The sequence below is a fragment of the Dermacentor variabilis genome, chromosome 5 (genome assembly GCF_050947875.1).
Source record: "Dermacentor variabilis isolate Ectoservices chromosome 5, ASM5094787v1, whole genome shotgun sequence".
NCBI lineage: Eukaryota > Metazoa > Arthropoda > Arachnida > Ixodida > Ixodidae > Dermacentor > Dermacentor variabilis.
In genome coordinates, this window is record NC_134572.1 from 40,718,146 (window position 1) to 40,943,257 (window position 225,112).

Consider the following 225,112-nt stretch of genomic DNA (forward strand, 5'->3'; position numbering starts at 1 on the left):
GCGAAAAGTACACCCTTCGGGGTGTATATCTGCCACACAAAAATAATCGTCATCTGCCTTGCTTACGTTTCCTTTCTTGAAAACGCCGCGCCCGCTACTTTCCTGTCGGGAATGCTATGTCATGCTGATAACGCGCATGCCGTTCGTTACTGTATGTTACTGGGAAGTACCGGGCTCGCGGCGTTAAAGAAAGGAAATGCGGACAAGACAGATGACGATTATTGTTATGGCAAAAGGGTGTAATTTTGCTTAAGAGTGTATGAATGCTACAACGGCGAACACGTTCGCTAGTTCAAATGTCCGCGCCGAGTCAACCATCTCGGAGGCTATGTGAGACGCTACTACAACAAGCTTTTTGCAACGAAATATGTCTTTTTTTATCACTCAAGGTTAACGTTTGTGGAATATATTTGGTTCTAAAAGTTCTGTTCCTTATTATTTATCTGGCTCATTAAGATATTATGCGCTAACCGCGCGCAGTTATATCAAACTTAAGTGTCTGCATGGATATTGCAAGCTCGAAACATAGTAACCCTATGGCTTGAAATGCGATCAATTGTGTTCTAAAAGATCTTTGGCAATAAATGTGTAGTTGTTTCAGATATATGTTCCCAGCTGCTGTTAAGGAACATGTTTATTTTTTTTTTGCTCTATATATGTTAGCCGCGAGAACCTGAGGCAAGGTCGGAGCTGACATCTCGGTCTTCTAAATATATCCGTTATACACCGGCAAATATTATCATGAACAAAAAGTAAAAAAAAAGAAAACAAGAACAATGCTGTACACAGTCACTCATTATCATGAGTTGAGGCCACATACAACATTCACATTTGGCCAGCATCCGTTCCAGGAAGCCATTTATACTATTTTAGTGCATGATAGATGGTGATCAATGATCAACGTCTAAAAAAGTTGATGGTGATAGCGCGTTTAGCGCCCTCTCTTGATGTTCGGACGTAGCTGAACTGACGTCATGAAAATTTGATGGCCGTATGTGGCTAGGTTTAGCGCTTAGCAGTGTTGTAGGTGTTGGGTGAGCTACTGCCGGAGTTTGTTGAAATATACGTGTGAATCTTCATGGTTTCCACAAGAAAAACACGGAAGAAAAGTGCAGTGCTCGTGAAAAGGTGTTGTCTGTGCTGTGCAAAAAGCCTGGAAAGGTTCACGAGAGGAGCGGTGAGTTAACTTCTTTTTTGATGCCGCTAAGTGCGGGCGCTTTCTCAACGTAAGCCTATAGTGTCGCTTTGACGTTGTTGTTCGAAATGTTTGCTTTGGCTATAAGGTATCTCATACAGCGTTTCCTTTGGTCGAAGCATTGCTCTATCTCTCGTGATGCTTTTTTGCTCCCATATGCAGCACACCACGGTGCTGAGGGGCATGTCAAAGCGAAAGAGTTGCGCGTGTAGCAGTCATTCTCTAGCTAGGTGTCGGCTCGGATCGCGTAAATTGAAGAAGAAAACGAGAGAACCTATCGTCGCCTCTGCATTTCCCAAATTCAGACGGGCGTGGAATTTTCAGTTACTCTTCTATAAATAAAACGCACACCGCGTAGGCTTCCTTTTGCCATGTTAAGGTTGCCTTTGCTCCGAAGGAGTGCCCTCTGCGACAGGATACCTGCTGTCGGCGTTTTGCTTTCTCTTTTAAGAAATTTGTTCTTGTGTCTCAAAAAGTTAGGAGGCGAGAAATCGCTTGATTAAAAGACGCACGTTAGAAGTTTTAGTCTGTTTCTTGCCATCGCGACGCCTCTGCTCGCCGGCTACTCGGTTGTCACTCCCATGCCGCCTGTGGCGCGTTCATGCTCATTCGTTCATTCCTTCGGCGCGTTCATGCTCAGCTGGGCTTCAACTGTATGGATCGCCAAGACAATGTAACCAAGCTCAGTGCTTTTGGAGTGAATCAGTAGCACTCAAGCTTGCTCGGACATATTTGCATTGGACGAGACTAACGTGTCTGCACTTCGGATGCTAGCAACGCGCTACCCAGCATCATCTCGTTGCGTTCGCGTACAGATCCCACGCTAAGGAGAAAGGAGCAGCAAGAAATTCGCTAGCCATAAGAAAACAAATCTGCTGCGTAGAAAGCGTTCCCCGCTAACTGCCGTATCTGATATGCCGTGAATCCTTCACGGTGTGTCTTGGCATACACGCGGCCAGCCACGACGGCCCTACCATCGTGGTTCGTGTATGTGCGCGCTTGGTTTTCTCGTGAAGGTGCATCCCCGCAAAGGGGTGTAGCCCTTGAGTGCACCGACAACAGGTTGTGTGAACGTGCGAGCTGTTTCAGGAGGCGCGTTTTTGGTCAGGGCGGGCGCGGCGACCAACACCGCTTACCCACACGCCCGTTCACGCATATAGTAGTGGGGCATGGCCATGAGATCTCAGTGTACGCGAAATTCCCAAGTAAGGCAGGGCCCGCCTGACGTCACGTAAGCGCGCGGAATTGCGGAGGCGACGACGACGAACGACTGCTGTGTGCCGCCTCTGCTGTTTTGGCTGCGGCGGTGGCTGACGTTCTCCGGCCGGTTTGGCGGCAGCGGCTCTCGCGCGCGAGGGCAAGCGACGTGACGAGGAGTCCACCGAGCAGGCAGGCAGCCTCTGAGCGTTTCGCAGCGGACTTCCAATTGTGCATGCACTCGGACTTCCGCGTCTTGCTTCTCCCGGCGATGTCTTGAGGGGAGGAGAAGCTTAACGTTGACACGCTTCATATGGCCGCGCCGCTGGGGATACCTCACTTGGTTGGCGTTTCGCAAGGCACCGCGTATACGATATGGGTCACGGACGTGGCTGTCACGCCCGGCACTTGTGTATACTTTGCCGAGGCACTCGGGAGGGCATGTAGGGCCCCCACCTGTGGTGAAACGATGGTCTGGGCGTGCACAAACTGGCTCCCTCGACTTTTGCCGGCTTACGATCAATTGTCTCGAAGTGGACCCCTCCCACCTGGAAGGCAGTTGTCATTGTTGTACAATGCATTATGCTGGCACCGCAGATTTTTTATGACAGGAGGCTGTGGTGAAGAACGCTGCGTATTATCGCATACGCATTGCTTAGGATGAGTGGCCCGAACCGGGCATATCACACCGTACCACTTACAAGTGTGATAAGCAGAGTGATGAAAGCAGCATGTTAAAGAACTCCAGATGGTCCATGTTATTCCGGAGTCCCCCACTACAGTGCGCCTCAATAAATGTGATTTTGGCGTGTAAAACCCCATAATTGAAATTTGTTTTAGTTTTGGAAGAAAACACTAGTGCAGGTCCTTTACATTTAAAAGAAGACAGCAGGTTTATTTATTCAGTTTACCCAACATTCTTGGAGGAGCATTGGGTAGGGAGGGGTTACAGAAAAATGACAAATATTTAACGCAGAAAAGGGAACTACATAGTAAGAAACAAATAAGTTTGTACATTGGAAAAAAAGTAACATTGGTAAACATTGGAAAAAATACATACAAAGTCGAGGGAATACTATGGAAAAGAAAGTCGAAAAACGATACAAAGGCGAATACAATACAAGGTCGTACAACATAGTCAAGCGAACGTGAAGTTCCAAATGTTCACAAAATTTGGTAGGATCTTTTGAGACAATATTATTTGGAAGGCTGTTTCATAGTGCGATGGCGCGCAGTAATGCAGAGTTACTGAATGACTGTGTGCAGTCAAAAAGGCGCCTGAAACTGAGATGATTAGGAAGTCGAGTAGTTGTGCGAGAAGGGATTTCAAGTGACAAATGGCTGGACGATGAGTTATAGTAGTACTTATGAAAGAGCCATAGAAGAGCAACAGAGTGGCGGGAATCCAAGTCCGCTAGGGGAACATTGCATTTAATTTGGGTAATGCTAGATTGACGACTGTAGTTAGAAGTTATAAAGCGGGCAGCACGATTTTGGATGGATTCCAATTTATCTATTAGGTATTGTTGATGAGGAGACCAGATCGATGAAGCATATTCAAGTTGAGGGCGTACTAAAGTTTGGTAGGCCTGTTGATGGATAGTAGATGGCGAAAGGTGCAGATGATGATGTAAAAACCCTAAAGTTCTGTTAGCTTTAGCTCATATCTTCCTGATGTGAAAGCTCCAGGCAAGATTAGTACAAAAATAAACGCCAAGATATCTGTAAGTAGAGTAACGAGGAACTTCCGATGAGAAGATTTTGAAAGGAAACTTAGGATAGGATTTCATACGAGCGAAGGAAAGAATGCAGCACTTAGATGCGTTAAGTGTCATTTGCCAGTGTTCACACCACTGATTAACTAGGTGAAGGTAATTTTGTAAAGTTAGATGGTCATCATTACAGTTAATCATTCTGTAAATTACGCAATCATCCGTGAAAAGTCGTATGCAGGAGGAAATGTTGCTCGGCAAATCATTGATAAAAATTAGGAACACCTTACGTTACAACAGATGTGGAGGAGCTAAAGTTATTCACAGATATGAACTGTTGCCGATGAGATAAGAAATTGCGAAGCCAAGATAATGTTAATGATTCAATCCTAAGAGCAGTTAATTTAGCTATTAGACGACACTGAGCAACTCTGTCAAAGGTTTTTGCATAGTCGAGAAAGATGCAATCAATAATTTTGCTATTATTCATGCCATATTGTAAATCTGACGTAAATTCCAATAGTTGGGTGTCACAAGGCAATGCTTTACGGAAACCATGTTGATTTTAAAGAAAAAGTTGTTAGATTCAAGATGGTTGGATAAATGGGAGGCAGTGATGTGCTCGAGAAGCTTGCAACAAATGCATGTTAGTGAAATGGGGCGGTAGTTACCAGGTGAGTTTCTGTTTTCATCTTTGAATATAGGAATAACTTTGGCTATCTTCCAGTCTGCAGGAAGAAGACCTGCTGATAAAGACTGCTGAAAAATGTAGTACAAAACCTGCCTGTATATAGCTGACGTGTTCTTTAGAATTTTGGAATTAATGTTGTCAATGCCACATGATGTAGACACCTTTAGATCGCGTATTAGTTTTGAGATGCCTTCAACACTAAATATTTATAGGGGACATGAAGCGATAATGAAGGTCGGAGACACAGGGAACGGAGGAACAGTATTCATTGGTGAACACAGAGCTAAAAAACGAATTGAAAGTTGAAGTACACTCAGACGCAGTGACAGGAATGAAGACAGATGCAGACAGGACTTTATTCCATGCTTTTCTTACGTAAATGTTCAAATTTGAAAGCCTATGTTTGTTTGTGAAGCATATGCTGCACATGACAGAAAGGAATGCTAGATTATTCACTCTGAAGAGTGCGTCACAGTGGAAGAAAGCCAGGGACAGCCTGATTAGCTCGTTGAGTGAGGCTGCAAATTCTTGTCGTCTCTTGTTACCTGTGTCGTTGACAGCTGTGACAGCCGCACAATGAGGTGTCAGGAGTGTAAAGTAAACTTGACTATTTATGTGCAGGGTCACGCACATTGGAATGAGGATGTATAGGCTGCAGGCAATACATAAATGCAAAAAAGAAACTACCCCCCCCTCCCCCCCGAAGGCCCTAAGTTAAAGCTGAGCTCTACAGGGTTCAGTTTTTGAGTTTAATACGTCCTACTGCAATCCTACTGAAGGGAGGTACAGTTTCTTTTTGAATACTACATTGACTTACTTGTTATCTTTCTTTTGCAATGCCAGTAGTTGGGCCCAAACGCTGTCTGTCACTGCATTTCAGGTAATTATCATCCGAAGCAGCTTGGCAGGTTTTTGCAGATATTGAGTGGAGAGTAAGCATGAAAGTTGATGAATTGAAAAATTTACTGCCCGCTTTTATTGAATTGAGTAGTAAAACATTTGGTAAGCATTAAAATTGAAGTGAACAATTTTTTCTGTTGATGACAATGTATGTACAACTGATGATACATAGGCAGGGCTGAAGGCTTGACAGGCGAGACATTGCTCTAAAGTGTGGCATACAGCTGTCGTAGGCTGAAATTGGAGGCATTTTCCTGTTGTCACTGTTTCATGCTACATTGAAGCAGCTGCTGCACTACAGCTTGCAGCAAGGAGCAATGCACTGTGCTTGTTGCAAGCTAACATGCTTGAAATGCTGCTAGACTAAACGACTATATGTTGAACAGAGCAGGGTGTTGAAGCATTTGCCATGTCTTAAGTGTGTGTGTTTGTGTCTGAGAGTGTGAGTGTGTCTAATTGGAGGTTTCTGGGATAGGCTTTTGTCCTGCAGTGTACATAAATTAGGCTGGTGATGGTTGTACAAGTTATGTGAGAAGCACTGGCTACTGTGCTGTTTGTGAATATTGCATTGATAAATTGTGTTGGTTCTCATCGAGGCAGCATGTGTTTGTGCAGCTGCTGTTGGACTTCACCCAAGCAATAAACACATGTCCATGTGGCTTAACTTTAAAAACACAGGCTGCAAGGAGCAAGCGTGGAATTCTTTGAAAGGAAGACAGATTAAGCTAGCACCAGTCGAGGTATTCTGAACAGAAATTACCAGCACAATCCATAGGAGAAGCACAAAGGCACTTAACATGTGTTCAGGTTAACTATGTTGGTGATGACCATACATCATAACTTTCACATATGTTATTCTGCTGCCATAACAAGAAGTTGTTTGTGCCATCATAGCTTGGTATTTTGTGAGTACAATTTGCTTTTACCAGTGTCATTTACTAGTTTTGACTGAATGACTGCAAAGAACACAGACTGAATGATTGTATTTCTCTCTTTGCCTCTTACTAATGTGTGGTGTGTTGTCAGCCCCCTAAACTGTTGACATTGACAGCAGTTCCATGGTTGTGGCTAACCAATTGGAAAGCTGGCCATAATGTTGCAACATTTCGTGTAAGTTGTTGTGTGTAGCACCTCTTCTTTATAAATGGCCTTTGTTGACTGTCATGACTATCTTGAAGCCATTCACTGAAACACTGTTCAACTTTTCAGTGAGTTTCCTTGATGTCCTTATTGTTCGGGAAACATTCTTTCAAGAGAGAGATTTATTATGAGACAGAAGCTGAGAGGTCAGCCTGAACTGCCATGTTCTAGCCTGCTACTCAGCTTTGAGGAAGGGGTAAAAGGGAACAGAAGAAAGCGAATAAGGTGATAGTGATGTAAAAAAATATTTAAAGTTAACAGGGAGTTCTCTCAAGGTGATCTTTGGAATGCTGCACATTGAAAACGTGGTCACTAACAGTGCACACTGTTGCGACTGTTGTCATTAGTTGCCATTAGGAAACAACCAACTTCTATAAACATAGTGCAAATCTTTCACCAATATTTTAATTAAGGGCCAGCAAGATCATGTTTCTGTGGTTGATTTCTAGTTATCTCCTAATTGCACCAACGGCTGTCCTACGATCTGATGACATCATGTCACAAGCTTTCATTCGAATTTCTTCAGAACAGCTGTGTGACATTCATGCATTTCTTGGGTCATCCCCAATGTCTTCTATTTTAGCACTGTATTAGATAAAGCCATCTAAGTCGCAACTGTGGGGTAAGGTGCTGTTCCTGCTGGAAGTTTTGATAACCATATAGGTTGTAGCAGTTGCTATTTAGCTTGCTGTAGCATTTGATGTTTTCTCACTGCTCCATGTGAAAACTCGTAGGAGGGTTAAGATGGCTACTTTCAATTGTCTACTCAGTAAGATAGGTCTCCATATCAGAGGATCAGTGCTGTGTTGTGCAATGCAGAAAAGTCAAGTATGGAATTGCTGCACATCCTATGAAAGCCAGCAAGGTCCTTTGAGGCTAAGAAGTCTGAGAACTGCACTGAGACCTTGTTAAAAAAAAATGCAGGGTTGGGGGACGACACAGGGCTGGTGACAGCCCCCAGGCCTGAGAAGATGGCACTGGTTGTGGGACTGGAGCAGTTTGTGCCCCAGCTGGGCTGCCAGGACACCAAGAAGCGGCTACAGCTGGGTGCCACCCTGCTTTCCTACCTGGAGGACCCGCTCAACCTTGTCGACTGCACTGAAATGGGCGCTGTGGTTGATGGGCTTGTTGCCTGGCTCAACAGCAGTAACTCGAAGGTAGGGGCATTTCCCTTGTGAAGTGTGGAAAGAGGCCAGGCACTGTTGAAACTTACAGCACTGGCATAGCATAAGCAGTGTTATGACTTTTGCCAACCAGCAAATGAGGACATGCTGTTGCTGACACTCCCTTAGAAGTAAGGTGAATTGAACTAGTTGGTACAGATTCATTTCCCTAACTGAGTGCACAGAAACTGCACTCTGCAGGCCACGCATAGAACACACATACGCAACACACACGTACCTGTGAACTGGCACACAGCCACCTATATGCACAAAATGTGGGAAAAAAAAACTGACAGCCCAGAACATCTTAATTGAAAGTCCAAGACTGCAGCACTTTAAAGACCTTTGAAGCATAATATACCAATTTACCCTGCAATATTTTTATCCCATGACCCCATGTTTAGTGTTACGAGTTCTTAGTTACCTCGCCGGCGTCCAGTTTGTAGACACATTACTACAAGCTAAGCTACCAGGCTCCATCACATACATGAGGAGCCTGAGGTGTTCGATTGCCTTGAGGCCTTGCAGCTTCTCTCATGGTAGAAGTACTTTACTGACGGCTTAAAGGCAATAAGTTATCACTCATAATCACTGAAATCTACTTATTTATAACCTGTAGGCCTATAACATATAACAATAAGTTATTGCTCGTAATCACTGAAATCCCTATATAACTGACACACAGTGGAAACGTCTTATCCAACAGTAATGCCAATGTTTTAGCTAGACCTTTTACATCTTTGTTTCTGCTAGATTCTTATGCCTGTATATCCTTGCCATTCTTGTGTGACTCATATATATTTAAATCATTTAATGTATCAATAGTTATGGCACTCTTTGACGAAAGATGCCCTTGCACCATTAAAACCCATTATTCAATCAATATGTAACTCAGTGTAAAGTTGACAACTGCAAAGAGGATTTTAGGAGAGGGTAGGAAAAAGTCATGTACAAAAATAACCCTTGGTACCTTGCATCCTCCGCCTGTCACATCGTCATCCGCCGGAGTTGCTTAGTGGCTGTGGTGTTGGGCTGCTAAGCACGAGGTCGCGATATGAAATCCCGGCCACGGCGATCGCATTACGATGGGGGGTGAGATGCGAAAACACCCGTGTACTTAGATTTAGTTGCATGTTAAAAGAAATGCAGGTGGTCCAAATTATTCTGGAGCCCCTCACTACGGTGTGCCTCATAATCAGATCGTGGTTTTGGCATGTCAAACCCCATATTTAATTTTTTTGTCACATTGGCTGAAAAAGGTTGTTGCAAAATATGGAACAGAAGTGGATTTTCTTGTTGAAGAATAAGCTAAGTAGTTTATGGGTTGCTATTCAGAAATGAACGCAAGGACAGCCTGGCCATCGTGCATGTTTGGTCAGGCATGAGGTCAATTCATGTTGTGCACATGTGCTGTTAGCTACAGCACCCCTCTCCCGTGTGGACGTGTATACTTAGGTCAGACAGGCAGATGTCTCAGCATGCGCTTATAGGGGCATAACATGTCTGTAGATCCCATGCAGTTTGGGAGTCCATGTCAATGCGGAGCATTTTCCTGCACGATGCATGGAAATAAGTCATTATTTTATAGGCAGTAAGTAATGTGGGATCTGAATAAAATATGGGAGAATGTCAAGGGTTGATGTATTTGAGCTGCGCATAATTGATAACACCTTAAGTATTACACACTTGTTGCATTGAGACATCCTTTATTGACATGTTACTCTGTTTGTGCTATGGGTTTGGCAAGTTTATTTTGAGCTACAGTTGTCAATGGTGCCGTGCTAGGCGGCACATTGAGAAGGATGAGTAGTGGCCTATGAAGATTGAAGCAGTAGTTGTAGCCGTGGGTCTTCAAATCGTTAAGTACCCTTGGGAACACATAATAATGATATGCCATGTGTGGGCTGTTAGCATATAGTGTCCAAGTTTCAGTGCCTCTCATGTGCTTGGTTCATTCAAAATGTTGACCTTCTCGAAACAGACAGCATGCATACTTTCTCTGCTTACTCATAAATATTTCGGTCACTCCTCTTGGCTTTTCACAGTGATGCGACATTGTTTTGTATCAGCACAACAATGTTAATAAACAATTGCATCTCTTCCGCTGTCAGAGCTCACTTAATGTCATTAAGAAAATTCTCGCATGCCACTATTTTGACGTCAACTTCCCTAAAGTGCCACTAGAAGACCAACTTCTATATATCACAATTTCGACATCGGCTATAGAACACACGCCTATAGGAAGAAAAATGAAGTGCTGCTCACAAGAGCATGTGGCATGCATTATGTGCATCTTCGTCGTGCAATATACCATGAATGAAGACGCATTGCCCTGAGCTCCATTCCCGTGCATTGTCCTTCACTTTCCATCACACTTATTTATTCCATTAGGAAGTCTATGTGCTTTAGAGGTACATGTGAGACAGCATTGTATGTACAGGTTTTATGCCATGATTTATTGTTTTATTAAGGAGAACATAGATGCGTTCACTCGCACCACATTGTAGTTCATATTCAACCATACTACCTGGCCCACCCCACAAAAAACATTGCTGACTGAACCCAATAATACTTCACATTAAAACGATCTGAAAAGTCTCACAGGGTCGCATTTCGTGACCTATTGCTGGTATTGTGTGTGTGGACCATTGCTGTAATGCAGCCAGAGTTTTGCATTGATGCAGAGTTGTCATGTCCCTCAAAATTTTGGAAGCTTATTTTATAAAGCACAGTGCTGACACAATATGTAGGCTGTTGTGAATTCGGTGGTCCGTGCGGCCACCAAGGGTCCATGGATGGTGCCATGCCAAGTGCCGGAAGAATGTTTCCGAGCGACATTTAAGAGAACAGAAAAGGTTTATATTCAAGGGCACATGGTTGAGTTTTATACACACGGCTTCAACTTTTGGAGCACACTACATGCTTGATTCTTTGCATGTCCAAGCCTCCCATCACAGAAGTTCAGATCCGCCTTTTACGCTATTTATTTCCCTCTTTCCCTTGTCGAGGGAATTCACTGGCCAATCACAAATGCCGAACCCCCACTTGTCTCCAACGTGGCACACCTGTATCTAGCGTGTGCCATACAAGGCTAACACGTGGCAAACCGTAAAGCTGCCGATGACATCCTTCGCCGGGAGCCTCTGACAGTGACCCTGTCACCGATCAGTGGCCTCTTTGTGACGGTCAGGAGGGGGCGACATTGTTGTCTTGAAGCGAGCTGTCATTTCCGGGCACTCGAAAAGCCGAAGTTCTGGAACATGACTGCCTGTCTGTCAGAATCAGCTCACGCTGATTGAGCTCCTTGAGTGAAAGGTGAGGCCTTATCAGTACCTGTGACAGCCACATGCCTGCTGGTGAAGCATCCTTTGTTCTGAAGGATCGCCAGGCACAACAAGGGTTAGCTTCTGTAGTAACATTGTATAGTGAAACTTTTTTCGGAATGCGGGTGATCATTGTCCTCTATAAGGTGCTGTGAAGTGGTTTGTGCTTACATAACGGGCGTTTCCTGAATAAATGATCGGTTGTTAGGTTATTCGTGTGCCTTCTATTGGTGGTGGCCACATGTGTGCTGCTGAAAGAGGCAAGCTGTGTATAGCTAAGAATTTTTAAATAAGTGTTATTCCTATTTTTTCTTCTCTTATACTATACACCAGGAATACTCTAGGAATTTGTGAAGTTGTTTTTATTGCTGAAACCGTGAAACGTCGAATTAGCAAAATTCGTGATGTAATAGAAGTTTTTCACTGCAAGTACAACTGCGTTATATTGACGCTCGACTTATTAAATTTGTTGCTGCAATTAAGGTTCCTCATTTAGGCTTCTTGGCTATTCAGCCATCCAAAATTTGTATCTTGTTCATTGGTACTGAAAGTCTACACTAGACTTGGAAGACGAATTGACTTTGGAAATTTTATTCTCAAACCAACTACGTGGACATTCAAACCACATTTGTGCCATTGTCAACGCCATGCTGCCACGGGTGCAATGGTGCATGTGGTGCTCGTGCAGCCTAGCTCGCAGAGTCTGCTCTGTCTGCAGGGCCAAGTCCATACATGACCTGTGCACTCTGGTAGGTCAAGTGATGTGCTGCAGCTGCCATGTCGAAGGGCAAGCATGCAAGGGTGAGCCAAGAAGGCTAGTGGCTTCATGCAAGCTGTCTTCTCATGCACCCAGTTTTGGAGGACACATGTTCTGCCGAGTTTTGGAGGCATGGCACAGTTGAAATGGCAAAGGAACCAGCAGCACGGAAAGTTTGCTTTGGGACAAGCATGTGCGCTCCCTGTTGCCGGTACTCGTCATCACCCCAATGTTATGACCACAAGTGCCTGTGGTCATCGAGGGAACTCTGTTTATGTGTGTCTCTGGGTGCATGACACCATGCTACTTTAGTTCATAAACAAATGTTTTCTGCAATTTATACTGCCCTTTTACAGCTATGAGCTTTACTTTGTCTTATAATCTAATTACTGTGCTATCACTGTCAATGCTTCATCTTTCGGGCAAAACTGTTGCTTTTGTTTGTAGGCTCTACTCATACACAGCACAAATTATACCTCCTGTCAGATTTATGTGACAGAAAGCAAAGCTGGCATAGAAATGTCTGCATCTGCTGGTAGTACAGCCAAGCAGATCTCAGTGCTGCTGGTGTTGTTTTATTTGTGGCTTGCTCAATGCTCCGTTTGTGTGCTTGTGTGGTTAGGTGGCACAGAATGGCCTGGAGATATTGTCGATCCTGGCAGAAAGGCTCAAGGATGACTTCCGCCCCTATATCTCCACAGGTGGGCATAACTTTGCTCATATAGTTCAGAGCTCTGCCTGCATTAGTTTTGTAGAATCAAGGATCTTCATGGATAGCTTTCCTTTGTTCTGAGAGTGTGCCACTGTAACATCCTCCTTTTTACGATTGGGGTAGCACAGTGTATTGCGGAATCAGGAAAATATTGATGATGGGGTTGAGCTCTCTTTTTTATGTTGTACAGATTGCTAGCACTAAAGGATGATTTAAACAAAGATGACGGACAGAAGGATTGATAAGCTCAAAAGACCTGTCTCATAAGTATTTCTGCCTGCTGTTCGCATTTGCAGCATTGGATTATGTGTTATCTCTAACTATGCATTCACCTATTTCTGAGACTTCAAAAAATCTGTCTTTGCTACATTTGTTCAAACGTAACACTGGTTCATTGTAGTGCTACTGTTGTTTCCAGCGTTACTATGGCTACTGTGTTGCAACCTCGCACAGTCTGCACCATTTGTTGTGGTTGAGAACTTCGCCGTTTCCTTGCATCATTCATAATGGGGTCACTTAATGTATGCACTTAAGGTAAAATATGCTTTGTGCTGGCTAAGCATGTCAAAACTATTTCTCTTTGCAGTCATTTCAGCGGCCATAGACAGAATGGGTGACAGCAAAGATTCTGTAAGTATTTTGCATATTTACTCCTATTCGTGATGTGTAGGTTTGTTTTTGTTTGGGCTGGAGCTGCTATATCGATGTAGATTTAGTTAAGCTAGACACAACTGTAGTGTGTGTTCCACATGGTAGTTGCAAACTGAGGAACTTTCATGATTTTACTCCATTGTGACCAGCCATGCCACTGGGAATAATAGCATTTCTGACAAACATCGGTGTTGAAGTCTGGCAAAATGTTTTGACAGCATATTCTTTATTGAGAAATGTCTTCAGAAATATTTTTCACACAGTGTTTTGTTTTTCATTATTTTACTCCCCCTTTAATTACACCTGTTTCAAAAATTCCAAAAGGTGCTGCCACTAGCTAAAACAATTGAGTTCAAATGATTTGAACCTATTCGGCAGGCCTGCAGCACTTGCAGGTCAACAGGGGCCCTCTGCAACCACCCTTGCGCTGCTAAGGTCATGGAATCAACTCCCAGCTGTGGTGGCCACAATTTGATTGGGGCAAAATGCAAAAATGCCTGTGTCTTGTGCATTGGGGGCACATTAAAGATCCTCTGGTGGTCAAAATTAATCTGAAGTCCCCCACTGCAGCATGCGTCATAATCAAATCATGGTTTTCGCACATAAAATCCCAGAATTCAGTTCAGTTCAATTCAAAGATTGTTTTCTGCCCCTCTGCTCCTTCCTTACATTTACACCAGCTCACCAGCATAGTGAATGACATGATATTGTATCATAAAAATACCAAAAAGAAGAAAATTAGTTGAGACAGACAGAGCAGAAAGAAAGGCGGAGCTACCATGTAGTGCCGTCTTTGTTTCTGCTATGTCTTGATGGTATTTTTGCTTTACAATATCATGCCATTCAGCACGTACCAAGTCACCCAAGATAAAATTATTCAACGGCATAGGCTGCAGCGTCCTTGTTTCAAGAAATAGGTTTTGCATCATGAAGCTCGTTACTTGTGAAAAGTTTCCATGCGCATGATTGCAGCCTAGCACTACAGGAAGAAACACAAACAGAAAAAAAAAGTAATCTTGTGGTTGAGATAAAAAAATTGTTGTCCAGGTATTGAAATGAGGAGAACTGCTTGGGATTTGTCTTTGCAGTATGCTGTTTAATGAGTTTTAATGTCCAAAAGGCAGCATTTGGTATAATACAGACACTGTAGTGGAAAGCTTTCATCATCTGTGGTCCTTTGAACTGCACCTTGTGGGAAATCAGTTTGCACGAGGCTTACCTTACAAGCCATGGTCAAGGAAGGGCGCAATGCTCCTCCGCTCCGCAGCGCACAAAGGCGCTATGGCAAGGTTTGTCGACTCTCCGACACGGTGCAGAGACGGCTCCACTATCAGATTGCCAACAAACACTGGTTCCAGGATACACCACAGTGTGACAGTCATGGCTTTTACTGGCAAAGGCTCACCACAAGACCGATAGAGTGTATGCACCTGCTGCGCTAGGGCTAACTGGGTAGCAGTCCACCAATCGTGAGAACGAAAAGTCACAGGAGCAAAGTTCCTATGTAACTGATTTGAACTACCTAAGCACCACACACACGAGATGGGTGATGAGTCGCGGGAGTGCACCTCAATCCACACAGCCTAAATGTAAGCATATGAGCAATTTTGTATCCTGCGTGAAGAAAAGCAGGGTCATGAGTTGAAGCTGCTGGGATGTCGATGTAGCTATAGAGTGCCATAGTTGGCAAACCACTGCATTGGTGGGTTTATGTATTGTGCTGAATTCATGTGGGCGGTTATTTTTTCTTCCATAATCCCTTGCTTCCTCTGTTTCTATAAAATTTATGCATTATAAAGATCTATACCATTGTTGTTTATACCTTATTTCAGGTGCGGGAGCAGGCGAAGTTCTTCACCATGAAACTGATGGCAGTGTCATCTCCTCAGGTCGGTCATTTTATCTTTTGGCGGCATGTGTCTGTGCAGGATTTTTGCATCACACTGTGCAGGAGCTGTAAGAACTCGTATGCCTCATTGCATCACACATGTTGATGTCTCCACAAGACGACAGAAAACAGCACCTGGTGCCAGTCAAAGCTTGTTAATGGCCAACTGCTACTCGCTTTGGCTAAATTGGTGCACCTGGCAGTTAGTAGGTAGGACATAAATCCTAGACCAAGGCCTCCAAGATTTTCAGCATACTGCAGGTGCTAAATGTGCACCTGGCAGTTAGTAGGTAGGACATAAATCCTAGACCAAGGCCTCCAAGATTTTCAGCATACTGCAGGTGCAGTCTAATCTCATGAGGTTACGCCAAAGAGTTGTGCTGGTTCTCAGCATTCTGTATTAAGCGTCATTTCTGGTCAACAATAATGGTGCTGTTTTTTTCCAGTTCTGGTAGTAAAAACGGATATTTTTGTCAGCTTCTTGCGTTGCATCCGCTCATACTTCAGATGTAAATTTTGTATGTGGTCCTAAATTTCTTTGTACTTGGTCTTTAAGAAAGGGCTTATGGGTCTTTCACTATTTAGAGTATGCACCTATCTTTTAGGTATGTCAGAATGTTTGTTTCAACTCAGTACAAAAAGAGAGTATGAGGGACACATGTCATCACTTGTTCTTTCAAAACATAAAACGCACCAAAACTGATTGCTCGTCAGTCCTGACACACGGGGGTGCTGCAACATCTGTGCATTATAAATACTGGTTCAGCCAACAATGACCATATCACATTTAAAACCTGAAGCTCCTTTTTAAGTTTTGTGTAATAACGTTATTGTGTTGTTATAATTAGTATACTAGCAGTATTAGCAGCGTGTAATGCACTCTTTCTAGAATTCTTATGAGGTGCTCACTGTAAGTGTGATGCATGCAATAACTTCTGCTGTAAAGTCTCATTTGTGTCCTACTGTTGCCATGTGAAAGACACATGTGGAAGCAGTTTGCAGGCTTTAAGTGTTCTTGAAGAATCTCTAGTCATTCTGAGTGCTTGATCATAGCCTGTTTTGACATTACAGTAGTTTACATATATGTGTTTGAGGACCTGCAAAGGGTTGTCTAGGCTTAATATACAGAAAACAGTAATAAGCAGAAAATATACAGTAAAACTCAGTAGCCTGGATGAGGCAGCTTTATGAAGCAGCTAAGGAGTCAAAGAAGGAGATAATAAGAAGGAAATTTGCAGACAAGTCTTCGATATATTTGATTCACAGTCAGTCAACAGTTCACGAAAAGCTCTCTCAAACTGAAAATTTTTTATCTTGCTTCTGTGACCTCAGTAAAACAGTGACAGGTCATTAGGGTCAAAATAGAATTAGCAATTTGTTCAGTTGCTGTCGATGTATATGGATGGATAAATTTCATGCGCATCAACCTTTCAGACTTAGTGGTAGCTGGCGCCATCAAGATAATTTTTCTTACCTTCTACATCTATTCTCAGCACTCAAGATCTGAGGCCCACGCCAACAAACATAAATCTTGAAGTATTTCGTTACTGTAAAAAAGTAATTTTAAAATAATTTTGGTCTTCTTTTGCCATCTAGTGGCTGTTTCATAAGTAGGGGTACTTCTATACTTTCCTTCTGTTCACGTAACTGTATGACCAAAGAGCTCCAAGCTCTTTGGTCATACTTGGCCCTTCCGCCACAAAACACTATATTCATCATCATCATCATCATCATCATCATCATCATCATCACGAAACTTTCCGAAAGTTTCATATAAGGACAGAAAGTGGCACCAGAGGCACTGGTGCAAGAAGGGGATCAATCAGTCGCGCGAGATGCCATGGCTGCACAATCATGCAAATCTGTCATGAAGAAAGGCACCTCTTCCACATTTATAGTCTTTAACCTAAAGATGCTATGTGAAATTTAGCTTAAATAATTTAATGTGCGATGCATTTCTGCTTAACTTATACATGGCACTGTTGTGCCATGACATTGCGGTTGACAATTTTCCCAAGTGTACCTTTTGCAGGTGAACCTGAATAGAAACAAGGGTTTGTAGTTGTTTTGAAATTGTTTGTGTTTAAATTTTTTAACACAGCACCGAAACAGGGAAGTAATGTGCATGTTCACATGCCGACAATGCCAGTCGACCCTTGTGCAAAAGTGGGTGCACGCACACCTGTGGCATCTGTCGGGTGTCTGCTCTGATACCCTTCTACTTGCACCAGAGCTGCAGTGTATCCAATGCGGGCGCTATATGGGACACTCCCATAGCATTACGCGACAGTTTCGTGACCAGAAGAAAGGTATTCAAGGACCTTGGTACAACCATGGCCTAGTTGCATAGTTTCATACAAAAGTTACTAAAGGGAACCCTGGCATTAGTGTCCATGGGAGCTGCAAATATGGCGGTTGAGCCAGCATTGAATGATTCCTAGTACCTGGATTTGCCTAAGTTTCATCCTTCTGGCTTCAATTGGATTTGTGACTTTACATTTTCAATAAAATGTTTCATTGTAATAAATGCAACAATTATCTGCATTGCCTGATATGTGTACAAAAATAAAATTGCTTAAATGTTTAGGCACTTAGAGGAAGATAATGCATGGTAATTAAAGCCACAATGATGTTTAAAGCCACAGGCATGAAGATCATTACTAGCCTCATTCTCATGGTAGCCGAACAATCGCAGTGCCTGCCAGTGTTTCCTCTAGTAATTTTACTAAGAAGCTAATAAATACTAATATAATGAAAATACCTTGACACACTGTACAGCTTGGTCAAAGGACGCAACAAGAATTAATGAGGAAATGTTATTGTAAAGGAATAGCTATATAAATTGACATTTCCTCCTAGAAGCATATACTAACTCTGCAGTATCCTAACCAAATGGTTGGAAGGACATAACAGAATTTGCTCGGCTCGCTGAGGTTTGGGCATTATACTACCATCTTCTTGTTCTCATCTTGGTGTAGCTGTCACTTTTTGTGCTAAAAAAATCTGTGAATGTCATTTGCCAACTGTGTACAGGCATCATTGCCTATTTTAATTCACAGTGTCTTACATTGAGCTTTGCCCTTAGAGAAATGCCAAAGAAAAGAATAATTTGAGCTGTATTAATAAATTGCTCTTCTACAGCACCAAAAAAGCTGATCTTACTGTGAAAAGAGGCCCAATAAGCTAGAAAAGACATGAAAATGAAAGATGCGTGGTGACGCTGCCTTGTTCTCGTACCATCTCGCCGTGAACTCGTGGATTTTGACAGCGCCTGCTTGGGCTTAGTTAATTTTTTACCCATAAAGATTGACTATATAGTGCGCTAAGAGAGCTGAAGGCTGAACTTAGCAACCATTTATAACCTTTACTGAGCCAAAACATCCCAAATACTGGAGCTGGGAATTCACTGCAAAGTTCAATAATATGCAACATCGTCTTTCATTTTCTCTTCTAAAATCAACCTATTACAGCAAAATTAATGAAGTAGTTTTGAATGAACACTCTATAAGTCTAAACGGATGTAGTGTTTTTCAATATTATTCCTTTAATTTTTTTCACTATACTTGACATTGAGTGATGAATTGTTTCTCGTTGTTGCAGTACATTCTTGAAAAGATGATGCCAGCATTCAGCCATAAAAATTTTCGAATACGAGAAGAAGTATTATTGTGCCTCCAGGATGCCCTCAATGCGTGAGTAGACTGTATATTAGTGAATTGTTTACCACAGGCAAGAGCCCCTTGGCATGTAATTATTATAAGCACAAAGGGCTTGTAATTTTATGACAGTAGGTATTTGGCAGGCCAGTAGACATGGAACTTGAAATCTGCAGAAGTCGTGCTGTGATAATCATCACAGGCAGTCGGGCAGCATTATCGTCAGTCACTGGCCTTATGTCCTAGGGGAACCCTGTCATCTCCAGCTGTACTAAGTGTAAAGGTGAACTTAATGTCATATTACAAGTGTGTGCAGCAGCTTCAATGATGACATGCAGCTTAAAGCCCCAACCACACTGGAGGAAAAACGCACATGATGTGTCGCTGCCGCGGGTAAAATGCTGCTACAGCAGTGCGGCCACGCTGACTGGTGGTGCGCCACGGTGGCAGTCACATTACAGCAAGAAAATCTGTTTTACTCTGCACATAGGTATGAGATGTGTGCATTTTCCTTTGTCCACTGACAGATTGGTGCTAAGTTCTTTGGCTTTGGTTTTTAACGCACGTCATGCCAGACGATGATGCTGTTGCCACATTGATCATGATCATTTTGGTGTGCTTCCTTCTGTTGTTGTGTCGTCATGTTCAGGAGACAAAGAGAAGGAGGTACTGGGTGTCGCCTCCTCGTCCTTGTATTCAGGGTCCCTGTTGTACCGAATCGGATAGCGTGCATTGTCTCCAAAAACTTTTCAATTGGGAAGTCTTCATTTAGGCTCATCATTTTAAAGACTATCGCACACCATGACAGCAAAAGTGCATATGAGACCAACACAAGCCAACCAAAACAACCACAAATGAGAGCTGACGTGGGCAGATAGTGCGAAACGAGTCGTCTGGCTGATACCTGACGCAAGTGAAAAATTGAGTGGTCAGGTGGGTCTGCATGGCACCAGTTTCCTGCGTGCACGTCACTGAGGTGGCTGCTGTCATTGTTCTCCTCTGTCGACGGCATACGGCAAGCCACGGAAAATCAGATCCCTCCTCTCACATGACAAGGCTGTTGTACTGCAGCTTTCGTGATGCACGTTTTCTCTCTAGTGTGGTTGGAATGTTGCTGGAGCCTTTAGTTGCCCCGAGTCAGACATGATACTCCTTAGTGCTTTCCGCGCTTTTGTTCACAGCTAGGTTGGTCTGGTGTTAGTGGCTTATTACCCCTTTGCATGAGTTCCACTTCTCTTTTGACTGCCAACAAAGGTGCCCAATGGTGGCATTATGCAACCATCATGTAGTTCATAGTCACCTATTGTGCTTGTAAAGAAAGAATAATTGTATATTATTAACCACCATGGTGGCTCGGTGGCAGTGACATTATGCTGCTGGGCACAAAATTACGGGTTCGATTTATGGTCGCGATAGCAGCATTTTGTTGCAAAGATGCTCACGTACCGTGCTCTCAATGTGTGTTGAGGATCCCCGGGGATCAAAATTAATCTGGAACCCTCCTCTGTGGAATCCTTTATAATCTGACTGTGAAGTTTCAGGACATTGAACCCCACTTTGATTCCCCTTGATTATATTGGTTTGAATATTGCGAGTCCTTTTCATGTTAGGGTTAGGAACCAGAATGTTCATTCTCTGCAGTGGTGCTGTGTGAACAGAAGACTTCCTTATTTTGTGCCCAGTGAAATGTGATGTGAAATAAAATGAAAATTGACAGTAGACCATTTGAACAAAGCTTCCTTCCCTCCAGTTTGAGCATATGAATCTCCTTCTGCAGGTATCATTCTCCATTTGAGCCAAGCATGTAATTTACACCTTGCATTTGCGGATGTAGTTTTTGTACCCAAAAGAAATGCTGATTAAAGTAGGTCGCACAGAAATACTGTACAGCCTTTATTGTATGTTAGAACTTTGTAATCAATTGTTTGGATGTAGTGGGTTCTTTCTTCACTGGGCTTTTGGAGATACAGTAGAACCCAATTATAATGATACCAGTTTTAACAATATGTCAGTTATAACATTGAAAAGCTGATTGTCAACTTTCTTATGTTTTCTATGGGGAAATAACCCGCTTACTACAATGCCCCCTGCCACATTATCGGTTATGATAATGACGTCTGGCTGCTGGGTGTCCATGCCGAAAGGTAATGGAATGTGAAATCCTCGAAAAGAAAAAAGAAAAAGTGAACTGTGAGCCGCTGCACGATCGCCTGCCACCCCAACTGTTGCCGCTTGCTTCTCTATGAGAGATGCACGCCAGCTTCGCATATGTCTCTCTCGTTTTTTCCACCCCTTCGAACATGAATGCGCAGCACCTATTGGCCTCAAGCTCCACCACTGGAAAAGCTGGTGCCACCGTCGGTGCGACGTGCTATTAGGGATCACGTGGACATAGCGGCCGCGTTGGCTGCTTCGTGAGCGCCGAAGCGAGCTGAAAACGAGAGTTTAAATTCCCTCGTACGCTGCGGTCCTCATTTAGTGGCGAGATTTTCCCGCTTCGAGTGTCTCCTTTACAACGCTTGAAAGCACTTCAATAGGTAGTGGCTGCCTTTGAAGGCGCGCAACATGGTAGGCTACTGCGCGGTGCCGCAGTGCCGGACCTACGCAATGGAGCCCGGTGTCAGCCTTATTCACACGTAGCTGCAGGACAAGAAGCTGCGTGAAGCTTGGCTCGCGAAACATAAAACCGGCAAACAGTCATCGGCTGCAACTCGGGTATGCAGCAAGCACAGACGCGAGGAAGATTTCTGCTACGGCGCCGGGCCTGCGATGTTCGGAAAACGCGCACCGAGACGCTCGCCCGAGTCCGCTGCCCAACTAATGTCATGACGGTTTGGTCTATGAACTTGTCGATGCTATAGATACTGGCAAGTTCACTGGAGTGGAAATGTCGTGGTAAGAAGCACATTAAAAAAAGCATCGCATATGGTCAGGTTTGTGTTATGGATTAATGCACTGGATTACCAAAAAAGAAGCAGCGGGAAATCGCACGCTGAGAACACCGATAAACATACTGTGCGGCGCAACTCGAGAAGTAATATTGAAACGTCCAAGAATTTAGAAGAAAAAAAAAACATTGCATCGTCGCGATGGCACATCACAGTCTCCGTAGGCGTCGAAGCCTCTACAATGAAATTATTTTTGAATAGCTCTGATAGCACCCACACAACAATGGTTGCTTGTATACTGTCAAATGCTCATATTCTGCGGCCTAAAGCTCATGGCACGGCGCGAAAACGCGCACGCGGTGAAAGCGAAACAGTACGCGGACAAGCATGCAGACGCGCAATTGGTCGCAGCGAATCTGTGCGATCGCTGCATTGAGGCTTCATTCTATTACGCTCCATTTAGTTATAAAAACACTATAAGAACATATTTCACGTAGTTTGCTCTCAGCGTTTACCTACCTTTCACGCAAGAAGCCGGTTCGGGAGACTCCATCGCGGCGACCGGGCGCAGTGGCGTTCACTGTACGTATTCGGTAAAGAGACATAGCGTCTGTAAACGATGCTGTGCTTTCAGTTTGCCCAAGATTATTATTTAGACAGTAAAAAACTTCTCTCGTTTCGAAAGTACTTACAGAAATATCCGGGAGAGCTCGCGCGTGGTGTTTTGAGTGAGCGCTGACAGCAAAACCTATGAGGAGCATGCCACGTGATCCCTCATACTAAGCCAGCGAGGCACTTCCGATAGATGGCGACTCCGTAACTCCTCGCCGCCAATAGCTGTGTACCGTACCGCCCTCCGAAACATGAATGGACCGTGCCACTGCACTGACAATGCTGCCGGTGCTGCTCCCAGATTGCTCGTTCCAGATTCCTGGCCATGTGGTTTCTCAGCATTGTTTGACTCGCCGCCGAAACGGAAGGTGGCTGATCTTCCTGCTCATCATCGGTAATGCACGACATTGCCAGTGAAAAGAAATCGCACAGCTATAGATTTGGAAACGAAGTGCTTCTAACTGATGAGGCCATTGTCGCAAACATGCTTGCGTCAGATAGCAACAGTGACAGCCACGACGGCAGCGCTGACGCGGTAGGGCACGCTGCCTCAGCATTGTTCCCGTGTGAGGCCCTGTAGACAATACAGTCCCTCAGGGGCTTGTTTTCGTGAAGGACTTTCCACTACACTATGTGGATCACCTGAATGTCGGCAAGCTTTGTGTAAAGCAAGCAAGGCTGACGGATATGGGGTTTTCTCGTGCAAGCCAGTGGGAAGCACGTGGCGAGGTGCTTGTGGCGATCTCATCCCAGCCTTTGCTCTGGATTTCTCAAGTTGAGATGCTACCGCGGCAACATTCCTGCATTCTTTAAAAGGCGGCTTTTGGGGCCACCAAAGCGATGCCTTGGTGGAGCTTGTATGTCACTTGCTGCATCAGAACGGCAAGTTGGGCCAGTTGGTTGGGATTCATACTAAGGTTTGTTACAGCGCAACCTAAGACGAGGACAACAGAAGGTACAAAACGATGACATGGCGCTGACTCTCAACTGCGTTACCTATGTCAATTTTGATTATGCGTCAGTTTGCCACAGTTGCCTCGACGCATCTCTGTATCTTGTGCATGTCATGGTTATCAAATGGCACCTATATATATCTTAGACATATCTTCAATAGAATATCAATTGAGAGTCAGCGCTGTGTATTCGTTTTGTACCTTCTGTTGTCCTTGTCTTAGGTTGCGCTGTAACAAACCTTAGTATGTATGTCACTTGCTGTCTGTGACCTCTCTTTGGATTTGTTATAGCAGTGCCATTCTTGAACGCTGTCAGCTGTGGCTTGTTAACAACATGCGATCGGAGTGCGCAGGAAGGAGAGTTAAACAGTTAAACGAGTTCACACAAGCAGAAGCAGCATGGAGGGAGATGGTGGGGAGAACTGGCCTCCCCGCTGTTATAGATTTTTTGGAACAGCTATGCCATCACCCATTTTTTTTTCATGCAACTCGATTATAACAATGGAATTTTCGTGGCACTTGAATATTGTTATAAGTGGGTTCTACTGTTTAGTTTTGATGTGGTGTTCTAGTTGTTACTTGTAAAGTATTTATGTCTTTTATTTCCTCTGTTTTTATGTAGGTATGGCCCCCAGAACCTGTCTTTGATGAAGTTTATGCCGCTAATTGCTAAGCTGCTTGGAGACCCCAACTCACAGGTACATTATATAGTTAGTGCATTGTCTTTGAAACCACTACTAGAAACTACTATCTAAGCTAGGCTTTCAGTATAGTGTTCAAAAGAAAGTGGTACACAGAATAAATAAAGGTGCAGATTGTTTGATTGTACATGTATGTTGGGAATAGCACCAAGCAGGCAATGAAAATTGTACGGTACCAACCTTCTCAGTTGCTACTAATGATGTCTTCCATTTTTATTCTGACATCAAAATCAAAGCACCTTGTTATTTGTCATAGAAAATCCCATGGGGGTTCACAGTGTTATTACAAATGGAACACGTTAGACAATGATGGTCAAATGTGGGCAGTAATAACACAGCCAAAAACAAAAGTGCAGTGCCTTGCAATAGAGGTTCTCGTCTCCTGAAACTCCTGTGAAGGCTACATAGAAGTTACGTAGAGGCAGTTAACAATGCTATCTGAGCAGGAGAAAAACTACACCATAGAGAGATTTCTTTTCACATTTGGCCCTTGTGTGCGACATTGTACTGGTGTGATTTGTTCAATGGCACTGAGTTTTAGGCCTGAAGCATATCTAGAGATTATGCCAAGATTCTGCATTGCACCTAGAAGTAGCAATTATGCACAAGGGGTGTTCGCCTTTGTTTCATGCTGTTTATTTTTAATTCTGGCCTTTATGTATTGTCATTGCCGTAAGTTTGTGGGGCACGGGTCCCATGAGAAAGCTGTATTCTATACTGGCTACGGTATTGTGCTGCTGAGCACAAGGTCATGGGTTTGATTCCCACCCGCAGTGGCTGTATCCTGTGGTTTGGGTGCATGTTGAAGAACTCATTGTGCAGCTTTGTGATGTTGAGCATGACTACCAAATTTTTTTTCTGCGGGTGCTGTGCTTACATATTTTTTTTTAGTAGCCAAGACTAATGGTGGCTCCAAATCTGAATTTTGGGCTGCATGCCCAGGCTGCTTAAATATTCAGGATTGTTGTAGGTACTGAACCCTGTTGACATCTGATGCCAGTAGCACATGCCAGTAAACGTAAATAATGGTATAGCAGGGGGAAGAGCCCAGACTAGAATTTTGAGATAATTTTATTTGGATGGCGCTTTAGTGCAGCTATTGCGAATAGCCTGATTCACTTGCAGCTCAAGTTATTGACATTAAACGGTCCTCTTGCGCAGTGCACCTTTTGTTGCCTTTACTTATGCTGGCCAAGTTGTTGACAGTGTGTTGTCCTTCATTGTGGAGACTGAATTTACTGAACCAAATTGTGCATGAATGGAGGTTTTTAAACTACTATTGTTCAAGTGAGATTTGCAGAAATCTGAGTGGCATTAACAATTTTCAGAGGAGAAAAAAAAATGTTAACCTTACTGTAGCAGAACATGCAAAAAGTCACATTTTGGTGGCCTCAAAGAAAAGTTGGTCTTTGTTTTGGAATAGAACCCATGTTTACCGATTTTATTGTTAGCAGTAGCTTTAGTGCCTTGCTTAACCAGGAGACTAGCAAATGGCATTATAGGGCCAATTTAATTTATAACTTGAAGCATCTGATGCTTGGAAAAAGTGAACTGTTCAAATAGTTTCTGCAGAAATGCTTTCTCCCCTGAAGAAGGCAGGGCAGAGCAAGAGTTGGGACACCCAAGGGAGAACTGATAGAGCTTAATAATAGCAGAAAAGGCCACTTTCGAGCAGGCTGTTTTGGTAACGTTGCACCGATAAGGACAGCATTTCTAACAGAAAGTGTTATATTAATTAGAAAATCCTCACTGCAAACTGGTCCAATTTTTTAATATAAACTTGCTACAATTTTGGCATTTCTGTGCTTTTGGCAAGAGTCCTCAGTGCTCAGTCTGTGCTGAAGAAAATAATGTGTGCTTCTTTGTGATTTGTGATAGAGAAAAAACATTGGGCAAAATTCCTTTTTCACAATCCTGCTCCAGGTGCGCGATGCGGCGTTTCAAACGTTTGTAGTCATCTACATACACGTTGGCGAGAGGGTGCGGTTAGACCTGGGTAAGAAGTACGGCATTCCACCTGCCAAGTGAGTACCAGTCATCTTTACTACAGAAGGATCTTGAGCTGGGCGAGTTAAATATCTTCATGGTACTACAGTAAAACTTAAAAATAACGAAGTTGGAGGGGAGCCGCACTTACTGCACTATATCGCGTATCCACCCTCGTGGTTGACATTTGCAGCCAGGAAAGGCAAAAGTGTGCTGTTGCAAAAGCCCGTGGCACACCATCAAAGGGCCGCTAAAGGTTGTTTTCTGCTGAGTCTTTGTCAGCGAGTCTACCTTCTCTAATGCAGTTGTTAATGCTAATCAATCTCGGCAGTCGTGCACAATTGAGTTGTGCCATAAAAGATCCTAGTGCTTCGCGAGTGTGACGAGGTGAGCTGCAAGCATTGTTTTGTGCAACGCTTGTCACCGTGCAACAAGAAAGGTTTCCTTTACATTGATGTGCAGTGGCAGGTGTTGCATTGAATCAGAGCCTAATACTCTGTCGGCACATTCAAGAAATGCTGATAAGCTTAGTGATCACTGACAATGTGAGCGGTGGTTGTTATTTGTAACAATTAATTTCATTTTCTACTCTTACGGTGTTGCCTAGTGCCTGATCCCGCCGGTAATGGCAATGCGGCTTTGTCAGAGCCAGTGATAAAGGATGAAAGAAATCTAAAATAAATTGATTATTATAAAATGTGTTACCCTGGCTGCAGATGTGTAGCAGCTTATTGTGGCTGCAATTAGCGTACATTGTGTATATTGCATGTTTCTTCGTACAGCAGGCCTTGCGCTTCTTCAGCCAAGGCGCAGTGTGCATCAGTGTGCAGGAGAGAGTGGGAGCTGGGGGGTATTGGCTGAGCATGGTTGGATGCGGCAGCGATAGAGTGCGCATGTTACTGCCAACTCAGCAGTGCGGTGCATGGCCTGCTTAGTGGATTGCTAGGTAGCGGGTAACTCGCAAGAGTTTTGAACTGCCAATTCAGGTGATTACAAGGAGCATCGCGCACTGCTGTATTTCCAACTAATCAGCACAAGGTGATCAGGAAATCATTCTTGACTAAAAAATGTTTTTTTTTATATCCATGTAAAGGTAACTTCGGCTTTGTTAAAACAGAACTTTAACTGTATGGATTCCTATAGGAACTTTAAGGAGAACTACAATTACTTCGTTATATATTAGTCCTTTATTAAGGTTTTGTTATGAGGTTTAGCTGTACAGTGTGACAAGGCAAGAATAAGCTGGAAGGACAAGTGTGCTGTGTCATTATTTGTGTTGTGCATGATAAGGGTGTGGTACCATGCGATGTCAGATATCGTACATAACAGGGCTTCAAGATGGCTGTTTAACTGCTTAAATCTTTGGGAACTTGATGGAACTTGTTGGATGCAGCTGTCAGTATGACAGGTCGTATGACAGATCACACATGAAATTGTTCCGCATGTATTCTGCTTGTGCCTTGTTTGTGTCCTTGTATTTGCCACTACTATGAGCATGTTGACTAGTTTGGCCTTTTATTTCACAATGGTGGTTGTTGTAATAGAAGTGTGGCAGGAGTGTTGCGATTTTAATGTGGAAGCACATGGGACTTTCTTGTGGCCTGTTTTAAGTTGCAACTGCCAGTTTGCGTAAATGGTGAGCATGAATGATTAAATTCTTTAATCAAATTGGGCGTGAATATTTGAAAAAACTTTATAGAATTGTTGGTCTGACTTGTCTATTGGGAAATGCAAGGATAAAATGTTTATTTTATCAGCACTAGCAAACACATTTAATTTTGTATCGTAGTCCATGTGGTGGCAATGGTACCAATACACTGCAATCTGTTGGTGCAGAATACTTTTTGGGGCGAAAACCATTGACACTTCAGTTGTGTGCATTGTGCACATATGGTTTCAAAGTTTCAAAATTTATTGTTTCAAAGTGGTTATGTGTTTTGATAGATCTGAAATACAAAAAGAGATCTCATAGTCAAAGACTGTACCGGGACCTGCGGTTATCATATATGCCAAGTTCAGCAACATTGCTAGACTTAATTTGTGCTTAGGCTGTTGTGATGTGTCAGAGGCATGAAAGATATTGTCGGGCAACATTTTTCAGACCTTACAACAATTGGCAGGAAACGGGGCACTGAAAAAAGACCGAAACCAAGGTCTTTTGCGAACTAACACAGCTGTGAGAATAACATGGAGAGTACTATAATTGCTTGCATAGTGAGGTCACCTGCATTATGAATGTAGCCCCCCTTTTCCAATAAAGAAGTACGTTTTTTCTTCTTTTTCTCACGTAATTATCGCACCCTAAACAGGCTGCCATGAAGTAGGAGACACACGGTACGATTAGGCGTCTGATTTGGTGTTCGGCGGATACGATTGTGCGCTACGCCGTGTCGGATGCTGAATCGTACCGTGCCTCCTATTTTATTGTGATAGCAATTATTTATGGATGCTCCAGCCGTATTTTGGCTGTCGTCGTCGAAGTGAATGTTTGCAAGTTTACACAATAGAACTACTATCCTTACTTCGTGTAGCTATCTACACATTTGCTATCACAATCGATTATTCAAATTTCGGGTGAAACCAACTTCTTTAGAGGTGGCCGCAGAAAAAAAAAAAAAAAAGCTGAGTATTTTGTCTTGCATAATGAACGCATCCCCCAACTTTACGCATATTTTTCAGGAAAGAAAAGTGCGTTCATTATGCAAGTAACTATGGTACTTAAACACTAAAAATGAAAATAAATAGCAAAAGCTGTTTTTAAAACAAGCACACTACCATAGACATAAATAAGATTTGTTGTCTTAAGAAGCAGATATCTGATGTTGTGATTGACACTTATGTCTAGCGGTCTTAAAGGGCCCTGAAACACTTTTTGAGCATGGTAAGAAAAAGTTGCCGATCTATGCAATAGGCTCCTGCGAACATGTGAGACAAATATTACTGCACCACATGTAGCATGGAATTAAGTCTCCTGTCATGCAGCATCATTGAAAGCAGCTTGACCCATCAATACTATTGGCTGTTCTTATGAAAAGGCCCCTTCAAGAGAAAGCTTTAGCTCACCCATTGTTTGTGGTGTAACTCGGCAGGCCGCACCTTCTGTGTTTTCATGAAGTGGCTGTGCTAGAACATTATGAGCTGGTCTTGATACCTGCTTTGTGCTTGTGAGTAATCATTTTTGCTTGTTACTTATGACAACTGCATTACCTCTATCCGATTCTGATTGACTTGTTACTGGATTCTATTTATTTCTGCTGATTTGCAGATTCTCACTTTGACTGCCCATGACTGAAAAATCATTTGATGTTTATTATCCAATTGAACACCAAATGTCTTTATTTCTTACAAGCCAAAAAATAAGAATCGAAGGGGAAGAAGGTTGAACAAAACTGATTTGTATTCTCCAGTATATGCAATGCCATTCACAAGTAAAAATAAATGCAAATGCACTCGGCTCTGTAGCATTGTTTGGCTGCTCTAATGAAGGATTTAACCCGTTAATGTATTTGAGAGAGGAACGTAACATGAATTAGTGACATCAAACATCGCATTAGTAGGGCTAACACGGTGAGCTCCTGGAAAGGAATAAGAAAGACCCGCAATTTACACACACAGGCTACTCCGGCTTGGAAATAGTAGTAGAATAGTAAAAGTGGAAATAGATCCGAGCATTTGTCAGCAGAATGCCTGCTGCGAACAGGCAAGACGAGACAGTACAAGGTTAAAAGGGACACAGTGCTGTGCTTCCTCGCATCTCGCATGAAACACCTGGGCAATAAATGCATGCTCTGACCATCCTTGGCCACATTGGTGTGAATGCTTGAAGAGAAACATATTATGGCACACTTGTTTAGCTGATTACACCATCTCGAAGCTGGTACACGGAACAGTCCCTCTATCCGCCGTTTCCATGGCGCAAGAGCGCATGCGCCCTTCCCTAGCGTATTAGTTGCATAATGGTTTGGAAGGGTTGCGTGCGTCACAGTGCGCTGGAAAGTCCCCCGAAAAAGAAAAAGAATGCACTCAAACTCACGTTGCTGCAAACACTCATGCCATGTACCGCATTGAAACTCCACTGGTAGCTCGATGTCGTTGCTGCACTGAAAACGTGCCTAGCGTAAGATCGCAACTCCACTTTTACACAGAAAGTGGCCAGGTCCGAGTGGTTTGAACTGCACCATGAACCATATAGTTGCCGCCTTTCATTGATGGCTAGCAAATATAACGAAAAACTCGTGCGTTACACTTGAGCGACACTTAAAAACATCACGTTGCTGATGAAGTCTTTTTGTAGCGTCTGCCCTCGCTTGCTGGTGGTGGCAGCGCATGCCTGACTTTATCATTGTGCCGACCATCGTTTGACCGAACCCTGCGCGATCGGCCATTGAAATGACATCGCAATAGCGACAGCGCCTTTGCTTGTATATATAATTAATCATCCTAACAGTGAGTCAAAAGAAGTTAAAATGCACAAGCCGTGCACATGAAGTTTGATGTTGATCCTGTTCAGTTAAGCCTGCGTCGTTGAGTTCGTGCTCCCGCTACCGGTGGACCTGAACTGAAATGTAAGCAATTAGGAAAAAGGAAACTGATTTCATAGTTCAGTTCTGTCCTTAGCGATTAGAAATCAACTGCAATTCACTTCAAATGGCGCGGACACAATAAGCGGCAAGCGGCGACGCAGGGCTGTGCCAACATCTGTATGTCACCATGCCTGGCTGCCGGTCGCATTAGCTACGTAAATGGGTGGGTCTGTATGTGTTGTTATGCTGACACATTTCTCAATTCAGAGATGTACTGTTTAGCTCTGCGTCAAACAGGAAACAAGAGATGGTACATTCGGTATACAGCAGTCTAAACAACCGTCTCGCTCAGTTATACCAACTGTGTCCATGATGGTATTCGCTTTTTTTTGCAAAAGAACAAAACGACCTAAACATGAGCACTTCATTTATGCGAGCACAGTTTTCTCTAACAGTGTTTTATAGCATGCGCAAACTGTAAGTGTGATGGAGTTAAAGAAAAGCGAGAATATAGGTCACAGTTATTAAGCTGTTTGGCTGCTCATCTTGACTCGTTCAGGGTGGAACAACGTGACACATATGCGCAGAAAAGTATGTTTTCCTATGTTTTGACATTATTTCATATCGGCGATGCACCTTTTCCACAATATTTGACGCTAACGACGATCTGTGTCTGTAGATGTCGATGTAAACAAGCGCACCGCTTTGATAAATCCAAAGCGGAAGGCTGCACTCGAACACTTCTTAAAAATGTGAAATGTCAAAATAATGTTTAGAAAGAATACAAAAAGTGAGCTCGAATGTGCAGAAATCAGCGACAACAGACTCCACAGCATCTGAGTCAGCAAAGGGAACTCAGCGTGCCTTTATAGGCCGCACTGTTTGCATGACAGCGCACTCAGGCCTGCTCACGCAGTAGTCATAGAGTGCTTCATGGCTTCCAGGAATGACATTCTGCCCCAGAGAAGCCATTAATAATGACTCACGATCCACGAAACGCAAAACTGGCGCTCACTTATGTAGGTGCAGGTACACTAATCAATCGTCGAAAGCCCCGGCACCCTTCCAAAACGTTTCCAGCGGCGTGTGGCAGAGGGCAGCACAGGAAAATGAAAAGGGTGGATTGTCACGAGCTTCAGTGTGGGTGGTGACACACGTGCATGCGCTTGATTTGGATCCACTACTGAGGTGGCATGGTGGCCTGGCTGTGTGACATGGTACACTGGCTGACCGATATCTCAGCTCATTAGGTGCTGCTGTTGCAGCAAAAGGTACAGAGGAAAAAAGAAAGTTTCTCGCTTGGCGAGCATCCTCGGCCGTAGCGTACATCCAAGGGCTGTATGCAATACTTTATTGATTGTTTGGATGCTTGTTTTGAGCGTGTTCTTTATTGAAACGTGTGCTGTTCTGTGTGTTGTGTGGGGGATTTCAATGAATGTGTGCACTGTTTGCTTCAATTTGCTGAGCGCTTGTTGCCTCCGCCTTAAAGAGGGTATGAGCCATTGCATCTTTGCTTGCTTACGGGAGTATGAGCCATTGCTGAGGCACAGAGATCAAGCCAACGCAGCATATCCGGATACTGGGCCTGCTGTTGCGCTGCGACAGCAAGGCGCACGCAGCCGTCAACAAAATCAAGACGACATCTGAGCAGGTCCTGAGCATGATCCGGAGAGTCACCAACCGGAACAGAGGGATCAAAGAAGAAGATGCACTGTGCCTGGCGCAGGCATTTGTCATGTTACGCGTAACGTACTCTGCCCCATACCTCCAGCTTAGGAAGGTGAACCGCGAGACGCTGAACACGACGATAAGGAAAGCAGTCAAGCTCGCCATGGGCATCCCAGTCTACTCGTCAACGCAGAAGCTGCTGGACATAGGTGCCCACAACACGGTGGAAGGAAGAGCTGGTGGAAGCGCACCTATCCCACCAGAGAGTCGGGCTGAGCCGGACGGAGCACGGCCGGGCCGTCCTATGCAAGATAGGATTGCAAATTGAACAGCAACCGACAACGGAGCCGCTCCCCACAACGTGGAGAGACATTATTAAGACCAAGCCCCTCCGCCGGAACATGCAGCCAGGGAGGAACAACGAGAGACACTCTGCGGGGGCCAAGGCACTGGCTCGACAGCTGGAAGAGGACCCCGAGGTTCTCTATGCGGACGCCTCACTTCCCAAGCACTGCACCAGAGCAACGGCGGTTGTCACCACCATCGATAAACTGGTCACAGGCATGTCGATACGGACAACGAATACAGCCGAAGCAGAAGTGGCCGTGGTCCTCGCACTCGCACAACCGGGAGTGAGGACCGTGGTCACAGACTCCAAGACCGCCTACGCAAGCTACCGCAAGGGGAACATCTCTGCCGCGGCACTAGCGATCTTCACCAAACGCAATTCACCGGGACGGGCTGTTGAGCTCGTGTGGGTCCCGGCTCACTCGCAAGTGGAAGGCAACGCACTCGCCGACCACTATGCCCGAGAACTGTCAATCCGGGCCGAGGATGAGCCAGAGCTACCGCACCCCGTGACAAGTTACAAAGACATCACCCAAATGTACAGAAGCGGCAGATGTAGGCTTCCCCGTCCGTACCCGCAACTCAGCCAAAGGCAGCAAAAGATCGTGTGACGCACGCAAGCGGGGTCGCTAGCGCATCCCGTGCTCTTGCACAACATGTTCCCAACAGAGCATGACACTTCATGCCCATTTTGCAGGCGATCAGAAGGCACTCTAGCACACATCCTTGCAGAGTTCACTAAGCTCAAGAACCCCCCACCATCCCTACTCCCCCCCCCCCTCCTCAGCGACCCCCCCCCCCGCCCCCCCCGAGTGATGGCAGACCTTGTTGTCCAGCCCCGACCTACCGACCCAGCTCGCGCTGGCGGCTAGGGGCCAGGAACTGCTGGACGCATATGGGACCTGAGAAGGAGGTTCCACCCCGTCTAGTGCCAGCACGCACCAACCTTTACTAAGGGCTCAATAAAAGTTTATTCTCTCTCTCTCTCTCTGAGGATGATATTTTGGTACCTCTCAACTAGAGAATGCATTTTTTAGGTGTGAGCCATTACAACGAGTCACTGGGGAGTGGCAAGAGTGTCAGAATAATGGTGCACAGAAGAGAACAGGAAAAACGATGCTGAAATAGGGACGGAAACAGTGAAGAAAAGAGCAGTGTTTGTCTTTTTCTCTTTCTTCGCTGTGTCCATGTTCATTTTGGTGATGTTTATTTGTGATTGAATAGCAGCGTGCCTAATGAGGCATAGACAAACAATAAAACAGACACACAAGTGCTGAAGTACAACTTGTAGTTCAGTGCCTGTGTATCTGTGTTTTAATGTATGTGTATGTCTCATTAAGTATGCTACTGTTCATTCAAGAATATCCAACCAACTAGCTTGCAGATTCCTCCTGAGCAAGTTTATTTGTGACCCAGCAGCTCTACCAGCCTGGCCAACTTGCCATATTAGAGAGTTTTAGGTTAGGGGATGCAAGCGGCTTGAGTACACAAGTACTAGGGTCGACGGTAGTGCGCATGCGCAGTACTGTCGCCCCTAGTTCTTGTGTATGCGAGCCGCTTGCGTCCCCTTATCTAAAGCTCTCTATTTATCAGAAGACTGTACAGAGTACTTTTATCTTTAGGTGGCCATTCAAGTTTGTTGACTTCATGCTTGCATATCCATTTGTGGCCTGAGGTCTACCTCATGGTGTGGCGCAGAAGATAATTTCAGAGGTAGTTGAAGAAAGACTCACTTGAGGCACTTTCTATAAAGCATGAGCTTGGAAAAAAATACCTTTGAACTGATAGGGTGTGCTGATAGACTTCTGAAACTCGCATCTTTTGTTCTCACCTCAAGTTAGCTTGTTGGCGCAGATATCTCTGTCATTGGGAATGAATTTCAATATATTCACTAATCCATTGGCACGTCACAACAGGGCCTAGCATGTTGCTTTATTACTACCACTTTGTCTTAGTTACATGGTTACTGAAACAGTAACAGGTGTTAAGTGCTGAAAATGACGGGGGACAGAAAGGAAGTACACATACCATCAAGACTGATCGACCCTTGTCAGATACTACAATAGTGACTTGTTTCCATTATGTTTTGTATGCATTCAACACCTCCCAGCAGCCTACGTAAGTTGCCTAGTCATTGTTGTTTGCTGGTTGCTCTGTGTCTGCATGCCATAGCAGAAACGCTTTGTGCATGGTGGCAATCATCATGAAGTGGTGCCTCTTCTCTTTTTCCTTTTGTACCAGGCTGCAAGCATTGTTCAACAAATTCGATGAAGTGAAGAGCTCTGGACAGCTTTTACCAACTGCAACACTTGACCTTGGTAAGTGGTGAAAATTCTAATTTTATTGGTGTTCTGTGTGGACTGTGGACCTCCTTTGATGTATAGGCCACATTTGCCGAAGCTTGCACTTTAGATGGCTGATCCTGTGCCGGTGACTAACATTCAACTTGGCTCACCTAGCACACATCAAGATGGTGACGAATTCCTCACTGTTTGATTTTCCCTAGTACTTGGTTCCTGCCAGCTTTTATCACATTGGCATTTCCTGGCTTGCCAATCATCGGGGTCTACCACAATTGCTTCATGGCCTACATTTGTTATTCCTGTTGGGAAGGACTATGCTGGTGTGCCCAGCTGTCATCCCGTGCAGTGGTAGATGACGGGATGATCTGTCTCTTCTCATCCTTCACTGCAGATTCTATGAATGCTGGAGAACGTCAGCTCCACAATTCCTCAGCAACTTGTTTAAACAAGCAATTCTATCTGTGACTGTCAATTAGCAGACTCTTTCTTCACATATGTTCCATATTTTCTCTAGGTTCTTTTTTAGATATTTAGTACACGCTGTAATTATCTATTGGTGAATGAAAACTACACTAAACTGCGGTTAACTCGAAGTTATAAAAACCAGAAATAATTTCGAGATAAGCGGAATTTTTAGATAAGTAATATAGTGAAAATAAAAACCCACTGGGTGCACATAGACCGCATAGAGCCTTTGCAAAATAGCGCTAGTAATATTTTCGGTCACTTTCGCCTGCATCGGCAGCAGAGGCTGGTGTCTACAGGCAGTGACATTAGTGGCACTATGCCAAGACAGCATGCTTGCCACAGAGTCAAGACTATTGATCCTAATGCTATTTTGAAGTCAGTCATCCCCGCATAACTGTTTTCAGACATCTGAAAAGCTGACGCTGCTATTTTCTGCATCATAATGAATTCTGCACAATACAACTTTGAATCCTGAAAGTACGTAAGAGCGTAATTGTCACGCCTTTAGCAGATGCCCACGAGTGATGCAGTATTTACACACCACTGTCGCGCTCGCATGATACGTCCTTATCAGGCCGCGATCTCGCTTAAACACTGTGAGCTCGCATGCTGATATTTGGGCGCAGAGCGTGGGCTGATAGCACCTGCTCAGAAATGCTGATTATCTTGGCCAAGGTCCCAATTAATACGCTGTGATCACATCATGTGTCACTGACAGCATCCTAAATGAGAGGGGACAAACAAACAAAACAAAAAAATTAGACGCCCAGCACGCTGCTGCCGCATGAGGCCACAACAAAGTAGTAGCGAGCAGCCAAGTGAGTACGTGTGAGCGGCTATAGAGAGATAGAGAGGACTAAACTTTTTTTTAAACATTAGAAAAATGTTGATGCGTCTTTGAGGTGGGGCATAGTGGTGTCCTTAGGCCAGTACTACTCCATTGGCAGAGGCGACCGCGTGGGCTCTGGCGATCAGCCAGCTTTGGTCTTTCAAGGTACCGCCAGTCAGCCACGCCTCCTAGAACACTCTGTTATTGTTGGGAATGTGTGTGATGTCCGGTGGTTGTAGGTATTCCCATAGTCAGTGGTAGAGGGTTGGGATAGCACCACCATATGGGCAAGTACTAGGGTGGGGAAGAAAATATGTGCAGTGTGTAGGTTAGGGTAGGAGCATGCTTAAAGTTGCCAGATAGAATGTGAAAGTGGGGAGCATGGCCCGGCGCGGTGTCCGACTTGGCTAGCAAGCTGACACCGGGCAAAAAGTGAGTGCAAGCAATGCTGCCGACGCCGCCTTGTTACCTTTTATTGCGATATCAGTTACATTGGCACTTGAGGTGAATTTCCACCCTCGGTGTCGCCGTGATGTTCCGTATCAAGTCCAAGTGCAGTAACATCGCAGCCGCGCGCTGTATGCTGTAGGTGCAAGCGAAAGCTTGTGATGGTGAGCCTAGATGGGTAGTGGCTTCATGCAGCGGTGTCTTCTCGCGCGCGCAAGGGAGAATGGTGGGAATGGTGCACGCCATCTTCTGTGCGCAGTGGTGTGAGGGGGAGTTGTGCGTGTGCTGGGAGTGCAAGGAGGGCGTGATGGTACAGGTTAGTGCGTATCTGTTCTACTCCAGCTGCGGCTCTAAGCACGGCCGCACACGTCTCAGAGGCAATCTGCACTGGGTTCGAAGGCTAGCTGACCAGAGATAGCTGATGGCATCGTACGCTATGTGTTCTCGCGTGCCTGCTTCACATTGAAGCGAGGAGAATTTGCTCGTCGTTGCTGCCGCTCTTCGCGCCAGCGTTCTGACAGCGAGTGTCCATAGTCACCGAGTGAGATGTATTCGTGTTTGCCTGTGCACACGTGATGGGCTTGTTAATTTAGTTAATAAGCGAATGTTTACACCAATTTATGCAGCTGATAAACAACTAAGTGTACTTTGTATATCTGTCTAATTATTTGCTATCGCAATCAATGCTTCACCTGTCGGGCGAAACTGTAACTCTTTTTTTCTGGTATTTACGAAGTTGACATCATCTCGAGATGTCCGGAGCTCAGTGCCAAGGCTTTTTGAGGTAAGAGGTGAGAAACACATGGCTTGGAACCACAGCCTGAATTTGTATATATTAGTACAAGCAGAAAGGGGGTTAACCGAGGGGCCCGATTTTAATTAATCATATCATGAGAAGCCAACAAACAAGAACACCAAGAAAAACATAAGCGAAATTATTTGTACTTAGTAATTGAATTAAAGAAATGATAAATTAATGGCAGTGAAAGCGGATGAAAAAAAAAACAACTTGCTGCAGGTGGGGAACGATCCCACGTCTTCGCATTACGCGTGCGATGCTCTAACCAATTCAGCTACTGAGGCACTGTTTCCCCATCCACTTTCTTGGAGAGTTATGTGTTACTACTAGAACTAACCTTGGGAGTGTTAGCCAGCGCCGCCACTCACAAACCTTGGCGGCAGATGTGGAACATCCTCTTTCCTGCAGGTGTCGCAAAGTGGATGAGGAAACTGCGCCTTGGTAGCTCATTTAGTTAGAGCATTGCATGCGTAATGCGAAGACGTGGGATCGTTCCCGACCTGTGGCAGGTTGTTTCTTCATCCACTTTCATTGCCATTAGTTCATCATTTATTTAATTCAATTAGCAAGTACAAGTAATTTCCCCTTATGTGTTCCTTGGTGTCTGTGTTGGCTTCTCCATGACATGATAATATATTCATCTTAACCGATATGTCGAGATACCAGAGTTCGAGTTAACAATTGTTTTCTGTATTTGTTTTTTGGCAGTGGTGTAGCCAGACACTTTTTCTGGAAGGGTGAGAGGGGAGGGATGGGCATGCCACATACTAGAACACAAATCAGGGGGGAGGGGGAGGCAGAGAGGGCACACGCCCATTGTGCCACCCCTTGTTGGGCCACTGTTTTTAGGGCCAGGTTTTAGGAAGAATGCCAGTTTTGGAGCTTTAGTTATTCAGACGTAATTGCTGCATTGGTTGTTGTACGAGTACTAGTCTTTGAGACCAAATTCATATATGAGTTGAATAGTGCTACAAGCGAATTGAATCAAACGTTCACTATTTTTCTAATAGTTTACGAATAATGCACAGCCATCATACAATTAATATCAAATAATTTTCGTATCCTGGTATTCACAGCATTAGTCGTTACACTTCACATTATAAAGCGTGATTTAAAGCATTATCAAGCTCAAAGGAAGCATTAGGAACAACCAAGCAGTTTGTTCACGAACTATTCGGAGCACATGCAGTCAGTTAGAAAGGCAGCTTTACAAGTCAATTGACACCTGTGTATACCTTTGCAACTAAACTAGGAATGTGTTGTGTTACGGCAATAGCAGAGGAAAGAAGTAAGAAAAATGAAAAATTTTCTCTACTTCGAATAGTCATGGCAGATGATGCCACTATTGTGTCAATGACACATATTCAAATTTAATCCAATGAGAGATTACGGGTGCTGCACGCATAGACAGTACGACCACTGCTGAATGTCATGTCTAAACAAAATTTTATTACGTGTGATCGTTGTTTAGCTGGAAAAGTCTCGCTTCCCGAGTAATGCCGCGTGCTCTATTAGGTTATGTCCACTGTGGATGGGAGGAAAGTCATCGCATTTCTTGCCTCACTTTCATGTTTGATGCCGCACAATGGGACAATGTGAAGCATTCTAAAATTATTTGAAAAAATTGTAGAATATTCGCACACACCTAGCTTATACCTACATAGAGGTACTTGTTCTTGCGCGATGGACGGTCACCTGATAGTCATTGAAAAAAAAAGATAAAAATAAAATAAAAATAAAGACACTGCTGATCTTCTGCGCTAGAAGTCCCGTCATCTGAACACTTCACTTCACTTCTTTATTTCCTTAAAGGCCCTCATGTGAGGGTATTACATAAGGGGTGGGACATATATAGGTTAACAACAGTATACAGAAAAAAATTTTGAACGAGTTATACAAACAAAAAATGATTATTGTGATGCAAGCGCACACGTAATTTGGTTAAGGAACATAGATGGGCATGTGATGGCAGCAAGTTCTTGGGGAAGGCCGTTCCAGTCGCAAGCAGTCCGGGGAAGAATGACGAAGCAAAAGTTCTTGTGTGTGCTCGTGGTCGAGATACCTGCTGCTGATGTCCGATGCGAAGAGAGAAACGTGGTGGGGGAGGGCAGAAGTAGGGTTCCTGTGATAGCTCGGAATAAAAGAATTTATGAAATAAGCCCAAACTAGAAATGTGGTGACGGAAGTGCAAGAGTTAGGTAGGTTGGACTGCGATTTCAGAGATGATATGCTGATCTCAAAAGAGTACGAGGAATGAATGAATCTAGTTGCCCTGTTTTGAACTAATTCAAGTGAATTAGCAAGGTATACTTGTTTCGGGCACCAGATGGGCGATGCGTATTCTAATTTTGATCGAATTAGTAATTTGTATGCGAGTAGCTTAACATGCAGGGGGGCAGAGTGGAGATGACGTTTTAAGAAGCCAAGCGTTTTGTTAGCAGATGAAGTAATATTCGCGATATAGCTATTCCACGTAAGATCATGACTAAGATGAACACGCGCTGAAGAAGGCACAGTGTGTACGAGTTCATATCGCTCGCGATTCTGCATATCGCAAGTGACTGTATTTGCTTCTGAATTCGTTGTACAAGGAATTTGGTGCCAACGGGCACTGATCAACCTCATTTTCGTCGCCGCCCGTGTGTGGAACCTGTGGGCATGAAAATGTCGACATGAAAATAGGTCGCCTCAATCTCGTGGCATCTTCCGCTGGCATCAGTCTATATAACCACTGGTGGCTATACGAAATGGCTCATTCTGGGCACTGGCCCCACACCGCGCGCGCGAAGCCCCCGCGGTGCAGCGTTGACTCAAGTCGAACACGCTGCATCTTTCCGTCGCGTGTCGCGCGCTCGTTATTTCAGACCGTCGCCAGTTGTACACGGCCTTGCACAGCGTGTGTGCTTGTAGGAACGAACGACCCTCTGCGGGAACGCACCGGTGTACAGCGCACTGGCGTCGTGCCCACTTTTGTCTGCCTTTCTTTTGGTAACGCTTACCTGCGGCGATGATTCGTGAACGGGCTTCGTCCTTAGTTTCTTCTTCTCTTTTCTGCCGTCCCCCGTCACTACTTTCCTCTGGAAGTGGTCGCCGGGGGATAAGCTGGCGCGGAAGGCGCATTAGTGAATAGTCGTTTTGTGCGCGCCAGACGCGCTGGTGACACACTCGCTTGCTTGCAAGTCGGCGTCGCCAACACTTCCGGGCGCCCGCCCGTCCGCGGCACCAGGCGCTTTTCCGATTTGCGGGTTCAGCCCGCTGCAGCTTCCATACGGCTACTTAAGAGGAAGCTTTAGCTCGGGCCCAACTCCGACGCGGCCCATTCAAATACATGTAAAACGCAAAAACTCTTTTCTGAGATAACCCCTGGACCGATTTTAATGAAATTTGTTGTATTTGAAAGAGGAAGTTAAATTCTAGTGACTGTTGGAAGCGGAATTTCGATTTAGGGCCTGAATTTTGTTGAAAAGATTTTCAAAAATTCTAAAGTTTGAAAAACTAGAATCACGAAGTTTGCAAGTTTGATAAATCTGCATCAAAAACAGATATTACGGTTCTGTAAACGGCATCCGTTAGATCATTGAAAGCGGACAAATTCGACATGTCAACTTACATCTTACGTGAATTCGTTACGTTGTATACAAGGGTTCTGCAAAAGCTGTGTTTCCATATTATTAATTTTTTTTTATATTCATTTGTGACATACCAATTTTGTCCGCTTTAGATGTACTATTAGATGCAATTCACTGAATTGTGATACCATTTTTCATTGCTGAGTTAGAGTTCTAAACTTGATAGTTTCGTTTTTTGAAAATTTGCGATTTTTGCCAACTTTTAGTAAAAAGTTGAGGATCTATAAACCAAAATTTGAAACGAACATTCACTAGATTTTAAGTTTTTCTTTTAAATGCAATGAATTTTGTCAAATTCGGTGCAGTTGTTGCCGAGAAAAACGAGTTCACCTTTTACATGTATTTAGATAGGAGCGCCCGAGCTAAAGCTTCCTCTTAACTGCGAGGAGGAGGAGGAGCCTTGGTCGGCCAGAAATCGCGCACAAGCGAAAGGCGGACGTCGGTGCCAGGTTTTGAAGTTCCCCGCTCGCGGTGACGTTGCGGATGTTCCGGTTGATGTGTGTCACGACGTTGGATGCAGTGCATGCACAGACGCCCGTGCCAACTGTGCCTGTGCTCGGTTGCGCACCGAACACGACAGTCCTGCGCAGGATAGAACTCTCCATAAATGAATGATAGGATATATATTGGAGGAAAGTAGTGCAGACAGACAAATCGTGTAGTCTGCTAGCCGCACTTGCTTGCCCGTTTTTATGTGGGGATTGGGGGAAGGACGGTATACCACACGCGCACACACACACACGCACGCGCGCGCGCGCGCGCACGCACACACACACACACACACACACACACACACACACACACACACACACGCACACGCACACACACACACACGCACACACACACACACACACACACACACACACACACACGTTGCTATGTGCCTGTGGCTGCGCATGCTGGCTATCGCGCAGCGTGTGCGTAGGAGGCGTAGGACAACTTGCGAGCCGATACAGGGCGCGGCAATTTGCTTTCGCTTTCGTTGCAGCCCGGCTTCATTAACGGGCCAAGAAACGCGCCCATTAGCTGCCGCCTCGCTGAACGCGGACGTCGCTATAGATATTCGCCTCCGCTTTCCGATTTGTCATCTATTATCCTCCTCCCCCCCCCTCCCCCCCGGAGCTACGTGTTCAGTGTAACGCAGACGGTGTATGCGACCGTCGTGTATCTCCGGGTGCGTACACGATAATTAGTGACTGCCGGTCGTCGTGGCGGTGGAGGCCCTAATCGCTCGCTTTGCTTCTCGCGATTAACGCTGCCGCCGCCCCCTTTCCAAGCTCTAAGGCATTGCAGGTTTCACTTCCTCGTGCTCGTGCGTTGCCTCCAACGGCGCTCTGTGCGTGGCTGTCAGCCTGCCGTATACGTGCTTGGCCAGTCCCGGTTCGTGAACAGCCCCATCCGTGCTATGTTTTAGGAGTGTCCGTGCCCCTCGCGGCTTTATAGCTGCCGTTATCGGCGGGCCGCGGAGGGAACCAAAAACGGGCCGTGCAGGCACTGTAGCGGGATATCCCATTACGACTTCGGCAGCTTGTAGTGCCTGGTCTGTCGGTGTCATAAAAGGGACTTCATACGTAGGTGCCTCGGGCATGTAGGCGAGGATCACAAGTTCAGCGAAAAAGGAAAAGTAGAAGGGCTCCGCGCGATAACCGACTGCTTTGTCCCAGTGGCTCGCCCATTGTGAGCCACTAATCCATCGTGCACGCGAGGGCTATATTAATGGTCAGTGGAAGAGCCCTTCTGGTTATCACTCCTGACTGAGTGACGTGACTTAATTTTCACCCCGCGGAGCTGCACGGTGATATGAAGGGGAATAATAACTCAAGTGCGGACTTGTCAAGCTGTTACTCTCTAATGATGGCGCCATGGCATCGCGTCGAGCGTGAACGAAAATCCCGTCTTATTTTATACGGCGTGGCTAACGGCGGTAGCGTGTTGTGTCAGCATTGCCATACTCGCGTATTCCAGTCGCGTCTGCTGCTCGGTCGATGCACGTATAGAATGCATATACCGGGGCGTCGTCGCGTCGGTGAGCTTGCGTGCTCATGCGTGCGGTGCACGCGGGAAAACCCCCCTTGCGCGCGTTTTACTCGAGGCACTGCCGAGGGCAGTACACCTACCGGCGTTGTATTCTAGGAGAAAACGCCGCATACACGGCCTTCTGCTAAGAGCTGGTTCCATTTGACTGCTGCGCAAACATATTTTTCACGTGAAGTTCACCGCGTAAGGCAAAGCAACTGGGTTTGTTTTTGCCAGTGTACAGTGTCTAGTCCTTAAGGTATATTGTTAATTTATACAATGTTTCGCACGCCACACAAGGCAATGCACTGGCGGACGAGGACCGTGTGTGTATCGCAAAGTTGTTCTTGCGATGGATGTGCGCCAGCCTGCTGCTGTCGCTGTTCATGAGCACAGCGCTAGAGGAATTGCCGAAGTATATAGTCTGCGGATTCATTTTCTTCTTTTTTTCTTCGTGTGCCCTGTTGTATCAGGTTCAAGTTGTGATTTCTTGCATTATACATATGGGCATCGGGGCGCTGCTTATTATACAGTGCTATTCTATTTCTGTACACATCGTTGCAGTTCGAACATACAAGGCCATATTTTGTAAATCCTGCAGCTTAACGATATAACCGCTATATTCGCTCTAGTGTGTAGCATCGTCTTTTTAAGGTGTCGTTCTTGTCCCTTTCACCTTGACTGCACTCTTTTCTTGCCCATGCGTCACGAACGTTCCCGCAGTCTTTCGCCGAGTAGCAGGAATATATATTTTTTTAATTTGTTTTCGTTCCCATTGTGCTCTCTCGTGCTACAGTTGTACGGAACCATCTTAAAAACAGCGCTACGAGAAAGAAATACACGCATTCCTAAAACCACGACTTTATTACGCAGCCTTTGCTGGATTTTGAGTTAAACTGATGTCACCTTCAGGAGTTACCCAACTGGCACACCTCCTTCCGGACTGCGTCGGCGCTTCGCGTACGAGGGAAGAAAAAAAAAAAAAATAGCCCGAATTTCATTCTTGGAGTGCGTAAGAAGTGAAGCGGATTCGTGCCTTCAGTTGTGGCTTCTTTCTCCAGGAATAGCGCGTTTCCGCGGAGCTCCCCGGTTGTCGGTGGAGAGGCTATATAGCGCGAACGTGCCTTCAAGGTGTTTGTCGAGGCGGTCGGTGCCAAGAGTTGTTTGACGCGAGCGGAAAATGCGGACGAGGAGGCTGCAGGGTTGCGCCGGCGATAACGCCTTCACGGCCCTGCAGTTTCGCTAGCTCGGCTGGCGTCGCACGCTGCTTGGCTGCGACTCGAGCTGACAGCGGCCAAATTCGCAGCGTGGTCAACGTCCACCGCCAGGTTTTCGCATTTCTCGCGCCCAGCCGACCTCGCACAGACCATTCTTACAGCGTCCTGTATCTAACCGCGTAGGCCCCGTCGAAGCGGTTCCGTCGCAGTAAGGCGTTTCTTGCAGCACGCTCGATGGTTATGTGCAATAGCTAGATAATGGATGCTGGCGAAGAGATAGCGATGGCGAAGCGCTTCACGCCAATCCGATTGCGACCTGCGAGACCGGGCGGCTTGCTATCCGATCTCGGAGCCCGCGATCCTATCCTCATGATTCCAGCGTATACATCTCCATCAATGCGGTTTATACTCCGTTTAACAAATGTGGTGCAACGCTGTGGAAGCTGCGCAAGAAGTTCGGTGACGAAAATGTATCGCTCCGCGCGTTCCATCCATGCTTCGCCGCGCGCCTCGCGCGAGTGTGCACGTGAGGCTGCCGCGATGGTCTGCCAATAACCTTCCCTCCCCCCCCCCCCCCGCAAAAAAAAAAAAAACGCAGTGAAAAAGAAATTGATCTAAAAGAACCGATTATATAGCTGTATACCACAGTTGTTTGTTTCTGAGGTTTAACACTTTATTCATTCAATACTAAGCATATATAAAGAACAGTTTCGCACAATTGCGATCAAGAGCATTGAACTATTTCTAAGGGCGGACGTAGCCACTGCAAGAAGTCTCTTAGCCTTAGCCATACTTGTGCGTTGTTCGAATTAGTCAGTACGACGTTCTTGAAGTCGCGTGTAGGCTATCTTTAGAAATTATAAACCACTCTGATTGCCCATGGGCACATATGAGAATCCACAACGGACAAGGAACACGCGTCCCACGAAGCCCTTGTGCACATCGGACGTCCAACCGTTTTGGAATTCTCATGGTCTTTGAGCGCATTTTCATTCCCAGCGCCATCTTCTCGGAGCACGGCGTAAGCCGAAATATAACGGTACAGAATACGTCAGAAAATATAACTGTGACCTAGGACTGGGCGTCGACTTTCCGCAGTCGCCATTGTGCTTGTGATTGTACACTGGCGGCGGCCGCGCGGGCCCTATCTTGAAAGCGATCTGCGATAACAGTGCGCGAGTGCTGATATAGCTTCGTGTGCGCTGTGTTTTCGCCGCTTATCGCATTGAAGCGAGAGACAGCACGAAGGTCAGTTCACTCGCTGCTGCTGCCGCCTTCCTCACTCCAGCGTTTTGACAGCGAGTTTGTGTGGTCATCGAGTGAGATGTGTTCATGTTTGCTTCTGCGCGCGTGGTACCATGCTTCTCAATGTAGTGAGTAAGCGAATGTTGACAAGTTTATACGTCCGATAAAACAACTATTCTTACTTCGTATAGCTGTCCACTAATGTGCTATCGCAATCGATGCTTCGCCTTTCGGGTGAAACTGCGACTTTTCTTAAATATAAGCAAGGAATTAGGGGTGTGCGAGTATTTGAAGCTTTCGAATAACGAAGCGAATATTGCCCTATTCGAAAATATGTATATTTTAAAAATAATTTTCTGACATTTCAGATCGCCTACTAACGTGAAGGAATCGCATCCAGGCGATCACAGTAGACATAAAAGACAATATGTTACGTAGTGGAGCATGCTGCCTCGCTCAGAGAGCCAGAATTTTTCGGATAAGCTGCTTCAGTCGCACTCACCAATGAGTCCAGGGTATGCGAATAACCTGCTCATTTGTTGCTAATGCCCCTTTTGTGATTTTAATACTCGTAGCTCTTTATTACGGGCTATGTAACCTAAGTTACCTAGCGTTGGGAATATGATAGGATATGAAGGCCATTCCATATTGATTCCATATTTGAAAACTACTAGATGTATGATTTGATCCGCTTCTGGCACTTGTCAATTCGTGTTCGATTCTAATCCTTCTTCGGAGTTCCCTGATTGCTTCCTGTACTATACAGCAGCAGCACATGAACCCGTACCTTTGTTTTCAATTGGTTTATTTTATGCTAACCTCACTTTAAAACGAGGATCTTTGATATGTAGCTTTTCTTTAAATTCTCCTGTTCATCGTGTATGCCACGTCAAGTCGACCCATAAATTTTAGGCGCCTCCGCGCTCTGGTGTATCAAATCTGTTTGGTATCTGCATCGCAGCACAATGAGACTCACTTTCTCGCGAAGTTCCCCACGTGCCGCAGGCGTGAGGTGATGTCATTTGTTCGTGCGTACGCTTCCGGCCAAACGTGCGCTCACAAAAACTGCAGGGTGGTCTTTTGTGCACTGTTTGCAGCCAGATTCACATCTTGCGGCCTCGCGGTGCTGCTCGGAGGAACGAGTTTTTCTTGGCATGGTTATTGACACCGATGTGTGCGCGTGCCCTTGAACTCTTCCCGTAAGCTGCGTCTTCTTCGAGCTAAGCGACGGCGTGCATACCAGAAACGCGCGAGCCTTTCTCTCCCCCGAATGCATTGTCCGTGGTGTACGTTCCGCTCTGGCGTGGAGGAAATGTAGCGGCGTAATATTCCGTAGCGCACCCGCTGTGTGCCGTTGTGTAACAGTGGAAGGAATTTCCTTGTCTGACCACTGCGGCGCCGATCGGCCAATGGTTTCGCCGCCGACTTCGGCTGTCGAGGCCGCAACAGCAGCAGCAGTAGTAGCAGCATTTCGAAGGGAGCGTCGCGCTCCCCGCATATGTGGAAATTTCTCGCGGCGTAAAAGATCCGGCGCAAACGAATTCTGCTCGAATGTAACCTCGTGGCCGGACGCTTGTATCCGGCGGCTCGGCTCCTTATCTCCCAGGGCGCCGATGTCTCGAGATGCGAACCGGAACGCTGCAGCAGACGATACAGTGTAATGTATATCGAATAATGAGCATTGTGCTTTGGTGAAGCGCATGTGTGCGTACAAACGCCCCGTGACGCTGATACCGCGCGGAGAGCTCGTGCTGTTAGAGAGTCCCAGCCTGCCCGTAAACCTGTGCAGTTTGCGGAATGGTGAAGCACGAGAGAGACAGATGGGCACATTAGTAACGCTGGTTGCCCCACCTTGTGACTGTAACGTCGACTAGAACACACAGAGCGGTGTACGAGGCGTACGCAGGCCATATCCTTGCGTAGTGGAATATAGTTCCGGGCGGAGCTGTCTGATTAAGGGCAGGATCTTGTTCTTCATGGTACAAGATACGTTACAGCGATACGTGATATGGTAAGACCTTTGCGCATGCACGTCGTATACTGCGGATTCAGCAGCCGCTGAGAAGACAGCGCGGTGCGCATGGACACATTTGAACGGTCATTCGGTCTTCTAAGAAATCCTACAGCTTCCACAGTGCTGCAAGCGACTTGTGAGACGGAGTATATAGGACGTCACGCACAGGACTAAATTGCAGTGTCTGGTTTTTACCTATCTGTTGGCACGAAGATATTGACAGCAGTAATCGATATCGTATAGCGCTTTTCTCCTTTTCCTCTTCAGAATAGTTACGCAAAGACATTTCTAACGCCTTGTGGTTGAAGAAATGTACGAAGAGAGGTGGAACGAGAGGTGGAAGAAGGAAATAATTACGACTGAAGTTCTTCCACACCATCAATAATTTTATGACTGGCATAGACCGCGATAGGTACATTCTACGACCTCATTATGTATCCAACCGTTTGTATCATGCGCACAAGGTACTTGAATACAAGAGCCGAACTGAACTGCTGAGAAATTCATTTTCCCCCAAAACGATCCGTGACTGGAATCACTACCGTGAGCCATTGTGCATATTACTGATAACGCCAGCTTCGCTGCGGCGCTTAGTATGTGTACACTTGCTTGTTTTGCATTCAGGGCTAATACTGCCCTCTTACCGTGTGAAGTGATTTTAAAGAGAACGGAAGAGATAAGTGCAGTGCCGTAACTGTCTCTCTCGGGAGGACACCTCAACAGCACTGCACGGGGAAAGGGGTGTGGGGAGAGAAAGGAAAGAAGGCGGAAAAAAAGAAAAGACAGAAAAGCGAATGCGAGGCTCAGAGCCGCGCTCTTAGTTCCGTCGCACTGTAAAAGTCAAGTAGTGCCGCAAGCGCACTCTTGACGATAGACGAGTGGGTTACAGGAAAAAGCAGCGCGTTGGTCGTGTCGCAAGGCAGTCCCAAACGCCGATATGATGAACACAAGTCCATGCGCTCCACACTGGAAGCAGGACAGTGAAGTAGGCGCTGCCCGAGCGTGTCCGCATAGGCGCAGTTGCTGCAAATGGGGCTGCCTTTTCCCTGCAGCCTGTGTAGTCTGGCGGCCGTCGTGTAGCATCCGACACGCAGACGAAGTATATAGAGCACTAAGGCGAAGGAGGAACGAGCGATCCTCGCGGGAGAGTCCGGCGCGGGGGAAGAGTGGAGGGGGCGTACCTGCCGGAACGCGCGGTATTTGCTGAAAATGCTGAAACATTTCTTGTATCCTGCTTCCATGTTCGTTATGATATGTATGTACCCTTCCTCCCCTTTCCCTCTCTGTAATGCCACTTAGGCGCTGTGGGTAATATGAATTAAAAAATAAATACGTGTCGCGGAGATGACGCCTGAATTCCGCACCCTGTGGTATGGTGTACTGTGCACACAGGTTGTACGACATTAATTATTTTAGCGACTTGCGTTTACCGATACCGGCTGCCGCAAGCTGCGCATTCGCTGTTGTGAATATGCAGGAGGTAACGGAATCACGCCACTGCTATGCTAAAATGCTCTATTTAGCGGCACCTGATGTCACACTGTGGGCCAATCAACGGCGCCTTGCCCGTGCTCCGCCGCACCCGGCATATTCTCCAGCCTTAACTGTTCTCTGTACCGAACGTGAGCCATTTTCAGTTGCTATTGTTTTAGGCGCTCGCCGAGATCGTTGACATAACGCCCCTGGGTTTGGTAACAGAGTGGCGCTACGACTCACTCTCTAGCTGCTGTGTGCGGTGTCGGTACACGTTCCTTTTTCTTTTGTCATGTTTCTTGCAAGTGTATCGCTGCTCTTTTGCCCTTTTTGTTCGGCTGCAAGCCTTGTGTACCTTTCTTCGCGCAGTGAAGTGGTCGCGCTATAGCAGCTTGTCTTTTGGGAAACCTGCTGTGAGCAGCCATGCGACAAACTGGCGTGCCAAGGGTCAAGGCGTGTTATATGTAGGTCATTGTTTCCGTGTCATCGAGAAGCGCCGGCTCCATGTCGGAGTTGACCTATTCATTTCCCTTTCTTTTCCTTTTCTCGTCCTTACTTCGACGCGCAAGACAAATGCGGGCCCTGTTTTAGCGGGTTTTATTATGTAGGCAGAACAATACCGCAGGCGTCGTGCAGAGATTGTGGGTTCATACGTATTAGACTACGGATTACCGGATTAGTGTAAACGTAGACGTGAGCGGTGGCGTTGGTGGCGCCACTTTGTGGCGCACAGTCTTACGAGGGAAAGCAACAGTTATTGCGAGGTCTGGATTGCTGTGCTGTGTTGTGCTGCTATGCTATGCTTGCGTATGCTGCTTAGCTGCTGGTGTAAAGCGTCGACAGCAACGTAATCGTTAACGTGCGTTTATTTTTCTTCTTTTGACGAGAACGCACATCTAACAAAAACGTTCCGAACGCGTAGCTTTTAGACAGCGTTACAAGGTGGCCCGACGAGCGTTCCTACTGCCGTCCGCGTCAGCTGTAACCCGGTATTCAGTGAAGACTAATGCATACGTATATGGACAAGCTAAAGCTTTCTGTTAATAATTTGAAGATTATCGCAGATTTAGCCCAGTGTTGTTTCCGCATTTCAGTTAAATAAAACCGCCAGCTTTTTCTGTGGGCGGAATGGCCGGTTTTTTTTTTTTATATGGTTACAAGAAACCGAGCCCCTCGGTTTGCTAAATACTTCTCGCTCATATAGTGCTTATGTTTCACATGCAGCGAGAGAGAAGAGGAAGGAAGAAGGCAGGCACGCAGGCAGGCAGAGACGTTTAAGGGTGTCTACCAACCGAGAAAACCGGGAATTCTCGGGAATTTTGAGCAGTCTGGAAATACTCAGGGGAAACTCAGGGAACTTGTGCTTCTATCAGTGAAAATTAGCCGTAACTTTATTGAAAGGGAACGAAAGCCGCGCTAATGCTGGCTCGAATAACAGATGAATCGTAACAAATGGTCTTTTACGCCGTGTCGCCGGCTGGAGGAGTTGTCAGTGTGCAGTTAACGACCGACTTTCCCGACGGCCGATAATTCGCACGGCTTCGCCGCACCACCGCGTACCCCATAGAGTCAAGTGTATAAGAACGTCTGAAATTTCGTATGCAATAATCCTTGCGCGTCCCCGATTTTCCGGAGTTTTTGACGGTGCTGCAGGTCCGAAGCGGTATTAATCAAAGCCACCACCGGCGCCATTTTGATTACCTCGCCGCCTCGAACCGGCGCTCGCGCGCAGATCCGCTCGCAGCCGTAGCCACCACCGCGGCAACGCTCGGCACGACGCGTTGCATAATGCCGGGTTTTGAAAGTCAGCTTCGCCTCAATAAAGCAATGTTACGCTGTGAAGCATAGTTGAAAGTATTGCGGTGAAGCATAACAAGTGTGGGAAGGGACAATTGTCACAGGCCACAGTATGTATTCCTTAATTACTTTCGCTTGCACCAACCATTTCCTGTTACAGTAAGAGCACCGATATGCCTAATAAGTGTACTGGCAGGCATTGAGAGCTTTTTCGGATGTGCCTGTGGCGATCCGATTTAGGGCAGTAAAAGACAGGCATTCATTTTTTCTGCCTCGGACGTTTTCGCGGCCCCTAGGGAGTTCGAAAAAACAGACGTTGACTGTACAATTGGCCAAGAGGATGCTTCAAATGGTCCGTTGGACAAACGCGTGGCGGAGGGAGGAAAAAAACCCAAAAGACCTACGAATTGAGGAGTGAACGGGAAACGAAGTGTGCCGCCGCTTCTTCGAAGGTGCTTGAGCTCAAAACAGCAGTCTTGGCTAACGCCAATATGATTTCCCTCATCCAAACCAAAATAAGCTCTTTAAAGCAGTGAAAAACTACAATAATGCCTTGTGCGTGGGCTGAGAGTATGTCAGGGCAGTTGAGGTTGAATTACCAGCTGTTGCGAGAGAATCTCACTTGTGACAAAGTTCGGGCCTCATAGCAATGAGCTTGTTATCAATTGATAGAAACAGTTCATATTTGGAAATATTTGCTTCTGTGTGCATCTCATATTCGTATTTGAGAATGTTCGACTCCACTTGCAATAGGTTTTATCTTTATTTCGAAGATATTTTATTCGCTGTGCATTTCGCTAACCTCTCCCTTCTGTTTTCTTTTGGAATAAGATAAACACTAATTCTTACCATTAAAACTTGATTAAGTCGTTTCTTTTTTATTGTTTAACATGCTTACTAGATAGTGACAGCATCGGACGACATGGCGTCAGCCCGTCTTGACATAAAACAATGTTGTGTGTCACTCAGGGAATTTTAATTTTGCAAGGGCACTCAGGGAAAACCTGGGAAACTCAAGGAATTTAGAAATGTCAGCTTGGTAGACAGCCTGCGTGTACAATAATGGTATCCGGTTCGATATAGTACGTTGGGAGAGCGGGAAATAGTGGCTGCGAATGTGCGATTCCTGTAGTACCAGAGAAGATAACGATGCAGTCTTGTTATCGCCTTTAACAACATAACGATGTCGCCTTTTTAGCGCTGTCGAATTGAATTTGCTCTGACTTTCCAGTCATAAAGCCGTACTATATTGATAAGATCTCGCAGGGTTAATTGGTTTTTACAGCAGGCGGAAGGAGACGACGAAGTCGGGCATTAAAATGTCGCAAAACAAAGAAGATATATATTAATTTATTTACACGTTGTTCATTTCTGAAGTATCCGATGTAGCAGCGGACCTTACGGCCTTAAATAGGGCCCCCTGCGTAGCAGGTACCAATCAGCGCGCAAGCTCCAAGGGGAAGGCGGGTCTTCAAGAAGTTGACACTGTTCTTCGGCGGGCCCCAGTGCAAATTGCCGGCTCCTCCGTGGTGTTCGATCCATCCTCACGGTTGGCGCAGTTCCGCACAGAAACGGCGCAGCACAGTGAGAGACCTGACACTGGTTATAGACTATAGTGCCGCCGTAAATATTTTTGGAATAAATATTTTGGAATTTTTTGCCGGACCTATACCACATGACACAGACAGTTACGGACGACTGTATAACGCTTAATTGCAGATGACTTCACAACCCGTGTTACGCCCGTCCATATGTAGGACCCAACAATCGGCATGCCATAAACTCCCGTCACTCGCGAATAAGCTCGCGTGAACTTTGCGGAACGCCGAGCGATGCCTGGATAGCCATGCAGCTAACTGAGAAATGTTTCGCATGACATCGATCCCATAGTGCGTGGGATCTGCACATTTTATTTTATTTTTTCTCTACAAGCATTATTGTGCTTTCGGCGATCCCATGGTTTGATGTTTTTTCCTCACTCGCATGCGTGTTCTAGTCCTTCAGTCTTTTCCTATCTTTCCAATATCCCTCCGCTCGCGCACACACGCTATATATATATAATATATATATGCAATGTGGCGACAATTTACTTCCGCGTGCTGTGTTCTAACCACCGATTGGCGCTCTTGGTCCTTCGCTATATACTTGGCTAATTGCGCAAAGAGCGACCGCGCGCCGCCGCATGCGTGGCTAGGCCGCGGTCGTCGCTGTTCGATTTGACCGACTACAGAACTGCCTGCCGCCGTCTCTGCCGTCTGTCGTGCGACAAGGTCGAAAATCGGATCGATTCCTTTTCTCGCGTGCTTCAGCTACCAGACGGCCGCGTTTGCCTCTTTTAACTCTATTCTTTCTCTTTTCTTCTTTTTCTTCTTTACGACGCAGCGTGCATAAGTATGAGCGCAACTGGAGGGCGTTGGCACGGTTTCCTTTGTCCTTGCGCCGCGCAATGGTGTGCGATAGAGCCGGGGGGGGGGGGGGGGGGGGGAGTCGCTGCGCGCAACAAAGGGCGTCAGGTTTTGGAGGCAAACCGAATGCCAGAGAGCGGGGCCTTCCCTCTGCGGTTTTGTTTATTTCCTTCTTCTACGCCTCGCATTTGCGTCATCCCCCACCCTTCGGCATATCCCCCCCGCGTCCCCTCGCCCCACTCGATCTGCTTCTTGCAGTGGCTGGATGCCACCTCCCCCCGATGTTTCACATTGATCGGATATATCTGTGCTACTTTCTTGTGTATTGGTCTTTTATTGGCGGGTAATGCCGTCGCCGAAAGCTGCACCCCGTCGCAGCCTTTTTTGTCGTCGGCAAACAGCTGTTTGGTTGCTTCAAGCGCACGGAGCCCCTAGCTTACGAGCAGTGTTAGCTCCAATCACCACTGTTAGTTTCTCTATACTGCGAGTACTTCGCACTTCGGTTTCATGTATAAAATTTCGTGGTGATAAGTTTCATGTATAAGATTGCGTGGTTTGTGGTGAATAAATAAACAGTTCGAAGCTGGCACCCGTATATATCGTTTGTGTCTCGCTTCGTCCTCGTCTTCTTAGCGCTGTAACCTTTGTTTTTAAGAGCATACCGTGCGCACGCTTTCGTTCAAGCAATGCAGGGCACAACAAACTGCTTCGGATAACCGCTTTTTGATGCGAAAGCGTCAGATGGCCCATAGAGCGAAAAAGCCAGCGTCTGTCGCCTGGAGCAGCGAAGCTCCACCTAAATTCCCATTGGCGCCACTTCACGAGCGCGCTTCGACGGAGCACAGCGGGCGAAAAGGGAACAGCTGCTGCCGCGATAGCGCGCCAGGTTTTGCGTGAGGAGAGAGGACATCGCTTATATAAGTTATACTCTAAGTTTGCACCCTTTGAGGCGTATCTTGCCTTACAACAACGAACGTCGTCTGTCTTGTCCGCATTTTCTTTCTTTAACACTGCGAGCCTGGTACTTCCCAGTAACCAACGACGTGCGTGTTGTGTTATCAGCATGACATAGCATTGCCGACAGGAAAGTATAGCGGGCTCGGCGTTTTCAAGAAACCAAACGCAAGCAAGGCAGATAACGATTATCGTTGTGTGGCAGATATACTCCCCAAAGGGTATAAACTTTTCTTAGAGTGTAGTGCTGCCTCCGTGACGTCACGAGGTGGCGGCTGAACGTCTTCTAATATTTACGCAAAGGACATTGAAATGATATAGACGACACTACCGTTTTCGTTTTCGGTGGGCGACCTTTCGGGAGGGTAGATATTGTACATGTATTTATACGCATGTGGTATTTATGCATGCGCCTCCGCGTCTTATTAAAAAAAGCAGCTTAACTGTTCCGCCAGGAATCGCATTGCATGGCCGTTGTCTTATTCCTTCGGCGTGCTGACAGCTTTCTGAGCAAAAAAGAAATGGCTTCTACAATATCGTCGGTGTGTCCGTTCGACGGCGAATACGCGTTGTTTTCGCACGCCTCCTCGACACTATCAAGGAATTCCATTGCAGCCCTCTTACAGTTCGCACCAGGCGGAACACACAAATCGCACCTCAACTTTGTCGGTGTCTTCGTGAACTGGAACGTTGTCGTTAGGTCAGCTTTTACAAGTCAGTATTTTATCGCTTCGTCTTCGGCTCTGTGGAAAAGCAGAGGGCGCCCATCGCCCCACTGCAGTGCCAAAAAGTTCATTTTTGCGTCTGAAGTGGAAAGCTAAGTCTCCAGTGCACAGCATTGTGTCTGCCTCTCTGTTCACGGCGAGAGGACTCCGCAGATTCTGGAAGGGCTGCCTGGATTGCTGCCGCTTCTAGCCGTTTTCGGTTGGACTCCGGGCTTTCTCTCCTTGTGCGCCGTTTTGAAGAATGATCTGGCAAATCCGGAAGTTCCGACGGAACAATACCGGGACGAATGCGCGGACTGGGCGTGAGTCGTGTTTCTTTGTCAACGTATGAAACCTATTGAATTATGTATTCTGGTTCGAAGTGCAGAACCCCCCGTTTAACCGCAACCTTTTTTGCAAGACGGCCAATAATATTTCAAGTACGCGCAGCATAGATTTTCAATATCATACGCTATTTGGAGCTGAAACGTTGCGTACTTTTAATGCAAAATTATATGACCCATGAGGCAGAAGATCAAGCGATGGGGCCGAAAATGGTCGACGGCGCAAAAAGTAGAAACGCGTAAAAAAGAAATGCTCGAATTTACGTCAAATATCTCAGTGATGTTCCTGTAAACAAAGTAAATTAATGGCTTTGAAAAGAAAATTTGGTACATTTGGGTCAGGGTGGGAATGCAACTCGGGTCTACGGGGTGCGACATGAACATGCTTCCCGGACGCCACGGCGACTTCACGGTTCTGGTTACTAAATGTGTGCCGAGTGCTTGCGTCATTGCACACGTGACGGCGCAGCCAATCGGGAGGAGGTGGCGCCACGTCATGAGCATATAAAATATAAACGCCGCTGAGTGGTCCTTCGAGTTATGAACTCGCGGGCAAACGAGCTCGTCGAGACGCCCGGCGCGTTTTGATTTGCCCTTACCAAGGCGCAGTTATGAACGCAGGCGAGAGCTTGCGTGGGTAAGGAACGCGCGGAAAGAAACAGTTCACCAAAGGGACTATAATGCTTTCGCATTTCCACACGTAAGCAGTCTCAAGTGTGTCTGCCGTATTTTAATCGCGCTGGGAAGCATTAATTCTGCAGCATAACTCGCCTTGGAATACTGTGAAGGAGTGAAGTTGTCCTTTGGAACGGCGCGCACACATTTTTTGCGCGTCCTTTCGTCTTGAGGAAATCTGAAGACGCGCACCTTGCACTTCGAATCGTAATTGCCATGGCACTGAGGGACGCAACACTTGTTTGGCATTACGAATTCAATGCCCCGCCATCGCTACAGCACTCACGATTCCTTCGCAATTTCTCAAAAAAGTGGCTCACCAAGGGGACCTTTATACGCGCCACGTGTGGCGCCAAGAAGCCGACGTGCCCGGTGTGCTGTCGCACTATTCGTCCATCATCGTAAAATACAGTGCGCTTTGACTACAACGTTTTCCCACTAGATGCTTATATTCCGTTCAGATATTAATCGTATGATTAATGTAACTTTGTTCGGACACTTGCTTTTTTTTCTTTATTCAGAGAAAGGCAACGAATTTCTAAGTGACGACCAGCGACATGTCTCAAGTTGTATGCACCCGCGCTTGAGTGACCTTGGTGGCCTCTGTTGCTTCCTCGGTCTCCCGTCGCTCATGACGTTAGTGGCATGTGGCGTTGGCACCGTAGGCTGCTGCCGCTTGCTGACTCGGGCTGCATGCACCACTACTGTACGTTACTCGCAACACAAAACTCTGAGGACCGCTCAGCGGCGTTCATTTGAAAATAATGATTTCGCATTCACAACCCATAGGAAGTGCATAAGTGTCAGCGGAATTTTTTTTCTTGTTTTGCTTGTGGCAATTTTTCGCAACTGTAAAAAAATTGTTGGTCGGACTTTTAGGGGAAGGCACCTATTATTCTCTAGGAATGCGTTCCCCGATTTGCTTTGTGTTCCCTAGATGACTTCTCCGCGTGAAGTGTACAGCCGCCCTCAGAGTATTTCGGAGCACGGAAAATGAGAATAAGTTAAATTATCTCGCGACTTCATCAGAGTGTGAAGTGTATTTCAAGGATGCCATAGTTGTACGGATAAGTATCAACTCTACCTTTCTTTTGAAGGACCTGCGGCTATAGGCTGCAGCGAAATTTAGATTGTACTCGGATCCCGTATTCCGAAGACTTTTGAGGCAAGGGTCCGTTCATTTTTCTGTGTTTTTACTGATGTTTTCAACTTGCTGGAACATACAATACTCCAGATCCTTCCTATTCTCCTCTCGTTCAAATAAAGCTAAACGTGCCCCCGGCGTAGCGTCTTACGCGCATTTGCGTTTGCAGCGCGTCTCCTCGTTTTCACTGGTTTATCTCAAAACCGCACCGACGCGATGCTCTCGCCGATACACGGACGCGTGTTCATGCGGAAGATGCGGTCCCGAGCGGCGCGCAGCATCCATTCGCTCTGCTCCGGCTGCTCATTGGCCACCGGCGTCCGCCGCCGCCGCCGCTGCCCTCCCTCCTCTTCCATCGGGAAAGCGCGGCTCGAGGGGGCGCTAGCGCTGCCGCCGGCTCGCGTCGTTCCCTCAACGACGCGCGAGCGAACGAGCGTGCTCGTCGGCTACGCGGGCTGTGCGCCGTCGCCGCAGCGAGCTCGCGTGTTCGAAGCGAGGAGTGGAACGCACGCGGCCGTGCTCGCAGTGGCCCGCTTTCCCCTACGTGCCCGCTGCTTGGTCTTGCGGCTATGCGGCAGCGGCGCGGCGTCATTCTGCTGCGCCGCCGGCCTCGGAGGAAGAGACCGTCGTAGCGGCGGCCCGCCGCCACCTGCTCGGCTTCTGTGAGATTTCTGCGCCGCGTCCCTTCGTCGTCTGCTAGAGAGGTAGACGAGGGCGTTCTTGTCTTGCGTCGCCGTTGGCGCGTTCGGCTCCTGCATCTTCGAGGGTCTCCGCCGGCGTGCATGTTGTGCGCGTGTGGTGTGCACTTCTTGTTGTTGCCGTTGTCGTCGGAGGGCGGCGATGCCGTCGACGGTGCCGTGCGACACCGGTGGAGAAGTGGACGCCGCGGCGGGTGTGGCATCGAGCCCAGCCGGCCATCGATATCCGCCGCCGGCACCCAACGGTCATGCCGCGGACTCGCCGCCGCAGCCTTCTGCGTCGACGCCGAACGGTACTTCAACCGCTGCGGCCGGCGGTGCGGTGTCCAGCGGTGCCGCGTTTCTGCCGTCGCCCCCTGCTGCGGTCAACGGCACCGCCGGCGTCAGCGGCAGTGCCGTGCTGTGGGACGCGGATTCTATGTGGATTCTCATGTACGACAACATGCTGCGCGAGGGCACTCGGTCGTCGCCCACCAAGCGCTCGTGTGGATGCAAAGGTAGGCGTGGGTTGCGAGAGTGCGCCACCAGCGCACTTTAGATTGACCGGCTTTTTTCTTTTTTTTTTTTGCCATCCTGAGCGCCCATTGCAGCGTGTGTCGGGCCTGACGAACGGTCTCGCTGTCAAAATTAGTTCAATCGTGAGAGAAATCCAGTGCTTGCCGTGTAGCGAGCTGGTTTAGAAAGCGAACCTGCCTTGTGTAGTGACCGCAGTGTCGAAAATTCACCCGACGTACTACTATTAGGAAATGTTTTAATGTGTGAACATTAGGAGTGTCGAAGTGTATGTGAAGTCTGGGCAACCATTCACGTATACATATAGTGCAACTGATGGTGGCCTGTTCCGGACCACCGTCACTTGCACTTCGCTCATCGAAGAGGCAGGACGTATGTCGATTGAACTCCTGAACAACTTCGCAATGTGGTGAACGCGGTTTAAATTATGGACACGGGATCTCAAAGAGGTGCGACGTGATAACGCATTTCTGTCGCATCTACGGTCAAATCGCCGCTGTATTTGTTTTTTATTTTTCTATCTCGCGATAGATGTCATGATGGGAGAGGTAAAAGAAAGAAAACAAATGACGGAGAGGGACGACCTAACTGAACTGCTTCAGAACGGGCTTTCATCTCGCTACGCCGGGTATTATTCAGAGCTGCGAGCTGGTGGCTCGATAGCAGTTCGTAGCTGCGTGCAGTAGTAGTGGCGCTTTTTCTTTTTGTCTGTTCGACGGAGCCACGGCCTGCGTGTGAGAAGCCGGTCGGACGCGCCGCCGTTCCGCGCGTTGCCTGAATCAGTGATGCGATAACTCTCTCCCCCGGCTCCCCTCTCCTCTCCTGCTTCCTCCGGCTGCTGCGCCACCGCCCACACCCTCTTTCACCATTTCTCTTCCCTCCGACAAGCGTGCTTCCATTATTCATCAAATGATGGACACTTGGCTGCTCGTCTGTGTGATGGGCTTCGGCAACGTATACGTCATGGCCCCTTCGATTGTGTTAGCCGCCTTGTCTGACTTCTTGCGTTTTGTTTATCTCCCCTCCAGGCCTGCGTTATCTGATTTCCCCATTCCTTAATTGACCTTAAGCTGAAGGCTGGGTGTTCGCACAGGCACTGTCTTAAGAGTTTAGCGCATTTCTGCCACTAGTTGACGCTTCTTGTCCAAGAGGAAAGTAGTCTGGCTATGAAAACAATAGTGTGCGGTTCTTCCCGGTGGGCCGCGGTTAATTGTGCCTACTTGGCCATTCTTGCGTCCGCATTTGCTTTAACGATGTGTGATGCTGTCTTAATGAGCTTCTGCTGACGTCAAAGTTACGCAATTTACCCGAATGACCGTCTCTCTAGTAATCCTCGAAGAGATGAAAACTGCACATCATGTGTCGCTCAATCTGCCTGTTACTCCACGTAGACTACGCGCCTTGTCTCTACGCTATACCGCTGTCTTTTCCCGGCTACATCTGGCGTCTTTTGTTTGTTTACCTTGCATTAGTGGCGTCGACTAAGTTCGCAGAAAAGCAATCTTCTCCAGTTTGTCAAGGTATTGTGCGTGTACCTACCCATACTCACGTCGACGCTCCTGCTTCGATCGGATTATTTGGCTTTCTTTGGTGGCGCGCTAATCGCAACTGTGTTTTGTAGGGTTGCCTATTTTCCCTTCTATTCGGTGCAGTTGTCGTAACCGCTTTCAGCGGCTATTCACGGCCATAAAATCGCCAGCCAGCCAGTTGCTGTTTTCATGTGCCGTGGCTGTAACGGAACCGTGCGATATATCAGTGCACCTGTAATGTCGTGTTTGTCATAAATTGCCTATGCCTTTATTTTGATGGCCTGCTAATTGTTTTTGAGGCCAGCCTATAGTACTTCTAATGCTGATTGCCTGTACATTAACCCATCTGTCGCCCCTCTGTCCTGCCCTTTTAGATTTTGTAAACTGTTCAACGAACTCTAGCGTTTCCCTCTTTACCTGTTATTGATCAATACAGAAAAGCGGTACACCGCATCGTGCAACGTATAAGAACTGTTTAGTTGCGACTGCAAGAAAGTATCAATCAAGTGACAAGTGACCGAGGTTGACGTGCACGTGTATATAGCCCGCAGAGCGCTTGCGTAATTGCAAATCCTTCGCGCTGAATTTGTTTCAGTGCACTTTGAGCATTAGCTTTACAGCGGGTTAACCAGATTAGCGGTGAGGTTATATAGCATGCTTGCAACAGCCTGAATTCGCACTCGGTGTCGCGTATGCCATATTCTGCATTCGCTTGGTCATTTCACGGCCAAGAGTCTCGCGTCTCGAAGCTGGCAGTGTTATCGACATGCTGTTCTTTTTTTATTATTATTTCTAAGACAAGAAAATTCGTCCGCCGGCGAGGTTCGAATCAGCCTATCACCGATAGGCGCATCCGAGTTACTGAACTTGCATTACAATGCCATTGTAGCTACAGTACGGGCACTTAGCGGATGGCGCGACACAACCTCGCACAATGAAATCGGGTTTTAAAGGCAGTATTTATATTTGAGAAAATGCGGCGTATATGGCGCTATAAGATGTAGGACATACGCAACAGGTGGCATGTGTGTGGGTGTCAGCTGTTATGCAAGGGTGCCACCCAGTTGAGCGATCTCCGATGTAACGAGTATTCTCTTCGTGCCGGGCGGGACTGCAGTGAAGTCTCCCTTGTGCCCGTGAGTGGCGAGGTGCGCGACGTCATTGATTAGCTGCGTGCCGTATCACGACTGAGCGTGCACCGTATATATATATATATATCAGCCGTCAATTCTTTGAGGCGCTTCTTCGCGATTGTTGCGTGTCGTGGGCCAGCCCTTCGCAGCTTCCGCGCACTCACTGATTCTCGTCTGCTGCCGCCATTCGAACATTGCTGGGCGAGGGAGTGCGCACTGTTCCCGCGCCGGCGCGCATCTGTCACGAGCCGAAGGCAGACGGGCAGTTGAAGCGATCGTGTGGACGGTTCCTTTTTCGATTTGAAGAACGGCGAGATGTGAGCGCGTGGTGGCGTACGGATGTTAAGCGTGGTTTAGTGAATGGGAATGGATGGGAGGCGGGGGCGTTTCTCCGAGCCGCAAAGCCTGCACTTGCCCTTCCTGAAGCGCGGGAGACACGGGGGCTGCCACCTCCGCGTCGGGAGTCGGTCGTCATGGCAACGCTGCCAGTGCCTCCCCCTCCTTTGTCGTCTGTCTCCCTCTGTCGCTCCGGATCACACTGTCGGAGCAGTTCGAGCAGTGTCGTGAATTCTGTTGGGATTGTCCGAAGGCGTTGCAGTGCTGCCGTTGTGGACGAGATAGGGATGCTTTTTTTTTTTTCAAGCGCGGTGGCAGGTGACGAGTTACAAAAATAGTTGAAAGGCTACTTAACGCCTAGTTAGTCGACGAAAGACAGTGTGTTAATTCGTGAGCGATTTGAACGAGAATGGGGTGTAGTAAACGTATTTAAAATTTTCTGTCATCAGAAATCATCATAATCGTAACCAGTCACCACCACCACCACCATCAGTACCGTCATAATTGTCATCAGTCATTACGTACTCATTGGCACATACCCAAGTTGGCGTCTAGAGGCGTATTGAAGAGTGGCACATACCCAACGTCCCATGCACACCCATGCAGTGGAACAGACCTAGTAACCCTAGGGGCACGTACCCAGTTGCCCCAGTGGCATTTGTATTTAGACTGCGCTATCTCCTGGATCGGCCTGCAAAAGAAGCTAGAAACAGACGTCAGAAACAACGTACTCGACGCAGAAAAGTGACTGTCTGCAGCCGCCTACGATGACTAACGATGGCGGGGGAAGCCCGAGGCGACATTGTTCGACCAGCTTGTCGCATGTACACTTGCTCTTGAGACTCGCACGTATAGGTTAATTAATGAAAACTAGTTTGCGGCAGTCGACTTTAATAGTGGATAAATTTTCTCCTAATGTTCAGTTATCACTAATCACTGTGACGTAGTTCTTAAATTTACTAAAGTAAAGCAACTGGAAGCGTGAAGAAAGCTATTTCCGCTTGTCGTTGGACGTATCAGCTCTTCTGTGTCCTCAGTGAGGTGGCGTCGCACTAAGTTTACTAGCAGGGTGCTTCCTCCTCGCCCCTACTACAACTTCCTCTGCGTGCGTGCAGGAATCATTTTAATGTGTTCATGTGTGCAGATGAGGCGAATTTTCTACCTAGTTATTAGTTGCGCGCACGAAGTGTAAGATGCGGACTCTCAAAATCACGCAAGGAGTTGACATTTGGAGCCTTTCGCAAATCTCGTACCTGCAGCCTACAGTGCTCGTGCCTATTTGCGTCCCGATTTTTCGTGCGTGCGCATTTTCCTGTAGTCGCCATTGGCTTCGAGTAGCAGCGCGTTTCGGGCATGCTGTCCCGTAAGGCGGCTCTCTCTCGCTGCAGTTTGGACGCGCATACTATCTCAGAAAACAGAATTTATCGAGTTTGTATTTAGATGCGTCCTTGTCGCTTTCGAAGCGCCTCAGGAGAAGGCGCGTGTGGCGGTTTCGCAGCGTATCTGAAGCGGCAGGCTCTACACAAGCACAGTTTGATCTCATCACTTCGTTGCAAGTTAGTCGCGAGAACGAGTCGTGAGCGCATAACGCCTCACTGGGTACGATCGGTTGAAGGCGCCGGTGCATGGCTCGGGCAGGGGGTGCTGCATTCCGGTCGGGGAATCCTCGAGCCCGAGACGGCGCCGTTCAGTTCTTTGAACGTCTAGATGGCGTGCTGCTTTTTTTTTTTGTTCATTCTCTGTTCATTCTCCGTATGTCTTTTTTTTCCGTCTGCTCGCTCGCACTTTGTCGTCCTGCGGCAAGCAAAGAAACGCGAGCAGCCCAGCTCGTTGTGGTCGAACCTTGGCCGGGGCTCGCCTAACGAGGCCGTTACGAAACCGAATTACTGCACCCTTGCAGGCACGCAGCCACCGCGCCCGCCACCCTTCGGTCCATCCGAAAGCGCCGTCTTTTCCTCGTCTCTGTCTCGGGCAACAACAGGTGCTGCTACGCACGATTTCTGGGGGTCCGCTGAACTGCTCCACCATTCTCTGCTGAAGACGGCCAATCCTTCGCCCCCCCCCCCCCTTCTCCCTTTATATGTTTTGCTTTATTTTTCGTCATGATGTCCGATCGTATTTTTCTGTTGTTTCTGTGGATATCTTTACAGCGCTGGGGCGCGGTGAAGGTGTATGAATAGCCTATTCTGCGTATCGAATGCGATTCGTGACTTTATGTGGACCGCGGCGCGCGCGCTCCTCAGCAGCCGCGTGATTCTGTGCGCACGTAGTTGGTGTGCTAATGCGGAGAATGAAGTCAAGGCCTGAATGCACTCGTAGTTACTCGTAGTAGGCGATACTTTCATTTTCTGTAATAAGTAAAGCCGTAGGGTGTCGTTTACTTTTGTATTTTTTGCGTGTCGTTTACCGCGACCTGTAATGCAATATTTGTTTAGCGTGCGTGATACAGCGCGATTATGTGTATACGGTGTCTTCAACATTTCGGGAGCGTCGTCTGTTTGACGTGTCAGCCATGCGGTAGTCACCTGCTGGAGTTTGTCGCCCCGCATGTAATTTTCCACGGTGGAACACTAAGAAGGTGTTCCATTTAACAGTGAAACATGTCTACCCTATGATGTGGTAGGTTCCGTAAGCAGGCTTTCTCGGACATCAAACTTGTCCTAACCGAGGCAACCGCGCTCGCGCGAGTAGCACTGTTAAAGATGAGACACATCTTCATTTGCCCTGTGCGGGGAACGGAAGGGCGGCAGGAATGATGTCACCAGCCCGCATGTTGACACCTTAATTACGATTCTAGCACGAGGTCCACCATCTTGATTAGCTCGTAAGATGTGTTTGCCTTTGCAGATTTTGCGTGTGCGGCCCCACCTTTCCTGCCGAAACTAAACAGCATGTCGCTGTTCATGTTGTAAGGGCCTTTACGCCGCACTCGTATCGTCTCACGCGTAGGATGGTGTCTGTGTTCATCCGACACTAGTATCCGTGTATTTCGCACCATAGGCTACTGCGGGATTGTGGGATCCATGTATGTACACGTCACGGGCGCCTACACAGCGCGTACTATGGTGTTGGGCTGCTGAGCACGAGGTCGCGGGATCGAATCCCGGCCACGGCGGCCGCATTTCGATGGGGGCGAAATGCGAAAACACCCGTGTACTTAGATTTAGGTGCACGTTAAAGAACCCCAGGTGGTCAAAATTTCCGGAGTCCTCCACTACGGCATGCCTCATAATCAGAAAGTGGTTTTGGCACGTAAAACCCCAAATATTATTATTATTACACAGCGCGTACGAGAACCTCTGAGCGACCGCTGGGCGTCGCCCAAGTAGTCCCACTGCGCGTGGCGCCGTTCGGAGGTTGGCATTTCGTTTCGCACAGCTGCGTGCGCGCTCTCGAGTCGTCATCGTTCATCTTTCAGAAGAGAAACAATAATCATCACGCAGCAGCAGTTAGCAGCAATTCACCGCAAGTGACGGCCTGAAGCCTGGATCGTTGACGTCATGTTTTGCTCACACGCTGGGATGCTACCATCTTGGGCCTTAGGTGACCTTCCCGCACTGCCCCCCCCCCTCCCACTCAAACGCACACACGTTTCCCTCTTCGTTTTTTTCGCGTAGCGTGTGTACCGATCTGGCAGTCTTCCTTTTTTGCTTTTTTTTTTGTCAAGTATTGTATGTGCGCTTCTGACTCTAACCTTTTGTCTATTCCGCTTCACGATGTCTTCTTCCGTCAGCATTGTTTCCTGCCTACCGAAGTTATCGAGGCCGCTCATCAGATTTATCCGTTTGACTTTCGCTTTCACCTGGAAGCAGCAGGGATTCATAGCCATCCTTCACTTCTAGTAAAAACTAAACTCGCTTTGTCCTTGATCGGTGATTATCTCCGCATATTCCACTCAGCAGCTGTGACTGAGGCGCAGTCATATGCGTGCGTGTGCTTACTGTCTAGCCGTACATTGTTATCAAGTGCTCGAGATGCGCAAGTGGGGCGTGCAGGGATGCTCGAAGTACCGTCTCCACTCGAATCAAGTGCGCCTTCTTCAGAACGCGTTCCCGCGTTGAGCGTCGGCGGCGGCGTAACCGAGCGAACGAGCACAGCTAAAGGTGAAAGCGAACGTGGAGAGCAGCGGGGGATGAAAGACGCGAGTAGGAAAGCAGATAATAGCGTAGTGCGGTGACGATAACTACGATATGGCGTCAGAGTAGCACGCGTCGCCTAGGAGATCTATCGGCGGCGGCTGCTGTGAATTAAGCCCACGCGTCACCCACGCGCTGGCTCTCGAGATTTCCAGATTACCGAGACAGTGGCGCCGCACTTCGCTCCATTTGCAACGTGCCACACGAGACAAATTGTCCGCGCCAGCCAGTGTATCGCGAAATATCGCGTGTGTATAGAGCTGCGCTCGAATTTCGTATTCGGGAGTATCGTAATCGTCGGTTAATTCCTCCCCCCAATGTCCATGATGCTGAGCGTGCAAAGGCGCTTAGAAAAAAAAAAAAGTAAAGTTCTATGAATGTTTACTTGTTCGCAGGGAAACACCAGAATAAATGCAAATTTAGGCATCTTATGGTACCATTGAAATTTCGCTATCATTACACCTGGCTAACTGACATTAGACACGAAAGCGTTCGTGTCACCGCTCGAGCTGCTGCTCCTGCCGCCTTGACCAATTCACAACAAATTGCTCTTCTGCTCCATCTTTTTTTCAGCATTTATTTTTAATGCAAACTGTGAGACAGGGTTATTTGGTAATCCATGAACTGCCGACAAAGGACGGAAGGGAACGACGGAGACAAACGCCGACTTCCAACTGAACGTTATTATCGGAAACATGCGTATGTAATCCTAGCACATGTGATCGCAACCTAAACTACTGATGCATGATGCCAAAACTAAGGCCTCTCAATTCGAAAAGCAACAACCTAAATTAAGACGGTGCACCACCCGTACTGCGCATTCTGGGTAAGAAAGTTGTTTTTTTGGACAAGGTAACTGACACGCAATGCCTTTAGCAATAGCCGATGCAGTCACTTGGCCGGCAGAGACGGTCTCTGTGGGAGAAATACGAACCGTCGCTGGCAGCTCGCTTTGTTACTGTGGTCGTTCTGGACTACATATACTGTCTACCTAAACCATTTCATTGTGAGTGGTCACTTCCATATGGAAGACGCAGTGGTAAATTTTTATAACAGCCTGATGTTTGAGCTTGACTAAATCGGGTGACTGTTGTCAACATTTGACGCTCATACGCTTGAAAAGAAGGCACGTTCTCTACTCCAGTGGCGTCATACCTTCATTCTCTCGAGTGGGCGGTGCAGCGGTAGCACCGCTAGTTTTCTAAAACCCCTTGCGCCACCCTCGGCTCCTCCCTTTGGTAGTATTGCACGCAATTACCGGCGCCTTGTGTGGGCTTCTCCGCATCAGAGCCACGTGCGTTTAAAGTTCGTGCTTCAGCTATCATTTGCTTTAGTACCTTGTATTCGTGACGCGTCGCGATTCGACATCGTTCAAGAAAGACGAAGTTTGTTGTCGTGCGAGTATGCGACGGCTTGTGTCTTTATTTTTCTGAATTTTTGCTTGAAGAAATGAAAAGTGCAACGACTTTCCCGGGCGACCGGTAAAATGCGCTTCCAAAAGGACCGGTCGCGCGAAGGCAGCGACGCGGTGAGGGATAGAAGCGACGCGAAGACTCTGCCGACGATCCAGTGTCGAGGCGGTGGACAATGAGAGAAGGAAGGCTATGACACGGCTCTGAATGCTTCGTCCGTGACTCCAGAGTTTCCTCAGCTGTGCGCGTATTCACCCTTGCTCACATTTCTTTTTCCTTTTAGGGCGTCCGTTTGCTCTGTTCCTGCCGGGTTTTCCTGCTTTGGAGAAAGCCGTCTGCTGTCGGTTTCGTGGCATTGTTGGCTATTTTCTTCTAGTACTGCGAGCGCCATGAAGGAAGCCCGAGTGTGCGTGTGCGTAATCAGCGGTCCGTGGGTCTGGTTACGTCTCTCTCTCTCTCTCTCTCTCTATCTCTCTCTCTCTCTCTCTGTTTTCAACGCGTTGTGTGTGCTTTCGTCGTCTATCTTCGCCAACCCCCTCTGTCCTTCGAGCTGGCCACATTCCGTCTCATTTGCGTGTTGTGCTACGAAAGCTGAGATCGGCGCTGGTGCCTCAGGACTGCTTGGCATAGCACCACGTTCCTCGAGGCAGGAAACTGCGCATGCGCCTCGGCGCGTCGCCAAATCTGCTTGCTCTAACCCGTATTGGAACGGTACAAACTAAATGTTTAGGTATTTTGCCCAAACACACACACACTCCGCGGAAGTTCTGCATGGAAGCTCCGCTCATAGTTGCATCAGTATAGTGAACAGTTCTGCCTTCTGTATGATTGTGCTGAACTGTCCTTTTGCTCGCCTATATCTCCTTTTCTAGACTACCGATGCGTCAGTGATGAATACAAGCAGGTTCATCACGAAGCGCAGCTCTTGCGCATGGTCGCACGGGCCCGGGACTTCGCTCTTTTTTGTAAGCGTTGCCAACCGCGTTTCTTACGTGCGTACAGATGATGCACACATCTCCGCGGTCAGTGAATGTCTACATTCAAATTTTTCATTCTTTCCTCCGCCGTGTTGACTGGCCGATGACATTGATCAGGGCGACGCGGCAGCGCTCGTTGTGTAAAAGTTGTATATTACATAAGGCAATCGTTGTCGTACTTTGGTCCCGTCTCAGTCGGCAGCGAGCAGCTTTTAGACGCGCTATAGCTGTAGCTAGCACGTGGGGAGTTCGAAGAGTTACATGGCCGTGTAAAACAAGCGGCAGAATAGACAGAACGAAAAAAACAAACAGATACGCAGTAGTGCTTTTTATTCGCTTTTTTTATTTATCTATAGCTTTTTTATTCGAGCGACACTTCTAATTTATCGGGCAGCAGCGCCGTCTCGGCCGCCTGGGTCGTCGCTCAGTATCAGCCTGCATGACGCCGTATACGCCGCAATACGCGAGCTGCGCGCGCCGCCTTTGTTATACTCTTCGTTGCATTGTCAACGTGTCGCACACAGGCGATCATCTCGCTGCGAGCACTCCGCCTGGTGCGCAGACCGTTAGATTGCGTTGCGTCGTTTCCCTCTCCCGTCGGCGTTACCCCGCCAAGGACGCAGTCGGTTTTGTTTGCGGAAGCAGCGCGCGCGCATGCACAATGCCAGTGGTTAGAGAGCGAGCCGAGCTCGATTGTGTGTCGTTTTTTGCGGTCTGCCAAGGCTCCCGATGGTTTCCTGCGGTGACCGCGCTGCGTTATCGCACGCAGCATGTTACGCTGTTATGAGAATGGAACGAGGAAGCGGACTGGGCCTTTCCCGTTGTGTGGGGGAGTAGGTGGTTGGTACAGGCCTTGGCTGAGGCAGCCATCTGGCACGCAAGAGCCTCCTTCAGCCTGGGAACATTTGTTTTCCTTTCTTGGTGGTTGTTTACGGGAACCATCGCCGTTTGATTCGTTGCGTCCATATTTTATCATGTCTTTCTTTTTTTTTTTTTTTCACTCGCAAAGCGTGCGCTACGTACAGTGTTGCGGTGCTGTGTGTTAACCAAATCGCCGGAGCTTGACGGTCACACGAAAGTAGCACGCGCTTTTAATAAGGATGGTTGTTGCGTATCGTTGCGTCTGCGAGGGGCGCTCGCTCGCTTGAGAGAGAATGGTAAGCAATAATTATTTCCCTGCTTGCCTGAATGTGAAGGGCTGCATGCATCAGACATGGTGCATGGTTCTGCAGATCGACGCACAACTCGGCTACACAGCTCATTTCCGTGCGCGGCTTGAAATCTGTGCAGATTCCTCGCTTCGCGGCGAGTATATTCAGCTTCCCAGGCTAAGAACGCGCTATAGTATAGCTACATAGGTTTGTCGTTTCGCTGCCCAGCCATGCGCGAAAGTTTGAATTCGTCGAAATCGACATTGTCTCGATACTGACCTTATGGCATGTACTTTTTCGTGAAGTTGATTTTAATCGGAAGCGAATGCAGTGCTTGCATTCGGAATGTGCTGGGACGGTGCCTTTTACAGTTTCCAAATGCGTTGTAATACGTGTATCGAACGAGCGTGGCAAGTGGTAAAAGGGGGGTGCCTCTCAAAACGCAGTCGCTGTAGAATCGCGTACCACTTCCAGCGTTTTCTCATTTCATTTTTGCCGCTTTGCTACCGTCACAAGGCTGTCGTTCCCCTCAATGTTGACGACAAACGAAATGTGTAGACATCAGCCGTTTATTCTGCATGATGCGCATACAGCCAGAATACTCTGAAGCAAAATGCCGTAGCTGTGCCATGCACGAGTGCAATCCAACGAGGGAGACACTTGTTTTGTAATCGCACGAGAGTGTAGGAATAGAACCGACGCTTCCAGTTGACATGCGGTTCAGATTACGTCATGAATTTGGACACAGAAGGTACTGAGCCACCGTGGTTACGGGTTCAAAAATCCCGTATGCAGTCTGCCAGCGTCTCGCTTTGGCGTGATGGGCCTAAAGTGCCGCTGGCGTTTGCTCAAAACTGCACCTCCGAAAGGGCGTGTTCAGCGCCATTCCATCTTAGGATCCCGCTAGCGGCTCCCTCCCTGTCGCCTTCGTATACACGGTGGTCCCTGCAGCTTCCAGGTTTGTGGACCTCATTTGCAAGCCCACATCGTTCTGCTTGAAGCAAGAGGCCGGCTACAGTGCCTGTATGCGTGTTGGAGGTACGCTATATTGCACGCCGATCGATACACGCGTCGCGGAGCGCACATCAAAGATGCGCGTGGAGCAAATGAGAGGCGGGTAGTTCACCGGACCGTATCGCTAACTGGTCGTATTACTTATCCCCCCTCTTATCCCATAGCTTTGCAGAGCAGTAGTCCTGCAGGCCGATCCTAACAACGCCCCCGGAGCATGTACCTCGTGCTGTGTAAAAATTCGAAGATTGGGATTGCTGATGAGCGATATAGAGGAAAGGGTCGACGGGGCACGACAGCGAAGCTTGGCGAATGTTAAAGTGCCAATAAGATGGTCCGGTTATAGTAACAGCAGTAGTTAAATACATAACAGCAGAAATTAGACGGTAGAGACGGCCCCTCGCCGCCGTTGCAGTTGTCAACCATTGCGAAACGATACAAGGGGACACTCACCTCTCCACAATACGTTTTTCTTTAATATATATATATATATATATATATATATATATATATATATTCGTACCCCCTTTTAAAGGTTTTTTCCTTGTCGGCACCGTCATAGAACTGGCTGCATTGCTCATAGTTTTATCGCGAGACGCAACATTCGCCTTGCGCTGTCATCTATAGGTTCGGTGAAGTTCTCGCGGCTTTAGTGTTCAGACGTGGCTGCTCCGAGTGGCATGGGCCGCATACCTTCCCAGTGGCACATCAAATAAAGCCAGAGGGAGGCGCAGCTCGCAGTCGAGCTGCAGTTTTCTCCGTCTTCTGCCGTGTGCGCTCATTTAATTTTCCCGTTGGTTTTACGTCTGCTCGTGCTCCCGGTCTCGCTCCACTTTTCCGCCATGTCGCTTCTCGACTGTTCTCGTCTCGGCCAGGAACTATCACTCGCTCTTACACGTCGATCCCTCGAGGCGACCGCTGCAGCGTCTCCGTCGCATTTTAGCCGCACCACGGCTATACTGCTGCTGCTTCTGCCACGCGGCGCGGCGTTATCCGCTGCTTATCGGCTCGTTCCTCTTCTTCGCGCCGCTCACCGCGAAGGTCGACGGGTCTCTGTGCCGCATGCTCTCAGCTGGGGCGTGCGGCCCCGGAGCTGCCGTCGCTCACTCTCTCGGCGTGCCACGTTGCTGCTGCGCCAGCGTCGAAACGGCCAGCGTCGTTGGCTGTCGTCGAAGGCGCCACTTGGGAGGTCTCGGTGGGGAAGGAGGACCCGCAGGAAGCGAAAACAAGTCACCTTGCCCCCAACAGTCGCTCCGTTTACAACTCGTTCGGTTTACCTTTCCGCCGTCTCGTTTTCTTGCACCGTCGCCTTGCGTCCGCGCGATTGGCTGCCAGAAATCTGCTTGGTGTATGTAGAGAGACGCGCTTTGCGGAGATGCCGCTAAATCGCCTCAGATGTGGAATGATAACTCTATCCGAAGCAAAAGCCTTTGCTTTTTTTTTTTTTGTAGTACTACTATTGCTTTGTTGGTCATTTCTATATACTCAAGACATTTAAGGATTATTTGGCATGGGCCGCTATTTAACATTTTACCCGTGAATATAACTTCAGCGCCGGATTAAAAGTTTCGCGCGATTGACAGAAAGCTGCTGCACGGTTAGTTGCGTGGCAGAAGAGCTAGACTTGTGCAAATTTCGCCTTTGCTACTTGGTGCACTTTTATGCGGCAGGATACTGTTACTCCCGCACAGCTGTTAGTAAATTGATACAGGGGGTATCGATGCCTGCCCCTCCCCTTCCGGAGTTTCAGAGGTATCTCACTCTCTTGAGAAACGACCGCACACGTTGTCGTCGATCGAAGCTGCTTTCCGTCAGTATATTAATTTAACCACCACATTAAGCAACGTCAACAAACCGACGTATAACCACCATTTTAACTGGTTTGTTTCCATTTCATGCTGAGCTATGCCTTTGCGCGTGTCGGTTTAGCCCATGCATTGCACAGTTCTTCGCGGTTAACAGCAACCGCCTACGAACTATCAGTTTCTTTTATAGTTATTCAATGAACGGTGGCCGGCCGCTCGCACGTCCCCATCTGAGGGCTCACATTCGCGCGTTAATTTCACTGCGGCGCAGCGCTTCAGTGAATCGCTCGGGGCGAAAGTGTGCGTTTTTGTTGTAAGTTGTGGAGGCAAGGCGCAGCTTGGAATTCAGCGCGCCGCGGTGAGGGCGGAAGACGCGAAGAAACTTGCGCACGCGGGCCCAGCTCTGCGCACGAAGTGCAGCGATCATGTAATCTAAACGTGAAAGTGCAGCAGCCGGCTGCGAATGTCACTCATGTGGTTGGCGTGTCCACGTGCCCTCCCCCTCCCCCCTCTCGCCGTTCTGCAGCGGCTTGTTTCTTCTTCTTTTCATGTGGCTGCTAAGTGCGTAAATTCGATCGCGGCTCTAGAGCTCCTCCAGATTTCGGCGCAGCAATTACGACTGCCCTCGCGCTCGAGCGTGTGGCCCGCTCCTTTTGTTCCCCGGCCGCGTGCTCAGCGGCGTTGTTGCGTTTCGCCTGCGACACGTGGTTTTGCCGGCGCGACGGCGGCGGGGCGGCGGACATTTTGGCCCGATCGTCGTCACCGCAACACTCATCGCCAGGTGTTTCCAGGCGCGTCTGCGGCGATGCGACCGCCTAGGGATTTCGTTCCAGTCATTGTGCCCGAAACAGGCGATGCCAAAGCAGGGATCTCATTCCAGTTATTGGGCCCGAAACAGGCGATGCCAAAGCAGGGATCTCGTTCCAGTCATTGTGCCCGAAACAGGCGATGCCAAAGCAGGGACCATCTTCTCGTTACAGTCATTGTGTCCGACCGGCAGCGCCACGACAGTGTGCTGCGCAGCGCCACGACAGTGTGCTGCGCAGCGCCACGACAGTGTGCTGCGCAGCGCCACGACCAGGTGCTACGAGATCGTGCGCAGCGCCACGACATGGTGCTACGGCATCGCTACGACAGTGTGCGTCACCATTAGCCCATTGTACATTCACGTGCTCGTCTTTTGAGGGGTTCCTTCTTGCCCTCAACTGCGAGAGTATAAAAACAGCTGCCCCCGGACGCCAGAAGAGGGCTCCGATTTCTTCCGTTGAGTGAAGTGCTCTCCCGTCTCTCTACTTCGGTCAAACCTGACCGCCAACTCCTTGCGATGTTAAAATAAACAAGTTGTTTCGTTGTTACCAGTCGACTCATGCTTTGCCGGGACCTTCGGATGCTTGCAGTTGTACCCCAGGCCGCCAGGCCAACGCTACCCTTGGGGCTTGCGACCCAGGTACAACCACGGGCGTCAGCGCCGAGTTCCCAACAGATCGTACCAGCGGTCAGATCCAAACATCTGGTTGGCAGCGGTGAGATCGCCTACGACTTCAAACAACGGTCTGCCAGCGGCGAGATCGCGACAACGGAGGCCAGCAGCAAAGGGATGCAGTTGACTGTATGCTGAGCAGCTCAACGACGATCCGGGAGCAGTGCAACGAGCCCTGTGTGTCGACTGGTTGCCTGCAGCGGAACGACTGCGCGGAATTCCTGCCTGCGAGGTTTGGTGAGTGCGGGACTTTCTTCTTCTGAGCTTTGCCAGGCTTTTGTTAGTGTTAGAAACAGAGCTGGTAATTGTGGTTGTCGTTGCTGCCGGGTTAGTTGCGGCAAGACAATAGTAAGCAGTAGAGAAAGCAGCATTCAGAGCAGCCATGGATTTGAAGTCGTTGCGCAAACCGAAATTGTTGGAGCTTGCAAGAGAGTTGGGTCTGGATGTCTCGGACAAACTCAGAAAACCAGAACTGATAAAGGCTATTCTTGAGTTAGAGGCTGAGGATGACGAGCTGTCGGAATGCCTTGAGACCATGGAGGAGAGGGAGACTGCAAAAAGACAGGAGCGCGAACTTAAAGAGCAAAAAGAAAAAGAAGAGCGCGAACTTAAAGAACAGAAAGAAAAACAAGAGCGTGACCGTCAACACGCTTTGGAAATGAAGCGTCTTGAGGTAGAGATGGAACGCGCTCGTAATGGAAGTCAGGCACACGGTGCAGGAGAACGCGTATTGTTCAAAATGACTGACCTGATGCGGCCGTTTAAGCTTGGAGAGGACATTGGTTTGTTCCTGGTTAACTTTGAGCGAACGTGCGAGAAGCAGGGGTTCTCTCGGGAAACGTGGCCACAGCGCTTGCTCACTTTGTTACCCGGCGAGGCGGCCGACGTAGTCGCTCGCTTGGATAGAGAGGAGGCAGAGGATTTCGACACAGTGAAATCGAGTCTTCTAAAAAAGTACCGGCTGTCTGCGGAGGCGTTCCGTCGGAAGTTTCGGGAAAATGAGAAAGGCAGAAGTGAGTCATATACAGAGTTTGCGTATAGGCTTATGTCGAACATGCAGGAGTGGCTCAAAGAAGAGAAAGCGTTTGGTGACCACGATAAAGTTCTGCAGTGTTTCGGGCTAGAACAGTTTTATAGTCGGTTACCGGAGAACGTGCGATACTGGGTCTTGGATAGGCCAGACGTGAGTACGGTGGCTAGAGCCGCTGAGCTAGCCGAGGAGTTTGTGACGCGTCGAGCTCGCGGAGCTAAGGACGGTCAAAAGGGTGAATTTGGCTCCAAGTCTGAGAGGCCAAGGTTCACGCCCATGAGATTTAAGGGGGACACGCGTAGTGAGGATGCGAGTGAAAGCAATCCGACCAAACGTAAAGAGACGGCAGCCGAAGCCGAACGCAGAAAGCGGTTCGAGATGAGGCGAGCGGGCGTTTGTTATACGTGCCAGAAGCCGGGTCACTTTTCGGCGCAGTGTCCGGAAACAACACCAAAAGTTGTGTTTTTTTCAATAGGCAGCACGGACGAGAACATGAAGCTTCTCGAGCCTTACATGCGAGACCTCCTCGTGAACGGGAAAGAGTGCCGAGTGCTTCGCGATTCCGCAGCTACGATGGATGTAGTTCACCCGTCTTATGTAGAACCCCATATGTTCACGGGCGAGTGCGCATGGATCAAGCAAGCCGTGGAAGCTCATAGCGTGTGTCTGCCGGTAGCAAAAGTGCTTATTGAAGGACCTTTCGGAGCGCTTGAGACGGAGGCGGCAGTGTCATCTATGCTGCCAACCCAGTACCCGTACCTATTTTCAAACAGGTCCGATCACCTCCTGCGCGAGAAGGGGCTTTTGTTTGGTGAAGCTAGTGTTCAGGCCTTAACCAGATCGAAGGTTCGGGAGCTCGCTGCAAAGGCGGTAGTTGCGGGGCCAACGTTATCAAACAACGAAAAAGGGTCAGAGGCGCAGCAAGCTGATATTCAGAGCACGCCCGAACTGAATAAACTAGAGTCTGTAACGTTAAAGGCGCCAGATACTGGAGAGGAAAATCCCGACGCGGGAAAGTTAGAAGAGCTATCTACTGATTTGCTCATCGCGCCTACGTCAGACGGACTTGATAGGTTGCTAAAAGTCAGCCGGACGGCTTTGATAGCCGAGCAAAAAAAGGATGGCAGCCTGGAAAACGTGCGCTGCAATGTCAAAGAAGGTATCGCCAGGAAAACTGCGCGTTTTGTGGAAAGAGGTGGAGTCCTGTACCGGAAGTATCTAGACCGAAGAGGAGTGGAGTTCGATCAGCTGGTCGTGCCTCAATGCTATCGTCAGGATCTGTTGCGCTTGTCACACGGGGGTTCGTGGTCCGGACACCTAGGAGTTAAGAAAACTAAGGACCGTCTCTTGCAAGAGTACTATTGGCCAGGGTGTTTTCGGGACGCAGACCATTTCGTGAGGACATGTGACACTTGTCAGCGGGTGGGCAAACCAGGGGACAAATCGAGGGCGCCGTTGAAATTGGTACCTATCATTACGGAGCCTTTTAGACGGCTCGTTATTGATACAGTGGGACCTCTGCCGGTAACAGCCACGGGGTACAGACACATTTTGACTGTGATCTGCCCAGCGACAAAGTTCCCTGAAGCAGTGCCGCTTAAAGAACTCAGCTCAGTTGAGATAGTTAATGCACTACTGTCCATATTTGCGCGAGTTGGTTTTCCTGCAGAAATTCAATCAGATCAGGGCACAGTGTTTACTAGCGCTTTGACGACAACTTTTCTCGAAAGGTGTGGGGTAAAGCTGCTACACAGCTCAGTGTACCACCCACAGTCGAATTCCGTTGAGAAGCTCCACTCCGTCATGAAGCGCGTGTTGAGAGCCTTGTGTTTTGAACATCAAACTGACTGGGAGCTGTGTCTGCCTGGGGTGATGTTTGCTTTAAGGACCGCGCCGCATGCGGCTACGGGGTTTTCGCCAGCTGAACTGGTGTACGGTCGCTCGCTTCGATCTCCGCTTCGCATGCTTCGAGAATCATGGGAAGGTAGGGGCGACGACCCAGTCGTGGTGGAGTACGTGCTTAAGCTCCTCGAACGCTTAAGAAGGGCACAGGAGTTGTCAGGTGAAGCAATGACAAAGGCCCAGCAGAGGGCCAAGGTTTATTATGATCGGACAGCCAGGGCCCGTCGTTTTGAGGTTGGCGATGAGGTCATGATATTGCGCACATCGCTAAACAACAAACTAGACGTGCAGTGGGAGGGCCCAGCGCGAATTGTTCAGAAACTGTCGGACGTTAACTACGTGGTAAGTCTGCCAGGAAAGCGGAAAGCACAGCAAGTTTACCACTGTAATCTGCTCAAACCTTATAGACAAAGGGAAGCAGTGGTGTGCATGATGGTAAACGTTCCTGAAGAGCTTCCGGTCGAGCTTCCGGGACTAGGCTCAGTGACGAACAGGGAAGACACCGGTCAAGTCATTAGTGACCTTATCAGTAAAGCACCGCTGTCGCCTGAGCAGAAAACCGAACTACACCAGCTATTACAAGAGTTTCAAGGTCTGTTCTCTGAGAGGCCTGGTAGGACTTCTGTACTTACTCATGATATAGAACTTACCTCCACAGAGCCAGTACGATCCAAGGCGTATCGGGTGTCACCCCGCCAGAGCGATATTATGGAGGCTGAGGTAAAGAAAATGCTACAGCTCGGTGTTATTGAGGCAGGTGAGAGTGATTATACCTCCCCTTTGATTTTAGTTGAGGTACCGGGCAAGGAACCTCGTCCTTGCGTCGACTACCGCAGGCTTAATTCCATCACTAAGGATCAAATTTATCCGATCCCTAACATCGAGGAGCGCCTTGAGAAAGTTAGTAGCGCTCAGTTTATTTCCACCCTAGATCTTGTCAGGGGTTATTGGCAGGTTCCACTTACAGAAGAGGCTAGTAGGTATGCGGCGTTCATTTCACCAATGGGAACATTCCGTCCTAAAGTGTTGAGTTTTGGTTTGAAGAACGCGCCATACTGTTTTTCAAGTCTCATGGATAAAGTGTTGCGGGGACAGCAAGAATTCGCTTTACCGTATCTAGACGACGTAGCGATATTCTCCGCATCCTGGTCTGAGCATATGGCACACTTGCGGGCAGTGCTAACCCGCCTGCGCGAAGCGGGCTTGACAGTAAAGGCTCCTAAGTGCCAGTTAGCACAGGCCGAGGTTGTCTACCTCGGTCACGTGATTGGTCAGGGTCGTCGCCGCCCCTCTGAAATAAAAGTGGCCGCTGTGCGAGACTTTCCGCAACCGCGCACAAAGACCGATATTCGGTCGTTCTTGGGTGTCGCCGGCTACTATCAGAGGTACATCCCTAGGTACTCTGATATCGCGGCTCCCCTGACGGATGCTCTAAGAAAGACAGAGCCTCAAACAGTCGTCTGGGACGAGACAAAGGAAAGAGCTTTTAGCGCCCTAAAGAGTGCCCTAACAAGCCAGCCTGTGCTACGATCGCCAGACTATACAAAGGGGTTCATTGTTCAGTGCGATGCTAGTGAGCGAGGCATGGGCGTTGTACTGTGCCAACGGGAAAATGGAGAAGTAGAACACCCCGTCCTGTATGCTAGTCGTAAGCTGACCAGTCGTGAGCAGGCGTATAGCGCCACCGAGAAAGAGTGTGCATGTCTCGTGTGGGCCGTTCAGAAATTGTCATGCTATCTAGCCGGCTCGAGGTTTATCATTGAGACAGATCACTGCCCTCTCCAATGGCTGCAGACCATCTCTCCCAAAAATGGCCGCCTCCTGCGCTGGAGCCTCGCTTTACAACAATATTCCTTTGAGGTGCGTTACAAAAAGGGGAGTCTCAACGGTAACGCCGATGGCTTAAGTCGAAGCCCCTAACGTAGGAATCAGCCTCAAAATTGTTTGTTACTGATGTTTTTCTTCCTGAGGCAGGTTTTTTTTAACATATTGCTTTTGTTTAGTGTTTCAAAGTGATGATATGCTTTCTAGTGCAATTTTTCAATTTGTGGACGCGTTCTGAGTGATGCTAGACTACTGTAAGGAACTAGGCAGTGGTATAAAAAGGGGAAAGAGCCTGGCAGGGCTTAGTGAGGGTTGTGCCGTGCTTGCTGACTGAGCGGTTGAGTTTTCAGCGTAGTTCTAACGCTTGCCGGGAACGAGAACAAAAATGTGAACTCTCCCGAAGTCACTTTGCAGTGTCCCGTGCGAACCTGAACGAGAGAACGAGGCCTTCTCTGTGCGCTGCGCTCAAGAAACGTCAAGGGACGCCCGACTTCGGTTATGAGCATCATCGAGCGACATCCCTCCGGACAGCGGATGCAGTCCCCTGTCCATCGGGATCTCCTTTCCCCGGCGGGGCGGTCTGTTGCGTTTCGCCTGCGACACGTGGTTTTGCCGGCGCGACGGCGGCGGGGCGGCGGACATTTTGGCCCGATCGTCGTCACCGCAACACTCATCGCCAGGTGTTTCCAGGCGCGTCTGCGGCGATGCGACCGCCTAGGGATTTCGTTCCAGTCATTGTGCCCGAAACAGGCGATGCCAAAGCAGGGATCTCATTCCAGTTATTGGGCCCGAAACAGGCGATGCCAAAGCAGGGATCTCGTTCCAGTCATTGTGCCCGAAACAGGCGATGCCAAAGCAGGGACCATCTTCTCGTTACAGTCATTGTGTCCGACCGGCAGCGCCACGACAGTGTGCTGCGCAGCGCCACGACCAGGTGCTACGAGATCGTGCGCAGCGCCACGACATGGTGCTACGGCATCGCTACGACAGTGTGCGTCACCATTAGCCCATTGTACATTCACGTGCTCGTCTTTTGAGGGGTTCCTTCTTGCCCTCAACTGCGAGAGTATAAAAACAGCTGCCCCCGGACGCCAGAAGAGGGCTCCGATTTCTTCCGTTGAGTGAAGTGCTCTCCCGTCTCTCTACTTCGGTCAAACCTGACCGCCAACTCCTTGCGATGTTAAAATAAACAAGTTGTTTCGTTGTTACCAGTCGACTCATGCTTTGCCGGGACCTTCGGATGCTTGCAGTTGTACCCCAGGCCGCCAGGCCAACGCTACCCTTGGGGCTTGCGACCCAGGTACAACCACGGGCGTCAGCGCCGAGTTCCCAACAGATCGTACCAGCGGTCAGATCCAAACAGCGTCCAATCAAACCCATCTCTCCTTGGCTTATTTTTTTTTTTTGTTCTCTCGTCGTCTAGGACTATGTTCCTCCAGCTCACTCGGCTGATTTCTGGTCCGCTTCGCTGCCACTCTGCCTTTCTGTCGCGTGTAAAACTGGCGCGCGCCACGCACGTCTCTAGACTATATAACTCCGCACTCGCTGCGTCACCGGCTAGGAATGTGGCGCTTTCGCACTCCACTTACCCGTTATATTTCTAGTGCGTTTCATTTTTTTTCTTCTTCTCGCCTTCTCTCTTCTGCACGCGCGTTCGCAATGCTCCCTCTGTGAGCGCGCTGCACTTAGACGGCAGATTTGCCGCAAGTGGAGCGTGCAGCAACCGCTCCAGTGCACGGCAATCGAAGCTCGCGCGCTCCAGCTGCTCGTCTACGCTTCGGTTCGACGAAGGGATGCCCGCCGCCTCTTGTGCACGGAGTCCGCACGTTGTCCGCGAATATACGGTGCCGGTAATCGGCGTTTCGGCGGCCATTGTAGACGGCAGCGACTGTGAGCTATTCGGGTCCCTTGCCTCTCTTTTCTCGCCCGCGTAGCCTCGTTTCGCGTCAACTACGCTGCACACGAGGAGAATATATAGTTGAGCGGGAGGGCACGAGGCCTCCCATGGTGGCAAGCCATCCGTTTCGTACATGGCAGGCGACGCCACTAAGGCTCTTAGAGAGATTCAATATTCTCTCGTTGCTCGCATTTGCGTAAGAATAGTTCATCACGCGTGGGAAACATAGGGTATACAATTGTCATGTAATTCGATGAAACAATAAGCCGCGCTCTTTTATGGCAAAATATATATACACGCACCGAAAGAGCGGAGTGGCCCATCAGTGGACGCAGTGCATCGTTCGCGCCCGTGACAGAAACGCGATAGCACGTCGCATGCTGGAAGCACAAGTGCAAAAATAATAAATTAATGTAACGTTCTCTCCGCAAGCTGTACTATATGACGCGATTATTCCGCAGGAAGGCTCCTGTTGTGTGGCCGAAACGTCTTCAACGATTGGTCGGCGCTTGATATTTCCGCCATGAATTTTCCCAACCAGACAGCTTTCCGTCCAACCCTGGATTTCATTTCAAATCAAAAAGGAAAATGGTAGGCGACCCTAATCTTTGACTTAGGTGTCTCTTAGTGGCACTCGCACTTCGGCGTTCGTGTTCTTTAGGTTACGCGAGCGAACGTCTTTCCCCTTACGTGATATTCAGGTGACGAGCGAGGGAGGGTGAGGAGGTAGCGCAGCGCAGGTTACCTGTAGAGTTACTGTATGTGCTACCGCAGGTAGCAGCATATACAGTAACTCTAGGTACCTGGCGGGGCGTAGCCCCCTAGCGAGCGGCGCACGAAGCGCACCTTACGTGCCCTCTGCGGTGCTGACGTCACAGCATGCAACGAGCGCGCGCGCGCGCTACTGTTGCGAGCGAGCAGGTGCGCGTCGAGAGAAACGAGAGAGGAGGGAGTGATGTCACATCCGCTCTGATAAGCAGATGTTCAATCTATGCCAGGCAACTGTTTCCCATTAATTAGCCGGTTAAATATCATGCCACCTTGTGTGTGACGTCATTACTTCCGCTTTCTACTTCTGGGTTTCCGGGTTTCCATGAATTTCGCTAAATGTGTTCATGTGGCGGGTCCCTAAAGTCTACGGTTCATTGCTTTGGCGTGTGGCAATCAGTTATTTCTAATTATTGCAGCCACTCCAGTAACTCAACTTGTAACGAATGCTCCAATTATCATATCTATAATGAAACCCATAAATATTGTACTGTATTTTTCTTTCTGATGTATTTTGCATTTCGTCCCCGGTCGTCTCGGGAGGTGTACCGGAAGTGCTGCGCAAGAAACAAGAGTGTCGCTCGATGCTCGTGCCGCTAAAGCTGCATTGCGATACGCCTGCAGGATTTCTTTGACCGCACTAGCGTTGCTTCTGAATCATTGCCTGCTAAGTACACATGAAACAGGGAAAGAACGTCGTGCATATGTTTGATGTTAGGGGAACTTTAGATTTATGCGTACGCAAAGCGCCCCGCTCGGGGCTAGAATTCTTTTGTACTCTTTTGGAGTTCACTTGTGGGGACCTTCTTGTGTCCGTTAACTTTCCGTACTCAATGTCTAAAACTCTTAGTTCCTGTATCGAGATCGCTCACGCTTTACACGTTACTCTACGGAATTGCGCACTTACATATACGTATATATATATAGCTGAGAGCGTCGACGTGCCAAGTGTAATTTCAAACAGTACGTATCTCCTAGACTATCGGCTGTTGTGTATTGAGAGGCTCGAGGAAGCGGTTACGTACGCGAACGAGCTGATTAGTCGAACCGTTGGCAAAGTGCAACGCCGTCTACGTTGTAGCTCATAGTCGTACCATTTGTTTATCTTTTTTTCCTTTCAGGGTATAGCGGCGTTGTGAGTGGCATATGCAAATTATAGCCGAAAGTCTTTAGGTGGCGCGTCTGCGCGAACGTTTTCGCGAGCTTCAGCTTGTAAGCTTAAATGCTAATTAGCGCGGATTCAGTGTACGGATTCGCGGCACTTGTTTAGTGGGTGGGATGTTTTTTTCGTTGCATTACGTAAGCGAGGAAACGTTCTGCGGCCGCCTATTTTCCCGTCCATTTGTCACGTGCGTTCTGTTCCTTGTAGCAGCCAGGGACGAGCTGTTGGCCGCTCCGCCCAACGTAACCTAACTGGCGACACTTATCTGTTGAGAGACCTGTTGTTGCAATTCCCTTGGCAGCGTTCCTCGCGCGTTCCTCTCGTGGGTCAGAATTAGGAATGCACAGACATCCTTGTTGTGGACGGCGGCTGAAGGAAGCGGTCTTGCAGGTCTTAGGCGAGCGGGCACGGCCTACTGTATACATGTGGTGGGACTGTGTAGAAAGAAGGTGCGTTCAGCTGTGTCCCGTCTGAAGGCAGTGGTTTTACCTGTTTTTCTCGGCTCGATGCTTAACGGCTTTTGGAACAGTTTTAGTGGTCTTTTGGGGGCATATGGGTATAGAAGTCCCACCGATACGCAGACTGGCACCTTAAGTGCGCGTTTGCTTCACTCGTCGTTCAAGTGCCTTACAGGGCGCGCGAGCGCCCCATATGCTGCCCCCCCCTCCTCCTCCCTTCCGGTCACTGTTGCTGAATCCGTGGTTATGCCGTTCAGATCTGCTAATCAGATACCTGTTGCAGTGGCTCATCGGTTCGTTTACCCACGTCGCGAACTTACTACCGGCCTCGTTTCATTGCACGGACGCCCGTGCGTTGGGATTTCGGCGCGTGCTAACAAGCCTTTAAGTGGCGCAAATTAATGCCGAGCCGCGCGCTTCGGCATCTATCTCAGTCCCGAGTTAACGTAGTGGTATTTACTGTCGGAGGACTTTCAGCGGTTCCTATCAGCGTCGTTTCTTTCGAGTTGGCGACAGTGAAGACCCGAACTGCATGCAGCAGCTATAGCCGGCTTGGTGTCGGCACCGTCATCACCGGGGATGCCACTTGCGGATGCCCGGCGGGCACGCACCATCCGTATCTCCTGCCAACCGTTATTTGTGTGTGCGTTCGGAAGCGCATGTTCGCGAGAGCAGCGCATTAGCATCCCTTCGCGCGCTGTAACCCGAACGACCAGCTACGTCTTCCGCGCGGGGAACCGTTATCTCGCTCTTTCGGATATCAATACCAAACGCGAGGAGGCAACGGGCAGGGCAGGGGTTACCGCTACATACTCCCCTTTCTGCCCGAGGTTGCGTTTGCGGTTGCATCTGTTTTGCGGCTTCATCCGCGTCTACTGCCCCGCCACAAAACTGTATACAGCGTTGGTGAGCCTATAGAGTTGACGGTGATGCAAATTGAGTTCAGCTCATCACGCGAACGAACGATTTTGTTCAGCTAGTACTGCGGCCTTGCGGCAACCAGTGATGCTATAATATACGGATCAACAAAGAACACGCACGTCGTGGTAAAAATGAGTCATTCTGCGGGTTACACGGCCTCCATACACTTGTAATGTGTAGAAACCCAGTCTTGTATACAGGAGCTCACAAAAATGCATTTTCATGGAGTTCAGGCTTTGTGTAAGGCATATATGGAGTTGCTTGTCTCCGCTATGACTGACCGTGGTCCGTACTATTTCTGTGTACACTGCAGTAGCATAAGTAAATGTCTACGGACTACACAAGTGTATGTGCGAAAAAAATTGTATCAGTAAAAAATTTGGCCTTCTGTCTACCGGCACCAGCATCTAAGCTGGTCCCGACGCTGTACCGTTTTCGCTGGAGGCGTCCTTGTTCGACCCCTGAGGCTTCCAAGGAAGTCCGTGTGCAAGGGCGATGGAGCGGGGGTCATCGCGCTAGAACACTCTTCTTCAGCGGGACGTAAGTTGGCCCGCTGTCATTCTCTTTCCTAGCTAGCAGCGAGCCGGTGACCCGCCGGCATCGAGGAGGATTGTTTCCGCCTTCCTCCTCCCGGCGGAGTCAAAGAAGCCTGCACGCGTGATGCGAGCCGTGTTTTTTGGCGACGCTGGACGGTGGCGTCGCCAAGGGGGGTCATGGGGGAGGGCAATGCACTGCCACTGCTGCTGCTTCGGCAGCCGGAAAATGATGGGGCCGAGGAGCGCTCGGGACAGCAGGCCATAAAGCGGAATGGCGGAAATGACTCGTCGTCGCCGTTCGTCGTCGTCTCTAGCTGGGACCCGAAGAACAATGGGCCCGTGAACTGTGCGGTATACACCGATGGTGTGCTACTCTATACGTGCGGGAATGCGCCGACCGGAATCGATCACCTCTGCGCGCGGATTCGTTCCCTTATGGGCTGCGGATCGAGTTCGGAAGCTCGATGGGGTTGGCGTGGCGGCGGTGACAATTTCTTGCCTGTCTGATCTCGTCAGTGTTTCCCTTCAATACCGATCGTGTTCTATATGTGCCGTATTTCGTTTCGATGCTTTATCTTGTTTCACTTATCGGTTTTTTTTTCGTCAGTACGTGGCTCGCACGAAACCCGCCCCCCCCCCCCCCCCCCCCCCCCCCCCCCCTCCACCTCTTCCCTCATTATCGGAGACTCAGCGGGACGGATGAGAAAACAGTAGAACTGAATACTCTCTACAAATACGAAATATGAATCCAAGAATCCCAGTACTCGTCAGTAGGTCGAGCTTTCCACGTGTTGCGCGAGCGTGTAGCACGCTGATCGCGTCAGTACCATTTCAAGCTCTTGAACGAAAATCCCGAATGGAGCTAACGCCGTGGCTTAAGGAGTTGGTCTCGATACCTATAGAGAGAGCAGCCGATGTGAAGTGGATTGCAATAGTTTCGGCATGGTGGTCACTGTCGACAGTGGCGTATGGTAACAAGCCCACGGAATGCTTTGTTGAGGGTGCAGTCATATGATACGCGATTCCGGCTTCTTCGGCTCTCCAATGGACCGCTGTACGCATTTCGCGTGTCCGCTTATAATTTTTGCACCGACACGCAATCTCAGAATCATGTGCAGCTGAGTCACGTAAGCGGGCCACGCCGCTGGGAACCAGGCCATAAGAGCTGGGCAGCTTGCAGCACAAACCAGTGCATTGCGTAGTTAGCTGTCGCTGCCTGGTGCGAGCGCTGTTCAAGCCTGTCTTGAACTGTATGCAGATAGACTGTCTGCTTTGTTTGCTTATTTTGATATATCGTCACGTCGCATTATGCGTCCTTGTAGTGATACAAAATGTCTGGGACTTGTTTACTGCTTGGAAATCGCGCTGTGACGCTTGCTGACCGCGTGGTTTCGCGTCTTGGCGTCAGCACTTGCGAACGAGCCCAGATTCTGAATCGTCTGCACCATTTCTGTACGCGTGGGGGGAGTTTCTAGGAGAGTAACCTTTGCGTGCAAGAACGGGGTATTTGCTCCAGAAAGAGAGAGAGCTTTACTTTAGGGGACGTAAGCCGCTTGCGTCCCCTAAACTAAAACTCTCTTGATATCTACACAGGAACAGCACGAGACGCTTATAAGCGAAACAGACACGTATGGAAAGTACGTAGCAGTATATATAGTGCAGTCGCAGCTCCATCGCTGACTGGATACATCTTGCATTTGCGAACGAACGGACAGTTCAGGTCCGTGTGTAAACTGCCAATCGAGCTAGCGTGTCAGTGTTTTTGTTATTTGCAACCGAGATCGCGGTCTGCTTTCCTCTTTGTATTCAGAAATAGACCCCCGCCCAGTGGTGGGTCAAGGTCCTTTCGTACGCCAGGAGCCCTATTCCCGAAAAGAGTTGGGTGGAGGGGCGGTTGCACTACGCGGCGTCGCGTTGGCGCCCGTTTACTGCTACACTGCGGTAATCTCTCCTCTGCGCGCGCGGCGACTTGCTCTCCGTGTATACGTATCTCCAGTCGGCGTGCCGACGCCTTTTCGTCGTCGTCGTCATGGTGCCGCAGTTGCAGGACGGCGTCGTATAGCGGCCAGCGCCCCGTCCGTCGTGCTTGTGCGTGCAGGGACGAGGTCCTTGCTCCGCTTTTTTTTATCGCGCTCGTCTCGCCCCCCTTTTCGTTCGTAGGAGGGGGGGGGGGCGAGGTCAGCGACGCTGGGCTGTCTGTGCGCTGCTCTACACTGCGTCGCGCGCTTTTGACCCTCGCGAGGATCAATACTGCGGGTCGCGCGGTCATTTATTTTTTATGCAAGCGCACGCGTAGGGGTGCGAGCGCGCGCCCTGCATTGCTGCGTGCGTGACCGAGCTTAATTCTGCGCTTCCCGTGTGTTACACGGGCCCGCTCCTTGGGGACTCCTAGAACGGACCCGCGCCCTTGATTCATCCCAAAGTGCCGGTCCTGTATAAATACATGTATGGCCAGTTGCTCCGCCCCCTCTATGTGTACATGAAAAGTGCATCACGCCCGCGTTTCCGTTTAGCACTTGCAGATGTTGCACTAAATATCATCCAATACGATGTACAGTGTAAAATGCCGTTTCTTGAAGCGCCGTTCGCAGAGCGTCAGTAAGTGGCGTCGTGGCGCCATTGCGGGTTTTCCTCGTGCGTATAGTGGGGAGGGCGATTTGTAGGCTTCGCTCTCACTGTCGCTTTACTAATCGTCGCGATTGCTTTCGACTGGTGTCTTTTGGTAATTTATATGAAATGGCGAAATATTTAGGCAAGACAACAGGCTGTACGCTGCTCTAAGGAAACTCACGTTAAGCCCTAGTCCCATGCATGTGCCCATGGTTTTATCCTACAGGCAACTGCAATTGCCTAGGGTATATGTATTTGTCCATTCCTCTCACCTGTTGCTAAATTCTGTTCTTTTTGCAATATTATATTCGGTTATCCATTGGCGTAACTACATGCTTATTAGCGTAACGGACTGGGATAGCTGGTGCTGCATCATTTTTGTGTGAAGCTTAAACGCTTAACGGAGGCACAGAAACAATACGGCACCAGGAAGAGCGCCAACTTATATCTACTGTGCTTTGACATCTATAAATACATAACCCAGAAGGAACAACCCCCCCCCCCCCCGCTTCCAATAACTCGAACGAAAATGAGTACATGAAAACACAGCACGACAATAAAAATCCAGGCTTAGCTTGGTTAAGCCAAGAATGCGTTGCATATTGCGCAGTCAGGTGGTGGCTGCGGCCGCGCGCGACCGCGCCAGTTGGGGCCGAGCTTTTCCTCCGTGACGTCACGCGCCGGCGCAGCGCCCCTAGCGGGAGGAGCGGGAGTCAGGTGGTGGCTGCGGCCGCGCGCGACCGCGCGAGTTGGGGCGCAGCTTTTCCTCCACGACGTCACGCGCCGGCGCAGCGCCCCTAGCGGGAGGAGCGGGAGTCAGGTGGTGGCTGCGGCCGCGCGCGACCGCGCGAGTTGGGGCCCAGCTTTTCCTCCGGCTGTTGTGACGTCACGTCACGTGGTTGCGCTAAAGGTCAATGGTGGCTGCCCGGCCGTGCCCAAGGGCTGAACTGAGTGATTGCAATATGCAACGCATAAAAAATCTTTGCGCGCGCATGCCCGTGTGACCCAAAAATAATTTTGTCTGGCAGTGGAATGGATGCCTTTGTTGCTGTCTAGTGTTAGGCAAGTTCTACTGTGGGCCCGCGTATCTCGAAACAAAAAGCAATTCTTGGGGACGTCTTTGGGTCGACCAATCTTATCGCGCTCTCGTATGAATTTGCAAATATTGTTTTCCGATATTGTGTGCGTCTTTAGATTTGTCATTTACGAAGTCATTGCGCTTCTACTCCCAGCTTGCTGGCGCAAGCGTGAGTGAGAAAGGACCTTCAGTATGAGACATCAGAACTCGAGCTTCCATTTCATGGCAGTATGCATGCGCAGGTAGCTTTGCAAAGGCACACCAGCATGGATAGAACGATGGATGGATGTTATGAGCGTCCCCTTTGGAACGGGGTGGTGGCTTGCGCCACCAAGCTCTTATTGCCTAATGTCCTACCTATATTAAAAGGAAAAAGAAAAACACGATGACTTCTCTTAACCAAAGTTTCTGACCTCCTATTGCGAACTTTGCTTTTGTACGTCTCCGTTTTTTTGTCGTTTCCCTACTTTTTTTTTCCACCAATCTCCCAATCGCCTCTTACTAATCTCTCTTGCGGACATGTTTACTTTTCCACTGCTCTCGCTGAACCCAAGGGCTTCAAGGAGGCCAGAGATGCCTAAATCGACCGCTGGGCAGACGTCTTCACATTCTAATGAAACATGCTTCATCGTTTCCCTAGCTTTAGCGCAGCAAGCACAGGCCTCTTCTTCCGTCTTATCTTACTTTATAGGTGCGTGTTCGAAGGCATCCCGATATCGCTTCGAAAAGGAATGAGCTTCCCTTTGAGTTATCATAAATTGTTTCTTTCCTGATTTCGTTTTTTACTCTTAAGTAGATATTCATGGCAGGTTTCTTTTCCATTGCCGCCACCCATGAGATTATTTCAGCCTCTGACTTTCCGCTTGACCTTCTTTGTTGCGGTGTTGCCCACCCTACAGGCCGCATACTTGCTGGTGAGCTTCCTAGTTCTTTTCCTCCACTGTGAATGTTTTTCCTGTACAGATACCGCAACACTCTCCCAGCCCATTTACTTTCTTCCATATTCCTCAGTCGTTTTTCATACTCTATTTTACTGTGAGCTTCCCTCACTTCAAAACTAGTCCAGCCCATATCAACCTGCACAGCTTCATTTGTAGTCTTCCCGTGAGCGCTCAATGCGAGGCGACCCACGGACCTTTGGTTCCTATCGAGTCCTGATTTTACACCTGTTTTAAAGCAAACAACCGCATTCCCAAAAGTAAGTCCTGGAACCATTACACCTTTCCACATACCCCGGAGAACCTAGTACCTATTGTATTCCCATAGCGCTCTGTGCTTCATTATGGCTGCATATCTCTTCCCCTTCACTGTTTTTTCCTGTGTTTCCATATATCTATTGCCTTCGTTTATCCATATACCAAGGTATTTATATTATGTTACCCGAGATATTTCCTGGCCCTGTATCGCCACTGTATATATGTTCACTGTTTTCATTGAATACCATAACACCTGATTTTCTAACACTAAATTTCAAACCTAACTTGTTTCCTTCCTGTCCACAGATATTAGCCAGACGTTGCATATCACTTTGCTTGTTAGCTAGCAGTACAGTGTCGTCCACATAAAATAAACCTGGAATCTGCCGCTCTACTACTGTACCCGCCTGTTTGTATGAGAGATTAAACCCAATATTACTTCCTTCTTGCGCCCTTTCCATCCTCGCGATGTACATCATAAACAGCAGTGGGGATAAAGGGCACCCCTGCCTCACTCCCTCGTTGATATCAACTTCCTCCTCCCTCCTCATCCCTTCCCATTCAACGCAAACTGTATTTTCTGGGTAAATCTCTTTCGAAAGCTGTAGACAAGCGTCGCTTTTCCATTTCAGCCTTTCCAGAATTTTCCACAAAATGTTGCGGTCTACGTTGTCGCACGTTCAGTTTGTCTGCACGAGCGCCGCCTAGTGTCTTCTGGTGCCGCTTACGTCACAGCATGGTTTCCGAAGTCGGGTGGCGCGCACGGACGAACAGCGCGCACCGACGATCTCGGATGCCATATTCCCAGTGGCTTAAGTCGTCACATTGGTGCGACGCCTTCCTGCTACGATACCAACACGTCCTTGTGTGATTGCTAATTTGTTTATTTTGTTTATTTTTATTTCTAGAAGGCCGCGGGGGCCCCCCAAGAGCAGAATGCTTTCATGTGTTGATGGCCGCTATCTGCAGTTTCCATAGTCGTGGGTTCGAGTATTTCTGGCTAAAAACAGCCGCGCACGCAGCCTTATTGCCTAGTTTAGGCGGCGAGGCGCGCGCCAGAGAACATTTGCGCATTTCGTTGTATGCAGTAACTGGCGCGGCGCCAGCATATGTCTTTGAAGACTAATAACTGGTTGCCACTGCTTCTGGTTCTGCAGGCGGCACCTTTGTAATGCAAAACACTTGTCGATTTCTGGCATGGCGCGCGCGTTGGGGATGCGTCGATCGAGTGGCTCCGACTTGTGTTCGCACTTGCGTGCGCCCTCCTTCGGCGAAATGGGCGCCGTTCCAAAACACGCCCGCTGTCCCCGGATCTACTCCCGCCGACAAGGGTGCATATATATATATATATATATATATATATATATATATATATATATATATATATATATATATATATATAATACCGAGTGTATAGCGTATACCGCCGCTGTACTCTTTTTCATCGCCTATTTGTTGACCGTTGCGCGCTCCCTACCCATCAATTTATTTCTCGTTTAATGAACGCGCAATCCAGCTGCACGGCACGCAAAAGACCGCCCAACCCATCATTTCGCATGACATTGCAGGCAGACTTCATGGGCAGGCAGATCGTCGCTTTATTTCTCTTTAACTTTTCGTCTTTTGATCTCTGGTTCAAGCTGCTGCGTGTATGCAGCGATGTCTTGCCTCACTCCCACCTGCGCACACGCTGCGCCGTCGTGAAGCATGATGGTGCTTGCTTTCGTCGCCTCGCCAATTTGGGGCCATGTGACCCGAGTGCTGAAGCGTGGCACATGCAGCCACGCGCGCGCGCCTGTGTGTGCGTGTGCGTGTTCACCGTGGCCATGTTTAAGGCGCAGTGTTCCTACCGTTGGCGTATATTAATGTGTGATACCAACCACCTATAAACGAAGCGTTATCCAACAAAGCAACGGTCGGTCGAGATTGGGGCTCATACATTCTGTTCACTGTGCGCGTCGAGTTTCTTCGGCTTTACTGCGTGCTGTTTGGTGAAAATACACATCCATGAGGCACTGGAAACGGTGTTAAAAAAAGTGTTTTCTTACTCTTCCTGCCTGCGCGTTGGCGTTGCCCACTCGATGACCTCCTTACCATTACTTCTTGCCCTATCGTTCCTTAACGTATATACACCAGCGTACGTGTCCGGCTCGCAGCCGTGAAGGCAACCATTCTCTTTTTACCACGCCCTGCAGCAGCAGCAGCAGCAGCGGCCACCTCCTCGTTGCCATGGCAAACCCCATGCAGCTCCCGAGCTGGGGAGAGCGCGCCTTCTTCCCACAGCAGCAGACAGCGAACGCCTGCAGCGTGTGCCTGTCGTGTGTGCGTGTGTGGACTGTTCGCTTCTTCCCCCGGTCCCGTTATACGCACTTCCCAGCCAGCCCCCCACGCGTCTTCTGCTTCGATGGCGCAGGCGGGGAATTCGTCGGGGAGTTTCTAGGGGGATGGGGGAGTGAAAATTACACGCGCGATGGCTGGGGCCCGAGGAAAGCGCCGTTCTCCAATTGATTTTTTTTCGGTCCCCCCCCCCCCCCCCTCCCGCTTGCAGCATCCTCGTGCGTAGTGTCGCTTCCCTTTTGTTGCTGCTGTTTCGGGCGTGTCATTTGCTTCCAGTGCAGGAAGATTGCTTGTGGGGAGAGGTCGAGGAGAGAGGTTGTCCAGGAGGGTACTGGCAGTGGGCTGCGTTGTTCTCAGTCTCGGGCCTGTACATTGCCGATGAGTCCACTGTTGTGCTTCGTAAACGAGATTCTAGCTGTTCTTTATTGTTACGGACTTCGACGGCTTCACAGGTCCCGCCGCTGCGCTTTTCTTATTTTACCTAAGCTTTCTTGGTAGGATATTGGAATAATTTGCTTACATATAGGCGCTGTTTACGCCACCACTAAGTCTTCTGCTGCCGTTTCGCTTTTGTGCTGCAAGCGCAATCCCCCGTGGGTTAGCGCGCTCGAATAGCCGCGGCGCACTAGGCAGTTTCGTTGGTGCGTGTTCGCATTCGCTGCGCGTGAAAGGAGGATGAAAGAACATTTCACATGCACGCGCACACAGAAAGGAGAGCGCAATGTAACTTTTGTCTTCGTGCTTGCGGCCAGGGGAAGGGGTCCTCAGTCCAAGACTTCTGCGGCGGCGTCGGTTACGGAGGCGGCACGGCTACCGGTTTCGTCTAATAACCCCGTTACGTCGCCGCTAGCTTTCAGCGACCTCAGTGCAGCCGGGAGCTGTGACAGAATTGAACTAGTCTGTGTGCGGTCACGTTCCCTATACGTGTTGTCGAGCTGCGGTCTGGACGCAATGTCGTCCGCGTTATTGCGCCTTGTATAATAAACCGAGCTCGGAGCTTCCTTTCTACAACGACTCTCACTTATTGATAAATGCGAGAGGAGAGCCGACAAGGTGTGTATTGAAGATGTACGTTGACACACGTTCGCTTCTTTGCACTACCGCCATATAGACGCGGAACTGCCTGCTCTCCCTTGACGCTCGTAACTGCATCGCGTAATAATAGTAATAAAAAAAGATAGCGACCAGAGACAATCTGGCTCTTGCGCTTGCTGATTGCTCGGTATAAGGGAAGTGCGTTAATATTGCACGACCCAACGCGTTTGTTTTCAATAGTTCTCCGGAATCTCCCCGCGTCAATTCCCGCCATTACAGCGCTGCGTCGGTGCGGGGTCTCTGTGTTATGGCCCGGCCGAAACTGCTTGCCTTGCGCGGGCGTGCGCCAGAGAGTCGTGGGAGCGCGGAAGCGCGCTCATGAGCGCCGCGCGCGATTGCTCGCCGGCTCCCGGCCGTTTCCTCTCTGGCGCGCCCGAGCGCGGGTTTCCTGCAGGCGCGCTCTCGCCCGGCGTTGATTCTCCCGTCGCCCACGCTGTTCACCTGAGTGTTCGCGCTCTTTGTGTTACCGGAGCCTCCGTACGGCCACTGCGAATGTCCCGCAGTATTTCCCTCGGTCTTCGCTGGGCACTGCTTATGCATGCATGCACTCGCTGCGGGAAATCGCCTCACTGTGGAGGAGTCATTGTCGTTTTCCTCGCCCGATTCTTGCCGTTCTCTTTCCTTGTCTTTCTTTCTCGACTCAGTTCTTTATTGCGTCGACAGCACACGCGTGCCCTTCCCCTATCACCCGCTTTCTCGATCGGTCCCATCTTGCGGAAACTGCGGCCCCGGTGAGCGCAATTCAATTTGCCGCGACTGGGAGTGCGTTGAGAGTAAATATTGCCCGCGTGCAGAGAGGCCAGCGCGGCGTTGTCTGCGTGCTCGCTCACCGTATTGGCTGTGACAGCCGCGGGGCGCTTGGGACGGCGTTGTTCACTGCACTGGACCGACCCATGAACGCCGCGTCGCCAATGCATCGTCTCTAATTTGCCAAGGCCCAGTCATACCGCCTTAAGGCCAACTTGACCTCGGCGCTCTTTCGTGTTCGCTACTTTCTATATTCCGCATATTTACGCGTAAACGCGTATGCGTGTACTTATGTACACCTATGTGATTGTGTGTATACGCATTGGGTGTCAAGCAAGCGGTACGCATGTATCTCTGCACGTAACCCTGCGCGTTTTACATTTGTACATGTTGTTCGCGTCAGCTTGTCTCCTTCGATCACGCATCGTTCGCCCTTCATTGCTCTTTAGTGCTTCCGGAGCCGGCCAAATGCACTAGTTGTTTGAGGCGCGTGATCGTCAATTACGGAGGAGGATGTGTGCGAGAGAAGCCTTGCACCTGACCAGGCGGTGTCGTTCAAGGACACGGAAGCTTGTCGCGGATCACCTACATTTTGCATGATGTCATTGATGGCGCGTGATATCGCAAACAGCCGAAGCCGCATATAGTTTTAATGCTATACTCACGATTTTAATGAATGTCAGTGAAAGGTCTCTGTGGTCCTTTGGTAACTGAGCTGCCTTTTGCGTTATCTGCGATTCTCCCCCGCGCGCAGGCTGTTTGCTCCGCGTCCCTTCTTCGTCTCGCATAGACGGCGCCCTTCTCGCGAACCAGCTGGCGAATAAAGTATACAGCCCATCCCACCGTGCCTTTCAACGCGCGGCCGCCGTCGTTGCGCTATCCGACCCTCGCCGCGTCATCGCCGCGGTCGTCTTTGTCGAGTCGCGCCATCGTCCTCCTCCTCCGTCACGTAGACCGAGCGCCGGCGTATCGGCTCTCAAAACGCGTGACAATGACGCGCAAAGCGGCGTCCGCGCTGTGTAGCACGGGTAGTATTGCTAGCGTGTGATGCGATCTACGCGCAGTATGCATATACGCGAGGTCTCACCTGTCCTGTCTGTAGCGGTGACCCCGCGCTTTCTTGGTAAAAATGTGTTTTTGTTTGGCCGCGGGCGCTATTCGTGTTTGCCGCGAGTTCGTTTAGTGCCGCTGTGAAAGGGCTTGTCGCCGTAGAAACTGGACCGCGCCGAATGGCCTCCGAGCAGCGTCCTCCGCCATCGCTGAATATAAAGGCGCGTTTAGAAGCACTTGAGGCACTGCCATCTTCATTTTTCGTTTCTTTAAGAGAACGTTTGTTCGGAAATTATGCACGCCTTCGCGCTTGTTCCAGCTTGTCTCGCGAACGAACGCTTTGGTAATATAAAGAGCCATGCGACCTGCATTCAAAAAAGAGCGAATACTTATAATAGCAAGATGTTGGTTCGCGTGTGACCCTTTGTATGGGGAGTGATTTTTATTGAGTAGATTTTGTTTAGGGCTAATGGTGACGTCTCTTGAGAATGCACTATTATTTTGGGGTCGCGTCGCGTTGAAGACTTTGACGACAGGATTCAATAGAAGTTGTTTATGGACCAGTTTCGCTGCGATTTCCTAGGCAAAAATAAGACATTGGTAAACTATGATAGATTTCTAAACAAATGCTTTGCCGATCTAGCTCCACTTAATGTTTTCCTTTAGCGTCCCTTTAAACAAAATAGGATTTTCCCTCTCGAAGTTGTGGCTTCTGTGACGTCTATACCTTTGCGATGGAATAACGAACTGCGCTTATAAATATCCACTTGTCATAGACGGGTTGTCCGTGTCTTTTTCTTTTTATTATTTCTTGGCTCTGGCGTTGAGTTTAACAGTTTTTCGCCAGCGTGATTTGGACACTCTTGCTAACTGCACGGTACCTTTATAACCCATTTAAAATATTAAGCCGCCGCTGCTTCGTGGCTGTTTCGTCAGCGGCGTTCCTACGGTGCCCGATTCCAGGGTATAGTTTCTATCCTTCACCTGTTGCCCGGATGGGGAACTTCCGCCTTCTGTTTGGATCGCACCGCTGGCGCGAGTTGTTGTGGTCGCACCGCTGGTGCGATCGGTTGGGAACTCGGCGCTGACGCCCGTGGTTGTACCTGGGTCGCAAGCCCCAAGGGTAGCGTTGGCCTGGCGGCCTGGGGTACAACTGGAAGCATCCGAAGGTCCCGGCAAAGCATGAGTCGACTGGTAACAACAAAACAACTTGTTTATTTTAACATCGCAAAGAGTTGGCGGTCAGGTTGACCGAAGTAGAGAGACGGGAGTGCACTTTACTCAACAGAAGAAATCGGAGCCCTCCTTTTGGCGTCCGGGGGCAGCTGTTTTTATACTCTCGCAGTTGAGGGCAAGAAGGAACCCCTCAATAGACGAGCACGTGATTGTACAATGGGCTAAGGTGACGCACACTGTCGTAGCGCCGCCGGTCGGGCACAAAGACTGGGAGGAGAAGGTAACTTCGGCTCTCGTAGCGCCTCTGGTCGGGCACAATGACTGGAAGGAGAAGGTAACCTCGGCTCTCGTAGCGCCTCTGGTCAGGCACAATGACTGGAAGGAGAAGGTAACTTCTGCTCTCGTAGCGCCTCTGGTCGGGCACAATGACACATACACTCACACACGCACATGAAGACACGTGGCATCGGAACATGCCTGGAAACGCCTGGAAACGCCTGGCGGGGAGCGTAGCGGCGACGCCGAACAGGCCAAAATGTCTGCCGCTTTGTTGCAATCGCGCCGGCTAAACCGCGCGTCGTAGGCGAAACGTAACAGACCGCCCCGCCGGGGGAAGGAGATCCCGATGGACAGGGGACTGTATCCGCTGTCTGGAGGGATGTCGCTCGATGATGCTCATAACCGAAGTCGGGCGTCCCTCGACGTTTCTTGAGCGCAGCGCACAGAGAAGGCCTCGTTCTCTCGTTCAGGTTCGCACGGGACACTGCAAAGTGACTTCGGGAGAGTTCACATTTTTGTTCTCGTTCCCGGCAAGCGTTAGAACTACGCTGAAACTCAAGCGCTCAGTCAGCAAGCACGGCACAACCCTCACTAAGCCCTGCCAGGCTCTTTCCCCTTTTTATACCACTGCCTAGTTCCTTACAGTAGTCTAGCATCACTCAGAACGCGTCCACAAATTGGAAAATTGCACTAGAAAGCATATCATCACTTTGAAACACTAAACAAAAGCAATATGTTAAAAAAAATCCTGCCTCAGGAAGAAAAACATCAGTAACAAACAATTTTGAGGCTGATTCCTACGTTAGGGGCTTCGACTTAAGCCATCGGCGTTACCGTTGAGACTCCCCTTTTTGTAACGCACCTCAAAGGAATATTGTTGCAAAGCGAGGCTCCAGCGCAGGAGGCGGCCATTTTTGGGAGAGATGGTCTGCAGCCATTGGAGAGGGCAGTGATCCGTCTCAATGATAAACCTCGAGCCGGCTAGATAGCATGACAATTTCTGAACGGCCCACACGAGACAAGCACACTCTTTCTTGGTGGCGCTATACGCCTGCTCACGACTGGTCAGTTTACGACTAGCATACAGGACGGGGTGTTCTACTTCTCCCTTTTCCCGTTGGCACAGTACAACGCCCATGCCTCGCTCATTAGCATCGCACTGAACAACGAACCCTTTTGTATAGTCTGGCGATCGTAGCACAGGCTGGCTTGTTAGGGCACTCTTTAGGGCGCTAAAAGCTCTTTCCTTTGTCTCGTCCCAGACGACTGTTTGGGGCTCTGTCTTTCTTAGAGCATCCGTCAGGGGAGCCGCGATATCAGAGTACCTGGGGATGTACCTCTGATAGTAGCCGGCGACACCTAAGAACGACCGAATATCGGTCTTCGTGCGCGGTTGCGGAAAGTCACGCACAGCGGCCACTTTTATTTCAGAGGGGCGGCGACGACCCTGACCAATCACGTGACCGAGGTAGACAACCTCGGCCTGTGCTAACTGGCACTTAGGAGCCTTGACTGTCAAGCCCGCTTCGCGCAGGCGGGTTAGCACTGCCCGCAAGTGTGCCATATGCTCAGACCAGGATGCGGAGAATATCGCTACGTCGTCTAGATACGGCAAAGCGAATTCTTGCTGTCCCCGCAACACTTTATCCATGAGGCTTGAAAAACAGTATGGCGCGTTCTTCAAACCAAAACTCAACACTTTAGGACGGAATGTTCCCATTGGTGAAATGAACGCCGCATACCTACTAGCCTCTTCTGTAAGTGGAACCTGCCAATAACCCCTGACAAGATCTAGGGTAGAAATAAACTGAGCGCTACTAACTTTCCCAAGGCGCTCCTCGATGTTAGGGATCGGATAAATTTGATCCTTAGTGATGGAATTAAGCCTGCGGTAGTCGACGCAAGGACGAGGTTCCTTGCCTGGTACCTCAACTAAAATCAAAGGGGAGGTATAATCACTCTCACCTGCCTCAATAACACCGAGCTGTAGCATTTTCTTTACCTCAGCCTCCATAATATCGCTCTGGCGGGGTGACACCCGATACGCCTTGGATCGTACTGGCTCTGGGGAGGTAAGTTCTATATCATGAGTAAGTACCGAAGTCCTACCAGGCCTCTCAGAGAACAGACCTTGAAACTCTTGTAATAGCTGGTGTAGTTCGGTTTTCTGCTCGGGCGACAGCGGTGCTTTACTGATAAGGTCACTAATGACTTGACCGGTGTCTTCCCTGTTCGTCACTGAGCCTAGTCCCGGAAGCTCGACCGGAAGCTCTTCAGGAACGTTTACCATCATGCACACCACTGCTTCCCTTTGTCTGTAAGGTTTGAGCAGATTACAGTGGTAAACTTGCTGTGCTTTCCGCTTTCCTGGCAGACTTACCACGTAGTTAACGTCCGACAGTTTCTGAACAATTCGTGCTTGGCCCTCCCACTGCACGTCTAGTTTGTTGTTTAGCGATGTGCGCAATATCATGACCTCATCGCCCACCTCAAAACGACGGGCCCTGGCGGTCCGATCATAATAAACCTTGGCCCTCTGCTGGGCCTTTGTCATTGCTTCACCTGACAACTCCTGTGCCCTTCTTAAGCGTTCGAGGAGCTTAAGTACGTACTCCACCACGACTGGGTCGTCGCCCCTACCTTCCCACGATTCTCGAAGCATGCGAAGCGGAGATCGAAGCGAGCGACCGTACACCAGTTCAGCTGGCGAAAACCCCGTAGCTGCATGCGGCGCGGTCCTTAATGCAAACATCACCCCAGGCAGACACAGCTCCCAGTCAGTTCGATGTTCAAAACACAATGCTCTCAACACGCGCTTCATGACGGAGTGGAGCTTCTCAACGGAATTCGACTGTGGGTGGTACACTGAGCTGTGTAGCAGCTTTACCCCACACCTTTCGAGAAAAGTTGTCGTCAAAGCGCTAGTAAACACTGTGCCCTGATCTGATTGGATTTCCGCAGGAAAACCAACTCGCGCAAATATGGACAGTAGTGCATTGACTATCTCAACTGAGCTGAGTTCTTTAAGCGGCACTGCTTCAGGGAACTTTGTCGCTGGGCAGATCAGTCAAAATGTGTCTGTACCCCGTGGCTGTTACCGGCAGAGGTCCCACTGTATCAATAACGAGCCGTCTAAAAGGCTCCGTAATGATAGGTACCAATTTCAACGGCGCCCTTGATTTGTCCCCTGGTTTGCCCACCCGCTGACAAGTGTCACATGTCCTCACGAAATGGTCTGCGTCCCGAAAACACCCTGGCCAATAGTACTCTTGCAAGAGACGGTCCTTAGTTTTCTTAACTCCTAGGTGTCCGGACCACGAACCCCCATGCGTCAAGCGCAACAGATCCTGACGATAGCATTGAGGCACGATCAGCTGATCGAACTCCACTCCTCTGCGGTCTAGATACTTCCGGTACAGGACTCCACCTCTTTCCACAAAACGCGCATTTTTCCTGGCGATACCTTCCTTGACATTGCAGCGTATGTTTTCTAGGCTACCATCCTTCTTTTGCTCGGCTATCAAAGCCGACCGGCTGACTTTTAGCAACCTATCAAGTCCGTCTGACGTAGGCGCGATGAGCAAATCAGTAGATAGCTCTTCTAACTTTCCCGTGTCGGGCGTTTCCTCTCCAGTATCTGGCGCCTTCAACGCTACAGACTCAATTTTATTCAGTTCGGGCGTGCTCTGAATATCAGCTTGCTGCGCCTCTGACCCTTTTTCGTTGTTTGATAACGTCGGCCCCGCAACTACCGCCTTTGCAGCGAGCTCCCGAACCTTCGATCTGGTTAAGGCCTGAACACTAGCTTCACCAAACAAAAGCCCCTTCTCGCGCAGGAGGTGATCGGACCTGTTTGAAAATAGGTACGGGTACTGGGGTGGCAGCATAGATGACACTGCCGCCTCCGTCTCAAGCGTTCCGAAAGGTCCTTCAATAAGCACCTTTGCTACTGGCAGACACACGCTATGAGCTTCCATGGCTTGCTTGATCCATGCGCACTCGCCCGTGAACATATGGGGTTCTACGTAAGACGGGTGAACTACATCCATCGTAGCTGCGGAATCGCGAAGCACTCGGCACTCTTTCCCGTTCACGAGGAGGTCTCGCATGTAAGGCTCGAGAAGCTTCATGTTCTCGTCAGTGCTGCCTATTGAAAAAAACACCACTTTTGGTGTTGTTTCCGGACACTGCGCCGAAAAGTGACCCGGCTTCTGGCACGTATAACAAACGCGCGCTCGCCTCATCTCGAACCGCTTTCTGCGTTTGGCTGCCGCCGTCTCTTTACGTTTGGTCGGACTGCTTTCACTCGCATCCTCACTACGCGTGTCCCCCTTTAATCTCATGGGCGTGAACCTCGGCCTCTCAAACTTCGAGCCAAATTCACCCTTTTGACCGTCCTTAGCTCCGCGAGCCCGACGCGTCACAAACTCCTCGGCTAGCTCAGCGGCTTTAGCCACCGTACAAACGTCTGGCCTATCCAAGACCCAGTACCGCACGTTCTCCGGTAACCGACTATAAAACTGTTCTAGCCCAAAACACTGCAGAACTTTATCGTGGTCACCAAACGCTTTCTCTTCTTTGAGCCACTCCTGCATGTTTGACATAAGCCTATACGCAAACTCTGTATATGACTCACTTCTGCCTTTCTCATTTTCCCGAAACTTCCGACGGAACGCCTCCGCAGACAGCCGGTACTTTTTTAGCAGACTCGATTTTACTTTGTCGAAATCCTCTGCCTCCTCTCTATCCAAGCGAGCGACTACGTCGGCCGCCTCGCCGGGTAACAAAGTGAGCAAGCGCTGTGGCCACGTTTCCCGAGAGAACCCCTGCTTCTCGCACGTTCGCTCAAAGTTAACCAGGAACAAACCAATGTCCTCTCCAAGCTTAAACGGCCGCATCAGGTCAGTCATTTTGAACAATACGCGTTCTCCTGCACCGTGTGCCTGACTTCCATTACGAGCGCGTTCCATCTCTACCTCAAGACGCTTCATTTCCAAAGCGTGTTGACGGTCACGCTCTTGTTGCTCTCGCTCTTTCTGTTCTTTACGTTCACGCTCTTCTTTTTCTTTCTGTTCTTTACGTTCACGCTCTTCTTTTTCTTTTTGCTCTTTAAGTTCGCGCTCCTGTCTTTTTGCAGTCTCCCTCTCCTCAATGGTCTCAAGGCATTCCGACAGCTCGTCATCCTCAGCTTCTAACTCAAGAATAGCCTTTAGCAGTTCAGGTTTTCTGAGTTTGTCTGAGACATCCAGACCCAACTCTCTTGCAAGCTCCAGCAATTTCGGTTTGCGCAACGACTTCAAATCCATGGCTGCTCTGAATGCTGCTTTCTCTACTGCCTATTATTGTCTTGCCGCAAACTAACCCGGCAGCAACGACAACCACAATTACCAGCTCTGTTTCTAACACTAACAAAAGCCTGGCAAAGCTCAGAAGAAGAAAGTCCCGCACTCACCAAACCTCGCAGCCAAGAGTTCCGCGCAGTCGTTCCGCTGCAGGCAACCAGCCATCACACAGGGCTCGTTGCACTGCTCCCGGATCGTCGTTGAGCTGTTCAGCATACAGTCAACTGCATCTCTTCGCTGCTGGCCTCCGTTGTCGCGATCCCACCGCTGCCACCAGTTGTTTGGATCGCACCGCTGGCGCGAGTTGTTGTGGTCGCACCGCTGGTGCGATCGGTTGGGAACTCGGCGCTGACGCCCGTGGTTGTACCTGGGTCGCAAGCCCCAAGGGTAGCGTTGGCCTGGCGGCCTGGGGTACAACTGGAAGCATCCGAAGGTCCCGGCAAAGCATGAGTCGACTGGTAACAACAAAACAACTTGTTTATTTTAACATCGCAAAGAGTTGGCGGTCAGGTTGACCGAAGTAGAGAGACGGGAGTGCACTTTACTCAACAGAAGAAATCGGAGCCCTCCTTTTGGCGTCCGGGGGCAGCTGTTTTTATACTCTCGCAGTTGAGGGCAAGAAGGAACCCCTCAATAGACGAGCACGTGATTGTACAATGGGCTAAGGTGACGCACACTGTCGTAGCGCCGCCGGTCGGGCACAAAGACTGGGAGGAGAAGGTAACTTCGGCTCTCGTAGCGCCTCTGGTCGGGCACAATGACTGGAAGGAGAAGGTAACCTCGGCTCTCGTAGCGCCTCTGGTCAGGCACAATGACTGGAAGGAGAAGGTAACTTCTGCTCTCGTAGCGCCTCTGGTCGGGCACAATGACACATACACTCACACACTCACATGAAGACACGTGGCATCGGAACATGCCTGGAAACGCCTGGAAACGCCTGGCGGGGAGCGTAGCGGCGACGCCGAACGGGCCAAGATGTCTGCCGCTTTGTTGCAATCGCGCCGGCTAAACCGCGCGTCGTAGGCGAAACGTAACACTTCTCTTACCCGCCGTGGTTGCTCAGTGGCTATGGTGTTGGGCTGCTGAGCACGAGGTCGCGGGATCGAATCCCGGCCACGGCGGCCGCATTTCGATGGGGGCGAAATGCGAAAACACCCGTGTGCTTAGATTTAGGTGCACGTTAAAGAATTCCAGGTGGTCAAAATTTCCGGAGTCCTCCACTACGGCGTGCCTCATAATCAGAAAGTGGTTTTGGCACGTAAAACCCCAAATATTATTATTATTATTCCGCCTTCTCTTGTATGTTTATACTTACGGGCCGGATATAAAACGAGGCTGCACATACGCTCACTGGTAACAGTCCTTGCCCCCCCCCCCCCCCTGTCATCTCCTCATTAAGGGTTTACAAAGCTTGTGACGTAAAAGCGTGATCTGCTTCATCGCTCGCCTCGTGAAGCACCCTCAAAGGTCGAGCCATTGGAGAAGTTCGTCCCGATTTCTTTCGTCGTAGACACTATCCTGAAAAAAAAAAAAAAGAGCGTTCGATATCGGCCGCACGCGCCTATCCGGTTACGCCGTGCTCGACCTGACTTCCGCTGTCGCCGTCTCGCAAGCCGGCTTTTATTTTCTGCCCCCCGCGCGGCTAAAGTGAAAGGCGATACCAGCATATATGTGGGTCGCGCCGTTTATAAACCGCGTGCGCGCTGATATCTCGTGCCTCCTTAATGGGCTTCCGCTCTCTGCGGGGTGCCGCCAAATTGCTGTCACCCGCGTGTTCTCGATCGCGAAGCCTCTCCTCTTTCCGAGACGCACGGGCCTGCGAGTGTCCAGAAGAGGAGGCTGGCGGAAGAGGAATCTGTCTGGCTCTGTGTGTGTATACGTATGCATGGTCGTGGGTCTGAGGCCTTCCTCTTCCTCGTCTACACGTTATGCGGACCTTACGCACGCTCCCATGTTACCGCGGCGCGCATTCTTGGTGCGCCGAAAGGCGGTGAACGTTGCTATTATACGCGGACGCGCGTTTGTTCACTCGCACGGCTAACTGGCGCACCTTATGCGTGTGCCCACTATATAGTAGCCCGTTGCGCAAGACGTTCCCTTTGCGAGCCTTTGGCGCCCCCCACGGACCGGTCACTATTAAAGACGATCGGCTATGCCTGCGCCTGAATTGCGCCTTATTGAGGCGATTTATCGAAATGGTGAATCTCGCGAAGCGGTGAGCTCGTCGGTAAAGGTAATGTACAGCTTAAACATAAGCGACGTAAATCACGTAAAACTACCGCACTGTAAGGATATTATGAATTGGTGGACAGACATATTATACATTGGTGTTTGCTCCGTGGAGGAGGAGGAGGAGGAGGAGGAGGAGGAGGAGGAGGAAAAAACATTAAGGCCAACACTATAAGCTCTGTGGTGCCGCCGAATCTCGGGCGGCCACATGCTGCAGCCGCGTGGAGCTTGCAGGCTGATTTATGTAAATTTCCGCGAGACAGGCGGCAATGCTTTGTCTGAAGTGGCGTTAGGGTAATTTCTCTAAATCGCCACTTCTGAATCCAGCTCGTCTTTGTCAGTTTCCTTCTCCATCCCTCTAGTTTAAGGATCCGAATAAGCCAGTCAGCTACCATGCATCTTGAAGTGTCCCAAAAGCTTGAGCGTTATCGTCTAGCTGTGTTCTAGGCCAGCTCCGCCTTCCCTGAAGATATTAATCTGGAGCCCGAGCTCGGTATTGAGCTGTTATCCGGACCCGTTTGATACCGCGAGGCCAGTGATGACACTATGCTCTATATAATATGCATTACGGAAGGAACAGCTAGGTGGTTAACATTGACGCTGCATGGGGTCGCCAAGTTCGTCCGGTACGCGTACGCGATGCTTTTACTAAATCATCTTCATCGTGGACCTTTAATGGTATACCCGCTTGTTTCATGTCTGTTAGTTGTGTATAAATGAACCTGATAAAGTCGGCTAGTGTCGCCTTGTCGGGCTGGAATCCCGTCGTCGGGTTGGTGGAAGCGCTAGCGGGTCAGGCCGAGGGATCGGGCCGACCCGATCGAGGCGAGTTCAGTCAACCCGCCTGCAAAACGTGGGTTGGTTTGCCCAACCCGCTTGGCACGATGCATGTAAACGCGGTTGGGTGGGGTTGTGTGTCGAGTCCATGGAAACGACTCTTGTGGGTAGTACGAAACCTTAAGGTTTCCTATGCGTATCCATAACTATTTCTTCTTAACGCTGTTATGCGTATTAGTAGTGAAGTGTTAGTTGGTAAAGATGTCTAATGTGATGAAACAGTGATACGCGTCAGTGCATTTTTCCGCAGTTTTCCGCTTGGAAATGGTTGTCCGCGAACCCAGCTATATGGTTTCCGGCAGGTACACATGTCATCGTTTAAGCAACACCCACGTCGTATGGCTGGACATTAGGAGAGGTTTTGGTAAGGAGAATAGGGAGTGAGGGGATTCAATGCTAAACGCAGGGAAAACATTGCAGCCGCAGGACGTAGCAGTACATGCTCATTTCAATACCATACTTGTAGTTATGCAAACGGTGATTCAGGTTGGTATCCGCGAAATCACTCTGAACAGGGTCACTCCACAGTCGAAATAAAAACTTGCTTGTCGACGAAACGATGAGGTAAAACAATGTACCCCCCTCCCCCGACGTATCGATTCATGTCTGCGTGCTGCACACAATACTCCATAAATTCGGCATTTGCATTGTATTTCCCACGCTGCCTGCGCCATTGCGACACGAGGGCTCCAAAGTGTGGCGTGCTGCCCGTACAAAGATTTCTTCTTCGTTTTGCCGCTTTCGACTATACACTTGCACGCGAGCAGGCTAGGTTACGTCTGTGACACACTTTTCCGTGCTATTGTGTGTCCCCCGTGTTGCGCCCTTTTAATCGGGGCTAGTCAGAATACCAGGCGCTGTACAGCATGCGGCGGTGTTTCTTGCTTTTGGCGCTGCGTGCGTTTCACTCTCGCTCACGCGAACGAGGCATTTATTCAATACACGGTGCTTTTGCGCGGGTCACGAGATTGCATGCTTATACGCGGCCCTTACCGTAACCGTTTGCGTGCAGGACTTCGCGTGTGGAAGCTGTAACCGATCACTTCCGTAGCAGCGGTCTTTTATAAAGTGGCGGCGTTCCGCCTCATCAGCGACCTAATGAAGCTTCGCGACGACCTCGGCGAGATCTCGAAACGTATCGCTGTCTTTCGTTCAACTCTTTTTTGCCAGGTTGTTTGCCAGTTATTGTTGAACATCGCATCTCTGCCGAAGGTGGAAGGACTTATCTCTGTTCATCTATATGAGGAATGGGTTTTTGAATGGCCTGTTGCAGATAAATCGGCGACGAGTTGTTTCTCTACGCGTCTGTAAAAAAGTTTTTTTCCCCTCTTTCTTCTTTTCTTATTTCTCTTTCCTTTTCTTTTTGTGCGCTCTTAAAGACTGATAGGTTTTAGACCTGACGCTGATCTCCTTAAGTGCGTACAGCCACGCCGCTGGTACTATGTCTTTAAATTTATTGTTTCGTGGCAGCTCTCCGAGGAAGTGCCCCGATTACAGCGAAGGCCGTTCCCCGTTTATACTGGTTTTCCTGTAGTGAATGAGTGCTTGTAGCATTCGAGATCAAGTGGACTAGCGGGTGCAACAAATCGAGCAGACGTTGCAGAGATGGTACTGCGGTTTCCTCTTCGTGTCAGCGACGCGGTGCTGGTTTTGCCTGCGCTCGACATATTAGAGCGGAATCTGATATCGAAAAGGCAACGACATGCCCCCCGTGTCTCTCTCTCTCACTCACTCCCAAGGGTAATTTCGTGCAGTGGCAAAACTTGCTAAATGAGTGCCCTGTGCAAGCTACGATTTACATTTGCTCGTTTCACGTTTGTCTTGGGATGCAAATAATACATGTGGCGCGAAACCGACATATGAATTCACAAGTTATTGGTAGACTTCCCTTGACACGCCCAAGGGAGAAGTTTCTCCTTATAGCGTTAACAGCCGGTGGTTTAGATACTTTCCGTTGCCGAAAGCATTAAGCGCCAACCCAATGCCTGCTGCAGCGCGTAGTCCCGGCCTGCAATATGCGATCACGTTGACGTAATTCAGTACGTGTGTTCGGGGTAGCCGAGCGGCCAGCGAGGAGCGGTCGACCGATCCGCGGGAACGGCGACGCGTGAGGCTCGATGCTTCGGCTTGCATGCCGAGCACGTGATCCGCCTCCTCATTCGATGGCCCTATGGATCGTCTCTTTCAGCCTCGGTGCAGCAGCTTTCGAAATCCAAGGGCGAGTATCGACCCTCCGCGAAGAATGATCGCTATTTGATGCTTTAGCTGTCGCGGGCCGTGCTCAGCGCTTGCTTCAGTTAAACGCGCCTCACAAAAAGAAAACGCGCGTCGAGGTCGTAATTTATCAGGCACAGGTTTGGCCACTGCATTCAGCAAAACTGGAAGCTGCTCTCGCACCTCTCCACATTACGTTAGCGTGGCTTCGTTTTGTGGGCTCGCTGTCCGCATTGATGTGACGCTGATGAATAATTCGCGTTCGAGCTGTCATTTTTACGTTGGACGGTTGTTTTATTGCGTTCGCTCCAAAGCTGCACGGATGCTATGAGGGACGTCGTGTGTGGCTCCGTATTAATTTTGACCACGCGAGTTTCTAGAAAGCGCGCTGAAAGCCCAGTACACGAACGTTTCTGCATTACGCGTAATCGGAACATGGCCGTAGTGGCCGGGAACCGAACCCGAGACCTCGTGTTTAACAGCAAAACGGCATAGCCGTGGCGGTTGGCGTCGGGCCAGGTTGTTGCCATCCGATTGGGTTTCAAACCTGCCCGGCGCGTACTTGTATCGAGATAGCTGTCGGGGCATGCGTTAATATGCACTCGAGTCAAATGCGATATAAGAACGCAGCATTCGTCCACTTACGAAATCGGCTGTGCGATCGGAACATCATATGGCAAGAACAAGAAAACACGTTAGCGTATATGCGAAGGCTTTCAAGCCTACACTAGCTCTATCTATCTATCTATCTATCTATCTATCTATCTATCTATCTATCTATCTATCTATCTATCTATCTATCTATCTATCTATCTATCTATCTATCTATCTATCTATCTATCTATCTATCTATCTATCTATCTATCTATCTATCTATCTATCTATCTATCTATCTATCTATCTATCTATCTATCTATCTATCTATCTATCTCTATCTCTATCTATCTATCTCTATCTCTATCTACATAAATAGAGGACGGATCACTTTTTGGTAGACGCTTGCTTGTTGATCGCTCTCGCCGAAGCCGTGCTGCTGTTATGCGTGCCTTTGGCGATCACGTCACGAAGAGCCTTGTGGCTGTGTGATGAAATACCGGAAACATTCTTTCCTAGAAACGCGACTGGAACGCAACCGGGCTTGTTGACGCACGGCTGTTTGCGGTTCAGTTAAAGTTGCCGTCTCGGCATTCTGCCAGTGCAGTGCATTCGAAAGGTGCACTCTTAACATTTATTTCTATTAGCGGATGCTGCTACCTTGGAAAATCCGAAATGTGTAACATTGATTTGATAGATGCATTCGGTGTCGCAATATTGACAGCATGGGGCCATTTCTAAATGCCTCGGGACGCAAGGGCCTCGGTTAAAGCAGTATGTGCTCAATGACTTTGGTAATGCGTGCTGTCACTCGGCGTGGGTAAGTGCGCAGATGTTCTCTCGTTTGTTCTGTAGAGCGGTTCTCACTTCCGCGAGCTCTCGGGGAATTCCACCGCGCATACTCGTACGCTCGTCGAACAAGACCTCTCCGGCGGCCGCGTGGGCGTCTCATCGTATGGTCCTCCTGGCGGCTGCCGCTGCTGTCGAGCCAGGCACACGAGTGGCTGCCTGTTTTATGTGTGTATATGCTTTGTGGCGGCTCAGACCATCTGCCGCCCGGTTCCGAAAGCGAAGCCATAGTGACGGCGGCGGCTGTAGCGTGAGGGGCACACGGCGCGGTCAAGGCCGAGGGCCGTTGCATAGATTCGGCTGTCGCTTATTACCGCGCGCGCGCGCGCGCACTCCGTGGTTGAGGAGACGCGGAAGAACTGGCCTCCCTTTTCCTCATGGCTATGGCGTCATGTCCACCGGCGCCAGAAATGGCCAGCGTGCCTGACGTGATGGACCGACTGGCCGACCGTGACTGGCAACGCGACGGGCCTGCGTAAGACGCTGCGGTCTATCTGCGGTCTGCCGCGCGTGGGCGGCGCCTGCGTTTGTCTTTAGCATGTAGCAGGCACGCGTAGTCTTGGCGCGTTCTTGGCGAGGTATCCGATGACTGGTTTGCGTGGCTGGGAGCCGGCCGTTGCTCGGCTGTCGGTCTCGTCATCGGCGCATCACTTTGCGGAAGCCTCTTGCGAGTCACTGCGTGGAGGGCTTCGCGGCGAATTCGGTTCGTTCGAGGTCGCGAGAAAAAGGAAAAGCGGTTAGAGCTGCCGGAAGCGAAGCTGAATCGTATTCATCTGTCCTTCCTTCCGGTCAATCGAGCGTGGCTGGATATTGTTCCTTCGGTGCAGAAAGCGGCGACCGCAATCTGTATCGAAGCAGTAGAGTCATGGAATACCGTATACTGGTACGTATACAAAACTGAACGAGGACATTTTACCCGATGTGTGGTTTTGTGCACGCTCCGAGAGCGCTGCAACATCCACATCGCTCTTTATCTCTGATCCTCTTTCTTCCAATTGACCTGCTTGCGCCTTGCGGAAAGCCTTTATTCTAGTGCTCCAGGTGTGCTTACTGGCACGAATATTACTTGTCGGCGGATCGCATTCCGTGCCCAGAAACGTCGTCGCTGGAGCCTGTCTTCACCCGGACCACACACTGATATCCTGCCGTTTTTCGTAACACAGTATAGGTTTCGGTCTCTTGCAGCCCATTGTCTGCAAGGAGAGACGTGGCTCACTGTCCCTTCCTCCGCATTTTTCCACACCCGTCGTCTTCGCGGGGTGCCTTATGCCTGCAAGCAGCTTCTCTTCTCATCGCTGAGGTACCTCGACCTTCCTGCCTCTCTTCGCGCTCCTCGAGCACGGCGCATATGCCGCTCGGTCGGTCACAGTGTACATCTTTGCGCTCGCTTTGTGCATCGTTGGCGCACTGTTGCACGCGCGCTCGTGTTGGCGTGGATACGCCAGGGAGATGCTGCGGTAAATACGCCACTCGCGTCTGCTACTCGCGTGTCCGGGTCGCCTCCCCCTCGCTTGTTCGCCGGACAATGCGGCGGCCTCTGGACCACGCGAGAGGCTTCTCCACGGCGGGCTTCTTCGTGCATTGCGCAGCGCCGTAACGGACTCCTTGCGTGCACCCCACCCCCCTCCTTTGGCTTGTACGTATACCTGGTTTGTACACGCACTGCTGCAGGAACAAAGCCTGGCGCGCCCCAGTGGCCGCGTCCCTTATTCTGTTGTGTGCGCTGAGCCCCCCCCCCCCCCCCCCCCCTTTCAGTTTATTGCCACCCTGCAGTGCGCATCTTTTGTGTTGCGCTGTGTAGTTAGATTGCAAAACGCACATGCCGCAAGCGGTCGGTGCGTCTTCTGTGCAGAAGCCGTAGAATCGATCGCGGTCAGCGTGTTTGGTGGCCTCCGCTTCGGCTCATCATTGGATCAGTGCCTCTCGTTCGAGGAGGTTATCGGTCGGCCTCCTCGACGTCTTTCCTGCGGATTGCTTTCTTCATCCGAGTTTGCTCATTGTTGCGTGCTTACGAACTTACTGAACGCGTTCCAGCTGGTTTACTTCGCGTCGTGAATCCTGTCATGCGGTCGACACTGCGCACGCAGTACAGTGCGCGCGGGCTGCGACCGGGCTTGCGCGTAGGCCAGCGAGCAGTGTTGCAAGTGGTTTTTCCTTTTACCTGTGCATTGGTGACGTGAGGTGCTTATCGTCTCTGTCGTCTGCTCCGTGCCTGTAGCCCTTTCAGCGAGTGCGTTTTAACGCGACGTCATACCCTGGTAGTCTATACCCGCTCTTCAGACCGATGAATCCACAGGCGCATCTACGGACTCGCCTTAGAGCACATCGCTTCAGCATCAACAAAGTGAATTTTCCAAATGCTCGAGTTCACTCCACAGCCGCTCTTACACACTTACGCGTTCGCTTCCGTTGTGGTGCAGCTTTTGCATTCAGTACTTCTGCGCAGCCTGTAGGGGGTACAGTAACGGGCCTGCGTTGCAGAGCACTACAGTTTGTCAGTGCCTCTTGTTCCCTTGCTGAAATAAGTTTATCTTGGGCCATGTACTACAGCGCGTCGTAGCGTCGTATTTTTATCTTACCTGGCAGCTCCTCTGGAATGTTCCTGCTTTCGTTGACCCGGTTCTGAGAGACGGCTCTTATCTGTTTTCTCCAGCAGTGGCCGTTATCTGTAGGTGGAGTTCGAGCTCGCGCACGAGCGCGGCAGGTCAAGTCGGAGATAAGCCGTATAGCTTCACAATGTTACAATCGCGTCCAGAAGACGTGTTGGAACTCTTTCTTGTGGCTCAGCACACAACGATGGACGCAAAAAAACCGGACGCCTAGCAGTCAGCAGTCATTGGAACTTGGACTTTGCGTGGAATAAAACGTGCACGTCTAATTGCGCTTCCACAATATTTGCGAATATTATCCGTTCCATACACTGCGGTCGGTTCGTTATTAGCAGCGCATTAAACAGGGATAGATAAAAAGCTCCTTGCTCCTGTCGTTCTAGCGTCCTTCTCCGTTCCTGTTTATCGTGCCGTTGTTAATTACAAAACCAGTGCCGATAACTTGCCGAGTTGAATTACCATTCTCGTAGACTCCGATCGGGTTAGTTGGTACGGATCCACGGCTACACTCCAACGCGTCGCACAGCTCAGACGACGGGGCAAGAAATACACAAACAGGACCGATTCGCTGTGTCCGGTTTGTTATATACTTGTCCCGTCCTGTTCGCCATCTTGAAACGTAAACAGTAGTCCAACTTAGAACTTTCATAACTATACAGAAGAATTCGCGGCCGTCTGCCTTTCCTGTGTCTGTCCGTTTTGCGCTGGCGATAGTCGCAGCCACATTCTGTGCGCTTATGCCGCCTTGCAAGGCCTGACCAACTCGACACGCACACTGCACGCACTGACAAGGCGTCGCACGAGTCGAGTGCCGTCGAATTTCGAAGGCCGCGCATCCTTCCCACCTGCGCCATCTCGTGAAGCCGCGCGGTGAGGACGCAACAAAGGGTTCACGTGCTGCGGCACCGCGCCTTTTAAAGCGAATAATCCTTAGCGAACCCTCCCGGCCTCTCCTAACCGCGGCTGCTGGTTGCTCCCCTGTCGACGAATAGCTCACACGCCGGGCAGCACTGTACTACTCTTACAAGTATCCTGGATGCTGGCCTTTTCTACGGAGTCGCGCAGTGATAAAACAAATGAAACCTACACGTCATTACACGTCAAAATACACGTCATTGAGAGCGCAATTCCCTTGCTAAAAGAAAGCCTGTTTTTATGCCTGCTTTAGTAGGGTTTGGCCCCATCTGCTTGGTCGATCTTTCGCCGAGTGAAGTGGTCTATTGTTGCACTGTCTCCAGGATCCGCTCTGGTCGGCGCGTCGACCCTTGGATGCATTGTCATAGCAGAATGGGCCCATGCCGGAGACAGTACAATGTGCGGTCACGTGGTGGTGACCTCCGCGTCTTGCCGTTTCACAGGCAGCCAGTTTATCGCTGTGGTGCAAAACTCTGTGCAGAAAATAATTTGCACGGCGTTTATTTAACCGCTTCACGACAGCTTCACTTCTCAGATTCCAACATGTGGGTTGCATCTGCATAATTTTTTTTAGAACACGTTCGAGTAGCGTGCTTACGCTGCCTGTGGCGCCATGTTTTTTTTTTTTTTCTTCTGCATTTCCACGCGCTGTGTAGTAACGGGAAACTTGCGGACGGAGTGCCGCGGCAGGCGTGCAAGACGATGCCTGGTGCACGGACGTGGCGTATGTGCGCCGGAGGAGCATTAAACGTATATGAAACACGCAGCACTATATCTGCGCTCGCCCCAACCTTCTCCGTCGGTCTCCATTAGCTGCCGTAGGATTGAGGCCGTTTCTTCCCCCTTTTGAAACGGAAACAGATAACGCTTGTGGACTGCTGCTTTTTTTATTTCCCTCTTGGGCGTTTTTCCTTTCCTTGACATATTAGTGTCGTCCTCCTGTCTACATGTAGGGCCTCGGGCGTGTAGCGACTCAGACCCTGCTGCATGTGGTCATACTCTCTCTCTCTCTCTTTGTTTCTTGATGTATCGCGTCACGCGCCTCGCTTCACGGCTTAGCTTCTCGCCGCGTCTCTCGCGCTCTTAACTTCGTCCTCGCCGTTCTCCACATTCGTTACACCATCCTTCTTCCTCCAGAATCTTGCTTTATCTATTTTTTTCGTACAACTCGGCGAGACGCTCGTTTCGAGCCGTGCGCGTATGTCACGCGTGTTGACGTAAGAGGTGCGCCACGCTTCGCAAAAAACCCCGTTTGTCTCTAGTTCGTGTCGCCCCTCATTTTTTCTTCTTCTTTTTCTTTCTTTATTTGGTTCGTGATGTTTCGCGGGACCTGCATGGTGCATACTGCCGGTGCGCCCAGCTTCTTCGGCTTGCTTGCGAAACATGCGCAGCTTGCAGCTTTCCCGGCGTATACTCGTATGTGCATGCTACTAAGAATCAAGGGGCGTGATATGGAACCACTATACGCGAGGTATAACCGTGCGCGATAGAAGTATCGCATTCGCATTTGGTGCTTTATTCGTTACTTTATGCTGGCCACTTGTGCAGTTCCTGTTGTCCTAATCTCCGCCCAGGTTCCGTTGAGTGAGATAAGAGATTGTCTTGGGGTACTGAATAGGAGACGGGGGGGGGGGGGGATTTCTGCTGCATTGCGAAACATTACACCATCTTTTAACGTCAGCGCCTGGGTAAAATAACACCAAACTATATAGAGCAAACGTAAATTTTTTGGCTCAAAACTTTACAATGCATGTTTGCATACAATTTGGCTTCTATACTGCCTGTAACGGCTTGATTCGTCTTGCCATTGGAGAAGCTTCAACTACATGCGAGTGTCTGCTTTTGTCGACTTCTTGACACTGCCTACAAACTTCGTTTGCAATAGTCTCATCATTTGATGTGCTTATGTTATATCGCACGTCAAGTTTTCCTAGAGTTACCGTGGCGGAGAGTGCCGCTAGAATCGGAATTGTTTGTGAAGTTCTACGCTTATGTCGGTATGCAACCATATCTTTACTATATATGTTGCTCCTTTTGGTGTTGAGCGTCTTCGCTGCCGCCGATGTGAAGAAGTTTCGCGTGGGCAACTTGTCCTGCACGTATTATTCCGGCACAGTCACCTCCTTAAAATGCAGCGCTCCCATCCCGCATCTCAATATAGCCAACATTGAAGCCTTCCTTGTATAGAGTTGAGAGCTCCTCTTTCGGCGTGTCACGGTTCCACTGTTCGCAGTTTAGAATGCGGCAGTCGCCAACCCGCAGTTTTACAGTGGCCGTTGTGCGCGAGGGCATCGCAGTGCGTGCACTTCACGCATTTATGCCGATGGTGTGGAGTTGGTCCGCTCGTGGATGTGAGCAAAGCGTCCGAACATTTGGTGGTTCGCAGGGTCTGGTACTCTTGTCATTGTTGCTTAGCTTTTGCAGATTCTATAGCAGCCTGCCAGTGCGCGCCTATATCGACGCTTCCATTAATCGTCCTTAACCCTCCACAGCGGTTAGTTTGGTCGGTGCGAGTGTACGCGGTCGTAACATGTTCAAGCAAGCGGCACGATATTCACGCTGTTGTTTAGGTTACGGACGTCCGCGAGAAATCAAAACACTGTACCCTTTTAGTATACTAAAATGATGTAGCGTATGATACGGTGGTCTAGCCGAATTCACGCTCTATACCCGCCGTGGTTGCTCAGTGGCTATGGTGTTAGGCTGCTTTTCAGCACAACGTCGCGGGATCGAATCCCGGTCACGGCGGCCCTATTTCCATGGGGGCGAAATGCGAAAACACTCGTGTACCTAGATTTAGGTGCACGTTAAAGAACACCAGGTGGTCGAAATTTCCAGAGTCCTCCACTACGGCGTGCCTCATAATCATAAAGTGGTTTTGGCACGTAAAACCCCATAATTTAATGATGCGCGGGAATGAAGGATTGCAGAGTGCTGCAGTTAGCAACGATGAAGGTTAGAACAGCAGCCGCGTGGCTCGGTGCACATTTGGGGCGTCGCATATCCCTGCGTGTTCATTTCTCCATGTACATCAAGTCCACTGCAATCCTGTTTTAAATCACTTGGTTACCGATTTGAGGTTACATTTCGTCGGTGACGACTACGTTCTCGTGCTGCGCAAAATATGCACCGGCGTCGGACGACGCCAGCAGTTAAAAGTGCATCTCGTGCGGTTACCGATTACCGCGTGTACGAACGTGCAGTGAGTGCATCGAATCCTCTCTGAACGGATTGATTCAGTCCTCAAAGGCGACAAACTTGCGCAGATGGCTTTAGCTGCAATAGGTTTCGATTATATGTGTTGTGATCGTGTGCGGGGGTCGCCAGCGACTGCACTATAGCTGCCCCAAGCATCCCCTGATTTGCTACTCCAGTGCAGGGTAGCAAACCTTATTTCCTGGTATGGTTAACCCCCCTCCCTCCCTTACAACAAAGCACGATGGCCCGTTCCCGTTCTGCGTCGTCGCGTGCGTTGTATCACACGGCACCCAGGGAGGAGCGGAAATCACCGCCACAGAGAGCGCGTCAAGTGCCACGCCGTCGACGACGACCGTGGCGTCGTTCCGTCGCAGGGGGCCCACTCCCATCTGCCGTTGTCCCGATGTATGTGCACCCGCAACAAAAAGGGTGAGCAAGCGCGTGAAAAGAGAGATATGGAGGGCTTCGAAGCGAAGTCCCTCAGCGCGGAGGCCCTGGCGCCGCCGCCGCCGTCCTTGACCAGGATTCCCGAGGCCTGCGTCACGCCGCGATGGCGGCCGACCCCCGTCAACGTCTGCCGCCGGCCTCACGGCTGCCGCTAAGTCAAACAAAGGCGCTGGCGGTGAGGTGCGACCGCGTTCGTTCTGATCGGCCACGGGCGCGGCGGCGCGCTGGAGTTAAAACGACGTCGAAACGCGCGCGTCTAGTCCGGAGCGCGCGCAAGTAACGTGCCCTCGTGCGCGCGCTGCCAGCGCATCCTCTGGTCCCGTTCCCACGGCCGGAAGCGGTGGAACTGTAAAAGCCGCACTCCTGTAGAGCTGGGAGAAGCTGCGGCTCTCGCACGTCGACCGGTACTTGTGTAAGCGGCTTGATGGAAGATTCGTTGCTCCACCATTTCATAACGCCCTGCGTTCGCGTCTACGCCGTGTCCGTCGGCCGTGTCCTATACCGCATACGCCGGCCACCCAAGCTAAGCGGCAGCGGTCTCGGTCAGTGTTTGATGGACATGTTAGACAGGAACGCAGAGTGCTGATTTGACTCCGCACTTCTTGCCGAGCAGTGGTTCAGGTGTGTCCGCAGCAGGTGTCACTAGTGTACTCTTGCACCTTGCAAGCACAACGGCATTTTATCTGAAGCACTTGGACGCGGGATGAATTTCTTCCTGACGGAAGAGTAATTTCCATACTGAACCATAGGCGTTCTGTTACTCCTGGTCGCTTCGTGCACCACGACGTTAACACCGGTGTTTTACACTTGCCTAAAATGTTATGCAAAACGGCGAGGGGCCTTAGTGCCATCCAGGCTCCTCTCTTTGTGCTCGGCATCGCTACCTGTGAAGTCGTTCACTGAGGAGTTGTAGCTGAGTCGTTGATTGCAGCCGTGAACGTCACAATGGACTGTGCTGTTTCACTCACGTGCTCTCTCGTTTATTATGAAAGCAATAGCATTATATGCCCCATGAAGCGAAGAATCCGGCGTCCGGCAAGCGTTAACATCCGATGGTACCGATGGGACCTGTTGTGGCTCGCATTGCGAAATCCCGTTGTGAACAGCCACGACATCCGTCGGACGCCGTGGCCCACCCCCAAAATTGACTTTGCCCAATTCGAAAATTGAGTTCACTCACGTTCAAAGCCGACCTCGCCGACTCCCAGAATTGACTTGGCCCTCCCCCAAAATTCGGGTGGCCCACCCTCAATATCGACCTTGCCCAATTCAAGCACATGACCAAGTTAAAAGTGTCGCGGTGAAGAGTCATACTGCTTTCGCATTCAATGCGCGTAAGGAGACTTAAGTGGCTCTAACTTTTCAGTGCACTCCTCGAACACAGAAATACGCAGCTTCCTTTCGCCCACCAATAGGCATGTACAGCGTACCATACGTACTCGTCGCGAGCATCCTCCTCGCGTTTACGAAACCGATTAAATTCCGATTATTGGCCTTCGTCGCGGTCTCTGTGTTGCTGGTCCGTCGGCGTGCGGCTTGTCGCGGGAGGATTTTACAGCCCGTCCGTACGCGAGCAGCCTTGTGCGCAGAGACCCTGCACGCACGTCGTAAAGCAGGCATCCACCCTGCCGCCGTTTCCTCGTCGTGAGAGCCCTCGGGACAGGAAGAGGGCGCGGTGCCCCTGGTCCCCAGTTTGTGGCGCGCTCGTCCGACAGCACGAATACGGAGCGCGTGAGCAACGCGAAGCGAGAGAAAGAGGGGGTGGCGTAGTGCCACGCGTCTAGCCTCCCGCCTTGCCTTGCACCTCTGTTACCCCTTCCCGTGTTTGTTTTTCTTACTTGCCGTCTACGCTCTACTGCTTTTTACTGTGTTTTAGCGCACACGCTTCTGTCGTTTGTGTGCGCGCTTCCTTCCGGAACCGCGGGGAGCAACGAAAAGCTTCTTCCGTAATCTCCCCGCGACCAGATGTGAGCAGCGGTGTGTGCCTTGCTGATTTGATGTGATGTGCGCGTGCACACCGCTCGCGCTGCTACTCCGATGGGGAGCGTCGCGCGTTGGACCTCTGATGTGTGCGTCCGAACGGGGGACGGCAGAGCGGTCCGCGGTCCAAGCACCGCTGCTTTACGCTCCATATATATATAGTAAGCCGCTGTCCTCTTCTCGTTCCACTTCTCGATCCGCAGGCTGCCCGACCCATGTCCCTCGTTTTCTGTTTTTGTCTTTGGCTGCAGCAGCTAGAGTACAGCATCTGCCTGTCAATATATACGGGGTGGAATAGCTGTTACTTCGCTGCTTTGGAGTAGTTTTTATGGCCGGACCGTGTGGCGTGGTCAGCCCCTCTCCCCCCGCACCCTTCCTCTTCCTCTTTGGACTGCCAGAGGGGGGTGCAGTGCGTCTCGGGCCTGTTTGTGCTTCCGTTTTCACTTTCCCCTTCGTATCAGAGGGAGTCTTTATTATCTTTTCTCACTCTCTTACTGCGCCGTCCTTTTTTTTTTTTTTCCTGATCTTTCCTTGAACTCGTCTCCTGTGCGCCTCATCAGTGTCCCCCGTAAGTGTGATCCACGACCCTCTGGACCCCTCATTTTCAGCGAATGGAGGGGACATTGAAGCAGGCCCGCTTCCCGCTTCAGTGTCAGGACTACGTGTACCGTTGCAAAAGAGCTCACTGTGGAAGCAGCGTAGCGGGCGGGCGGTTGGATGCTGCGGTAGACGGTGGCTCAAACACCCAGTTAGACTACTGGCTCGCCGCGTAAAAGTGTAAAAGGTGAATGTCCTCTGCCATCGTGAAAGCGATTCTGCGTCTTTCCCGTTTTGAGGCAGCTAGATTGCACTGTGTAGGGCGTGTTGCTCTTGATGCGCCCATTTTTTTTTTTTTCGTGGCCTTTGCCAGTATATGAGCGAAATCATGCTCGTTGACGCGTGACGCAAGCCGTTGTCTTTGCGACGATGGTATACCATGCGCTTAGACTAGCGTCGCGACTCAAACTTTACACAAACGTTGAGGATTGCGTTTTGCGCATGTAAAATGTGAAGAGGGAGCCTTTCTATATAGGGCCGTTTTTATAGTCAATGGACCCGTGTTTATTACAGCATCGAGGCCTTCGTTCAGGCGTTACACCCGGGAAACCCAATTTACAACATGCAAAAACGACTTTTCCTATACCTTCTGCTACTCCGCCGCTTTATCTGTGAGAAGGCTGTTTCTTTCGTGCAATAGAAACGCGGTGATAGTTTTAAATAACGTCACGGGTTGCTCGCTGCGAGTCTGAATAATCATACACTGCCGCCGCAGCTTTGGCGTCGCTAAAGTGGCATCATCGGCAGAAACGAATGTGTAGCAGCAGTTAACGACATTTGACGTCAGCGCCCTGTACACAGCGCGCTGGTTTCGTAACCGCAATCTGCCTTCTGAGCAATCGCTTACGCCATCCACGATTGTAGCTCGTCTGATGAATGCTTCGAGAACGCGACGTAGACGCCGTGCTGTGTGCGTCCTTCGTCTACTACAGGAAGACGCCTTGTGATAATGCACGTTGTCGTCGATGCGAGAATAACTGCGCGTATCCCCTTGACAGCACGTCGTCTCGTTTTCTCTGCGGGTTGATTTTGATTTATGCATCCAGCAATGCTAGAAAAGATTCTCGAGGCACGACGCACTTATGCTGCTGACGTCGCCTGTTTTCTTTGGTTCCTCGCTCGTTGCGCGATTGCTGAGTGTGCATCTCCTGTGTTCTTCTAATACTTGGCGCGCGCTCGTTTAATGTAGCGGCGACGCGTGCCCGTTCCGTTCTGAACTTGAGCGACGCTGTTGTCGTAGTCGACTGGTTCCGTTTCGTCGAGGGACGTGTACCGTGTCGATGTCGGCTTAAGCCTGCTTTTCAGCTCTCCACGCTGGCGTTACTTCGGAACACAATCGTCCGTCACTTTATCACCGTTTACTAGTGCGACAAAGGCTTTTCTCCGAGTACTTGCTCTTACTGGTCTTTCACATTCATCATTGGTCTCTGTTCGGGTACACGGATTACGGGTTGCTTAATAGCTGATTTTCGTAAAGAAGCTTTGATGCGATAGGTGTGTATGCCTTCGTAACGACGCAACCGTTTGACATCTGGGAGCTGTAAATTTACCGTACGTGACGTTCGATTAATTTAATGCAATGCGTGGGGTAAAATGTAATTACACCTTGACCCTCTTTATAAAGGCGCATGTTCTCGAATTATGCACACCCACAAAACATGCAACGCTGCGATCTATGTATCGTTTAGACTCGACAGAAAATGGCCAAAATGTCGCGAGCACTCTGCTGCAATTTATATTTAAATGTTACCACACGAAGATGTGAAAGTGCGCACATGTGTAACTGGCGTACTACGTTAAGAATATATATATATATATATATATATATATATATATATATATATATATATATATATATATATATATATATATATATATATATATACACACAGTCGCATGATGGTACTGTCGCGTTCAATATGAGCTGCAGCACATTGCCCGTAGTTGAAGAGGTGCCAAGGCTGCTTGGCGACACCGAAATACGAAAGCTTGGAGAAATGAACACCTTTCTAATTACTGCTGTTTATTAATCCACTTTTTCGTATATCCGCGCAGCCATGCAGTCGTGGAGCCCATTCGACCACGCACACCGTGTTGCAGCTCGTTTTGAACGCAACTGTACATTTAGTAACGCGGAAGCTGGGAGAAGGCTGGGAATTCATTCGCAGCATTCAGCATAACAAACATAGCAGTAGTCTGCTGCAGAGCCTTCCGGTGCCGACGAAAATACTTTGTATTTTGGATTAAACAAAGGAACAGACTTTGCATCTGACAGCGCCCGATTTGTTCTCAGCAACGAAACAGTTTTACGGCGTTTTGGATCATTGTGCCGGCCTTGCATTTGTTGCGATGATGTCCCGGAGCCTCGCCTTTTTATTGTCCTTTCGACTGTCCCATACCCCACTGGCATCAGCCCTTCGTTTCCCGAGCTGTTCGAACATGCTTGCTCTCTTGATTGCGAAGTGCGCCAAGAGATCGAGAGAGAAAGAGAAGCAAAGAAAAATGACGCGAGACCCGTGCGCATGGCTAGTGCTGCAGGACTGCTTTCTCCGTCCGTCGCGGTACCGGTCGACAGCGTAGGCGGCTCTGCATCGCTGCATTGCAGTGCTGCTGTGCATCAGAGCCGACTTCCCGGGGACGTCGGAGGCAGAAAGGGTGGAAAGTGCAGTGAACGGTGGCGAGAACGAGCGAGAGTAAGCTCCCGGCTTCTAAAGCCTGCAAGGATCGATGCCACCTCGCGCCGTCTGCATTGTTACCCTCTCCACATGCCCGCCCTCACGTTCTCGCTGCTGCATTCTATATATAAGTAGCGCATTCTTTGTAGTTTCTCGTACAGGAAACTGGGGCACTGTCTTCTTTCATTGCCGCTTTCCCACTTCCGGCTCAGGCGTCTGGGGCGTGTATCATGGAAGGCTCATTTCCGAATTGCGACTGCGCCGTCTTTTTTTGTGTCCAAGAATTGTTCTTTCCTTTCTTTTTCTTGATTTTTTTTTAACCTTATATTCGTTTTCTTTCGGGACGTACCGTGTAAAAGGTCGTTATCGCTGGTGATTCTCCACCGTTTTTCTTTCTTCTTGTTGGTTTTGTTTGTGGAATCTCGTATTTCTCCCTCCTAATGGCATTCGTTCTATTTTACGCAAACGATACGCTTTGCGCTTCCGCTTGTTCCTCTTTCTTCTTTCTTTCCTGTGCTCGCGCACAAATTGCTCTATGGTGGTTTTCTCACTGCGTGCGATGATTATAATGGCAGCGATCATGCGCTTTCCATTCATCTCCAAACGAGTCGCTCGCGGCTTGACCTCTTTCCGCAATCGATCTGTGTCCAGCTCTCCTTTAATTACGTGCTCTGAAAATGACCCACTATAGACGCGCTAAACTGTGCGACACATTCGGCGCAGCAGCGTCCTGACCGCGTGCTGCGTCACGTTCCTTTGCAGCGGCGGCGCTATTTATAGTTTTGACTATTGTTTCACGTGACCGCCTAGCGTGCAGTGATCTCGCAGGCTTCACAGCACGGGCCGCTTCGGTGCCACTCTACTTTCCGAGCTCTCATTCGGAGCCGCCGAAAAGAACACGTGTACTGCCGTCGGACATGTTGGCACAGCGACGCGCACACACAAAGGGCCTGGCCTGGCGGTACCAATGTTCCACACCCACGGCTTACCCGAGTTTCTGTCCACGAATGCACTGTGGGACAACCGTGCCTGCAGAAACGAGTATTCGGCAGGGCAGTGTTGTTGTTTGACGGGAGGATGGCATTTTCTCTCTCCGCCATTTCTCGGCCGACAGCATTGATGCGCGTTGCTGCTGTCCAGCTTATCCGCTTACCGTGCCCATCGAGCGCCGTCCCGTGGCAGTAAGATGCGGCTTTCGGTCTTTCGCACCGTTTGACACAGTTTGCAAAGCCGCCGTTGCGAGCTCGTAGGCGAAGTGTGGTGCGATATTAGTGGGAACGTGAGGCTGACATCGTAAAGTTTTCGTTTGTCTTCCGTGTGTTCTTAACGTCAGCACAGTCGACAACAACACCGTCGACAAACTTCATAGCGTGACAGCATGAAAATGCGGTGGTGCGGCGCCACCGCCACCGCAACGCCAACGCAATGTGTTGTCACGCTGAAGTTTTCATTTTATTTCCTTGAAAGCACCCTAGTAGGGGCATTACCAGGCACGTACCCAGTACACCTCCCCCTCCCGCCCACGCCACCACTCCTCACACACATTCCTAAAGCGCTGCCAAATCTAGGGACTTCACAGCTATCCGGCGGTCAACGTTTCGCTGTCTTTTTCACTCCTTTTGGATGGCGGTGGTTATCGGCATCTCCAGGGGTGTGAAGGCCAGTTTTCTCAGCGAATCAGTGCCCACGAGATTGACTCAAGATGCGTTCAGTTCTCACAATCTATTCAATGGTAACGCGCATCGCTGTTGCTTTTTTAGTTCAACCTTCTTTGTTTATACTGATAACCAGGAAGTGGATTTGGTTTGTAGTCAGCTGATCTGTATGCTCGTAGAACGAGTTGCGGCAGATGAAAACGCCAGTTGCGCTTAACGTTTCCGTTTGCTTCATTATTTCCTGGAGTGAGGGCTCGCCGCGACGCTGGCAGATCCTCAGAACCACATACCCGCGATATGGGTTAGACAAGGTGGAAAATAACATGATCCTAAACAGCGTCCATCATCAAACGTTGCAATAAACCTTAAACCCTTAACCAACATGAGTGTCAACCGTTACCTCGTCTGGTTCTTCCCTAATTGCACAGCACTTTTCGTGCCAATTGGCAATAGAAACAAGAGTCGCAAGGAGATGAGAAATTAAGCGGTCTACTAAGGGAGAGAGCCGAGGGAACAGCCAAACGGAAAGGAAAAGCTAAAATTATCAAATTTAACCGTTGTTTGTGAAAGTATTTATTGATCAATATCTTTTTATTTTATTTGTAAAGAAAGGCGACAGGCAGGGAGATACGATCCCTCCAATACTATTCACAGCGTGTTTACAGGAGGTATTCAGAGACCTGGATAGGGAAGAATTGGGGATAAGAGTTAATGGGGAATACCTTAGTAACTTGCGATTCGCTGATGATATTGCCTTGCTTAGTAACTCAGGGGACCAATTGCAATGCATGCTCACTGACCTGGAGAGGCAAAGCCGAAGGGTGGGTATAAAAATTAATCTGCAGAAAACTAATGTTTAACAGTCTCGGAAGAGAACAGCAGTTTACGATAGGTAGCGAGGCACTGGAAGTGGTAAGGGAATACATCTACTTAGGACAGGTCGTGACTGCGGATCCAGATCATGAGATTGAAATAATAGAACAAGAATGGGCTGGGGTGCGTTTGGCAGGCATTCTCAATCATGAACAGCAGGTTGCCATTATCCCTCAAGAAAAAAAATTGGAGGACGCTTAAGCTTCGCCTTCAAGAGTGGAACGCGACAGCGTTCCCGTCGACCCGCCAAGAGGTGTAAGACAATAGGCTACGGCGCAGCAACTACGCGCCCCGCATCGGACGCGGTGAGCGTCGAGCAACGCAGCGTTCGGCGCGACAACGAAATGTGCGCCTGAGCAAGCGACGCACGCCTGAGCCTTAGAAGCAGCTAGTTTCTCAGGCAACACCGCGTTCACTAGAGGCGCCTTTGTACCGCTTTGAAGCATGGAACTCGTGGCTCAGTGGTAACGTCTCCGTCTCACACTCCGGAGACCCTGGTTCGATTCCCACCCAGCCCATCTTGCAAGTTGTTTTTAACGCGATAGCGTTAAGGAGCTCGTGTCGCAGAAAAGCCGGTGTCGTCAGCGTCCGCGGCGTTGGCCGTGAGCGATAAATCACGGCAGGCACTTCATAAATAAAAAGCGACTTCCAAGATGGGCTTGGGTGGGAATCGAACCAGGGTCTCCGGAGTGTGAGACGGAGACATTACCACTGAGCCACGAGTTCGATATCAACTCTTGAAGGCGAAGCTTAAGCGTCTTCCAATTTTTATTCATGAAGTGCCTGCTGGGATTTATCGCTCACGGCCAACGCCACCGACGCCGACGACACCGGCTTTTCTGCGACACGAGCTCCTTAACGCTGTCGCGTTAAAAGTAGATAATCCAGCTGTGTCTTATCAGTACTCACGTACGGGGCAGAAACCTGGAGGCTTACGAAAAGGGTTCTACTTAAATTGAGGACGACGCAACGAGCTGTGGAAAGAAGAATGATAGGTGTAACTAACGTTAAGGGATAAGAAAAGAGTAGATAGGGTGAGTGAACAAACGCGAGTTAATTATATCTTAGTTGAAATCAAGAAAAAGAAATGGGGGGGGGCATGGGCAGGACATGTAATGAGGAGGGAAGATAACCGATGGTCATTAAGGGTAACGGACTGGATTCCAAGGGAAGGGAAGCGTAGCAGGGGGCGGCAGAAAGTTAGGTGGGCGGATGAGATTAAGAAGTTTGCAGGGACAACATGGCCACATTTAGTGCATGACCGTGGTAGTTGGAGAAATATGGGAGAGGCCTTTGCCCTGCAGTGGGCGTAACCAGGCTGTTGATGATTATGATGATGATCTTTTTATTTAAAGAGCTAGAGAAAACGCCGCCTGAAGTGGAGAATAATTCCGAGTGTTTTGAATGACGCTTCTATCAGTTATCATTAGAGCCGCCTGACGCAGCCACTTCTCTGCTGTGCTTATGTGGGTGCTTTTCTAACCTTTCGCAGTGGGCGCAGTACATCTAGAACCGCTGCGTCCTGCGCTCTATACGCTGTGTACGGGACTGGCGGCCACGCATCGTTCCGCAACTTCCCAAATAACAATACGAGTCAGTTGTGGCACTTGGTAGAGCAGTAAACGAGGGAACCAAAAGAACTGTGATCGGTTCCGCAAATACATATTTCTATATAATTCTTCCAGAACTAATTGAAAAACCGCTACTACAAATCTTTTTTACTTTCGCTTGTTTACTTGTCCTTGACAGTGTTCTTCCTGCGCTTCTTTTCTGCGCGAGTCCATTTGATCTGGTTCCTTGTTTGCCAAGCAAAGGAGAGGTGCGTCTCACAGGCGTACCTGTGAGATACACCTTATTTCATTTCTCTTTTGCACGTTTACGTCTCTTTAGGGCTAATGTTGGGCATGATTCACATTTGTGCTAGTAGAGGTACCCCCGCCGCCCCTTCATTTGCATAGAAAGGTTACCTTGCCCCTTCCCCCCAGCCCATAAAGAAAAAGATCCTGGGACGTGCCAGGGTATTACATAAAGTATATATATACAACATATACAAACAAGTGTTGCAACAGTTTCAAATCGGTAAATAAAAAGTTGTTGCATCTTGAACGAATTGTGACGAGCAGGTGACGGCAGCGACTTGATTGTGAAGGACATTCCAGTCTTGGATGTTTTGTGGAAAAACGGGCTGAAAATGTATTTGTACGTAAGTGTGGTTTTGTGCCACCTGCGGGGGATGGCAAATGCGTTGTGACCGGCGTGATGGAAGGACAATGTGTGGCGGGTGATTACGCGTCGAGCAGTAAAACCTGTAGTAGAGGAAGAGGGTGGCGATGCGGCGAAGAAAGGATAGAAGCGATAAGGAATATTATTTTTACAGCGAAGCTGTCTATGGCAGGATCTGCCGGATCGCGTCCGCGCGTAGAACAATTTTTTATACGTGGGCCGAGCCCGAAGATGGTGCAATACCGGGCCGACCCGCGGCTGAGGTGCTTGGGCCGATCCCGAAGGTAGTGCAATATCGGGCCGACCCGTAACGGAGGTAAAGCAGGCGTTAAGCACTCCCCACACGTGGGCCGATCCCGAAGGTAGTGTACACAGCTTCGCTGGCGCTCCTTTTTCAGAGTGGGAGGGCACTGAGGGTTTTCAAGTGTGATTTGCTGACGTCCTAAGAGTATGAGGAATGAATATATTTCGTGCTGCAATTGTGAACGGCATCGAGGGCTTTAACGAAATATGCCTGATGCTGATCCCAGATGGAAGATGCGTATTCGAGTTTCGTTCTTACTATAGTGGTTTGTAGGGGAACAGTTCTTCGTACAATGGAGCGATGCGAAGGAAGTGTTTTAGGCATGATAACGGTTTGTTAGCCGATGAAACATTAGCAACATGCGCGTTCAAGCATAAGCCGTTATCAACTAATTTTCTCAAAAGCCGCAATTCGTAATGTTTCAAAACTTAATGATTGTTGTCCAAGGTAGCAGAGAAGCATCAGCGTAGTCACCTGCGTTTTTTGCCTGCGCTCTGCACGTTTTTAAAAACACCATTGGTACGTGATATTTACATAGCAGTGATGTTACAATTAAGCATTGTATTCTTCAATGGATCATTGTAAAACTGAGCGCATAGACCTGTCCATACGCTTCGATCTCCAACGATGTGGAACTGGAGTGGCAGGTTGTGTACGAGGCAGGCTCTCTGACGCTCTAAAATTGCGGCTGAACCAGCTCGTGTAAAATATTAACCAGAAAAACGCGGCGATACGCAGGCAGGCGCTGCGTGTCCTTTGTCGTAGTTTCTTGCGCGCTTGCATAACCGTTGTGCAGAACCAAAGCGACCGCGGCTGCGCCCCGAGACATTGGTCGAGGCTGGGCCTTTGACGCAGGGGAACACGCGAGGTGCACGGACATGCGCGTTTGGCTGGCTGGCGCCTTCATGCAGCGCCTTGGCTGTGTTTCAGCGTGAGCGCACAGAGAATATGGTAGCGAAATACGCGCGTAATATGTGTCTCACGCCTGAGTAACCGGTATTACCCGATATTTATCAACTCTTTTCAAATGTCTCTTCGTTGTTGTACTTCTTTCTAATGGTCGTAAATCACTTATTTGTGCGCCATTCTTCAAGCACTAATACATCCTCGCTGGCTACCTCCGACTGCTCTTGGGAACGACGGCGTTCCCTCGGTTCTGTTTTATTCTTCACTGCACAAAAGTTTGTTTCGCCGTTGTATATCGCCGCGCCTTTTGTCCTAGCTGCGCACGGCACCTCCGCAAGTGCAGCCATGCTGCTCCTGGACGTAAATCTCGGCGCCCCGTATTGTTAACCCCGGGGTCGCTGTTGCTTCGCCTTCGTGTCGGTAGGCAATCACCGCGCATTCTCGGCGTAACGACGGCGTGTATAATACGCTGTCAGGCAGGCACGCGGCGTGCCTCTGGGCGGCTTCGAACGACCACGTGGGCAGCTCCGGCGCCCGCCGTTATACGAAGGGAAGGAAGACGCTGCTCATTCGCGGGGCAGCACCATTCTGTGCACGCGCGCCCCGAGGGCCTGACTGACTCAGCCGGCTGGCGCCGAGGAGACGCGTTTCGTCTTCGCATCTCTCGGGACAACCAGGTCCCCGCGCCCCCGCTGTAACAGTGGGGTGAGGAAGGGCTCCCTATATTAGACTGCGCATTGGTCATGCGCCGCTGCGGCAAGGTGCGCCGCTGGCGCAGAGACGGGATTCATATCATCGGCGGCGTTTCGTTGACGCTGCCGGGGTCACGTGGCTTTTCTCTTGCCGCGCGCACGAACGCCGGCATCGAGTTGGAAGCGGGGTCGGTGCGGATCATTCGCGACCGCGTCGACCCGACTGCGTTGGGTCGCTCGTCGCGCGGCTTCTAGAGCGAGCGTGTTCAGCGTTAACGCGCGTCGCTGAGTGGCTTCGCGTGTGGCTGGGCCCGGAAGACGGGTTGCCGATGCAAGAAACAAGCGGCTGCACGGCTGCTCGTGTCGCCGCGGTTGTCGTCGGCCAGCTATCGCCGTTTTCGCGGGTTGTGCAGGCCTCGAATGCCCGCTCAGCTAACGCAACCTTCCTTTCGGATGGAGACGCACGGTGTGTGCCCTGTGCACAGTTCAGTGCATTGGTCTCGCGCACCTGGCCGTATGCCCGGTCACCAGCGTGTGCATTTCAGCCGCTGCGAATCCGCGCTCACATCTATAGCCCGCATTCTGTTGGTTGCTCCGCCTCTGTGACCGGCTTTTTCGGTCCGCGCTCACGGCATGTCGAAGCCCCTCGTTCAACGCCCGCTCTCTCTCTCTCTCTCTCTCTCTCTCGCGCGCGCGCGCGTGTGTGTGTGTGTATATATATATATATATATATATGTATATATATATATATATATATATATATATATATATATATATATATATATATATATATACACGCGCGTGATTACACGTTTCGGAAAGGAAAGGAGCGACGACGGAGCGCCCTTTATTATTCGCGCTGTGCGTTCGTGCGTTTTTGTGCAGCGCGCGTTTAGCGCTCGAATATCCACGATACCATCTCCGTTTGCTGCGCGTCGGCGCGCGAGAACGCTCTCGCTCCGACGGGTCGCGCTGGCAGTGGGTGCTTGGTTCTTCGTTGGGGCCATACTGAGGCCGCGGAACGGGTTGCTTCCTTCGCCCGTTCGTTCGTGTTTCCATTTCTCTCCGCTTTTTTCTTTGTTCGGCGCTCATACCTGGATCGCATTGCTACGCTAAGTTCGGCTCGTCGTCCTGGGAGGGAAGGGTGCCGCCTAAATGCGCGCCTTCGCGCTGTTGCCGGCAATCGGTGCTCGTGCGTATAGCTGTGGCGTGCATGATACGCTTCAACCTCCCCCGGCGTCTCCCCTTCTCCGATCGGCGGAGCAGATTACGGGTTGGCCGAGGGTGATGACGCTGCCGTGGTCGAATCTCTCTCTGGAGCGAGCGCGGCTTCCGGGCCCATCATCGGGCGGTCAGGAGGCCGTGTCTACCTCCTTGCGGACTTGCCGGCCGCCTCGAACGCGCCGTGTATGGTACTACACATTCGCGCAGGGTCATCTTGCGCTCTTTGTTTGCTGGTTTCTCTGCCGCCGGGATCAAAGCCGCGTCCGAGGGGTCAAGATCATCATCGTCGTCGTCGTCGTCGGCTTGCGCTCTACAGTCTGCGCGTGGAAGGTCAGCGTGTGGTCAGTTTAGCGTGTACGCATGTGCGATATCAACGCCGCGCGTGTGAAATGTTATAGCGCCTGGTAAAGCACGTTGCGCGGCGTGCGCCTTTCAGGCGCGCGATAACGGGAAGCTTGGCGCCTCGTGCTTAATCCCCACGCTTTCGGTGATGAAAGAAAACTGTGCGCACAGGCAGGGTGTGCTGGCGGGAGTGCGAACAGAAGCGGTGGTGTGGAGGCGAAACAAATGCCTTACTGGGGGAGGGGGGAGCTAGGGGCGATCACTGTGCTCAAGCGCTGGTTCTTCGCACTCCCTTATTACTTGACGTGCGACCGCCGTATTGAGACGCTTCAAAAGCGGGCTTCGGGTTATTGTGGCATGATCGTGGGCGGCGTAACTCCCACGTAGTTACGTGTTAACGCTGTCCTGATTTATTTTTTTCTCAGAAAGGTGTAGAACGCGTGTGTTTTAAAAATGTGCTGGTCTATACCGTTTTTCAGGCGCTAAAAAAAGCACCGGCGGGAACCTGTCGTAACGTCTCGCCAAACCTGTGATGATCAATTAAGTTTTATTCCTTAATGAACTCCTCCCCCTTTTTTGGGCGGGGCGGGGAGGGGGGTGTTGGCATTACATAATGGGTGCGCTTTTATCTCTAACACGGTCTTCAAAAGTAGGTGATGAAGCGATGGTGGACGATGTCCCGGGCCAGGCCGTTCCAGTCTGTAGCTGCTGGAAAAAAGAACTGGGCAGTAAAAGTAGCCGTTAGCAATGATTGGCGGGTAACCCGAAGTGGATCGCGGTGAGATATGCGTGCTGCGGCTGTTATATAAGATGGCTGATCGAGAGAATTAAAGTATTTATGATAAAGTACGAGACTTGCAAGACGGTGATGGCGCTTTAGAAAACGGAACGTTTTATTCGATGCCAAAATATTACCAACATTAGTACGCCACGAGAAATCGTAAGACAGTTACTTCTAGATATTTGTAAGATGGTATTAATTCAATTGGGGTTTTAATGATAGAATATTGCAAACGATGCGGACTGTGGCGACGAGAGGAGGACACGAGTTTGCATTTAGGAAGATTAAGCAACATTACAGCCATATGTTACACAAGTTAAGCACGTTAACATTTTCCTGGAGACTAAGTTGATCGTGGAAGTTACTGATGGTGTGGTAAATGACGCAGTCGTCAGCGAACATTCGAATACTGCAGGAATCATGCTCGGGTAAATCGTTAATGGTGGGAATAGAAGAGGACGGAGTGCAATTCCTTGCGGAACGCGTGATGTGACTAGGAGAGTGTCAGACAGGTGACCATTAACAAAGGCTGTCTGAGTACGATTAGTTAGAAACTGTTCAATCCATTAAAGAATGTTAAGATGTAGGTTCAGTTGTGAAAACTTTAGTAAAATACGGCGCTGAGGAACTTCATCAAAAGCTTTCGCAAAGTCTATACAAAAATTACATCAGTCTGCATGTTACGGTCAAGAAAGAGCTCTTGATCGGTGTCGCTTGATCAGCAATTTCCTAAGGTGGAACACGCATGTTGTGTGGTTCGTGTCCACCGTTTGTAATGAAATCTGCGTTTGCAAGACGCCTCGCGTCCGCGACGATATACCCGACAAATGGATTCAAATAGATACCGAAACCCGACAGTTGACCTATTGGCGTTATAACGGAAACGTGGAAAACCACGGCTACTACTGATAACAAATTCAGGAGTGAACAGGGAACCATGGTGGCTATGCGATTATACTGATCAGCTGTCCCATGCCGCAGCCCGAAGGTCTGGAGGTTAAAATTGATATCGTTAGTTGCGTACATAGTACCTGTCGCAGCGATGTGCTACGCAAGACTTTATGCTACAGAAAGCTGCGCTACGCTTACTGCGGATAGCACAGACGTACGATAATGTAGCCATCATCTATTGTCTGCGAGGGATCCACAGCGTGCTTGTGTAATTAGCTGTTAATACTTAGACGCCACGCTCTGGGAATCCCGGTGTAGGGATGTATTTGCACTCCACCCCGTTTCGTTAGTGTGGTGGCTACCTCCTTAATAAAGGGGCCCATGTGTTGACGCTTGGGAGCCATCGCGATGACTTAGCTATACTATGCGGGCGTTAACGGTCGTGCGAGCCTAATATCTAAGAGTGGGGAGGGGAGGGTGGGCTCAGTGATGGCACATATTCGTGATGTTGGCGCCTTTATTCTTTGACCCGAAGGGGGGGGGGGGGGACGTGCGTGCGGACAAGAGCCGAACGTTCCCGTCCGTCGCGTTGCGTTCACTTAGCGAAGTGAGGGCAGCCATCGGCCGTCCATCTTTCGTGCTTGCGCTCCGCGCGCAGCACATCTCATCTCCCTCCAGTCGTCGCTATGAATGGCCGAATGCACATCGCGCGCCGCTTTGTATAGGAACTGAAACGCATTTCCGTGGGACGTTGTCTCCCGAGGACTGGAGATGCGAAACGGTGAAGGGTCAGCTTCCCTCAGCTTTCTTTCTTTCGTTTTTTTTTTTCTTCTTTTGTTCACCACGTTTTTATGTGTGGCGAACTTTGTGTTCTGGGACCCCGATGGTTCGCTGCCCGAGCAGAGGGGAAGAAGTGCGTAGGCGTAGCAAAAGCGATGACATGCAGCTTGGCACTGAGCCAGCCATTGAGGGAGAACGATGCCGAGCGCGATACATTTGCGTACACACGCGCGCGCGCGCGCGCGAGCACTTAACGAGTTGGCGTCGCGTTTCATCGTTGGCAATGGCTTGAACAATGGCTCGGAGAGAAATGCCTCGACCGAATGGTAACCGCTCGCAAACGGGGTCTTTACGACAATTTGTAATGACCGCGAAGGCCTATAATCTGACGACTAGGGGCGAGAACACTGGCACACGGCGGTTTTTCAGCACCGCATTTACGCGATGCTGCGTTTTTCTGTATGCTCTGTTTTGAATAGCTAACGACCCGATGCAGTTTTGTGTCGCCGGTATATCGTACGTATTGCGTATTTGCTGCTGGTCTTACGTACGGCGCATAGGATGACACCGAGAAAGATGTGCCGAATAAAGTGCAGCTGCCGGATTAATCTCGAAAGTGGTATTTCAAACAAATGCAATGACCCATGGCAGTTGCTGCCAGCGCTTAGCAGTTACATTTTCGCTGATTGGATGTTGCTGACCATTGTTTATACAGTCCGTCGATTTTGCCATTGCAGGTTATACTCAGAATGATAGAAGACAGGGTTCATAACTAGTTGCTGCTTGGATATGGACAGCGCGGAACCGATAGGCAGTCATCTCGGATGTTTGCGACGACTAGTTGGCGGCCGAAAGAGCCGTTACGATTTGATGTCCTTCCATCCCGGACGAACGGTTTCACAGTCTTGGCTTCAATGTGGTGAAGCAGCAGTTGTTCGTCGCACGCGAGTTTCCGCGCGCAATTCGCGGTGTGTGTGTGTGTGTGTGTGTGTGTGTGTGTGTGTGTGTGTGTGTGTGTGTGTGTGTGTGTGTGTGTGTGTGTGTGTGTGTGTGTGTGTGTGTGTGTGTGTGTGTGTGTGTGTGTGTGTGTGTGTGTGTGTTACGACACGGGCGCGGAATTACTTTTGTTGTTGTTGTTCCCGGACCTGCCTCTTTAGATTCGTCTATGCTAGAAGCGGAATCGCATGGCGCCAGCGTGTACGTTCAGTATATGGGGGCCGTGCACACACGACAAAGTGCGGTGGCGCCAGCGATCCTCCTCTATGCGCAGAAGCAGCAGCAGCCACCGCTGCTGCTGGTGGGGCGGCTACACGGATCGAGGCGTGGGCTTTTTTTTTTTTTTTTGCAGGTCGAGCGTTCCTTCTTCTTCCTCCTCCGCCTCCTGTTTGAAAGCGCGCTCGCGGCACTCCTCCTCGGTGCACGTATAGTACGTGGGCGGCTTCGCGGCCTGCTTGTGCGGGGATGCCGCTAATGAAGCGGAGACGCACGCACGCTTACTCGCGAGCGTGCTTGTGCACACGGGCTGCCCCCGCAGGTCGCGTACACTTCTGTCCTGATGTTGAAGCGGAGCTAGAAACCACACGATACGGAAATATGGGAGGAAGTGGACTCGCGAAATGTGCTCGTCAGCAAGCTGCAGGTGGCATTCGTCCGGAAAGTTTGTTGCTTTATGAGCCGACGGTGATGAAAGCATATAATATGAACATACTTGGTGTGGAGGGTGGACCTTCGTAATGTCTCTTCGCTGGTTGAGATAGTAACCTGGAGAGCTGAGTCCTAACTTGCGCGGTTTTTCTTTTTTAACTGTTTTTACTTCGGAGCACGTAGTTGAGGCTCGCGCATAGATATATTCCGCGCTACAACGCGCAGCTATATACACTTGCGAGCTGTAGCTATCTCTGCTTAACGGGCGCTCTATGAACAGCCATAGGTGGACAACTATGTACGGTTAGGTGTACGTGAACGTCCTCAGGCAAGTGGTAATATAACGAACGTTCTATCGATATCGTAAGCCACTCGAACTCGCCAGCGATCGTTAGTATGAAACGAGTCTTAAGATTGTGCAGGGATCGCCGTTCGTATTCAGCTGGCTGCCTTTTGTTTTCATGCACCTTGTCGAAGTTTAGGCACTGCGGCGCATTGCACGCCTTCGCTACTTGTGTCTGCGTCGCATCGAAGATCTCATCGAAGATGGTACACGCAAGCGTGCGCGAGTTCTCCCGAAATAAAACCTCCACTAGGCGACGGGAATTGTACGCGCGCGCCTTGTATATAGCCGTATTTCTCTATCCCGCCGTTCGTAAAGTACTTACCTCCTTGCGCGCCCGAGCTTGGGCCTGACGAGAGCGAGCGATGCTTCTTGTTTCTTGCTGTACGGCCGATTTCGATTGCGTCAAGGCCGGTTTACCTTATATATAGCGCTGCTTTCAGCCAACTCTTCATGCACGGAGGCGTTCAGGCGTATACGGCGAGGCCTTGACTCGCCTATTCACACACACATATACGGGTGCCGTTTTCTCGTCTCCGAGTGTATAATAGTTCGTCAGCGCGCTGCGACGCCACTAGCGAAAGGCACGTACAAATCCATCCGAGAGTAGTAAGGGCGCGTTTTTGCGAAATTTTATGCTTGCGTGAGTTGTGTATACGTTTTCGTGATGCTCTGCCAGCACCCAAGTGAGTTAAAAAAAAAAAAAAAGCGTCTGCGAGCTTGCTGCTAAAAATGCAGGTGATAGTTACCGGTCGAAGAATATTGCGCCAGGCAGTCTGCAGGTTCATCTAGCGAAATAAACGAAACAAAACAAAAAAAAAGAAACACAGCGCTAGTTGCGTAAAAAGTAGGTTTCTATGGCCGCGCCTTTCGCGGTTAGGCAAGACTATTCACAGCAAACCGGATTTCCAGTGTCTTCATTCGCTTTCCTTTTCTTCTTTTACTGCGACAGCTGTTGGATCAAAAGTATGGTTCGCTTTGTCCGTCCGTCCGTCGCATACGCCGTGGTGTCAGTTCCGTCGTTTTTGCTGCGTGCTGCACTCAGTTCGGGGAGTTTTGCGCAGAATTGCAGGAGTTTTGCACAAATGGGGAGAGGGTGTGGTTGTGGGAGGGAGATAACCTTCGTTGCAGTAAATTAGTTTAAATGTCGCAGGAATCGCTGACGTATACTGACCTAGTTTAGAGAGGGGCGGATTTAGTTCCTGTGAATGTGATCCCGTTCCTGTGCTCGCCGCGGGCTCGACCCCAAGTCGCCGTGGGGTACAGCGCGCTGCGGCTCTTTTCCGGGTGCCCATGTGCGCGTGGGGGAATTCACGTAGAAAATTTGGCGGTCTGTGTCACGCCTCGCATACTGTAGTATTGTAATGCTACTAATTCTGTGCGTTATACTGACTTCATTTATTCAATTACTGGCCTCTTGTAATTTTTCATTCGTATGCACCATATCAGCTGAGAGCCTGTACCCTAGCAACGAGCGGGTTTTCAGGGTTAAGTTTAGCTGGCAGCGTATGCGCTTACCTAAACGGGTTCTCAGAGGCTGTCCTTTTGATTGGTGTCGTCATGATGTAGATTGCTTCGTTATTCTTCCCTTGGTGTTCAGAGGGCGAAGCTCCAAGCGTGACCGCTCGGTCAAAACAGTGCTACCAAGAAACTGCTTGTTCCGCTGTCAGTAATATCCCCTCACAGCTCCTTTGTTAAACGACGAGGCTCAGAATTTTCGCGGCAGGGAAAAAAGAATATTGTTTGGGCAATCATGACCTGTCAACCTTTCGAAACATTATGCGCCCTGTTGTTTTGATGCATTCTTTATAACCTCCTGCTTTAGCCTCCGGCTGCAGTTGGCTCGTCTTTAACCTTTAGATCGCTTCCGATATACAGGGTGTCCCAGCTAACTTTAGCCAGAGTTTAAAAATGTAAAAATGCCACGTAGTTGGACAGAACAAAGGTAATGTTGTTTGCCGTTGCTTGGAGATGCTCAAGCTATATTTTTTCATACCGCCTAATTAGGTAATTAGTCTTAATCAATCAACTTCTCAATTATTATAATTAGATGAGAAGTGTCAATGAAAAAATTGTAGAGCGACATGAAAAACTTCCGATGCAGCTTTCTGTTCCTCAATAGGTGTTGCAGAATTGTTTTTCCGAGTATGAAAGAAGTCTGCAAAAACATGCAAAATTACCGTGCGACTGGCCGCTCGATACACTTTGCGTGTATTCGCGGGCTTCTTTCACGCTTGGAAAAACACTTGTGTAGCACGTATTGATGAATAGAAAGCTGTATCGGGAATTTTTCATGCCGCTCTACAATTTGCTCATTGACACTTTTCACCTAATTATAATATTTGAGAAGTTGATTAATTAAGACTAAATATCTAATAAGGCAGAATGAAAAAAGAAAGCTTGAGCATCTCCAAGCGACGGCAAACATTCTCTTTGAAACTCCGGCTAAAGTTAGCTGGTGCACCCCGTATATGCATTCACATATTCACCGTTGTACTTCTATCCTCAGAGTTGCCTATACTACCTACCTCACAAGTGTCCGCGCTTTCTGCCGTCTCTACGGCACGTTTCGTTCGTGTCACCACTGCCCTGCGGTTCGGCCCTGATGTAGTCATTATCACCATTCAACTTGCGCCGAGAGACAACCGATCCTTCTAGCGCACACAGGTACCAGGCGCCCTGATGGTGCAGTCAATTTTGCGCTCGCCTCAGAATCGGACTCACGCCGGCAATGACCTTGTTTCGTTGTCTGCAATGAAACCACGGTAACGCCATTGGTTACGCACCCACTTGTAGCATATTGTTTACCGTAAAATATTTGGAGAAGTGGGCTTCTCCTCATAAGATGTCTTGTTGCGGGGAAGCCAGCTTTAGAGGTATCTGCTACTCACGTGCTGACACGTTCGACACTACGTCGATGTTAGCTTTCAATCTACATTTCGTGTTAACGTGCCAACGCCACACTCTAACTTATCAGAAGTTTTACGAATCGTGGACCCAAACATCGCGAACCCAAGGAGCAGCATCGGTTATCCTAGGGTGCGCTGTGAATGAACGCTATGTGGTGGTTATATTGTGAAGAAATTTTGTTTTTGCGAGCATTCAGACTTCAGTGAGCGTAAGCGCAGATATACGCAACAGAGCGTGAGTTCACTTACTAGTGTCGACACTGTACTTAACCCACGAAGTCTCTACCACCGCATCTCTCAAAGCCCACTGCAATTTCGGGGCTTCAAAACGCCATCATCACTGTACGTCTATCACCGTGCGGTGTCTCTTGACTGACACTTTATGACGGGCAAATTCGTTTCGTGTATTCATACGGAATAGTTTGTTAGGTATAGCCACTGCTGTAACCGTCTCTGTGCTGCCGAGTAAGGGTTCGCGGATTTGAATCCTGGCTGCGTCGGGAATATTTCTTTCTACGTGCACGCAACTTACGTCTAGTGCACGCTGAAGGACTCCGAGCTGACCTACTACTCTAATCCAGAGACATCAACTATGGCGCTTCTTGTAGGTTGATCAGTCAATCGATCGACCTTGTATATGGCGATGTTTGTCGAAGCGGTGTTGCACCCGTCTTCTTCGGGGTTTCCCTCGTCGAACGTGCGTCACCCTTCCAGCATCTTCCTGCCGTCGCGTTAACGCAGCTGCGACGGGCGTGAGCGCGTGTCACTCGGCGCGTGAGTGCGCGTGGGTGGAACTGCGAGACAGCGTGCCGGCCTTCGCTTCGCACCTGTCGCGCGCGCGGATATACCTCGCGCGCGTGCCGTTTCTAAATGCACTGCTACGACTGATCGAGCCGAACTGTTTTTTTCTTTTCTTTTTTGTCCTCGCGTGGCGCTCTCGGATACGCCAGCTCTCGTCCGTGTGATTGTGCGCGCGGGATAAGACTCACGTCCTCGCGCGCGTTTTAACCCGCGTGTCTGGACAGAGAGGGCGCCGTGTGCGAATTCGTCGCAGCCGGAGCGTGCCCGATCGCTGTGTGCGGTGGGCGTGATTGAAGTGGCCGTACACCCGCCCTAGCTCCTCTGATTTTGTGTTTCCGCTTTTTATTTTCTCTCTGAGTGAACGTGCGGGGGGGGGGGGGGGATTGGCGTTTCCGCCGCGCTCAATGGCGCGACGCGCGCAAATCGGGCCCTGACAGCGTCGGTCGCGCGGGCCCTGAGGCGGCTGACCCTCCCTCCGCTTTGTTTTCTTTCTTTCTTGCTCATATATCTCCTTCCATTTTTTTTCTTCCGATGTCTCATGTTCGAGTGGATTTTTTTTTTTTTTCTGTGTTGGTGCACCTGTCTTGCTGCACGCGAGAGGAGTGATCGTGATCAGTGCGTGCAAGGTCGATCTCATTTGTCCGAAATGTCGGGATTCTCTGCACGGCGCTGTTTTCCGGTGTGACCTTGCGCGCGGCTTGGGGTCAGGGTAAAGCTGTGACCTCTGCCTGCTGCTGCTTGTGGATTCGTCAGTTTGCATTCGGAGCTTTCCAATGGCATTGGAAAGGCATTGATGGTCATGTTTCGCAGGGGCTGCTGTTGAGCACGTGGAAAATGTCGAACTCCGCCATGTTGGCGTCGTTATCGAGTCAATTGAAGTTGACAAGATATCGAATTTTACAATACAGTGGAATTTGAGTGTCCAGAGTAAGGACTATCTAGGATAAAGGACACCAAACCATATTCCAGCGCCCTAAATGCACAAAAAAAAAATGTATTTGTTTCACAACTTTGCGTTCGTTGCCCGAAAGAACAGCGCGAGCAGTCATCACGCATTCAGCTTAATTGCATGGCTTCGCGAGCTCGCCTCTAATGCTAGTCACTTCAATCAGTGCGTACAGTATACCTCATGGTTCAGAGGTGGTTGTTTGAATTGCAGTGGCCTGATTCTGATCTCTGGAGGCATTATCCTCTCCCTTACGCACGCGCGCACACACACACACACACACACACACACACACACACACACACACACACACACACACACACACACACACACACACACAAACACAAACACACACACACACACACTCATGAGAGAGAGAGAGAGAGAGAGAGGGAGGGAGGGAGGGAGGGAGGGAGGGAGGGAGGGGGAGACCTGTTTGCGTATTGTATAGTATACTGCGACCGTAACACAGCTATGCGCTTTCAACTGAATTTGTTTATTTGTAAAATGGCACTTATACATCAGATCAGCCCCAATGTTTCTCGTGTTCGCGCATGGCTTATGTGCGTGCAATGGTACCACTATCTGTATCAAACCAATTAGCTTACTGCATTTCGTCGGGCCTACTAATCTAGATCATAATCGGATGTGTGTAATCGACAAACTCGTGCATGATGTGCCTCTCTGTGGGGAGTTCAACCTTCCGGTTTTCCTCACGGGCCCCGGGATCCTGTATGTGGGTCGCCCGCATCGACTTCAGTCTCGCCGAGCGGCTCTCCCCCCTCTCCCCCTTCCCTCTCCCTCTTTGACCCTCGCGCGTGTACAGGGTGCCTTCCATGTCAGACCCCGTAGTGCATAGGCACGCTAGCTGCCCGCTGTTCAAGGCGCCCCGAACTGCGAAATTTCGTGTCCGAACCGTCGGCGGCGTTCCGGCGCATTTCCGGCCGCGGCGGAGGCCGGCCTCTGACCATCCCTGTCGGCCTTTCTGTGCTCACCTTGATCGGTCGCGCGCCGCGCGCTGCTCTCACACAATGGGCTGCAGCGTCCCGCGCTTGTTTTGTAGCTGTTCCACGCGAGCAAGGCCGCCCCCATACTTCATCGCCGAAACAATGGTGGCATTGATGGCGCGCACTGCGGTACTGTTTTTCTTCGATGCCGTTAGAATTTTTTCTGACGGTCATTTCTTGGGACAGGAATAGTGTCTATTCGTGTCCCAGCTCCTCCCCCTGCGTCGTTGCTGTGGGTGGTGCGTGTATGTCGTAATGCGAGGGCGCTGATTTAAAGGTGACGACGCGAGGCTGGCTTCCAGATTCGCGGAGGACACACACTGCGGGCGGGCGCCCGGCGACGCGTACCTGCGCGCTCAAGTGGTTGGTTGCGCGTCAGAACGCGCGCCGAGGCCGTCCGTCCTCGTGAAACCGCGTTTTCTCGTGGTGAACGCCTTCGCGACCAGAGCCGCGGTTTGGTTGGCTGCCCGGGTGCTATGTCTGAGTTCTGTGCATCGGGTCTCGTGCGGTTTTCGTCTTTACTACTGGGTTGATGGGTTTTTGTACTTTGTAAGTGGACCCGAATCTGCCCTGGAAAGAAAAAAAATAATAACGCGTTACGCTCAGCGCCAGCTGTCGCTATTCATTGGTACGCTGAGCCGCTTGTCTGCTATTTCCCAGCGCCCAATTTCAGCGGCTCCTTGCCATGTGTATGCAAATGCGACGCCAACGAGCGCGTCTGGGCCGCGGAAGAACAGCTGAAGAAAGGCTCTGCGTACGAAATATTCGAAGCTATTTTTGGCTCGAAAGTGTCCTCCTAGCGAACTGCAGCGCAGTGAAGCATATTATATTGACTTCCTCGCATACGTTTCGCGCATTCAGCCATTCTTCAATCATCACAGGCGTATTCAATCAATAGGTTTGCGCACGAATCATATTGGCTGCGTGCTTTCTTGAATATGTACGGTGCTTACGGCTCTGAAATGCTTCACTTTTCAATCAAGAAATAAAAGATGATAGGAAGTGGTGTCCTAAAAAGGGCTTAGCGGAATTTTCATTCCGGAAGGGGTTTTGGGTAGCCCGCTGTGTATACATAGCGCGCCGGTATGAAACGCTACAGATTTGCGTGCAGAACCGGCTCTAAAGTTTGATTTTTGCTGCGTACGCGCTGAAATTATGCATGCAGCACACACACACGCACAACCACAAAATTGTGACAGCCAGTTAAGATGCCCTCTTTCACAACTACCCAATTTTTGTTGATCCAAGGGAGCGACCGCCGTACCTTTGCGCGCGCGCGCGCGCGCGTGTGTGTGTGTGTGTGTGTGTGTGTGTGTGTGTGTGTGTGTGTGTGTGTGTGTGTGTGTGTGTGTGTGTGTGTGTGTGTGTGTGTGTGTGTGTGTGTGTGTGTGTGTGTGTGTGTGTGTGTGTGTGTGTGTGTGTGTGTGTGTGTGTGTGTGTGTGAGATACACACACCACACGCAACTTCGAGCATTTCCTTTTTTTCCTTGCTTCTTCCTGCGATTGCGCTGCGAAACGTATGTTCCCGCCTTTAACAAATACAGAAAAGCGCGGAGACGTTCGTTCTGTTTTACACATTCCTTCTTTGTCCATGTTTATTGCTATCGTGGAGGCGGCTTATTTATTACGATGTAGAGGGGTGGGGGACGGGAGGGGTTACGCTGTTCGCTGCATACCTTTCGAGAAACTGGGGCCGCATATAGCTGGCGCCGTCCCCCATCTCTCTCGAGGGCAAGATTAAAAAAAAAAAAAAAAGAGCGCGGAAAAAAAAAAAAAACTCAAGATTGGACAAGGCATGTTCGCCTATCCCACATAGGGCTGTTATCGCGCTCGAGGCGTGTTTACAAACAATCCGGGCCGCGAGAGCGTGAATCAGGCGTCGCCGACACCGTGGTGACGATGGCGCCGGCACGCGGGAGGGGGTCGGGGTGGGGCAGCTGTGTTGCAATCGGGCAACGCGACCGTCTCCCGCCACTCCTCCCAGAGAGGAGTGGCGGGAGACAGAAAAAAGAAAAAAAAAAAATCCGCCGCGATGGATCAGTTGCTATGTCATTGTTTCTGAGCACGAGGTCGCGGGTTCGAATCGCGGTCGCGGCGGCCGCATTCGGATCCGGGCGGAATGCAGAAACGCTCGTGCACAATAATTTTGGCGCACACTGAGGAACCCAGCGTGGTCAAAATTAACCTTCTGCTGTGGCGTCTCTCATAACACATAGTGCCCAACTTCTGGACACTAAACCACGCAGTGTAATCCTCGGTGGATTGCAAGATCAATTTGCGTCATGCAGACAGCACTCTCTACAGGCACAAGCCGGCGGCACAGCTTCAGTATAGCCAAAAACAAGTGGAATGTTTTGATTCAAATGGTTTGTGTTAATCAGGCTGATTTGAGCTAGATATTTTGTACATTTTCACATGCATCGGAAAGTGTCCAAATTTGTTTAAAAAAAAAAAACATTCATGGAAAATGGCCACTAACCAGTAACCAATGCTTGTTACTGTGTTCACCATGGTGGTTATATAGTTCATGTGCTGCTGTTCTCACTTTTGACTGCAGCTACAAATCTACATGTTACCTAGCTCTGAGATCAAGAGACATTGCAAGATCCACAATCCAAGGTCATCTTACTGCTGTAGATAACTTAGACCACCTCTCTGCCACAGCAGTTGATCCACCTGTTGTGCATGTGCCCTTGCATATGAAACCTTTTAGGCAGGTGTTCGCACTAATGCACACTGAGATTTTATGTATAATTCACACAAATTCCAGTGTTGTTAGTCTGTCCTGTTTTGTGTTTCTATTGAAGACTGTTCAGATTTATTGCAACCCTCTTCATTTTCCCTGGTATAATGCCACCAGTGTAACATGGTTTGCGCATTGAAGTTCACTGAAAGAAAAAATGAAATAAACATATGGAGTACCTTGAAAATTACAATATGGTTTGCTCATAAGATTATTTTAGTCATGTGTTCTTTCAAGGTATTTCTTAACTACTTTATTGGATTCATGACAAGTTCTGACATGACTATTAAGCAAAGCTTTTGCTAGCTTTAGGTGAATACACCTGGCTTTGGGTGTTTATATAAAAATTTGGCTTCTGTAGTTTTGTTTCATATCGTATATCATTCATCTTTGTATAGTTCAAACTTCCCATATTTTAAACCATTTGCAGCCTCGGGTAGCTGTAATCAATGCAACTGACTTTTGGGAATTGATGAGGTACCCTTCTCAAGCAATGTAGTCTGTGCACCTGAAACAGGGAAGGACAAGCTTGTATTTTGAGCATCTCGAGAATGGAAGGCAGCGTTTGTAACTTGATTCTACTTGGTGCTTTCAGAGTTAGGAATTGAAAATCTCCGCTCGGACAGCTGAAATAAGCTGTGGAGAGTTGTGCCATATTTACTGGAACCCAGGCTAGCCTTGGTTCTAGGCTGTCACCTGAAATTCGGGAGATCAGAAAAAAACATTTTCTTTAATGTAAGCCAATGAAAAAAAAGGCCCTCAACTGCGGAAATAATGTGCATTTTATTACGACTTTCAACACTCATCAGAAGCATGTATAGTGTTTGCTCATCATTGTCTTCATTAAAATTGCTGGCCTATTTGTCACTGATTTATTCCTGAAGTATGACAACACACTACGTTCAAACAAAATGGCAGATGCCAACTAGTCAGCTGTAATCACGGCCTCTGAGATCTCGTAGTGTACGGCCAGGTCACAGTCTATGGTGTAATATGGTGCCTAGAATCACGAGATGATTTTAAGTCTCGCTGTTGCTGCCAGACTACCAACTTCCACGCATTTTTTTTAAAAAGAAAAGTGTTTGCCTGCATTCAGGTAAATGCAGCATTTGGAAGTTGGCACACAGGACTGAATGCCTTTTAAAGGTAGAAGTTAGAGTGATTATCTGATCTTGTTCATTGTTAATTTGTTCCTTTTTTGTATCCAGTATTGACTTCAAATATTTTTTTTCTTCTTGCAGCGCACAGAGGTGACGATGAACTTGACAGAGCAGTGGTGAGTAGCTTCCCAACATTGCCTGTATTTTTGCATGGGCATGTGTGTTGTGATGATGTGCGTTAAAATCTTGAGAAGTTTTTCCATTGTCTTGTTTAGATTGTGGTATTCCTTGTGTGCCTACCCACATGGAAAGGCTTGTTCCTAAAGCCTGTGATTGGGGATACCCTAACCCTCAGGAGAAGCAAAATTCGCATCCGTCTCATCTCCACCTTCTACCTTAGCTGGTCTAAGTGAATGGCAATGTGGGCTCTCAACTGAAGTAGTTGCAGTGCTTTTATAGCACTCTTCGGAAATTTTTTAGCTGTAATATTGTAATTGGCATTTTCAGCACCTACTGAAAGGCAGGCACAGGACTGGAGTTGTCCCTTAACCTTTTTATAACAAAAATCGCAGAGGAGTCACTATGGCTATTTTAGTTGCAAGGCAGAGTTACATTCCCCTCTTTTAAATTAAGAAGGGGGCAGTTAAGGTGTGTTTGTGAATGCAGAAAGACATCAGAAAACACATGGGCAGACACATTTCAATGCTTGTTTATTCCTCTGAGCAAGACCATATTTCTTGCTCTTCTTTATCATAATTCGACACTGAGTTTTTCTTCTGCAATGTTTATGCAACCAAGGACAAATTTGCAGATGTGTTAAATGAATGTATTGGGTATAGACTTGCTTCGTTTAGCAAACTGGCCCCCCATGTCTCTGTGTTAACCATTTAACTGTTTCCCTACCATGGGGAAAATGGCTTTTTTTTGGTAGGTTACACCAGATCTTCTTTTCTGAAGGAACTACTGCACTCAATATATTATGTAATACATGAACAAAAAACAGAATGAATGCAATTTTCATAAATAAAATGTTCATTAACGAGTTGCATGTCATAAAATAGATATAAATTGCCAGAATCAAGGTTGTGCAGTAACATTGAGCAAAGTTTGTAAACATATGGTTCTATCTACTAGGAAAGATATGTAACAAATATTATGAGATATGCAAAATGTATTGCTGTCTAATTGGCACTGTATAAGAAAAAAATGAATTTTTCATTGTACAGGTATTTCACTGCAAAAATTTAACTGCAAGCACTGCAGTCGGGCATGCCAGGCTGTGGCTGCCGATGTTCCGGGCTGGTTTGCGTCATCATCGCTCTCAGACTCAGTCCAACAAAAAGAAAGGATCCTTAGGCTCGCTGCTCCTCAATCCATCTATAAAGTCAGCTGTAGACACAGCGGAATCGCGAGATCTGTGATCTTTCGAAGTGTGTCCGTCAATCCTTGAGGCAGCCATTTTTTATTTCTGCTTTGCCAATCGCGAAACTTCGAAGCGCATTCAAAAATTACCGCCTGGTTGTAAAAAAAGCGAACTGCTTAGAGAACAAAGTATAGTTCTCCTTCTTCATGTTCAATAGTGCAGTGTGTCTGTGAGTGGCACAAAAGGCCTCGAAAGCAGCGTTTGAAACCATTGATAGCAGGCGAACATTTTTGCTTTCTGCTTTGATGATCGCGAAAATCTTGTTGTGCATTCAGAACTCACAGCCTGGCGATAAAAAAGCCAACTGTTCATAAAACAAATACATACTTCACCTCTTTCACATCTGAAAGCGCAATGTGTTCGTGATCGGCGTGGAAGGTCTAGAAAACTGCGTTTCAAACCATCATTAGCAAGCTAACGATGCCCAATGGGTGTGGTAGGGAAAGAGTTAATATATTGCAGGATTTCTACATAAGGCTGTTTCACATCGCGTGATTGGGGCAAAAAAAATCGTTCTGCCGCGCATGTCGCAGAGCGATTTTCGCTGACAGCTTTCACATGTGTTTGTGGCAGTGTGATTTTCGTCGCAGCGATACGCAAGGTTGCCCCCTGCTCACGAAGTATCCATTCCTGCATTGTTAAGTAAAAACACCATAGAAACTATTCCAATATACGACTTTTCCTATTATGGAATAATAGAATAAGTTCATCACTTTTTAACATTTAAAAGCGTTGAGACTTTACGACAGCTTGCAGATGCAGTGAGTGAGACACTGCACAACACCGCAAGTATGAGCTTGCGGCATAGGTGGGGCGGTTACGTTTACGCTAGTTAACGCTAGTACACGCTAGTTTCGTTGTTACTATGGAAGCCACATTCTTCCTGGATGAGTGTTTGCTTTTGCAGACGAACAAGCTACTATTGAGTGCATGTATAAGCAGCTGGCACAATTTGTAGCTATGAAAAGGTTGAAGACAGTGGCAATCAAGTGAGTATGTGCGTTACGTTGAAGCGGCATCCTTCTCCCGACCTGGATAGCATGCAGTTTCTCCTTTTAAATGAATAGTACAAGCAGAAGAAAAGAAAAATGTTTATGAAGCTCCTAAGCCGCAAACACTTGTGGGTGCGCCATATTAAAACATAACTAAAACTGGCGCGTGACATTGCTCCACAGAGCTACTAACGCGTGGTAAAACAGGAAAGCGCCTGCTTTGACGGCTCTTTGTTTCGTCACACATTGCCCTTCCCACATTGCACCGATAGTTGCGACTCAGCGATGGCACGACCAACTTGTTGGAATCCAGTCACAAAGAGCCCACGACGTTGCGATAGTTGCTGAGCTACGGAATTCGCTGTGCCACTCACTGAAAATCGCGCCATGTGAAACAGCCTATAGAAATGCCAAAGGGTTGCCTTTTTCTGGCACTTATGGACCTTGATTTCATTGTATGAGGTGACTTGTGCAATAAGGGGGTTCTGCCTTTTTTTTTTCTTCAATGACGTTTCTCTGAAGCATTCCGACATCAATGATGCGGAAGCGGTGAGTAAATGTAGACAACAGCGCTGCTTAACTGGGGGCTCAGTGCATGGTTCGTGCATGTCTACAAATTTTGTTTACATTGTGAAAAACTGCATGCGCCTTGCCAGATGTATAATGTGACCATGGCAGAGAAATGTTTGCAGCTGAGCAGCAGCCATAGCGTATTCTTTGTGCGTAATACGAGCTGCCTTAAAGGCCAAATGCAATAAAATGTTCGGCGACGTAAGAAGCCTAGTCAGATAGTGTAGATGCATAACAGCCTCTGTGCAGTATTTTGTTTGAAAAATGAGTTTATGTGTCACAAAAGGCTCGTGTAAGTAAACTGAGAACTGAAAAAAATCCTGCCATTACACTTGCTGTGAGTGGCGCCTGATTCAGGATCATATGACCTCAAAAATAAGGACCACCTGCGGCTGCCTACGGTGCATGGAAAAAATTTGGAGGACGCTTAAGCTTCACCTTTAAGAGTGGAACGTGATAGCATTCAAAGATCCCTGACTGCTTCTCACGCTTCTCGGCAACTGCAGCGTATGTAACCGTAATGATTACCGGGAAACGCTCACTGCAAACACTATGCACGAAGGTGAGCTTTCTGGTAGAAACTCGGCCTCTTGCATGGGTCGCGATGCGGGGGAGGCAAGCGTCATCTGGAAGTGTTTCAAGGAAGCGGGCGCGCCGGTCCGTGGACTCCGAGATATTTACGTGTTGGCATTCGAAAATGGCGTACCTCCTCTCTGATATATGCATTGTACAAATGCTGGAGAGGGGGTTTGTTTCAGTTTGCGCATGTGTTCTTGTATATTCAAATTACAATCCAAGAGCTGAAAAATTCTGAGAGCTGAGAAATTCAATTCAGTCTATTCCTTGCATCACATGGAAGACCTGGGTATGCGTGGTTCTAAAATATTTTTGCTGAAACGTCTGACGTAAGCTCCGGATTTTCTATGACATGGACTCCTTAACGCTTCCACGTTAAAATTTTGGAGGTGATGTGCTGGGACTTGCGTCAAAGCCGCTAGCAATCAGGTGCATGCATTGTCTCCCGAGGTGCTATTAAAAAGCTGCTAATAAGAAAATTACATTTACCTGCCCTGTAGCTTTGTCAAGGTTGTTTAGTGGTATATGCCACTCACTAATTACCAATTTAGCTAAATTGAAATTTTGTTGCAGTTGGCCTTAAATACACACCATAAATTAGGTCTCTTGTGCATTTTTGTGCATTTTGCCTAATGCTCTGACGCAGTACATTTCTCTGATTGTGTGCAGGTAGAGATGATTGCTGGAGCTTTGCAGATTTTTAGTACTGTCCATCTCTTTGACACTTAACTGCTTATCTGGCATTCTTGGTTAGCAGTTTGCTGTCAGATTCACATCTCCTTTCCTTCCCCTTCCCCCGGAATTCATGGTTGGCAAAAGAGAGGCATGGCTACATGCACTTTAATTTGGGGCTGGACGTGGCTGTTTGTTCAATTCACTCATGCTTTGCATAGTTGCTGGAAAGTTGTCGGAATAAGCACGTAATCCCAGCATGGCTATATGAGAAAGACTTCTTACTTTTTTGCTGTGTCACTGTTCTGCAGTCCTTAGCCTTGTTAATTTGTACACCTACTGCAAAATTTTTCAGAGCATGAAAATCAAATAAGAATTTTCTATATATGTATATATAACATTCGAAAATGAAGAAAAACTAACGTTATGGCATATGTTTAACATTTAACATATGCCATAATGTTCATCTTTTTTCTTTTTTTAATGTTATGCATTCAGGTCTGGTGCGAAACCCTCCATCTTTTGTGTGCGTGTGTGTGTGTGTGTGTGTGCGTGTGTGTGTGTGTGCGTGTGTGTGTGTGTGTGCGTGTGTGTGTGTGTGTGTGTGTGTGTGTGTGTGTGTGTGTGTGTGTGTGTGTGTGTGTGTGTGTGTGTGTGTGTGTGTTCATTTGATCGTACCTCCTTTTAATTTGCACTCACTCATTACCTTTGAACTACGGTTACTATTTGTACCGTGAACAATGTTAAAACAGAAAACAGTGAAACAGTCTGTGATGGCGAGCATTCTGGTTGGGCATTCATATTCCTGTTTGTGGGTGATCTCGGAAAATGGTCCCTTTACAGAGTTTAGGGAAGGCTTCAAAAAGGGCCAGCAGTGCACCTCCAAACCGGCGGGCAGTGTTGGCAACGCCCATTAAGCCATCACAGCAGCCCTCTACAGGCGCAACACCATCAAGTAAGTCCTAATGTGTGTGCACTGATGGGCTAGATGGCTCATGATTGACCGGGCAACAGAGGAGACAGGATGCGAGCATGTTTACAATGTGCATTTAAAAATTCTTGCATGCAGTTGACATCTGTTAGCTCAGATTTCTTGAAGCCACACTTTATAACTACCTGAAGGTGTAATTAACCCAAGTTGAATATATAATTCATTCCAAAACAGAGTTGTAGCTTGTTACACAAATGGGCACACAGACCAAGTCGTGTTTCAACATATGTCCAAAAAAAGTTATACGAACACATTTACATAACATGCCACATTTGTAGTGAAGGGATCAATGGCACTATTTTATAGTGGCCCTGTCAACATAAAAAGAAACCTGAACATCAAAGGTGGCTGCATTTTTAACATGTCTTGCTACTTCAATTTATTACAAATTTCAGTACTTGATTAAATTTAGGAATGCACATTTAAACTGCGACATGGCTGCTACTATCTTTTCTAGTCTGATTCCTCAATGTTTTTATTTTATTTTTTTCGTTGCTGGCTAGTATTTCTGAAGTGGTGAAATATTTATGAATGCAAAAATATTGTTAAACATTTTCACATTTCTGTGCGGGCACTACTTCACATGAAGTTGCAATATTTCGTACATGCTGGTTTGAGTGTTTACAAAGGAAAATTGTTACAATTTAGGGTTGGCAAACCAATAGCTGCCAGCTGTGTTGTCTTGTTACAAATCGCTGATGATACGTAATTAGAAAGTGACTGAGGTATCTTTATTCAAAGTGCTTTTAGATGTGCTGTGCTTTGAAACCTTTGAAAGAAGGGAATACTCCAATTGTTTTATAGCTGTACAGTGATTAACCTTTGTAGTAGCAGCATGCAGTCTAACCTATGTGCTTGCTGCTGTAGAGTTTCTCCCATTAGAAGTTGTGGGCAACCCACATGTTAGCATTTGTCATTCAACTATGATAATAGCTCAAGTCATCACCAAGCTCCTTTGGTTGCCACAGTTCCTTGAGCGGAGAGGGTGGTGCCTTTAGGCCCAAACTGAAAGTGTTAGTCAAGTGAGCACTACCAAATGCAATCTGCTGGCAATGATTAAGGTGCCTCGCAAGCTTTTTACTGCGATATCAATGACAAGGACGCTTTAGGTGCATTCACACTACCTCTGCCATTGTGCTATCCCATGATCGACAGTGCATTTGCAGTTTGTGCACAGAAGGTTAAGACCGCAGAGCTGTGGAGTGCGTTTGTCCAAAGAATCAATGCAGTAACGTGGACTCACCATCAACGCTACGCTCAAAGCCTCTGTGCCAGAACAGGGACATCATTCTGTCTTCCCCTGCTGACATGAGTGTTCACACTATGAGTGTGCATGCGCGCACTGTGTGTGTATACTGTGTGTGCACACAGTATGCTTGCGCACACAGAGTATATTAGCATTCCTGCTTTGCTGCAGTGTGTATGCTGTGGTCTGAGCACTAAACATCAAGCTAACATTGTCTAATATTTCACTGGGCGCTGCATAACACCAATGGCTTCCTGTCGGTCTCATTTCATGCACCATCGAGGTGTGATGTCTGCAGCACCACTGGTGGTGCTTTGCGTCACAGAAGCGTTGTGCGATGCCTGGTAGCTGCCAGGGTTTGGTAGCTGTCGAGGTTTGTTGGTTTGGACCCAGGACACTGTTCCTTTTACTCAGAATTAGTTGCTTTGCATACTGCATAGTGCCAACATTTTGCCCCCGAGTAAACACCTCAGGAGTTCAGGCACAGTGCTAAACCTTGCTTTCTGGCTGAAACTGCCACAATTTTTCAGCCTTATCTGAATATGCTGTGTTTGGTCACCATACACATGAGCCTCCAAATGTAGTGCCTTTGCTCTAATCTTAAAAGGGCACTAAGGAGAACTGCTGCATAATTTTAGCCTGATCAGGTGTTATTTCAAATTTATAGCCTGTGTACTGTGCATTGGGCGCACATTGAAAAACTCCAGGTGGTCAAGACTAGTCTGAAGTCCCCCACTATGGCCCTCCTCATTATCATATCATGGTTTTGGCACATGAAACCCCAGAATTTAATTTGAAAATTACATTTTTGTTAATTTCATGGTAAGAGGTTGATTACCATAAAAGAGAAAATGAAGGCCGAACTTTAATTGCTTGTTGAAATGTAGTCCTTCTTTAGCGATAAAAAATTAATTAGGCCTGAGGTAATGCTTTCTAAAGTAAGGGCATCATGGTGTGCTGGCGTGGGATTTTCAAGATGGCGTTGTCACCTAACTTTCATTTTAGCATTTTTCTGGCTTATCAAGCCTTCTCCCATAAAGTATTTTCTTTGACATTGTACAAGCGTGAATTATAATTCAGTAATACAGGTTTCTTTTGTCTTTTTTCTTCCTTTCGTTTTTTTTTTCTTTTTCTTAAATCTAAGTATTCCTTTAACTCAGGTGCCTTAATGTAGCTATGGAGGGGCCGAGGAGTGCAGTGATACGAGTGACTTCTTGGTTTACAAGATTAGTTATAGTTAGTTAGGTCGGGTTTTCCGGCACGAGAGCAACTCTGTCTATAGAGTATGAAGCACATGGTATTTTATGCATGAAGAGAGTTGGGGCGATAATCTGGAAATTGGTGATGACTTGGGATATTATAAAGATATTTTCTCATCAAAATGAAACTTGGGATGAAAGAAAAAAATTCGAAACAAAAAATGCTGAAGGCTGTGCTCCATGTAGTGGACATATCAAAGTGCCTGATTAGAACTTTAACATGAGGCATGTTTTCGTTGATTGAGAGAGAACGAGTCACACCTTTTTCTAAAATAGATGGAACAGAATTTTTGTTTTTGTTTGTTTGTTTGTTTGTGTTTGTTTGTTTTTCTGTTCACATTTCATTTGTCTGTGATAGTACTTGCGTTTTTTTTTTCTTTCTGCCTGTAGCTAGTTCTCACAACAACTCTTTTTTCTTTTTCTTTGCCAAGCACTCACCCGAAAGCATAGCTTGAAAGGTGCTCCTCCTGTTAAGGCCGCTGTATCAGGTATCTAACATGTTTCTAACACTTAATTATGCCTTGGCATTCTCTGTGCATGTGCATGCAGAAGAGTTCGCTCCTGCTCTTGTATTTCACGTCATAGTTACGGCAAGTACACCTAGCAACGTGCAATATGAAATTTATATTATTACACCTAATAAACACTATCCAAAAACATTTCTGCTTAAGCATGACATTTCCTACAAGGAAATGTGCTCCCTTGAACTATAATCCTGGTAGGAAAAGAAAGCAAAACCTCACGCTGTGGGAATTGAGCATGTGTATTATATTGTGGTGCATTTTCAAATTCATCAGACATGTAAATTCATGTAAATGATTTGTGTGCAGTGTGCACGTGGAAACAATGCCACTAAATGTATGTAGAAAATATGTAAATTACCTGTATCAAATGTAACTCTTATGTGCATGTCAAACATAAACGGGAGCAATGGCCCTCCTCCTAACTTAGTGATCTTGAGCTCACAATCCACTCTCTAAGAAATAAACTGACTTGTCAATAATTTCTTCAAAAATGCTACCTGCCAGGCATTCTGAAACTTTTTTGCTATTGCTTTTTTTTATTTGTGGCTATAATAAATTCGGGTGTTTTACTTTCAGTTCTATGGCAGAAATGTAAGTTATTGTTTAGAGTGCAAAGCTGCTACTAAGCTAGGACAAGAGTTAGCAGGATTGTTTTCGTATTGTGTTACTCTTCAGAAGCCTTTGCTTTAAAAATAAGAAAAGAAAATTTTTGCTTACCTTTCCAAATATATATGTCTTCATTAAGTTCTGCTGTTTGCTTCCTCAGTTGACACACCATCTCTCATTGTGTGATTTTATTATGGTCATTGCACAATGAAATTCATGCACAGTTTTGAGCTTTCTTTAGCATTAAACTTTGTATGCCATAACCTGCTTAGCTTTAACTCACACTTACTCTTTTTGTGTGCTGGATGTCTCAGTCCATCTTCCATTACTATGTAGGTATGGTTACATTATTCATTGGTGTGGCCACTGTCACATTTGCTAATGTCTTAGCCTTTCCTGGCCATTGATGAAATTGGACTCTTCAAGGACATGTTTCTTTCTGTCATTTGAAGAGAAAGGAAATGAAAATTGATTGCTACAAATAGGGCATTTGCGCTATTTTTACTGCCTAACACTGTTTATCGTGAGTGGTACGCAGCGTTGAGCACCAGCAATTCATTTTTTTCAAGCCTGCAGGAAAGGATATTAGTAGCTGTAAGTTTACTAAATGAGATTGTAATACAATAGGTGCCTGTGGACTGGAGAGAGGGTAACCATCAAGGACCAAAGCATTAAGTTTTATTCCATTTTGTTAAAGGAGATTGTCATTTCTGAATCAACCTGCTGTTGTTTGTCCGTGACACATTGTGTAGATGTGTAACTGTTGTCAGCCTTCTGGCTGCCTGGTTTGGAACAAAAGTATTGACGTTCTCTTTGAAGTAATTTTCCCCGACTTGTAACAAGAGTGGTGCATCGGCTGCAAATGCTTGAAGGGCACGTGGACAGGTCTTATTCCTAGACAGTTTCTTAAAATTATTCTGCTCCGTAAAGCAAATTTTAGGGCTGTTTTCTGAAAGAGGGCATGACTTCTGAGTGTCAAGGATGTTAAACGTTTTTTGTCATTTAAATATCTCTTACATGCATCATCTCCAATGTTGTAGTCTAACCGTTAGCATCATAGCGTGGTAGAAGCAGTGTGGGCTGTCGGAAGACACTGCTTCAGTAATGTGTTGTAATGGTTGTTTTGGCTATGACTACTAGCCATGTGTGATAATTGACAGGGTAGTGGTAACAATAGAATGTAACATATGTCCGACACATTTTTAGCATGCCAACAACAGACGTCTATATGTCCATGCCATGCCACATTATAACCAGTGTGTAATTCCCTTCCTTTTTATTTTTCCAAAACTATCTTGGAAAGGTGTGGGCTAAAAGTTGCGGTCTGCAGCTTGACAGAGGCCTAGAAAGCAGAGTACAGTGGTGGAACAGCTGTGCCAGTTGCACCAAACTGCGCCAAGAGCTGGCCTTAGCGCCAAGCCTGTGCCAAAGCATGCATAAGTGCAAAACCCTCCTTCCTTCGATGCTTCGCAGCTAGCAAAACTGAAATCAAAACCAACAGCCCTCTATCATCATCATCATCATCATCATAGAAGGAAGCAGAGGCCTATCCATAGTTTCTCATTAATAGTGAGAAACTCTATGGGCCTGTTAAAGTTGTCAAGCTTGTCATTCGCGATTTTTCTCTGATGGGTGTAGAATGTAGTGCCGCGGTACTGTTTTGCTGGCGCTTTATTTCGGTGTTCATTGAACCCATGTGGTATCGGGGAGTTTGCCGAAGGAGGATGTCACATCCTAGGATTAAAAGTAAGCTCTTTCAATGTTAGTGGATGATAGCGAGGCTCTGCAAAAGAGCCAATGCTGTCAGTCACATGTGGTGCATAGTTAATAATGGATTGATGAATGAGGTCGATTGTGGTACATGGCGAGATGTCACTTCTATGGATGTTGGTTGTTCGTTGACGCAAAGCTTTTGTCTAGTTTGGGTTGCTATGTTATTTCGACGAAATAGCTTCGCCAACGCTACCACAAATCCCTATTTGTGTCTCGCATATTTATGAGGCTAGCGCTATTTCTTTCTCTCTCTCTTCTTTTTGCAGCCCCTATTCAAGAACTCCCTAATGTGCATGGCGGACATTAGTATGTTGCATGATGTCATGTTCGGTGCACGCGTGCCTACTCAATTGGTTTTGTGGTGAGCCTTTGCGCGCAACCCATGACTGTTGCACTGTGTTGCATCCTGGGTTAATAAACACATGTTTGTTGACGACTTATCCGTGGCGCCTTCTCTGCGCCTTATCGACGAACCTGCCGTAGCGTTCTTTGTGCGTCGTGGTATGGAAGAGCGTCATGTCATTTACTGACTGCGCTTGCAGGGTAAGCCTCATGCAAACCCATCTCCACAACATATCGACTACATCAGTTCCAATTTGCATGGTATATGGTAAGCACACGTTCGTGGGACCCTGCGCCAAAAGTGCTTGCTGCTTCGCCAAATCGGCTTTGTGCCGGCCCTAGTACCTGCATCGAAAGGTGAAATGGCTGTTCCACCACTGAGATTACCATCATCATCATCATCATCAGCATCATCATCAGCATCATCATCATCAGCCTGGTTATGGTGATGATGATGATGATGATGATGATGGTAATTACCATATAAACTGGAATATAGATGGAGTGGGAAAATAGGCTGACTCCTCACCCTAAAAAAAATTAAAAAGGAAATCACCAAAATGCATTTACTTTCACAACGGCACTACAGCTGTGCAGCGAATTGACTGCTCAGTCGCTAGTAGTGAGTGCACTTGGAGCTCTCGCACGAAATTCACAAGTACGTCCTCAAGCTGTGGATGCACTGCACTACACCAACAAAATTACGTTTTACATGGGTTGTGCACTGACAGTTTTCATTTTTGTGCCTGGCAGTATTGCACTTTTTGTTTTCCAGAAACGCTAAGCTGGTTCTCAGCGGCCATGTTGCCATTTGCTTCAGTGAAGTCTACAACAGTTATCATGATCACCGCTGAAGAGTGCTCTGCACGCAGCTACTCATCACTCACTAGTCAAAATAATAATTTTTAAATCACACATGAGGTCTATCAGAAAGAAGCGCACTGTCAGGATGATGCAGTGACAAGAAAAACAATTTTTAAAATATGGGAGTGATTCATGTGTGGATATGAATACAGCTTCAGCTAGTGTTTGCTAAAATGCATGCAGTTGATTGCCACATGACAACTCGCATTCCGCTATAGGCTGCTATATAGGACAAAGGGTGAGTTTAGCCTACCTTTATCAAGAAAATATCTCAACCTATATCCCAGTTTATGCGGTACTACTACAAAGCATAGCTCGAAATAAAATCTTATGCTTTGGCATAAGTTCGCAATGTAATGTGGCCGAATTAGTGCATATGTACATCATAATATGACAAAAATTCAGTAGTACGACCAAAAAGAAAGCACTCGTACCTGTATTTTTTAGGAAACAGTGACTTATTGACGTAAATGTGTTTCACTGTGTGTATTTACTTAAGAATAAACAGAAGGTTGTACTAACATAGATGACTGTGATAATAGGTAACATGTGTGCTGCAGTTTCTTTGTTTTTATGTATGGCAACATCATGCAAACTTGAACTTGCATCAAAGTTCAGTCCTTGCACATTGTAAAATGAATGTACCAACACTTGGAAACATCACAGCAACAATGAACCAGAAATTCAATCCTTGTGGCTACAGGTTTGTGAGGCCTGGAGTTTAAAGGGGGGGACATTCAGATAGAACGGCCGAGTGCACGAACTCTCCTTATTTTAAACCTAATATTTCAAACTAGCACTTCATTTTTCTAATAATATTGAGGCACCAAAGTGACCGTGTTTGTTTGTGCAATCTTGTTTTGCTCTCATCTGTGGTAACTTTAGTCGCTTTGGTGTAGCCTTACTTCAGGTTATTTTTAATTTGTTTCTGTTGTAACAATCACTCTATGAAAGCATCTAACCTATCTCTTGCTTCCTTTCAACAGCCAATGCAGGAGCTGTGGATGAAGAGATGTTCATTAGATCATTTGAAGAAGTTCCAAAAACACAGGTAGGTCTGATGAAGTTTCCGAAATTTTTAAAACATGCTTGATTTGGCTTTTCAGCACCTTCTTTAGAGCTTGCAACATTGCATCATTGTGGGCAAATGCTCCAAGTGTTTTTAATCTTGATCGGTTAACACTTCTCTTTTTTTTCTACCAAGTGAGAAAAACTAAGTAACTCTCCAAACAAGACTGTTTAAATGTTACTCAACACTTCAGAGCCAGTCCACCTGATTCAGAGATCAATGGATCTTGCCTGTAAACCACAGGCATCCCATTTAGTTCACCAGAAATGTTCATGAAATGCTCTCAGAGCCTGTACTCTGTTTTATGGAGTACACCCACCTACACATTGTTTGGGATCAAGATAATGCGTGGCTAGACTCAACAGATAACACATCATCACTGCAGATATGTACCAGTGCTGCATTCCGAGCTTTTTTTTTTTATTATTATTATTGTCAGCTCTACTCTGCAAAGGAGCTGGAACACGAACTTACCAAGGTCAGGCAGGTTCTGTCTGATACAAATACTGACTGGGAGAGGAGAGTGGACGTGGTAAGTTCGTCACATCTTTCTCGACTCTATCGACACCTATCGCGTCTAGCTCGATGTTAGCAAATAGGACTGAACTTTTTATTCTCGTTGCATGCTTTCAGACTTGCCAAGACCTTGCAGATTGAGTTACTATAGCTACATAGTGGCTGCATAGCTGGGACATAATTTTTAATTCGCCACTTTTGGGGAACACTTTCACTTTTGCAGCTCATTGGGGCAGCAGGCATTCCGCGCAATGGCTTAGCCAATGAGCATCTGCCAAGAGTGGTATCCTTCAATTTGATTGGTCTAGTACATGGCCCCTGCATCACTGTGCTGCTGACAATGATGCCATAAGCCATCATAGAGCCTCTCCTGCCACATTCCAGTTGGCGTAGAATGCAGAAACATGTCTGTGTACTGAAATATTGGCACAAAGCAGAATGACTCTGCAGACCTACAGCACTGACCATATGAGCATGACATGACCCCTTTTTTGCTTAGTATACAAGCAAATCTGAGATTGTCAGTTACGCCACTTGTAAAATTCTGCTGTTGCTTTATTTATTTATTTTCATTGAAGTTCACACCTCATGGTTCCTAAAAATTGTAATTTGATTTGCACTGTAAATATTTTCATGGGATAAAATTCCCACATAGCATGTATTTGCATAACTTGCATTGTAAACAAGGAAAGCAGCCCAACAGCTTCCGCCACTATTGCTAAGTGAATGGTTACCAGCGTTCATTACATTGCTACTAGCTGTATTGTCTTCTTTTTTTCGACTCAGCGTTTTTAGCAGAATTGGCCAACTCTACAAATTTGTATTGGAATGATATCTGTAAAGAGAATTTAGCACAAATGAAAAAGGTTTCAAGAAATATCCTGCTTGTTTTGTGATGTGTTTAGACAAGCCTGACCACATACTTAAAGGTGATTTGGAAGTAATATTCATTTGCTCGCCTGAATTTATATTGCCCTGCTTTATACCCACACCCCTAAAGCGTGGCATTGAAAAGTTAAGATAATTGTGAGAATTCCTGCATAATCTTGTAACCTTATTGTTTAAATAACTTAAGCTTTGTCGAATGATTCATACTTCTTTGTAAACAATTTAATTGTGGGTTACTGTGACTTCTGCTTGGTGTGAAAATGCCTAAACTCTATGCTAATGGTTATTTCCTGCAATATGTTGTACACAATTACAGAAAACTGGAAATTCCTAGACACAACTTGAAATCGGATAGTGCAAAACAGATGTAATTGAATATAGCTGGAGGGTCCTTCGTCGTGCACTGGTCGTAAAAATAGGCTGATGATGATAGAAAAGCGGACGACTTAGATTACACTAGTGCTGGAGCAGTAAAAAGAACGGGCTTAGACAGGAATGAATGACACGACACAAGCGCTTCCAGTGCTTGTGTCATCCTGCCCATTCTTTTCTGTGCCTGTTTTTTGTGCTGTTACATCGAGAATGTGTTGTGTGTTGTCACTCTTCACTGCCGGGCTAACCATAGGCAGATGTTTGACACCTTTATCTTTGTTTCAGCTGCGGCACCTTCGCAGCCTACTGATAGCAGGTGCTGCTGAGTATGAGGAGCTCTACACCAGCTTGAGGCTTCTGGAGCCTCCATTCCAGGTTCTGGTTAAGGACTTAAGGTCACAAGTTGTTCGGGAAGCCTGCATCACTATAGCGTGAGTTACACACACTGCATTTTATCTCTCCCTTATTTCTTGTACGTCTCATGTTCGTGCTGGCCATTTCTTTGCTCTTTAACCTTGCCTTTGACATCAGAGTCAGAAGCAATTGACACTATACTTTTATTGAAAGCATGGCAAAATGTGCATTAACCATGCTCTGTACTTGTTGACAATAATGCCACCCGTGGCTTTCTGAGCGCTACTTTACTTCCACCTGATATCTTATTCCTTGGCATCGAGCACTGTAAATGTCTGTATGAAAGCATCTTTAAAAGCCTTTCATGTACATATACAAGCTTCAAGAGTGCACATAGCTTAGCTGCACTTTTATGCAGAATGCTGCTCTCTGTAGGTTAGCTCATTCGTAAATTTATGCTTCTGCATTGGGAAGACTAGTATAGTAAAACACTTGCAGTGTGCTGCTGACTTTATCATGTGTTTAATGCTGCTGGCAACACTGTCATAACAGGCGCACCAGACTTTAGAGTGCCTGATTTGTGTTGTCATATGCAATTGATCGTGTGCATGCCTTAAACGTGCCAATGCATTTGCACTGTGCCTTCTTTTTGTGTTGCTGTAAGATCACCCTGTAGCCATAGCCATGAATTTTCAGTTATTGTTTGGAATAAAACTCTCACTAAGTTCTGCCCTTTATTTATTATTTTTTTGCAGTTATTTATCCCAACAGTTGGGCCATAAACTCGACCACTTCTCAGAAGCAGTACTTCCAGCGCTCATCAACTTAATCCCCAATAGTGCCAAGATTATGTCTACGTCCGGCATTGTCACAGTGCGGTTCATCATACAGGTGAATTCACCTCCTTGGTTTGCACTTTCACTCTCACAGTATTACCAAATCTGTTACTCTTGAACTGTAGGCTTAATACTGTGCAGTCTTGGCACATTTGCTGAAAATTTTTTGTGACATTAATCAGTAGTCTTTTATTTACTATATAGGACAAGCAGAAAAACAGTTAGTTATTGTGTGCATTTAGTTGCTTATATAATGTTTCTGAGCAAGTAACTTAGCACAGTCAGCACTTGTTGATGGCCTCAGTGGAGGATCTAAAACAGGCTGCGTCATATGAAGCTCAAGTTTAAGGAAACGTCTTGTTATGGTTGTTCAGACATGTGCTTGCAATCGTGCGCTGGGGTGATTCTCTGAAGCTGCAAAGCCAGCTGTTGCAATCAGGTTCCTGTGTTCATGAGTTTGATGAATGCTCACGTGGTCAGTTAATATGTTGATGAAAGGAAGCTTGGTTGGTGGCCCCTAATTTGGCCCTCGCATAAAATTCTCCTCTGCTACTATTAATCTCTCCCACTTGCCGTGAATCTTGTGCGTATTACTGAGAGCCACTCTCTGTGTAGTGCTATTGTCACTGCAACTACTTTGAACTGTGTTGCACTGTATTTTGGGTGCACAACTTCCAACGAAAATGACTGTTCTGTATACTTTTGGCTTTCTTTTTAGCACACCCATGTTAGTCGGCTGATACCAGTGATCACAATGAACTTAAGTTCAAAGTCCAAGGACATCAGAAGGTGAGTAGATTTATTAGCGTAATTAAATATACAGTTAAACCTCGACATAACGAACTTCAATATAACAAAATTCTCGATATCATAAAGTATTTAACTCTTCATAACCTCTTGTTCATAGAACACCATGCAATGAGAACCTCAATGTAACGATGTGTGTATGCGATTTCAGTATAATGAAATTTCGCTTACGCAGCAAAGGAATGCCAAGACAATAAATGGAAACTTCCGCAGATGCAGTTGGTCAAATGATTGAATTACAAGCGGCTGCTTGCAAACACACCTCTCAAATTGCACGCGGCGTGCAGCAAGAGTGACCTCTGATGTGAAGCTGCATCATGTTCAGTATAAAGTCCAAGTGCGATAAGATCCTAATGCGCCCTGCGCACTTTGTGCTTCAGGTGTGACTAAAAGAGTTCGAGGGTGAGAAGGAAAGGTGGTGGCTTCATGTACGAGTGCCACCTTCCTGCGCGAGCAAAGGGAAAAGGGGGGAGGTGCAAGTTGGGTCATCGCGATTTCTGGTGCATCTCGGCCATGACTGCGCATGGCTGTAAGCGTGGCCGAGTGTGTTCGCAGCCGTGCACCCTGGTTTAGAGGTAATCTGCTGCATGTGCAAAGAGTGAGCATGCTGAGTCAGCATGGCATCTTGTAAGCGGTCTTCCCGTTCGTTTAGTATTGAAGGTTACGTAATCTGGAGTTTCGATGACTCGTTGGAGCTAGTGTCAGACACAGCATTCGCTCCCCACTGCCGGCACTTTTCATGATAGCATCGTCCCAGTGCAGGCAACGCTATCAGCCGTGGGGACAGAGAGCACGCGAGAGCGTAGCTGGCTTCGCTTAATTCGTACCACTTGTGTGATGATATCGCCGACGTTACATGAAACCGCACCATTCGTCGTCGAGCCCCAAATTAATCAAAATGCATTTTCTCATTCTAATCTCCTTTGCTCGATTGCCCGATAATTCTGAAAATTCTGCGGCCCCTTTCTTTGTAAGAAAAATCGATCGGCGGCTGTGCTTAATTGCAAAAAGGTTGAATTCCAGTACAATGAAACCTTGATATAACGAAGCAAATTGCTGATTTTACCTACTTTGTTATATGGAGGTTCAACTGTATTAGTAATTTGATGCTGGAGATTTATGCCTTAATAAAAACACTTTCTGAAATTTTTCCTTTATATAAAAACAATATTTTTGATGAGTTCACTGATACAGCATAGAAGACTGAATTTTGTTACTGGCAGGCTGCTTCGAGGAATAATTATAAGGAATAATAAGGGTATAATTATTCAAAGTGGAATAGAGCTCTTAAGGCATGCCATTTTCAGCACTAAATTTGCAGCATGCTCTTCCTGCGAGCTTTATTCTATCATTTCACATGTGCATAACAGTGCCTGAAAATGTGACATCAATACAAACTGTACTGTTGTTGCCGGTGATGTAACAAGATTTCCATGAATCTGTATTAGCATCCATAAGTAAACCATAGAATCTCTTCTGAACTCATCCGCTGCATTAAAGTCTTCCAAGTATTCAAAGTAGCATTATAGGCAGCTGGGGCTCTAATTGCAAATGATGTTTCAACAGGCCCGGCTCACCACCACACGGTGCTTGTGCACTTTCAGCATTGTCACGCTATTGTGTTCTGTGCAGGTCCTGCTTTGAGTTCCTCGACCAGCTGTTGCACACGTGGCCAACGCACACCCTGGAAAGGCACATCGCTATCCTGCAGGAGGCCATCAAGAAGGGAATCAGCGATGCTGACCCGGAAGCCCGTGCCTTTTCACGCAAGTGGGTGTGCTCAGCCTCTGCCTCGATCTTTCTTGTTTGTTTTGGCAGCTGTGAGGTTTCAAGATAGGTGGGTCTTTTGCAAGATTTGGCTCCTACTGTACGATTGCAAATGCACAATCCTACTGTTGCCGGCCAAGCATGGCAACTCGTCCTCGTGGAAACAAAGGGAGCAGTGGACATGCTTGCGCCAGTGGCACCTGTCCTCTGTTTTCTGGGAATTTAAAGCCATTTGAAAGAAATGTGGTAGTCATTAAGAATTCATTAGTTCAAGTTAATTAGTTTGAGAACTGTCATGAAGAGGCAGTAACAAACACATGCAGGCCTGATGTTGATTGAGCAAGAAATGCTTTGCACAGTTTCAATGTGCAAATTTTTAGCTTTTGGTAGTATAAATGATGCCATTTAGTTGAAATGTGTTCATGCTAGACATTTTTGACATCCTTGCCTTTTTGGCTTGATGTTTAATTGTATGCATGTTGCAGGTTTCATTTTGTATTTTCTTTTTGTAAGTGCTAGGCTGTGGTGCAGGTGAATTTTTGATTAAATATAACAGTAGTACTTTAATGTTTCCAGTAAGCATTGTTTGTTTAGAGACTACGTACACACGCACTAAAAATCTAGTTTGGAATCCCAAGTACTGGTATTTTCTCGTGACCTTTGATTTTCAGACCTGGTCATGACCTACACTTATATTATTTCTTGCAGTTGTCTTTTGGGCATTTGGAGCACTCTATGCACGTACCAACTCCTTCCTACTCAATCTTCGCAGGGCCTTCTGGGGCTTTGCGGACCACTTCAAGGAGCAGGCAGATGTGCTGCTCAACTCGCTGGACAGCAGCAAGCAGCGCATGTTGCAGGGCGAGCTGTGCATGAGCAACTCCTCAAGCAGCAACTCGCTGAACAATGCGCAAGCCAGGCCCCTTAAGCACTCAGTGTCCAGTCATGGATCCATGGAGAACCTCAGGTGCGGGACAGCTTTATTGAAGGAGGAACTTAGACATTTCTTAAAATTCCCTGCTCACTCCCGCTGTGGTAGCTCAATGGCTACAGCATTGTGCTGCCAAGCTCGAGGCTGTGAATTTCATCCAGGTCACCATGGCTGCATTCGGATGGGGGGCAACGCAATAATGCTCGTGTATTGTGCATTGAGTGCACCCAGGTGGCCAAAAGAACCTGGAGTCCTTCCCCCCCTACTGCTCTATGGCTTGTCCCATCATAAGATGATAGTTTTGGCATGTATAACCCCAGAATTTAACGTCCCCTCCTCGATGTCATGGTCAATGTGAATAATATATGGAACACCAGAATTGCACCAAATAGTTGCAGTCAAGGTGTATATATATATTGTGGGGATGCGCAACTCTCACGCGTCCCTTGATATGTCTTCCCGCACGGCGCGTCGCCTGTAATCTGGCTTCGCCGCGTGGCCTGGCGCTCGCGGCGGTCGGAGTGGTTGAGGCGCAGTACGAGAGAGGGCGCGAGTGTTGCGCTGCTGACGCCGCCGACAGGCAAGGTTACTTGGGCGCCGAAAGACAAGGCGCTTCCTCTTTGGTTCGGGGCAGCAAGCAGTGCGGACGTGCCGTGCCACGCGTGCACCGATCCAAGCTTCTGCGAGACCGTCTCGCATGGCCGCCTTCGAACGCACCACCATTCGCATGACCGTACGCGTGAACGACCAGGCGTTCGGATCCAGCATGGGGCGAACATATTCGCTCACTATCCGGTCGTGGTGAGTTGGACTTCTAGATTTGTCGCGCGCCCATCGACATGTTTTGGGGATAGCAACTCTGCTAGCAGGCATTGATTTATGAAAGGTGCAATAAATGCCCTTGTGATTGTTTGCACTACTGTGTTGTCGTTCCTTTGTCCCAACAGCACGGGAGGAGAACTCCACAATATATATATATATATATATATATATATATATATATATATATATATATATATATTCAAGTTGCAGGATATATAGTTGCAGTCAAGATGTACTAAAATTCATGACTGGTAAAGGATTAAATAAATAGCACTGACGGACAGAAAGGTAGATGAAACACAATCCTTGACAGACCTTAACGATACTATGCTGATTGGCCTACACTTCTAGATCACGTCATGATGTACCATAGTGCTGAAATGCCATGTTTATTTATTTAATTGATTTATACAAATTCTTACAGTGCTCAAGTAGGGCGTTATTGTAGGCCATCATTTTCTTTTGTTTTCTTTTTTTACTGTTGCGAGAACAGTAACGGAGGGGGGGGGGGGTTCTTTCTTTAACTGTGCAGATTGTATTTTGTACAAAAAATAAGCCAAATCCTGCTGGTGTATGGATCAAAGTGAACCATATCAACCCACCCAATAGGAGAGCACTTTCCAAACAGTGTGACTGAGCCAGCATGGAAGTGTCATTGCAAGTTGTATTGCTCATTTTGTTGATGCCTTCAATTGTGCTCAAGAAAAAAGTGTGATAGTACAAGGAAGGCTGCTGATGCTTTCAAGAGGACAAGCATAACAGTGCCTCTAATTGCCAATGTTCTCATGGCTTTTATACTGAAATCACATGGAACTGCTTTTCAAAGTTATTTTCAACAAAACTTTTGGACCCCAAACTGCATCAAATGAAGTGTTTCAATTTGAAAGAAGTGATATCCCAATACTGATTTTCTGCATAATTTTCGTTACTAATTGCAGTAAAGCTGCTCTAGCTGACGTGTAAAACATACCATCTAGTAGGTTGGATAGTGTTGCATTTTGGTCTTATATAAAGTTTGTGTTTTTCTCAAATTCTGTTTCATTAGCTTACTCATTTCAAAATAAAACAAACTAAAAAAAAGTGATAACTGATTGTCTATGCTATGTCAAACAGTATTGTTTATATGCTCCTCTTGATTGCACTTAGTTTTGTGCCTTATGCATATTTTCCCCTGCTCCCCCTCCCCTACAACACTAAATTATGTTGTCACATTTTCATACATGTCAGAATGTGAGATAGTTCAGCAATAATTTTTCTTGCCTTGTGGACCGGGTTCAGAAACATGACAGACTATGGAAACACCATGGAAGACTGGTGGTACAAATCTAAAAAAATGAAAACCTTACAATAACAGCCGTGCTTTCTTGTTTGTGCAGGTGTTGTTCATTTTTTTCCATGAATATATACATGATAATATATGTTGCCTGTATATACTTGCTGTCCTTTTGCGGGACAACAGGCCCGGTAGCGGAAGTTCAACGTTGGGGCGGAGGTCTGGTGTGCCAGTCTACAACAACACCAGGAGTGCCTCCGGTGAGTTTGCGTTTGACATGTCAACATTTCGCTTCCTCCTTTGTTAACATTGGCCTTGTGGCTAATTTCAAGCGATGATCAAGATTCAGTTTCTTATCTGTAGCAATGAGAATAACTTGCATGGATTTTTAAAGGGGAACTAAAGAGACACACCAAATCATCCTATACAGGTAGGACCTTCCCATAAAGCTCTCATAATGCTTTTCCTTTTTGCAAGGAGAGGTTGGTATACGTTGGCAGTTTTTATGCTGAAAAATTTTTTTAAAGTTCCAAAGTTTAATCATTGCTTTCTTTTGGGCACAATGCCTTTATTGACAAAAGTTGAAGTAGACTCAAGCAGTTGCGGTCAAAACGCATGGCGCTGCAGGAGAACTAATGTAGGGATGACAAAAGTAGTGCCGCCATGCATTCTTAGTTTTCTCATGTATTCACAGTTTATCAGGCTTCGATGAAGGCAAGACTCGCGTGTTTGGTATTCTGTGATTAACTACCAGTCTAGCTTAACTTAGCTGTATATTTATTTAGTTTCTGTTTCTATTTTTGGCGTTCCTGCTTCATTTCTTTGTGTTTTGTTTGTTTGTTTGCATCTTTGGTTGCCTTATTTTAGTTTTGTTTTGCTTCGTTTTCCTTATTTTTTTTGTGTAATCTTTTTTCTTAGTCCGATCCAATAGCGCCATTGACTTGGGGGCAGCAAGAAGGGCACGAGCACGTGCTTTCACCACAGCACAAAACAGAGGCATAGGAGCGTCGCTGCGTAAGTGTCCTTGTATACTTCAGTGGCCATCTGAGGAACACTCTCCGCAGGGTTGCATCTGCAGTCGTCTGTAGGTGTTTTGGTGTGTTGCGACGCCATTGATTCAAGCACACGAGGGTTCGGACCCTCTTGCACGTAGCCCTGTGTGGCTTAGCTATGTCGGGGGAAAGAAAATCATGGTAGTTAGCAAATACCAAGTCGTGGCGCCCTTAAGGTTCCTCAGCAAAGGCAAGACACCACTTCGCACTCTTCCTATTCACCTCTTCAGTTACCTCTTCCTGTTATTCTCGCATCATCTTTTTTTGCGTTCTTTACTTATGCTGTCCTGTCTCCATTTAGCTTCCTTTTGCTTCCTAATTTTCTTGTGGTGAGGGTTGACACTGTGTGACGAGTCTGTTTTTGGCTCTGAGCATAAAGTTTTATAGTAGCTGTGTATAGTCATTGTGCATAAATCCACTTTCCTCTCTTTGGGCTCCATGGGGAGCAACCACCATCACTACAGAAAGAAATGCTGTTCTCACGAATAAAGACTTGCCTCCTCCCTCCAAAAGTGACACTCCGATAATGGGGTCTGGCCAATGCAACTGAAATTTTGCCTTGTGAAACAGTGATATTGTAGCCACTTTGACAAATGAAATGCCAATGCAAGAAATGTTTCCTTTCCTGATTGCGAAAGTGACTCGTGAATCCTTTAAATTTAACTGCAAAGCAAGCATGAACACTGGTGGCCCCATTTTAATAGTGATTGGAGTAAGGAACTCAGAAAAATGAACAGAAATCGCAAAGCATATTGTTTCTGTTACACTCCGCCACTTCCTCAACCACCGCAAAAGTTACGGTCGAGCACATCCGACATTTACAACACATCCAGCAGAAAACTTTTGAAAAGTACTGACGAAAAAAACTTGAGGACCAAAGTGTGCTGATGGCATTACCTGAGGAACACTGGGTGTGGGAACACCTCTAGTTGCGGCATCAACACGCACTGCTTTTTGGGGCTCATTTTTTTGTTATTCTGTATACTCTGCTTTTCGTCTCCTGCTGCAAAGGCCCGATTAGAAGCTGCGTTATCTGAAGATCACCTCTTTGCATAAGTTTCAAGTTATTTCACTGCACCGCCACATTCTTTTTGATGTACTGGCTCTTTCATACCCTTAAACCTGAGAGGTGCTCTGGTTCGTTGTTATGACTTTCTATATTTTATTGGAGGTATATGCAGCAGCATTGAGTAATGTTTTGTCCAATATTTTCAATGAGGCACCTCCTGCTGTGTCAGCTTCACTTTTTATAGCAAAAATTGACGTGTTGTACTGTTGTAGATTCAAATGTGCACAAGAAGAAAGCGACCAAGTTCAGGCTTCAAAACGTACTAGGGGCTACAAGCTAAATTTCTGACAGGTCACATTTCAGTATAATCATGCAGGGGAGCTGTTGTAAACAGATTTTCTTTCCCTGTATGTGTTTTAACTTATGCTCAGAAGACATGGTGTGCCAATGTAAAAAGAGAACATTGGATATTTTTTTAAAGCTGTATATTTTTCATGTTTGTCCAGAAATTATATAAATGTTTTATTGGAAGAAACTTAAAGGGACACTAAAGCGAAACAACAAATCAGTTACAGCTAATAAAGCATTGTTTGAGAACACTGCAGGTAGTCATTTCAAAATAATAGTTTGATTATTAGAGGAGAAAATGAAGGTCGAAGTATCAGTATTTGAATTTCACGCCAAAACCCCGACGCTGGTACGTCAGTGTGACGTCAGCGATTCCAAAGTATGTTTTCGCATTTGGGCCACATCAGCTGAGTAAAGGTTCCAGAAACTTGCCATGTTGAATATTTCGTTCCTTTAGAACACAATGTAGTCAATCTGTACGGCTATATAATTAAGTAGGCCCTAGAAGATGCCATCAAAATCCATGAAGTCACAGCGACCAGGTGCCAGGGGCGTCGTCACCCGTCTTTCGTTCTTGCGCTTTTTCTGGCTTACCAAGCGTCTTATCGTGGTAAGAGTGGTGTTTTTGGTGTAGTAGAGTAGTAGAGAGGCAATTTACTGATCCAGAAGAAATCATTTTTCTCTTTAGTGTCCCTTTAAAGCGAAAAAAACTATATGGCAAATAGAAGGGAGAGTGGCTTAGACTTTTATGTTTAGAGGAATCACTTCAAACGCAAACTAAGTGTTCCCTTTTGTATTGCTGCCATGTGTTTACCTTGGGCCACACTTAGAGGTGAACTCCCAGCATGGCAAGGTGACAGATCTCATGCAGAAAGTACATCTTATGATCCTTTCACTTTGTTTTCTTATTTACCCTTTTGTTTTGTGGGTCGTAGCTGTGGGTTTCTGTTGCTGTTCTGAAGCTCACATTCTTCCTCACTTTGACTCCCTGCTTGATTTTTCAGCTCGTCCAGGAACAAAACGAGCTGACACCGTGTCAAGCACGATAGCATCGCCGGAGCGAATTAGTCGAAGTCGAACGAAGGGTGTTTCCCAGTCACAGCGTAAGTGACATTTGGCCTCTTTACTCAGCCTAAATAAATTGTGTTGTATTATTAAGGCAGCTCTGGGAGGTAATTGCTTACGGTTATAAGTTTCTGCGTGCTTGGCCTCAACTTATGTCTAGAAAACTGTATTTATCTTATGACATCAGAAATGTGAAGCTGCACTCTCCAACATTGATTAGTAGTTGAAAAGTTAATGATCGCTTTAGTTGTATAATCAGAGGGGTGTCAGAGGTAAAAATACCCACCACGGTAGCTTATGGCGTTGCGCTGCTGAGCTCGAGGTTGCAAGCTCAATTGCAGTTGCCAGAGACGCATTTTTATGGGGTCAACATGCAAAACCACTCGTGTACTTAGATTTAGGTGCATGTTAAGGACACCCCATGGGTCAAGGTTAACCTGGAGTCATCCACTACACCATGTCTCATACAGTGGAACCCCGTTCATACGTTTTTCACCGGACCGGGGGAAAAAAACGTAACAGCCGGGAAAACGCAACAGTGAGGAAAGCTCCGAAAATGAATGAAAAAAAGAGCAGCTTCAACTATAGACAATTTATTTCCACAGAGTGCGCTTAGGACTTTAAAAAGCCTAGAATGATGGCTTGCCGTTTCTTTCGCTCGGTAGAAATCGCCACACGTTTCTCAATAGCCTGGAAGGCCGAATTGCTGTCAGCGTCGCTGTGAGGTGCGACGTATCTGCAGAGGAGGTCCAGAGCCGCGACGGCTTCTCCAAAGCTAGGATTTGGCCACTGCCCGGCATCATGCGGCTCGTGCTCCTCGTCGTCACCGCACCACGGCAATGGCAACGGACGAAGGAATATCCGCGGGAAATTTTGCCCTCTTTGGCGTAATCATGCTAACCCGCTAACGACTGTTTAGTATTGCTGCGGAGCGCGCGCGTCCGAGCAGCCCGGTTGCGCGCGGCGCGGCGTGGGAGAAATGTAAACAAGAGAGGAGAGCTGTCCCGGTAGGCGGAGCAACGCCACGAGCAACGCCAACTTCCGGTTTCACTTTTACTTCACAAAGAGTGACGCGAGGGCCTCTCCCGAGTTTCCTTCCTCCGTGAGTCGACCCGTCCAACAACCATGCGGTGACCCTAATCACAGTGATGATAGTGAGAGCATTTTTCACGAATGGCCACTTAGTGCGGCCTCTCGAACTGGCGTGCGGCTTTTTGCAGCCAGTTCCATAGCCGAGCCCAGCCAAAACTCGTCAAAAGCCAAAATGGCGGTTGGAGCGCGTTGCCTACTTCAGCCCAGGCGGGTTCGGGGTGCTAAGTTGCGACGTATCATGCGGGAACGTTTTCACAGCTACGACGTAACAGCGGGGTTCCTTATACATTGAATCCTATGGAAGCTATGCCGGGACCGGATGAAAACGACGTAGCAGCCGGGAAAACGCAGCAGTGAGGAACGTAACAGCGGGGTTCTACTGTAATCAGATCGTGGTTCTGGCACGTAAACTTCCAGAATTTAATTAAGTGGAAATAAATGGAAGGTTTTTCTGTCATTCAATAGTGCAAAAGAAGCCAACTCATTTCCTCGTAATCCGCATATGTTTTTAAAAAAGAAAAAAAAATGTTTGCCTTGGAATAAAATCGATATACGTACAGCTTGAAGAGGTACAAAGGCTCCCTGTCAGTCGAATTTTGTTAAATATTGAATTCCATAAGGGCAGAGCAGGTTAATGGCCTTTGTCTACTTCACATCTATTCACAGCACTTTTTGTTGAGCTAAGCTTCCTATGTGGTTGAAATAACGCGTTATATGAACATGCTCTGTGCGAGCCCAAGAGGTGTAGCGAGTAAGTGAAAATTTGCCTACTTCCTGCTTAGGTAGAAGGCAAATCTTCACTCCACGAAACACCTTCAGACTTCTGGACTTCCACCGGACTATTTTTGCATGTTCAGTGCAAGCAATGTGCATGTGTTTCAAGCTGGGGGTACGCACAATGTGGGCTGTGCAGCAAGCAGCAGGTCTGGCTCACCTACATCACGGCTGAGCTACGCTACGTACTCGGCTACGCACACAGACAGCACAGGACGGGTCCGCCGAAAATCCGGCATTCCCACACCAGTAGGCACAAGCCGCGAGGGAAGCCCTACACGGCCTACTGGAACAACCCCTGGGATGACAGGGAGTGAGTAGTGGCATGTTCTCATCTGTAGGGAGACTGCACGATGCAGTGAGGTACTTTGCATGCAAGGTCGATATGCAGCCTGGCTGTCTGTTCGCTTACTGTAAACACTCGTGTATAATGAGAGTTCTGAAAGGCTTACTGTCAGGATATTTTCGACTTCACTATTTTTCTTTAATCAAGTATCTAAACTTCTAAACACCTAAAAATTACTGGCAATCAATTAATAAGGACATGTAATTTCCCCTGTGCTGTCCTTAATGTCCTTGTTTGTTAGCTTCTTAAGATATGACTAATAAAAATCGGGCCCTCAGTTTCCTTTCTTCTTGTTTCTTACGTAGCAAGGCCTCGAATTCACTAGCATTGATGCCTTCAGGTGGCATATGTGGGTTTATTTACCAGTTGCCTTCACCCCCCAGAAAACGCATCCATGTGATGCCTGCGGCAGAAAGGATCTTCCACATCCGCCATCTAGGCCATGAGTGGTGGCTCTGGCTAACACTTCCAAGTTTAGTTCTAGTAGATAAACGTAAATACACCAGAATGTGGATGGGAAAACGGCTCCGTGGTAACTGAATTGGTAAGAGCAACACACACGTCATGTAAAGACGTATGTTTGTGCCCAACCTGCAGCCAGTTGTTTTTTCATCCACTTTCATTTCCATTAATTTATCAGTTTAATTCAATTAATTAATTACATTAATGTCCTCTATGCTGTCCTTGGTGTCTTTGTTTGTTAGCTTCTTCTGATATGGCAAGCGTCGGTGCATCCTAAGTATTTTAATATAATGTGTTAACTTTAGCCATTCCAGTTTTGTTGCTACTTTGTCATGACGTATGAACAGCAGCTTTGTTGAATAGCAGCTGTCCATGCCTGGCAATGTTGAGACTTCTAGCCACAGCAGCAAGCTGCGGCAATGCAGGCAAGGTTACTTTGATGGTCACATTTCAGCACTCGCAGCAACAGGCCTGCAACATTTGAAATATTTAGGGCTCCTTAATTATGACGGCATGTCAGTTGCCAGGTCAATCCTTTCACTAGAGCGTAAATTTAGGCTAATCGGTTGTTAGTGAATATTGTGTACTACTTGCTGTTAACTTGTGGAAAACTGTTTGGCAAACTAAGCAACGTTTGAATTCTATATTATCAGAGTGCAAGTATAATGTAAAGAAATGCAAGCAAGACAATCTAGTTCACTGTTGTGCATGGTGTCGGTGTGCTCCGGTGTTTTGAGAAATGCCGTGTTGTTAAAGAAAGCAAAAGGACAAAGGACAAGGGAAAATAATCAAATTATCGAATCAGGTTCGATTCAGATTTGGCAAGCAATGTGGGATCACCCCTTCTTTCTTCTTGACAAGAAAAAAAAATCAGGGCTGTGTATGGTCTCCTCTAAGTTTGTCCCTCGTTTTATGCACTAGTATATGATTCCATTGACATTCTGACACCATCAAAAGTAGATAATAAAGGTCCGGGTATAGGCTGTTACATGTAATGACTTCAGAAGTAAAACATATCTGCTTACAATATTGCATACTATGCATTCCGCTGCATCGCTATCTTTTCCATGTTTCCAGTGTACGAGCGTCGTCTCAGTGGAGGTACAAGGCGACCTTTTGTTGGTGCTGGGGAGCGGTATCACCCAACTACCATCACAAGTGAGTTTGCAATAGACCTTGACTGTTGTTCTAGCACTTCAGTTGCAGACCACATAGGTTCTCATGCATGGAAGAGGCATTCTAAATGTTCATCTGCAGTAGGCAAGTTGAATCAATTCGGCACTTAAAGGGACACTAAAAGTTGAAGTGATGGATTGATGGTAGAGAATGTTTAAGGCGTCAATGTTATTGCAAACAAATCTTTAGTATAATTGAGGAATTAACGTAAGTGCTGGACACGATTTGAGACTTCCTCGGCATATTCAAGTACTAGCCTGATGATGTAGGAACTCCTCGCAATTGTCACTAGTACTCAGCCACTTATAATGCAATGCGACAATTTTTTTTATTATAACTCGAGAGAAAATGCTACGTGCTACAATTCTTAGAAAAAAGAACTCATTGACATTACCATTAAGAACACTACGACAGATGGTAAAAAATCTTTTGCTTGACTCCGCGTCGCCTGTGCTTTGTTTTGGTAGTTTCTGTATTGGGTAGTGTTGCGCTTGTTTTCCTGGCTCGTGAAGCTCATAACAAAAAGGTAACCACATGCACACTCGACTCAAGCGACGAGCGATGCTGTAGACAGACCCTATCGTACTGCCGCATCTTGCTGTGAGACATCTAGAAAAAAAAGCAATTTAATTTCATCATCTGAATCGATACAATTGTATGCCCGTAAAAAAATCTGAAACATACCGTGAGGCCAACATTTTAACCAGAGGGTACTAGATGTAGTTTAAATGTGCCATCATTGCTAGTAACAATGCACTCTGTGCTGCCAGCAATAAATTACGTGACACCATCTATCAGCTAGGAGTCAAAACACTTTGGTGACTCCATGACCTCCGAGGCTGTTGCACGAAAGCAATCTCGGATGCTCTTTTTAGTACAAAATATGAATAAGTGAAGACTAATTTTACCATTTATTTCTTGCCATCACGAAGGAAAGCAAGTAGCAAGAGTGCATACGGATCCATGTGGGTGCACCGGTTGCTATCACGTTACGCAATCATGTGGCTACGTGCAGGTCGCCACGTAGACTTGCCGGCAAAAAGCAATATTTCTGCTAGCAGCAGATAATTCCGCATCCATGTGATGTCTTGAGATGCTGCCGGTTGCGTTCTTCACTTGATTTCTGGCCGAGCTTTTGTGTTCTACGCAAAAAGGAAAGAAAGAATAAAATATAGATCATGCTTTTGGGTGCTGCATTGCTCACTGATGGCAGCAAAGGGCGGTAATGGCTCTTGGGACTAGGGGTAGCGTTTAGACCAGAGGTCTTCCAGGCACAGGGATGACTACATCCAGTGTGTGTCGTCAAGGAGTGGTGAACAGCCACACTTGTGTTGAAGACACGTGTGTTGAAAAGGTACAGCAATCAGATGGCCAGAGAAATCTGAGACGTTTTCAATGTGTCGGTTAGGAGTAACCTGTGTTAGTTCCCCCTCCATAGCACTCTGTGATAAAGAACTTAAGTTCCTTAGAAGTTAATCAATTTGGCCTGTGTCCACCATGTTATGGTTATCTTTATTTTGTTTAATGTTATTGACTCATGCGCAGCATGAGTTGACCGACGATGACTCTCCTTCCCTTCTTCTTTCACTCTCTTTATGCCCGTTGCGATATACTTGCGCAGGCTCCAATACAGGTGTTATCGGCAGTCAGCGCTCGTCCTGTGTCCTCCCTTGTCCGTGTTTTTCGGCGCTGTTTTAAATATGAATGATCCGTACCAACTAGCTCGCACCCAAACCCTTCTGACTCAGCACCTCTCTCTGCACCAAAGGCCCGCTTTTAAAATATTCTTCTTCCCTAGTTCCCTACACAAGGGTATTTGATGGCGTTGTTGTAGCCAATCAGAGGCATTGTACACAGAACTCCACCGCTGATATCCAACCTTTCAAACAAGGACGAGGCAATCCGGAAACAGATATCATGTGCGCTCCTTCCAAGAAACAGTTCACGTTCCCTCCACGAAAGTCGTCGATTGGATGCCTTGTTCTCCATGACAGTCATCCTGTCAGGGTCAGGAGATTACTGTTCGCACTTGTTACCGCTTCTATGGAGGGCGGCGGATGCTGTCTCTTCCAAGTGAGCCACTTGTTTGCCCATCACGGTCGGTGTCGGGACCTGTTGACGGGTAGGTGGGTGCCAGTGAAGGGGGCTGGTTCGGGGGAAGCACTCAAAGAATGTGCACTGCCGATTTGGGGCACAACATGGCATATGCAATGTCACAACTCCTTGCTCCTGAGTGGCAAATTTCAATGGTGCTAGAGGAATGCGGACCCTTCACACACAATTTTCCATTAAACTAAATGTTTCTTTGGCATGAAACATGCACTGCATTGTTTTGGGAATGGTATTTTAACAGTCCACCTTGACATATTTGTCTTTAATATATCTTTCAGCAGGGGTTTTTGCCATGACCTCAAGAGGCTCTAACCTTGCTCTGCAGTACCCGGTGCTTGCTGAACCGAGTGCTCCAAGCACTCGGTGCGTTGAATACTCTGGCAGCTACTGCGCTTTGCATGCAAGCGCTCAGTGCGGTGAATACTCTGGCAGCAACTGCACATAGCATGGCTGTGGTGTGCCCTATTTTGAAAGCGATCTGCATCGAGGACAGAGTCTAGGTGCGACGGCAGCGCATACCAGCCTGCGTGCTGCGTTCTCGCCGCTCAGTTTGCATTGAAGCGATACATGGCACACAGGTCACTTTGCTCACTGCTGATGCTGTGCTTCCTCACATCAGCATTTTGTCAGAGTGGCCACTGTCATTGAGTGCGATGTGTTCATTTGCCTGTGCACGCTTACACCATGCTTATTAAATTACGTAGTATGTAAATGTTTGCAAGTTTATACAGTACAGCTGATAAAACTGCTATTCTTACTTAGCTGTGTGCACATTTGATATTGCAATCGATGGTTTGCATTTCAGGTAAAAGTGCAACTTTTTTAGACATGGTCATGGAAAAGGAAAGTCGCTAGGAATTTTACCCTGCATAACAAATGCATTCCTCAACTTTGTGCATGTTTTACGGGTAAAAAAGGGCATTCATTATTTGAGTAAATGCAATATTGAGGCAAGAATTTCAGACCGAAATCACCGCACAGGCTGGCAGTGGGTCAGTGCTATCAGTGTTTCCGCATAGGGAGGGGCATTATGCCGATGCTAGCATGATGAGCGGCGTCAGAGCCAGCAGTGACATGAGCGTGAGGGGCTGTTTGGGAATGCCCTGGCATGATGAGCGGCATCAGAGCCAGCTGTGGAAGAGGACGACGATGAACGCACGAGCAGTGGCATACGCGCGGTTGCACCGACGCTGATGCTTAACCCGGGTGCCAGGTGCCTAAGAGCTGTGCTCAAAAATTGCAAAGTGATGGCACCAATTGTCAAAAGCATAAAGTACTTTCCATCATCCCTTGCTCACTAGGTATTTGGAAAAGGTATGCTTCAGGTTGGTATATGCGCATTTGTTGCTCTGGATATGCAGTGAAGCACAGAGTAAAGTATTGCTGTAGCAGAACATGTTACACGGGTTAGCAGTTGCTCATGAGTAATTTCAATACATATAATGAAGCCAGAGCAATAGCTTTGTTACAATTTCTTTTTGTGGAACTTCACTTAACTCTTTCCTTGCCGCTAGAAATATTATTTTCTGTGCTTTGTTGTTTTAACATTTCACTTCATGAGCTAGCAGTTGCAACATTTACTGTGATACATAAAATAATAGCCTGATCACTGGTGTTTGAATGGATGTAAAGCAGCAGTAATTGTTCAGACAATTCTTGAGAATTGGTATGTAAAATTTCAAATAAGCATCTCAATAATCTGAACTGTAAGAACATGTGTGCCTGGTATAAGTTGCCAAATTTTTGCAAGTCAGACCTTGCAAAAAAAAATCATTGCACAGATTTATTAGCATCAAATACTGGCCATGTGATGCCCATGCTATGCAAGAAACCAGTAGCTTTGCAAATGTGAGAGCAGGTAAGTTCCTGTTGTTGAGGGAGCATTTGTTTTTGCTCATTGCAGCAGGCACATGGTTCCTGTTTTGGTGCATTCGCCAAGCAATGGTTGTCAGGCCAGGGAGCATGCGGAAGCCTCCTCATACTTGATTATTCCTGTCGATCAGCTTTTCTGGGCAAGCAAAATGGTGTAGTGTGCGTTCAGCTGGTGCTGGAGCCTCCACATGCATTGTTCAGTTCCTGTACAGTAATGTGGAATGTTGCACATTATTGTACAGTAATGAATAAGGGATCTTGAACAGGCGGTGTTCAAAATGTAAGAGACTAGACTGCTTGACAAGCTTCGGTCGAAGGTTGGTCTGTGATCGACTCTGTGATCTTGTGTGCCTGAAAACTCCACAAGATGGGAAGGAATGCTTGTAATAACTTCTATGTGTGCTGTCGAAACACTGATGGATAAAATGAACACACGGTGGAACAATAAATTTGCACTTGATATTAATCGAACACAATTATCAAAATAGCACGAACTCACGAGCACCTACCATTGTTTCAGATATCGTTAAAACAGCCTATATGTGAGGTCAGAAAATTGGACAGCATGACAGAAGCCTCTGGGTATTCACTGATGCTGTCATTTAAAAATTGGGTTGCTGAGTCGACCTTATTTGCGTTGTTTTATTGAGAAAGTGTTAGGAGCACTGGAGTCCAATTTTGACTATAGCTGCAGTCAGTTTTATTTTTCTTGACTCCCCAATCTGCTAAAAATTACCAAAGTCATCAATAGTTTAGTCGTCAACTTCATTCGTCATTTCAGGCAGTACAGTGGCATTGCTAGCAGGAAAATTCCAACAGATATGTTTAACATCATGTGCAAAAACTGTAGATAAAATTGATTTCTTTTTATAGGCTTCGTAACAAAAGAGTTAAGTAGGCAGGGATTATGGGCTTCTGTGAATGTACATTGCTCATGGATTCAAATGTGATAATTGAACCGCGTGTGGCAGGCGTTTTTTGCACTACCGGTGAGCGCTAGAAGGTCAAATGCACTTGCGCTAAGTCATGAAGGCTCTCGCTTTCATCGTGTTCCACATTGCGCACCATCTGGGTTTCCCCAGCACCCAGCAATGACTCAAAAAAGCACCAGCAGCCACAAGCTCTGAGTATCACCATTGAATTGCTAAGTGCTGTACATGGCCGGAGATGGTAATGCACCGATTCACAAAATGAGACCATGGTGTTTATTAAATTTCTTTGTTGTGAAAACATGTCTCCAGGCCACTATTCTTGTTTAGGACAATACTTGTACTTCCTGCACCTCTAAGCCTTCAGTATGTTCTCTTGTCCTATTCCATATTCTCTGTGAACAACAGCTGGCGCTCCATTGATGGCACAGCAGATACTGCAACAGAGTAAAGAGGCAGAGGCTGCTGTGGCGGATGCTTTGGAATGTTGGGTAAGCAAACCTGGTCATTCCTCACTCTTTCCCTTTACATAGCACGTGAGGATACTGGGTTTACTAAAGATGGATTATTGCTTCCTTGTCGTGCAACAGTGTGGCGAGAAATGATGCACTCCTCTTTTCATTATGTGCTTGCTTTCCTATTCTAACATTTGTTAGAATAGCATATCACTGTCGTGCCATTATAAAACTAGCTTCCTCTTTAGCAAGAACTACATAAACTCTTAAAACGGGACCATGTCCCCTTTCACTGTACATATTAGTGTTACGCACACAAGCCTCAACAGGTCCTGTGCACCTTTAAAGTTTTGTACTCTTTTTTTCAGATACATATACTTCCAAGAGAAAAGTTTAAACTGGAATCACCTGAGTGTTCTAAGCTGTGTTCACCATTCTCCTCCACAGAACACTCCTCCAAGGAAGAACCGCTACAACGCCTTCGACGATCAATCGGATGAGAGTGAAACGTCTAGTGTCTGCTCGGACCGCTCATTCAGTTCCTACAACAGAGGTGGTTATGAGGTGCGCACTTCTGTGGTTGCTCAGTAATACATGCTCTATACTGCTTGTGGATGTGTTCATGATTCTTGATATGTGTTTAACACCCAAAGGTATTTAATCAGTTAAAATAATTGGTATGGTTATTTAATACCAAATAGAGAAACTTCTCAAAAAAGTGCACTGTAGGTTTCTTTGTCCTGTTACATTCAGAACATGCTTTTGATTATAATGTGAGGTGCTCTTTCTTCAGCAAGTAATTCTGGAAAAACTCATATTCATGTAAATGCAGTGCATAATAGAACACTAACTTGAAAAGTACCTGTCCACAAATTCTGTGACATTCTATTGTGCAGGTCAACCAGTTCATGCACACTGAATTTGATGTCCCTAAACCTGATTGCTCCAGAATGTAGCTCTCGTCAGCACTCAGACCTCCCTTCTCAGGGATAGATGCAAAATGGCACTTCATTTCCTGTGATGTTTTCTGCCCACGTGCCCACATTATTTCATTTCCCTACCGGGCAGCATCAGGCTGGAATGGCCTGCCTTCCCCACAAGTTTAATCTGTCGGTTAGTTGCCTCTCTATGAACCTGCAAAGGCTAAAAGAACTAGCATTACAATAAACAGCGGCTTGTAACATCGTCTCTTACATGAAGCTTATTATGTAAGGGGTGAGTTTACATGTATCTGTTTGAATTTTACGTGTGTACTTGCAGGGCCACATCCCACTACAAGATGTGCCAAGCATCTTGAAGCATCTTTCCAGTATCCACTGGTCAGACCGCAAAGAGGGCTTGCTGGGCCTGCTGTCAGTGCTGCGGTCGGGGCGCACCCTCTCTCTGCCTGACCTCAAGAAAGTCACCGACATGTTCACCAAGATGTTCATGGACCCACACACCAAGGTGTGCATGGGGACCTTCTCTGCTGGCTTTTCCGAGCAGTTGCTTTATCCCTACTCACCAGTTCCTAGCAGCTATGACATGCTTTTGAATGTGACGTTTTGAGTTCAATTCTGGCAGCATTCCAGTCGAGACTCAACGTAGATGTCAAGCAAAATTATGACACACCATTAGTGCAAATAATCTGGAATCGTTCAGTACAGCGTTAGTAATAGCCTGAAGGTTGTACAGTGAAACCTTGGTGATACAATCATGGCTGGTACAAATTTTGGGGTGATACAAATTTGTACAATTCCCCGGCCGAAGCGTGTTGTATACTATGAGCCACATTTCGAGGGATGTCCCGAATGCATTCCCTGCCAGTTCGGGTGATATGAATAAGAGAGGGCTGCGATGGCCACAACTGCAGGCAGCAAAGTGGCGAGGAGGCTGCACCAAGCACGCTGAGGTGGGTCGGCAGGTGAACAGTTTCCATGTTCGCAGCATGGGGGAAGGCCAGCAGAAGGCAGCCGAAAGCACAGCAACAACTGCGCACACTGTACTGTAAGGGTTGGGGTCGGGCATGAAATAAATGGTAGCTGGCCCATGCCGTCGTCCAACTCATCGATGCTGAGGACATTATTGAAGGGAGAGACTTGTTCTCATCGAGAACGAGGAATATGGGATTTATTTTCAGTATCTACATGAAGGGTGGAGACCGTTACAGTTCATCAGTCTAGCATGACTGAAAGAGAATGCACAGTCAGCAGCCGCACAACGGCTGCTTAAAAACACTGTCCTCCCTAGATCCCTAGGTGAGGGAAAACGGCCGTTCAACTTTCGACCAATGGGAGCGTCCAAAGTCTCCTTTGAAGGGGGAGTGTTTACACACTCACTTCCGGACAGGTTTCACTGGACACACCGAGGGGAGAGGGTTCTCGCAGACAGGGGCCTTGCCCCGAGCAGGCGCCTCTTCATCCCAGAGCTGATCCTGCAGTCAGTGGCTGCCATGTCTGTCCATTGACTGTGACGACTTCTGGGGCCCGTGAGATGGCACCTCAAAACATCCTTTTCCTGGAATTCTCTTGCTCCAAACAAACCGTGAAGGCTGACTTTCAGGCAGCAGTGTACATATTATGCTACCCCCCACCTACACCATTGCCAGCAAGATAGCGGAGGCTAGCAGGAAGCTGTGCACAGTGTGTGCCATGGAAACTTTGTGGTGGATTCCCAGCCATTGGTGCATACTAAAGAATGAAGGGGCGCACGGCACTGCAAGCACTATATTAACATTTAACTGCCACAGCACAGTGACTTAACAACATTTGTGGCCTCACACAGTGATGCAAATTTAGAGATGCCCTTCCTAGAACAGTAACAAACAATGACAGCTCTGCGAGCGCCTACAAAAACATCACTGAAGGAAGATCCACTGCCTGCAGGCTTGTTGCATGCATGCCAAGCACTTGGGCACAAGGCCTACACAAATATTGCACTTAAAGGACCCCTCACCAGGTCTGGCCATTTTGAGCTGACAAGCGCAAAGCATATAATGCACACTAACGGGCTTGTTTGCAAAGTATTACATCACTATGCGCCACGGAAGGTCTAAAATTTCAATCCGAACGCCGTTCTCCCTTTCCCTTGCGGCGACCGCACTCCGAGCCAGACAGTGACGTACTTGTCCCTGTGCATGCATAGTCAGGTCTGCAGTATGACGTCGCTCGTGGTGACACGTGTCTTCGAGAATTTTTCAAGGCAACGTCTGTTATTTGTGCGATCTGCTGCATGAGTGGACGAATTGAAGTTTAGAGAAATAATAAAACGCACAAAGGGAATGTCTGCGTGTTTTTTATTTTACTTTGCACCGAAGCAAAAGATGTACTTCCGCTTCGTCTGCTTGTTCCCACTGTTATGCAGTCACACGCGCAGGTACCGAAACTATGCCATTTTCTACCGTGTTCCAGTGCAGGATCATGCTCTACGATCCGCTTGTTCTGCCTCAGTATTCGTGTAGCACTGAATTATACAGCTAGTCATGTGTCCTGCACAGCGCGCAACATCGTGCGCTATGCGAAATGAGACAATCGCGACAGCTGGTGCGCAATGCTGTCAGCGGAAGTGCACAGCACCGCACAAAAAAGGAAAGAAAAAAAAAAGCAAGGAGAAAAAATATATAGGCAGGGCCCATGACATACGCGTCACACGATCCTCGTGGTCCAGTATCGGAGAACGCAGGGAAGGGATTTCGCTTGCGGAGGCTAGACGGGGCGAGTAGAGAATGTCTCACTTGGCAGTGGAGCCCGCCTGCTGAAATCATGGGTTCACGGCACTGAAATATTGCTATCTCGGCTATTAATGAGCCGATTTGAAAAATTTTTGCGGCAGAGCACTCCCTAGAGGGCACGTAACAACTTCCAGCATATAACCGAAATTTGCAATGGGGCCTGGTGAGGAGCCTTTTAAGCCAGATGTACTTGTGCACTGGCATGCACATAAGGAAAGAAGACTGAATAACACTGTGGAATACCAATACAAACAGGTTGCCCAGTGTGTAAATCGGCCGCTGCGGCTACCACCAGGCACTCGCTGTGCAAGTGCCCCAAGTACGCAGCCCTCCGACGAAAGCACCAAGGCGAGTGACCAGCTACGAAGAGTGGATCCATTCCTCAGCAGAGGCCAGCAGTGTCCTGCATGTGCTGTATGCCTTTGCTGCTTGCTGCAGAATCGGGCATTCCCTGCATGATGCAACCGTGCGGGGGAGCATTTCTTGGTATATAGTAGCTGGCCCTGTCGACATCTCCCAATTCCCCAACCCCATTACCCTTAGTAGGCTGTTGAGCCATCCACATAGGTTTTCTCATATCATATATGAGAACTACGTGACGTGCACAGCAAGTAAGATTCCAACTGTCACCTTTGCTGCAATAGTCATTTAGCTGTTGATTATGTCCTTCATATTGGTTAAATCTTTTACAAAGTTATGCCATACATATAAAAAATGAAGCTTTGTCCTCTTGTAGGTACATTATTTTAATTAGGGGTGTGCAATTATTCAAAACTTTCGATTAACGAATCTAATAGTGACTATTTGTAAATGCACATTTTTTGAATACTTTTAGAAAATTTCAAAATTTCAACTGCGCCCAAATAAACATAAACGTAAAACATAAACTCACATTGTACATGAGAACTTGCGTAGCGGAGCAGGCTACGTCACTTGTGTAGCCATGCTTTACAGACTATACAACCATAATTCGCCTTCTCTGAAGTGCCCTGTGCATGCTAAGAGACTTGTTTGCTTGTGCTCCATTTGCCCTTTTGCCCTTTTAACAAACACCTCCAATTTTAATTCACCATGGTCTGAGGGTATGTGGCACTAGCTAGCAATGATTTATATTAGTTCAGTAACTGCACTGCTTTTCCATCATTTTTGAGTACCATTAAACATACCATGGTACGTGCTACATGTTTGTGTAGGTGTTAATTGCTATTGCCTTGCAAACAATTCAACCTACAGTAGGTTGTGTTCACAGAAATACAAGATGCTCTTCACTCTTGTACCAGGTGTTCACACTGTTCTTGGAAGCCTTGGGGGAGCTGATTCATGTCCATAGTGCGGATTTGCATAGCTGGCTGTATGTTCTGCTGACCCGTCTCTTCATCAAGACGGGAACCGACCTTTTAAGTTCGCTGCAAACAAAGATACAGAAGATCCTCTCCATAATTCGGTAATAATGCAGTTAACTGCCTTTGTTTTTCTTTTGCCTTATTTGTGCTTCAGATTTCGCTTTCGCACTTGCCGTATTTTATTCAGGTTATACAAGAACCTTTTCCTTGAAGCAGCTCCTCAAGGAAAAGATAGTCATTGTTGTAACATTGTGTGTGTTGGTGGGCCATGATAACTTATGCGTTCAGGTTTCCAGTTACTTCAGAAAAAATTTTGAGAGTGCTTTATTGGCAAAAAGTTTGGCAAGATTTTAATAAATGTAACTTCTATACTGTTTCTTATTCCATAATGTAGTTATCACATTTGTCAACACTTCGATTAATATTGCAAGGCTTTCGTAAACTGATTCAGAAAACATTACGTAGCTTGAGGCAGTTCTTGCCTTTGTGTGTCAAGCATATCTGCATGTCACTCATGCATATCGGACTGAATTCCAATTAGGTAGGTGTTTTCAACAACAGTAGACGGCCCTGTACATTATCAGAATGTGTCAAGTAGAATTTACCACACAAGGAATGTTGCTCTTGTGCAAGTAGTTTCCTGGCCATTTCGAGTTGCACTCATTCCAAGATATTCAAGGTATTACAGCCGAACCTCTATATATCGAACAGCGCGGTGATGCGAAAGTTTTTGATTTAGCCAGAATTTGACATATATAAAATCGCGTAAAATACTCTTTAAAAAAACTTCTGCAAATCAATCAATGAACCAAGGGCACGATTGGGAATCGTTCAGAGCGCGCATTTAATGGGCCGCGCACAACTGGCCTAGGTCGCGGCAACTTCGTCAGTCGCACGAAGTCCGCACGGCCTAGGCCAATCGCACGCAGCGCAACAGAACGCGCGGTTTGCACAACGATCCCAGATTGCGCCCCAATCATTCCGCAGTAAATACTCACTTGAAGCTTCACACAAAGTATTTATTTCGCTGAAAGTACTGCAGCAATGTAGCCTGCTTCTTATTGGCAATCGCGTGCTTAAGCACGGAGTCCTCAACATAGTCTTCACAATCCACAAGCGATAGGCCAGTGCCCTCTATTGCGCCGCAGTAGCGGCGTAGTAGGGCCAAAGCAGCTTCAGCCTCAGTTCAAGTCGGGAGCGAGGCAACATCAGCGCTTGCGAGATCAACCTCAGCAGCATCTTTGTTTGGCCCCTACTTCTGCTGCGATCTCCACGTCCGTCAATCGAAGCATTTTGAAACTCTGTCAATACCAAAAAAGTATTAAGGGGCGTCTGCCAAGGCGTCTGTGAGTGAGCGGAATGAGCGCGCACTGTCGCGCGTCTTTGTGGATGCAAATCGCCAGTCCTCGCAAGGTGCAGCAGGCGCAGAGTGCGACACTGAGGTCAGTGCACCAAATGCAATGCCAACGTTGTGCAATGTGTCGTTGACGTTTTCAAACTAGCCAAGCCGCTGCATACATACGTCGCTACGTTCAAATGGCACCGTCGGCGCGATCAATGTGTGCAGCTATAGTACGCAGCAGTCGGGAACATCTGTCGTGCCACCGCTATCTTCGAGGGTGTTGCGATAAAGCTCACCACCTGTCAACAGAGCACACAGGGTCTGAACTGGCAGAGTTCGATATATCCGTTTTACGTCCGACCTCGAAATAAAAAAATAAAAATTCATGCGATTTTCCAGGTGCTACAGAAAGTGTGCGGTATACGCAATAATTCTACATATCAGTCTTCGTTATATAGAGGTTCGGCTACGTTGCAAATGTTCAGTATGCTTTCTGTCATGTGGAACTTCATTCAAATGCTAAATGGGACTTGAGACACTTGCTTCATTCTGATGCAGTGCTGCGTTTTTACCTTAGGGCAGGGCTTTATGTCTGCAGCTATATGCCATAAAAATTTTATACATAGAAGTCATAGTAAAAAAGAAAGCAGTCACAAAGGAATTATGTTGAGGTAAATGTGCTACATGTTTACTTTTGCTGTAAAGCATGTTGCATTGTTCGGAAATATGCTTGTCAGACATCAACCAAAGTTGCAAAGTTGGCATTTCATGGCATTTCAAGCAAAGTGGACATTTCACACCAACTTTGCATTGCTCATTTGTTTGTTTCTTTTCATCCTCCATGCACAGAGAGTGCTTTCCCCATGGCGAACAATTTCAGGCAGTAGTGAGGTACATCACTGATCCAACACAGACTCCTAACATCAAGGTTGGTTCCACTTCTTTTACTTCCTCTTTAACTTTTACGAATGTTAAATTCTGACAGTTTGCCACAGTGCACTTTGCACTATCTGCATAAGTGGATTGAACTTTAAATTCGTATTTTGCCTTGGATGCATGGATGAGTGCTTTACCATGAGATATCTTAAAAAAGTGATATGCAAACAAAATAAATCTGAAATATTAGTGAGAACAAAGTGGGCAGTTAGCACTCTCTTTAAAGTTAGGAAAAGGAAGCTTTCACAAACGTATACCAATTCCAGCAACTTGTACGTCAAAGACAGTGAAGCTGTATAAGGAAGTTCTCACACTCTTCCGAAATTCTGGGGGTCTGTTTTGCCGTAGCACCAATTCCACCCAAGACTTTGCAAATGCTTCACTATATCCAGTCCAGTTTCTTTAATATACCCAAGCCTTTCCACATGCTTCACTGTATCCAACCTTTGTATGGAAAAGTGCGTTTTGCCTGTAAAATATATTTTTTGTAAACTGTGCATACGCATACTCATAAGAGCAGATGCTAAAATTAATGTTAGCCAAAAGGTCTAGATGCAATACCCACAAAACGTTTGTCAATTTTTGCCCCTCCCTAGCTGATCTCCAACATGGAGCAGGTGAAACATGGCACGAGAAACAAAAGCTCTGTATTATTGCTAAAATAAAACATGCAAAGAAGTTGTCTGAGTGACGTATATGCAAGGTAACTTCTATTATATAAAAATCTATAGTGACATCTTCAAAGCAAATTCAAGGCTGTGATGTTGGCTGCATTGATGGCTGTTCTGTGATTGACATTTGATTCCAACCACACCACTACACAGAAGCCGTCGAAAGCTTTCACTGTCACTGCATGAAGACCATTCCAGAACTCCCTTTAACATTCTTTCTGCAAAAGCACTGATCAGCATACTCAAATGTGCTAAATTAACAGCCCCTTCTCTGGTTTTGATCTTTGGTTTTTCATCAGCTAAGATGTCATCTCTTCTACTTGAGGATGTTGTTCAGGTATATGAGTACACCTTAAACAAAAATCAATGCTGGTTGTTTCATCAAGTATTGGTCAATTACAGTTTGAAAAATGATGGGGCTCTGTTGCTTTAACACATGCATGTGCATCCCAGTTTGCTACTTAATATATGTACCACTATGGTGGCAGTATACTAATTTTCCCTAGTTGGTGTATAAAATACCTCTAGCATTTTTTTTTTTACACAGATAGCATAAGTTGGACAGGACATTTTAATCTGTTGCTGAGCCCTTCCTTGACGCCTTTCTTCTCAGGTCAAGATCACAATTCTGCGGTATTTGATGTCTCTGCTCCAAGCGATGGACTCTGGGGACTTGCTGGTCAACACTCCCGAGACACACTCCATGGTTGCCAAGATCTTCTCCTGGATACGTGATCAAAAGAGTCCTGAACTTAAGAGGGTCAGTGTTTCATACCTGTGGATTTTCTTTGCTTGCACAAGAAATACTTGGAACACCAGGGCGATTCTCTGGAATTTCGAAAAGAGGTGTTATGTAACTTAAAAAAAATGGTGTACGCAGACTTGTCTACCTTGGTAGTTAACACACAATCAAGTGGTGGAACCATCTTTCACCACTATGGTGAAAGGCGTGTTTCGGAGAGGTAACTGGTTACACCAGCATGTAATTGCTGTATAATCATTCTTTAATGGTTTTGCCATATACGACCGGTTTTGTCAATTGTAACAAAACACTCAATGTTTGCAAACATGGCATTATACTGTGCACACTGCAGAATGCTTCCTTTGTGCAAGACTTGAACATGGAAATCAGTCAGCACTTTTCATGGAACAGCTAAACACGTGCTCCTATTTATACTCCTACTTATGCGACACTCGTTATACAGTGAAACCTTGTTAAAGCATAGTTGGCCGGAGCTCGGAAAAAGTATGTACTAAGCGATAGGACTGCTTAACCAAAATGACGTGAGGTCGCCCACTTACCTGTCAAAAATGGAACTATGAGAGAGCGTGATGAAAGAGTGCAAAACATGCAGACAAAACTCTGTTATCTTCGTTTGATGCTGCGGTGGGCTAGCAGTGACGACGGCGGCCTCAAACTCGCCTAAGTTACGAGCTAGCTTTTCCGCCAGCCCCTTCTCAGTAAATACCTGCATGAAGCTGACGTAATGCACATCATCTGCCACTGTCGTTAGGTGACACTTTGGCAATAACAGAGGCAACGATTGAAAAGTTGAACCTAGTAGCCGCCGAATTTTCGTGGTCGCAGCAGCACTGCCGAGCAATTTCTCCTTCGCATTCCGAATGCCACACACCGTAGTCAACGGTAGATCCCTCTCGCGGGCCAGTACCGACTTCTTCGTGCCACATTCAGTAGCACAAACAATGTCCAATTTTTCTGATATGCTGAGCACCCGGTTTTTGACCTAGTTTGCACGACGCCACAACATGGGCCATAACGCTCTCCTACTCTTGGAAGGCCCCGAAATGATGTTGATGTTAATGTGGCTTCACCCCTCTAAATGCCCTCTGCATTTGCGCTTGGTAGCCGATCGAATTTCTGAGGCTGGTTGCTCCGCCGGGCCGACGTACCGCCGTGATTTAGCTTCGAAAAGTGGAAATGCTACGTGTTAACTGATACGTATACAATAAGCTGGTATGGTTTATGCGGTTACAAAACGCATTATGTTCAATGGCCTCTGAGTCAGGGATTTGGCTTTACTGCTTCTCAAATGAAACTACTGTTTTAAGCGGGTGCGTTTTAAAGAGGTTTTACGGTCTGCCTGCTCACCCACAAGTGCTGTATGCTTAGTTGTGGTAAAACAGGTATGTGGACCTTTTCCGCTCAATGCAGTTACTTTCTCAAGATTTCCATCAAGTCTGATGTACTGAGCACAGGTGGACGTGAATACCGCAATTGCAACATGTTCTTTAAAGCAGTAATGAAGTTCTTCAGCACATACTGGCTAATAACTAGTACTAGCAACTATTACACAGTTACTGATCTGTTTCTGCTCATTAAACATTACCAGTAAAGATATTTACACTACATTACCTTAAAAATTTCAAGCTCTTAACATTTCAAGCAAGCGGTATAACAGTTGAATGTCATTTCTTCGGAAAGTCGTAAGTCAACATTTTTACAAAGAAAAATAATAGAAAATGTTTGCAAGTACGAACAATTAGAAATAAAACCACCGCAAAAACATACAGGCATACATTTGCGATGCCTATGTTACACATTAGTATCGAGCTGACACTTGCTGTGGTGGCTCGGTTTCTATGGTGTTCTGGTGTTGAGCTCAGGGTCGCAGGTTCAATTTCTGACTGCAGCAGCCACATATTAATCGGGGCAAAAAGCAAAAAATCTTATGTGGTTAGATTTAGGTGCATGTTAGAGAACTAAATCAATTTGGAGCCACCCCACTATGGTGTCCTTTGTAGCAGCAGTGTTGCTTTGGAACATTAAATCCAATCAATCAATCAGTAGTTATCTGAGTCAACTGGCATTTAATATTTTACAATACTATCTGCAACAGACAAGGCACTCCTATTTTTGTTCCATGATTACTTGGGTAGCGATTTCTGAAGCAAGCTTTCGTTAGCTTTTGGCTAAGCCTTTATGCAGTAGAATGCAGTCACTATGGACATTGTTCTTTCAGACAATATTCCATGTGCTTTAGTTTTAGACAGTGCAATGCAAGAACTACCAGCAGTTACATGTTGTAATTTACCTGATGCCTCTCTTCACAGCATGCCCAGGAAGTTATTGTGTCCATATTCAAGCTGAGGCCAGCAGAAATCAATGGGTTACTCAGCAGACTTGACCCTGACAACCAGGTAAACAGTTTTGCATGTCACTCTATATGCTGTCTTTTTATTACCTCATCCTTTTCTTCTTCTTCAACTCTCAGCAACAGCTCATTCATTCACACACATAGGCCCAACCTTGCATTCTTGGAAAGGAGGAAACATATCTGCCCAAATCCATGCAGTTAACTGCATGCACCCCTAAAATGTTTACACATCCCCACAAAATGTTTATCAAAAAGAAAAGTTTGCTCTTTATGTTCAGTTGTCATTAAGCTCTTCCTGCTGCAAGCTGTTGCAGCATGGAGCAGTGCATTGCAGTCAAGTGTTTCCACACTTCAGCAGCTTCGTGGTGGTGCCATGCAGATGATTAAGGAGCTTCTCCAAGGACAGAATTTAAATGTAACCTGCACATTGTACTAAGCTTCACAAATTTCTTGTGTTAACAATGGCGGCGTAAATGCAGTAACAATTTTTAGTCTGCTGTGAGATTATATGTGATGTGTAGCCAAGTTTCTGAACATTTGTCTTTCCTCTCACTTTTCCTGTATTGTGCTAAGCTTGAGGTGCTTGTCACCTTGTACACAGGACAGGTGACTATGTTTGGCGATGTTACAAGTTGTAATTGATGTGGCACTTATTTTCTTCTGCACAGGCTCTTGCTATGGGTCTGATTCAGTCCTACATGCGTGGTCGTACTGATGACAGTGAGCTGCGAACACCTAGTCCTATCACGGCACATGTCCATTCTCCCATCAGCAGTACACCAAAGTAAGTACAGCTCTGCCAAGGCACGAGTAAAGCATCCTTTAAAAAGGTGGTTCAAATGCCCATTCTATTACTGCACTGTGCCCAAACGGCCTCATCTACATAACTGCAACTGCGGCCTACTCTAGGGGCAGCTAAGTGTGTGCAAAAATTCTAAATTTTGAATACAAATTGAATAGTTTCTGCCATTTGAATAAAGTATTAATACTCGAAGTTGTCAAATATTTGTTTCTTTGAGATATATAATAGACAGCAACACTTAGTGGAATCTTGAGATAGAGAGAACGATGGATGTGAAGACTTTCAAATGATTCTGCTGCAGTATAGTTTCGTTTGTTGCACAGGGGCACTGGTTCCTGAGTGATCGCATGGGGCAGATAACTTCTGCTCAGTAGTTTCCAGCCACTATATGAATATATACGAATTCGTTCCAGTTTATTATTTGGCCAGTCTCACAATATTTGCGTCCATTTGATGCAGTCGACTCTTGTTACATCCGACATAATCTGACAAAAAAAGCTTGTTTTATCTGAAGTTCGTAATATCCGAAGTGCCTCACTTCTGAAACTTTAGTCGCGATTTGTAACAACATATTGCAAAAAGTGAGTGACGAACGTCCAAAGTAAAAAACTAACAAAAAGTAAGTGAGTAATGGGAAAAAGCAAGAACTGGCCTGTAGCCCTTCCCCGTACAGACAGGTTGTCCCACAGACTAAAGAAACTGGTTGGCAAGTGTGGCATCCGAGTTGTATTCTCGTCGCCAAACAAAGAAATCTGTGCAGAGAGGTGAACAAATGCACGACAGACGGGAGCAAAAGGCAATGCTGTGGCATTCACCGCATCTCAAGCCATGGAATGCACTGAAAATGTGGTGCAAAAGGTAGTGTCACTCTAGTGACAAATAGGCTATTTGGGACAGACAAGACACTGTTTGAAGTACAGACTTGGGGAAACGCATGCATGCATGCAGCCTCATTACTGCCCCAGGAAGTTTGGCAGCGCACTGCACCAGATGCATGTTTAAGTCCGTTTTAACTGACACTTGAATTCTGGGAAGATCGTCATGCTATTCTGAACTGCAGGCAAGCGTCAGAACTCTTCTATGAGCTTGACAAGGCAACAGGTGGATTTTCTTAGATGCAATTGATTACGATGTCACGTGGTCCACATTTATGACTGCCTTCTTCATGAATTCATTTTTTTTTTCTTCCATGTGTTTTCAAATAAATGCTAGTTGACAGTTTGCACTTCACCTGTTCAGTCTTGTTATTGTGTTCATATTTGCAGTTTTGTTGTCAAAGCTGCGGTTTTTATTGTCAGCAATGGCAGCCAGATTACAATGGGAATGAATGCAAATATTGCTTTGCTCTGAGATTTATTAGTCGTGGAACCTGATCTGTTCAGAAATTGTCCACAACTTGTCATAGCTCATATGCCAATCAATTTACTTGTTTATGTGATCACACTGATCACACAGTTGCACATTACTGGCCATGCAAAGCACATGTTGGTAATTTAGCATTGTCCGTGTGCAACATGTCAGCGCAAGCTATCGACAGGCCATCATAATCTCCAGGAGAGCCTTTGCTGGTTCATCAGAGATATCGCACTTGAGTTTCTTTCATTTTATTCTGCTGATGTCAACCAGTAGGCTTATAGCTAATACCAAATATAATAAACATACATTCATATCTGATGTGTCTTTGTGTTGATGTTCAACACTACTACGTTGCAACTAGTACGTGTTCGTGCATATCCACAGCAGGGGCAGCCGGAGCAGTGGGAGCCGATCAAGCACGCCACTGCAGCGTTCACTGGAAGAGGAGGAGGACAACACTGAAAATCTGAACCCGGATGAGCTGTACAGCTCGCTGCTGCGCCGCACCACGGCCCAGATCCACCGACTGGCGTTGGACCCGGGCCGGGGGATGGACCTGGTGGACTCTGGTGCAACCCCTTCCTCCAGAGGCGCCGAGCTGTTGCTGCCACCATTGGGAGGGGGAAGCTTCAGGCAGCGGCTGGCACCCCAGAACTGGGAGGAGCCGTGCACTTTCTCGCAGCAGCAGCGCCTGACCGGCAGCCGGGAGGCCTCGCCTGTCAAGCGCATGGCGAGCTGGGATTATGTAAGTGCCGCTGAAAGAATGCGAGCTCAATTGCAAGAATCCACGAAGTGAGCATTGCTACCCAGCACAGTAGTTTACTGGCTATGGCATTCTTCTGCTGAACTCGAGGACGCAGATTCAGTAGGGGTGGAATGCAAGAAGGTGTGTGGTTCTTAAACTTAGATGCATGTTAAAGAGAACCCCAGAGGTTCAAAATTAACCTAGAATCCCTCACTACAGCGTGCCTCATAATTAGAACCTGGTTTTGGCTTGTAAGACCCTACAATGTAGTACTTTAACTTGAAACGAGCATCGCTGCCAGCTATACAGTTGAACCTCAATATAATCAGCACGGACATATTGAATTATCAGATATAACGAAGTAATCTAAATCATGGATGAATATAGGCTCGTAGCAAATATAACTTATAACTAGAGTATTTTCACGCTGAATGAGACTCTGTTGTAGGGGAGTTCGACTGTTTACTTTGTGGAACGCTCGCAACTTCATGCACAGTGGTCGAGAGCCTCTACTCTCCTGCATTTCCTGTGCATGTTTCTTATCGGTGTCTGTCGTTTTCCATCAAGTGAGCTGCTGCATCGATTCTGTCATCTCATGTATGGCCGCCTGTTTGTGCTAATGGCTCATAGGCATAAAGCAGTGAGAAATTCATTAGAGAAAATATTTTGACACTGTTTCCAACATTCATGTGCGATCCTTTTTATCTGTTTGAACTTGTAGCAGACACAAGAGCGCTAGGGCAGGGCCATTGTGAGTGCTCCCTTTGGCTGTGCAGTGTTAGAGGTACTGTTTTTGTAGCATAATAAATGCTTAAAGAAATATTTTTATGCTGCTAAATGCTGGTAAAGCTTTTGTGGTTAGTGTTTATACACCCTTGTTGTGTGTAGATTAATTTTTCAATTGACATGTAGGCAATACTGGTTTGTGTGCATGGTGAGATAAAAGGAAGATGCTTGTGTATTATACTTTTATTCCCCACAGATACTGTTACAATAGTACTTCTAACTACTTACAGGTAGTCACAATAAGATGTATTGACCAGTCATATTCTTTTGTTTTGGCAGGATGGTGAAACTGGTATGCATCGAATCAGGCGGACATCACTAGATGGGGGTGTCGGCAAAAATGGTATGACGCTGCGAATTTATGCTTTCAGTTCTCTCTAGATTTGTACCTGGCTGCCCAGCTATGTAGATTTGTTAATCGCTTTGGTTTCTCAATTCTTCCTCCGATGATGATCATGTGCAGGGCAACGTTTGAAAGAATGAACTTTGTTTCTTTCAGAACAAGACACCCTCAACAACATCTTCGCCATACTTCAAAACCCCAACAGCAGGTATGCATTGTTGAACTTAAAGTATTGTAGTTCAAATTTCACATTACATGGTGGTTTGCTATGTTTTATTGAATTGCATTTATTTCCATTTAATAGAGGTGTTTACTTGGACACTCCGTTAGAATTCCATGACGGCATGTTTTGTGCACAAACTAGGGAACAATAACGTGATGAAACAGGCGCACTCGTTAACTTCCAACTAAATTTTATTGGTGGGCAGGGTGAAGTTTATACCCAAGCATGATTGGATGTAGTCGTCTGGTTGGGCTGCTTGTACACCACTGCGCCATTCCAGAAACATTCCTAAGCATTCCAACCAGACAAGAAAAGTTATTAAAGCTGCAGAGAATAATTTTCTTGGGAATCGGCTCTGTCAGTGCTACATCTATTGTGGCTATGACTGCCTTCTTTTGGTCTGTCATGTTCGGTAAATCAAGTTTTTCATACTTCTTTTCCATATGTGCTGGATGTGTTTTCATTGCTTACAATCAACTTGGTAAAATAAAACAAAACACCAATCACAAAAAAAAATTTGGTATGGTTAACGTTTCGGCTCCCATGGGAGCCTCGATAATTCAAAATTGAACGAGCCCAATAATTTGTTCAAATTAAAGGAAGCTTGAATTAAAGGAGGCTAACTGAACAGAGGACTTGCCTGTAGTGGCGCATGTCCACTGAGCTAACACATGAGGGGGAAGTTCCAGCCGATATATTCGCACACATTTACAAATTGGTCAATGTCTGAAAAATTGGGCGGTCCGAAAAAATTAGCGCATGCCTTTTACTGCCCCCAAGGGCTCAAATCATCACAGGAACGTCCGAAACAGCTCTAAAGGCCTGCCACTACACTTGTTAGATGTATTGGTGCTCGTACAGTGGTAGGAGACGGCGGGTGCACGCATGTATAATTAAAGGAAATGCCATGTCCCGTGACAATTGCCTCTTTGTAACTTTTGGTATGCTTCACCGCATAACAATGCTGTATTGGGGCGAAGCTGACTTCGGGAATCTGCATTCTGCAATGCGCTATGCTTCCCTCGCTCCGAAGCCATTGGCAAGGATTACAAAGGCGGAGTCGGCGCCATTGCTAACAGCGGTGAATTGTTTCAATGAAAAACACTGCACCGAATAGCAAGAAGCTTGGTAGTGAACGTCGAAGTAGCTAGGCCTAGCATTGCCGCAGTGTGGCTATGGCTGCCAGCGAATCTGCGTGTGAATGCGCTGGCCCAAGGCAGCGATATAATCAAAAAGGCGGTGGTGATGGCTTCGATTAATGCTGTTTCGGACTTGCGGTCAAGACATAAAGTCCGGAAAATCGGACGGCGAAGGTTTTTTGCATCTGTAATTTTAGACGTTCTTATACATTGACTCTATGGTGTACATGGCAGTTTCACGAAGACATCCGAATTATCAGGAATGTCTGAAAAATTAGGTGTCTGGAAAATTGGTTGTTGGCTGTACAGGACAGCCATCACTAACAGAAGTAATCATTTATACATGCCTGCACGCGCCTGCACACAAATTTTTGCCATGGGTATTTTTTTTTTTTTTTCCTTTGCGCGGCATTGAGGGGTCTCTCCTAAGCTCTTCCTCTATGGCGGCATCAGAAAAATGCAGGCCGGAGGCGCAGCCGCTTGATTTGGCGTGCTGCTGAGAGCATTGCCGGAGTGCAATATGCTCGAATTAACTGTCGCAAATGCTTGCGCATTTGAATTACCGGACTTTTTCACCCATTCCATGGAATGCACATAACTTTGATGGGACCATAGTGTCAGTTCGAATAAACCTACTGCCAGTTTGAAAGTACCCTACTCTTGCTAAATGAACTCTTTTAAAATGAAGTGAACTTCGTTTTCACATCTTATTTAATATTACTGTTCATCACTTAATGCCTCCACCTTCTTATGTGCCTCTGTCTTTGGATTCCACGAGGCTAATATGCTTCAATTACCGAAGCCAGCTGTCTATTATGATTAGACACAGCCTTCTCCTGTTGTTGTTGTTGTTGTTGTTGTTGTTGTTTTTTTCAATGTCTGCCCAGTGAAACGAAAGCTAGAGCTCACTTAGAAGGAGACACTTTCTCGGTAGTTGGTCACAGTTTGACACATAGTTGGAGTCATGTCAACTTCCCTTCATCACAACTCATGCAGAAGCAAACGAACAGTGCCCTGCAAAAGTTGTCCATGCTCCAGCAACAATAGGTTGCTGTTCACCAATACGATCACCAATTCCAATTCCAATCACCAATTCACCAATACGATCAGTTCGACTCGCAATCACCCAGTTCGACTTCTTGGTTGATTTGATCCCGACCGCAGGTCGGAGCCGACACCCATGTGTTTCTGTAGGGTCACACTGTTGTTATTTTGATACTAAAATTGGCCTTCAGTGGATAATTCGAACTAGACCAGTCGGCATGCACCATGCCCGACTCCTATGGTATCTGTCTCCGCAGAGCTTCGGGGAATGTGTTGAACACATGTCCATCTCCTGACGAAAACGACTATTGCAGCCTGTGCTAGGAAGATTTTCAAGCAACAGTAGCTTACAATTTCTAATTATGGTGTCTTCCTGATTCTAACATGGCGTTTTCTTTTCCAAAATAAATAGGCCAAAAACCACTTCGCGGTGTTAGTATGCTTTTCCGTGCAACACGGGTGCATTACGGCGAAGCCAATTTAAAAAAAAAAAGAGCCATGACTGTGCAACACATAATTTAGACCCTTTTCCATTTTCCCTGCTAAGAAATTGGGTGCTCACTGGATTTCTACTTTGTTTGGGAGCTTTAGTGTTATCTCTACATTATTTTTTACATTGGATGCATGGAAGTTTGGTTCGGGGGCGTGTTAGAATTAGACAAATGATGCTAAATCAATCAGCAGTGTACTGACATTTTTCTGCATCTTGTTTAAAGAGGCCCTGAACAATCGTCCCTTTTTTTTAAGCCTCCAAAATGCCTTGGAACGAGTACGCTACCTTCCAGGATTATATTGTCGAAATAATCTTTCAAAAAGACCTAGTATGAGCAGTGTACATAGGAGTGGAATAATTAAGTTTCCCATTCGCCCTCAACATCTTCTGCTCTGAAGGAGCGGGGCCATGCCTGTGGCAGTAGAGTGGCAGTGCCATTATGGCGAGAGGGCTCATCGTGGCATCCTGCGGCAGCCACAGTATTTACGCTACGCAGCAGACGCAGCCATGCGCAACTCTATGGCATGGCTGGAGTGCGCACTTGCTTGCTCCTGTCTGGTCGTGAATCTGGTGCAGACTGCCTTCGTCCTGCATGTGCAGTAGGCAAATCCAGATTGCACATTTTTTAAGAGCTGTGTCCAATGGCTCAATGCAGAGCATGTCTAGCCAGGAGTGCCCCGACAAGCATTGTGGCCTAAGTGTCATTCCTACTTGGGCAGGTGCAGCCGAGCATGAGCAGACGATAGTATACTTCTTTTTGGAAGTGCATAATCCTTATTGAAATGGAAGCAGATTTTTTCTACATTCAGCCTACATTCTAGTACACTCTAATCCAGCCTGTTTCATTCACTACATCAACTGTTATACACAACAGTAAGAGGAAGTGCACCGATTGAAATGTGTTTATTGGTTGATCTTAACTATCAGCCAGTGGCAGTGTTCTATGGGAATCTGCCCGCTGATATTAAGGATCAGCCGCAGGCAGCCCAAAGAGGTGAAGAGAAGGCCTCTAGGTGAATGGGTGAAGAGAAGGCCTCTGGAAAAAAGTGTTTGAGAAAATGGTCACTTTGCACACTGCTTGTGAGCCTCGCGTGCCGTACATGAGTGCAAAATTTGGCTGAGATATTCAGAGCAGTGTATGCTATCCACAAAGTGGATTTTTTTTACCAAGCCTGAAGGGTGGTTCAGGGCCCCTTTAATTCTACCCACCGACTATTTCAATCAGTTTCATTGGTCCAGTTAAGGTCAAATTAATGGAAGCTGACTGTATAAGATGTATTAGAAGTTAACACCACTGCAGCAGACTGCTGCGCCCAGTGCATTATGGAGTGAACGGTCAATAGTGATTTAAAACTATAGGTAAATAGACTATCGATAGGATTTATAGTCTAAATGTTAACATTGATAGTGCTATCAATATTATTTTAAAGGTTAACTATGAAACTATTGATGGTATCAAAGTATTATAGCTAGTATTACTGGCGTGCACTCCAGCCAGCCAGAGCGCTATAATTGTTGCTGCTATATACATAGCACACAGTTCGAGACATGCAGGGAAACATTGCTAAGACTATGTTTCAGTGTTGTGTACATAGTGTGATCTTGCATTAATGATATTTAGATAAATACTCAACTATCAATAGTATAGATAGTACCATCAATAGTTTTGCATCACTACTGGGCAGGCATCGTAAACATACAAATGTGAAGCCATGAACAGAGCAAAATAATTAAATTTTGAAGCCATAACTTTAAATCTGTGCATTATACCACATCACATACATGCAGCTTTCTTCTGCAAAAAAAAAATTTCATTCCGATCTGGTAAGTGAGGTACTTTACAGATTAGTACAAATAGTTATGCATTTCTGAAATGTCAGTTTTGAAAGTTAGATTTCTTGTGCAATTTGTGGCCTCCTAGGACCGGCTGCACCCTTAAGGATGAGATATAAATTTTCTATGTAAATGTGCAAAACACATTGAGAATAAGCATAATCACCGAAAAAAAAAATATTTCGCAGAAACTTCTACAACAATAGGACAGAAACACCAGGCAGAAAACTGGAAGTGGGCTGCACCCCAAATCACCCATGGCTTCATTGGGAATTTGTACAGACTGCTCTAGTCATATGTGAACCACGGGTGTACATTTCATTTGCTTTACATCACGTGTGACACTACTGCAGCTGGAGATGTTGCATATGTCTCCTCTGAACATGCTTTCAAAAGCCAGTTGCGTGCCAAACTTGTTTTTCCTATTCCTGTATTCCTGCTACAAACCAAAAAATGACACTTGCTGCCAGTCATTCAGTGTTGGCCAGTAACATTTAGCCAGACACTTCGTACTCAATACCGAAACTCTACAAGAAAAAAAAAAGAATTTCCGTTATGCTGCCTTTGGGCAACGCTCATCAATAAAGCGTTGAAAAAGTGGCAGCAAGTTATGCCTCATAACTTGTCAGTGATGTCAGATACACTAAAAGCCAACTACTGCCATCTTTTCATGTTACCTGCATGAATTGCACAAAAAACAAAGCGTCTGGTATAAAAGATCATGACATGCGCACTCCAGGAACACTATTTCACTAAGCACAATGCTATCTGTTCTAAAGAGTGGGCTGTGCTTAAGACTTTTGCAAGTGCACAAGCGCGTCTGTGTTGCCATCTTCGGGCTTCGTTCTGATCAGCACTGTTTGCCACTGCAGGACGGAGCATCGCAAGCAGGCCTTGTCAGAGCTCATGCCCCTCACTAAGGATGGCTCACCAGAGCTGTGGGATGAGAACTTCAGGAACGTGTTACGGTGCCTTGTGGAGAATCTCGAAGAACAAGTGGTGAGGATGTTTCCTATACGCATAGGTCGACACAATAATTGGATACTCACACTTGCCAGTAGTTTTGCGGGCAATATACTTCATGTTTACTTGCACTCATCAACACACTTTCACACTCCAACGCATGCTTACACGTACTCACCAACAATAACTCGTATTCTTACTCACTTTCATTCACACTGAGCAGCACTCACTAATGTACACCTTTGCACTTTTTAATAACATTGAGCGAGCATCGACCACATGGCGTTTCAGCTGCCTTGTAGCGGTGTGGGACACTCCTGAAGTGAACAGCACACCAAAATATATTCAAACTGCAAATCGTCTTCCGCGCCCGCGCATACTCTTGCTGATCCCACTGCCCCTCGCTGCTACAAGGCTGCTGAAATTCCGTGCGGGCAGTGTAGCATGTGTCTCCGCTTGTACTCCGGCAGCACATGACACAGTCGCATGCGTCCTATCTTGGAGACAATCTGCGGTGGGTGTAAAGGCTAAGCAGGCAAAGGAGGCTGATGGCGTCATCTGCGCTGTGTTTGCGCACCTAGTTTGCATTGAAGCGAGAGGCAGCACGAAAGGGAATTCACTTGCCACTGCTGCTACTCTTCTTCAAGCCAGCATTCTGACATGTGTCCGTTATCATTGAGTGAGATGTGTTCATGTTTGCATGTGCTTATGACACCGTGATTGTTAGTTTAGTTAGTAAGGGAATGTTTATGCAGTCAAACCTCGATATATCAAACACGGATATATCGTATTATTGCATATATCGAACACTTTCTATATCACCAAGAAAATGGCATGGATCTTAAATTTTTTATTTCGAACAGGGTCGGACGTAAAATGGATATATCAAACCCCGCCACCCTAGACCACGTGCGCTCTGTTAATAGGTGGTGAGCTTTCCTGCAACATGCTCGAAGATAGTGGTGGCGCGATGGGCATTCCTGACTGCTAAGCACTATACCGTAGCTGCACACATCCATCGCGTCAAGGACACCATTTGAACGTAGCAGCGTACACACGCGGTGGCTTGGCTACTTCGATGTCAACGACAGATTGCATTTGTCTGCGCCTGCCACAACTCACTAGAAGTGGCGGTTCGTATCCACAAAGACGCGTGACAGCGTTCGCTAACTGGGCTCGCTCGTAGATGCCTTGGCACACACCACTTAAGGGGGGGATGTGGCCCTCAAAAACCAAAAAACCGCAAAAAAGTCTATTTTTGAAAAACAATATTTTTTGGTTGTATGTCTCATAAACTACTTGTTCTGTAATTATCAGCAACTAACTCAACCGCAAAGTAAAAAAAACGCTACTTTTGAGGCCACCGTGGCCCACAAAGCACGCGAAAATGCCGAAATGAAGTCAAACTTCGCGTGCGCGCCATTCCCAGCCCATGTGGCCTACCCGCGTCATCTTGGTGCCGTTTTGACCGTGAATTCTTTCTCTGTTTGGCCGCCTTGCAAAATGGCATTGTCAGCACGGTTGAGGTGCTATTGGCATTTTCCTGCGATGTGATGCGGAGCGCTGGTTGGCCAGAGCAGCGCATTCAAATCCCGCGAGCTAAAGCGCGCCTACCATTGGCTGCTGCGGCAGCGCCGGCACCGGCGGCTGCTCCCTTTGATGCCGCGCCAACCGCGCTCGTGTCGTCGTTGCCCCTTGCATCGTCAGCCTCAACAGACACCTGCTTGCAAGCTGCTCATCGCCTTGCGCTATCTGTTAGATTATTGTCTCAGCTTTTCTTTTTTCCGCTAGTTCTTTGCTGCACACGATGCCAGCAATGAAGCCCAAGACAGTACAGATGTTCAGTGCGCAAAAGCGCGATATGCGACTTGTACGAGCATTGAACTTCCGATCTTCCGCAGCGAGTGCAGACTGCGTAGACGCTTTCAGTGGCGGAATTGTGCTGTTGGCTGTCACCAGTCGAAAATCTGACACATTGAATGTGCCTGGAGCTGCAAAAGCTAATTAGAAGCTCTGCAGGAGCTTTCTAATAAAAAACGTGTTCAACTTTAAGGCCCGTTTTCTTGGAATGAATTTTTTCGCTAGTAGTGCTGGGGAAAGTGATATCTCAAGAACCGCTCTTAGATTAGTGCGCCGTTTTTTTATTCTGTTCCTGAATGACTGCCAGGGGGTAACAAGCTTTTTTTTTTGAGAGCTGGTGCGGTTAACTTATATTAAGCAATTCATTTTTGATGAATGGTCATTGCTGGCTACATCAAATTCAAAGTTGTGTTAAAATTTTTTGGAGGGGAAATTAAAGAAAAGGGCTTTGTAGCCCCCTGGGATATCTATCAAAGGATGATCACGGGGAATTTCAGCTTCCTACAATGTCCTGGCATTTCTCCAGGCTCTTCCTCAGGCATATACATGAACCACGTAGTTAGACCTCAATAACTGGAGCTAATAAACACATCTTCATGAAACTTTGCAGGTTCTCATAGGTGGTGTGAATATACCCTGAAAGTTTCATCCGGATATCTTAAAGAATAAAAAGTTCGGTCTCCAGGGTAGCCTCCTCCCTTAAGGGGGGACATTGGTTTTAGAGCAAAAAAATTGCGAAAGAAAATCAATATTTCGAAAACATTCTTTTCAGAGCTTCCAACTATTATTCTACCACTTTGCCAAATTTTCCCATTCTAAATCAATATTTTAGCTGTAAAATGTTTTTCTCAAAATCTTTTGTTTTTTAAACTTGTCAAAGCGATATCTCTGTCTTCAGGGCACATAGAACGATAATTTTAACAGCAGCATGTAGCTACATGTATGTACTACACAATGCTAGAAGATTTTTTTTATTTCATTTTTGTAAATTTTAAAATCCGGCTACTAATTGGACCACATTATTGCCATGTATGGAGATTGAACTTCAAAATGCTGAAAAATTGGTAATGCCTGCAATATAAAAGAAAGTTGTCGTACAGTTCTGTTGTGCTTACACTTTGTAGTATACAGCCATACGTCTTTATAAACATTCTGGCTGATACTCTTCTTACACTTGTTGTTCAGATAAACAATAGGTGATTAATTTTTATTATATCTGGAACCACTCAGTGAATTTAAAAAGTAATTATATTTTTGAAATCAGCATGAAGAACTGTCTGGGTGACAATTATTAAATTTAGTCAAAAATAAAATAAAAAGTTTATGAGCACCTCTTTCCCCCTTAATAGTACTTTGTTACTGATAGTGTTTCAAACTTCTTCGATTGATGGACGTGGAGAAGGATGTGCAGTGCTTTCAGCCAAATAGATAAATACTTTGTGTGAACCTTTAAGTAAGTATTCACTGCGTCGCGATTGAGGTGCGATTGGGGATCGTTGTTTGGAGCACGCATTCGGTTGCGCTGTGCGCGATTGACCTAGACCACGCCAACTTTGCGCTGTTAATGAAGTTGGTGCGGCGTATGCTAATTGTGTGCGGCACAATCAACCGCGTGCTCCCGGCTGATGAAGTCGACGCGACCTAGGCCAGTTGCATACGGCGCAACAGAACACGCGCTCCGATAAACAATCCCCAATCGCTCCCTTGGTTCGTCGATCGATTTGCAGTTTTTGATGCCTCTTTTACGTGATTTTATATATCGAATCCATTGAACTATTTCGTGATCACCGCGCTGTTTGATATATCGAGGTTCGACTGTAGCACTTTATACAGCTAATAAAGCTGCTAACCCTTTGCATATAGCTGTCTAGTAATTTGCTGTTGCAATCAATGCTTCAACTTTCGGGCGAAACTGCAACATTTGTTAAATTATTTCAGCTTTGCACTATATGGAGGCAGAAGACATTAATACAATGAGACATGAGCACTCTATTCTGTCATACTTGCCTCTCGTTGTTCTTTGTATTATGCACTGTTGTAATTATGAACTAATACCATCTTGCCTGGTTTACTGTTGACCTTTTGTGTTGTTCACAGGTGCCTGTAAAAGTGGCTGCTTTAAGAGCCTTGGCTGAATTGTTGAAGAGGCAGCCGCAACATTTCCACAATTATGCTGAGCTCACCTTGATCAAGATCTTCGGAACATTCAAGCAACCTGAGAGAGAGGTTTGTTGCCACTACTTTTATATTCTGAGAAAATAGTGAAGTTAACTGTAATGGGATGAAATCAACCTTATATTTCAAAGTCCCAGTGAAAAGCTTGCCTTGACATAGATATAAGTTAACAAGTGTTGGTCTTTATACTATATAAGACAACTTCTGTTTTCGTTGTCTCTACCTAAGCATGAGTTTATATAGTAGTGTCACTCCAGGATCCAGCACTCTTTACTAGTGCATAACAGCTTCACGTCATTCAATTGAGCACTCTATTTAGCCAACATTTACTCCTTCATTCAACTGTAATGTGTATTATTGGGTGCTCACATCTGCATTTCATACTACCATGGTTTTTAATTGTTCACATCACACGTGTGGTGTATGTTCATGTTTGAAACATGGGCACACCGCAAACATATTGGCAGCACCAAGGAAGTATGCATCATTGAGTTCAAAATGCAAGTGCATTAGCTTGCGTACGCAAGTATCAATTTGTAAAAACTCTCAAACGTGAAGCTCACATGAAAGTAAGAATCATTAATATGTAAGGAGGCATAGATTGGTAGCTGTCCTTGCAGGTCATTGCAATGCGCATTGAAAATTCATCAATAGTTCAAGTATTTTGTTGGAAAGTGTGCTTCAAAATGTGAAAGACATGCGCTCGGGCCCTCTAGCCAAGCTTTTTGGTCTGTACATTTGCAGACATAAATGGTTGTGAAGTGCTATCCACAATCGAAGCATAGAAACAAGTAAAATAACGTGGACACATGACGAGACCTGCAGCCAACTTAAGCAAGCCTTCGAATTCTGGCGAGGCCTCAGTGAATATTATTCTACCGTGTAAAGTGATGCCTGGGGTCCCAGCTTACCATTCCTAATGCATGTTTGTCATGTTTATGCACAGGTGAGCCGTGCTGCAGAGCTGTGTTCTATGGAGGCTGCTGCTGCGCTACCCCCCGAGCAAACAATGCGGCTCCTGCACTCGCTCATCGGGGAGTCAGATGACCAAGACGTTGTCATCGCTGCAATCAAGGTCATGTCCCGAGTGAGTATCAGTTTCTGTTTTGTGCAGAGACTTCAGTGTCTTTCTTGTTGCTCGGTGTCTGTGCTTGTTCAGTACATAACTTTAAAACTGACTTTTCTATAAGGATCTTGTGTCTGATAGTATGCATTCCAGGGCACAGCCAAAACAAGTGTCAAGTTTTGATGCCATTCACAGCATAGTGTGAGTGTCTGACCTGACTTCTTGCGGCATTCCATGACGGGAAAAGATGGATTTGAGAGTGTCGATGACTCCCTGAGCTGTCGTGCTCCTCAGGGTCACCACCTCAGGAAACCTTCAGTAATAGTCCACCACCAGGATGAACGTCTGGCCGTTGAGGTGGAACAAGCCCATTCAGAGGAATTCCCAGGTACGACCAGGTAGGGCCGCGGGGAGCAGGGGCTCGGCAAAGTTCACGGGGGTGGAAGCGCACTGTTCGCAGTTGGTGACAAGAGAGGCGATGTCTGCCAAGGTACCGGGCCACCAAACTGACTTCCGAGCTAGGGCTTTGGTCCTATTGATGCCCTGGTGACCTTCGTGCAACAGCGTCAAGACTGCTGGTCGAAGAGACGATGGGATGACTATCTGGGCGCCTTTCAGCAGAACACCGTCGCAGACAGAGAGCTTGTCTGCCGCAGAGGTGTACTTTGAGAGGTGCAGTGGTATCTTGGACTTTTGTGGCCAACCATGCTGGCAGTAGGAGGCCAGAGCCTTGCATTCACCATCGGACTCTTGTGCCTGTCACACGTCTTTAGGGCTGAGTAGCAAGACTTCCGATGTGCAGCCCACTACCTTTGCTGCAAAAAGTTCCATAGTGTCTAGGGGAGTGGATGGCTTGTGGGTGATGCGCGACAAAGTATCAGCCGTGGCTAGCAGCTTTCCTGGCACGTGCAGCATACAGAACTGGTATCGCATGGTCTTCAGCCGTAATCTCTGAATACGAGGCGGCAACATGTCCAGTTCCATCTTGTCCAGAAGTGAAACGAGTTGCAGGTGGTCACTCTCGACGTCGAACCTTTGGATAGCCCACGTCGTTGCCAAAGCTTCTTTTTCGGTCTGGCTGTAACGCTGCTCAATCTCGGTCATTGACCTCGAAGCAAACGTGACTGGGCGGCACTCTCCTGAGGGTTGCGTCTGTAGCAAAACTGTGCTGAGTCCGAATAAGCTTGCGTCTACGGACACTGTAGTGGCGTACGATGGGTGGCACTTGGCCATGTACCTGTCTGACCTCAAGAGTTCCTTGATTTTTTCGAATGCTGCCTTTTGCTCTTGCTGCCAAACCCAACTCGCAGACTTGTGCAGTATGAGATGTGTGGCAAGAATCTGGCAAGATGATTCACCATTCCTAGCACTCTTCTAATGCTGGCGACGTCCATTGGAGCTTCCATGGCTTTGACTGCTTCAACCTTGCACGAATCAGGCCTGATGCACTGTGCTGAGATGACGACTCCGAGGAAGGAGACGTCGGGTACCCGAAAATGACATTTGTCCTGGTTTAATGTGATACCTGCTTTTGCAAGGTGAGATAGCACCTGGTTCATGTTTCTGGCGGATGTGTCCGAAAACCAGAATATCATCTATCATATTGGCGACTCCTTCTTGGCCCTCCAGAATTCTTGCCATCTGTTTTTGGAAGTACTCTGACGTGGAGGTGATGCCAAAGGGGAGCCGGCAGAAGCAGTATTGGCCACGGGGGGTGATGAACATCGTAAACTCTTGGGAATCTTTAGAGAGCTTCACCTGGTGGAACCTTGCAGTCTCATCCAGCTTTGAAAAAACTGTTGCATAGCTGAGGAGACCAAGGACTTGCTCGACAGCAGGTAGACTGTCGTTCCCGGAGGACGACCTTGTTCAGTTGAGTCAATTCGACGCAGAGCCGGTAGGAACCATCGTCTTTCCGGACAACGACAAGACCCGAGCACTATGGTGTTAGCTTGTCAACCCTGCGGATCACGCCTGCGCTTTCCAATTTGTCCAGCTCACGGCGGACAATCTCGAGCAGCGGGATGGGGATCCTGCGAGGGACGCTTAGCGAGAAAGGTACGGCATCTGGTTTCAACCAGATATTGTACTCGTCTCTGAGAGTGCCCAATCCATTGAAGAGCTCGGCATGCAGCGTTGCTTTTGAAGTCTTGAGTTGATCTAGAAATCAAACTACTTGGAAGGCTTGCAGCGCTGGCAGTCCCAGAAGAGGCACAGTGAGAGACTGGATCACGTAGAGGCACTGACAGCTTGTTTTCCCTTGCCACCAAAGTCGTGCCAAATACGAGCCCAGTACGCGCAGTGACTGTCCTCCTGGGTCAGTGAGCAGCGTGTGGACTTGGTCGAGTTTGGCAGGCAACGTAGGAAAGTCGCTGGGAACGGCAGATACTTCAGCCCAGAAGTCAACCTTGAATTGCTCTGTGTAGTCGTCAATGGTGACGTCGACGAACTTTGCCGTGGCAGGCATCCCGACGGCATGCAGGTGAATGGAGCTGAGCTTGTTCTGTTTGAACTTCCGCGAACGGCACACTTCGGCAAAGTGGCCTTTCTTCTTGCAGAAGTTGCACGCAGAGCGTCGGGCCGGGCAGTCTGAACGTCGATGACGCGCGCGGCCGCAGAATTCACATGTGGACGGCTTGCGTGAGTGCTCTGCTTGTGGCTGCGGCGAACGAGGCTTAGCTCCAGAGTGACGACGAGAGGGGAACTTGTTAGCTTTTGTGACGTCAAGGTTGAGCTCGCGGGAGTGCTCGGTGAGGTTCTGGGGCAACGCATTTTCCCTGTTGGCATCTTTGGATTGACGGGCCTGTGTCCAAGCGTCCTGGAGTGTCAACTTCGCGTTACGGCACAGCTGGTCTGAGAGACAGGAGTCGCGGAGGCCGACGACGAACCGGTCTCGTACGAGCCTTTGCTCGACAGCAGCAGACGGATAGTTACAGCTCTTAACCATCCTGCACAATTCTGCGTGGTACGTGTCGACGCTTTCGAGTAGCTGAACACGTCTGTGGAACCGCGACGACTCGTAAAGCTCGTTTGCCGTGTGCACGAAGTACTCAGTGAAGCGGGCAGCAACAGCTTGGTATGAAGTGAGCGACTGGAAGTTGAATGAGAATGTCTCGAGAACTGGACGGGCCTCCGGGCCCATGCAGTACAGTAGCGATCGTACCTGCATGTCTTCCGACGCTTGTGTCAGTCCTGAAACTGCTGTGTAGTCTTTGTAGCGGCTGAGCCATGTCGCCCACGTGGGCGGGTTTGCGAAGTCAAATGGTGCCTGTGGCTGGAAATTGACGCTGTACAGTTTCGGCGGCTCGCCGGTCTCGAGGGACATCTTCGTGCCTTCTTATCGGGGTAAGGGCCAAGGCAGGGGGTATTATCCATTCCCTTCTGACACCATGTCGCGCGGTTAATGCCGCGGGGGCATGGGCACCCAAGGACGGACTGACATGTACCGTATTTACATGATTGTAAGTCGACCACTTTTTTAAAATTTGAAAGTCTGAAGTTGGGGGTTCGACTTACAATCGAAACCAAAACATGGCCCCGCCAAAAAAAAGCGATACCAACGAGAGCTACAACGTAGTTACAATTTTATGTTTACTCTATGGCCCTACCCATATCTTTTTGCTATCCCGCGTGTTTGTTCGCTTTTCGGAAGGGTTTTTCAACATTTTTGAGAGTCTTACAGTGGATGCAACACTCATGGGGGGGTGTCAATAGTTGATGGAAGCTCCGCTGTTCCCATTTGCGGCGGCACCCTCAGAACGGCGGCGCTTGCGGGGAGTATCGGCAGTTCATGGAAGAGCAGACACCGCTCGCGGGTTTCTTTCTCTGTTTAAAGGCATTGGTATTGGTTTGACCAACTTTTTGACGCGCTCCACTTGACTGCCGGCTACGTGCTACTTCTATGCTTCCCCAGTCGTCATGAGTGCTGCAGGCTCACTAATCGTTCGGCACTCGTTCACAGCAGCGTTCAAGAGGGCTGCAATCCTTTCGCCGAAGAAACAAATCACTGCGCAGCGGGCCGCAATTTCGATGTTTCTAAACGGGTGGTGCGAGAGTGGCGACTGCAGCGAAGCGAAATTTTCACCCTGTGGCGGCAAGTGAGAAATTTCCCACGTGCCTAAGTCTGGACGCTTTCCGGAGCTGTAGGCTAAGCTTGCGGCGTACATCACTGAAATGCGTGATCGGTCCCTGCCATTCTGATAAATAAATTCTGATAAGTGTGACAAAGCCGCTGCTGGCGTTGCCGAAGTTTGGACTGAGCTGTCAGAATTTCTGGAAGCTGTTGAGAAATCAACAGTCGACGAGTTTGTGAGTGCAGATGATGGTGTCGCGACCACAGGAGAGCCTGAAAACAAAGACTACATTGCCAACATCATACCGAGCACAAGTGAAAGTGGGCACAACGAAGAAAGCAGCGACAGTCCTTTGCCCACGTCGTCCGAGGTGATTGGTGCACTCACACTAGTCCGATGCTTCTGCGCGAGTGTGGAAGGTTGCAGCCTCAGCTGCTCCAACTCCTTAGACAATGTGGAGGAGTGCGTGCATTGCAGGCAGCAAAACTGCCCAAGCAGAAGAAAATACAGGACTATTTCATGCAAAACTAAGCTGTTTCATCAATAAAGCGATCTTATAAATGGTATGTGCTTTTATGTCATCAAGGTCTTTAGCAGGCTTTTATAGAACTATGCTCTATATCGAACTGATAGGCGTTTTTTTTTTTGCGCGTTAGATATAGCCGGATTCAACTGTATCATTAGGGGAGACGCAGGTAACAGTAACCCCGCACCATACCATGAGCACCACCCACGGCATTGTCTCGGATGATGATTTACTCGAACTGACTGAGTCTGAACTTTTGGAGGGCTTCAGTAAGCAGAATGCTACCATATCAGAAGAATTAAGATAAGGTGGAACAGCAAAGAAATCGTGACCAAGCACCTGATACTCTCCTTTGGCTCAAGTGTCCTGCCCGAGTCCATCGAGGCCGGGTACATCAAGCTTCGCGTTAGGCCATAAGTGCCAAATCCCTCCAATGTTTTAAACACTAGCATTTCGGCCACAGTTCAGAGCTGCCAAACTTGTGCGAAATGCAATGCCCATGAACATGCCTCTGAATCTTGCGAGGACTCTCCCCACTGTGTAAACTGTGATGGGAGCGTTTTACTCCGGCAGCCAGCAACTGTGCATTGCGCGTCTGCGGTGCACCCTATCTTCAAAGCGATCTGCATTGGGGACTGAGTTGATGGTAGCTCATGCCTTTGTGCGTGCTGTGTTCTCGTCGCCCAGTTTGTGTTGAAAATAATGTTTGCATGTTTATACGGCCGGTGAAACTACTATCCTTACTTCGTGTAGTTGTCTACACATTTGCTATCGCAATCGATGGTTGCTATCGAATGATTAATCGTCGACTCATACATTTCCTTGAACTGAACAATACGCTTGATCCCTATCAGTGTGGCCTCAGAGAAGGGCAGTCCACAACTGGTCATCTTGTGTGCATTGAAGGAAATATCCGTGATGCATTGTACATAAACATTTTTTCTTATCGACATTCCTCGATATGGAGAAGGCGTATGACACAACTTGGCGTTCCGGGATCTTGCGAGACTTGTTGGGAATGGGCGTACGTGGAACTATGTTAAATATACTAGAAAGCTATATGTCCAATTGTACCTTCCGCGTGAAAATAGGCAACATATTGTCGTGACCTTTCATACAAGAAATTAGTGTACCCCAAGGAGGCATGCTTAGCTGCACACTCTTTATCGTGAAGATGAACACGCTTTGTGCTTCATTACAACCGGCCATTTTTTATGTCTACGTAGACCACATACACATAGGTTTAAAATCCTGCAACCTTGCAGTGTGCGAGACGCAAGTACAACAGGGCTTGAACAAAGTGTTCAAATGGGCAGATAAAAATAGATTTAATGTGAACCCCAACAAAAGTTCTTGTGTGCTTTTCACAAGAAAGGGCTCACTGCAGATCCCAATATCGAAATGTATGGGCAACAAATACCTGTGAATAAAGAGCATAAGTTCTTAGGCATTATACTTGACTCTAACCTAACTTTTATTCCACACATAAAATATCTCAAGGTGGAATGCTTAACAACAATGAACTTACTGAAAATTTTATCCCACACAACATGGGGCAGCGATAGGAAGTGTTTAATGAATCTTTACAGGGGCCTCATTCGATCATGATTGGGCTATGGTGCCACGATTTTGCCGCGCCGAGCGCGCTAAAGAGGCCGAATCCCGTCTACCATCTGGGTATCCGGCTGGCTGTTGGCACTTTGAGAACAAGTCCCATTGAAAGTTTATCCGTAGAATCAAATGAGTGATCACTCCACCTGCGGAGAGCATACATCAGCCTAACATATATTCTGAAAAGTCCATTCTTATCATCAACATCCGTGTTCTAATACTGCACGCTTTCGTAATTGTTGTTCTGTAAGACAGCCTTTTTCACTGCATTTAAGGGAGCTTAGCGTTGAAGTGAATGTCCCACTCCTCGAACATGCCTCCAGCTAAGCCGCTACCACCTTGGGAGTGGCAGCTGATAGAATGTGACGTATCTTTTCTACAAATTACAAAGCATGCTCCAGAGATCGAAATCTGAACGCATTTCTTTGAACTCCAGTACAAGCACTCCTGCACACAGTTCTACAAAGACGCATCGAAGTCACATGCCGGGGTGTCCTATGCAGCCGTCGGACCGTCCTTCTCAGAATCTGGGGCAGTGCACCCGGAAACAAGTATCTTTATGGCTGAGGCCCATGCTCTGCTGTTGGCTGTGATGCATATAAGGAAATCAAAACTCCAAAAAGCGGTTATATGTACAGACTCTGCAAGTGTCATGCAGGCCTTGATGTCATTCTGCAAGCACAAAAATCCAGTACTTAAATGAGCTCTTATTTTATCCTGTGTAAAGCATATATATCTAACCAGCATGTCATATGCCAGGCGCCTGGCCATAGGAGCATTGAGGGTAATGTTCTGTCAGACAAGATGGCCATGTCAATTGCATCACAAGCTATTAATCCTACCGCTGCTGTCCCTGTGACAGATCTGAGGCCTTTCTTACGAAGGAAACTGCAAAACCACTGGCAACGATTTCAGGACACGGAAACAAATAAGCTACACTTAATAAAGCCAGTTAGGTTTTTGGCCCTCCGCAACAAACTCACGCTTAGCAAATGTCCTATTCTGTCGTATCAGAATAGGACACTCATTTGGCACCCATAATTTTCTACTCGCTGGAAATGAACCTCCAACCTCTGATAGATGCAGGGAGGGGCTGACCGTCCTCCACGTCCTCCTGGAGTGTCAGGAAGCTGGGAGACATTTTCCTGTGGAATACCGGCAGCACATCCCTCTTCATCATGTCGTGTTTCTCGGTCCAGAACCGTCTTTTGATACTAATACAGTCCTAGGTTTCCTGAAAGATGTTGTCTTACATGTTGTTATTCCCCTTACATTCATAGTGCTTCCTCTTCCTCTCTTCAGAGGATGCCACAATAGCACATGCTTCCAGGCCCTTCTGTTTCAAGGGCCCTGGTGAGGCGGTAGTGCTCTAGCCAATTTTTTCATCTGACATATTTTGTGTATTGTATTAGTTTTTAGCAATGGCATTTTAAAGCTCATAGTACCACGTCATTATTCATTGCCATAGTCTTATTAGATGCCTATTTTACATACTTTACGACTATTTTTAAGGCCCCTTTACAACCACGTCACATCAACTTCATAGACCTCATCACTCTACTGCGAAGTCACTAACACTGGTATGGCACTCTTTGGCCATAACTGGCCCTTGTGCCAATAAACAACTCATTCATTCATTCATTCATTCATTCATTCATTCATTCATTCAATAACAGGATTTCCACATTGCATATTCACAGAATTTTATGGTCATGTGTTATGGGTAGGGTGTATCACGACCTTATAAAGCCAGCAGGCAATGAATACAAGGGAAGCATAGGGGTAATTAGCTGTGGTTAGGTTACAGCTAATTACCACAGCTAATTACCTCTATGCTTTCCTTGGCTTCACTGCCTGCTGGCTTTATATGGTCGTGATTAACAAAACTCAAGCCCCTTTGTTCCAATTCTCCAGGTACAATGTATGGTAACAATAAAAGTTACTTCAGTGTAGACATTTCTGGCAAAACCTCCTAGCATTTTTGCTTCTTTGCTGTGTTCATTGGGGGTCTGTAAAAGGTGTACTTCCTAAATTTCTATGCTTTTGCTTTCAGACAGTATGCTGTGCTGCCTGGGTACGAGACATTGTAGGGCAGTTCGTAGGTGCCCGCTTGATAGTGTTGCTACATTGCAACATATGTCGAACCGTGAGCAGCTGTGTGTTGCCAACTTCTTTTTTAATACCTGTCTTTATTTTTTTCTTTGCTCATTGCAGCTTGTGGAAGTGCATCCAAAAAGGATAATTGTGGAGCTTCTGCCACAGATGATGCCTGTTTTGCTTAAGGTAACCCTTATGACATCTAACTCCCATTGTTTTAAATGAAAAAGCAGTGTAACAGAGGTGCCCAATTTTTGTAAATTACTATCATAAGAAGCCAAGAGACAGCGACACCAAGGAAACGTTAGCGCAAAATCCTTTTTAATTGAAATGTAGAAATGATACAAAAAGGGAATAAAGGGATGAATAAACTGGCCTCAAGTGGCCTACGAACCCATGCCTTCACATTATGCATGGGATGCTCTTGCCAATTTAGCTATGTTGGGCCTTTTTCCCATCCACTTTCTTGAGTATTATATGTCTGCTAGATCTAGGACATAGGAGTGTTAGCCAGCACCACAACTCATAGCTTTGGTGGGGGATGTAGAACATCCTTTAACATGTGTGTCGGCTTGGTTTTCCCTGTTAATGTAGATGGCCCTGCTTTCTAGCCTAAGGAGAATCTGAAAAATGCAAAATATAAAAATGATGATTAGGTAGCACAGCCGACCACTTACCAATAGTAAATTAAACTTTAAAATGTCTTTTTATAGATGTAATGGTAGAGGAAAAGAATGTGGAAGTTTCTTGTAGGCTGTCCAAATACTGTTATTGTGCGTATGTTTTGAATTGGTCATGTCAAATTAGCATATGCATTTTTTTTAATATATGCATTTGAAAGTGGCATGCCAATGGCAACCAAACTAATGCTATGAAAGAGCTGTCATATAACTGTTGTTCTTAACTTTCGGTTGTGGATTCCACAACTGAAAGTGTCGTTCTGTTGTCCTAGGACTGTATCAGGCTATGCCCCACACTTAAAGCGGATTGCAGTGATTTGCAAGTTGAGAGACGAGAAAGCACTCATAATTAGAGAAGCAGCACATATGTCTATGAAACAGTGCGCATGTATCAGCAAGCCATTGGTGGCCCTATGTAATAAGTAAATAAGATTCTTGTAAGAAGGAAGCATGTATGGTGAGAGTCGGTGATTGGTCAGGGTTTTTGTGAGGTTCTATTTTCATGTGAACTTTTCATGTAATCTTTTTGTATGCATGTATAAGCATTGCATACCCACCAATCATTCGTCAGCTGTAAGTTGGCACTTATCCCATTTTCATCCCCACGTTGCCTCTTGTGCTGGTCATGCTAAATATGAATTGCCAACTAGCCCAGTCAGCATCCTTGCTAAATGATCGAAGACTTTCTGAAATCTAACATGAGCACAAATCCTAGGTGTAACATTTGGAAGGCTTGAATATTGAGTATACAAAGAAAGCCTGCACTGATGCTTTCCGGAGAACCTGCATAATAAATTGTTTTAGGTATGAGTTTGGCAAATACCCTAATATCACCAAATCGAATAGTGAACGTTCGAATAATTGGTTTTGTGAATTGAATATCTACTATTTGATTTTAGCAAAGAGCAGGTGCAAATGGGGGGGCTTGCTCTTTACCGTTGGTGCCTGCTATGTGCAGAGCGTAGTCATGTGATGCACAGTCATTTCGACTGTCGCACAGATTTGCCTTACAATAACCCACCGGTCATAAAGTTGGGACAGCCCATCATCATTCTGTGGACAGACTGGACAGCAAAAGTTTTCATGCAATAAAAGATTACCACTGAGAACCCCATTGGTATTCAGCATAACAGACTGTCGCTAATCCATTTGACTCGGTGAAAAGTACCAGATTCTATTTAACAGAAATTTTATTAATAAAAGAAAAATCCGGACCTTCATATACTGTAACTGGGCTGTAATCAGTGGTCGCATACTAATTTGGTGTTGCCTTTGCTAAGAGTAGACCATACTGTATATTTTGATTTCTGTGGGCCCAAGTTACGGATAGCTTGCAACACTCCTGTTATGCAGTGCTAGGAACTCCCAAGCATGTGCTGTTAGTTCGATCCCAACCTGTCTATTCATGTCTATTCATTTGATACCAACTGAAGCCAATACATTTCTATGGATGAAACTTCCATTGTTTTGATCCTGACATTAGCCTTCTCCGGGTCATTGAAACTTGGCTTGTCATCATGCACATGTCTGGCCCTAGTGGTTATCACAGAGGTGACGTCAATAGTGACAGCGTCATTCTCAGCGCCATTTCATTGTCAGGTTCAGCGTGATTTGCCATCTGTCAAAGATTAAAAAATCTAGAGGGTCACGGCAAGCTTGCGCACTTGCTCCTCGAGTATTTCCACACCCTTAGTAAAAAAGTTTGGTGTTACTCCCCAGTTGTGGTCTCTGTCTTGCCCATTTATTGTGTTGTAACAATAGAAGTCATTCATGTTGGGGCATCGCAATTTTGGGTGTCTAGTGGAGCCCCGTTCATTGTGCTTTCTTTTCATTTGCAGGCGTATGATCACAGCGAGAGTTCTGTACGGAAGGCGGCAGTATTTTGTATGGTGACGCTGCATGGCGTGGTCGGCTCTGAATTGATGAAGCCACACTTGGCTTCCCTTACGGGATGCAAGGTAGGCACCCTGTTGTTCATCTGCTTATCAATCAAATGTTTTATTTCCAATAAAACTTGTTGGGAGTTCTCCCGGCGAAAAACTGCGACATACAGCTTGAATGTGCCTGAAGGCCCTGTAAGAGTTCGGGTTGGGCATGAAATAAGTGGTAGCTGGCCCCTGCCGTCGTCTGACTCATCCACACTAAGGACGTTGTTGAAGGGAGGGACTTGTTCTCATCGAGAACGAGGAACATGGGATTTATTTGCGATATCTACATGAAGGGCGGAGAATGCTACATTTCATGTCTAGCATGAGTGAAAAAGAAAGCATACCGAACAGCTGGAGATGGCTGCTTAAAAACCCTCTGTCCTCACTAGAGCCCTAGGTGACGGAAAACTGCCATTCACCCTTCGTCCAATGGAAACGTCCAAAGTCATCTTAGTCGACCTGCCTTTGAGGGGGAGGCGTTACACACTCACTTCTGCACAGGTTTCACTGAACACACCGAGGTAAGAGGGTTCTCGCAGACAGGGGTTGATACACACGACCTAAGCAGAGCTCTTGATTTCAGAGCTGACCCCGCAGTTAGACGCCGCGTCTGTCCATTGACTGTGACGATTTCTGGGGCCCGTGAGAAAGCACCGCAAAATACCCTTTTCCAGGAGTTCCCTTGCTCCAAGTAGACCGTGAAGGCGAGAACGAGCCAACTAACAATACTCAGTCCGCCAAACGTGTCTAGACTTGCCAGCACCGTTGAGCTGGCCAAGGAGGCGCATTGTTGGTTTTACAAAGGGACTCGTCGCAGTGAGCCGGGAAGGGTTCGAAGGTCACTTCTCCGAAGATTGCCACCACTGTAGGCCTAATGAAATAACTGCAGCAGGCTGGGAAGGGTTTGCAGTTCAGTACCCCTGCAGGCCGATCGTAACAGCCCTCACATCGCAGCAGTAAGTCAACATATGGAAACACTGATCTGTTAGGATGGGTCACATTTACATTAATTACAAAGATCACATTTCAAAAATATGTTTACAAAAGCACACTCTAATTTGAGCCAAAGGAAAAAGAATACAGTAGGCGGTATTCATCAAGGTTAGCTACTCGTATTATGTTGCAACTTTGAAAAAGTTGCACAGTAGAGTGGAAATAAGGTACATTCACTACATGTCAAAGTGCTCATTTTTGAAGTTGAAGAAATGCATGAAAATTACGTTTCATGGTGGTAACCGATACAAGCGCACAATAATTCAGGTATGATTCAAACAAAGCATAATATATCTGCAACTTTACTTTCTCTGGAAAATAAATGACTGCAGCAGGACAATGCACCTGCAGCAGATGACAATGATTTCATAACTAGTTCAATGTGATATGTCCAGTTCATATCTTCTGAAAGCGGAATGCCCAATACTTAGTATTTGGTGAGTCTCAATGGGCGCGCCATCCAACAATAATTCTTGATTTAAGTAAGACTTCCTGCCTCTTGCCTTGAGTAATATGGCCTTTGATTTGGAGCTATTAATTGTTAGAGCATTATCACAAGACCAACTCGACAAATTGCAAAGATACTGCAAGATCTCTGTAGTAGATGATCAAGATCATTGCCACCTTCACAAAGGTGATCATTGCCATCATTCACAATGATGCCAAAGCCAAGTTCATTTGAGCCTTGATATGTCATCATATCAAGGCTCAAATACGGATGTAGTGAATTATAGTTTATAACAACATACACTAGAACCTCGTTCATACGTTTTGAAAAAAAAAAAAAAACTGAGAAAAAAAAGCTGAGAAAAAAAAGCTTACCAACCGATAAGATGGTGATAGCTGCAGTGAAACGGCTAAGTTTTCTTGCCGATCATAGTACAATAAAAAACAGTTGTCTAGGGAGCAGATGTTTCAGAAATGGCATGAGAAACTTTAATCGGCGTATTGTATATAATTTACTTCAGGAATGTCATTGTTGCACCAAGCCGTAAACTGTTTGAAGCCAAAGCTATAGCTCGACGGCCAATCCATAGCGTAGCCAAAGCATTGAAATTGGAAAAATAGCGCTCACAGCTTCAAAGCTGTCAAGCAGCGATCCTGAAGAATTTGACCATGTGCTCCAGTTTGTTTTGGCGTATGTGCTTCTCCAAGTCAAGCATCGTCGAGAAATTTGAAGGCTTCAGTATGAGGCCAACATGGCAAGGAGCCACCGTCGTGCAATCAAGCAGCTTCTCCTGGCTAATGCGCTCATGATTAGTGCTCTAGCCGTGAGTAGCGGCAAGATCGCCTGCTGATCTCTACAAAAATGAAGAGCTCCTTTTAAAAAAGTGAAGAATATATTAGTTCTTTTTATCTACAAGTTTGCTTAATATTGTGAGAATATGGTCACTACGGCCAGAGCGGGGACATTGTAGACAAGAGTACGCATTCGACGGCCAAGTGAGTTGTAATAATTGTAAGAACGCACTAAGCCGCGAGAAAGAGCAGTTTTTTAAAGAAATTGAAGAATATATTGTTCTTCACTAATAATTCGTTTAGTCGCGTCAGAATGTGGAGACATTGGGAACGAGAGTATGCATTTGACAGCAAAATGAGTTATGAGAACACACTACGTCGCGAATGGCATTAAGCTTTAATGCCGTTAAGCATGTCTGTGTGGCACCCCATGAATGGCATTAAAGTTTAAGGCATTAGCCAGTTACTGTCATTTTCTGTGCCCGTGTGGCAGGGGTATTAGAGGGTTTTGACCTTCATATATGGCAAAAAAAAATGACAAATCGATAATTATCATGTCCGTAAGTAGTCTTCATTTGTCTGTTTCATGCCACTGAATTCGTATGTTATTTTTTTCTTTTCTTGTGACAGTTGAAGCTTCTCAACCTGTACATCCAGAGGGCACAGGGCAACAGCAGTGGAAGCACACCTGGCTCCCCTTCCAATACAGCATCTTCCTCCAGTAATCCCTAAAGTGGGGATGGCCCAAGCAGCACCTCACAAGCCATGCTTCCCTTTGGGCTGCCACCATTGCTTCGCTGCTGCTTTGCCAATAACTGTGGCCCCATGCTGAGCTTTAGTTATTGCAGCAGCTCAAACAGGAACTTGGTTTTTATGTGCTGTGTGCTTTTTTTCTTTTTTTTTTTTCTTTGAGTGTGTGACTACAGCACATTTTGCTGCAAAGTACATGTCTACAGGTTTCCATTACAATAGCTGTGAGAGAGAGCAGTGCTCCACTTTTATGTGAACAAGTTGGTTGCTTTCAGGGACTTCCATTTTGTTTTTCTTGATGTATTTACACATGTGTACACAACATGTACTTCAATGTCTCATTATTTTTGCCAAGAGTTGACTGGCCCTCAGCAGGGCAGATTAGTTGCACCAGCAAGTTGCTGCGGTGCAAGACTTGGCAACTGAGGGCAAAGCGTGCTCTCAACTTATGAATTTTGCCGCGACACATGCTCGTGCACGAACTGTGGTTCAGGCCAGTTACACTTAACGCTCACCCACATTGAGCCACATAAGCAAGCAAGAGCATGACTGCTTCACCAGTGCTACACCTACTTTTGTCCCATTAGGCAAGTTTTTGTAATATTGGACTGTGTCATGCGAGACTGCCACAATGCAGGACAGTCTTGAGATAATGTTGTGTTCATGCGGATCACGTTACTAGTAGCCCGGTGTGCTGGGCCTAATTCTCATCTAGCAAAACTTTCATGTAACATGCAACGTTGGTAGCACAACTGCTACGTCTTCTCTTCTTTGATTGCCTTTTCATGGTAGCTCTACAGGGGAACTCTGTGGCCACTGCTGCGTAGTGTCCTACTAGTTTTGTGCCAGTAAACTAGGTGCCTAGTGCTTGTGGCCGAGTGCTGATGCTGGTACCATACATTCAATCTACAGGATGTCCCATGCAACATTGACCTTGCTTTATGTTTGCTTGCTTTCATTTTGCTGTAACCAGAGCATGAAATTTCATGCCGATGGCATGCCTCAATGTTTGCGACAACTTGCAATATTCTGTGAAAAAGACTCAGTGATCAGTTATAAGATAACCCCTCCCCACCTCCCCTTCTTTGCCTGGAAGGCGCAACTTTACTTGCTGGGGCTTCAACATGAAAGTGTATGCTTTCCTAGAGGTAGAGTTCTTGAAAGCTTAGTTCATGTTGTATGGGACACCCTGTATATATATATATATATATATGTACACAGGTGGAGTAAGTGTGATGCAATTAGAAAAGCTGAGCCATCTAACATGCTGCTTTCTCGTGTTGAAATAGAAACATTGCCAAAACTCTCATGGCTTTCGAAGCTGCTGCTGCTGCTGCTTTGATCATTGTATGTTAGTCTTATTTTTTTTCTCCCTTGTTGCTGCCTGCTGCCAATGGAATGGGAGGCAGGTGAAAGAGTGATGCCATTTTTTGGTGGCCCATGCGTGTGATTGTGCAGAGTGTTTTCTACTACATGATTTAGGTTGTGGCATCTTGCCAGGCTGCCATACAATGTAGTGCCGTAGTCCTTTACCTTCTTTTTGTACTTCTTTTTATGTGTTGAGTGCTCGAAGATGCCGTATTAGAAAAAGATGGCTGTCACAAATCAAGGGCGCTGCTTTAGCCTGCATTCAGTAAGGTTGCATCTGTGTAAGAGGAAATAACATTTGTAATTGATGAGAATTGCTGCTGGCAGTTGAAGGCATTCATATTGTGTAACTTGCACAATGCTGCTTAATGAATTTTGTAGCTGCTCGAGTGGACTATTTATATTTGTAGTGCAGTACTTTTCTGTTGCATGCTTTGTCATTTTTGTTTAGAGAGGATCAAAAAAGAAAAGCCTTTCATTTGCAAAGGTATTACTTGTATAGTGTACATTCCCATGCAAGTCCATGCTTCTTTTCTTTTTTTTCTACACAGTGATTAACACTTCACTGTTTGTGACACTTCGAAAGGCATGTCCTAACATCTGTTCCCCCCATTAAGACCTTTGTGCTTTTAAGATTTTATTCTGAAATGACAAGTCAGGAATAAACATTTTTACTGTCTTGATTTTTTTGGGTGCGACATGATCTTTTCTTTCGTTAGCTTTGTTACTGTCATCAATTACTTGTTGTCAGGCAGGAACGTGGTGTGAATAAACATTTCTTTACCAGAACAAGTTAAATGCATGGGAGAAAAAAAGGACATTGCACAACTTGCATGTTGCTGCCTGAACATTGTTGCATGGTCAGCTGCAAGATGTGTCTAAGAACAGTTGCCATAACAACTTACAACAAACTTATGCCTCAACAGCCGTAAGTTTTTGCAAATTCGAGCCACAAAATAGCATAACACACACGTGCTGCTCAAACTCATTAATGAATTTGCCCATAGTGGCTGTCTTCCAATCAGGGTGGAGTGCAATAAAATTACATACTTAGATTTTCACTACACTCTCCTGTGGTGCAGGTGCCACTTTGAGATAGTATTAAGTGCCATGAACCAGCCTCGCTAAGTGAAGTTTGTATCAAAAGTTGTTACCTTAGAATGCATTCGTAGAAGACCATACATTATTATTTGGCAAATCTTGTATTTTATGCATTTAATGTAGTCTTTGTGCATACGATTCAACAACATCCCCAAGAAGGAATCTTATTTATTTTATTTATTTATTTATTTGAGTACCCTAAGGGCCCATTAGGGCATTACATAGGGGGGGACGAAAAAGTTCAAGCATGAGTGAAATCTGTACAATGTAAATATATGAAGGCATTAGGAACCATAAAAAACATCTAGCAGAAGCAAACAAAAAAAGAAAGAAAGAAAAGGGTAACGAAATTTATACAATGTTTAGTAGTGTGAAACACGCGTAAGAACCTAGAATGTGATGCAAACAATCAGTACCCATCGGAACACGATGGGTACTCAAATCAAATAAACGTTTAGGTAAACAGCCGACACAGATACATAGCAGATGAAACGGAGTGAATTTTACACAATGCCAAGCACTTTAAAAACGCTGTTTAAGTAAATATTCAAGAAAATGTGGGTTCTGACAGGTTGACACACTCTAAACAGGTTAGTAGTGCTGCATGAAATGATGATGATTCTGTAAGCGAGACAATGTTTGCAGGTAGCGAGTTCCATTCGGCAATAGATAAAACGAGAGGCGAATTTTGATAAGCGTTAGTCCTGGCAAATATAGGTTTTACTTTATGAACATGGTCTGTGCGGGTAGAGATGTGGGGAGCGGGAAGAATATGGGCTCGAGCGAATGCAGTGTTGCTGTGGTAAAGGCTATGGAAGAAGGTCAACCGTGATAATTTCCTGCGCATGCCAAGTGAAGGGAGATTAAGTAATTTCTTTAAGGCGGACACACTTTGATATACTATATATCTGATATATGGAAACAACCAGAAAAATTCAATTCAGTCATTGCTACCAGCTTGGCGCCCATTTGCCTGCGGACATGCAAGGCACATTTTTATGCTTGGAGCAAGAGAAATCGGGGCAAATTCTGGTGGACGTGCATGACAAGAGGTGGCAATAACTCCTTCAGGCAATGTGTGCACAATTATGCACACTAATGCATCAAAAGCAAAAGCCCAGATGTACAGTAAATATTTACATGTTGCATGCATGTTGAAACACTTTGATTGCACCTATGCTGCAAGATTGATATATGGAAAGGATCTTTGTAAAATGAGTTGGAAGGTACACGGCTGGGTGTTTGCTCTCCAGTGTTAGCTAATATGTCATCAAAAGTGAAAAATGGGCGAGTTGGTATGGAAGCATGGCTAAATTCGGAGCGCGAACTACTGGGACACAAGCTAAGGTGCAAGAAAAGAGCACCGTGTCCTGTCGTTTCTTGTGCCTTAGCTTGTGTCCCAGTAGTTCGCTCTCTGAATTTAGCATGTCATCGTGAAGCGGGTTCACTACCTTCATTGTTATTCACAATGCTATACATCAGGCTTATTTTCCAAGTGGCTGGATATGTGCTTTCCAAGTATGCTAGACCTAATATAGTTCGTGTTCTGGTTTCTGATGTTCCTGTCAAGAGTTGTCGCATATGACTAATATTCTGGAAACTTGACAAAACTCAATGAAGAATAATTCTTCATTCTTTCTGCAGCTATATGTATTTCATGGTTCTGTGGATGAAAGAAATGGGGCGAAACTAGGTCTTCAGTGAAGAAAATCGGCTTCTGTAGGGGATAAGCCAGATAGGGGTGATGTTCTTGAGTTCATCAGCATGATTTTTTATCGGAAAATGTTTCCTCGACTTGGCATAGCTGCCTGGCTAAAGTTTGGTTGGTTGCTATCTTGGCGGACATATTTATGGATATATATAAAGAAAAGCTATATGAAAGCACAAGCAAAGTGGTTTATGTAATCCTTGTATGCTGACCATGTATGCACATGTTTGGTCTGCGTTACAAAAAAAAAAAAAGCTTCCTACGTGAAACCTGGACATATGTTGGCTCAGGCATCAAGTCTACAGGAGACCGATCTGTTAATGGAATGGCAAAATATACCTAATGGATTGTTTGATTTAGCCACTTGAATTGTACCCATTTTTGGCCAGTCCTCCAGAATGGTTATGACCCACTGTGATTCTAAAGGTACAGACTCCCTAAATTTTGCATGATACATGTACTTCTCCATGCATACACCTGTTATTGCCATTATTCCCTCGACAAGCATCTTGCATCACCTTCATCCTTGTAACATCACTGTGAATGTCTCGCACTGTGCATCCGCCTGACTTGGAGTTTGCATTGCATAGCTTGTGAACAATTCAGTAGGAAAACAAAAATAGCATGACAATAACTACTGTTGTGAGCTTTGTACTGCTGGATAAACATAAATATTCCATGATATTGCATGTTGCATAGGATGAGCCTAAACAAGATTGTATGCATTGCTGTTGGTTGTCAGGAATATAATTAACCGCTTTACTAAAGCTGTGCTTTACATAGATTCCAACATTCCTATTGGATCTGTATATTTTGTTTCATACAAGCTTGCGCGTTTTTGCACGTTCACTTTTTGCCTTGACTTAGGTTTTGGTTTGTCTTGCCAGAATCCCCATAGCACCTTTATATTGACTTCATCATCATCAGCCCATTTTATGTCCACTGCAGGACCTAGGCCTCTCCCTGTGATCTCCAATTACTCCTGTCCTGCGCCAACCGATTTCAACTAGCGCCCGCGAATTTCCTCATTTCATTGCCCCACCTAGTCTTCTACCGTCCTCGACTGCGCTTCCCTTCTCTTGGTACCCATTCTGTAACCCTAATAGTCCAACGGTTATCTAACCTGCGCATTACATGACCTGCCCAGCTTCATTTTTTTTCCCTCTTAATGTCAATTAGAATATAGGCTATACCCATTTCCTCTCTGATCCAAACCGCTCTCATTCTGTCTCAACGTTATGCCTAGCATTCTTCGTTCCATCGCTCTTTACACGGTCCTTACCTTGTTCTCAAGCTTCTTTGACAGTCCATGTTTCTACCCCATATGTCAGCACCGGTAAAATGCACCGATTGTACACCTTCCTTTTCAATGGGAATGGTAAGCTTCCAGTCAGGAGCTGACAGTGTCTGCAGTATGCGATCCAACCCATTTTTATTCTTTTATGAATTTCCTTCTCATTATCAGGTTCCCCGTGATTAACTGACCTAAGTAAACGTACTTCTTCACAGACTCTGGAGGCTGACTGGCAATCATCTATTAATCTATTGATAAGATCTATTAATTTATAAGGTTTGTGCGTCTATATTTTTCGAGCTTTTGAATTTTTGAAAATCATTTTCACAAAATTCAGGCCCCAAGTTGAAATTCTGCTTCCAACAGTCGCTAGCATTTAACTTTCTCTTTCAAATGCAACAAATTTCATTAAATTCAGTCAAGGGTTATCTCAAAAGCATATTTGCGTTTTACATGTATTTGAATAGGCTGCATCAGAGTTGGGCCCGAGCTAAAGCTTCCTCTTAAGGTCCTCAATCATTTGTTGCAACTTGTCTGCAGTATTGCTGAATAGAACAATGTCATCGGCAAACCGAAGGTTGCCGAGATATTCGTTGTCGATCCGTACTCCTAAGCCTTCCCAGTTTAATAGCTTGAATACTTCCAAGCATGCAGTGAAGAGCATTGGAAAGCATTGGTGTAGAAGTTGATCAATCATGAAAGCTATCAGAACAAAAAGCAATTAAAACTGAAAATGTAGCATGAGAAATAGCAGTACATGCAACAAACGTAAGTATTATTTTATTCATTATCATCTGGCGTTACGTTAATTAGCATCTTCATTGCATGGGGGGTCTCGGAACTTTGGTGGTGGCCGTTTCCTTTTAGCCTAATATATAAAATTTTCCTTTATTCTAGAGCAAGGCAATGGTAATCTGCAACCTTATTTAAACAAGACTGATATACGCTAACGTGTCCACTGCTTGTACGTCCACTTTCCTAAAGACACCCGAGCGCGCTAGCGCATTTTGGGATCCGCACAGGCGCGGCAAGATACGACCGCGACCTACTGGAACTCCAGACCTGCACAGATATCCGGATATCCGGCTTCTATGGGAGCAGCTTGCGCCCACTTTCGTTCAACCGACGGCCGTAGGTGGCGATTTTATAACCTGTTCGTCTGCTGCGTGGTGGGCGGCTGTGCGGCGTTGTAATTAGTACGGCAGCTGTTGCGTTGTTACGAACTGCTTGTCTAGTTGATGATTTTTGCTAACACAGTGACACTGATGTCACAAGGCTTTGATCGGTCACTTGGCACCAAAAGTTACTGCCCGAACCTAAACAATGTCGAGGCGTGTAGTCCGCTGCTCTCTAAGCGTTACATTTTTCAAGCAGAATATTATAAATAACATTGTTCGCAATGTACACAACAGTTTCATTGTACACGTTGTAAAATTCGCTTCTGCACTCTTTAGAAACTTGAAGCCACCGCGTAATGTTCGACGACAGAACGATTACCACTCAGTTTAACTCTCAAAAGTTGTCCGTGAATGCGTCGCGAGTTCAAAAAGTGAATTACGTACACACGCCGCCGTACCACGCAGAAAAGCTAGCTTTACAGTTTGAAAAGAGTTCCGTGGCACGATTTAATTAAGGCCTGCAGTGCAGCACGTTTTAAAGCACCAGCTGGGATCGCTTAATTTTTTGCAAGCTTTCTACTGAGCTAGATATCCAACGATATTAAAAACAAGATATGCTCACCTTCCCTTGAAACAGAATCGATCAGCCTATTGCACATATCGGGAGGAGGACTTCCTCGTGAATAATTTTACTATGCTTTTACCGGGTCATCTGCCTTTCACTACGGCACACAGCAGTAAATCCTAATTTCATCTGCGACATTAGGCTGTCAGTAATCAACTAAAAAAAGCTAGATTATCCTATGAATCTTGTTAAACACTTTTGCAGTCTCTTAAGGAGGCTAGGAAAGGGAAATTTATGCCGTTGATCTAGCATTGCAGCGGCCACCTATGCTCGTTGTTTACATTTCTTGCACCGCTCCTCCTCTTCTAGTTTCACTATTCAAACGCAAAGCATTCGCAAATATGTCTTCTTTTGTATATTTGTGAATTTATTCATTTACCACCAATACAAGCGCTTTGTGCCTGCCGAAATGGCAAGACAAGCGCTGAACAGATCGCGGAAGCAGACGACAGCGAACAGCTTATAACTAGCGCCACTCTGCTCGTACGTTCTTTCCCTAGCGGCAAAAGGGGCGAACCAGACCAGGCGTGCTGGAGGAGGGAGATCTGTGCCGGTCTGGAGTTCAGTAGGTCGTGGTTCGTACATCGCGGCGTGCTGAAAGCAGTGATGCCACGGCTGCTGATTTATCAGTAGATCTACTGATTTTTAAATTTTTCTGCTGATTCAGTGATAAAGCGCTTTAATCTGCTGATTTTCTTGCTTTTCTACTGAAACGAAAGCGAAATCTGCAACTTTTTCAGTACAGGGGACGGATGGATGGTTATAGAGTTTACAGAGGTTATATTGATGCCACCTAGCCAGAGAGAAAAAAAACGTGGTTGGCAGCCGAGGTTAAAGGGACACTGAAGGTTACCAGAAACTCAAGTTAAAGTGGTAGAGCAATGTTCTAGAACGTCTAAGGCGTCAATATAATCGCGAACAGAGCTTTAGTAACCGAGAAATTGAGGTAAATGCATGACACGATTTGAGACCCCCCAGCGACATTCCGGTACTAGCCCGATGACGAAAGGACTCCTCATAATTTGTGTTACTAATACTCAACTACTAGTATTAAAAATATCATTTCATTCGATTATAAGACGGAAAAAAATGCTACTTGTCTACGTCTATTCGATTCTAAGAAAAAATAACATTTTGACGTTCCCTTCAGTAATATGGGTGTTCGAAAGGTTTCGTTTTCGCTCGACTCTGCGCGCTCAACTCTGCGCCGCGCACGCTTTGGAGTTTCAGTAGTTTCGTTGTCGCGTCGTGCTGTGAGGGTTCTGCTGACTCGCGAAACTTTCATTTGGAACAAGCAGCGAGAATGCCACGTCCATGTGATGTCGTGGGAAGCCCTCGTTGCTTTCCCGCTCCGGAGAGCCGGTGTCGAGGCCGCCGTCGTAGTACGCAACGACGCCGGCAGTGCGAGCCCTCAGCAGCAGGTCGCGCTCGTCGGTGCTCAAATCGCTGAAGTTGAGCCCACCATCGCGAGCCAATCTGTCGGTGTCAGGGTTCATTGCGACGAGCGTCGAAGTTAGCGTCACAGAATGAAGTACCAGCTTATGGGCGCCTTGCGCTGGAGTTTGAGGTATAGTAGCGGCGCCTGGTGGCGGTGCGGGAAACTACATCTGGGTCGTGCCAGCTTGGGTCGTATTGAGCCCTGGCTGTGGCGAAGCACTCCTCGATCGGAGGGCGGGCGATTTGAACTGCGCTAGAGGTACGCGGACGCTTCAGAACGCATTTTCTCTTAAAATAAGTCTGTCCTTGGCACGAAACAAGCGTTTCGAGGTTTCTGGGATGGTATTTCAACAGTCCACGTTGACTTAATAGTAACCTTTAGTGTCCCTTTAACATACACTCCAGCGTTTCCAGACTCTCAAACGTGGCG

General features: G+C 47.2%; 1 protein-coding gene across 7 annotated transcripts; it reads left to right on the top strand.

The window, feature by feature from the left end:
- Positions 1-972: 972 nt before the first annotated feature.
- Positions 973-218,082, top strand: chb (CLIP-associating protein). Of its 7 annotated transcripts, XM_075692191.1 has the most exons (42): positions 973-1,177; positions 7,760-7,992; positions 12,701-12,779; positions 13,377-13,420; positions 15,274-15,330; positions 18,930-19,021; positions 24,061-24,136; positions 26,063-26,163; positions 34,906-34,982; positions 142,166-142,200; positions 144,962-144,988; positions 147,101-147,212; positions 150,185-150,241; positions 154,849-154,913; positions 155,371-155,463; positions 156,993-157,138; positions 157,817-157,952; positions 158,616-158,686; positions 160,337-160,474; positions 161,244-161,438; positions 163,684-163,757; positions 164,416-164,511; positions 166,911-167,009; positions 168,977-169,150; positions 170,723-170,803; positions 176,143-176,225; positions 176,637-176,753; positions 177,450-177,635; positions 181,179-181,342; positions 183,433-183,511; positions 184,804-184,950; positions 187,263-187,349; positions 187,975-188,090; positions 189,849-190,209; positions 191,275-191,338; positions 191,495-191,546; positions 196,943-197,069; positions 200,991-201,119; positions 202,015-202,155; positions 210,559-210,627; positions 212,960-213,079; positions 215,912-218,082. In XM_075692191.1, exons 2-42 carry the CDS (start codon positions 7,807-7,809, stop codon positions 216,011-216,013), a joined length of 4,455 nt encoding a protein of 1,484 aa, XP_075548306.1. In that variant the 5' UTR covers positions 973-1,177; positions 7,760-7,806; the 3' UTR covers positions 216,014-218,082. The 7 variants fall into 7 exon arrangements, with proteins under 7 accessions (XP_075548306.1, XP_075548310.1, XP_075548308.1 ...); XM_075692195.1 differs by lacking the exon at positions 164,416-164,511; XM_075692193.1 differs by lacking the exon at positions 150,185-150,241 and having other exon boundaries at positions 974-1,177.
- Positions 218,083-225,112: the final 7,030 nt, after the last annotated feature.

What these genes read in the sequence shown, in the direction of transcription:
- chb (XM_075692191.1), top strand. Translation starts at nt 7,807, where the DNA reads ATGGCACTGGTTGTGGGACTGGAGCAGTTTGTGCCCCAGCTGGGCTGC. An exon ending in AACCCCTGGGATGACAGGGA is followed by an intron (nt 169,151 to 170,722) that starts GTGAGTAGTGGC and finishes CCATGTTTCCAG; the next exon opens with TGTACGAGCGTCGTCTCAGT. An exon ending in GCATGGCGAGCTGGGATTAT is followed by an intron (nt 190,210 to 191,274) that starts GTAAGTGCCGCT and finishes TTGTTTTGGCAG; the next exon opens with GATGGTGAAACTGGTATGCA.